The 288,358-nt window shown below is 43.8% G+C and overlaps 2 long non-coding RNA genes across 2 annotated transcripts in view; one reads left to right on the top strand and one right to left on the bottom strand.

Moving 5' to 3' along the window:
* The window catches only part of LOC128322371 (uncharacterized), a 13,922-nt gene extending 6,256 nt beyond the window's left edge, over positions 1 to 7,666 (top strand). Inside the window, exon 3 of the long non-coding RNA XR_008305678.1 lies at positions 7,591 to 7,666. This is a non-coding gene — a long non-coding RNA (uncharacterized LOC128322371). The remainder of the gene's footprint in view (positions 1 to 7,590) is intronic.
* Positions 7,667 to 44,247: 36,581 nt separating this feature from the next.
* On the bottom strand, positions 44,248 to 212,311 carry LOC128324362 (uncharacterized). Its single transcript, XR_008306809.1, has 5 exons — positions 212,177 to 212,311; positions 159,974 to 160,093; positions 134,386 to 134,459; positions 45,140 to 45,207; positions 44,248 to 44,442 (listed from the first exon to the last, which is right to left on the bottom strand). It is a non-coding gene; the product is annotated as an uncharacterized LOC128324362 (long non-coding RNA).
* Between the last annotated feature and the right edge of the window lie 76,047 nt (positions 212,312 to 288,358).

The following is a 288,358-nucleotide window of genomic DNA, read 5'->3' on the forward strand; positions in this document are numbered from 1 at the left end:
GCACACAAGTCTCACTGTTGATGAGTAGGTGCAATGGACCAAGATAGGAAAAAAATTGTGGAGTGACATGTTGTCCCTTTAATTGACTGGATCACAGGAAGGTTGTAATGGCCAAGGTTTCTGCAGGTGCTGTCCTGATGTAGCTTTGATGGGAACCCCACTGTGCATGGTATCAGCACATTGATATTTCTGATAAGCACCATGATATCACTCCCCCAATGCCTGGCATAAATGCCCTCTCTGGCAAAACAATCTAGTTGTTCAATTTCTTGTGTTACCAGGGCTTCATGTGTTTGTGCACAAATCACTGCAGTCCTGAATTGCTGGAGACCTATCTTGCTTGGTCTGCCTTATTATCCCATTCCTTTAGTGCTGATGAGATGCAGGAGAAAACAGGCATTTGCCAATTGGTTTCTTCCCTTTAAATGCAGAACTGCAGGGATGTGTCATCCCTGTTGCCAAACAGAGGCAGGAGGAGAAAGGAGATGGCAGCGGGTGGTGTGTCAGTTCTGAGAGGTGGCCAGTGAGAAATGCTGGGCTGCTCTGAGCTGACCTCTCAATGGTAGCAGAAGGAGCTTGCACACAAAACCCAGGTTACAGCAGCAATAGAATTCAGATGAGACAATGCTGTCTTCTAAGGTTTTAGCAGTGAACCTCACTACTAACCAAAGGTTCAAATTCAGGGAGCAAAAATGGACCAGTGGTTGGGTGACAAAACCACAGTTTCACACTTTCTGATGACCACAAACTTGAACCTCTGACACATTTACCTCTGGTTTGGAGTTCTGTCTCGCAGTATTTGGGCTTAGTCAGAAATGTGTGTAAAATTTATTTTAAGTTGTTTTTCACCTTAGATGTTACTTTGGCTTGTATAAGTGTATTTATATTTTTGCTGCCACCAATTATACAATGAAGCCTCTGTAGCTCTGTTGGTTTCTTTACCCTGACAACATGGCTTTGCAGATATGAGGAGGGTTTGTTACAGTCAGTCAAATGTATTTTGAAAGAAGACAAGAAAAATATTTTCTTCTTTAAATATGCTATTTAAAGATGTTATCTGAGGTTGGTTGGTAGGTTGGTTTCACGATTGACTGACTGACTGATTGATTAAGTGCCGTCAAGTCGGTGTTGACTCCAGCATTATGGACTTCTCACAGGAGCTGGGTTGTCACATAATATGTCCAAAGTATGATAGTTTGAGCCTGGTCATTTGTGCCTTGAGTGAAAATTCTGGATTGATTTGTTCTATGATCCATTGTTTGTTTTCTTGGCTGTCCGTGGTATCCTCAAAGGTCTTCTCCAGCACCAAAGTTCAAAAGCATCAATACTTTTTCTAACTTGCTTCTTCAAAGTGTTACAAAGTTGATAATTTGAACTTCCCACAGCACTTAGTTACTTTACACACAACAGATAAGGCTTTTCACCTTGAATCCAGTTCCTTCCAGAACTGTTCTTCACAACCCAGTCTTTATTACAGACTGTCCTAATAATCCAGTCCTTTATTTTTTAGACTGCCTTATCCTTTGAGTCTCAGAACAACTCCTCTTTGAGACAGTTTCTACCCAGACCCAAATCCTCACTCTCATTCAACTTCATTTCCAACCTCTGTTACTCTCTGTTGGTTATGATTGACAGCTCCAAAGAGTTCTAAGCTAATTTGCATCAAGGTAGTCCTGCACCTTTTCATCACATGTCTGAGTGTGGCCTATGTTTTCAGGAATGTAGCCAGATACAGATGTTGACTTTAAAGGGTTCATATTGGCCCGGTTCATATGCAAAACCAGAGTTAAATGTAGCAGAGGCTGAAACTACAGTATATTCAAATACATGAAAATGCGGTTTGGGGACAAAAGTGGCTTCCAGTTTGCCTCGGCTAACTCTAATTTGAACTTTCGGTTTTCACAAAGGTTCCCTGCCTGAGCTTTGGCTACTGAGGCATTATGTCCAAATCAGGATGCCACCATAACCATGGTTTCGTGCCGATTTCCAAACCACAATCATATAGGCAGTGGCGCAGACCTGGCCAGGGACTCAGTTGCTTGATGCCAGTTGCACTTTTTGCTGGCCACCTCTCAGAGAACCAGCCCTGTCTTTCCTGTCACCTATGCTGCTAAGGAGTTGCCCAGCAACAGAGACACCAGAACGCTCCATTGCAGCCTTGTCAGCTGCCAAGGGTGCATGCTCCTGCAATAAATCAAAGAAACAGCTGGAAAGCATGGGATTAGAGCTTTTACTAGCAGCACAGTGGAAGCAAGTCAATGGAAATTACCACATTTGAATCATCAGTCCATAAATCATAGTCGAATGCCATGTCCAATATGGGCCAATGCCAGGAGAGGGGTTGGTTGCCAGTTCCACAGTCCAGGGAGTTCCAAAAAGAGTCACAAGCTGATAGCCAGGCACAGGGTCAAGGTCCCAGGAACAAAGAGGAGCAAGGTACTCAAGAGCAGGGAACTGGAACTGCACGCCAAAGCAATCAGTTGAAACCAGCATGGTGCAGAGTGAGCAGTCTGAATTTAGACCCCTTCAGTTCCATCCCATCTGAAGAAGGCAATGGCTCCCTGGCAGCCTCCTGCTATTCCACAATAGATAAGCTCTCTGTCCATGGGGCTTCCTCCTCAGCACCCTGCAGCAGGACCATATCAGGGGACTCTGGGTCAGGCAGTTCCTCCTCAGAATCTTCTGAATTGGACCACTTCCTGACACCATCCTCTCAATGGGCATTCACTGCTTACCTGGTCATGGAAACTGCTGCTGAGTACCTGTCGGAGTGTGCCCTCTACCAGCCAACCCACCCATATGGATAGCCCGCACTGCCGAAGGCCGACCTCATTGTCCTGGGGCGTTGGGGAACCAGGGCTCCCTTCTCCCATGAATCCCTGTGCTGGCAGATCTGAAACCCAGACTGGGAACTTGAATTCTGAATGTGTTTAAAGGTCTGCCCCAGTGTCTCCTCTCTCCCCTCTGTGCATGCAGCCAGGCTATGGCACATGGAGCATCTAGATCAACTTTGGGTACGTGCAAACCTTCACAGGTAATGGAGGTGGGGAGTTTGTGGAGAATCTGTTTTATTTTTTTACCATGGAGAGTTGGGGGTCCCACACATGCAGGGGCCACTTGGGTGAGTGGGTGGGTGGGCTGGCTGTCTCAACTTGTGAGCTCATTGACCAAATGCCCTAACAGCTGCATTGGTTCCCCAGTAGACTGGCCCTCTCATGTGCGGGTATGCCCACTCAGCAGCAAGCTGCCACTAAGCAGGATTTTGTTTGGGTCTTCACGGACTGCTTTGTTCTGCCTTGCAACCAGATTGCGGTGGGAAAGACCTTCCAGCATCCTTTTGCTTTTCTTCATCTACATATCCCCTCCAAGGAAGTCTTAATGTCCCCCCCCCGAGTAACAAGGAAATACCCCCTCCTGGATCCCTCCCCACTTGTGCTTGTGCTGGCTTATCAGGGTGCAGGGCTCTTGGGGGGCTGCTGGTGCCATTGCTACCAGAAGAAGTGCCGCCATGGCATGGCATGGCAGGGCAGGCATTTAATGGGATTTAAATGCCATTTCCCTGCTGAGAGTGGGTGGTGCGCTCCAAAAATGCATGGTCACACTCAGCACGCCCCCTTTGAGATCATGGCCAATCATGGCCACTCCACTGATGTACCAACACTTTCCCCACAGTCTGGCTGTGGAGCTTGCTTCTTGGCAGATGAGCAGCAGGAAGGGCTACCCTCTCCGGCAAATGGAGTTTGGCTGGCTGAGGTTTTAGGAATGTCTGCAGTCCAATTTACAGTCCCAAACTGAAACTGCGGATTCGCCAACCTCCAGTTTTGTGTTATGAATGAACCAGGTCATTGTGTCTCAGGTTTAACCTGTAATGCAGGAGTGTATGGTTAAATCTTTGAAAAACCTGCTAACAATCTCATATGTTTTTTTCTACACATACTTCTCCTGGGGACCTTGCTTAAAGAGCCGCTCTATCAATCTTTGTCAATTTCTTGGAGGAGTCATTAGTGAAATGTCACCTTCCAGCTTCTTCACATCAGGAGTTCAGGCAGCTTCAGCTTTGGAAAACCAAAACTTGAGATCACAAAAACACTACACTTTGTTAACATATTTGAAATATTAATAATCTGAGAAGGCAACCAAAAGATGTTGAAGCAACACTAGCTGGGAAATACACTGAAAGCAGGATAGCTGCTTTCATATAAATAGAACAACCATCTGATCTATATGCTGCTATCTGCTAAATTGCTTAAATTAAACCACTGGAAAACAAAACAGAGCAAAAGAGATGGGGTAGGCATAATGTTGAAATGTAAAACTAAAGTGTCAAAATTCTACTCTTCACAAGCTCTCTCGTGTATCTGGTTTCTAATTTCTTTAACTGCTTGAGTCGCAATATATTGAGCACTTTTGCTGCTTTCTTTCTTTTTAATCAGACATGTTGATAAGCAGAGAAAGTCTTCAACTCTCTGATAATTTGGGGGAGGCACTTGAAAAAAACCTATTATATAAAAGTTAAAAACAGGCACAACGACACCTAGTGGTAATGAAAAAACTGCTTCACTCCTAGAAGATTTCATGCCAATGAAGAACTAATCTGAAATATAGCACAGTCATTTCTTAAACAAAATGCTCTTCCAAGGCCAAAATGTAATGCAGCTTCTTGGTACCAGTTTTATATAATGGTCCATGATCTGTAGTGGAAAAGCTGCTGCTTTTAAAAAGACATTGTTTCATCCATTTTATGTGAGGGAGGATACTGAATAAGCTCTCCATCGTCATGTATTGCTGAAACATACCCTATGTATGCGTAATTTGCTGAAATTTGTCCCTTTTTCTCTTAGTTTTGCTTCTCCCATTATTCCCCTCACAACACTGTCTCCCCCACACCACCATGCCACCCTGACAAAATTAAAATTATAATCTCCTCATGGCAGGCATTTATTGTTCAATTTTTATACCACCTTTCATAAGGCATCCCAAGGCAGTTGGGATGCCTTACAAAAAAGTACAATAAAACTCCATCAAAAATGACATTTAAAACCTTAAAATCAGTTAAACCATAATACAAGAACACTCCTGCCATAATACAAAAAACAACTATTAAAAAACAAATAAACCCAGAAGCAGGAGAGCTGAGAGACCTGGCAGCCTGTAAGGGGTAAAAGCCTGAACAAATAAACAGGTCTTTCGTTGTTTTTAAAGCAGCCACAGATGTCAAGGAGTGGACATTCATTGGAAGAGCATTCCAGAGCCTGGGAGCAACAACAGAGGCGGCCCTGTCCCATGTACATGACAATTTAGCCTCTCTCAACATTGGCACACGCATCAAAGGCCCCTCTGATGACTTTGTTGGGCAGGCAGAAACCTTGGGAGCAGGTGGTCCTTCAAGTATCCACAGCCCAAATTGTTAAGGGCTTTAAAGGTAATAACCAGCACTTTGAATTAGATCCAGAAACAAACTGGCAGCCAGTGCAGCTCTTTCAAAATAGGTGTAATATGCTCCAAGCGAGTAGTTCCCTGGAAGCTGCATTCTGCAACAACTGAAGTTTCTGAATATTCTTCAAGGGCAGCCCCTCATAAAGCTCATTGCAGTAATCCAGCCACAACCTGACTAAGGCATGGGTAACTGTGGCCAGATCTGCCTTCTAAAGAAAGGGACACAGCTAGCACACTAGCCAAAGCTGTGAAAAAGCATCCCTGGCAACTGGCTCCACCTATGTATCCAGAAGCAAAGCCGGGTCCAGCAACACCCCCAAGCTGAGTACTTGGGGAGTACAACTCCATCCAGAGCTCATTGAATCACCCTATCCTGACTGGCTTTTCTACTGACCAGCAGCACCTCCATCTTGTCTGGATATAACCTCAATCAACCCCTATGTTTCTCTCTAAAGCACAGTGTACATTGATAGTGCTGTATAAATGATAAATATTAAGAATAAAGACATATCATTATATAGCCATTAACTTTGCAGATAAATAAAAAAAATATGTATTACTAGCCTGCTCACCTCATGCACCTATTTTTGTGGCACAAGAACAACATGCAACAGGGTGACGTGAGTCACTTCAGGCAGGATATTGGGGGAAACAGTAAATATAGACCGCCAATGACCTCTGCTCATTCACCTCTGTTGAAGCTGGCAGCATTACAAAGCGGTGATGGTACCATCCTACTAGACTGTCCTAATTTATGGATGGAAATCCGCTCCTCTCCCTGTCTCCTCTTCTGCTGCTTCTCCTTCCTCCATGGCGGTGGTGGTTGCTGGACATAGCAGCACTCTTGCTTGCCACCAACCAGCAATATAGAGCCAAGATAACACATCAGAAACAACAGCAATATGCTGTTCAGTTGCTCACCCAGCCACCTAGCAACCACGTAAGTGAGTAGGTAATGAATATGCATGCAAGGGGAAGAGATATTTGGAACCCACTTCAGGTGCCAAACATCTTGGACCACTGCTGGTCAAAAAGTAGTCAGAGCAATGGATTTAGGAATAATTATGATCATTGGTCAATGAATAACTGTCCTCTAAGGTATATGGCTGATACAATGAGGAAAATTACTTAAAGTAGTCCCAATGGAAATAAAAGAACAAATTAGGCATTGCCTAATGAACAATTTTCCTCATATCAGCCATTATTTTCTTAATACTTTAGGTATTTAAAGGTATTGATCCTTTTAAATACAACTTAGGCACATGCCTTGTATTTCAGCTCTTATGTATTCACAAAAATAAATTGTGATTATTTAGCACATGAATCATACCAATATTTCTGTGGTCAAAATTATACTTCATGTTAGGTTTGTGCACAGACATAAAAGTTGGATTTGGGTCCGACCCAACTTTTTCCGATCCCACTGATGTTGGTTTGCGGGTCCTTTGGTCCCCTCTGAAAGTCAGGGCCAGGGTCGAGGTCAGAATCGGGATTGGAGTCGGGATTGGGGCCAGAATTGGTGTCAAGTTCAGGTTGGAGTTGGAACAACAACAAATAATTTTAAAGTAACCATGGATACTCACTGTGAATCTGGAAGAAAATTAACACAACACCGGAAGTCACAAAGTGAGGTAACATCAGAGAATCTAAGAGGAAGCTAACTCACATTAGAGAATCGCACGAAAAACCTGGAAATCAGAAGGCAGCTGCTAATGTGAATGGGGAAAGGGGGTTATAGATTGAAATTAACATTTTAAAAAGTTAAATATGCATGGGGCAGGCATGTAGATGGGCAGTTAGGGCATAAGATAAATGAAATTAAAAAACCTCTCACCACTCCAACTTTTTTCAAAGGGGGTCAGAGAAGTCTGACCTGAACTGGAGTGCATAAATTTGTATTTGGACTCTCTCTGAACCTCCCTAATTCTGATAAAATTAGTCTATGTCCAATTTTACCAATCTGACTTTGAACAGGCCTACTTGGTGTTTGTAAAAAAAAAATTGAGCTATATTTATGAGTTAGTATTGGGGTGAAAAAATGGTGACTAAGCAGGAGAAGTTAGAAACAGGTCTCTTTTATACTAGCAATTTAAAATTTCATAAATTCAGCTATGAAAAGACCAAAGTGAAGTAAAGTGTATTTGTTGTTTAAAGGGCGCAGCATTATGGATAAATTTGAGATGTGCAAGCAAGACCCAACTTTCTCGCTAATCAAAGGATTTAAAATGCCATCTTCTTGGAAGGAAATTTTAAGGTCAGTACTATCTATGTTTATTCAGAAGTAAGTCTCACTATGTTCCATGAGGTTAACTCCCAGATAAATGTGCATTGGATTGCAAACTTAGTGTCCAAGTCACCCAGAATGGATTCTTCCACTCAAGTAGTTATCAAAAGATAAGGGGGGGAAAGGAGAAAGGGCTCTACAGTGTCAACTTAGCTGCTGAATTATGTGCTAACATGTGCTAACATTGTTCCTTCATTTTAGGAACAATGGCTAATGATTAATAACATAGCAATGGAAAACTACCAAGCCCCCAAGAATTGAGGACTGGATGCAAGATTTGCTTGAGTTAGCAGCGGATGAAAAATGGGCCCTTTTCAAGGCAAATAAATCAGATAAATGGCCAGAAGTTTGGGACAACTTCCTTGAATTATTCATAAAATAAGAACCATTTTTTACTTAACTATATCTATTGATTCAAAAGTGCTTGTGCCTTCTCTCCTCTTCTTTCCTTTCTTCTGTCTTCCTTCTCTCTGTCTCTCTCTCTTGCTATCTCTTCTTTCTTTTCTCACTTTCTCGCAACTAGCATGGGGTGGGTGGGAGGCAGGCTTGGGGTGGGGAGGGCTGATGGGGTGGGCAGGGTGGGTATGGGTGGCGAAGGGGGGTACTGGGGAAAATGTTTGTAGACCATATAACGCCAATAAAAACAATAAGTAAGTAAGTAAAAACATCCTAACTAATGTTGCGTATGTGCAGCCAAAAGAAGCATGCATGTAGCAGATGCACTTCCAGTTCTGATGTGGCAGTGTTTGCACACAGTGAGGGGCATGGGTGGTTTTTGCCAATTTCTCCTTCCCTGGAATTACTCTGTGCAACATGCAAATGTGCTTGCATATCCTAAGCACTCTGGCAAGAAATGATGTTCCTGATCACGATCAGAGCATCTAAGTAATTTAAGGAAAAGCCTACAAGATCCTCCTGTCTCCCAAGACCTCAGCACAACTGGTGCTCCCATCCTTCTTGCAAGCATAAATGTTATTGGAAGGAACAAGCTCTCCTTAGTTTTTGTTTTTCTTTTTACTAAACTGGCTCTGAAAAAGCTCAGAAAGACCTACACTTTTCCAGAGAATTCTCTTAGAAATGCTGAAAAATCAGAATGCTTTCTGAGCAAGCTAAAATGAATTCCCATCATTAACAAATACATTCAAATGTTGTTAAAGGAAATAAGGCATGGGGAATTTCAAACTGGGATCTCAAGCAGTAATAACAGGCACTTTGCTCTAGATGCCACTCTATGTACCACCATGGCAGCTTGCTGGGAGGAGCAGCAGCTCTCTTGGTCAGTCACTACTGCAAAATGACCAGAGAGTATTATTGAAACTAGCAGGAATTAAGCAGCACAATAAATCAATTGATTCTGCCTATTGTATAAAACGATTTACTCTGGTCTGCCTTCTCAGCCTGATAATTTCTTGCTAATACTGAGTTTTTCATGGGCTACTTATTCCTTCCCAGCTGACAGGGAGACGATGCTGACTGTGCATAATATGCTCCAATTTTTGCAGATCATTCCAAACTATTTTATCACATCACTGAAATAAGGCACTCTCCCTCCCTCCCCCTTCTCTCTTTTGCCCTCACCATCTGTCTCTAACCACATTCAGCACCATCTGTATGTACATCAGTGGGCATCACATCAAGGTCTTCCAGTCCTGACATCAGTGTTCTAGATGTGATGGCCTCTGGTAGAATTTGTCTAAGTGAGAAATTCAGGGCATAAATTTTTAAAGCATATTAAAATTATATAGCTGCAAAGAGAAGCACTGAAAAGTAATGAAAAATTCTATTGGCCTAATTAATTCAATTTCAATTTAAGTTGTTCCGGGAGAAGCAGGAGGGAGGGGAATATTCTTATATGAATGCATACGCCTTTGTTCAGGCTAGGGTGACTGGGGAGCACAAGCAACCTACCCCTCTTTGTTTATTATCTAAATATTTATTTTTTCAAAAATTAGATCCCAGTTTTCCTCAGGATTCAAAGTCGTTCACAATCACAAATGGTAAATACACACCAAAAATAACATCATAAAACAACAAATAGAAGCCACACCAACCCCAACCAATGCAACAAAACCACAGCAAATCATACAAGAAGATGCAGGAAGGAAGGCTTGTCTGAAAAGCCAGATTTTGTTCAACCTCCAGAAAATAGGGAGGAAAGGAGTAAGCAAATCTCACAGGGGAGTTTCAAAAGATGGGGAATGTCAGAGAGGAGACCATCTCCCACATAGCCACCAAATGAACTACATTTGGAGTTGTCATGACTTCATTTCCTAACTCAAAAGACACTGTAGCTCCTCTGGAACATGTTCAGATATCCCCACCATATTTGCAGTGAAACACTCTTCTTTTTTGCTTACATGCAAAAAGCTAATCTCTATCTCTCATGCATCCCATCAGTTTCTGCCTCCTCCATCAGGGCAAGGCCTACTAGTACACATCAATTAATATATACCTGTAATTAATATAATGATATATTAATATTAATATTTATTATATAAACGTGCATATGTTGGACAACATCCAGACTAAGGAAATGCTGGTGAAGCAATAGTGTGCTACTGTTATGGGAGAGGGACAATTTTTGTCAGACTCTCCTTTCTTCTGAAGAAGACTGTGATCCTCAAACTTCAAAGATTATATTAGGGAGTCACAGTCACAGCCTGTTTCATGGGGATCAATTAAAATTGCGCCTCCCTATACCACCAGTACAGGATTAGCTGCACCAGCACTACATTGATCTGGATGTTGGCCATTGATTTTAATATGTTTTTATTGGATAGCATCCACAGTATGGCACAATGTGCTACAGCACAAGTGATCTTCTCCACGTGAAAGCTCCACGAGCCTCCCAAAATTCAGTGGCTGAGGGTTGAAGGATGTTCACCAGTGGCATGGGATGTGGCACAGGGGGCTGTAGAAGCCTGGATACCTGGAAGAGGAGTGGTGCCTCTGAGAGTGGTTTTCTTGTATTTCCAGGTGTCCATCCTTTCCCTGTGCCCCCCCTCCTCCTCCTCCTTCTCCTTCTTGTTATTTACATTTTATATCCCGCTCTTCCTCCAAGGAGCCCAGAGCGGTGTACTACATACTTAGTTTCTCCTCACAACAACCCTGTGAAGTATGTTAGGCTGAGAGAGAAGTGACTGGCCCAGAGTCACCCAGCAAGTATCATGGCATTGCTGAGAGTGCCCTTACCTTTATGCCTTTTGAGTTTACTCAGGATAGGCTCAGTGAGGACAAAAGAACAGGGAATGTGATGGATGGCATTCTGCTTGGGTCCACATTGCCCCTGTGCTACTATGGCAGCTACCTATTGTTCTTATGCTATTTATTCTTAATTCTTGTTTAATTATATTGGCCAACATCCTGACCAACACAGCACATTTGCAGAAAAGAAAGTTGTATGTATGGTTGCTGCATCCCAGATTAAATCAGTGCAGGTGCTCAAGCAGGTAAAGGGAGTATTTCACCCATCTCCGCTTCCTCTGAAGCATTCTTATGCCACTTGAAAATATACCCCTGCAGGTTGCAGAAGGAGAAATGAGTGAAAATTGCTCACCACGTGAGCAGCCACACAGCTCGTGCTGCACATACACTTCATTAATCAGGATGTTGGACACTGTTAGCCAATTTTGTAAGGCAAAAAGCAACATATAAATTTAAATTCATATATTTTAATTTCCTTTTACTGTCCCTTTAAAACCTCTGATGCATAGAGTAAGTTTGCTGTTTTCCCCATCAGATCTACCCTTCACCTGGCTACCAGTTGCCATAACTAACATTTGGAATCTTGCTTGCCACAACAGGTGAGATTGGAGATTGGGTGAAGTGACTGGGTAGCAGAGTAGTGACTGGATACCAGGGTAGCAAAGGAGCTGCACCCTCTCTTGGCATGACAGAGAGCTAGGAGTTCTAGTGCATACAGCTGCACATGCAACAGGCTCCCCCATGTATCTGAGAACCATGGGAAGACCAGATTTCCTGACTGTGAGAAGAAGCTGTACATATATAGAGCTTCTATGCACACCAATGTCCAATGCATTATAGCCCTATATATGTGGATGCATATTTTCTCACCAATGAGTAGCTACAGCCAGACCATCAGCCTCCACTCATCCACCTTCTTGGCCCAACATAGATATCTGTAATTAAGACATATTGGCACTGAAGGAGAATCATAGAAGGTCAGCTGGTGGTAATGTTGGGGCTCATTTCAGCTCTCCTACACACAGATTTTTCTCTCTCTCTTCTGCCTAAGAAGAACTGATGATTTTTTACTCCAGTGAGTTTTGAAACAAGCCATAGATCTTTCACATACACAATACAGTGCAAGTCATACTAAATCCCACAGAAAGTATTTTGTGCTCCCTGCTGTGTGATTTCATTATGTTTCATGGTTTTGCATTCTTGGAGCCCAGTATGGCAACATGATGAAAATCAGCTGGAATTAGAGAACTAGCCTTAGAAATGTTGGATTAGAAATCTAGGATGGAGAGATCAGCTGACAGGATGCCATTTATCACTTGTCTAATGTCTCAAAAAGAAGCACATGCTTCTTTCAAACAACATTTCAGCAGTAGAAAATATTGAAACAGAAGCAGGAAAATGAAGAAGATTCCTCACAGGGCTCCACTGGAGTGAAATCAGAGCTCAGTGTGTTGGCGGGGGGTGGGTGGGTGGATAGCTCAGAAAAGTAATTGGGTGTTGTTGTTTTTAACAGAAGGTGTAAATTCACCAAAGCTCAGGTGGTGTAATTCTAAAGGTTGCTCAAAAACCATTAATAACTGCAATGGCATCATTTCTCAAGCCAGTATCAAAGGATATTTCAAGTTACAGATAAGATTTTGTTGCAGCGATTATTATCTCGGAGAAGATTTAGAAACATTGATTTATTTTAATGTTTAATTGTCATTTGCTGGAAGTAGGCTGAAAATGGAAAGATATTTCTTAGAGCAGGTCCTTTCTTTTAACAAATCAATCAGATCCTGTTGTTGTAACATTTTTATTATAGGTTTGACCCCTTGGATGAAATCTCTCACCCTAGAGTAGAAAGAAGTCCACACGATAATGGATGAACTACTGAAGTTCCGTGCGGAACTTCAAAAGTAGAGGAAATTTCACTGTAAAGCAAGACGACAATGACGATGATGACAACGACAACGACGACTACAAATATTTATATATTGCTTTTCAACAAAGGTTTCCAAAGCAATTTACATAGAGAAATAAGAAAGAAAGAAAGAAAGAAAGAAAGAAAGAAAGAAAGAAAGAAAGAAAGAAAGAAAGTGTTTTATTTCTTGTCTTTAAATCAATAAAGACATTTTAAATCTCCATTTCTTTATGAAGATATCTTTTTAAAATGTATTAAATTTCTTTAGTAAAAGAAATATTTTCTAACATTGCAGGCATGAAGTCAAAGGATGCATGCATACAGTGGTTCAACTTCTGCTTCTGAAATGTGAGTGCTTGGACACGGGGGGTGATTTTTAGCAATCTCCTCTTCCCCTGCACAATTATGTCCCTGATAGTTGCACAGCTCTTAGGGACATAATGGTGTGTTGCACAGTGTGCTTCTGGCGGAAGGGGAGATTGAAAAAATCTCCCTCCCCTATGTACAAGTACCCATGCTTAAGAAGTAAGAGTGGGATCCTTTAGTTGCACACTCACAACATGAGTTAGAATGTTTGACATGGTGAATATCATTTGCTACTTGCATTAATAAACTTAATAATAAATATTAATTAATAATAATAAAATCCCACTCCTGTGCTCTTTTGTAACCTTATGCTGCAGTTGAAGAGAAGAAAGTATATTCAAGTTTTCCCATTTGCAAATGTGGCTATACAGTCAGTTCACATGAGCAAACTTGTGCTTGCAAATGTGTGTTCAACAGATCCTCTAGTCGGATTCTGGCATATGATAGATCAGCCATGCACTGTTCATCAGCTCAACTCACTTTTGGAACCGCTGAGGTGGTGTGGCGAATGTACAAGGTTGGACACACAGTCAATAACACAGTCACGATTTCAAATACTACACGCTACCTGCTCACATTATCAGCATCCAAAAAATAAATAAATTAGAATCACCTTTGCTTACATAGTGGCAAATTATCTATGATAAAAACCAGGGGCAATTTTTACCACTGCTGATCCAAACATTCTCAATGAAGAATGATCATCTTTGAATCTGAGTGGCAGGCAAAAAGATTTGTGGCAGGTGGAGCAGTAAACCAGGAATGTCTTCAAGGGGAAGAAATTCAGAAAAGGTTTTGGAAACAACTTACTGCTGGTAAGAGTCCATTTAAAAAAAAATCAAGTTACCTTTTTGGCAGCAGTGGCAATGTGGAACTCTTCCTGGCATATGGCTCCCTCTGGCTTCCCTGAATTTCCAGAATCCCCACGAATGATGTTACCTCACAAATCATTCAGGGAGGCTTTGGGGGTGGGGGGAATGGCAGACACCAGTGGGCTGAGAAATGTTTTTGAATTTCCCACAAACATATCTCCAATGCTTTTCAATGTCTTCATGAAACCACTGAGAAAGATAATCAGGGGGTTTGGTGCAGGGTGTTATCAATAAGTTGATGACACCCAGGTCTATTCTGCATATCAGCTTCATCAGGAGATGACATAACCTCCTTAAATGCCTGTAGTTTGAATGTAGCTATCTGACTCCTTCCTGCAAATGTCAAATCCAATTAAAGCAATGTGTCATGTATTTACTGCATTCACACAACACTGAGCCTGTTCTCATAACCATATGGAGGTGGGAAGGCATGCTCCTACCTCATACCTCCCAGATGACCAGATCCTCCTTTTGGCTCTGCAGCTTGCACACCCATACAAATGCTGCAGCAGCTATCTCCATTGCTGATATTGGGAACTGGGACCTCCAGCTATCCCACAAGGCAGTGCACGAGCATGGGGAGGCATCCCTCAATACTGTAGCAGTTCCGCTTTGCCTGGCTCTACCAGCCATAGGACTCTATGATAAACATGTCCACCAGCTATCCAGGAACATTTGAAAACTGCACAGCAACTCAGACAAACCAAAACAAGAGGTAGCAAGGGCTCCATTTTCATCCTACTACACTTTAAACCCAGATTCCAGATTTGGAAATGCTGGGTCGGGAGGATTCCCAGTGTCCCAGTTGATTACAGACTCCTGGGTTAACCCTCTCCTAAACCATCTCATACTCAGGAAACCCTGGTGCTGAGAACAGGCCTGCTGAGTATCTTCAGATGACTGAAAGACACACAGTAGCCACATATGACTTCTGTAAACACATGGCCATCTTCTGTAGCATCCAAGTAACAATACCATCCCATCACAGCTATTCACCTCTCAGAAATCCAGGAAAGCAGACAAGTTGTAACAATGATCTTAAATATGTGGATTAACAACAAACAACATTCAGGAGCCAGGCTGTGGATGTTGTTCCTGCAATAGTTATGTGAAATTTCCTATACTATTATCCTTAAAGTCCACTTGATTGAACCAAACTAGACTTGACATATGCATAGCTGCCACAAGCCTCATTGTCTAAAAAGGTTGAAAATATAGGCCTGTATTCAAGGAAAGAGTGGAGATCTGCAATAAGGCTTTCCTTCCCCTTTCCTTCTGCAGTCCTTTGTACAGTCCTTTGTGCAGTCCTCACTTATGATGGCCAGTTAGATGCTAAAGAACAGCATGTTATATCTATTATATTAATTCTCCTGAGTGTGCCTTGGAATGTGCGTCCCAGAGCCCAGCTGATTGGCTGGGCGGCGGACACGCCTGATTGGCTGAGGTGCACCCAGGAGGATTGGTTGCCACAGCAATGGCCCGGCCCTGGAGGCCAGAGGTGGCGGGCCCGGCCCAGCCGCGGAGACAAGGGGGGGAAGAAAGGGGGGGCAGAAGTGGCAGTGGGAAGGAGAGGTGGCTGGGCCCGGAAGCAGAGACTGGGGCAGAAGGGAGGGAGAGGTAACCACCGGCCCCAAAGAGCGCACAGATGCTCTGTGCGGGGTCAGCTAGTTGTCATAAATTCACAACCTTAATATTCAGCTTGGCCTTAAACTATATGAGGAAACATCAGCATATGCAAAGTTGCAATTTAGAGACTAAACCACTACATAAGTTTGTATTTAGATCTAAATTGTTTGAATAAATGGTATTCGAATGATTGGTTCACTAATTCCCCTCCCCCTTGTCTGTATTTTGTGAAACGAGTTGTATTGTCTTGCTTTTGTTATGAGCAATTGACCGTAATAAAGATTAATTCATTCATTCTAAGTATTGTATTAACAAGATAACAGGTAAGAACTCAAAAGAAAAAGGTTTCTACTACAATATTTCTAGTATATCATATAAAGAACATAAAATACAGACAAAGCATAAAGCAACAAAATAGATGTTTTATATGGGCTTTATTTTAACCCTTTGAAACTGCATATAGACATCTATATGAAGCAACCTGACTAGAGAGCAGGAGGCTGTTGGTTTGAGTTCCCGCTGGTGTGTTTCCCAGAATATGGGAAACTCCTATATCGGGCAGCAGCAATATAGGAAGGTGCGGAAAGGCATCATCTCATATTGCACGGAAGGGGGCAATGGTAAACCACTCCTGTATTCTACCAAGAAAACCACATGGCTCTGTGGTCACCAGGAGTCGAAAACGACTCGACGGCACAGCCTTTCCTTTCATTCCTTTAAAACTGCATATACTGAGGTTGGGTCTCCATTGCCGACTACAGATACACAAATCTTTGAGTGTTAGGACCACGTGTGACAAAGTCCACCTGTATTTTGTCTTAATGTGTTACTATCACTTATTTCCAGATTATTCTATTTATAATTCAATCGCTTCTACTTTATTTAAACTAAGAAAAAAATATCAAGACAACTCTTGGCTAGAAACAAATGTAGGCTATAATTTTGGGCATCATCTTAACATATTAATTGAAAGCGGCTTCCATAATGTTTCATGCTTAATGGAAACATATGATTTGCTAAAAATGACATGTTGCTAATATAAGGACAAATATAACAGGAGATCTAAAAACAAAGAGAAAAACAGAGCTGCCCAAGGAGCAATTCAGAAGCTCCTCTATTTATATTTTCATATCTCTGTTTAGCACTATTTCATCTGCTCTTCTCTAAAGCCACTTCCTACGAATTAGAATATAATTGCTCATTTTGTAGATGAAGTACTTCTGAATTTTTATTGCACAGCGTGATCAATTCACTCATGTTATCAGATTAATTTACTTTTAATTCACCATGCCTCAACAGCACACATTTTCCCTCTAAAACTAGTACTTAAAATGAAATAATTTTAATCACTTATTATTTTATTTAACAATGCCATTGAGGGGAATTGAGTTCAGATAACTATTTCTATCTGCATTGCCTATAGCAGGGATGGGGAACCTTGGCACTCCAGCTGTTTTTGGACTACAACTCCTATAATCCCCAGCCACAGAGGCCAATAGCTAGGGATTATGGGAATTGTAGGCCAACATCTGCAGGAGTGCCAAGGTTCCCCATCCCTGGCCTATAGGATAGTGACTTTGGGTAGCAGGCATGAGATGACTGAAATGCTTAAAATAAGGTACAATGATGTGGCAGCCTTTTGCCTTTCAGTGGATGCTGCAAGGATTGGAAAACCTGTGCACTTAGTTACAGGAGCAGAATTAGAAATTAGGCAGCATTGTTTGTGCCTTGCTAGTTCATTGCAGGAGTGCTAGGCCAATCTGAAGATTCTTCAAGCCACGGTAGCTCAAGGTACTTCCACCTTTTGTAGCTCTCTAGCCACAAAGTCCGGAGGCTCTCTAGCCACAAAGTCCAGAAGAGAACCTTCACTGGTTCACATGACCAGTCCTACCCATGCTTGCATGGCCCTACCTGGGTAGGGCCGGTCATGCGAAGTACCGGGAAGCTCCAATTCTCCATCCGGGCTGAAAGTAAAAACTCCAGCCAGTTGCTCATGTTACCATAGAGGCCAGGGAAGGAGTGTCTCAGCATCTAAAATGGCTGCAATGTACCATGCAAGCAGCGCGGTGCATTGTAGGCTTCCCTTAAAGTCTCTCTTGCCATGCCGCTCTCACAGTGACACTCATGTGCAAGCGCATCACAGCAAGCAACAATTGTGTGGGGGAAGGTAGGAGCAACCCTCCCCATTCCAAGCCACATGGCCCTACTACCTATGAATGCTCATGGGCACTGTTCATTTCTCAGAAGACAGAACCATGGTTGTCACCCTCTTGTTGCTCCTCATATGATTTCCCTACAAGTGTCATATTTCAATAAAGCCTTCAGTGACTGTCAAACTTTAGTCAGGCCTCGGTGCCTTTGGTGATGGTTTGACTGCTGTACTGCAGAGGTACTGGCAAGTTCCACAACAGCAGTACAGTGTTTTTTTAAAATGCCAAGGTGAGATGTTATAACAGCGATGAAATACACATTCTCTAAAAGAACACAAATTTTTCAAGACCTCTTTAATGAACAAATAAATAAAACATAAAACAGACGTTAAAATAGCAAATGTTTCAATGTTACACATCAGCATCAGTGCTATACAGCAGTGACTGAAACATGCTCTTAAGTACAATACTTCAACCTCATGATTCAGAAAAACTGAAAGTAATTAGTCAATCCTGTTACAGTGTCAACCAATCCTGTTACAAACCCCGCAATATCTCATAAGCAGAGTAAAAAGTTCCCACCCTTTTGCCAAGGTAAAGTTAAGGTAAGGTTGTGCCATCGAGTCAGTATCAATTCATGGCAACCACAGTGCCATGTGGTTTTCTTTGGTAGAATACAGGAGGGGTTTACCATTGCCTCCTCCCATGCAGTATGAGATTATTGATTTCAGCACCTTTCTAGATCTCTGCTGCCTGATATAGGTGTTTCCCATAGTCTGGGAAACATACCAGTGGGGATTCGAACAAGCAACCTCTTGCTCCCTAGGCAAGTAACTTCCCTGCTATGCCAATTGGTGGCAAAACCTTATTCCTTCAAGGAAAGTGATTTACAGCTGGGGTTGGGGGCAGTGGTCCCTGGAATTTTTTCATCTCTGTGCGGAATGAGTGTTGTTCTGGGCGGCTGTATCAAGGCAGTGTGTGCTCATGTGCATTCAGAGTGGGGCCTTCCTGATTCAGCCTGAGCAGGATCTAAAATTAACTGAGCAGACATCAGAAAACTTTTGAGTGCACGCATATGCACACACCTTAGAGGGAACAGTGTGTCCTCTTGGGTCCTCTTGGGTCCAGCACTGCTGCAGAAATTCCTTAAAAGTACTGTTGAAGAGTTTAATAAATATATATATTCTAGTCTGACCTATAATAGTAGCACCATAGTTCTTTGCTTTTTATGATTTATGTTGCTCTCTATGCCACATAGATGAAAATATAAATCAGTCCTTATCAAAAATCAGGGTTCCCCTCCCCCCCAATGTGTATGGTACTCACATGTAATAAATAGTAACTCACACACAGACCTCAGGTCAACTCACAGCAGGGGATCTGACATCTTGTTTGTGAACTACACAAAATCCCAAGGTTCTTTCAGGCAGTGACTGTACGATCTGACAATGATGCAGCATAACTTTTTGAAAGCTCTTTTGTTGTACAGAAAACTCCAGAATAGAAGCCTGGACCCACATGTTGAGGTCACTGATCCACATGCAGTCCCTAAACCCATCCTAAATCCAGAGTGCACTCTGGAGAAGCCAGGTATATAATATTCCATGACAGAGAAATCCTCTCTACAAAAAGTTTAAAGTATCGCATAACACCCAAGAACTCTCAGACCCAGTTGACCTGCATTTTCCCTTATATCTCCTCTTTATGAGTTCTGCATTAGCCTAAAGGACACTTCTTGGTCTCCAGTGATACTGATGTGGGGATTTGATTCTCAGATTGCTTAATGCTAACTTAGCAAAGAGACCCCTTTTAAAGTGGTGATTCTCTTATATTTAGCAGCGGGAGCGCAACTGGCGCTGTTCAAACCCAGCACAACATCAGCATGGCATACCTCCAGTGGCTGTTGCTGGTATCAGCCTTGTGTTTCTATTTGTTTGTTTGTTTGTTTGTTTGTTTGATTGATTGATTGATTGATTGATTGATTGATTGATTGATTTCTATAGCGCCGTTCCAAAAATGGCTCTGGGTGGTATAGATTTACATTAAAACAAAACAATTAAAATCAATTAACAATTAATAACAGAGACTATAAAACACATAAAAGAATTAACAATTAAAACATTTAATGATTAACAGTTTAAAAACCCTGGAAAACCAGGTTACAGCAAGTTAAAAACATTTACAACAAATTAAAAAACCTGGAAGGTCAGGCCATACAGATAGGTTTTGAGGGCTCTCCTGAAGGCCAATAAAGAATTCAGATTACAGATTTCTGCCGGAAGTACATTCCACAGCCCAGGAGCAGCTACAGAGAAGACCCCCCTCTGAGTCGCCTCCAGATGTACCGGTGGTAACTGGAGCCAGACCTCCTCAGATGACCTTAATATGCGGTGGGGATCATGCAGAAGAAGGCACTCTCTAAGGTAACCTGGACCTAAGCCATTCAGAGCTTTAAAGGTAATAACCAGCACTTTGTATTTTGCCTGGAAACATTTTGGCAGCCAGTGCAACTGTTTCAAAACAGGCATGATATTGTCTCTCTGGGTTGCCCCATAGGCCATTCTGGCTGCCTCATTTTGAACTAACTGAAGTTTCTTAACTACATACAAAGGCAGCCCTACATAGCATGCATTGCAGTAGTCGAGCCTGGAGGCTACCAGCTGATGCACCACAGTTTTGAGGTTTTCCTCTTCAAGGAATGGACTCAGCTGTTGAATTAGCCAAAGCTGACAGAAAGCACTTCTGGCCATATCCTCCGCCTGAGATACCGCAGTGAGCCCTGGGTCTAACTTTTGAACACTATCTCAGTGAAAGTAGATAAGCTCAGGCATGCCTTTGATGTATTTGTACTACACAAATATTCAATTAAAGCCCCAAACTCAGCCCCCAGCAATGTCAAGGCAGCTCCTTCCTCAGCTTCAGTTGGGACCTCTGCCAAAACCATACAAAGGGCACATGCTGGACTGCCAAATACAATGCATTCATCTAACTCAATATGAGTATTTCAAACCTCCCAGGTGCAAATAGAAATGAATCCTATCAACGTTGGGAGATGGACTCATCATAAAGTGATTACTTACTAACTGAGCCAGCTACTAAACTGCTACCTAGATTTGTTAACCTGGACTCTATCCAATTTCTGCCAAGCTGCCCAGTTCTAAAGAGAATTCTGCTTACCTTTGGTCACCCTAGCTTCCCATCTCAGCTCCTGCAAGGCGAGGGTGCACTTCTCCATAACTGAGTGTTTAGAGACTGTGATCTTTGGCCACTGATTTTAGGAAAGACCAGGAGCCAAAACATTCCTGCTGAAAATGACCTTGAATATAAAGTTGTCAGGGAAATTAGCTCTGGCCGCAGCAAACAGCTTTAAATCTCAGCTACCTCCACAGTCTAACCCTTTATGGCCCGGATAATGTGATGAGCACAGGGCCATAGGCCTAAAGTTTGCAGATCTGAGGAAGTTACTCACAGCTATTAAAGAAAAAGCATAGCCCCTGACTTTCCTTCTTCCTCTCACCCTCACCCCCAGACCCTGAACCCAAAGTCAGTGATACTGACATGAACACTCTCCACCATCAATCCTCACCTAAGGGTCAAACTAGTTCAACTATCCAATCACCTGGAGCATGATTTCATGACCTTCTTGCTAGACATTGTCCCAAGTGAGACTGTAATCCCACCCAGACCAAGTAGGAAAATATTGGTCAATTTCTCTGATTTTCACACAGATTCAGAACTCAGACATTACTAAAGTTGGCCCCGCCATGCCAGCTAATTCAAGGAACGGGGACAGCACAGAACTTGCCCAGCCCCAAACCAAGACAGCTTTATCTATACTCCCACCCAATGCAGAAGAGCCTCAAACATTCCTCAGAAACCTCAAATGAAGGAAGGAGCCCCCGAGCTAACCCAGCCTCAGCTCTTATCACCATTACCTCCCACTGCATATTAAGAGTTCCAGACCCCACACACAGATACTGCTACTCCAGAGGAAAGGGTCTCTACACCACCCATCACCCCAAAAGCAGCAGCTGCCACATACAACCACCAGGAACACTGACTTTTCAGCTATGGGCTCTGCAACGCTGTTTGCTGATCCTCATTTCGATGACATCACTGCTCTAATCTCCCCAGCTTGTTTGCATGCAGGATCTGCTTGCTTTCTGTGTTGAGTCTGAATGCCCAGAAAGAGGTTCAGTGGAAAGCCCAAGATTCCGTATCTCCACCATCTTCACGCCAGAATTATGATATCGACCTCCAGACTCTATCTGCTGCACCGGCGGGAGTTCAGCTGGATCTAGCTGCAGCAGAACCCATCCGAGAGGCTACCTGTAGCTTCCTGTACCCACCCCACCACTCCCCCACTGAGAATTTCTACACTGACCCCTGCCAAGATCACTACAGACTGACATCCAAAAGACCAGCATAAGGCCTCCCTCCTGATCTGGAATGTGGCCGGCTGGAACTTCAGATGTAGGGATGTCTCCTTCATAAACTACATTTCCAGGCATGGCATCATAATGGTGCAAGAAACCTGGACATCCATAGACATCACACTCTGTGGCTACATCTCACACTCACTGGGAGCAGAAGCCAGCTTGGGCAGGGCAGACCCAAAAGTGGATTGTGTTAGTTTTTACCACCCTGTGTGAATTGTCAACAAGACTTCCTCCATTCAAGCAACATGCCATGGCAGTGGCAATCCACTTCAGACATTGCATCCTACTAGTAATCAATATCTATATATCTCCACAGAGACAGAAATCTCAGGTCAGGAAACTGTGGCATGAACTGGAACTTTACCTGACTGACTTTCTTTCTGAACTTTCTCTCCTCCTTCGCCAGTGCTTACATTGTGGTTGGAGGTGACCTTAATGCCAGTTTAGGTTCTGAAGATGACACCTTATGCACACAACAATGCTGCCCACCCAATCTTGAAGCAGACCCACTCCCCCTAGCAAGCAGTTTGAAAGATAAGAAATCAAATTACACCAGTTTCTGTCTAGACCAAATGTCTAACAGGCTTAATCTTCACATCCTCAATGGCTCCATTGAAACTGACCACTTTGCAGAATTCACCTTCTGGATCGGGACTAAAATCAGTGTCATTGATATTCTCTCTGGGAACCTATTCCATTTTTCAGACTACTTCGAGGTCACACCTTAGTTTGATAGTGACCACTTCCCAGTCTCCCTACACCTTAAACCTTTTGCCCGGCAGGTCCACACAGAGCCTCTTTACCAACCTGTACCAGTTGCAGGGGAGTAATGGCAGGAGAGAGGGCACACCCTCAACTCCTGTCTGTGGCTTCCAGCAGCATCTGGTGGGCCACTGTGCAAAACAGGATGCTGGACTAGATGGGCCTTGGGCCTGATCCAGCAGGGGTGTTCTTATGTTCTTATGTTCTTACATCCTACTGAGAAGAGCCTGCTGCATCAAATGGTCCACCCAACTTGACAATGGAATAACAGAACAACTCTCCTCAGAACACTTACAATCCATTCACCTCTCCCTGCTCTCTGCAGATTCCTCTAACTTAATCCTCAAAAACTATAGCAACCTAGTGCAGGAATTACAAAAGCACTTAACCCACAGAAAATATGGCTGCCTCAAGCCTCAAACAGAAGAGGCAATACAAGCAACTACTCAAACACAAGAAAAGAGACACTATGAAAGCCTTCTGGTCCCTCACAACTTCTTTGAGCAGTCAGAACCAAAGACTCAGCCCTATTTGGGTACATCACTACAGACCACCCTAGCAATAGCCTGACAACCTGGACAGCTTCATCTCACCAGCAGCCTCAGAACAGCACTTCAAAGAACTGTACAAAGGTGAAGAGGTGGACCACAGATGCTCTCATCAACATACAGAGGACCTGCCCCCATGGACACCGGTGGTACCAGCTGAGATTATACACATGATCTCCCAGCTAAGACCCAGTAAGGCTCCTGGCAATGACCTAATTCTCCCTGAGCTTATCAAAAACAACTCAGCATGGCGGGCTACCATTCTGGTTGCTATTCACATCCATTGACAAGCACAGACTCAGAGCAAGTCAAAACTCTTGAGCATGTCCTCCTTCACTGCCTGTTCTGTAGAGACATATGAAATGTAGCAGCATGCAGAATTTGCTGTGCTCTGACTGCCAGCCTGAACTAATCCCCCAACCATTGAGCCCTACTGCTTTTAATGTATCAGTTTATCTTCAAAATTTTATAGACACTTTCTTACTGATTTTAGCTTCACAGCAATTTTATAGTATGTAACTTTGGAAAGCATCTCATAGAATTTAGCCCTACTGTGACTTCATAGACATGCACTACTGTTTTAGTAATTATACAGTTATTTTACATAGTTCTTAGCTTTTCAGTAATCCTTTAATAATTTTAATAGCAACCTTATAGTCTCTATGCTAACAGGCACAGACTCTATCATTATATCATTTTTATCTGTTTTTAATCTACTTTTAATTGTGTTTAATATTACATGCTCCTTTTACCTTACGCTGATCTAAGACCGTAATAAAGATGGATTGATTGAGAATTTCTTAACTTGCCCTTCTAATTTCAGTGGGATTATTTTGAGTAATTTTACTCATTATGTCAACCAATTTGCTTACCAAAGCTCACTGGAATCATATTCATACTGGAATCATACTCATTTGGCATGAATGATTCCAGAGAACATGTGAACGAGCCCAGTATATCCACAGCATCATGGTCTACTAAATTAGTAACTCTATCAAGATAGTGAAGCAGTCCTCATGATTGCATAAGGAGAATACCCCCTTCTGTGGGTAGGAAGCCCAGAAGTGCTTACCTCCCTGCAGATTATCGGCACATTCTCCCTGGGCAGGCAGATCGCCCACCCAGATGAGCAGTGGCTTTGCTCCTGCGCTCCTGTGCCTGGCCACAGCTCACTCAGGTGCTATAGGGGTCTGGTGCAGGGAAGCACCACTGCACAGCCCCCCACCCCCATAACCCCAGTAATGCACCACCCAAGTGCATGGGGCATTCCTAGGATCACCCTCCCCTCTCCCCCCTCACCAAGTGTGCCCGCCATGGCTGCTCGCAGTCGTGGCAGACACACAATCGTGAAAATGAAGTTAACAGAGTGCTTGCTCATTTAAGGGGGAAGGGATTTAGGCGGGCTTGCCACCATGGAGCCTCACCTGCAAGCCCAGTGGCTCTCACGAGTGAGCAAAACCAGGCTGGGTTCCCTTAGTCCAGTTTAGCTCACTCATGAGAACTGCCTCAGTAACTAGTAACTCTCAGGAGGAAAAAGGCAGCCTCCCTCCCAGAAAAAGAATCAGGCGCAGGGGGTGATTTCATTGGAGCAAACAGTGCAGGGAAAGGTTAACGCCCCCTGTACTGTGGTCCTAATTCTGACCAAGGGACCCAATGCCTGTAATTTTTAAAAAGTTTAGGAATAGCATTAACACATTTCACATCTTGCCTCATTTGACCCTTAGTCAGGCACTGTAACATAGAATGTATACATTTGCTACTACCCAGTGGCTAAAAGTTAGAATAGTTATTTATTTAAAAACAGTAGGAAATGCTAAGTATGCCCCTAAGGAGGTTGTCCAATGTTAAAGCCAAACCAGTAACAAACATAATACCCCAAGTTCCCCCTACCTATATTTTTTTCAATTAGATTCTTTTTTTTTCAGTACATTGGCCAAAAATTAGACATTTTTCCTGCATGTGACAAAGGATTTTCTCCCCACTTTTCTAATCTATACTTACTGAAGAGCCTGCAAGTCTGCTTCAATTGATGCAGTGTGAGATTCTTTACCTTTGTCATACCACAGCTTCCAATACAGTACATCTAAGCTGTCAGGAAATGAAAACTATTCTTAGCAAATTAAGATGCACCCTGGTATAAATTGAATTGTCTTGAATTAAAAGTAGTATGGTCAGCTATATTATGTTTGAAGCAACATTTTTTAGCTCAGCTTGTATGTGTGTGTGTGTGTGTGTTTATATATATATATATACACACACACACACTCCTGAATGAAAATAAAATCAATGTATGGACTTGCAATTTGTTCCATGTTTGGGTTATGAGCACAGAATATGGAATTGGCCATTTTCTTTTTAGAAAAAGTAAGTACATTCTACCATTTTGAGGTACACAGACACTCCTCTATAGATAATTTTGAGCTAGCAGTGCTTAACAGTAGCTTTGTTGGCTTCAAGAAATAAAAAAAGGAAAGAAACTTGAAATGACAAGTGTTCTGTTTTCAATACAGATAGACTTATACTGCCAAAGAGCCAGTCTATGTAAAGAAAAGAAGAAAAGGGCTTGTTCGGAATCAACTTCAATATAGCTCCTAAAAGACTTTTTTGTCATCTTTAAGTAAAAAGGGGAAAAAGAACGAAGTCAGGAATACACTCAACTGTGCTATAGTCCACTGTGAATCTCTTACAAAAAAACAAACAAACCCCCAAAGAACTGATTTCATTTTCACCTACTAAAGACATGGATTTCATTCTCTCTCTCTCTCTCTCTCTCTCTCTCTCTCTCTCTCGCTCTCTCTCTCCCTCCCCCTTCCCCCCCCCTCTCTCTCTCTCTCACACACACACACACACACCTGCAATGTTGCTCAGATGACAAATGCCAGGGGGTCAAGGGCCACTGATAATGGGAAGCATCTCTCAAAAGAGCAATAACAATGAACACAGATACAACTATCAGGCTGGGGGAAGATTACACAAAGCCAACCAACAACTTTGGTACACTTTGGGCAGGCTGCACATAATTTCATCCAGGCCTGTGCATTTCGGTAAAATCGAAATTCCAGTGTTGGAATTCCTCCCCCCACCCCGCCACCAGGAGGCAGTAGAATGTAGGGCAAGTACCCTGGGAAGTGTCCTGGTGGTGGTGGCCCTTTAAAAATTACTTCTCAGTACTGGGGCAGAGGTGGCTGGGCAGCATTGAGTTCCTCAGTAGTGCAGGGTGGTGGGGAGGTAGGGAATGTGGAACTGCTCCCTAGGAAGCCTGTGCACTGCTGGGAAAATGTGCTGGCTTTGGGGGACAGGAGTATGTATGCATGTGTGTATGTATTACATTTCTATACGCCCAAAACTTGTGTCTCTGTGCAGTACCACTCTGTTCTTCTCAGTGGAAGAAGTCCTGTGCAGGACTCAAATCCCCAGAAGGAGGTGCTTTCAGAGCAGTGAGCAGGCTTCCTAGGGAAAAGTTCCATATTCCCTGCCCACCACGAACTCCCAAGGAACTCTACACTTCCCAGTCACCCCTGCACCAGTGCTGGGTGGAAAATTAAAGGGCCCATGCCACCAGGAAGCTACCCAGGGTACTTGCCCCACATTCTACTGCCTCCTGGTGGGGGGGCAAGGAATCAGAATTCTGATTTTACCGAAGCACACTTGCCCAATTTCATCTAACCATGTTTAGTTTACAGTATATGTCTGCAGCTTCATCTGTCAAATAATCATTTATTGCGTGCAGTAGAACCGCAACTGGTGCCCAAGGTTTGTAGTTGGTTTGTCAACTTTAGTTTGTCGTAAACATGCTCTTTCTCCTCAGACAGCAGAACTCGCAATCAAGCTTTAACTAGTCTTGCTTGCTTTGCTTGTTTAGCTTCACACTCCCAGGACTTTTTGCATAGATATACTGTAGCCCACAGCAGCTTGGAAACATGGCTGCTGTAGACTGCAGGTGTCTCTCGGGTGCTAGCTTCAAACATTCACCTGGTCATTTCTCTGCCTGCTAACAATGTCACTCAAATGCCTCCCCCCTTTCTTTTGTGTGGGTATGGGTGTGTGCTTACAGACCTCTACCAAATAATACATGCAAACAAAATCCTCTTTAGCTACCAAAACAGTAGCAGCAGGATAGTGGTCTTGAGGGCATTTGGGAGGCTGACATCCAGGTGGCAAGTACTGTATAACTTGCTTAATGTGGAAGATGATATTATGGCAGATGTTATCATGGCATGCTGCATCGAGCACATCTCTGTGTTGAGAGGGGATGGTCTGCTGGTGGACCACACAGGTAGCACCAGCTGTGAGAACCAGGTTTATAGAAGAAAAGATGCAGGAGCAGCTGGAGTCACCCCACACACGTGCTCACTTGTCCAACACCCAAGAATCATGGATGATGAGGTGAGTCTTGTGCCAGTTCACCTTGGACAATTTTCCACACATCTTCCAAAATTCAGCACTCCCCATAACTCTTAAACCCAGTTCCCCTAAATAAAGTGCACTCCTGTTGCTTATTTTCAAAATCACACTTCATCAAGTTAATGTAATTAAACACGTGTGTCTTTATTTAGCTCAAACTAGGAACAGGTGACACAGGGAAGGTGCAAATGTGGTAGGAATGACTTCTGGGAATCCAGCAGACCAGCTTTAAGGCATAGGAATGCTTGGAAGTCCATGGAAAGAGTTATGAGTGGTGTTTAGGTGATTCCCAGAGGAGGGGAGGGAGGTGTGTGTAGTAGTCACTCACAACTTAAAAGTACAGTTGTCCCCAGACCCCAGCCCAAGAAGACACAGACAACCATTTAATTGGTAAATTGGCCATAGCTTTATTAAATTCAATAACAAAGAGCAAGCGAACTAGGTCGGGAAACCCAACTCCCAAAGACAGTGTGGGGCCTAGCAATGGCCAGGTTTGAACACCCTAGTCCTCCCCCATGCCTTGCTTGGGTGACACACCCTGGTTCAGGAAGGCATCAGGCAGCCACCTGATACCTTCCCCTCACAGCCAATCCCCCAGAGGAGGTCTGGATTCTCCTAGGCCTTTGCCCACCCCAAACCGTGCAGCTCAAGGGTTAGCAAGGTCCTGAAGCTGGTTCAGGGCGAATCGTCATCCCTGGGCCGCACAAACCACAAGGGAGCGATTGACCAATTCCCATTCAACCATCCAAGGGTGCTCACCGATGGTAAACCCCCACTACTTTCCACCCAAACCCACATTGTCCCTGCCACACAGGGAAGTCAGCCGAGCTTGGCCTTCCTGCCCCACCACTCTCTAACACAGCCCTAAGCCCCTTCTGAATATTAGATAAATATAAATCACAACCAGGGACCGACAAATGTACCCCACCAGGCCAAAATAAGTGGGGGAAGGAGGCCAAAAGGCCCAGCTGTGCCAACACATACCCCCCAGTATTGACCACAAGCTTCACTATGGCGGAAGAGGCCTTATGATGGGCCCGCTCAATCCCTCTCAGACACTGCACCCCCCGCCAAACCCTACGCTGCAGCCATTCAACCCACACAATTTGGACATCCGGGTAACTACTCCGAATGGACATAATATCAGAAGAGGCCTGTTGGATTATGGAGAGCCCAGTTCGCTTGCCCAGGTCGTTTCCCCCTAAATATAAAACCAAAACATTGGGACAGGAATACCTATCTACATAATCCACTAACGCTGGGAGCAACTGCCCCCATAGCATGCCACATAGTCCCAGCCAGGTCACCCGGGCTCTCAGCCCCAAGCCAAGCTGGGTGCCAAACCGGGAGGTGCTGGCCCTCTTGTATGCCCAAATTATCAACGAATGGCCACAGAGAAGCACTTGTACTTGAGCCGCCTCCCCGCCAGCACCTGTCAAAAGAACAGAAACATGTGACAACAGCCGCTGCCAACCGCTCAGCGTATGTAGCGCAAAAAGGCCTTGGACCACCATTGCCCGATCCTCATCACTTATCCAGGGGGCAGGCCAATGCAACTGGCCATAGTGGCCGCTCCAATTCTGAAAGAGTGCAAGCTGAGCCCACAGGCCGACACCCCCACCAGGGCCACAGCTTTCTTCAGGACCGCCCAGAGCTGATACTGGGTGAGCGGTCCCCACTCTCATGAATGAACAAGCACCCCGAGGAATGGTGGCAGCCAGATACATACTGCCTAAGCGCAGTCACCGGGCATAATCGCAGGTAAGAGGCCTTGTGCAAATGAATCACCTGCCCCCACCCCCTTCTGATCCGTCTTAGAGGCACACAGGACCAAGGAGACTCCTTGACCAACGAAGGAGAAATCTGCAACCTGCAGGCAGCGCCCTGCGGGCGACCTACTGCTGTCAGGCAACACCTCACTGGGCCTTAAAGCCCCAAAGAAAACAACTAGGGAGGCCGCCTTTATCAATGCTGCTTCCCAAAGTGACCAGCAACAAGCTAGCAAATGGCAAATCTAAGCCAACAGAGCGGCGAGGGTCAGGGGCCTCCTCTTGTCGGGGCACCTAGGCATTCCCCTAGACCACCCCTCAAGCTTCCGCCTCACCCGAGGGTCTGCTGTTGAATCCAACACGCCCCTAACCTGGGCTTCGAAGGCCAGAGCAGATGCATAACCACCCATAGTGGAGACAGCCTTACCAGCCCCATAAAGAGACACTAAAAACTGCATCAAATGCTCTGCAGGCACTGGTCATTCCTCAGCAAGGCCCTCTCTCCTCTGGAATGCAGCAAAAGCCGCAATCTTTGCCCTGTAACTGATCGTGGTGCCAGGCAACAAAGATGCCTCGATAGCCTGCTGCGCCTCTACGTGCCAAGCTTCCAAAGGGCCTCCAGCATGGGCTCCGGGCTCCTCATAGTTTCCAGCGCTGGTTCCTGAAACCTGTCCAACTGAAAGCAAGACAGGGCATCAGCGATGTTATTCTGAAGCCCAGGAACATGCCTAGCCACAAACCAAGTATTAGCCCTCAAGCACTGTAGCACAAATGCCTTTAACAGACCCATGACCCTAGGGGAGCGGGAGGTCTGGGAGTTAACCACCTGGACCACCGCCTGGTTGTCGCACCAGAAACGGACCATAGAATTAGTAAACTCCCCAGGCCATAGATGCACAGCCACAACGATGGGGAAGAGCTCTAGAAAGGTAAGATCCCGTGTAACGCCGTCCCTCTCCCAGCTGGCTAGCCACCAACCCACACCAGTGCCCCCTGAAATAGACACCGAAGCCTATGCCCTCAGCAGCATCGGAGTGAACCCGAAGCTCAGCCTCGAGAAGCTGCTCTGACCTCCAAAACGAGACTCCATTGAAGCCGTCCAAAAATGTGGCCCATACGACTAGATCCACCCTAACCCCTGCGGTGATCCGCGTCCTGTGATGGGGTGCTTTTAAGCCTGCCATAAGGTCACATAGATGCCGGATAAAAGCCCTGCCCAGCACAACCACCCTACAAGCAAAATTGAGGTGGCCTACCAACGCCTGGAGCTCCTTAATGGAGACCTTACGCACAAACTTCAATGCCCCCAGGAGACCCTGCAGGGTTTCCAACTTCTCCAACGGGAGGTGGGAGCAACACGATATCATGTCTAGTTCAATTCCAAGAAAAGCCAACCAGGTAGCCGACCCTTCCATTTTTCCCTGAGCGAGGGGAACCCCCAGCTCCCTGGCTAGCTAGGTGAAATTCTGCAGGAGGAGGTGACATTTACCAGAATCGGCTCTGCCAGTGAAAAGAAAATCATCTAGTTAATGAGCCGTGGACACAGAACCCGATAATCTCCTGACCGCCCACTCCAGGAAAGTGCTAAAAGCCTTAAATGCTGTGCATGAGATTGAGCAACCCATAGGGAGCGCCCGATCAAAATAATATTTCTCTGCAAAAGCAAAGCCCAGCAGGTCAAAATCATTGGGATGAACGGGAAGCAGGCGGAAAGCAGATTCTATGTCACATTTGGCCAGCAAGGTGCCAACACCTTTCCCCGTAACCATGCCCACAGCCTCATCGAATGATGTATAGCAGACTGAGCAGAGATGGTCAGGGATACCATCATTGACTGAACTCTCCTTAGGATATGACAGATGGTAGATGAGGCGAAATTCACCCGGGGTCTTTTTAGGGACCACGCCTAGGGGGGACACCCTCAAGTTGGGAAAGGGTGGGCGGTCAAAGGGGCCAGAAACCCTGCCTGCCCGCACCTCCTTATCTATTTTCCTAAACACCACCATACCAGTCACAGATTTAAGATTGCTAGCCAGGAAAGCGGCCCTACAGGAATTGGAAGGGATCCTAAAGCCCTCCTTAAAACCAGAACTCAACAGGGCGGCCGCCCTTCTGTCAGGATAACATTCCAACAACCGCTCCAGAACTGGCAACTTAACTGGCCTGGGCCCCTTTACCCTGAGGGGGTGTGGGGGGCCCTTTCTTACCACCACCAGGTCAGGGTATAGGACCCATTCCCCACCCCCGGCCCCTGGGCAGGAGGAACTCGGGTGCTTGGTCCCACACATGCCACAGGTATGCTGGAACCTACAGGTCTGCCTACCACAGCGGCCACTGCTGTTGTATTCCCAACAGACCAGCTGGGGTTGAACCCACTGCTGGCCCACTGCAGCCAGAGATGCTGCAGCCCCTGGCTTAGAGAGCAGGTGCCCGCTATCTGATCTATCCCCTTCCACAGGCTGTGTGGGGGACATGACGCTTCCCAGGGCAAGGAGGGGTCCAATGCAGCACACATTCTAAAATTTTCATCGTATCTAACCCAAGCGTTGCCGGAAAAGTCTGACACCGCCCAGTGGATAATATCTAAGTACTTAATTAAAGCCAGGCCCCTGGCGGGCTGGGACTTCACCACCTCCATATAAATGGTGTAGCCGGAAAGCCAGTTGTTCCATGTTTTTTCCACTGGCTTCCTTTTCGTTGCTTCGTGGTCCTTGCAGGATTCACCCTCCCTATGTTTAACTTCAGGCTCCTGAAACAGCAAGGAGAACATGTCCACAAAATCCCCCTTTAAAATCTTCTCCCTGGTAGCCAGCAGGAGGTGTTCCCCAAGCGGCAAACCCAGGGCCCCATAGGGTGAATGTTGCAGTGAGGGCTGGACACACCTTGGGTAGAAACCCACCCCAGCTCAGAACTTACTATGGGTGTCCCAGCAGGTGGCACAGATCCCTGCCACACCTGTTCAGCTCTCCCTTGCATACCAGGTACACACACACCCAGGCACACACACACCCGCCAGCCCGGGTACCCAGGACTGTGTGTAGTTGGCCTACCAAGGGGCAATGCCCCATCCCCTGGCAGCTGGTATCGGCCAGGGTAAGAGCGGCCACTGGCCGGTACCGCTGTGTGGTTCAACTGTCTCGGGCTCACCCATTGGAAGAGACACCACTGACTCCACCATCGATGAACCCCCGGCTCCTTGCAGCACTGCACCAGCTGTGCTGGGATCATCAGGAATCACCACTGGCTGCTCTTGTGGGGACTTGGTTCCAGCCAGCACAGATGGCATAGCTCCTTGCTCCATGACTGCCAATCGATCAGATAAAGATTTCATCAATTGCGCCCTAGCAGCCCCCCGCGTGCGCTTATGGGGCTTGTGAGGCACCCCGGATGGGCCTGTGCCCTTGTCTGATGGAGCCAACTTGGACTTCTCCAAGGCCTCCATCCTCAGAATAAGGCCCTTGATAAGCGTCACCTCCTCATCCTCGTCCTCCGATGACGAAGGCTGCAGGGCAGGCCGCTTGGGGGGCTTGACTGGCTGCCCTCCCCCGATTTTCCTTTGGCCTTCCTGGGAGGCATTGTCCCCTTACACCACCAGGCCCTGAGCTAAGTGCCAAGGCACAATCTGAAGAAGGGCAGGCATGACCCAGTGGAGCCCTAAGCTCCAAAGAACACCCCCAAGGCCCAAAGGGAATGCACCAGCCCAGCCACCCTGACAAGGGGAACAATTGCCGCTGCGGCCTCAGGCCGCCAACCCAGCCACCCAGCTGCCAATCCCAAAAAACAAAGGGGACCGCAGGCCCACGCGGCCCTGCTAAAGGCCACTCCCGGGGCCCTCGATTGCTGCCTCAGCCCCTCAGCTGCCAACCAACCACCCAGCTGCGGACCCACAAGCGGCCCGAAGGCCCAAACCGCCCTTCTGGAGGCCGCTCTGGGGCCATCCCAGATCCGCCAGTCTTGCCACCACGGCCCGTGCCACCAACCAACCGCCAGCTGCTGTAACCCCACTCCGCCGAAGGCCCGCACGCCGAGGCACAGGCCAGAGAGGAGCTCCAAGATCGAGCTCCTCCCTCAAAGGAATCCAGCGCCAGACTGAAAAAGCCGGGGCGCGGAGACACCGAAGCGGTCTCAAACCCCGCCCCCAGCTACCCAGCAGCCAATGGGGGCCTTCTTGGGCCTCGTGCAGGGCTGGGACAAATTCCCTCCCACCTGCACAGGGCCTGGGGAGGGACATTTTGATGCAATGGCATGGACTATGCAGGGCAGAGGACAAAAAATTGTTATTTGTGCTTGGTGGGTCACTGTAGGTGGGAGAGAGCCATAACTACTATTTTTGCTTGTCAAGCACATGGCAACAACTGCCAGAGAGTTCAGAGAGTTAATGGAGATCTCCAAAGGAGCTTGTATTGAACTTCCACACCCTGTTTGCCATTGGAACCAAGGGTTGGAGAGTAGCAGACAAACTGAGACCTTGAAAGCAAAAGAGACTGGAATTGAATACAGGGTGCTTCATCAGAGGTAAAGAGAAGGGTGGGGCCCTACAAGCCATGATGCAGTGAAATAAAGCAAGACCGGATTATAATCTGTGCCAATCCAGATTTGTTAAATAAACCTACATAAAAATAAATCTTATCCCACATGGCATCTGCACCTGCCTACCATCTGCAAATCCTATGATCTGATGCCAGGTGACAGGTGAAAGGATGGCTGATTCATAATTTTGCATCAGTAATCCTAATTATTGTCATTTGGAAAGTAGTTGTAATTGAAATAGCACTTCCAATACTATTTTCAACAAAACTTGTTTAAACTACTTCCAAGCAGCTTTCCAAATGAAAATTGTTTGTTGCTTTAAAAAAAGAAAGAAAGAAAGAAAATATATTATTTTTCCCTCCATTATATAAAAGGACAGGGGAGCTGGCTAGGATATAAGGTACAAATCCTTGTTTCCTAGTCAACCCATGCCCCTTATAATCTGGACATTTGCTCTTTCTCCTCCTTCCCTTCTCTCCCGCCTCCTTTCTGTTGTGGTTATTGTTTGCTAAACTGAAAAAAGTTAGTAAAGTAATAATAAAAACAGTATGCATTTTTAACTTAATGAATAATAATCTGAGACAAACATCTCCCAAGGTGAAAGTCATTTAAAAGCTGGATCCTTGTAAACTTAATGTTAAATTGTGAAAAGATGACAATACTCTGCTTCTGTCAGAGGGACCAAACTGTTGTTTTCTTAAAAGCCACGCTTGAAGCAGGCATCTTGGAACTACATAAGGCAAAACCACAAAAAAGGAAAAGAAAAATCTTTACAGTAAGTTTAAAAAATGATAAAGGTTCCCAGTTGTAATGAGATGCTAGGAGAAACAGCTCTTTAGATTTCTCTTGGGAGCTCTAGTTGCCAAAGACAGACATAATATTTTCTCATTATTAGCTCTTCAGCAGAAAGGAAACAGGGTATCGTGTTCTTTCCAGTCACACAGAAGAAGGGGCATTTTCAACAAGTAATTTAGAGCAGAAAAATGAAGGAACGATTGCTATGGAACTCATCGTGATGCATAATTATCTCAGCAGAAGAGACGGGCTGTGAATAACACTGTTGATTTTGTTTCAAGATGAATACTCCTGAGAAATCTGATTTAGGACATGTGGGTGATACTCTGGTGGAAGGTTCTAGAAGAGGAACTTTATTATGAAACATAGTGCCCATGTTCTTCCGATATCTTGTAACATGCAAAATGGAGCTATCCCATAAACCAAACAAGGCACAAAGAATAATTCTTTGCAGTTTGGGACGTTCTTATGCTTTTAACATCAGATAACATTTTCCAAATTCATAAGAGGAAGTACCTTATAATTATTGAAAGTTATGCTGCTGAGTGTGGTGTGGGCATGAACTAGTGAATAACTGGCCACCTCATAAATGAGCTATTGCATACATCTCATTCACCAGGAGGTTTACGTGGATAAGTCCCATAACACAACACATTCTCAGAGATACCAAAGCAAAAGAGATCAGGAACATGCAGTTAATCACAAGGGCAGGAAAATACAGTCATACAGTAGAGAGGCAAAAGAGCAAAATGCTGCTACTGCTCCCAACCTATTTGGGGTGAGGCTTCTTTGCCAGCCTGATTTAAACAAGGCACGAGGCTTCATTGACTATCACATTGGCTGATGGGGCAGAGGAGGCAGGGTTTAGGCCAGCTACTGCCGGGGCACCCTTAGTAAGTTAGTTAGTTCCTTCATGGCCACAATGGTAGAAACAGTGTGGTAAGAAATGAGCAGTGTAGTTCCTGGTGAGCACTTTAAAGCAAAGCTTATTGGCATCAGGAGGAGTTCTTGGCAGTCCTTAGAGGCTTCATGGCTCAAAGAACGCTGGCCTTGGATTCACTCCTCCCTGACAAGGGATCACCTTCTTTAAAGGACCCCATGGCTTTAGGGGATTGATCTTGAGTCAGGTGGCTTTGACACAGGTCATCTAAGATGGCAGCATCAACCACAGGGCTGATGCTGGCCGGAGCCAAGGTATATCACCCGTAGTTGGTATTTAGTTGGATTCACTGGGTCAGTGAATTGTAGTTTCTGCACTGTGGCGGGTGTGTGTATGTGTGTGTGAAGAGCCTCCAGTTCTTTTCTTAAATTAAAATAAAGTTGTGGCCCATTTTAATTCCACTCCAGTGTCTCATGCCTTTTGGGGGTCTAGGGGCAAGGGCAGGAACAACAAGAGATGGTGCTAGCTCCCTTGAAAAGAGGCTGGCTGGAGCAGAGCAAAAACTGATTCATTCTGAGAATTTACCACCATAAAAACACAGCTGAGAAATGGAACAGACAATTGGTGGACTTTATTTGCTGGTGATCACACAAATAAAAAAAAATTCACACAAGGATTAGATTTATAATGGGAAAATGTTTAATTACAATTGCAACAGAATACAAACATATCATCTCTCCCTCTTCTTTTAAAGACCTCTTAAATCCTATGACTTTACTTTTATCCCTATCTGATGTAAAGTAGTCTAAACCCTACCTTAAGTATGCTTAAATAGACATAACTGCATTTGCTTATTTAACCTTGATACCTCGCTTCCATCCCCTGTCTTGATTGTCTCCCCTAGTTGAAATTTTGATTTGTGGTACTTGAGGAAAAGAGCCGCCTTTTGCTGAAGGTTCTCCATAAAACATTGGGTACATTTATAGCATCATGGTCATCCCATCTTCATCATCATTATATTCTGGTGGTATCTGAACATCAGCAACAAAGTCTAATGGCTGTTTTGAATGCCAGTATAGAGTTGGATGGCTGTCCCAGAATGCAGTGGAATTTTGAATAAAATCTAGAGGACTAGTTGAATCTGGGGTAAGATATGATCCATAACTAGAATCATAACATTCAGTGGACCTCCCAATCTATGAAGTTAAATCCTGTTGACTGCTTTGGAACATGGAAACAGAAATAGCTTCTCCAGTTTCTCTTCTTTTCTCACCACTACATAGATGATAACAACTTGAACATAACATTTATGAAAGCCTGGCTGAAAGCACATTCTATCTAGTTTGCAAAATCCTGTGCTCTCGCTGTCTAGAAAATCAGTTGCCTGTGAAAGGAATTGGGAAGGAAAGAGAAATAGGAATAGCTGTTGAAACTAAAGATGTAAAGAGCTCTTTCCCCTTCAGAATATTTTTGCTGTCATATCATACACTGACTCACATTCAAATTCTATTTTATTCAAAATTTGGGAGAAATAGCTGCTCAAACTTCTTATGAAAAAGGCATCAGAATATCATTTTGCAAGTTTATAAGGTAAAAGTAATCTTTTATATGAAAGATCCAGAAGACCAAGTCCCTTATATGTATTGTAAGGGGATTCAGTTGTTTAGTCAACTGAAGCTATGTTCCAGAGCACTACATGACCCTCAGGGACATATTTTCAGTAGTCACAGTTGGCTGCAGAGGGAAAGAGAGATTGACAAAAAGCATACCTCTCTTCTAGTGCTTGTAGTGATGCTGCACATGTGCTTCATTTGTCTGGATATCAGCCACCACTATTATTATTATTATTATTATTATTATTATTATTATTATTATTATTATCCACAACCATATTGTTTTTCTGGGCCATGTGGATGCCCCAAAGTAAACATGAGTAACAGAGAAGAGCTATGTTGCCTCAAACCACCCAGTCCTAGTATCCCAGCCAAAATTCTGGGTTTCACGTGCTAATCTGAATTTCTTTCAAGAAATCATATAACCAAAAAAATTAACCAAGCTCTTTCATAAATACCTGAATACTCACAAGACACAATTATTACTGAGACACATTTTTACAGAGAAGTAGCAGACAGAAATCTCATGTAAATAGCAAAATATAGCATTAATTATGTACCTTTCCTCAGGGTTTGAGTACTTCTACTACCATTTATAAACCTATTTTCAACAGATGTTCTCAAAGCAGTTTACACAGAATAATAATAATGAGAAGATGGTTGCCTGTCCCTAAAGAACTCACAGTCTAAGAAGTAACAGAAAGGAGACACCAGCAACATCCACTGGAGGAATGGATAGGGGCAGTTGCTCTCTGCCTGCTAAATACAAGATAATCACCAATTTGAAATGTGCCTCTTTGCCTAATTAACTGGGCACCTAGGTTGGAATCACCATGGAGGAATCCGGATTACAAACATGTTATAATGGTTCTTTGTGCAAGCTAATTCCAAAAGTCCACGGTGGCACTGATCACATGGCTTCTGGGCCAACAACAACTTGGAGCAGCTCTAGTCAAGCCATTACACAGGTTTCAGGTAATGAAAGAGAAGATAACTTTCTGATGTTTCCAATTTACTGACATCAATAGAAAAGCTTACCCAGGCACAGAGAATATTGTGCTGCTTTTTTTCTACACCAAAACAGAACATTTGCAGAATGAGATACAGCTGAAATGGAATGCTGAGGCAGGACTAAAGTACACAACCTTTACAATGGCACTCTGTCTATCAAAATGTCTCCACAGCTAAGATTATACCTTATTCAACAGGAAATTGTCTTGAGAATTTGCTGGATCAAACAGATTTAACTGCCCTACCATAATGGTTGTGTAAGGATGAGGCCATGGAGAAATTCAGAGTATCCCACAAAGCTTTTATTATATCTTTTCCACCATTTCTTACTCTTGCTGGCAGAAGTATGGTTGATATGGACTGCCTATAAGTTGGGACACTATGCAGTATGTTAGCCACTGTTAAATGCTGCATGCACACATCTCTCATCATGTGGTGAGTGGGGCCAGTCAAAAATATTGTCCAGACGAGCCCATAGTAAGTCTGAAATTGCGTTTACATTGATAAGGAACTTATGTCCTGCAACCATTTTTAAAGGATATTATTATTATTAGTACTATTATTGTTGTTGTTCATTCATTCATTCATTCGATTTCTATACCGCCCTTCCAAAAATGGCTCAGGGCAGTTCACATTAAAACAAAAACAGTTTAAAAACCCTGGAAAACCAGGTTACAGCAAGTTAAAAACATTTATAACAATTTTTAAAACCCTGGAAGGCCAGGCCAAACTGATACATTTTGAGGGCTCTCCTGAAGGCCAATAATGAACTCAGCTTATGGATTTCTGCCAGGAGTGCATTCCACAGCCCCGGGGTAGCTACCGAGAAGGCCTGCCTCTGAGTTGCCACCAGACATACCGGTGGTAACTGGAGATGGCCCTCTTCAGATGACCTTAAAGTGCGGTGGGGATCATGCAGAAGATCATGAATTTTAATGTGCTTACAGCTGGAATTATTATTTTAAAAATAGGCAGAAATACATTGCTTGATTTTAAAACATTTTCATACATTAGTCTAAGCTATGAGCATGACATTTGTGAAATTAAAATGTGATTAACATCACATTCATTTTGTGTGAAAATAATTTCAGTGTCATAAAGGTAAAGAACTAGTAGAAGGGACTAAAATTCATGAATCAAGTGTCAGTTTGGTGGACAGAGCTAGAAAGCACAGGTGTGTTTCTAATTGACCTTAACCTTAAATACAGTACTTTTCTTAAGCAAGCAAATGCAATTATTTTACAGGTCAGTAGAGGTGAGATAATGTTGTTCTGACCTGAATGGATCTGGAGTACATATTGCAATGGCATGTTCAGAAGGAAAAGAGCAAAACAAAATTTCTGCTCTATGAAAGATAATTTCAAGGACAGCTAAGTAAACAAGTTAATCTTTAAGGTGCCACAGAATTCTTCGCCCTTGTTTTGCTACAGTACTGTTCAATTCAACTCAGTTCAGTTCAGTTCAGTTCTACAGTACTGTAATATGGTACACTTATTTAAAAAAATAAAAAAAATAGGGCAGCATCCAGATGAACACTGCACTCTCATTAAAAGGTTTTGTGTGTGTAACAATTGTTTTCTTTCTTCTGCTACTCCCTGTGTATATGCCTAAGAGCCCCCAGCCCTCAAGGAGATCTTTGTGGGGCATCAGGAAAGAGGAGAGAAGGAGAAATCAGCAAAAATCATTGTCCTGCTGGAGCTTGCTGGAACCTAGCAAAGGTCCTGAGCTATTTCCCCTCAGAACTGTCTGAGGTTTATGTCCCTTCCAGGTCCCTGCCTTAATGGAGACCCTTTTCATACTTAAAACAGTATAAATAATAATTGCAAGTGTTTCTGATAATAGCAAGATGCTTTTAAAAATCTTAGTTTGATATGATTATCTACTGAGTGGAGAAACACTGCTAGGATAGTTAATGGTATCTTCATATATAAAATAGATTGTATAGTGGAAAATACCTCAGTCTCACAAGTTTGTCATATGGCCACTACATACCTGTATGTCATAATATCTGTATGCTTTCTCCAACAGGCACTTTAATAAATAAGATTCATTTTGTGCTGCGTGAGATACCATCTCCATGATATTTTAAAGACAGTTTCCTTTGTATTTGCACACAATGAAACTGGCAGGCCTTGAAACCATGTATTATCACATCCTTTATCTCTGAGGGACTTCTGTGTACTCATGCCCAAAGCTGCAAAAAAAAAAAAAAAAAAAACCAAACCCAAAAAACAAAACAAAAAATAACCCAACAGGTTTTTCCTTAAGGGTGTTGTTAAATATAACCTTATAGAAAACTGGAGCTAAACCTTAGAATTATGTTATATGCATAATATGATTTCTTTTTATCTATCTATCTATCTATCTATCTATCTATCAATCATATTTTTATACCACCTGATATGTATATCTCTAGGCAGTGTGCATAATTATTCTCTTAAAAGATTTTCCTTCAATACATTTGCAGTCGAACAATTATATAACTGAAGGTGTTGAGATCATGCCAGTTGGAGGCTTGGGTACTTAAGCAATAAATCTTCCATTGTAATCATGCCCCATTTTCTCCAATCACACCTACAAATCTTGAAATATGGGCTTTCTGCATTTTAATGTTTGTCTTTAAAGCTAACGGCACATATTTACACATGTTAGCTAAGAAATATCTGCGGTTAGTGGCCTGGTCCACTGTGACCACAGACGTTCTTGTGGGCAGACCTCGGCAAAGTAGTCCAGGAAGACTGCTTTGCACATAAGTTTCCATAAGAACAGACAGTCCAGTTCCAGCTCCAACATCTCGGACAGGAAGCTCCCAACGCATTCCACCCACCTGTCAAGAACTCTGCACCCGTCAAGAACTCTGCACGGGTCATTGACTGTAATAAAGATTCATTCATTCTGCATATGCTCAGCTTACTAGCATCCATGAGTACACACCTACCCACGAGTCGGCCTGCCGCCCAGGGATTAGCCCTCTCATGAGAGGGCCAGTCCACAGGGGAGGACTAGAGTCTCAGTAAGCTTTAGTCCTCCATCAGATTGCAGTGCACTCTCATGAGCTAGACCAGGGATTCTCAATGCTGGGTCTCCAGATGTTATTGGACTTCAACTCCCATAATTCCCAACCAAAGGCCACTGGGGCTGGGGATTGTGGGAGTTGAAGTCCAATAACATCTAGAGACCCAGCATTGAGAATCCCTGAGCTAAACAATCCAAATAATGGGGGCTCCACTTCTGTGGGGACCCCTTTCTCTCTGGTACTTAATAGAACTTGTACACCATGATCCCCTCCTCTCCAAGCAATGCTTTCATACTCTGCTCACATCATGTGTCCGGGTGGTACCGTGTGGGCAGACTAGGGAAACACTGGAACCAGGGATTGATCTTTACTCTTGTTCGAGTTTCCTGGGTTTGGACCGGCATTGCACAGTATAAAGATTGGCCACCATAGGGAATAGCAGGAGATGGGAGCCCCAATTATCAGAGATCCAAGGAATGTAGGGTCATTGTACAGGGCAAAATCGAACATGAATATGTGCCAACAGATGACCAGACTGGCATAGGAACTGCTAAGACTGTTTCATTGTGGAAGTCGCCAAGACAGGGAAAGGTGTTGCTGGAGTACCTGTCCCCACGGCTTGCTTGTGTCGAGCAACCAGGCCAGGCAACAGCTGCCATCCAGCCCACATCCATGTCTCCATGGCCTTTCACTCTCATGAGAGAGCAGCATCCATGATCATCACACAGGAGGAATCTGTCCTGTGTCTGGAGGCAATGGTGCTCCTGCTGGATGGTTCTTCTAATGGGTAATGCCAGAGACTGCATGCTTTTTTACCCAAGGAGAAGGATCTGAACCCCCTTTCCTCAACTTTATTGTACCAAATGTAGAGCAGGGCCATTTAATAATTCCTGGGTGGGGCTGCCTTTTAAACCTGACCATAGATATCACTGCTCAGCCATATGTTCTCTTTGCAGTGATCTAATTGGCTTGCCCTGTTTATGGTGCCACTGTGACTGCATGTGCTTATGAACATACTTCTTTATTGGTTCATTTTTGGAGACCAAAACACATAGTGTCTAACCTGCCATCCTGCTCCCTTTCTCTTCTGATTGTCAGAGAGGGAAATAAGAGACACAGTGGAAATTGGGCATCCCCCAGTGTGACTTTTCACTTTGACAGATTTAGCCACTTGGGCAGTGTCCCTGTTGCCAGGCAATGGCTTGAGGAGCACAAAGATAGTGGGTGTGGTAAGTGCTTGGAGAAGTGGCCAGAGAGAAATGCAGCAGGCGCATTCCTGGACAGGTCTAGGCCACCCTCTCTATGATTTGGTTCCAGAAAAAGCACAAAACTGCAGTTATGGTAGCGTCTGCATTCAGACGTAATGCTGCCACCTTCAAACCTCAGGTTGGAGCAGCGAAACTCACTACAAACCAAAGGTTCAAACTGGAATTTGGCAAGGAAAACCTCAGATAGCTTTTGACGCAAAACTGTGGTTTCATGCATTCAGATGTACAGGGACTCTATACATCTGCTCCATTCAACTCCAGTTTGGAGCTGGAGCATCTCTGCCCCATTCAACTCTAGTTTGGCGTTACATGCAAATGGGGCCTGTGATCAGGCATTAAATCCAAAAAGATAGCTTTCTGTTGATCTTCATGTTTCATAAGTAACATTATTCTGGGTCTAGCAGAAATGTTGCCATCATTGCAATATTTATATTCTTTTATTACAGTATTTCTTCAAGCAGCAGTTTAACATGTGTGCTGAGAGTAATCTCCATCTCATGAGCTTCATTCACTGTAAAGCTCACATCTTTTACCTGACTATTTTATAGCTGTTTTTGGAAAGGGTCAATGTAGGAGATCTCTTTCTATTGAGCTCTGAAACCTGTAACCTTTGCCATAACACTTGGGTAACAATTATTTTGTAGATTAAAAGAATAGGGCTGATTAAAAATGCAGCTATCAGCCATTGCCCACTGGTTTGAATTGTAAACACAGCCCTCCATGGAAGTGAGTGAGCCTGTCAAAGATTTATTTGCAATGGATCCTAATATTAGAAATCAATCTTCGTAAATCATCTCTAATATTAGAATCCATTGAAGAAAGAACTTTGACAGGCTCATTTACTTCCACTGGGTCCTTTAAAACATCTCTTCCACTTCAGACTATTCATTGCCTAGACTTTGTTTTAAAATATTTGGATTTCTCCTGAAAAGCTTTTCTCCTGAGCCGGAATAAACAGCGATTATTGATTAAGCATCACTCTTGGATCACTCTTGTGACCATCCAGAAACTTTGTGGTTACAGTTCTGAAATGTAAAACAGCTCAATATTAGTCAATGATGGAGGTGAAATATTAGTCATTGGATAAATTGAGAGAGAACCCTCTTTTTGCAAACAAAGAACAGCATAAATGTCTTCTTATATTCCAAATTTTGATATCTTATTTTTTTTTCTTTGCCACACACAAAGTCCACAATGTAAAATCATGAGCCTTTGTTTAAACCATAATAAGCAGGATAAAGCACACAGATTTCTCAGTATCTGGTTTACTAAGGGTCAAATTAGAGGTTACTTTAAGCACATAACTGGGACGAGAAAGCTTATTAGTACAGTGGTCCCTCGACTTACGAAGATAATCCGTTCCGAACGCACGTTAGTAGGTCGGAATTTTCGTAAGTTGAAAAGCGCATCCACGGAGGTCCGGAAACATTCGTAGGTCGAGGAAACCGCATCTAAAAATTCGTAGGTCGAGGAAGCCGCATCTAAACCGGCAACGACTTCCGGTATTTTTTGTCGTTCGTATGTCGAAATCTTCGGATGTCGAGTACTTCGTAAGTCGAGGGACCACTGTATATAAATAACAGCCAAGACTGGGGTCCACAGCAGATTAGGAACATGGCATGGGGAAGGGCAGTCAAATCCCACCATAGTTTCAATCTAGAACTGCATGTGCATGCACACGTGTGTGTGTGTGCGCGCGAACACACACACACACACACACACACAATTTTCCAGAAAATAGCTCATATCAGCACCAATGGAAGGGAAAGAGGTTCCAGTTCCCAAAAATAGTAGCTCACATCCTTTACAATGTTCTATCTGAGATTTCACACAGTTGTGCAAGAGTGCTCTTGCACAGGATGCAAATTGTGAAATAGTTGGATGTAATGGTCCTCCACTGAGCAACTGCTTTGCACACTTCTTGCATATTGCACAAGAGTGCTCTTGTACAATTGTGAAAACACTCCATTGCTAGGCAGATGGAACACTGTGTGGTTGAAAGAGCACTGGTCATCCATGCTGGCTATGTGCCCTACAAAGGGCCATATATGGAGGACTTTGGCTATATGTAAACTAGATTATTACATTCAGTCAGTACCAAAGAGTACCATATTCAGTCAGTCATACAAATGCTAATGATCTCTTTCTACGGTTTGAACGTATGTGTCCGTCCCCCCCACAAGAGCACATAGCTCTTTTTGATTTTTCAAATACATAGGGACTTTAGTATTTAGCATTTCCAAATCTTTACTTAAAAGCATACCTCATTAAGTCAGGCTAAAGTTCCTGGGATGAATTCTTTTGTCATGACACTTGGGAAACAGTGCTGTCCTGTAGATGAGAAGAGGAAGACTAATTAAAAACTCAACTGTAGATAGCCATTGTCCACTGATGTTTGTATTGTAAACACACATAATTGATCACTTGGTCTTTTGTTGTTGTTGTTGTTTTTTATATCAATGCAGACAGCAGAGGAAAACTTTTTAAAGAACAAAAAAGATTTCTTAGAAACAAAAGAGAAAAACAGAACTGACTTGTTTCATATAACAAGAAAAAGAAACTTTTTCTTTCTTATAATTGATTCAGCAACTATCTTTCTCCACTGTAACAATGACGGTTATGCTTGAGAGACAATAGGGCTATGCACATGACTGTGATGTGGGCAGGTGGGGGGCAGGCAGGGTGGAATATCTACCTTCCCTCCAATTGATATTTCTCCCCTTTGGCACGCTGCTGCGCACTCACATGATGCACAGAGCAACGCAGATCTCTGGAGGCCAAGACATGTCCCAGAATGTTCTTCCTACCTCACAACATTCATTCATTCATTCGATTTCTATACCGCCCTTCCAAAAATGACTCAGGGCAGTTTACACAGAGAAATAACAAATAAATAAGATGGAACCCTGTCCCCAAAGGGCACACATTCTAAAAAGAAACATAAGATAGACACCAGCAACAGTCACTGGAGGTATTGTGCTGGGGGTGGATAGGGCCAGTTCTTCTCCCCTTGTTAAATGAAGAGAATCACCATGTTAAAATGGAACACTGTGTGGTTGAAAGAGCACTTGTCATCCATGGTGGCTATGTGCCCTACAAAGGGGCTTACATGGAGGACTTTGGCTATATGTAAACTAGATTATTACATTCAGTCAGTACCAAAGAGTACCATATTCAGTCAGTCATACAAATGCTACTGATCCCTTTCTACGGTTTGAACATATGTGTTTCCCGCCCCCTCCCCCCCACAGGAGATCATAGCTCTTTTTGATTTTTCAAATACATAGGGATTTTGCCAAATCTTTGCTAAATTAGCGGGGGTTAGAAAGGGTTAATGTAGCATGATGCATTGGGAGATTCTCCCAGGAGTTGGGCGCTCTAGGCATGCAGCCCAAGCATATACATGACCCCGGCACTGGGGATAAGGGTGCGTTTGCGCCCTTCACCATGGATAAAGGCCAGGCTCAAAAGTAGGGTCAAGCTAGGTGGCCTAAGGTCTATAACAGCCAAATGGCCATTTCAAACTGGGAGCTACTAGCCAGGGGATTACCATCAGGGGACTGGTGCATTAAAGTTCTCGTGGGAGGCAAAGGGAAAGGAATTTTCACATGCCCTTTTGCAATGGTGGCATAGGGATTGCTTTTGAGAAGCGCAATGCAAACGTTTAATGACTTTCTTACTGCTATATATAATTTTAGAATAGAAAATGGAAAGGAGGGCAGAAAGGAGGAGGAGGAGGAATCCCAGTTGGCAATGGCTATCATGAAAATCAGGAGAAACAAGTACCGAAAAAAGAAAAGGGGTCACTCTAGTGAAATAACTAGGTGTCTTGAAGCATACTACTTATCTATAACAGCCAATAAAGAACATAAAACCCTCTTTACTTACTCAAGAAAAAAGTCTACAATGCTGTCACCCTGGAAAAGAGTGAGAAAGAGGAGATGAAACTGACATGTTGGCACGGCTCTGGTGAAACAAGGATAGGAGAGTTGGGCTTGGTTGCCATCAGTGTGCTAAATTAAGGCAGAATTATCAGAGTAGGTCATATAGATGATAGAAGCAAGGTGGTGAAGGAAAGGAAAGTTTTACAACTTTTTGGGTTGCCAAGGATCAATTTTAATTTTCCACAGATTCATCTGTAGAACGCACGCAAAGCCAGAAAATAGGCCCAGCCAGATGCCAAGTGAATCCCAATGAAGGAATATGCACAACTCCCTGAGCAAAAAAGCATTGGGGCTGTCAATTCAGGTTTCCTAGCTTCAAACCAGGGATGACTCCAAGGGATAGCAGGTGCTCCGCACAAAATATTTCCTGCTTCCCCTTTTGTTATCCCATCCACCAGACTGGAACTTTAAGGCAAACTGTCAGATAATATAGTCTATTTATGGTCTTGGCTATTATGCCTATTAAAAAAGTTTGACAAAAAAAAACCTGTCGAAGTCTCTTGAGCTGAAGAATGAAGCTTCTCACCCAGCCTGTCATGGGTGTGGCTTGTTTGTCCCAGCCTCATTGCAGTGGAGCCCGAGGTAAAGGGTTTGCCTGGGTGTGGGAAGCGGGGTGGAGCCTGCCTTTCTCAGGCTAGCAGTCTGAGTCTGAAGATAAACAGGGTTGGACGTAACTTGAGCTCTCCTCAAGATTTAGTGGCGGGGTCAACAGGTTCAGCAGCTTTGGCAGTGGCATGCAGCAGGGGTAGCTTCAGCAGGGGAAAGCAGAGTGGATTCAGACTTTGGTAGCATCCTCCCCTTCCAGTGTTGGAATTCTGATGTGACGGCATGACTAGCATGGTGTAGTGGTTAAAGTGCTGGACTAGGACTGGGTAGACCCGGGTTCAAATCCCCATTCAGCCATGAAACTAGCTGGGTGACTATGGGCCACTCACTTCTCTCTCAGCCTAACCTACTTCACAGAGTTGTTGTGAAAGAGAAACTCAAGTATGTAGTACATCACTCTGGGCTTCTTGGAAGAAGAGCGGGATATAAATGTAAAATAATAATAATAATAAATAATGTTTTGAAACAATAATGTTTAGAAACAACTGTCAGCAAAAACATTCAGATATTTATTTAAAAAGCAATGAGCATGTGGAGTACACAGTTAACAATCAATAGTGAGACACTTGGACAGGTTAGCATTAGAAGAGGTATTTTACAAGGGGACTCACTATCCCCTCTGTTGTTTGTAATCACCATGACCCCACTTTCACAAATACTAAACAGAACAGGCATCGGATACCAAACATCTAAAACATCAAGTAAAATAAACCATCTGCTGTACATGGATGATCTGAAGTTGTATGGAAAGTCCCAGTCAGAAATCGAATCACTGCTAAACACTGTCCATATATTCAATAGCGATATAGCAATGGAATTTGGACTACATCAAGTGTGCTGCATTAATAATGAACAGAGGGAAAATAACAAAAAGAGAAGGAATAGAACTGCCCAACGGAAGCAACATCAAGAACCTGGAAGAGAAAGAACACTACAAATACTTGGGCTTTCTCCAGGCTGATAACATTGTTCCAAAAGACCTCTTCAACAGAGTTCCAAAAGACCTCTTCAAGGTCTTTTGGAACTGCACCCAGGGCGCCAACTACCACTGGGATTATTTTGGTCTTTTTCTGCCACAGCCTTTCAATTTCAATTAGTAGATCTTTGTATTTTGTGATTTTTTTCCATTTCTTTTTCTTCTATACTGCTATCTCCTGGTATTGCTGTGTCAATTATTTTGACTTGTTTTTCTTTCTTCTCGACTACAGTTATATCTGGTGTATTGTGTGGCAGATGTTTGTCTGTTTGTAGTCGGAAGTCCCATAATATTTTTGCATCTTCGTTTTCTACAACTTTTTCAATTTTATGGTCCCACCAATCTTTGGCTACAGGTAGCTTGTATTTTTTGCAGATGTTCCAGTGTATCATCCCTGCTACCTTGTCATGCCTTTGTTTGTAGTCAGTCTGGGCGATCTTTTTACAGCAGCTGATTAGGTGGTCCACTGTTTCATCTGCTTCTTTACAAAGGCAGCACTTACTGTTTGTTGTTGATTTTTCTACTCTTGCTCTTACTGCATTTGTTCTTAGTGCCTATTCTTGTGCAGCCAATATTAGACCCTCTGTTTCTTTCTTCAAGTCGCCATTCTTAAGCCATTGCCAGGTCTTGGTGATGTCTGATTTTCCACTTATACTGTGCAAATATTGACCATGCAGTGGCTTATTTTTCCATTTTTCTCCTCGCTTCTTAACTTGTTCTTTCTTGTAGGCCTGCTTGATTTCATTGGTGTTGAATAGTTTCTCGTTCTTGACCATTTGAAGTGCATCTTCTTCACTGTCCCTTATATATTCTTCAAGGCCTCTTTTCTCCTCCTCTGCTGTTTGATGGACTTGCAGCATTCCTCTTCCACCTGAGCTGCGAGGGAGGTATAGCCTATCTACATCACTGCGGGGGTTCAGAGCATGATTGATGGTCATTATTTTCCTGGTCTTACAATCTAGCATCTCTAGCTCTGCTGGGTCCAGTCTATTATTCCTGCAGTGTATCTGATAATAGGTATAGCCCAGGTGTTTATGACTTGTATGGTGTTCCCACCATTGAGTTTGGACTTGAGGATTTTTCTAACTTTCCTGATGTATTCACTTCCAATTTTTCTTTTAACTTCAGTGTGTGCAATGTTATCAGCCTGGAGAATGCCCAAGTATCTGTAGTGTTTTTTCTCTTCCAGGTTCTTGATCTTGCTTCCATTGGGCAGTTCTATTCCTTCTCTTTTTGTTATTTTCCCTCTGTTCATTATTAATGCAGCACACTTGTCTAGTCCAAACTCCATTGCTATATCACTATTGAATATATGGACAGTGTTTAGCAGTGATTCGATTTCTGACTGGGACTTTCCATACAACTTCAGATCATCCATGTAAAGCAGATGGTTTATTTTACTTGATGTTTTAGATGTTTGGTATCCGAGGCCTGTTCTGTTTAGTATTTTGAAAGTGGAGTCATGGCAATTGCAAACAACAGAGAGGATAGTGAGTCACCTTGTAAAATACCTCTTCTAATGCTAACCTGTCCAAGTGTCTCGCCATTGATTGTTTACTGTGTACTCCACATGCTCATTGCTTTTTTAATAAATATCTGAATGTTTTTGCTGACACCAGTTGTTTCTAAACATTTTAGTATCCATGTGTGAGGCAATGAATTGAAGGCTTTCTTGTAGTCAATCCATGCAACACTTAGATTGGTTTTTCTTCTCTTGCAGTTTTCTAGAATCATTTTGTCAATCAGCAGCTGGTCTTTTGTGCCTCTGGTGTTCGGGTAATTTCCTTTCTGTTCAACTGGAAGCTGCTTATTAGTTAATAAGTGTTGCATTACTTCATCTGCTGTTTTTCCAGTTAATAATTTGAACATGGTTGGCAGGCAGGTTATTGGTCTATAATTACTTGGAACTGCACCGTTTGCTGGGTCTTTCATGATGAGATGAGTTTTCCCAGTTGTTAGCCATTGTTCAATATCACCTCCTTGCAAAATGTGATTGAACTGTTTTGATAGTTGTTTATGAAGGCTTGTTAGGTGTTTAAGCCAAAAGCCATGCAGTTCATCGTTGCCTGGTGCAGTCCAGTTTTTAATTTTCTTTGCTCTTTCACTTATTAATTCTGGTGTTATTATTAGATCTTGCATTTGTTAGTTACATTTTTTGACCTCTTTCACCCAGCCTGCTTTTTTATTATAATCTATTGGATTGTCCCATAGTTTCCCCCAGAATTGCACTTTCTTCTTTATTTGGTGTTTCGCTGTTTCTTGCAGTTTCTCCTTCTATGCTTTGGTAGAAACATCTCTGATTCGACTGGAATTGGAGATTCTGCCTGTGTTGTGTTATTCTATTTTCGTATCTGCTAATCTTCTTTGACACTGCTGTTATTTGCTGCTATATTATTTCCAGGACTTCGCTAATTTTCCTTGAATCTAGGTGGTATTTTTGGATCAGATACTGTTTGGTGTTTTCTTTCTTCAGCTTCTTGTCTTTCATATCTTTCAATTTACTAGCATCTGATCTAAGCCTGGCGATTTTATTTTCTAATCTAATCTTCTATTTAGGTGATGTACTACTTTCTTTTCTTACAGGTCCACTGATCTTAAATCCGAGCTCTTGTGTTGTTATTGTTGCTGCACTGTACATTAGTTGGTTTGTTTCTTGCAAATTATTGGTTGTTATTTCTGCAAGTACAGCATTTACATCTTTTAATGCCTGAGCCAGTTGTTTTTTGGCAACTGTTTTTAGAGCTGGAAGTCGAACCCTGGTGGTTGTTTGGTTCATGTGCTCAGTTATTTTTTGCTTTAGTTCTTGATGCTTTTCTGTTATACAGCGTTCAGGTTTTTGTGGTGAATGCAAAGGGGAGGTTGCCTGGTTTTGATTTTGAAACAGTTCAGCAACAGTGGCATCCTCTATTTCCAATACTTCCTCATAGGAACATAGGAAGCTGCCATATACTGAGTCAGACCATTGGTCTATCTAGCTCAGTATTGCCTTCACAGACTGGCAGTGGCTTCTCCAAGGTTGCAGGCAGGAATCTCTCTCAGCCCTATCTTGGAGAAGCCAGGGAGGGAACTTGAAACCTTCTGCTCTTCCCAGAGTGGCTCCATCCCCTGAGGGGAATATCTTGCAGTGCTCACACATCAAGTCTCCCATTCATATGCAACCAGGGCAGACCCTGCTTAGCTATGGGGACAAGTCATTCTTGCTACCACAAGACCAGCTCTCCTCTCCTCCACCTGCACCTGAGCAACATCTTCAGTTGGTGGTAATTCTTCTTCCATATCTTGAGCCTGTGTTGCTCTTTGCAGTTCTTCCAGCTCAACTCCTGTGAATACTTTATTTCTTATTATGTATCTTCTCTTGTCTGCTAGCCTTTGTTCTGTTATTTCTGTATCTGGATGCTTCTCTTTCCAAATCTGGTACATTCTTTTTAAATAACCTCTTCTCGTTGGACTAGACTTGTAATAGCAGATCATTATTTCCTTGTTGGGTTTTTTGGTATATTTTTTCCCAGTTAAGCGACGTTTCTTCAAGTAACCGTGCAGTCTCCATCCCTGGTTGCTCAACTGAAGATCCTGAGTCCTGTTGCCCACTCGCCACCAGATGTCCAGGGACTCCAGCACCTGGCGCGTTCTTTGTTGACCCGGGCGACGGCCGATCTGGTATAGATTTATTAAAGTTACGTCTCACCATATTGTTGATGGGAGAGGCACTCTTTGTCTGGCTCCTCTTGTAAGACCTGTCCAGTATGGTTGGACCTCTGGCATAGCTTTCACCTTCCTCAGAGCACGCAAGCCCCACAATAACGCCAAAGTAGTGCCTCACTAGGGGTTGTTGTTGTTGTTAAAGTAAATTAAATAACTATATGAATTACCTTACCTCTATAAGTATTTAATGTATATCAAAATACTCTCTCCCCTAATAAAGTTATTTGCCCTCCCTTTGCTCCCCAAACTAGTTTTTTAAAGAGTCATCCCTGTTACCATGAAAGCCTATTTGGGTGCTCCCCAGAGCACCCCATATCTAGTTTGGGGTTGTAGTTCCCACATTTGCTACTCAGATCCCATGGGGCCATGAGATCTCCATTTTGGTTGACATGAGATAACTCATAGCAAATGTCACTTTGGCATGCATCCTAGGATGATAGCTCTCAAGTTATTTTCATTTCTTGACTGCAGGTGTGTCTCCCTGTGCTCGTCTCCTTGATTGCTTTCAGGTGAAGAAAGCCGGAGTAGATGTGATTTAATCAAGCACTATTCTTTTAAAGAATCAGCCAAGTATTCTCTCTATGTTGGCACAGTGGATCACATCAAGATATCACATCCTCAGAAAGGTGCGATAAGAAAGCAACAGATCATCTCCTTTGTTAGCAAGTATGCTAATGTTTGGCTCAAGGTGCGGGACGCTATCTTGTTTACATTTTAGATACTCCCAGATATACTAAAAGGCAAGAGAGATAAACTTTGATGTGTCCATTTCGTTTCTCCTCCTTACACGGGTCTTTCAGACCCTTCTCAGACCCTTCTGCCTCTGTGCAAAAAGAGGTCCACTCCTCACAACTGAATAGGATAATGCCTCATCCTGACTTTTGTCCCTATTGTCCACCTTTTCAAGATGTGACCAGCATAATGCTTTCAGGCAATAATTTTCTTATAAGAGATCAAGTCACAATCAATCAGTTTGTCTCCTGGGTCACTAGTGTCTCCTGGACCACTTGTGTCTCTACCCCAGATTCACCAGGTATTTCTTCCTTGACCCACCAGCTTTTTACTATGTCTGAGCACAGGCACCTCCATCTTGCCCTGCCTTGACTCTCGCTCCTGCTTTAATTGCTACCTCCAGACCAACCTTTTTCCTAACCCAATCTGCGCAGCAATCCAGGCTATGAGATTCTGATTCTTTTTTTTCTTTGTTTGCCTGGCTCCTGGACTTCTGTCTACTCCCCAGGGTCCTGATCCTATCCTCCTGCCTTCCTGCCTGTTTTGGAGGAGAGAAGCCTCTCAGTAACAACCAAGCTGCAAGGGTTTGCAGCATTCCTCTGGGAAGGAGCAAGGTAGTATATAACCCATCCTCTCAAACCTCTTCCTCCCTTTCCTCCTACTCCTCCTACAATCCAAAACTGCCTGTTTCTCTCGTCACCCTCGAGTGAACTTAATTTGGAAACTCAAGCCAAATTTCCTCTTTGTGAGCTGTAACCTAGCCCTTTGTAACTTGTTGATCTTGCTAGTATTGTTAGTGTAATATTGTTGCTCATTAATTATTATTATCTATTCCTGTGTCCCCCAAACCCATCAATAAACATTTTATTTTTGAAATTTAACCTCTCCATTCAGTTCTTTGTGTGACCAATGATTTAAACAAATTTATTCTGAAGGTGGGACTGCTCCAATTCAAGCTAGCTAATTCTCCCACACAAGCCTAAAACATAGTTCGGGGTCCCCAACAATTCCCCAGGAGCAGTTCCATTAACATCCCTGCTTCCAACAAGTGGGGCATCATGATGTCAGCTTTGTTTGGACATTATTCTGCTGAGATACCAATTACTCCTTAGAGACAGAAGCTACAAATATACCTATAAAGGCATTGTCAGCTGTTAATTGGTCAGGGAACACCTATGGAGTACAACTCTGGTCACCACATCTAAAAAAGGACATTGTAGAACTGGAAAAGGTACAGAAGAGGGCAACCAAGAAGGGGCCTAGAGCACCTTTCTCATGAGGCAAGACTACAACACCTGGGGCTATTTAGTTTAGAAAAAAAGACGACTGTGGGGAAACATGATAGAGGTCTATAAAATCATGCATGGTGTGGAGAAAGTGGATAGAGAGAAATTCTTCTCCCACTCACATAACACTAGAACCAGAGGTCATCCCATGAAACTGATTGCCAGAAAATCTAGGACCAACAGACGGAGGTCCTTTTTCACACAATGCATACTCAACTTGTGGAATTCTCTGCCACGAAATGTGGTGACAGCCAACAACCTGGATGGCTTTAAGAGGGATTTGGATAACTTCATGGAGGAGAGGCCTATCAACGGCGACTAGTTGGAGAGCTATAGGCCATCTCCAGCCTCTGAGGCAAGATGCCTCTGAGCAACAGTTGCAGGAGAGTAATAGCAAGAGAGAGGGCATGCCCGCAGCTCCTTCTTGTGGGCTTCCAGCAACATTTGGTGGGCCACTGTTTGAAACAGGATGCTGGACTAGAAGGACCTTGGGCCTGACCCAGCATGGCTCTTCTTATGTTCTTATGCTCTTCAACTGTTTAGAAGCATGTTTAGGGGTTTGGACCTGAGACCAGTCATTGGTTGCTTTAGGTTTTATGCATGTCTGTGCTCATGTCCTCAATAGCAAGATGCATGTGCTTCTGTGATTATTCTACTGTCCAGAGATTCCTATATGATATCTGTGGGATGCTGGAATGTGTCTTACAGCCAGTCATAACCATATGTACTCAGTAATGTTCCATAATAGCTTTGCATAATGTAGTTGCTTAAAGCTGCCAGTCATCTCTCTTAATCGTGTGCTTTAAGCCACTCTTCAGACAGTTGGAAGTTGGGGGGGGGGGATTTGACCCAAAGAAAGGTCAGTTTTACACTACAGGGATGCTCATTTCTAGTTTCATTAAATAATTACATTGGAGTGAAACTGCTATCCTCCTCTTCCTTCCTCAACTTGAAGTTTTGCTAATGCAAATTTGCCACTCATCTTCCATATGTGACAACCCTTTCTTTACATCAAAGGCAAAGGTTTGCACTGATAATCCAATGAGAAATCTGCATGACATTATTAAGCAACAAGCCAATGATCTGAGAGCCCCAGTGCAGCCAATATGCTTCTGATCAAAGCTCAGCATTTTTGTTGTTGCTGCTATTTATTGTAGCAAATGACCCGCCTGGAATTAGAAATATCAAAAGCAAAGGAACTTTCTACTGTGCAGGGAGAGATGCTTTCCGCCTTCTTACAGTATACCTGACAAACTATGCTTTTCCTTTGAGAACCATATCATCTAAATAAGATCATCTTTGATTTTCCCATTCAAATGTGGTCTTATCTTTTTCAGATATTGCAGAATTGTTAAGTAAGACCTTCCTGGTTTGTGTTACGCCTCCTAAAGCTCTACTTTCAGGAGCATTCCATGGGAGCTCCATAAGTATTGTCCTCATCCCAAATGTGAAATCCTTAATTTAAAGTCAACATTATTTTAAAAATCTAGAATAAACAATATATCCATCAAAAATCCGTCACTGTAAAGGCAGCCCACCTTCCTGGGAGTCCTACTTATTATTGCTGTGCTGAGACAGCTATGAGCCAACAAGATTTTTTTTATTATTATTATTATTATTATTATTTACTCTGCCTCAAACTTGTGTCTCTGGACGAAAGAAGAGCAACTAAAAGAAAGTGGAAGAGATACTAAAAGAAAGTTGGGCAACCTACAAAATGAATGAAAAGCCCAAATGGTTTTCCACATGGCCTCTTATGAAGTACAAAATATGGTCATAGACAAATCTTAAAGGCAATGTTTTCCCCAAGCATGCTGTTTTCCTAATAGCAGAATTTAGTGAAAACCTGATGGTGCTGTTAGTTACCAAAGGTACGTAGGAAGATAGGAAGTTGCCTTCTACCGAGTCAGGGCCATCTAAATAGGTCAATCTAACTGAGTATTGTCTAAACAGACCAGCAGCCACTTCTCCAAGGCTACAGGCAGGAGTTTCTTGCTGTTCTATATAGAGATGCCAGGGAGGGAACTTGGAACCTCAGATGCTCTTCCCAGAGCAGCCCCTGTAGATATCTTACACTGGTCACATGTAGTCTCCCATTCAAATGCAAACCAAGGTGGACCCTGCTTAGAAAAATGGACAATTCATGCTTGCTACCACAAGACCCACTCTTTATATCCTCCCATACCATATCATTGGTAACATTTAGACAATGTTACTTGTCTTTGATTGATTAAGTGCCGTCAAGTCGGTGTTGACTCTTAGCAACCACATAGAGTCTATCCAGGATGATCTGTCTTCAACTTGGCCTTTAAGGTCTCTGAGTAGTGCATTCATTGCTGTCATAATCGAGTCCATCCACCTTTCTGCTGGCCATCCTCTTCTTCTCTTGCCTTCAACTTTTTCCAGCATTATGGACTTCTCAAGGGAGCTGGATCTTCGCATAATGTGTCCGAAGTATGATAGTTTGAGCCTGGTCATTTGTGCCTCAAGTGAAAATTCTGGATTGATTTGTTCTATGACCCATTTGTTTGTTTTCCTGGCTGTTCATGGTATCCTCAAAAGTCTTCTCCAGCACCAAAATTCAAAAGCATCAGTGCTTTTTCTGTCTTGCTTCTTCAAAGTCAAGCTTTCGCATCCATAGAGTGTCACGGGGAAAACCATTATCTGAACAATTCTAATCTTTGTAGGTATAGACACATCATGGCATCAAAATATCCTTTCCAAGGCCCTCAATTCAGCCCTACCAAGTGGTCATCTGTGGCGCATTTCTTGACTGCAGGATCCTTTATTGTGGATGGTCGATCCTAAAAGGCAGAAGCTATCCACCACTTCATTGTTTTCATTGTCAGTTCTGAGGCTGGTTGCTGTACCCATTGTCATCAGTTTAGTCTTCTTTACATTTAGTTATAATCCCATTTTTTCATTGTGGTCCTTGACTTTCATTACTAGAGCTTGCAGATGATCAGCATTCTCAGCTATGAGAGTGGTGTCATCAGCATAACACAAGTGTTTGATGTTTCTTCCTCCAGCTTTAAAACCATGCTCATCTTCTTCCAATCCAGCTTTTCTCAGTCTATGTTCAGCATATAAATCGGATAAAGAAGGAGAAAGTAGACAGCCTTCTCCTACTCCTTTGCCAATCTGGAACCAGTCTGTTTCACGATGTTCCATCTGGACTGTGGCTTCCTGTCCTGTGTGTAGGTTTCTCATGATAACTATGAGATGCTCTGGGATGCCCATTTTCCTAAGAACAATCCACAACTTGACTTGGTGGATGCAATTGAAGGCTTTTCTGTAGTCAATAAAGAACATATTGACTTATTTCTGGTTTTATTTGGCTTTCTCAATTATCCAGCATGCATCAGCAATGATGTCTCTTGTTCCTTGGCCTTTTCTGAAACCAGCTTGAACATCCAGCATTTCCCTTTCCACATGGGGCTCTAATATGCGTTGGATGATCCTAAACATTATTTTTCTAGCATGTGGAATTAAGGATATTGTGCAATGGTTTGTGCAATCTGTTATGTCTCCTTTCTTTGGTATGGGTATGTAGACTGACCTCTTCCAATCTGTTTGCCACTGTGTCATTCTCAAAATTTGCTGGGATAGTTTGGATAGAGCCTTGACTGATTCTTCTTCTGTTGCCTGCCTGATTTCTGTAGCTATTCCGTAAATTTCTGTAGCCTTCCGACTTGGTAATTACCAGTGTGCTGATCTAATTTCATCTTCCCGTAAGAGAAGTTCTTGCAAGTAGGGAATATCTTCTAGAGTATCTTGGATGTTGACATCCCTGCTGTACAGATTTTCCGTATACTCCTTCCCTCTCTGTTTGATCTTCTCTGAATCAGTTACTATCTGTTTTTTGGCATCCCTCAACATACCAATTCAAGGTTGGAACCTCCCTCTGAGTTCAGAGATCTTTTGAAAAACTTGCCTTGTTTTTCTATGTCTATTTCCATCTTCAAGCTCTTTACAGTTGTCATTGTAGTACTGCTCCATGTCTCTTCTAACAGTTTTCTGAAATTCTCTGTTTAGTTCATTCACGAGGTCTTTACCTTTCTTGACTTTGACTTCTCTCCTCTTCTTGGCAGTTTCCACCATCTGTTCTGACATCCATTTTGCTTTCTTCTGTTTCTTGGTCTTTGGCAGTCTCTTTTCACATTTGTCCTTAACAACTTCTTTGATTTCATTCCACAGTTCCTTTGGGTCCCTATCAATGAGGTTCAGAACTTCAAAGCGGTTCCTGATGTTCTTCTTGAAAATGGTGGGAACATTCTCAATATCATATCATGGAAGCTGGATAGCTTTGTTTTTGCACTTTTGCTTGACTTGGAACTTGCACATGAGCAGTTCATGAGCAGTTCCACAATTGGCTTTGCTGTTATAACCAAGTCCTTCCACCTCCTTGCAACAATAATGTAATCAATTTGATTTCAGTGTATTCCATCTGGTGATGTCTATGTGTATAGGCGCCACTTTGGTTGTTTGAAGAATGTGTTAGCAATGAAGAGATCATTGGCTAACAAACTAACAGTTAACTACAAAAAAACAAAGGTCCTGGTTTTCTCTAAATCCAGTAAATTATATAAATGGGTAATAAATCAGAACCACATTGAGCAGGTTTACAACTATAAATATTTAGGCATATTATTTCAATATAATCTAAATTGGAAAACTCACAGGCTGTCTTCAATTCATAAAGCCCGCAATACTCTCAGTGCCTTTTTGCGATTTTACTACTCTAAAGGGGGCCAATTTGTTCCCATGGCACTCCAGGTATTTCATGCTAAGATCGTGGCCCAACTACTTTTTGGAGTCCCGCTATGGATCCAGGGAGTAACAGCTGAACTGGAGAGAGTACAGTCTATTTTTCTAAGAGCAATCTTTGCAGTGCCTAGGTGTGTGCCTTATTCTGCTCTGTGCTTGGAATCTGGGTCTTTCTCTATTGTCTGTAAAGCCTGGGAGCTTACTTTTGCTAGATGGAGTAAACTCTGTTCAGAGATTCAGGAATTTTCTTTTTTCCAATATTTATGGGTGGATTCTTATCCCAACACTTGGCTAATGTATGTAAATAATAAAATTATTCAGCTGGGTCTCTCTCCTTCAGAACTCCTTACTTGGGAATATAATAAGGTGAAGGAAATATTATTTCTCTGGTTGCACGATATTGAGTGGCAGGAACTTATGTCTTCGGCCAATAGGACTTGCTCCCCTTTACGTTTTGGGATTTTGCCACCATGGGGAGATAGAGGTGCTAATTACTTAACAACACTGCATTTTTCTAAATTTCGGGTCTCATTTGCTCGGGCCGAGTTTAATGTGTTGCCCTCTTCTCTTTTGGAATGGAGATTTGCTAAAGATCATCCTGTTGCGGTTTTCTGCTCTTGTGGCATCGGCCTTCTGGAAACTGTCACCCATGTACTGCTATATTGCTCTTTATATCGGGATGCTAGAGAAGAACTTATTTCCCCTCTGTTACTCAAATTTCCCGGAAGGTGTGAGCTCTTTTATACACATTACTGCCTCGCGGATTCAAGCCCCGGGATTACAACAACTGAAGCTAAATTTTTCTACATTGCAATCAGGCTAAGGTCCCTATTAAGTGCTTAATTGCGAGAGCTGTCATTGTTTTTAAGTAATTTATTATGAGTGATTGTATTCTGTTTTATTGTGTTTTAGCACTGTTTTATTGATCGTTGTATTGAGTATATTTGTTATTCCTATTTCTGCTGGCCAATGGCCATAATAAAATTGATGAGATCATTGGCTTGGCAGAAATTAATAAGCTGTTCTCCTGCTTCATTTCTGTATCCTAGGCCACATAGGCCGACTATGTTTTCCTCCTTACCTTTTCCAACTTTGACATTCCAGTTTCCAACCACCAGCATCACATCTTGCTTGCATGTTCTGTCAATTTCAGACTGAACTTGAGCATAAAGCTCATCAACTTCCTCTTGTTCTGCATCAGTCATTGGGGCATAGGCTTGAAGAACTGTCATGTTAAAGGGTTGTCCATGAAATCTAATTGATATTAGTAAGTCACTGACCGCATTGTACCCAAGTACTGTCGTTGCTATATCTTTCCTGACTGAAAGGAAAGGAGATTGAAAATAAAATGGCTAATATTATAATGCCCTTATACAAAACTATGGTGCGACCACACTTGGAGTACTGCATACAATTCTGGTCACCACATCTTAAAAAGGACATTGATGAACTGGAAAAGGTACAGAAGAGGGCAACCAAGATGATCAGGGGCCTGGAGCACCTTTCTTATGAGGCAAGACTAAAAAACCTGAGGCTTTTTAGTTTGGGGAAAAAGACGACTGCAGGGAGACATGATAGAGGTCTGTAAAATCATGTATGGTGTGGAGAAAGTGGAGAGAGAGAAATTCTTTTCCTTCTCACATAACACTATAACCAGGGGTCACTCCATGAAATTGATTGCCAGGAGGACTAGGACCAACAAACGGAAGTACTTTTTCACACAACGTGTGATCAACTTGTGGAACTCTCTGCCACAGGATGTGGTGACAGCCATCAGCCTGGATGGCTTTAAAAGGGGTTTGGATGACTTCATGGAGGAGAAGTCTATCAATGGCTACCAGTCAGAGGGCTGTGAGCCACCTCCAGCCTCAAAGGCAGGATGCCTCTGAGCACCAGTTGCAGGAGAGTAATGGCAGGAGAGAGGGCATGCCGTCAACTCCTGCCTGTGGCTTCCAGCGGCATCTGGTGGGCAACTGTGTGAAACAGGATGCTGGAGTAGATGGGCCTTAGGCCTGATCCAGCAGGGCTGTTTTTATGTTCTTATGACTGTGAACGCAACACTGTTCCTTCTTTGATTTTCTTGTCCTGAGTAGTAAATGGAATGATTTTCTGACTGAAAGTGTCCCATTCCAGTCCATTTCAATTCACTGAATCCGAAGATGTCAATCTGTAGTCGATTCATTTCATCTTTCACTGTGTTGAGCTTTCCCATATTCATGCTTCTTATGTTCCACGTTCACATTGTAATTCTGTCTTTGCGGCTTCAGATTTTCTTTTCTCACAGGGCAACATCAGCTGCTAGACGTCCAAAAGGCTTTAGTCTAACCACGTCATAAATACCATCGGTACTCTGAGAGGTCCTCAGTTCCTCCTCAGTAGCATGTTGAGTACCATCCAACCTGAGGGGCCAATCACCTGGCACTACATCGAATATCATTCTATTTTGTCTATCCATGTGGTTTTCTTGGTAAAATACAGGAGTGGTTTACCAGTGCCTTCTTCCATGCAGTATGAAATGATGCCTTTGTTATTGTCACTGAAGTGATTGTCCGCCTCCAGCACTTTCCTATATTGCTGCTGCCCAATATAGGTGCCTGCTTGCTTTAGATGGGCAGCTGGGATGACCTTCACACTTTGGGTGACCCTATTGGGAGTATACCTCCCAGGGTACTTTGCTCATTCCTCCCAGGAACACACACACACCCAGCCATGATAAGGCAGCATAGCAGGACTTGGGTGGGGGTGGGGCTGTCTATAATTACAAATAAAATTTGGGTCTGGAAGGACTGTTTCTCAAGCCTTTGGGACTTGGCCATTCTTTCATACTTATTCTATCTTGTGCCCCCACCCCACCCCAGCATCCAATACTTATATTCTTTTCCACAGGTGAATGTAAGAACAACCTCATGTGTAGTTGCATGGAACTTGACTCCTCTCCCCTAAAGAGAGGAGAGACCATCAACAGAAGAGACTATCAACAGAAATAGGAAAGCTAAGAGAGACTATCGACAGAAAAAGGAAACATTCTTCCTGAGCTTCCATCCTTGCAGATCAGGTTAAGATGATAGAAAGACTGGATACAGTGGCTGATATTCTGACTATGAAAGCACCAGTGCAACAGAAGAAGAAGCAGAGCTTCTGAAAAGTTCAGCTAACTCAGCTCCACTGCTGACTCAGCAGTAAGGGCAAATGTCAAGGACTTCCCCCTGCCCCAGGAATCCCCCTCCCCTTGGCCTCGTGCAGAGGGGAGGGAGTTTGTCCCAGCCCCACTCTGCACGAGGCCCAAGAAGCTGGTGATTGGCCCGTCGGTTCCTGGGGGCGGAATTTCGGCCGTGGTCGGCCAATCCCCGCCCCGGTCTCTTTCAGTTCGGGCCAAGCGTTTGTGGTGGAAGGAGCTCTAACGCGAGCTCCTTCCCAAAGAGTAGGCCTTTCCTTGGGGCGGGGACGCCTGGCAGCGGGCGAGAGGAGCATTCGGCGAGGCCGGCTTGGTCCGTTGCGAGCAGCAGAAGGGGCAGTCTGCGGCTTCCACCGCGAGTGGAGACTTCGGCATGGCCGTTGGGCAGTCGCACTTGGCCTTTCGCGAGGGCTTTAGCCCTCTGGTTTGTGGGGCCCTCACCTTGCCGGGTTGGCCTTTGGGGGTGGTGGTTTGCCCTAGCTGGGTTTGGGAGTGTCCTCTGGGGGGCCTGCCACCTTCCGGGTGGTGGGCATAACTGGGGGGTGCCTTCCAGTGGGAGGTTGCTGCCCATCGTACTGGGGTTTGGCCACAGCTGGGTGGTTTGGTTTGCATTGGGGGGTGGCATTTCTGTCTGTCTTTTGCTGATCTTTTGGGGATTGCTGGCTACTGGCTGTTTTCCTCGCTATTCTCAAAGCTTGTTGGGCTTTCCCTGTTCCTTGGGGACAAGAGGCAATATTATCCAGGGAGTTGGCACCCGCTTTAACTTTCCTGCTCTGCTGTTCACCCCCCCCCCTTTTTATTCAGGGGCAGTAGTGGTTTAAGATGCCCAGGAAAGCAAAGGAGAAGAAAGGGGGGCGACCCATTAGACAGCCCAAGCGGCCTGCACCTCCGCCTTCTTCCTCAGATGAGGATGATAGCAATAGCACTAGCAATAGCACTTACATTTATATACCGCTCTATAGCCGAAGCTCTCTAAGCGGTTTGCAATGATTTAGCATATTGCCCCCAACATTCTGGGTACTCATTTTACCGACCTCGGAAGGATGGAAGGCTGAATCAACCTTGAGCCCCTGGTCAGGATCGAACTTGTAACCTTCTGGTTACAGGGCGGCAGTTTTACCACTGCGCCACCAGGGGTAAAGAAATGGTTCTCATTAGGGGCCTAATTAATAGGATGGAAGCACTTGAGAAGGCCAAGGCTGCTCCCTCTGACAATGGTGCTGGCCCTTCAGGGGAGGTTGTGCCTACCAAGGTTCCTCGTCACACGCGCGGCAATGCCAGGACCCAGTTACTAAAATCTCTGTCCAATAGGCTGGAAGTACTTGAGAATGGCGGGGGCCCTGCTGCCCCAGTTTCTCCTGCAGAGCTGGTGGATCCTGAGATGCCAACGCCTGGTGGTCCCCTTCGTGTGCTGCCATTGTCTGCGGTTCCTCTGCTTCCATCACCAGCAGATGAGCCTCCTTCGGCCCCAGCCATCCCGTTGGCACCGGGTGAGCCTGCAGCACCAACACCTCCCAGTGGCACCGGCCAGTGGCCTTCTGTTCCCTGGCTGATGCCTGCCATGGGCGGATGGCTACCCGGGAGAAGATAATTAAAGGTGAATATGTCGACATATTTAGCCTTTTATTTCGGGAGCCAGAAGTCAAGCATAGAGAAGGGGAATCGTGTAAGGATCACGAGGCAACTAAGCGCAAACCTGTCGAGAAGACATGGAATAATTGGCTATCAGGCTTCACTATTTATATGGGAGTGATAGTGCAGGCTCAGCCGGCTAGGGGCCCAGCGCTTTTAAAATATATGGACATTATTCACAGGGTGGTTTCTGACTTTGCAGGATCCTCCTGGATCCGCTACGACGAAAGTTTTCGCATGCGGGCTGCTCTGGATCCCACCCTGCCGTGGGACACACCCCTACAGGAGCTTTGGCTGGTAATCATGTCTCCGGCCCGCCCTGTGGAAGGGGATTAGGCGGATAGTGGTCATTTGCTCTCCAAGCCACAGGGGGTCTCACCCGCCACTGCCTCAGGCCAACAGTGGGTTCAACCCCACATGGTCTGCTGCGAATATAAGAGCGGGGGCCACTGTTCAAGGGCATCATGTCGGTTCAGGCACAACTGTGGGTTTTGCGGGGTCAAATACCCAAGCTCCACCTGCCCCAGGGCCAGAGTTGGGAGTCCCGGGCAGAAGTTTAGACCAGGAGGCAATAAGAAAGGGGGTCCCCCTCCACCCCCTGCAGGTCAAGGGACCCAGCCCCATCAGGCTTGAGGTGCTTGGGCGCTTGCTAAGGGCCTATCCCGATAGGTCTGCCACTGCTTATTTATTTTCTGGTTTCCAGGAGGGGTTTAGGATCTCTTCCTCCTCCCGCCGGGAGCCACGTATGTCCCGCAACCTTAGGTCGGTAGTGGGTAAAGAAGCGGTAGTGCTTAAGAAAATTAATAAGGAAATTTTGGCAGGTAGGGTTTTGGGACCCTTTGACAGCCCCCCCTTTCCCTGTTTGCGAGTGTCTCCTTTGGGGGTAGTCCCTAAAAAAGCCCCAGGTGAATTTCGTTTGATTCACCATCTTTCTCATCCCAGAGGGTCGTCTGTTAACGATGGAATTCCTGAAGTTCTTTGTTCAGTGCGTTATACGTCTTTTGATGAGGCAGTTCAGATTGTTAGGGGCTGGGGAATAGGGGCACTTTTGGCCAAGTGTGATATCCAGTCAGCCTTCCACCTTCTTCCCATTCACCCAGAGGACTTTGACCTCCTGGGTTTTGCCTTTGCAGGAAAATTTTACTTTGACCGGGCCCTGCCAATGGGCTGTTCTATTTCTTGCACGGCCTTTGAGGCCTTTAGTACATTCCTGGAATGGGCAGTGCGACGGAGGACTGGCTTGGTATTTACCGCTCATTTTTTAGATGATTTTCTTTTTGTAGGCAAGGCCAATTCAGGGGAACGTTTACATTTATTGCGCTCCTTTATGGAGCTGGCAGAAGAGCTGGGAGTCCCCTTGGCCAAAGAAAAGACAGAAGGGCCAGTCACGCGGCTCTCCTTCCTGGGGATTGAGTTGGATACAGTAGCAGGTTGCTCTAGGTTGCCTTAAACAAAGCTAGAGGTCCTCTTGGACCTTGTTAGGGCTTTGGGACGGGCTCGTAAGGCTACCTTAAGGGAGCTCCAAGTAGTAGCAGGGCACCTGAACTTCGCATGCAGGGTGGTGGCCCCTGGGCGGGCCTTTTTACGGCGTCTCTGATTTTATGGTGGGGCTTCGGGCCCCTCACCACAGGGTTCGAATCTCAGAAGTAGTTCAGGCTGATATGGCTGTGTGGGCATCCTTTTTGTTAGAATTCAATGGAGTTACCTTTTGGAGGAGCGAGCAGCTCCTCAAGGCCGATTTGCAGGTCCACTCAGATGCTGCTGGTGGGACCGGCTTTGGGGTTTATTTTAGGGGCTGCTGGTGCACCGCACGTTGGCCGAAAGAGTGGGTGCAACAGGGTATTACCAGGGACTTGACATTCCTGGAGTTTTTCCCCATAGTGGTTGCAGTGCATCTGTGGGCTGATGAGTTTGCTAACTCGTCAGTTCGATTTTGGTGTGATAACCAGGCCGTGGTGCAAGTTATTAATACCCAGACTTCCCATTCACGGAGGATTATGGGGCTATTTAGGGTCTTCGTGCTGCAGTGCCTGCGGGCCAACATCTTGTTTCAATCTCGCCACGTGCCTGGGATTCGGAATGAAATAGCTGAAGCCCTGTCTCGTTTTCAGGTGAACAGGTTCAGGGAGTTAGCACATGAATCGGCACTGCACCCGGAGCTTATGCCTGCCTTTCTGTGGCATCTTGGCAGGTAGAAGCCTAGCATGCCATAGCAGCTTTATTGGCGCCCAGCACCAGGGCTAGTTATGCGTCCAAGATTGAGGCTTTCTCCCTTTTTTGAAGGGCAGAAGGCCTGGCAGAGGTTTGGCCTGTACCGGTTGGGCAATTGCAGCAGTTCCTGGTGGTTCTACATAGGGCAGGGCATGCGGTGTCCACCTTAGGTGGTTATCTAGCTGCCTTAGCATTTGAGTCCCAGGTTAGAGGGGTTGAGGATCGCTCTGGTGATCCCCGGGTGCGGCGTATGTTAGAGGGATGGGCCAGAGGTCGCCCTACGGGTTCAGATGCTAGGCGCCCATTTACCTTAGAAGTGGTAGCCATCCTGCTCGGGCAGTTGCCTGGCTGCTGTAGGGACCCTTGGGAAGTTTCGCTTTTTTGGGCAGCTATATTGGTTGCCTTTTTTGGTGCTTTCCGGCCTGGGGAGTTATTGTCAAGGAGTAAGGGCTCTCCGAGGGACCTCTGCCTGCAGTTTTCTGACTTGTCCTTTTTGGACGGGAAGGCGTGTTTGTTTTTACGCCGTTCTAAAACTGACCAGAGGGGTAAGGGACAGGTCATCCGCTTGGCAGCTGCTAGCAACTCGTCCCTTTGTCCGGTGACGGCCTTGAGGCTCTACGCTGAATTTGGGCCCTCCCTCGGGGGCTGTTTATTTGTGCACAGGGATCAGGCTCCCCTCACGCAATACCAATTTTTGTCGGTTGTTCGGAAGGCCTTGACAGCGGCCAGGGTACCTGCGGAGGGGCTTACCTTGCATTCTTTTCGGATCGAGACCGCCACCACTGCTACTCGCATGGGACTGCGGGAGGACGTAGTCCAAAGGATAGGGCGGTGGAAGTCCACAGCGGTCAGGCGCTATGTGCGCTGAATGCGGTTGGTGTATAATGGTATTGATCCACTGTTTCTCTTGGCAGGTGCTGGTGGGGCAGCAGCTTCTGTTCGGGTCCTGGTGTGTGGCCATTCGTTGGTCTTTTGGGCCTTCAAGCGGACCAGCACCTCCCAGTGGGGCACTCAGTTGGGATTTGAAAGGAGGGCCTCGGTTTATTAGTGGAGTGCTGTACTGCTCCCCACTATTCAGGACGATTTAGCTAGGTTCCCTGCGCCCGATATTATTGTTCTTCATTTGGGCGAGAACAATCTAGGCAGGCGGACTGGCCTCTCTCTCGTTCAGCAAGCCTCCTCCGACTTCGCGGTTTTGCAAGGCTGGATGCCTGGGGTTCGCATATTATGGGTTAATTGGTTGCAGCATATGGTCTGGCGGGGGTGCAGAACGTGCTGGGCATTGAGAGGCCATGGCGTAAATCTTCTGCAGCAATTGGGAAGCTGGTGAGGGCAGCAGGGGGCAAAGTATTTTGGCAGCCCGGGCTGTCTGCCCGCTTCTCAGAGTTGTTTCGGCCTGATGGAGTTCACCTTTCTGAGGAGGGATGCGACCTGTATATTGGCAATATTCAGAGGGGGCTTGCTGAGTTTATTGAGAGGTATGGGGCAGGGAGGTCCAGCTAGGCTAACCTCCCTGGGTGGCAGTAACAGTGTGGGTGGGGTGGTAATTTGAGGGATAGAACATCGGTGAGCACCCTTGGATATTTAAGAGGTGGATTGGTCAATCGCTCCTTTGTGGTCTGTGCAGCATGGGGAGAATCGATTGCCATGAAACCGGCTTCAGGACTTCACCAACCTTTGGGCTGAGCGGTCCGGGGTGGGTGAAGACCTTGAAGGGTCCAGATCCTCTCTCATAGAGGAGGGGGTTGGCTTTGAAGGAATTGGGCAGCATATACCTGCCTGTTTCCCGAGCCAGGGTGTGTCGCCCAGTAGGGCCCTGGGTGGGACGTCAGAGTCCTAATCCGGCCCTAGTAGGCCCACACTGTTCTCTTATGATGATTAATCACCTAGTTCCAGTCTGCCATGTCTTGTTGTTTCATTAATAAAGTTGTGGCCCTTTTCACCCATATAAAGTTTATGTGTCTTCTTGGGCTGGGGTCTGGGGACAAGCATTAAATGTCCTCAAAGGTTGTGTAGCTCTCAGATACACATATTTGGCTTCTTGGGGAAGAGGAGATCATTGAAAATATATATCTCACACACTAACACACACTAGTAAAGGTGTAGTGTTTGGAACTTTTCAGAAGCACTGGCACTTTACCAGTGCTCCTCCCATTAGTCACTGGTGCTTCGTTAGTCAAGATGTCAGTCAGTGAGAATAACATAGCCCATGTTAACTGATATTCATCTATTTCTTGGCAGGGAAATCTCCACTTGCCTCAGGATTCTATCCTTCTCTGGAACATTGCATTCCCCTCGTTGGTGACCCCAAGAGAGGACCACCCACTGGTATAGAAGTAAAACCATTCTGTATTTGAAGCTATCAGTAGCATTAATGCCTAGCATTTGTGTAGCATGTTTTTGAGTATGCAAAGTGCTTCATACTCAGTCCATACAACAACAATGCTGTAAGGGAAGTATTCTCCCGCATCCCCCATATTGCAACTGAGGTGGAGAGGAAGGGAATTGCCTAAGTCCACTTGCAGAGTTTATGGCAAGATCTGAGTGGGGGGTAGGCCTCTTGCACAGTTAGTCTCAACCTCTGCTAGCAGGAACAGGATTTGTTATACAGACTTTTTAAAAATTCATTTCAAATAAACTGAATTTTTGGTTAAACATTTAGTTGTGTAGGCATTCCACAGAAACAAAATTTTTTTACTATCAGATATGTCTCCCCCTACCCCTGATCATTTAGATATGTGATAATCTAAGCTTTGATTATTTGGCCAACAGGGTGTTTGGCCTTCTACACGTTAATACATTGTTACATGTGTCCTTTAAGGCAGAATTAGGGCAAAATATAATTTAATCATACATTTGTTATAATTACCACCCTTTCTCAGGAAAATGGTTCTGTTAATTTCATTACAGAGTTTTGCTTATGCTCATCTGGCATGATGGTGCCCTGTGTTATCTGGGAACATATGGATCATATAAAACAGTTTGTTGCGATGCTGCATTCAGTAATTAAGGCTGATCAGTGTTCTGTGCAGTCATCATGTAAACAAATGAACATTATAGTCTACATGAGCAATATAAAATAAATAACTACAAATTGCTCTGCATAAATGCCCCAGGGAGAGTGACCTACTAGAAGCTGTTTTCCACGGAATTATCCTTAATGAAAGTTGTCATTTGGGAAACAGATATGATGGAAGAGGAGTGAGTAAATGGGGCATGCAATGACCTTTCTCGTTTACATGAAATGCAGCTGATTCACAGCTAATATCTGGAAAATCATCTTTGGAATTTTTTTTTTTTAAACCCTCTCAATGATGTCTACGAACACTAGAGATGTCCTAGATAAGGTATGTTGCATTGTTAATTTCATATCTCCTTCTAAATGTTGAATAAATGTTGCTTCCTTCTGAAAGTGTTAAGTGCTAAATGATGACTGTTTGTCTTGAAATGATTAAAAAGAAATTCAGGGAGCAAGCTGTTGCAGACAATAAAAACATATGCATACAGTTAAAATACTTGCATTTTCCATTGGTTTATGCCTTCACTAACACTGATTAGGTCTTGTTAGAAATGTAATCAAACTGCTCATTAGCACAGTTGGGATACATCTAGATGTACGTCTTTGGGTTTCAGAAGATGTCACTCAATTTATTTGAATATATATATATTCATTCATATATATATATATATATATATATATAGTGTGTGTGTGTGTGTGTGTGTGTGTGTGTGTGTGTGTGTGTGTGTGTGTGTGTTGTGACATTCTGGATGACAGTGACTCCATTACTTCAACATGCCACAGGCTAGCACTATGCTCACAGGCAACGTATTTTGGAATCCATCAGAATGATTTAAAAAAGCCCTTCCACTGAGACCTTCATGAAGTAAGCATGAAGATTTTACACTGGTAAAATTAAATATTTTGAACACATTTGGATGAAAATTCTTTATGTATAACAACATTAAATTCCCTTGTTTCACATATCATGAGGGACTTTATTTCCCACAATCATTTCCCAAACATTTTAAGCGATTGTCAAGACAGAGAAAGACTTGAAGTTATTTGGTTAAAGCATTTTGACTTCCACCCTCATAAAGAAGCTGAAATATTCACCTAAAATTTTTTTGGCAAGTCTCTGTTTTGTCTGTCACTTCTTGACATACACATTTTTGTGACTGACTGGATTCTGCTAGAATCAAGAGCCTACTTGAACACAGCACTGTTTAGTTGGTTTATGGTGGATGGATGGATGCATGCATGGAATGTTGGTTGCTCTTGCTTCGATGCTGATACAATTATTGTGCTGGATTCTAGGAGAATTGCACTTTTAAATCTCAGCTGAAGGAAAGTACACTCTGAAGTGGAGAGTCACACCAGGCTGTATGCATTAGAAGGGACAAGAATGCAGACTGCTACCAACTACAGGATGAGGCCTTAGCTCAATGGCAGAGTATCTGCTTTGCATGCAGATGGATCCAGGTTCAATCACAATGCTCTATTATAACTGCACAGGTGTGCTGGAGTGCCTCACAGTTCTCTGGGGCTGCTGGGCCGGACGATTAGGCCCAGTGGCCACTACTGCTCTACCTGCTAAAAATGGCGGCTCAGCCTTGCGGCGGCAGAGGAAAGTCACAACAGCAGCGGGGGAAGCTTGTGACAGTGGGGAGGGGCTAGTGGCAGCATTGAGCCTCGTGGCCGTGGGGGGACTCACAGCAGGTGTGGTCCAGGTGCCAAAATTACCTAAGTGTGCCACTGTCTCCAGATAGCACTGGAGAAACCCCATGCTTGAAACCTTGGAGAACTGCTCCCAGTCAGTGTAGACAATATTGAGCTAGATGGACCAATGGTTTGAATGGTATAAGGCAGCTTCCTATGATTCTATGTTCATCATGTTAACTGAACCAGAAAGTTAGGGATTGCACCCTGCATAAAGATGGCACAATGTATATGAAGAAGAAGATGCTATGTGACTTCTGTACAGCAACATTGCCCCTGAACCGCAGGAACTCTAAGGACTGACTGAATGCTCCACTTTTCCAAACCAGCTCAATTGTGTTCACCAAGACCTAGCAAATTTGACTTATTATTACATATTATTCTACATAATTAGATAATAATCTGTAGAAGTTCTATGCAAGTGTGCAAATATTTTATTTCATTATTTCAAATATATTATTTGAAAGCCAGCATAGTGTAGTGGTTAGAGTGCTGGACTAGGATTGGGGAGACCTGAATTCGAATCCCCATTCAGCCATGAAACTAGCTGGGTGACTCTGGGCCAGTCACTTCTCTCTCAGCCTAACCTACTTCACAGGGTTGTTGTGAAAGAGAAACTCAGGTATGTAGTACACCACTCTGGGCTCCTTGGAGGAGGAGCGGGATATAAATGTAAAAATAATAATAATTCATTCATAACAGATAAATACTCTACTTCTGATTCATAGGATGTGTCTCTTCATCACTGAAGTGGCCAAAAGGATCATCCTTCATGAAAATAAAGAAAAACGAAAGAATGCAGGGGAAATCACACAGGCAGTTTACAGGCCATGTGCGCTCTTCCCTCATAGCACCTCTAATTTCCTTCATGGGACTTGATGTGTACCACATTAGTAGCACAATAATTACATTGCATCTCACATTCGCCAGCTTTAACTCAATTTCTGAAAATTAACCCAGCTTCGATGGAAAAGTCATTTCCCATTTTCCTCCCTCTTGTCTTATTGAAACCTTCCCTAAATGAACTTCCTGGAGGATAAAAGACTGTTTTTGCTCTAGCTTCGATAATCTTTTTGTCTTCCTGAGGAAAATTCAAGAATTTATTTATTTTTTTAGAAGAAAGAAATCAGACCTCATGCCTGAGAACAATTTAATCTGACAGCAGTGACACCCAGAAGTATAAAATTGCAGCAGTCTTTTTTTAATATACTGACAAAATTTATTAGCTTTTTACGAATAACATGTTTAACATTTATAAATGCAACTTCTAACCCAGAATACAAGAGAGTTGTTCAAAACTGCTGGGAGGGAACATTTTATATTAGCTTCAAGTGCTGATTGTCACATCCTGATTATGACCCCATGCAGCAGAGTAAAACACTGCATCCTTAATTTTACCTACTTGCTTGAATCCCAGAGTAAGAATTCTAAAATAGAAAGGGACTTTATGAACCAGAAATCAGTCATTTCATAGCTCACATAGGAAGCTGCATTATACTGATTCAGAACATTGGTCCATCTAGCTCAGTATTGGCTACACTGACTCTCAGCAGCTCTCCAAGGTTTCAGGCAGGAGTTCTTTCCCAGTCTTTTTCTGGCCATGGGATTGAACCTGGGATCCTTCTGCATGCAAAGCAGGTGGTCTATCACTGAGCTACGCTGCCCCACCCCACATGGTCGCATTAATACATAGGAACTCTGGATTTAGAGTCTGCAGCTATCTAATCTGATGGGCTACTCTGCATTGTACATACACAGAACTCTCCTCAGGTGCAGCTAGGGATGTGCACGGAACTGGCTGGCCTGGTTCGGTTTGAGTCTGAACTGGACTGGGCCAGTTCGGTCTGCTACCCGTTTGAACAAACCCCGCCCCCCCCCCCGCCGCCAGTTCGGTTCGTTCTGGGTGGGTACGCAGACCTTTCACTAAAAGCTTCTTTTAAAACAATTAAACTTATCTCCTCCAGGGGGCTACTCTGAGGCGGGGGGTTGGGGTCCACAGAGGTTCCCCCTCCCCCGCTGGCTTGCCTTCTCTCAAAAATGGCCCCATTCAGGTGTTCTTCGGTCCATTTGGCCCATTTCAGGGCCATTTCGGTCCTCTATGCACAAACCTTGGCCATTTGGGGGGCTGCCACATGTGCACTGGCCATTTGCGTGACCAGGGTCATTTGTGTAACCTGCCAAAGACCCCCTTGCAGCCACTGAAGCTCCCGTGAGGCCACTGCAGCCATTGGCAGTGGTAAGTCATTACTTTTAACTCAGTTTTAACTCCCTACCACCGTTCTCGAACTGGTCCCGAACCGTCTCAGCCAGTTTGGCTGAAACTCAAACCTAACTGGGCCCGGCTCAGCCCAAGGTCAAGCCTTCAAGCTAAGTCAGTTCAAGCTCAAGCCAGCTCAATTTCAAGCCAACTCGCACACCCCTACATGTGGTTCAGAACTGACCACATTGCCTGGCAGGACATGTTTTGGGATTGTTTTAATGAAAGGCGGTATATAAATTTAACAATAAAAGTATATAAATTTAACAATAAATAAAATGTCAGCAACAGCTGGACCTGACCAAAAAGGCTAGAAAAAGTGCTAACCTATCAAAAAGTCTAATCATAAAGCAGCATCTCTTGCAAAAAAAAAAGTTCATTTTATTATGCCATTATCTTGTGGCTCTGAAGAAAACATCCTATGATAAAGAATGGCTGCATAGTAATTCAGATGGCTGATGTCACAGAAATGCCCTACCATGCTTTACCAGTGCTTTGCTGCAAGATTATTGTGATGCCTGAAAGCAGTCTATTATACAAAATGTTCTGAGCACATATTGCACCTTTACAACTTATACAGGTTGGTTTAATTTGGAAAATAAGTAGCTGATATGCAATCATATGAACTGCTTTCTGATAACAATTACAAAGGAAGCCCACTGGAAGCAGATATGGGGAGGGCTATTCAAGATGACTACAAAGAATCAATCAAGCATGCAGTTACAAAGTCCATCCATTATAACCATTTGGAAGGCTTGTTTTCCAGTGATGTGACTTCTTGGGTGTTCTTCCCCCGCTCAAATGCAGAAGTGTTTGAGCTGTCCATCACAATCCCTGCTCCTACTCTAACATGCCATTAAAAATGCTTCATAAAGACCAGGTTACATAGGAGAACACTCAACAATTGCTTCACATTTCATCAAAGTGGTTCTATGAATTGGTACTCATGGGAAGTACACGGAATACTGAAGGAATTTAACAGCTATGTGAGAAGGAAAAGGGAGTCAGATTATTCAATAGGTCTATCCTTTCCACTCTTTAACAAACCCAATAACAAACTCTGCTACAAAAGAAAAAGAAGCTACAGATGATTACTGCAATTTTTGTCTTTGATGCAATAATTTTAAAAAGATGCACTCCAAGAGTGCACAGATCTGCAGGGAAGGGACTGCAATCTATACCAAAAATATGAATGAAACACAACTCCTACGTATCGAAGTCTGTAGCTAGCCTGACACATAATAATGTATTTTACTTCAGATAAGCTTGTGTTTTAATTAAGATATGATTATATAAACCATATACAGCAAATATTCACCACTGCATTGTTTGTTTAAACTCCGATGCCAAAGCCAAGCTCTCCATAAACAGAGGGGTAGTTCCATTTCTGATATATCTGCTGCTTGTTGAAATACAAAAGTGCAATTATGCAAAACAGTGCTTCAAATTCATCCAGGCAATGTCTTTCTTTTTTTCTCTTACTTTAAGTTCAAAAGTAATATTGCTTGATCCTCCAAATACACTGAGCAGATTATTAAGCTAGCTCTAGGCATTGATGGCTAGAAAAACTAATTTTACTGAGGCATTTGATATTTCACATTCATTTTAAAAAGAGCAATAGAACAAATAAACACCATGCCAGATGTTCAGTGTCAAAGCGACTGAGTTCTTTTCAGCTGAGCCTAGCAATTCTTGCAGGGCATCATGGGAGTTGACATCTCTTGCAGGGCAGCAGATGAAATCAGGTGTTGAACACAGAGGGAGCGCAATTTACTATAAACAGTTTTATCAGTCTCAGCAAAAAGTTTGTTTCATGAAAAATAAAAAAAATCTCCTTCTTGCAAACAAAGATGTTAATAACTATACAAGATAAATGCTTGCCCTTCTCTAGACATTAAGTCTTTTTTTTGTGCAGGGTTTGCAGAATTCGTAAACTGAATTAAAGAACAATTTGCTGTGTCTTTGATGTAATAATTTTAAAGATGCACTCAAAGAGCGCACAGATCTGCAGGGGAGGTACAAGCATGGCTAGTTTTAATTGGCAAACAGCAGAGGTGATACTCAAGGAAATATTACTTGAGGTCTGTTGGTCCCTTTCCTAGATTCACAGCTCCATAGGCTATTGCCAAGAAGAGCTGACATATTCCCAAAACATACAGTTGTAAAAACTTCTAGTTGGTAAGCTAGTTATCAAGCTGTGCAGAAGTCCATGTTAGTCATCTAATCCCATCAAAAACAGCCTAATCCTAACCATATTTACTCTAAAGTAAGTTTTATTCATTTCAAAGAAATATGCTTCCATGTTATGTTTAGAATCATCACCAGTGTCATATTTGTGGTATCGTCTATCTTTTCTCCATGAAGACAGCTGTCAAGCAATCCAACAGTCAAGATCAAAGTTTTCTTTGATTTCATTTCATTTCAAAATTTCAGATTTGTTTTGAGCCACTTTGGATACGATGGCTGACATCTAGATTAGCTGGCAGGATATCATTTTTCATCATGCAAGGGGTGAAAGATGCTTTTCGACAATCCTCCTTTCTCCCTGAGTTGTGGGATTCTCAGGGTCATATTTAGGGGAGGCACAAGTGGCTAAAGGGGAAGGGGTAATCATCAACTCCCATGCAAGTCTAAAAACACTCTTCCACCAGCAAAGTTTCACTCTGGCTGTAAGCCAATTGCACTGAGACCAATGAAAAAGGTCAGAGAGCCACTAGGTGGATTACATGGCACAGGCAAATGCCTGGCTGGACATTATTAATAACTCTAAGAAAACAAGGTGTCAAGTAAGATAACTGAGCAGATGGAAGACATGGGAGAGGCCTTACTTTAACCTAACTCGTGCTCAAGACATGCAGCTGGGCTACCATGATAATAGACAGGCGTGTACACCACTCTGCGCCTCACCCGCCACAAAGACGCCTATACAGAACAATAGAAATTCCAGCCCAGCGACATAGGCCTGACACCCACTCCTCCTGAGATCAATGAATCTCATCGGTGCCAAACAGCTCTTGGTGACCAAATGGAACTCCAGCAGCCAAATAAGCACTCTTCCTCTCCGGGACAAAATCTTGGCCAATTGCCCATGAAAGTTTTCGCATCCTCGATTCATAGGAACATAGGAACATAGAAAGCTGCCATATACTGAGTCAGACCATTGGTCTATCTAGCTCAGTATTGTCTACAAAGACTGGCAGCGGCTTCTCCAAGGTTGCAGGCAGGAATCTCTCTCAGCCCTATCTTGGAGAAGCCAGAGAGGGAACTTGAAACCTTCTGCTCTTACCAGAATGGCTCCATCCCCTGAAGGGAATATTTTACGGTGCTCACATGTGGTCTCCCATTCAAATGCAACCAGGGCAGACCTTGCTTAGCTGGGGAGACAAGTCATTCTTGCAACCACAAGACCAGCTCTCCATTCTTGGATTCACCACACCAGTGTCTCCAACCCAGGCCTGCTCAACTTTGCCCCCTGCAGCTCTTTTTGGACTACAAATCCCATTAATCCCAGCCACAGTGGCCTATAGACAGGGGTTATGGGAGTTGTAGGCCAACATCTGCAGGATGGCTGAAGTTGAGCAGCCCTGCTCTAGCCCCTGGTCAGTGCAACCAAAGAAGCATCTCCACAAGGTAGCAAGTTGCTCTAGGAATTAGGCACATAATCCTATTCACATCCTGTGCTACCATGGAAATAAACTCCAAAGTGGAGATGTGCACTGTATCATTTTTGCCCAAAGGAATGATTAAAATGTCCGGAGGAGGCCTTTGCTTCACCAGTTCTGACAAAAGAGGGATCTGGTCCTACCAAAGCATCTTCATTCTGCATTCCCACAATAGGACTGTGTCAGGTGAAAAACCAAAATGTGGGTCACTGCAGCACTGGAACACCCAATAAGGGATGCTAGGACCCACTATCCAGACAGATGATATGACATCCATCCCTTGGTCATTTACAAGAAAAGAAGAGAATTAGATTAACCATGTATTTGAAGGCCAGAGGGGACTTTCCCCTCTTTTGGTCAAACCCTGGTGCATGTAAAGTTAAAAGATCTTCAAAGACCACTGCCCTATTTTTTTTAATAGCTTCTCCCCAGATCCCTCAGTTGTGGTGGTTGTGGAGACAAATCCTAAAAGAACGATAAGCAAAATGGTCAGAAGGAGGCCAATCACCAACAGGGAGCAGCAGAAAACAGGAATTGAAACTGAGTCAGTGGTGTATTAGACTCATGCGGAAGCAAGTGACATGCACTCAAGGGGTAGCTGGCCAGGTAAGACCTGATAGCCACAACAGGGCATAGCTGAGGGTCAGTATCGGCCCTGACTAGGTCAGTCCTCCCTGACTGGTCAGTTTTTGAAAATCACATGTGCAGCTGCATCCCCATGGTGCCCAACAAAAGATCAGTTAGACTGCCTTAAACAAATTAACCTCAAAGCCACTGATGGAGATCAAAGCGACAGCTGCAACTACTTTTACTAATGCTGATGGTCCCAGAAGCAAGGGTTTGTCAGCCACCCCTTTCCATAAACCAGTAATGTACTACCTTCCTTATATGGAAGTCCTCACAAGAGTCAGCCAAGCCAGCCAACTTACAGAAAAGGGCAATAGCAGCCAGGCACTGAACCATAATGAGAGGGGAAAGGACCATCCTGTAAAGGTAAACCAGAAACTATAAAACTTGAATGGGAGAAAAAACTTTTAACCCATCGCTGGCAGCCAGGCACCAAAAATTCCAAAAACTGTCAAAAACATCACCTGTACAGGATCCTGGTTGAGGCAGAATTGGAAAGCATTAACTGCCCTGTCTACACTTGATTCCCATGAGTCCAGATGTCTTCTGGGAATTGCAGCAGCTCTAGAGCTGCTTCTGGTGCTAGCTGCCTGAATCCTGAAAACTTGAAAATGTAATATGGCATCTACTCTCGGCATCTGCTCTCTTAGGCCTGAAACTTGATGAGCTCTAAATAACATGTTTAATCATAGGCAGATTAACTAGCTGGGCCAGTGCAGAGCATCTGCACACTAGTTCTCTGGCTGATCAGCGCCCGCCCACCTTAAGCCGCCCCATGCCATCCGTGCTGGTGGCGGAGGTGGCAAAAGCTCCTTCTGTGAGACCTCCTGACATCTAAATGGCAGGTTGGGCCATTTTTGACCCATTCCAGGGCTCTCTGCTTTTCAGGGCCCTTTACACACTGGTGCAGAAAGCACCAAAATGGGCCAAAAACAGCCTGACCTATCATTTGGGTGGTAGGAGGGCTCACAGAAGGAGCTTTTGCCACCTCTGCCACCATCCCTGCCTTGGTCTCCCCTCTCTGCCACAGGGGCTGGCCATGCTGTGGGTCCTGGCACTGGGTTGGCCAGACGCCGCCACTGCCTCGTCCTTTGGGCCCTTGCAGCATTGCCGCTGCCTCGGCAGTTCCCTGAATGGTTTAGCACTGCGAGGGCGGGGTGAGTGTGGGTCTTGCCATGTATGCCCTAAACATTTTATATAGAGATAGATTCTCACAAAGTGCCATGACCTTGGGAGGATTTTGAGGACTGCTGATTGACTATCTGCAGAACTGCCAAGTTGACAAACACAAAAACAACTGCTTTGTTCGCAAAGACTGAGTATGACTGCAACTAGGATGGGGGAAAATTCTAGGAACATGAGTTCTTTTGTAATGCCAGATGCCACCCACTCAAAAGGACAATGGGCAACACACTACTGCCCCTGCCAATACACTCCAAAGCCCACAGAACCTGCACCTGGAAACCCTCCTTCCAGCATACGCCATTACAAGGCTACCCCATTAAAACTCACTCAAGAAGCACTGCCATACTGCCAAGTCATCATGAAAGCCCCAATAGAAGATCCTATGATGAGGCAACCACTCCTGTGTTGTAAGCATAAATGTGTTGACAAAAAAGCTCTACCGAGCACAACCACTCCCTGCCAATTCTTTTCCTTCATAGCATGCTGAAGATGGCATCCAAGGGGTCTGATACCTCCATATAAGGATTACGTTGAGAGTACAAGTTGCTCCAGAAAAAGACGATGTTCATGCTACCCTCCTTCAAGTCCTGGCAATAAACTAGCATGTCGTTTCATCAGTCAAGGCCCCACACCCCTCCAACTGGCCCAGAGTATTACCTGCTAGAGGGGTCAGTTGCTGAGCACTCTCTTCTTGCCCAGCTGGCCTGCTGGCTCCTGGGTCTTGTGGTGCCACACCAGCTGCTCCAGAGGTGGAACTACAAGATCCAGCTAGGCCTGATGCACTCTGTGACTTTGCCAAGGCTCCTGCCACACTCTGAAGAGGCACGGGAACTGATGGCGATGATGCCACACCCATTTTGGCTATGCAGCCTGCTGCCTCCAAACCTCTCAAAGCTGCACTAGGAGCCCCTAGTGGGCAGGCCAGCACAAAAGGCATCCAGTATATAGGAGTCCAGTGCAACATTATGGCTCCTGGATCCCCAGCACTGACTGAAAAGAGAAAGAAGGGAAATCCAGTCTTGGCAGGACACTGTCCTGTCCTCTGCCTCCCCTGTAAGCTGGTCCCAAAAATATTCAGGACACGGGGAACACCACACATACTCCATGCTCCCTCACAACTCTCAGAATCCATTGCTCATCCCACGGTGGAACCCTGATGTATTGGCCAGCCCAGTGACAATAAGTGATTGGGGGAAGTAGGAAAGTGAGGAGCCAAACGTCCTCCTGGCCTCTCTTTGAGGGCCCCAATGTGGGCACTGATCTTGCCTAGCAAGGTCATGATTCTCCCAGATTCCAACCCCACAGGCATTCCCCCAGGTCTTCCACCAGCCCCAGTCCCCAAGGAGATAATTCCCTCTTGAGTACTGACAGCCAAAGCCCCACTTACCCCTGAAGAGCCCACACTGTAACCACTGTTCAAGCTGCTCCAGTGTAGCCCAGAATTCAGTCAAAAGGGCTTGCAGAAGGGGACTGGGCCTTGAAGAAGCTTGGAAGAGGGTGCCGCCCCTGATGATTTGCATTTCTTCAGCACTGTTTGCCTTGAGAAGCTTTGTGCATGAACCTATCTCAACCACAGCTCACAAAATGCTGCTGCAGCTACCTCTCACAAGAACCAACTTCCCAAAGGAATGGCTGCTCAGAGCAGTTGACCCTTATATAGCCCTCCTTCCTACATCCCGTGACTTCATGTGAAAGGATAGCCCAGTTCAAAATCAAACCAATTGCTGTCCCTTCATTGACCCAGTGCAAATTACCCTCTCATGACATCCACAATGAGAAGGAACAATCATTGTGAAAAATCAGCATACAAGTACAATGTTGTTGTTAATGATGTTATTAACATTGTGACTGGTTCCAAGGAAGTAAAGCAACCAACAGGAGATGTTTTTATACTTCTGAATACCTGCTTATCATGGTTGTTTGACAGCAGATTGATGGCTGCATACAGTGGAATAACTACTCAGTTACAATTACTTTTATCCCATGGCACCACAATACATCTGTATAGGTTATTTACAACATACTATTTCTTGTACATTTTCCATTTGCCCTTGTGTTGTCATCCCCCCAGCTGCCACTGACACCCATAATCGTGGGAAAGTGTATAGGCCTACAACTTTTGCACACAAATCTGTGCAAAACTGTAATTGGTGTCTTTTTAAAGACAAAAGATCATGCGTTGCAAGACTGTGCTAACATGGGTACTGATATGCTCAATCCTGTGATTTTACATCTTGGTTTATTAAGATTTCACCTTCAGAAGAATGGAGATGTAGAATAAGGCTGAATGTTGAAGCATGTATTTATTTTCAGTAAAAGAACCTCACTTCTATTTTGAGATTACAAGAAGAGAGAAAATCTACTCATTGGTCAAATGAGAGTCTTTGTCCCAGTTACTGGCTGATCTGGCTCAGCATCCACATAACAAAGGCCACCCACATGAATAAAGCAGAATTCAATAGGCAATGATCAAAAGTGGTTCTTCCTGTGATACCTACATATTCTAAAAAGCAGATAGGTATTATATTCATTACAGGCTATTATAAGATGACTCTGCTTGCATAAATTTGTTTCCAAGGAAGAAAACTTACCTTTACCTTTTTGAATTGAAATCACAGTGCCATTCCATTTCTAATATGGATAAATTATGCTCCTTCTGCTCAATATAATTTCTAAACAGAATTGTGTGCTATTGAACAAGGTGGTTGATGCTTACCCTTAACAATCTTGCCTATACATGTCCCACTTAAATCAATAACTAAAACCAATGACCTTTAGCTTTGAAGAACATTGTTTCCCAACACCACCTTTTGGAAAATAACAGAGCTTTAAAAACTATTATTAATATGCACTTTTATGCAAGTTCTTTTCAAGTGTCCTTCAAGCATGAGACAACTGCTCTCCATATAGTCATTTTTTTACTGTAGTGTGAAAACTAAGAAATAAACCCTAAGTCTCTTACCATAGATAATATAGTACTTATACAAACTATGTATTAGGCCTGTGCATGAACACAAAAGTCAGGATCAGGTCCAACCCAATCTAATCTGACCCTGAAAACATCAGTTCGGGGTCCTTTGTTCCGTTCCCAAAGCCAGAGTTGGGATCAGTTGGGTTTGGGTTTAGGATCAGGTCGGGTCAAGGTCGAAGTTGAACAAAACTTGGAATATATATTTAAAGTAACTGTGGGCACTCACTGTGAACCTGGAAGGAAGACTCTTACACCAGAGACTTGCAGGGGAAGTGATGTAACATCAAAGAATCTAAGGGGAAATGATGTAACACCAGAGAATCCCAGGAGAAACTCAGAAATCAGCTCCTAAAAATGGGCTAAAAAACCTTTTAAAAAATATGCACAGGCAGGCAAGTGGGCAGATAAAGGGCAGAAGATTCCCCCCCCCCAGCAGCTATCTTTTGAAAAAGGGGTCAGAAAAGTCCAATCCAAATTGGGCTGGCCAAGTTTAGGTTTGGACTCCTCCAATTTTGGTAAAATCTGACATGGTCTGATTTTACCAATTCAATGTTCCACATGCCTACTATGTACACCAAGCACATTTCCTATGAAGAATTGCTTATTCCATTTGTTAGCTTATAACAATTTATTCAGTGATGATAATACCCACAACCACAGCTCATAAGATCCACCTCTTATGTTAGAAAATGGAAGTTTACATAATAATATATACCTGATCCAAAAAGAAGGCACCATAACATCAGTTATAAACACTTAACATATGAAAATACCAAAGCTTAAAGAATGGTCTGTGATATTGTGGCCAAAGGAATACCAGCCATATTTGTATTATGCAGCCTTAATCATTCCTTAAAAACCAAGGCAATTACTGCAAGCAAAAAGTGACATTTGCTCATAAGTCCCTGCTTAATAAGGAACTTCATTTATTTAGTTGCCAAGGAATTTAGAAGATTATCTGCTATGTTGCTCTCTTGGCATACGCATTGATTCTGGTACAGATCACTTTCAGAGATGCTGTCGATGGTTTCCTTGAGCCAGAGTTTTCTCTATCCTTCAGATCTCTGGTAACCTTGGAGCCACAGTGACTTCTGATCTTTATTTAGAATTTCACATCAGTCATTTAATTGAGGTGTCCTGCTACCACCCCTGGAATCAAGCAGCTTGAGTCCTGTGTTCTATAGGTTATTTACTAAGGCATTAGTCCATGCTGTTCTGAGGATATGTTCCCTTCCATCTCAGACTTACTTGGAGAACTGCACGACACTGTCTGTGGTTTCTTTTGCAAGTCTATTTCTTGCTGTGGGATTTAGCAGATTATTTTGGTCATTCCTTTTGTGACTCCCAGTTAGACTTAAAAGTGTTCGACTGGCTTTACTTTCCAGTTAATATTCACTGTAGTTCAGCCAACTGTCATAGATGATTATGTACAATATATTTTTCCATGCTAACATGCTGACAGGTGGATAGGTAGTCCTGTTTTATGTGCAGGCCTGGTTTTATGGATAGAAACAAGGGTGGGAAAGGTTTACTTTTTATATTCAAGTGCAAGGTAATACAGGGCTCACACACTACCTTGATACTCAGAACAAAACTCATTTCTGCACACAGATTTTTAAAAAAATAGAGGGAACACTGCAGGGGCGGGGGTGCATTTTGCTCCTCTCCCCTACAGGTTCCTTAAAAGTAGACCACCCAGCCCCAATTTATAGGCAACTGAGACAAGCATATGTTTAACAAGTTGTTCTAGTAAGAACTAATCTGCCTACTTTCCTTTCACTATCTCTACAACTGGACTAAATTTGGTTCAGATCGAGGTCCACAAGTTAAACCTCTTGCACCTCAAATGTTCACATGTCTGCCATCTTGGATAGAGGTGGATGACATCATTACAAACTACATCACTGAGGTGTCACTACAACTTTACCAAATTTGGTTCAAATCAGTTAGACAGTCCTTAAGTTAGCCCACTTGTGACTCAAATGTTCATGCATCTACCATCATGATTTGGGGTGAATTACATCATTATAAACTACACCATTGGGGCATTTCTAGCATATTTGGTTCAAATCGGTTAAGCGGTTCACAAAATAGTCCACTTTTGCCTCAAAAGTTTACATGTCCACCATCTTGAATCAGGGTGGATGACAACATCACAAACTATGTCATTGAGGTGTCCCTGTGTGTCACTCACTACAACTGTACCTAATTTGGTTCAAATAAGTTAGTCCACAAGTTAGCCAATGCACCTCAAACATTCATGCATCTTCCATCTTGGATTGGGGTAGATGACATCATCACAAACTACGCCATTGAGGTGTCTCTGTGTGTCTCTACAACTGTTCCCAGTTTTGTTCATATTGGTTCAGGCATTGTGAAGTTGATGGGGGGGGGGGGACGACCCACACACAGACACATGAAATGCTGTTGTCCCTAGGTCATTCACTTATTTTATTTAGACCATTTATGAGCACAGTGCTTTACGAAGAATTAGAAAGGTCCTGTGAAGTCCTCTATTATCCCATTCCACATTCAGAATGTTTGTGCTTTTAAAAGAAACATCTGTTTTATTGAGAAAGTGTTTTGCATATAAAATTTTGAACACAGTGAAAATTTTATTTATTTTATTTATTTATTGAACATATTTGTATACCGCCCAAAACTCATGTCTCTGGGCGGTTTACAATAAAAACAGTACCGATTAAAACTGAATTAAAACATTAACACATTAAAGCAATTTACAGTTTAACACAATGTTAAAACTGTTAAAAACTATTTAAAACTATAAATCTAATTAAAAGCTTGGTTGAACTGATGTGCCTTAACAGATGTGTCTTAACTGAACAGATGTGTCTTAACTCCCCAGAGATGGGGAGGCTCTTATATCAACAGGGAGCATATTCCATAGCCTTGGGGCAGCAACAGAGAAGGCCCATCCCTGAGTAGCATGAAAATAATAATGAAAATAAGCAGAGGGGAGGGAGATAAAAGAGCACTAAACAATCAAACACACCAACAAGGCTCTTGCCGTGCATGTTACATTAAATGTACTGAACTCCTGCAATTTGCATTGCTTAACATCTGAAGCAAGGCACAACATACAAATTGGTCAAAAAAGCAGCATTTAAAAAGTCCAAAAATAGGTATAGTTCAGCAGCACCTATGGAGCACAAGACTGTTTTTCTATAAAATCAATAAATTGCAGTATTTTGCAATGAACACACACACACACACACACACACACACAGAGGATTCGCTACCCCTCTCAAAGAATGACATTGAAATGTTAGCTGCTCGACAATCCTTATCTCATTCCATTCCTAAGGGACCAAGGATGAAACCCTAGGAAAAATAGGAGACCTCAAGTGCTTAGCTGGTTCCATACAGCATTTTAGCTACTAGCTCCATGAGGAAAAATGTGGCTGTAGGGCTACAATTTAAGTTTTATCTGAGGTGAGTGTGCATATGAGTTGGTGGACAGAGGCAAGGATGCCAAGGGCTGGAGAAAGAGTGACATAGTAGAGACCAGGAGGGGGGGGGAGATTGGGGCCAAACTGAAAGGGAAGTAGAGGACAGCTCGACACTCAGCTAGAGACTCAAACCATATTCACGTCATTAAGGCTTCCATTTCTAAAAATGTATAATAGCACCCATTGGGGGTATAATAGGGTCTGTGACTGATTGAACTTCTGAGCGGTGGCCTGACAAACATTCCCCCTGAAGCAGCTACTAACACCAGGAGAGAAGTTACTGTAGGCACCTATGAGAGCTTCCCTCTCAGGGCTTAACAGCACCCTTAGGGGACAAATTCAGTGAAAGTTCAGTGCAGAAGGGAGGAGTTATAAAGTTCCTACATATGCATTGTGGTCTCAATACTGATTCTTGTTTTAATTGCAATTTTTTAAAAAAAGACGGAAGCCTTAACAATACATTTAGTGTTACATGTTCCGCATATCCTCTATAATAAAAGGCTTGAGCGTGATCCCGTGTCTTTCTTCGGCCCATGTCTTTCTCGGCTGTTCTGGGCATGTGCGGAGCGCATGCCCAGAATGGCCGAGAAAGATATGGCCGCAGGGACACGGGCGGCCATGTTGGCAAGAACAGCGGGCTAAGAAGAAACTATGGGGAGGGAGACGCTGGGATCGGGGAGGGCAGAGGCAGCGGCGGGTCCAGCCTGGCCGCCGCCGAAGCTGGATGGGAGGCGGCGGCGGGGGAAGCCGGCTGAGGTGGCGGCAGAGCAGCCGCGAGACTGGGCCCGCTGGCGGCAGGGGAACTGAGCCCGCTGGTGGCCGCCGGCGGGGAGACTGGTCCCGCTGGCGGCAGTGGCCACTGCAGGGCGACTGGGGTCAATGGCGGCGGAGGTGGGGAGAGGACTGGGCCTGGCCCGCTGGCGGCGGCTGCGGCAGCGGCGGGCTGGACCCACTGGCGGTGGCGGCCACACTCGGCCCCGCCAGAGACAGAGGGAACGGGAGGTGAGGGGGGGGGAACGCTAGCGCCCATTATTTTAACGGGCTAAAAACACTAGTATTTATATATTTAACTTCCTATATTTAATATTCCTATATTTAAAATATTGGAATAAATATATTCCTATATTTAACTTCCCGTCCTACAAATTGGACCATACAACACATAGAAATTACATGAAGCAAATGAGCGATAACCCAGGCTACACACTGCATCAGCATCTCATGGGAGGCCCTTGTTCCACAGCTGCAGCCCATGATTATGGCCACATTCCCAAACACAATTCCATCACATGGTGGGCCTCTTAATAGTTGGGAAGATGCTGTAGGTCATGGTAAAGCACCTATTTAGCATGCAAAAGGTCTCTGGTTCAATCCACCTACCTGGCATCTCCAGGCAGAGCTGGGAGAGACTCCTTTCTGAATCCCTGGAGAGCTACTGCCAACCAGCATAGACAATAGTGAGCTACCTGGATCAATGACCTGACTTAGTAGAAAGAAGATTCCTACATTCATATATACATTTGTTAAAGGAGATTGCATATCTGGATATAAAGATAAAGGTAAAGTGTCCCCTCAAGTCCTGGTGACCACAGAGCCCTGTGGTTGTCTTTGGTAGAATACAGGAGGGGTTTACCATTGCCTCCTCCCACTCTATATGAGATGATGCCTTTCAGCATCTTCCTATATTGCTGCTGCCCGATATAGGTACCAGTGGAGATTTGAACCGGCAACCTCATGCTTGCTAGGCAAGTCATTTCCCACTGCGCCACTAGGTGGCTATATGGATATACCCCCCATTAAACAGAGACACATATATAAATAAGTTAAACAAACAAATAAATAAATAAGGCCTCCCTTTTTTCTCACTAATTTAGATGCCCCTAAAAATGTGTACCTGTGTACCTATATGGTCATGTGACCATATAGATGCATGAGCATCTTTTGCCAGTAGCATCTAATTTATATCCCCTTTTTTGAGTTTCTGGTCCAGTGCTGTGCAGCTGCAAGACTTTCTGCCTAACAAAGTCCTCCACTTGTGTGTATTTTATATTAACTGCGTAAACCCCAAGTGGTTAATGCAAGAGGGGTGGTTCAGAACGGAGAACAATACACATGACACGACGTTACATCTGCAGAGGTTAATCAACACATTTGTCATATCCCACTACCATGGCAGAATCCTTAGGTGAAGGTGACCTGTGGGGAATGTAGTCGTGTAGAATGTTTTTGATTTATTGGTGTTCAATTATGTGTGAGGATTGCTACCGAATTTTTTTAAATGTATGGTGTTCAGTGCTCTGAAAACAGTATCTTGACACTGCATGGTGCATATACTTTTGCACCTGACCTTTTATGTAGAATCATAGAATTTTAGAGCTGGAATGGACCTTGGAGATCTAGTGCAAACCCCTGCCCAGTGTGGAAATCTGCTACGGCTGTTTCAATTAGTCTCATTGGCTACAGGTTTTCAAACAGACCTGGTGCTGGACTGTTAGGAATCTGCTACCGCATGCGTAACAGTCAGCCACACAGCCTCTGTCTGAAAATCTGTAATGGATGCAGAAGTGCAGTTAGGTAATCTTGGGACCTGGACCTAAAGAGCTTACAGAGGGGCCCCCTATAAAATAAGCATCCTTTCTGTATATATACATTTCACCACAACCCCACAGGTCTAGGCCAGAGTGCATAGGGGCAGGGGAGGACAACACAACCCCCAAAACATCTTCTTGATAATTCACCACAAACCTACAGATCTGGGCCAGAGTGCATTGCCAAAAAAGAAAGAAAGAAAAAGACTACACAAGCCTCAATAGATTCCCACCCCATCCTATCTTGGTCATTCACAAATTAACTAGGACACAACATGTGTCCCTTGCTCCACAGTTCAAACACAAACCAGCTTGGACATACAGTGCATTTGTACAGGGGGAGGGCAGATTTAAACCACAACACATGCTCCTTGCTTCACAGTTCTCATGCAGACCTTTTGAATCACAAAACAACTCAAGCATAGTGCATCTGTTAAAAATGTTGTTTGTTTATTGAGATGTAACAGTTCCACTTTCACTAGAGGTGAAGTACTCTTTGGTTAGATAACTTTTTCTGGCAGCTTTACTGTAGTAAGGAAAACATTCATTAAAAATCTCAAGACCAATTTCCTTGAAATAAAAATACACAAAGTCCTACCATCTTGGGCTACACGTGTGCCCAAGTTCAGAACTCTATGTCCAGCCATTTTAGAAATGTAAAAGGCTGGCAAAGTGCAAAGGCAAAGGGCAGATTCCTTCACATGGGGGGTGGAATGAGTTCCAGTTCCAGAAAGTTTTGTAATTTTCTGCCATGAAACTAGACACCTATATAACTTAGAGGTTTTTGAAGTTGTTTTTAAAATTCAAAAAATCATTAAAAATCAGTGGATTGACCAATCCATGACAAAATTGTAAATAGATAAATAAATAAATGCACAGAGTCTCAATAACCTGTCCTACATATGAGCCCAGTTTCAGAACCATAGGCTGATAGTCCATAAATATATAAGGGGATGAAAAGGCGGGTGATGTTTACTCTTTTTAAATGAAGGCAATAGGCAGATTCCTCCGCATGGGAATGGAATGATCATCCAGAGGGGCAGGGACTTCAGTTCCAGAAGTTTTTGTCATTTTCTGCCATGAAGCAAGCCACTTATAACAAATATAACAAGCCACTTTTGAACTTTTAAAAAGAAATTCAAAAAAATAATTAGAATCAACAGATTGATTGAGCTGCTTCAAAATCAATACACAGAGTCCTGATAATATGTCCTACATCTTTGCCAGATTTCAGAACTCTAGGCCAAGCCATTCCAGAAATATAAAAGGGACCCCCCCTTTTTCCTTTGGACAAATCATGGGACCCTCTAGGAGACTGGCTATAGGCCGTAGAGCTAGGACCCTGCCAGCATCATCTCTCAGCTGCAATGTCTCATAGTGACCACTGGGGAGGGGAAGTAGGGTCATGGGAAAAAGTGCTGGACTCCTCTCCTCTTTGTTCTTCCAGTTTTAGTCTCCATTTTGTCTCTTCAGAGATGGCTGTTTGTTTTGCTCTCCCCTTTCAGCCTTAAGCTCAGCTTTCTTATCCTTTTGTAACTTCTAAATAAATCATTGTTGTTCTTCAAACTTAAAGAACTGACTCCAGATCTCTTGCTTGGTTGAATTCTCCCCAAACTGGCTTTGCTCTGTTAATGGGAGTTGAACTGCCATTCTGCTCCTACACATAGACCTCCAGGTCTGTGCATAACGGCACTTGTGAGCGAATGGTGCTAATTATGCAACTGTTGAACCACTCTTATAGTAAAGAAATTTCTTCTAAAGTTGGGCCTGAGTTTGCTTGCTTCCTTGTAATTTCAGCCCATTGGTTCTAGTCCTCTCTTAAACAGAGAACAAGTCAGCGTCTTCTTCTATGTGACAGCCCCTCAAATATTTGGCTATCATATCTCACTGTAGTTTTTGTTTTTCAGGCTAAATGAACCCAGTTCCAATAATCGATCCTCATAGGACTTGATTTCCAAACCCCTCACCATCTTGATTGATTGAATGTCGTTAAGTCGGTTCGACTCTTAGCGACCACATAGATAGATTCTCTCCAGGATGATCTGTCTTCAACTTGGCCTTTAAGGTCTCTCAGTGGTGCATTCATTGCTGTCGTAATTGAGTCCATCCACCTTGCTGCTGATCATCCTCTTCTTCTTTCCTTCAACTTTCCCCAGCATTATGGACTTCTCAAGGGAGCTTGGTTTTCGCATAATGTGTCCAAAGTATGATAGTTTGAGCCTGATCATTGTGCCTTGAGTGAAAATTCTGGATTGATTAATTCTAGGATCCATTTGTTGGTTTTCCTGGCTGTCCATGGTATCCTCAAAAGTCTTCTCCAGCATCAAAGCTCAAAAGCGTCAATACTTTTTCTATCTTGCTTCTTCAAAGTCCATCTTTGTTACCCTTCTATGAACCTGCTCCAGTTTACCCATGCCCTACTATCCTCCTATTATAGCAGGCATGCTTGCTTACATTGGATCCTACCAAACTAAATGCAGCCTACAGCCATTGTAGCCAGTCCACCAATAGCTCAATACATTTTATTTTGCCATCTGTCCGCAGCTACAAAAATGGGGAGTGGGGTGTTATCAAGTACCTGACAGATCACAATAATGGCTACAGACTAAGTCTGTTCTCATGAGTGGCCTAACCCAGGCTAGGGCATCCCAGTCTGGGTTAGGCTGCTGATGTGAAGCACTGGGATAGATGTAGATCCCAGTGCTGCCACAGTGCTTAATCTGCCTTTTGGGCCTGGCCTTTTATGAAGATTAAGAGCACATGTGTGCCCTTAACCCCGGTTCCAGGGTTGTGTGGCCACTCGGGCTGCCTAGAGCACCTGCCTAGATGGGTGACTAAAGCACCTGTTCTATGGGGGTATTATCCCGCAATGCACCACACTTGTTCTATGGTGTGTTGTGGACTACATGGAGGTCAGGATGCACCATCCCGGCCTTTGGAGATTCATGCTGTGTGCAGCAGCATGGATCATGTGGAAGTGCGGTCAGCACTTCCCGCCACTGTTCTGGGATTTTCTGAGGGCAAGGTAAGTTTAGCGCAGCCTTCTCCCCTTCCTCCCACCATCTCCGGTCGTGTGCATAGCCTCAGTGGCTGACATCCTGACAATTACTCAATGCTCATGACTAACTTGTCAAATTAATTTCTGTTGCATAATTTAATCAGGATGCCAGCCAATCAATGCATATGAGTTGTAGCAGAATCAATGAGTTTGATATGAATACCATCTAAGCCCTCTTCAGAAGCTACTTTCCTGAGGTCATTGAACATTTGAAGCAGGAACCGGGGCTGCACCAACAGCTAGCTGCACATCCCATACTGATTCGCCCATTGGCCGCATTCAGCATTTTACACAGTGTGCAATGTTGAGCTTGGGGAAGGTTTCTCCATGTAGTATGGAACCGTGGCTGACTTGCAGGTGGCTCCAGAGTTTGTCAAATCAAGGTACTAAACCAACCATGCAGATCCAGACATTCAAGGGAACTCTGATTTGCATGCACAAAGTTCAGCATGTGAACAGGAAAGGCTCTGCATTTGAAGTAAAGCAATCCCCTGCTTGCACAGAACACATTCCTTCACACAGCAGAAGTTTTTAATCTTCCCATCTTCCCTGGTCTGTGCATCACTTCCTTTGAGAACCATGTAGCCACAATAACTTGATTTATTAATTAAAACATTCCTCCAAGTCAACAGACTGTGGAAACCTAGAGCATAGTAGCGCATTTTGAATGAACAATCTTATTCCCTGTGGGCAGCCCAATAGAAATGTGCATCTCATCAAAAGAGAAAGAAACTAATCTTATGATCCACTTGGAGCTAATCACTGCAACCTACTCACAATGATCACTGAAAAACATGGGGGAGGATGCCTTTCCATGCAGCAAATGAAGAATTTTCTGTGCTTTCTAAGTAAAATGGAATCCCTCCCACCACGTCTGCTGTTTGTTTGTCTGTTCAGCATATTTGTATACTGCCCAAAACTCATATCTCTGGGCAGTTTACAGTTAAACAACACAGATTAAAAACAGAGTTAAAACACTGAACCATTAAAACAGTTCAAAATGATAGATTCTATAAATCTAGTGTTTGACTCTCCCATGTTTCCTGTCCCTAGGTTCTTTTCCCATTGTTGAAATTTATGCTGTAAACTTCCTGAGGCATGGGCCTGGCTTTGTTGCAGATGGTCAGATTCCTATTTAAGCATTTGAGGAGTTCTCCCCATTTTACAGAACTCTCCCTCGCCAAATCTAATAACCCTCATCTGAGAGATGGACTAAAGCGGCGCATGCGTGCAGCGCTGATTGCCTTGCCTGGCCCCGCCCCATGAGCACCTGGGAACCAATGGGTACGGCTTCACCAGGTCATGTGCTTTTTGGGGAGGGGGCTGGGACAAACAAGCCGCCCCACCTAGAAGGGTGGCGAGCGGCTGGATTCTTTCTTTTCCTTTGTGCCTTTCTTTTCCCCACCCCTGCAAAATTAAGTGAGGAGTTTGTCAAGTTTTCCCTCTGTCTGTACTTTTTCTTTCTTGCTTATATTCATATAACATAATCAATTTTTATAATAGAATATATAATAGAATATAATTGGAAGGCACTTGGGAATTCTTCTAGTGCAAAACCCATACTCAGTGCAGGAATTTTACCTCACTCTGTAAAGTACCATATAACAACCACCATCTTGAATCAGAGAAATTATTCAGAAAGGAATTCTGGATATACTGCTAAAAAACCTACAACCAAAATTATTTGAGCAGTTATTTGATTATTTAAACTACTTGTTCCCATGACATGACTATTATTTTCTTCCTAGAACAGTCATTTGAATTGTGACTCCAATTTCATTTGTTCTGAAATGATGACAGAAAACTAATCAGCTTGATAATTAGATAAATTACTGTTTCAATACCACTTTAAGAACCTTTGGCCAACAGTAGTGTGAAGTGGTCCAAAGAGGTATAAATGGATTATGAAATTAAATTGAGAGAAGGAACATCTAGAGATGAATATCCTAAAAATATCTGGATCAGAAGCTAGGTCATCCCCAAAGCTGTAGCTTTGTAATGATTTATTAAGCAGAAATGGGGTCTTCCATTGTAGTAAAATATATTTAACGGAAATAGGGAGTCTTTTGTGTTGTGCTGTCAGTCCTTTTAAAAACAAGAATAAAGGAGCCTTGGTTTGGGTCAAAAAGAGAGGGGAGGAGGATAAGCTTTTCCATATCAAAAAGATCACATGTTGTTTTTCTGAATTTAGTTTGACCTTGCAGCTCTGGCAGTTTAAAAAAAAAAATCTCATTTCAGTCTGTAAACAGAACAAATTTAAACTGGATGCGCCTCACTAAGGATACTGTGACACATCAAGGTGTGTATTTGTGAGTCACTTCTTTGCTGAGAAAAGCCACTCAGTTTAAAAATGTATCTCACGCACAAATGCTCAGAGAGCACACTTACACGTACACAAGAGCACTGTGTTCCCGATAAGCTGCTGCTCATTTCTACATATCTTTATTTTCTTTGGGGCTGAAAAATGAATGTTATTGAAAATAATGTTTCCCTATTGTGCAACTTGTGAGTCACATCAATAGAAAATGGCCAGATCCTCTCATGTTGGTGACATTTAAAGGAGTGATTTGCTCTTAGCATTCCCCATGGGCTACCTTGCTATAATTTCATGACCCTCTATCAAAAGACCTTATCACTTTGTCTCTACCATTGAGAATAGCACTCTCTCACATAAAATGTAGCTGAACAAAGCTAGCAAGGGGCCTGAAGGCATGATAAATGTAGAGCATTCTTAAATATTTAAAGTTCAAAGCCACATTTTCATTCCTGGCTTCAAATGTACTTCTTTACGCTTGCCAGCTTTGCATTTCCATCTTACAGTTCACACAAGCAGTATGGATGAAAACTGCGGAGGTTCATTAGAATTGAAAACATTACACAAAACACAGAAGTATTCATTACAGCAAATTGTTGATGATGATGATGATGATGATGAAGAAGATGAAATACGGTTTATAGTATAGTTGTGAAATAAAACTTGATGAAGCTCAATGCCTAACTCAATTCTGAGTTAGGTGTATTATTGCTTCATCTGTATGATATGCAGGATAAACCAGTAAAAGATTCTCAAAATCTGAGAAGTAAAGGATTTCATCAGAGTAAATTGGCAAAGCAGTACAATCCTCCTTGTAGACAAATATATGAGGCACTTCTCTAGTATTTGTGATCCAGTACAAATACTGGAATAAAGATAAACCCAAAACAGACTGAAGGGTCTCTCTTGAACCTGTTCTCAAACCATCAACTACTATGGGTGTCCATGGCTACCATATTTTGTGGTCCATTGCCCAGGACTTTAAACTTTTTGCCCTTAGTTTTGAACAGTTGGAATCATGTATGTTTGCATATTCAATACTCCACTTTTTTTACTGGCCCAAAACTGTTGGAAGTGGCAAAAAAAAAAAAAAAGGCTAGGGACAGTAGGGATGATAGAGGAGGCACCAAGAGAGTACAGTAGCCTATAATCAGAGAGTACAGTCCCCAGCTGAACAACCAAATCCAAATCTCTGTCCTCCATGTCTGTACTATCAATGAACAGAGCTTTGAGAGAAGATAAGAATCCACATAGATAAGATTCTGGCTTAGTTTCCTAATAGTAAAAGCAGCTTGATGACAGAACCAATTACTTAGGAGAGTGGTGGGCTCTCCCTTACTGGAGACCTTCAAGCAGAGGCTGGACAACCATCTGTTGGGGTCAGCATATAGGGTCCACTCTGACTCTATGATTCGATTAGTACAATTTATCCCTGATTTCTGCATGTAGCTCAATAAACAAGGGGCCCTTTCAGACATAGTGTGAAGCCATGGGTTGAGGAAACTGAGGTTGATTCTTGAAACTAGGAATTGTCCCACAAATCATCTTCCTACCTCAGTCGGGCAACTTCTGATTTCAGGGCAGAAGTTTCATCTTCCTTCCATCTTCCTGTTCTGCTGAGGCCGCATCCCAGCAAGTTCCACAGGCTCGAACTGGCCCACAGGGCAACAGGGCATATTCCCGGTGTGCCCCACCAGTAGGGCGCCCCTGCACCCAGCTTCACCCGGCAGCAATGAATACTCCCACCATTAAGTAGCCATTCTGCTCAAAACCTGGACCCTTTCCCACATACATTCGACCACCTTCTCAGTGACCCCCAGTCTGGCCCTGAAGCTCCATAGCACTTGTGTCACCAGACTGCGGGCAAGGTGGCAGCACACCAGCAGGGCAGCAGCCATTGGTCACAATCTTCAAGTGGGTATAACCAGGCATAATCATGCCTTTTCAGCATACCCACCTGCCCTCAGCAAGGAAAGGGTATTTAAACTATTTTAAATGGCATTTAAACCCTTTTCCTCACACCACTTGCAGTGCTGCCCTCACAAGAGCCCCACAGCCAAACAGTCTCACACAAGCAAAATAACTAGTAACCAGGGGATGGAGAGGGGCACTATATTACTGTTACTCTGAGAAGGGATCATGATGACTTCCTAGGAGTGAATATGTATATGAGGGCAGGCAAAGGGGCCTGGCCCATATGACGAAGAATGCTCTTGTGATGGCACACCCGGGCCAAGCAGTCCAGGAAGCCCCAACACATTCCTGCCCCCATGTTGGCTTGCCAGCCTGGGATTAGCCCTCTCATGAGAGGGCCAGTCCACTGGGGAAGACCAGAGAGCTTCGGGTCTCCATTGGACTGTGCCCTCATGAATTAGGTCATCCAACTATAGGGGACCCAGCTGATGTGGGGTCCCCGGTAGATCTGTTTAAAACTATAACTCATACTCCTTGCCTTCCTCTCTACACTCAACCTCTACAAACTCCCAAGGAGTTCGGGCTGCTCCATGTGTCCAGCCATTTCCCTTTAGGCTCAGTCTAGCAAGATTGAGAATGGCTTCTATTATACATTCAGAATTCCTGGGCTGAGACTGGCATTGCAGTGTATGCAGCCACCATGTGGAATCACGGGTGAGGGGAGCCCCTATTTTAAGCTATCCCAGGAAAGCCAGGTGGCCGTAGTGGACAAAAATCAACGTGCATATGTGCCAAAGGATGATCAGACTGCCATAGTGAGCACTTTCACTTCTACTGTCCACTAGTCTATGAAACCTGGAAAGGTGTTGGTATGGTACCCTTCCCCAGGCTTGTGTGGATTTAGCGATGGGGCTGGTTGGCAACATGCATGTCTCTTTGTCCTGCCACTCTCATGAGAGAGCGGTCCTTGGGAGATCTCCTAGCAAAAATATATAACTTTTCCCTACAATCAGGCTCCGTACCAGAAGACTGGAAAGTAGCCAGTGTAACTCTGATTTTCAAAAAGGGATCCAGGGGGGATCTGGAAAATTACAGGCCGGTCAGCTTAACTTCGGTACTGGGTAAATTGATGGAAGACAAACTTAAGGACAAAATTGTTAAACATTTAGAAGAAAAGGCCTTGCTGAAGGAGAACCAACATGGTTTCTGCAAGGGCAAGTCTTGCCTTACTAACCTTTTGAAGGTTAGTGAGAGTGTCAACAGGCATCCACATGCCTGTTGAGAGTGTCAACAGGCATGTGGATAAAGGGGATCCATTTGAAATAGTATATGTAGACTTGCCAAAAGCTTTTGACAAACCTCCCCATCAAAGGCTCTTGAGTAAACTTAGCAGTTATGGGATAAGGGGACAGGTGTGTGGATTGGTAACTGGTTGAAGGACAGGAAACAGCGGGTAGGAATAAATGGAAAGTTTCACAATGGTGGGAAGTAGGAAGTGGGGTCCCCCAGAAATCGGCACTGGGACCAGTGTTCTTTATCTTGTGCGTAAATGATCTAGAATTTGGGGTAAGTAGCAAGGTGGCCAAATTTGCAGATGACACTAAACAATTTAGGGTAGTGAAATCCAAAACAGATTGTGAGGAGCTGCAAAAAGATTTCTCCAAACTGGGGGACTGGGCGACAAAATGGCAAATATGGTTCAATGTAAGCAGGTAAAGTGATGCATATTGGGGGAAAAAAACCCAACTTCACATATACCTGTACAATGATGGGATCTGAGCTGTTGGTGACTGACCAGAAGAGAGATCTTGGGGTCATGGTGGACAGCTCATTGAAAGTATGCACTGTCAACTCAGTGCACAGCAGCTGTGAAAAAGGCTAATTATATGCTAGGCGTAATTAGGAAGGGGATTGAAAATAAAGATGCTAATATTATAATGCTCTTATACAAAACTATGGTGTGGCCACATCTGGAGCACTGCATACAGCTTTGGTCAGCATATCTTAAGAAGGATATTGATATTGTAGAACTAGAAAAGGTGCAGAAGAGGGTAACCAAGATGATCAGGGTCCTGGAGCACTTTCCTCATGAAGCTAGGCTACAGCATCTGAGCTCTTTATCTTGGAAAAGAGGCGACTAAGGGGAGACATGATGATGGTGTATACAATTATGCATAGAGTGGAGAGAGTGGACAGAGAAGTTTTTCTCTCTCACACACAACACTAGAACCAGGAGTCATCCCTTGAAACAGAAGGTCAGGAAATTTAGGAGCAACAAGAAGAAGTACTTTTTCACAAAGTGCATAATTAATCTATGGAATTCTTTGCCATGGGATGTGGTGAAGGCCACCAGCTTGGCTGGTTTTAAAAGGGGCTTAGACACATTCATGGAGGCAAGTCTATCGATGGCTACTAGTCTGGTGGCTGTGGGCCACCTTCAGCCTCAGCAGCATGATGCCTCTAAATACCAGTTGCAGGGGAGCAACGGCAGGAGAGAGGGTATGCACATACCTCTTGCCTGTGGGCTTCCTGGATGCATCTGGTGGGCCACTGTGTGAAACAGGATGCTGGACTAGATAGGCCTTGGGCCTGATCCAGCAGGGCTGTTCATATTAGGCATGTGCTGAAATGTTTCGGAGGCCATTGTAAAGGCCTCCGAAACATTTCAGATTTGGGGATGTTTCAGCGCCGGCGGGGGTAGCACTTTAAGGGCGGGGGAGGGTGTACTCACCCCTCCCGGCGCATTTCCCCCACTGGCGCGCTGTCGGTTTTAAGCCCCTCGGGGCGGCAGCGTTCCTCCCTGCCGCCCCATTTCTGCCATCGGCCGGAAGTGGCCGGAAGTGGCCGGAAGTGGCGAGTGCGCGTGCGCCCGTTGTGTGCGCGCACGCCCCTCTGCCATGCGCACGCACGATGGGCGCACGCGCACTCGCCACTTCCGGCCAATGGCAGAAACGGGGCAGCAGGGAGGAACGCTGCCGCCCCGAGGGGCTTGAAACTGACACCGCGCCGGCGGGGGAAATGCAGCGGGAGGGGTGAGTACACCCTCCCCCGCCCTTAAAGCATTACCCCCGCCGGCGCCGAAGATCTCCGTGCACATCCCTAGTTCATATGTCCTTATAAGGGATGTTGTCACACATTATTAACAATCCAGTCCCTGGAACAACAACTACTACTACTACTACTACTACTACAAATATTTATATACCACTCTTCAACCAAAGCTCTCAAAGCGGTATACATAGATATAAATAAATAAATAAGATGTCACCCTGTCCTCAAAGTCATAGAAACACTTTTAACAAAGGTAAAAAGAAACATAAAGGTAGATACCAGCAACAGCCACCGGAAGGATGCTGAGCTGGGGTTGGATAGGGCTAGGTATATCCCAGGATGGTTCTTCTCATGAGTAATGCCAGAGACTGCATGCTTGCACCCAAGGGAAAGAGGCTGCCCCTGTTTCCCCTACTAATTTGTTCAAAAAAATAGAGCAAAGCCATTCAAGAATTCCAGGGGCTGCCTTTCAACCCAGACCCAAGGCATCACTCCCCTGGCATGTGTTATCTTTGTTCGGAAACAACTGGGTTGTCCTGTTTATGGTGCCACTGGGACGCCATGTACTTGTGCAAATACTTGTTCATCATTCGATTTGTGGAGACCTCTTTGCAAAGTGCGCATCTTGTCATCCTATCCCCTTTTCCTGCAGATTGCCAAAGGGGGGCGGGGGAACATGAGACTCAGTGGAAGGTGGGCATCCCCCAGTGTGACTTTTCCTTTTGACATGCTTTGAAGCTTGGGACAAAGCAACACAGCTTCCCAGTTGCCGGGCAATGGTTGGAGGTCTGCGGAGACAGTGGGGGCAGGGCAAGTACTCAGAGAGGCTGCCAGCGAGGAGTGCAGCCGGCATAGAGCTGGCACGCTTCTGGGATGGTCTGAGCTGCCCTCTCTAGGGTTTTGGCAGCAGCCACAGCACAAAAACGAGGTTGTGGTGGCAGCAGAATTCAGATGACACAATGCAGCCTCATACCTCAGGTATGAAGCAGCGAAACTCACTACAAATCGAAGGTTCAGATTATGGTTTCAGCTCGAAAACCTTGGGTTGCTTTTGTGCTGAAACCACAGTTTTACACATTCAGACAATCATGAAATGGAACCTCTGGCTCATTTGCCTCTGGTTTAACATTATGTGCAAAGGTGGCCATGGATATATAACACTGTTGAAATTACAAATAAAAAACAAGCCAGAACTTTAGAAGTAAGATATATTATTCAAAATATTGATTTGGTAATGTGATATAATTTGGAAAAAATTTTCCATTTTCAAACCTGGTAACTATTAATAACTCTTTTTCCAGCCTCTGTTATACTTTTATCATTTTTCTTTGTTTCTTTTGTTTTAGTTTCCTATTTCGATCACTTATAATGGTTGCCCATTTATCTATTATTCACTTGTTCATCATTGGTCTATAAATCAATTTCCAGATCTCTGGCTTGTGGTACTTATAACATCCATGTAAAGGAGATCACAAACCTCACATGAGTTTGGCTTGAAAATTACATTGAACTACTGCAGAATGGATATGTCATTGAACCATTAATCTGGCTGGTAGCACTTCTCAGGATGTCAGATACTCTTATTCCTCATATAGTCCTTTAGATTTCAATAAATATCAACTAGACAGTTCAAAAGGATATAAAATGCAGCCTAGGCTTTTAACTAATGAAATTGTCCAAAATAGTCCTCACTGTTTTGTTTAGTTTTGCTCCTTTGCTCTTGCCTTTCTTAATCTATAGCTTCTTTTCCCTTTACACATAGCCTTGGTGTCAAGTTTCCCTTTCTCAAAAACTGCATCTCCTTGAACCTGTCCACACAAAAAACTTCACCTGTGCATCTATTAAATTTCTTGTTAACCTTTACTGTCTTTCTAGTATTGTAACCTGCTGAGCTCTGCACTTTTTTCCCAGCTATCCCTGAAAACTATTTTCTCTTCTTTCCTTTCTTCAAGCTTCCTGACCTCATCTATTTATCTTCCTTTATCTTCTCCCCTAATACCCTATCTATATCTATTCCAGGAATGGATTCTGATCTATGGCTAGATGGACCTGTTCTCTGATCAGCTGGTTCCTACCCAAGAACAGAAGATATTTTGTGTGTAACAATAAATCTACCAAAAAAAATATTACTGCCAGCTGTCCAGAGATCTTTGTTAAAGATCCCTATACTTTTTGGACAGGCATCTGACATATGATTCCTTTTCCTTCTGTTTTAGTGCTCCTGCTTGTTGTATTTTTTCCCGTTACATTGAATTGTTATTGTTTTTAATATTAATATTAATTTTTCCTGCTGCCTGCACACTGCTTCACTTGCAAGGTAAAAATTATAGGAAGGAAGGAAGGAAGGAGAAAACAAACAAGCAGGACTAGAGAGCGATAGCCATCTTCCCAAACAGGAACACTGGAAATCAAGTGTCAGTGCAATTAATTACACAAGCCCTGTTTATACATCCATGCATGTTTCCTGGATGCAAAAAAGAAGAGAGTGACAGGCCATTTCTCTTATATACATTCAATAGACTGCAGAAACAAACCGTACACACATACAAGCTGTAAGCTAAAAGTCTTTGTGATCTGTATGCACAACTGGGAATTCCTCAAGAAGCAGGGTCCCAAATCATATTGGTAGGCCTATGCGTACACCATTTGTACATGTGTGAAGTCTGTTCCAACAGTCTACGAACTGCATGTAGGTTAGGTCGGACCATGATCCCACTGCTCTCCCACATGTGTTCAGTAAAGATGAACTGATTATTTAAACTATAGTTACTCCAATGCATAGCAAAGCTACAGCATGGCAAACCTTCAGTAAACATGCATTTTTATTAAATTAAAGTAAGTAATTAAATTAAATTTATTTAATTTAGTTATTTAAAAGCTTTCACAGAAGTTTTCACCAGGGGTCATCCCATGAAATTTATTGCCAGGAAATTTAGGACCAACAAATGGAAGTACCTTTTTCACAGAACGCATACTTGTGGAATTCTCTGCCACAAGATGTGGTGACAGCCAACAACCTGGATGGCTTTAAGAGGGGTTTGGATAACTTCATGGAGGGGAGATCTATCATCGGCTACTAGTTGGAGGGCTATAGGCCACCTCCATCCTCAAAGGCAAGATCCCAGTTGCAGTACCAGTTGCAGGAGAGTAACAGCTACTCTGGTCTATGAACACAATAAAGATTGGATTGGATTGGGAAGTAACAGCAGAAGGGAGGGCATGCCCTCAACTCCTGCCTATAAGCTTCCAGCAGCATCTGGTGGGCCGCTGTGTGGAACAGGATGCTGGACAAGATGGGCCTTAGGCTTGATCCAGCAGGGCTGTTCTTATGTTCTTAAGTTTACTTTCTAAAGTTAGAAGTGCTGGAAACTTAATATGGCTTAAAGACCAATAACAGTTAAAAAATAACATCAAGAAGCAAAATGGCGTTCGGAATGAAAACACCTGACTAATTAGTAGTCAGGGATTTCATCTACTGTTTGGTCCTAAAACCTTCCATCAGCTGGATAGAGGTTGGTATGTGTACTCAGTCCTCCTTCTGGAGGTGTGGGGCCAGGGGGCCCCCAGACCCTGTAAAGTCTGGAAAACCCTGGATGAACACCCAGAGAGACCTATCTGCAATCATCGGACTGAACAGGAAAAGGCATTTCCACCGCCCAGCAATGAACAACCTGCTATAAATCTTTATCCTGCTCTAATAAATCTCTGAGATTACTACGGCTGTGAGTTTTTCAGATCTACGGTTTTTTCTGCTCTCAACTTTTGCTTATTTTTTTGCTATCTTCTATTTTTGAATCCTTCTATGGACTTCGCCAGAGAGCTCAGCATTCCAATGCTATCAGATTTTAGTTTTGCTTTGAAGAATTCTTTTAAAATGTTTGAGGCTACAGCAATTACTTATTTTATCTTGATCTTTAACCTACGTGTAATCTGTTGGAGATTATTATGAACTTTGGATTTTCTGAGAACCCCCCTTGAACTTTTCAGTAAAAAGTGTGACATCTGCAATGGAGAAGAGGAATGGCGGAGAAGATTGGCTTGGATAGAAAATCAGCTCTTTCATGGGTCTTTTAAAAATTGTTCTGCAATACCACATATTTACACATTTAACCAGCTTAAGTTTTACTTACAAAGTCCCAACTGGAAAGACTTAGTTTATCTGCATTTGGGAGGATTTGCCTGGCAGGGATCTTCCTTGGATTTATAGTCCCTTCTGTTTGCACGGCTGACAAAGTGTTTTATGGCTGGACAATTATCTCCCTATTATTAACCATTTGAAGCTCTGACTGGGGAAATAAAAAAGACTGGTGAGAACTGCCTGACTGTTTCGGCAGAGGAAAAGGAGGACTGTTTTCCTATGTTCTGTCTCTCTTGGTGGAATCAGTACTTTTTGGTCTTTTGTAGTTCAATACCACTGATGGAACTGCCATTCAATCACAGTTAATGTCAATTAGCATGTTGTATTGGAATCTTGACTTTACTTTGATTAATTTCTAAACTTGTTACTCAGCTGAGTTGGAGTGATGATGATTTTTTATTCTGGTGTTGCAACCATGGTACTTTTTGTCAAACACAGGGAGGGGAAATTGGCATGGGGGGAGACTGTTAAGTGGTGTTTTACTTTAAGATAATGTAAGAAGATTTTACAAAAGGGGGTCTTTTTAAGTATCTAAATCTTATTTAAAAGTTTATTTGCTTTAGCTATATGTCTTTTGGGTGTGTCCTAGCAGAACTACTTAGTTTTTGGATAGGTAGCCAGGGCGAGATTTTCACGGAAGGATTCTAACTGAAGGAATTTTACTGTATAGAAATTTGATAACCCTTTGTTCCCAGGCATAGACGTTAAACTCCTGGCACTGTTTAGTCTCCTCCTAAATGAGAGAGTGTCCTTGGACACTGGTTCTAAGATTTGATATTAACTTAATGTTATGTGAGTCAGCTGAGATGTTTACCAGCTTTTCTTTCTGTCTGTCTTTGTGCTGGGATAAATGAAAAGCCCAATATTTTTAGTGGTGTATCTATCAGTATTTTATTTCTCTTTGCTGATATATTTTCAATATAATGGAATTATTTTTTCTCTTTTGTTTCTCTTTCCCCCTGAGCTTGCTCTCTCTCTCTCTCTCTCTCTCCCCTTTCCTCTCCTTTTTGAGGTCTCCTTTCCCCCCATTGTGGCTCCTTTTCTTGAGATATTTGACTTATTTAAGGTTTATATATAGGCTTTGACTTAGAGTATAACTAAATATTATACCTTTTTATTGTATTTCAATGTATTCCCTGTGTTAATTGTTCCTTTTTTCTTTCTTTTAACCATTAGGATATAGGGAACTCTATATAGGGGTTTAGCATTGAAATAACCTCCTCAGAAACTGAGTTTTTTTAATGATATGCTCGAAAGTTCTAATGACTTAAGGAACTGTTATATACCTGTATGGAAGAAACAGTAATTAATGTAACTAAGTTAGGGTTTCATATGTAGGTTTTAACTCTGAGTATAATTCAATATTATACCTCATTAATTGGCCTTTCAATTAGGGGGTTCTATTTAACGGTTTAAAACAGATAATAACCTAATAAGGAAATGGGATGTTGTGCGATAAACCCGATAGTTTTTAACTTAAGGAATTGCCACAGATTTTTGTCCTTTGTTTCTTTACTTTTCTTTTTTCCCTCTTATAGAAGAAATGAGATATATTAAGAATGGGGGAATTTTAAATTTAAGGCATAAGATTATTGGCATTATTTTATTATATGATATTATAGCTTTAAAAAGACTATGTATCGAGATATTTTATTTGGAAAGCTCAATGTCTGACTTTTTGGTACTCTTAAGTCTTGGTTTGAACAATTAATTAGTGAGCCTTAGCTTCTAATTGAAACCACATTTCAACTTTAAAATATATATATATATACCTTTATCATTTCTATTTTTTCTTCTTCTCAGTATCTTTTTTCACTTTCATTTCCTCCTATGGGCTTTTACTGGTTGTTATGAAAACTGTATATTATAATGGTAACCGTTGAATGAACTGCTTGCGATGCAAACAATCAGAAGGAGACTGAGAAGGATTACATGTATGTATGGGGAGAGATCTCAGTGTCATCACTTGATAGCCTATTCTCCCAGTGGTGGGTTATAGAGACCAGTTTTGGCTGAAGTTAGTCTATCTCTTCATGAAAGAATATCTTTCCATTTATCTCTCCGGTTTTTTGTTTGCTAAATGAAGAATAGGACTGCTGAAGGTTTAACTGATTTCTGTCACTTGCATACCTGGGGACAAGATGGGAATTTGGATTATAAAATACTGGTGGATGTGTGGTTCCGTATTCACAATATATGTACCTTTTCCTTATGGCAGAATTTGTGTTTTAATGCTTACATTTTCTTCTCCATTGAATTTTTATGTTTTAAATCATTCTTTTGAGGCCAAGGGGAGAGTTCTATGGGAGGTTTGAGGTTCATTTTTTTCTCTGATGATTGGATTTAGTTTTTTAGACATACTACTTATTTCTTACAGATTATCTTAACTCATTCAAGTATACTTAAATATTATTACTCTGCACAAGTTTTTTTTTCTCTTGCTTTCCTTGCTGTGGATGAGTCATTGCTCTAATTCATGTATGATTATGTCAATCTCAGAGATGTAACCAGTTTTATTTCTATTACTAATAAAAGCAAAAATTCTGTTTTAAAAAATAACATCAAAAGCAGTTCTTAGGTCTAAACTGTGGACAGAATAACCTGTGTTTAAATCCAATGCTTATATTACTATGCAAGTAAGGGATTTGCATCTGTTTCTGTAAACAGGAACCCAGTAGACTGGGTGGGTATTACTTCCTGCCACAGTGCCATACCTGCCAACATTTCAGAATGAGAAAAGGGGACAATAGAGATATAGGCCAAAAAAAAATTCACCCCATGCCGAACAGGCATCCTGTTCATAGCTAATAGATAGCAACAAGCCAAAGCAACCATCTGATCTCAGAAGATCTCAGAAAAGCAAAGTCAGTGCTCTGTCAAATAATCTGACCTTTTTTGTAGGGATATAAACTGAATTCTAAAGCAAGTGTTCTCTCAAATGAATCTGACTCCTCTCTGTAGGCTCTCTTAAACAAATCAGACCCTGTTTTCCTGCAGGGAAATCTGAATGCTCTGAGAGATAGAGACTTGTGGCCAGGCTCTCTTCAGAGAGAGAATGTCTCTCCATCATGCTCTCCTCCCTAAAACCTGTGCAGATGACTCTCTGAAGGGAGTGGGGAGGAGGGAGGCAGTGGAAATTGGAATTATCCACTGTGTGGTCATGAGCCGGGAAACATGATGGGAATTTGTGGCTGTCCTGGGCAAATCAGAGCAGTTGGCCGGTATGTAGTGTTGACCCTCACTGAGAAGAGGGCAGAACTGGTGATGCTGTAAAGAGTAAAATCTGATGATACATTTCTTATTCTGGCTCAGACTTGCACACCTTTGTGGTTCACACAGAGTAGGGATGTGCATAAAACCGGTTCTCCCGGTTCGGTTCGGATCCGAACCGGGTCCGAACCGGACCAGGGTGGTTCGGTTTTGGTTTTGCCGAACCACCCCCCCGGTTCGGTTTGGATCCGAACCGGTTCGGATCCGAACCGAACCGGTTCGGATCTCAAAAAATAGCTGGTTTGAAAGGGGACCTTGTGTTCTACCTGCAACCCAAATTTCAAGTCGATTGGACCTTCCTCTGATTTTTGGCGATTTTTTAAAGTTTTAGTGACTTTGGGGCAGTTCGGTGGCATAGCATGGGATCTGGGCAAAAGGAGTGGGGTGGGGTGGTAGTGCCTAATGGGTGCAGGCTACCACCCCAATTTCAGGGGGGTTGGGCAAAGGGCTGATTTTTGGTAAATTTCTGAAAATTTCATGTCTTTGGGGCAGATTGGGGCATATTGGGGCAGAAAGTGGGGGCTGGGGCAGAATAGTGGGGTGTGGTGGTAGTGCCTAATGGGTGGAGGCTACCACCCCAATTTCAGGGGGTTTGGACAAAGGGGTGATTTTTTGAGAATTTTTGAAGTTTTAGTGACTTTGGGGCAGTTTGGGGGCAGAAAGTGGATCTGCCCCAAAATAGTGGGGTGGGGTGGTAGTGCCTAATGTGTGGAGGCTACCACCCCAATTTCAGGGGGATTGGGCAGAGGGCTGATTTTTTGAGAATTTTTGAAGTTTGGGTGTCTTTGGGGCAGATTGGGGGCAGAAAGTGGATCTGCCCCAAAGGAGTGGGGTGGGCTGGTAGATAGTGCCTAATGGGTGGAGGCTACCACCCATCCCCAATTTAAGAGTGATTGGGCAGAGGGGTGAATTATGGTGAATAGAAAAGGTGTGAATTCTCATTCTATCATAGCAAATGAGATATTTTTCAATTAAACAACTCTCATGACCCCACTTTCACTTTTTCACACTTTCCTTTACTATGAATAATATGAGGAAGTAATCAATTTAGCACACTTCACCTTATGAAGACAAACCTCATACAAATAAATTCACCATAATTCACCCCTCTGCCCAATCACTCTTAAATTGGGGATGGGTGGTAGCCTCCACCCATTAGGCACTATCTACCAGCCCACCCCACTCCTTTGGGGCAGATCCACTTTCTGCCCCCAATCTGCCCCAAAGACACCCAAACTTCAAAAATTCTCAAAAAATCAGCCCTCTGCCCAATCCCCCTGAAATTGGGGTGGTAGCCTCCACCCATTAGGCACTACCACCCCACCCCACTATTTTGGGGCAGATCCACTTTCTGCCCCCAAACTGCCCCAAAGTCACTAAAACTTCAAAAATTCTCAAAAAATCACCCCTTTGTCCAAACCCCCTGAAATTGGGGTGGTAGCCTCCACCCATTAGGCACTACCATCACACCCCACTATTCTGCCCCAGGCCCCACTTTCTGCCCCAATATGCCCCAATATGCCCCAAAGATATGAAATTTTCAGAAATTTACCAAAAATCAGCCCTTTGCCCAATCCCCCTGAAATTGGGGTGGTAGCCTGCACCCATTAGGCACTACCACCCCACCCCACTCCTTTTGCCCAGATCCCATGCTTTGCCCCCGAACTGCCCCAAAGTCACTAAAACTTTAAAAATTCACCAAAAATCAGCCCTTTGCCCAATCCCCCTGAAATTGGGGTGGTAGACTCTACCCATTGGGCACTACCACCCCACCCCAAAATTTTGCCCCTGGGCCCCTTTTTACCCCCCCGAATCGATTCGGATTCAGATTTGGATTAAATCCAAATCCGAACCAAATCAAGGGTGATTCGGGTGACCCAGATTTGGGCACAAAACAGAACAGGGGTGATTCGGTTCGGGTCCGAGCCAAATCACCCGAAATCCCAAATTGCACACCCCTACTAAGCACACACACAGAGAAGAAGCAGGAGGCGGAGTGTGGATTCTATGATAGCATATTAGAGTGGATTGATGGTGTCTCATTGAAAATCTCATTTGCTATCATAGAATCCACACTCAATACCTCAGAAACAAGAGAACCCTGTACCCATGGGGGTGCCCCTACCAGAGATCCCTGTACCCCATGGGTTAGAAACCCATGGGGGTGGTTGGCACCCTATGTGCACTACACCACCACTTGCTCTGGGCCACCCCAGCACCCCCATGTGCACTTATAGGGCTGCTGAAAGCTCCATTATAACTTATTATGAGGAAAAACCTTAAAGACGCGTAAACTTCAAAAATCACTTAAAAATCACCTCTTTGCCCAATTCCTTTCAAATAATTCTGATAGCTTCCTTGCCCACCCTAGGAACTACCACCCACCACACTGCACTCTATGACACCCCTTTCCCCCCGATGTGAAGCTATACATTTGCTGCAATCCTAATTATTCTCTATGAGGAATTCAAAAACACTTAACAATTCACCAATAATCAGAGGAGTGTCCAATTGCCTTGAGATTTTTTGGGTGGTAGGCACCCATGCCTGTCTACCACCCACCCTGCTTTTGTGCTCCTAGGTCCTCCACAACAGGGGATATGGACTGGTTCGGGTCCCATTATACTCAATGAGAAAAATAATTAAAAATATTTCAAATATTCATAAAAAATCATAGGGGTGTCTGATTGCTTCAGGGTTTGCATGGTTGTTGGCACCCATGAGTGCTCCACAATAAGAAATAATGGCCTGGTTCGGGTCCCATTATATCCTATGAGAGAAAAATAAAAATATTTTTCAAAAATTCATAAAAAATCGTACGAGTGTCCGATTGCTTTGGGGTTTGGGTGACAGGTACCCCTGGGTGCCAGCTACCATCTGACCAATTTTCAGATTTCCAAACCGATCCGAACCGGTCCGAACCGGTTCGAAACGAACCACCCCCAGTTCGGTTCGGATTCGAACCGAACCAGGGGTGGTTCGGTTCGATCCGAACCTCCGAACCGGAACCGGTTCGGACCCGAACCGGTTCGGATCCGAACCGGTTCGCACATCCCTAACACAGAGAGAAAGCTTGAGGAGCAACTCCTCACTTTTGGGGGGGGGGATAGAAAAGTATATTTTGGGGATTGGAAATATACTTTATTAGGTTTGGCCAGGGGAGTTCAGTAATGCGAGGTTCCTCAAATGGGGTGAGGGGAAAATCTGCACCCCTGGCATCCATTTCAAGCTAACACACAAAACACACGAAGAGCCAAGCAAATTGCAATCCCACCTGGATGATGAATTACATGTGCAAATAGGTGCTCAGTCTGGCATCTGGGTCTGCATATAAACAGCCCCTTTTAAGAAGCAAAAATCCTACTGATAAATAAATGGGTTGGTGGTCTTCCCACCAAATAGCTGGTCAGGAAATTTTCAGTTTGTTTTTTAATGGGCAACATGGCTCTTGCCATTGCCGGGAGTGACTCTAAACAACTAGTCTGAGAGAGCAAAGGGAGGTGGCAAAGAACATTATTAAAGAAGTTAGGTTTTTGCTATACATTAAACATTAATTTGTTTACCTTATTAATGAAGCTTCCTTGACAGTTTAAAACATACTCAGAAAATAGACCAGATTTCTCTTAGAAAATGCTATCTTTGTTGATGAGGTCAAACCTTCCATTCTACTTTCCATCCTAGTTTTCACTTCATGTTCAAGACCAAGTGGCAGGAAACTGAGGTGAGGAGAGAGGGCAGTATTAGATCAGCCAGAATCTTCAGGAGAGGTGACTGCACACATGGGAGGGCGGGGGGAGAGAGTGAGAGAGTCTCACCCAACTCAGTTCCTGCCAGATAGGAAGTTAAAGGGTTGACCTGGCTCCTGAGAGTCTGGAGGAGTCTCCTGCATACCTACCTGGCTGCCACCTCTGCTCTCTGGAGTAGAGGTGAATGAGACTTCCTTTTACAATGCAGGCCTTTTAAAATAATTAATTAAAACTATAGGACTGTGAGAGCCACCTAATGGCACAGCAGAGAAGTAACTTGCCTGGGGAGCAAGAGGCTGCTGGTTCGAATCCCTGCTGGTATGTTTCCCAGACTATGGGAAACACCTATATTGGGCAGCAGTGACATAGGAAGATGCTGAAAGGCATCATCTCATACTGTGTGGGAGATGGCAATGGTAAACTCCTCCTATATTCTACCAAAGAAAACCACATGGCTCTGTGGTCGCCAGGAGTCGACACCAACTCAATGGCACAACTTTACTTTATAGGACCATAATATACAATGACTGTATTACATAGCTGCACAACTTTGGCCCTCCCACTGTTTTTGGACTACAACTACCTTAATCTCCAGTCACAATGGGTCAATAGTCCGGGATGATTGGAGTTGTAGTCTCACCTTTGCAGGAAAGCCAAAGTTGTGTGGCCTAGGTGTGTGCACAGAACTGATACCTGTCAGGGTCTGGCCAACTGCCAGGGAAGATCACGAGACAAAACGGAGCTGCTGAAACTGGATATGGCTCGGGAAGTTCATCTTGACCGGACTTGGCTGCACGCTGTCGACACGGAGGTTGATGAATGTTGCTTTTCAGCAGTGAGTAGAAGGCTCGTGACGTGATTTATAGTGCAAGCCGAGAGCTCCCAGCTGGCAGGAATTCAAGGCTTATCAGCCCTCTGCAAGAGGCGTTTGCTTCTCCTAATAGTCTCCAATTGAGCCCTGCATCTCGTAAGACGCCGCTGTTGTGGAGTCAGCGGGGGTTGGTTGCATAGCTCCTCTTCGGATTGGTCCACGATTTCTGCTGCCTCAGGTTGTTGTGCCTGCTCTGAATCATTAGCCACAGCTGTTTCATGAACACTGACAGCCAGGCTCTGCCCCTCAGACACTCCTGCATCGCCTGGAAAGTTGACAGCTTCCCCTTCCTCCTCGCTGTCAGAGATCAAGGGCGCAACAATACCAGCAGTTCAGTTTGAATTTGAGTCAAATTCGAACCAACCCGCCAGCCCATGAAGCAAATAAAGTTGAACTGCCCCGGTTTGGGCCCAAGCGTCAAGCCAGGCCAAACCGGTTTGGAATGGGTTCGATTCAGCTTGAGGAGCATGCTTGTAAAGTGAATCCAATGAGGATTATCTTTACAAGCATAACCCTCAAACTGCTGAACTGATTCTGAACCAGTTCTTTTAGAACCAGGGCCAGTTCAGCTCAAACTCGAACAAACACCTCTTTTTGTGGTCCAGTACAGTTCAAGTATGAGCTAGGGATGTGCACAAAACTAGTTTGCCCAGTTTGGTTCGAATTCAAACCAGGTTCAAACGGGGAGGGGGAGATTCGATTTTGGTTTTGCTTGAACCCCCCTTGGACGGTTCGAATTTGAACTATTTTGAACTGGTTCAAACCTCCCAAAGTGGGTGGGGTGGTAGTTTGCACCCATGGGTGCCTACCATCCAACCCCCAAAGCAATCAGACACTCATACAGTTTTTTACGAACTTTTTGGGGAAAATTTTTTTCTCTCATAGGGCAGGGGTGGGGAACCTCGGCACTCCAGCTGTTGAACTACAACTCCCATCATCCCCAGCCACAATTATTGTGGCTGGGGATGGTGGGAGTTGTAGTTCAAAAACAGCTGGAGTGCCAAGGTTCCCCACCCCTGTCACAGGGTATATTGGGACTCGAACCAGCCCATTATTCCCTATTGTGAAGCACTCATGGGTGCCAACTACCACCCAAACCCTGAAGCAATCAGACACTCCCATGATATTTTAAGAATGTTTGAAATATTTTTAATTTTTCTCATAGGGTATAATGGGACTCAAACCAGACTATTATCCCCTATTGTGGAGCACCTAGGAGCACAAAAGCGGGGTGTGTGGTAGGCACCCAGGGGTGCCTACCACCCACCAAACCCCAAGACAATCGGAACACTCCTCCAATTATTGGTGAATTATTTTTGAATTCCCCATAGGGAATAATTAGGATTGCAGCAAATGTATAGCTTCATGTCAGAAGGAAAGGGGTGGCCTAGAGCGGAGTGTGGTGAGTGGTAGTTCCCAAGGTGGGCAAGGAAGCTAACAGAATTATTTCAAAGGAATTGGGAAAGGGCTGATTTTTAATTGATTTTTGAAGTTTACACGTCTAAGGTTTTTCTCCATAGGGAAGAATGGAGGTTTCAGCAGCCCCATAACTGCACTTGGTGGGCTCTGGGGTGGCCCAGAACAAGTGGTGGTGTAGTGCATAGAGGGTGCCAACCACCCTCATGGGCTACTAACCCATGGGGTACTGGGTTTTGTTGTTTTTGAGGTGTTCTAAGTGTAGATTCTCTGGTAGGATGTGAGATTTTCATTGACAAACCATGAATCCACCCTCATTTGCTACCAGAGAATCTACACTTCGGACCATCGAACTGAACCGGTTTGAATTCAAACCAGTTTGCACAGCCCTAGTCTGAGCCAGCTGAACCAGCCCAGTTCTACCCAAACCAGGTTCAAATACAACCCTTCCTGCACACTCCCAGTGTGGCCCTCCTGTATTGTCTGACAATTTGCTGTAAAGTTCCAGTCTGATGGATGGAGGAGCCAAAGGGCAAATGAAAAATATTTGGGGAAGAGGTCCCACTATCCCTTGGAGTTATCCCTGACCCTGCTATTTCATTCCATTTATGCTCTCTGGCATCAGATCCATTAAGTAGGACCAGCTCCCACTGTACAGCTGTAATCTAAGATTCAAGGTGCACTATATGCACTATTGTTATTTATGTATATATCATATTTCTATACCACCTGACATGTGCATCCCTAAAATACAACAAATATAAAAACAGGATAAAATGATTAAAGGAATTTTGATATAAAACCAATTAAAATAGATTAAAGGCCTGAGATGCAACTTAAGGGTCTTTTTAAAAACAGCCAGGGATGGCGAAACTCTGATTTTAAAGTGGAGTGCATTCCAGAGCCCCAGGGCAGCCACAGAGAATGTTAAACAGAAGTGGAAAAATAACAATTAAGACAAAATACTATATGTATGGAGAACCAAAGCCTGATTGATCTCAGATTTGTATTTATGCCTTGCTAACAAATATTTACTGGATCCGGAGTACTGATCAGGCATCCCATTCAACAAATAAAAGAGATAAACACAGGAAGACAACAGGAAATTAGAAGAAGTGACATTTTAGTGGTACACCTTTTCATAATATATTTGGAATGCTATTGTGATCCTTTCACAGCTAAAAGGCAGTCCCTGGAGCTATAGAGCCATTAGACACCATTTCAAAAACTACCAAACTGTCAAGCAGAAACCACATTATTAGCACAACAATGCATCTCTACCTCATGGCTGGGTGCCAAGTATGCAGAAATCTCATTTACAAATGCTGCTACACTCATCATTCAGAAGATATGCTCTGGTCTTAACAAGGTTGCTCTGATTTACCTGAGGCTGTCTGCAGACTTGCATTTATCTCACCATGATAGGATATTTTTTCCAATAGCAGATGGTGAGATCCAAATGAAATTGGATGAAACAAAGAGTCCAACACACACACACATACGCACACCATGTTCAGTAAAACTAAGTCAGACTGAGTCATGTTGACCTGGAATCTGAATGCATGTGGAACTTTTCCCATGTCTCGGGTCCATGTGGATGGCTTTGCTATGCATAGGGTTGGGAAGGGAAAGGGCAGATTAGATATCATAAGTTGATGGCCCAGCTAAATCTCCCTCCTTCTCCAAAGCGGTCACTGAGACAAGGATAGTTGTGGTGGTAAGAATGCTGGACAAAGTCCCCATCCCTGAGTCATACAGCAAGGGATGGTTGCTTAAGCTAAGGAGTCTCCCCACAAATGACCTCAGACCTGAATGCCATAATGTGAGGTGAATGTGGAGTATGGCTGAGCAGCACACTGATCAATCAGCCCCCAACCTGAATCTGTTTGGGTCACCATCCTGTATCAGACAATTCCTTGTTGACACCCTGCCTTGCTTTTCAACACTTTGAATGGTGTACACATGCAAGGTTTATAGAGGATTATTTTTCTTTTAGGAATCTTTTTTACAAGCTGAGGGACAGAGCTGTAATAGGGTGCATGGGTTCCAAAGATCGGCACAACCCTGCCTCTAACCGGGGCTACCTTGCTTGCCTCTAGAGCCACTGCTTGCCTGCTGACAAGTTTTCTCCCCGTGGTGCTATGCACTGCTCCAACCCACCACCGCTTCCTGCCCATCGTCAGTAGCACCACAAGGGGTAGGAGCACACCGTCTCTGGGGTGAGGAGGTGACCACCTGCCCCCACCACTGACACACATGCTCTCACCAAAGTAAGGAGCACACTGCTGCCACAGGGGGACTGCCCATGATGACCTCCCTACACCACTGGAGGTGATTAGAGCTGGACCATCAAAGATCACAGGCAGCAATGCATGAGGATACAAGTAGGAGCCCCTGGTGGCGCAGTGGTAAAACTGCCACCCTGTAACCAGAAGGTTACAAGTCCGATCCTGACCAGGGGCTCAAAGTTGACTCAGCCTTCCATCCTTCCGAGGTCGGTAAAATGAGTACCCAGAATGTTGGGGGCAATATGCTAAATCATTGTAAACCGCTTAGAGAGCTTCCAGCTATAGAGCGGAATATAAATGTAAGTGCTATTGCTATTGCTATTGCTATTGCTATACAAGAGAAGAAAAATAAGAGGAGTGACATTATGGAGGATGCTGAAAGTAAGAACAAGGCATTTGTGCTGGTCAGGGGAGTGGACAGAAATGTAACCATTTAAGGACTTACATGCTCAGGGTGTGGAAACAGATGGATGATTTTGGAAAAAGAGTTTTGGATACAGGTGAGGGGACCCAGGTGAGACAATGGAAAAACAGAGAGCAGACTGCAGGAATTAAAATAAAACATGACCTTGTAATGAATCAGAGTTTTTGCCAAGAAGGAAGAGCCATAGCAATGTTATAAATGTTAGTTTTTAATGTGATTTCTTGTTTTTGTTTTAAAAATACTGTATATTGACAGAATGGGATTTTTTTTAAAAGGTTTGCTAATGTCTTAAACTGAGACTAATTGGTTTTTCCACTGTGGGACTAGCTAATTTTTATTGCAACAGTAAATAAAAAAAGCAGGTTCTATCCTGGAAATGATTGCCCCATTAATTTCAATGCCAATCCTTGCCCTACAGGCAATTTTCCATGATTGACTTTCCATGACTTATTTCCATAACTGTCATATTCACTTTTGACATGATAAGGTCAGCCCAAGATTATTTTATGTTGATAGTTTCACATGTTGAAGATTTATTATGAACGTAGATCCATGTGATAACTGCTGATGTTTACCATGTCAAGGAAGAGGCAATAGAATTCCCTGCGAGGGTAAATACCAGCTGTCAGCAGATGAGGATATTTTCATAACAAGTAATTACCAAGGAATATTGACACTAACATCATCCACAGATGACTTAAGTGCGTCAAAAGTAAATAGGGCATCTGGGCCACTGGATTAGTCCCATGACTAAAATCATAACATGGAAAGGATCGATTCACATGTAAATGTGCCAACCCCCTCAGATCCTTTGACATTTAACTTGTTGTCTTTCTATTACCAAAATGAATTAATTTACTTGACAGGGAAGGTATTCAAAATCCCTGCCTGTCAAAAAGAGGGACAAAAGAAATTAATTTAGGTGCACATGGGAAGTTAAGGTAGGTTCTCTTCTTCTTTACAGCTGTAGTTACTACATTCAGAACTAACCTTAACCACTCTCAGAGCTGGCAAAAAATTGCCTTCAGCATAAAACTGTTCATATTTTATAGGCATTTCTAAAGGTTGGATGCAGGGTTCTTTCTAGGGGTGTGCATGGAACCGGCTGGCCTGGTTCGGTCCGAGTGCAAATTCCACTCGAACCTGCCTGGACCAGTTTGGTCCGGCCCCCCTTTAAACCTACCCCCTGTTTGGTTCGGTCCAGGGGAGGTTCACAAATATTGGTGTGTGTGTTTTTTTAAAAAAAGTATATATCTCTAGCTTCTTCAGGGGGCTTCCTAAAGGCCGCAGGGGGGTCAACAAAGGTTCCCTCTCCCCCCGCCGGCCTCGGTAATCACCGCCGTGGCCCATTTTACTAAAAAAAATTGGCTCGTTTGGGCCTCCATAAGTAGGCGCTGTGGCCATTTTGCCTGCTGCCGCACATGTGCAAATAGCCTCTGCAAGGCCGAGGCCATTTGCGCATGTATGGTGGCAGGCAAAATGGCCACTGCGCCTACTTATGGAGGCCCGAACAAGCCAGAAAGTACAGTAAAATGGGCATGGTGGTGATTACTGAGGCTGGGGGTGGGGGAGGAACCTTCACGGAAACTCCCCTCACGGCCTTTAGGAAGCTCCCTTGAAGGGGCTAGAGGTTAAAAAAAATTTAAAATATTTTTTTTAACAAAAAGAAATTCACGAACTGGCAGTAGGGTTCAGTCCCAGTCCAGATGGAACTGGGGGGTTTCGGTTTGACCCAAACCATCACACCCCCAAACCGAACCCCCAAACCTCCAAACCCCCAAACTAGTTCGTACATCCCTAGTTCTTTCAGGCACATTTTCACTTCACTGAATACAGGATGGGTCATGGACAAGTGAATAAACATATTGCTTCACAAACACTGAGCCTTTATTTTAAATTGGGGGGGGGGCACATTTAGGAACAATAGGAGATTGTTTTTCTTCATTATATGGAAGCTCTAATTCTTCAGTAATTAAAAATAGTAATTGTGACCCCCCCAAAAGGGGAAAAAATTATGTAAAATGGCCATATCTAGGTTATACAAATCTGTTGTGGTTCACTTTATTATTATTTGTTTGTTTCTATCTGAACTTGGTCCTGCTAACAGTTACATTGATGAAAGAAGGAGAAAGAGAAAGGTAAAGTAAATGATTGTACCAATTCCGTTTGATGAAAAATAGAAGTTTTAATTTCATGGTCAAAGTCAGATTTAATTGCCTTTCTTTTTGTATCTCAAACTAGAGTTTTAAAACCTCACAAGTCTTACTATTGCTATTATCTATATACCGCTTTTCAACAACAACAACAACAACAACAACAAGTTCTCAAAGCAGCTTACACAGGGAAAAAATTATAAAAATAAAAAGAAGATGGTTCCCTGTCCCCAAAGGACTCACAGTCCAAAAAGGCATAGAAAGTAGATACTAGCAACAGCCACTGGAAGCATGCTAGGCTAGGGTTGGACAGAGCCAGTTGCTCTCCCCTGCTAAGTAGAATCATCATTACTTTGAAGGTGCCTCTTTGTCTAGTTAGCAGGGTAACCAGGGGTCTTAGTCCCTTTGCACAACAACATGCACATACCAAGGAGGACCGGGGAAGTTGTGTGTAGCCCCCCAATGCATCCCCACAAGGCCTCCTTATACATGTGCTTTGCTAGTCAGGATGTCAGCCAGTGCACCTAAGGAAAAAAATTCATAGTGGGCCAAATCATCATAGCTTGTTGGTCTTTAAAGAAAATACTGGGCCTTCTTAATACATTACTTTTCCCTATGAAAAGGACTAAGCAGATTCAGACTCACAATTATATGTAAATGCGACTGCTGAAAAATACTGTATTCACACTGTGTAGTAATCTAATTTAGTTTTGCATATGCTTGAAAAGAGACATTTCATGGTAAAGCAAATTACATCTTTTAAAGTTGCTAAAAGCATTAAAAACCATTTTGAACAGAAAAACATTACCCTTATGCCTCCATTTCCAGGATGCAGCTTATATGTGTCTCACATCTCACCCATCCCACACCCTCGTAAGCTTGTTATTTCTCTCCGGTTTTGCTTAAGCACACTCCAGGCCTTTTATTTTATTTTATTTTATTTTATTTTATTTTATTTTATTTTATTTTATTTTATTTTATTGGTAAAGATGTATTCTTGTTGCATCAAGATAATCCTCAGATAGCATAACTTTGCTTTAGGTTAGACATCCCCATATTCAAGATATTTTATAATGTCCAGTAGCTCCTCTTCTTGACAAATCAAAGGAATAATCCAGCAGCTGCTTGCTTGGCTCCAGCTAGTCACACCTAATATTTCTGCTGCTCAGAACTGATTCCAGAATAGCTGCTTAGGGCTAGCTTCTGCATGTTTAGAGGTGCTTACTGGGAATTGAGAAGCCTCAAATCTCAAATCTGGCCTACATGTATTCCTCAAGAACCGTGAACTTTGACTGATTTCCTTTTACCTGTATGTTTCTGAGATAGCTCTTTCTTGTGGGACATTTTTTCCCCTTAAAAGCATTGTCCTGGGCCTAGGTTGGGTCTTTTGGGGCGGGGGGAATGGGGGGATTGTCCTAAACTTCACACATGGAGGTGTGTGAAGTCCAGGACAATGTATTATCAAAAAGCAGACCAGAGACTAAAACCAGGAAGCAAACCAGGATTCAGTATGAAAGTCATGGGTTTATTTATTTTTATTTCTCTGAGTAAACTGCTTTGGGAACTTTTGTTGAAAAGTGGTATATAAGTATTCAGAGGAGGAGGAGGAGAAGGAGGAGAATGTTAAAACTGGCAGAAAATAAGTTAAATGCCTACAAGAGCATTGTAGTCCAGCAGTGCTTGGGCGCCCAAGATTGGGAATCCCTGCTTGGCCCAGCCTGTTTCTGTTTGGATACCCAACTTGTGACTCATAGCAATGAAACCTTAATACATGGTTTTGATGTCTTCACTTGGAATACTTGCTGCCTTACTGTCTCAGTTCAAACCATCACTTTCAGAACTAGAACAGGGCAGGGAAGACAGAGTGCCAGAGCCCAGATAAAATCCTCCTGGAAGGAGCCAATGAACAAATTGGCTGTGAGACCCATGCTCTGACGAAGCTGGTGCAGTTCAGCTGGCTGCCACATGGGCCAGTAATATGTAGATTCCCAAATTCCCAGCCTTCACACAAGTAGTTCATTACAGCAAAGGAACTGACATCCTCATGGCATGTTTTCCACGTACTCCAAAGATATGGTATGCCAGCTTTCTTAAGAACATAAGAACTCTTACATAAGAACACTCACCACAGTGTTTTTCATTGCAAGGCCTGAGAGTTAGTGGTGGCTCCCATCAACATTAAGTGCAGCTCCCTAATTGCTTATTAGGCCAATGTGAAATTACAGCTTAAGCTTAATATTCTGCATAACCCCTATACTGCTATGTGGAGGTGATCGTTCACACCTCATAGTGCTATGCTTGCCCAGTGCCAGTGGGGCTCCATAAAGGAAAATGGAGTTCTCTTGAGATCAGCACCATCTTGGAAGCTGTGCCCAGAGCACTGGGAAGTGTAGTCCTTTCCAGTGCTTTACCCACAGAGCTCTATGGGGAAAATGCTGGTAAGGGCTACACTTCCCAGTGCTCCACGCGAACCTTCCCAGATGTTACTGGGACATGACAGGGCTCTGTTTCTCTTAGGCACCCTTGCCCCCTGACACTGGGAAATGCAGAGGGCCATGCAGAGTTCAGTTTGATAGGAAATGGCTCTTGCATTTTTTGCCTACTGAAAAAATCATGAATATAACTGAAAAGTGGCGCAGCAGGGAAATGCTTGACTAACAAGCAGAAGTTGCCGGTTCGAATCCCCATTGGTACTATATCAGGCAGCAGCGATATAGGAAGATGCTGAAAGGTATTATCTCATATTGTGTGGGAGGAGGCAATGGTAAACCCCTCCTGTATTCTACCAAAGAAAACCACATGGTCACCAGGAGTTGCCATCAACTCAACAGCACACCTTACCTTACCATGTCAATCAGAACAATCATGTAAGAAGTTTCCCAGCCACTGATAAAGTACCCTTAAAAATGACATGCAAGGAAACGTATTGCAGGATGAATTCGGCAATGAGTGCTGCTACGTACATGAAGATAAACATGGACATTTGATCCCTGTAGTAAATAGAACATGAAGCTCCGGATACAGTCTCATGGGGTGCGCCAGCCTCCCTATGGCAGAAATACCATATTCATAGATACAGCATTCATCTCTTCAGATGAATGTCAGCATATCTCAGCGAGGGGGTGAGTGGTGGGGTGGGGACAGGACTTCTGCCCTGTTTTAGATGCTGTACTTGTAGGGGAGGATGGCAATTCAACCCCTATTGACAGAGTAAAACCAGTATAGTGAGAATTCCGCCAAGCAGGAGGTCTGGAGACAGTTGTTTAAGTTTGAATAAAACAAGGAAAGCCTGCAGCCTATTCTAGCTGAGCTTATGGTTGACGGGAGAGAGACATGCACCAACAACTATCTCTGGGAGAGACTCCAGGGAGACTCTGGGAGAACAAAGAGGGGAGGAGTCCTGCACTCGCTATCTATGCTCCTAAAGCCCCTAGTGGTTATTAGGAGACATTGCTGCTGAGGGCTGATGCTGCTAGAGTCCCAGCTCCAACAGTACTTGTGTACAGCATCTTTTACTTAATGTCTGAAGAGAGCCTCTGTAAAAACAATGTAGAACTACAGTTTGGCAACATAAAGGGAGAGCCTCATGGCGTCCCTGAATGCCCCTTGTCTTTCTGCACTAGACATATTCTGAGGAGCTGTATTGGTGTCCCAGCTGGAACTATCCACAGTAGTCTTGCTGGGCAGGGCAAAAAGACAGGGGCTAACATATGATGCACACTGCTGAGGATCCAGAAGTAGTGGTGCTGCTGTAGAGCAGGGATTCTCAACATAGGGTCCACAGATGTTAGTGGACTTCAACTCCCATAATCCCCAGCCCCAGTGGCCTTTGGCTGGAGATTATGGGAGTTGAAGTCCAATAACATCTGGAGACCCAATGTTGAGAATCCCTGCTGTAGAGAATGAGTGATTGCTCTACCAGAATTACAGCAGGTGTTCCCATTTGCAACAAAGAGATAAATACAGTAATGATGTAGAGAACACTGGTTCTCTACAGCAGCACCACTTCTTTTGGGCCTGCAGCAGCAGCGCCCAAGCCCCACCATTGCCAATAGGATTGCATGTTGTGTCAGCTGCCATCTGTTCAACTGATAATTAGGCCAAAAGGCACCTTTTAAAATGGTGGTTGTCTTATATTTAGCAGGGGAAGAGCAACTGTCCAATTTAAACTAGCATATTATCTTTCTAGTGGCTGTTGCTGAGTGTGGGTGTGGGTGGGTGTACATGTGTGCAGAGTGTTATTGGGGACAGGGGAACACTTTCCTATGCAAATGCTCTGAGAACCTCTTTACTGAAAGCAGTATATAAATATTTTTAGTCAGCATTGTCTATGGAGTTCCCAGTTCCATAGCATCACAAGAAGCAACTGTATCCATTAGCCAATTAAAAGCCAGCTTGCATTTATATCACCAAATCACTGCCTTAGGTTTGTGTTTGTCTCATGTCCAGTCTCACTTTCTCCACCCTACTGGGTAACAGCCACATAGTCTTCCTCTTGGCCCCATTCTATCCCTCAGAGCTACACTCTCAGAAGAATTATTGGATTCTCTTCACTTCACTGGGGTGGGCACAGGTGATCCTAGAAGCCCCACTTGCTGATCTGTATAGGACTCCTATTTGCCTTGTGGCGTATAGCTGGCAGCTTAAAGACCTATATGAGACATGTGAGGGAATCATATGTGGCTGGACATTGGAAGAATGAGGTACCCTCCTTCAACAGTGCTACCAGTGCTACCTTTCTTTCCTTCAAACCTCTACTCAAAATTTATTCTCTTCATCTTCGTTCCTGACTATATATGAAACTTCACTACATGTGTACTGTTGGAAGTTAAAGGACTTTGCGCTGTCTCATCTCAGACAGTGGAGGACAGACTAGTGAGTCAGAAGGCTAGAGGGTCAAGACATTGGTCATCCCTTCTCTACTGCTCTGACACTATCCCTTTGGATATGTAGATTGCTAATCTCAGGGACTAACTTCCTTCCTCTCCTCTCTTCCCTACCTGTCCTTCTACCTTGCAACATGGCAAGCCTCTCTCCCTGCACCATATGTGCAGAGAAGATGCAGAATCCATCTGCATCCAGCTAGATAGATAGATTAGAGATCCTAACTCCTCACTTTTCTATCTAGAATGGAGTTCCTTAATAAATGCCTTATATATTGATTTGAAACTATGAATTGGCTCCAAGTTACTTTACTCTCAGCATACACACATGCCTAACTAAATCCGCTGTGTTGTGCCTCTGTGTACTCTGCTATAATGAGAAAGGGATTCTCTCACCACAGAGAATTTCCAACAGGTTATGGGGGGCCCAGTATTTTGAGCTGCATGTACTGCAACTAGAGAGTTAGGTTTGTTCCAGGAGATCCAGTGAGATCTAGCGTGGACACTTTGAATTGCTAATCTACAGCAACTGCCTTTTGGAGCCAGTGAGGATGGCTATTTACCTAGAGGGAAAACTCAGGTTGACTATCCTGAATGCAGACAATTATTTGGAATGGAAAACCAGATTGAGGCTTGCACTGAAAGCAGAAGGACTCCAAAAAATTACTGAGGAGGACCCCCCTGCAGAAGGAACCACATCTGCTGAGAAAACTGCAGGACAAAACTGGCTAATCAAGGATGCGAAAGCTGGAGCTTTGATCGCAGGTTCTGTGAGTAAAAATTACCTTTACACCATATGTGATCTTGGAACCTCAAAGGAAATGCTAAACAAGCTAGATTCCTTGCATATGAAGAAGGGGTGGGCATACAACTTTAACTTGAGAAAGAAAATGCAAGATCTCCAGTATAAAGATGGGAACTGTTTTGCTACATTTGTGGGATTTTTGGAAGATTTCTTTTTTCAATTTAAAGAGGCAGGGGAACAATTTTCAGAGAGTCAGAAGCTGAAAGCTCTGTTCCTAAGCATGCCCCCCAGCTATAGCAGTATAATTGGCCAATTTGAAACCCACACCAATCTAAGCTTTGAGAAAGCAGTACAAACATTATCTTCTGAAGCAAATAGAAGAAAAGTTTTGAATTCACGCTATGAAAGTGAATTGGCAAGTAACTTTGCTCTTAAAGCAACAATTGGTCATTCCAGAGGAAACCCAAGGTGGGGAGGGAATGCTGCAAGAGGAAATCGCATGGGGCCCCCACATTTACATACAAAGAGAACTGGCTTCATTGCCGTCAAGGAAACTCAGTCCAGATAGAGAGGTCACATGACCACCAGCAGGGAGACTGCTCCTGAAATGAGGCCAACTGGGACTAATGCCTTTAGATGTTATCTTTGTAACCAGTTTGGCCACAAGGTGGCGAACTGTCCCAAGAATAAGACAAGAAGGACCGATTTTACTAAAAAGAATGTGAATCAGGATTTTAAGTTTACAGAAAGATATTCAAACAGGAATTTTAATGTTAACTTGATGCAGAGCGATGAAAAGTTCATTTTTGATTCTGGCTCTTCTGTTCATATTTCAAATAATCTGGGTTTCTATACTGAACTGTTTGATATTCCTGAAGAGACTGTTTATTTGGGCAATAATACTACAATTAAAGCCAAGAAGAAAGGTGGAGGAATGTTGTATTGCAAGTTACTGGATGGATCTGTTAAACCGTTTTTTCTTAAAGATGTTTTGTATATCCCTGACTTCTCAAGCTCCTTGATTTCAATATCCAAGCTAGAGAAACAAGGCTGTGAACTGTATATTAAAAATGGACAATGTGTTGTTACCCAGAATGGAGATGTTTGCCTTGTAGGCTCTAAATCCAAAGGTCTTTACAGTGTGGAGGAGCAATCTACAGACAGAGAAAGATCAGCCCAGTCTAAACCTGAGGCATACAAGCCTAATGAAGTGCACCTTGCTAAGTCATGCCTGCATGAAAACTGCTTGCAACTGTGGCATAGACGCCTAGGACACAGGAGCTATGAGTCAATCCAGAACATGAAGGAATGGGGATTAGCTAATGGCATTGATTTTGTACCATGTGACATTGTAACTAACTGTGTTTGTTGTCTTGAGTCCAAAGCAGTTAACAAGCCATTTCCTAAGCAGAGTGAAAGGAAGATTGGAAGACCCCCAGAGCTGCTCCACAGCGATATATCTGGACCACTACCAGCAACCATAGGTAATCAAAAATATTTTCTAACAATAACAGATGATTTCTCACGATACACGTGTGTATTTCTACTAAAGGAGAAATCACAGATGCTGGAGAAACTACAAGAATATGTAGTGATGGCAAGCAACAAATTTGGCTGGAAGCCAAAGATCTTGTGCACAGACAATGGAGGAGAATATATGTCCAACGCCACACAGCAGTTCCTGAAAGAAGATGGAATTGTGCATCAAACCACAGTAGCTTACTGCCCGTCCCAAAATGGAATCTCAGAAAGAAAGAACAGAAGTCTACTGGACATGGTAAGATGCATGCTTGCTGACGCACAACTCCCACAGAAATTCTGGGGAGAAGGCATCATGACTGCTACATACATACAAAACAGAATGCACACAAAGCCTATAGGAACAACACCATATGAACTTTGGCATGGTCATAAGACGTCCATGACGCACCTGTGTGTCTTTGGAAGCACAGCTTACTCATACATCCCAAAGGAAAAAAGGACTAAGTTAGGGGCTAGGGCCAAAAAAGGGATTTTTGTAGGCTACTCAGCACAATCCAAAGGCTACAGAATTCTGGATCCTGACAGCAACAAGATAACCATAAGCAGAGTTGTGTTTTTTGATGAGAATGAAAGAGCTACACCTTCAGAGGGGTCCTACACCAAAGCAAGCAACCAGACCAAGCACCCTGATGACTGGATTATGCTTCCTGATCTCAGATGAATTGAGGAGGAGGAGACAGCAGATCCAGATCCAACCACAGTCGACACAGAGTCCCCCAGCGAACCACCAGATGCACCTGAGGTAATGGAAGGGACCATAGAGGGTGAGGTGAGGCGATCAACGCGCTCAAACAGAGGTGTTCCAGCTCCGAGACTGTCCTACCTCACAAGAATGGCGGAACAACCAGAACCTTCATCATGGGAGGAAATATCCCAGCTACCACAACCAGAAGCCCAGAAGTGGAAACAAGCTGCAATTGAAGAGCTTGAGGCTCTACAGAAAAACAAAACCTGGACTCTTACTAAGTTCCCTCAAGGAAGGAAAGTTATAGGCTGCAAATAGGTTTTCAAACTCAAACATGATGCTGATGGTGAGATTCAGCGCTACAAAGCCAGATTAGTAGCAAAAGGATATTCACAGAAATATGGAGAGGATTATGATGAAACCTTTGCACCAGTGGTTAAACATACCACAGTAAGGACTCTGTTAAGTATTGCTGCTAGCAAAGGAATGCATGTTGAACACCTAGACGTGAAAACTGCATTCTTGCATGGTGAACAAGAAGAGGACATTTACATGCAACAACCACCAGGTTTCTTAGAGAAAGGCAAAGAGGACTATGTATGCAAACTGCAAAAGAGCATTTATGGTTTAAAACAGGCTGCCAGAGCATGGAACATAAAACTAAATGATATGCTGCTCCAAGCAAACTTCAAAAGAAGCAACGTGGATCCCTGTCTATACACGAGGTGCATAGATGGCAAGTGGACCTACATTTTGGCGTATGTTGATGATTTGATTCTTGCCTATGAAAATCCAGATGACAGCAAGGAAATAATGCATCATCTGAACAGAGATGTGGAAGTCAAGAACTTGGCAACATTGCACACTACTTGGGCATTCAAGTACAAAGAGAGAAAGATGGAAATTTCCTCATCAACCAAGAACAGAAAATTAAAGACTTGATAAACCTGCTCAGACTGGAAAATGCGAATCCTACACCAACTCCAATGGAAGTGAACTACACAAAGGAAGAAGATCAAACTGAGCAACTATCTGACAACCATAGATATCGTGAAGCATTGGGTAAGCTTTTATACATAAGTACACTCACTAGGCCAGATATTAGTACAGCAGTTGGCTTACTTTGTAGAAAGACTGCATCACCAACAGTCAAGGACTGGAATGCAATTAAAAGACTTGTTAGGTACCTAAAGGGTACTGCACACTTTAAGCTCAAACTGCCAGCTAACAGTAAACCAAAACTAGAAGCATACGTAGATGCAGACTGGGGCAGAGACCTAACAGAAAGGAAATCCACCAGCGGTCACATAATTTTCTATGGAGATGGAGCCATAAGCTGGTCAAGCACAAAGCAAGACATAGTAGCATCATCAACCACTGAAGTGGAATATGTATCAGCTGCACAGGGCTGTCATGAGATACAATGGCTGTGTCAACTACTGAAGTACCTAGGTACAGATGTACCACAGTCCATACCAGTGTATGAAGACAACCAAAGCTGCATTCAACACTCCAAACAAGAAGATGTAAAGAGGGGTACCAAACATATTGATGTGAAGTACCATGTAGTGAGAGGTCTGCACAAAGATGGACTAATCAAGCTGATGTATTGCCTGACAAATGAAATGCTTGCAGACATACTAAGCCACTACCAAGACCCTGCTTTGAAAAGCTTAGAGAGAAAATGAATCTTGTGAGCTGAGTCACGAGACATCGAGAGGGGGTGTTGGAAGTTAAAGGACTTTGCGCTGTCTTGTCTCAGACAGTGGAAGACAGACTAGTCAGTCAGAGGGCTAGAGGGTCAAGACATTGGTCATCCCTTCTCTACTGCTCTGACACTATCCCTTTGGACATGTAGATTGCTAATCTCAGGGACTAACGTCCTTGCTCTCCTCTCTTCCCTACCTGTCCTTCTACCTTGCAACATGGCAAGCCTCTCTCCCTGCACCATATGTGCAGAGAAGATGCAGAATCCATCTGCATCCAGCTAGATAGATAGAGATCCTAACTCCACACTTTTCTATCTAGAATGGAGTTCCTTAATAAATGCCTTATATATTGATTTGAAACTATGAACTGGCTCCAAGTTACTTTGCTCTCAGCATACATGCATGCCTAACTAAATCCACTGTGTTGTGCCTCTGTGCACTCTGCTATAATGAGAAAGGGATTCTCTCACGACATAGAATTTCCAACAAGTACAACCTCTGCTAACTAGACAGGAAGGTGCCCTTCAAAGTGATAATTCTCTTTTTATATCATTAGCACAAGGAGAGCAACTGACCATATTTAAACCCCTCATGGCCTTCCTCTAGAGGTGGTTGCTGGAGTCTACCTTGTGTTGCTTTTTAGACTGTGAGCCCTTTGGGAGACAGAGAACTATATTATTATTTCTTGTTTACACAGTCAGACAGGTGTTAGTGACTGGTTTGTTTTATCCAGACATCGAGTCCTTCCCAAGGACCTGGGATGCCAGAATTTTATTGTCAATTGTTATAGATATCGTCACAGAATATAGGCTGTTCCCAGTAAAGCTGCCTTTTGTAATTGGCTGATGGTGATTTCTGTGGCCCCTATGGTGTTGGGGTGCTCTTCAAGGTCTTTTGGAACTGCACCCAGGGCGCCAATTACCACCGGGATTATTTTGGTCTTTTTCTGCCACAGACTTTCAATTTCAATTTGTAGATCTTTTTATTTGGTGATTTTTTCTATTTGTTTTTCTTCTATTCTGCTATCCCCTGGTATTGCTATGTCGATTATTTTGACTTGTTTTTCTTTCTTCTCCACTACAGTTATATCTGGTGTATTGTGTGGCAGATGTTTGTCTGTTTGTATTCGGAAGTCCCATAATATTTTTACATCTTCATTTTCTACCACTTTTTCAATTTTATGGTCCCACCAATGTTTGGCTACAGGTAGCTTGTATTTTTTGCAGATGTTCGAGTGTATCATCCCTGCTACTTTGTCATGCCTTTGTTTGTAGTCAGTCTGTGTGATCTTTTTACAACAGCTGATTAGGTGGTCCACTGTTTCATCTGCTTCTTTACAAAGGCGGCACTTGCTGTTTGTTATTGATTTTTTGACTTTTGCTCTTATTGCATTTGTTCTTAGTGCCTGTTCTTGTGCAGCCAGTATTAAACCTTCTGTTTCTTTCTTCAAGTAACCATTCTTAAGCCATTGCCAGGTCTTGGTGATGTCTGATTTTCCACTTATATTGTGCAAATATTGACCATGCAGGGCTTATTTTTCCATTTTTCTGCTCGGTTCCTGACTTGTTCTTTCTTGTAGGCCTGCTTTGTTTCATTGGTGTTGAATAGTTTCACATTATTGACCATTTGAAGTGCATCTTCTTCACTGTCCTTTATAAGGTCTCTTTTCTCCTCCTCTACTGTTTGATGGACTTGCAGCATTCCTCTTCCACCTGAGCTGCGAGGGAGGTATAGCCTATCTAAATCACTGAGTGGGTGCAGAGCATGATTGATGGTCATGATTTTCCTGGACATACGATCTAGCGTCTCTAGCTCTGCCTGGATCCAATCTATTATTCCTGCAGTGTATCTGATAACAGGTATAGCCCAGATGTTTATGGCTTGTATGGTGTTCCCGCCATTGAGTTTGGACTTGAGGATTTTTCTTACTCTCTTGATGTATTCACTTCCAATTTTTCTTTTAACTTCAGTGTGTGCGATGTTATCAGCCTGGTGAATGCCCAAGTATTTGTAAGGTTCTTTCTCTTCCAGGTTCTTGATCTTGCTTCCATTGGGCAATTCTATTCCTTCTGTTTTTTTTATTTTCCCTCTCTTCATTATTAATGCAGCACACTTGTCTAGTCCAAACTCCATTGCTATATCACTACTGAATATATGGAAAGTGTTTATCAGTGATTCGATTTCTGACTGGTACTTTCCATACAACTTCAGATCGTCCATGTACAGCAGATGGTTGATTTTACTTGATGTTTTACATGTTTGGTATCCGAGGCCTGTTTTGTTTAGTATTTGTGAAAGTGGGGTCATGGCGATTACAAACAAGAGAGGGGATAGTGAGTCCCCTTGGAAAATGCCTCTTCTAATGCTAACCTGTCCAAGTGTCTCGCCATTGATTGTTAACTGTGTACTCCACATGCTCATTGGTTTTTTTTATAAATATCTGAACGTTTTTGCTGACACCAATAGCAATATAGCAATAGCACTTACATTTATATACCGCTTTATAGCCGGAGCTCTCTAAGCGGTTTACAATGATTTAGCATATTGCCCCCAACATTCTGGGTACTCATTTTACCGACCTCGGAAGGATGGAAGGCTGAGTCAACCTTGAGCCCCTGGTCAGGATCGAACTTGTAACCTTCTGGTTACAGGGCGGCAATTTTACCACTGCGCCACCAGGGGCGTGTTTCTAAACAATTGTTTAGAAACACGCCAGTTGTTTCTAAACAATTTAGAATCCATGTGTGAGGCAATGAATCAAAGGCTTTCTTGTAGTCAATCCATGCAACACTTGGATTGGTTTTTCTTCTCTTGCAATTTTCTAAAATCATTTTGTCAATCAGCAGCTGGTCTTTTGTGCCTCTGGTGTTCGGGCTTTCCTTTCTGTTCAACTGGAAGCTGTTTGTTAGTTAATAAGTGTTGCATCACTTCATCTGCTATTATTCCAGTTAATAATTTGAACATGGTTGGCAGACAGGTTATCGGTCTATAATTACTTGGAACTGCACCTTTTGCTGGGTCTTTCATGATGAGATGTGTTTTCCCAGTTGTTAGCCATTGTTCAATATCACCTCCTTGCAAAATGTGATTGAACTGTTTTGATAGTTGTTTATGAAGGCTTGTTAGGTGTTTAAGCCAAAAGCCATGCAGTTTATCGTCGCCTGGAGCAGTCCAATTTTTAATTTTCTTTGCTCTTTCACTTATTAATTCTGGTGTTATTATTAGATCTTGCATTACATTTTTTGACCTCTTTCATCCAGCCTGCTTTTTTATTATAATCTATTGGATTGTCCCATAATTTCCCCGAGGATTGCACTGTTTCTTCTTTATTTGGTGTTTCTAGGTTTCTTGCAGTTTCTCCTTCTATGCTTTGGTAGAAACATCTCTGATTCGACTGGAATTGGAGATTCTGCCTGTGTTGTGTAATTCTGGCTTCATATCTGCTAATCTTCTTTGACACTGCTGTTATCTGCTGCTTTATTATTTCCAGGACTTCTCTAATTCTCCTTGAATCTAGGTGGTATTTTTGGATCAGATACTGTTTGGTGTTTTCATTCTTCAGCTTCTTGTCTTTCATATCTTTCAATTTACTAGCATCTGATCTAAGCCTGGAGATTTTATTTTCTAATCGAATCTTCCATTTAGGTGATGTACTGCTTTCTTTTTTTACAGGTCCATTGATCTTATATCCGAGCTCTTGTGTTGTTATTGTTGCTGCACTGTACATTAGTTGGTTTGTTTCTTGCAAATTCTTGGTTGTTATTTCTGCAAGTGCAGCATTGACATCTTTTAATACCTGAGCAAGTTGTTTTTTGGCACCTGTTTTTAGAGCTGGAAGTTGAACCCTGGTGGTTGTTTGGTTCATGTGCTCAGTTATTTTTTGCTTTAGTTCTTGTTGCTTTTCTTTTAAACAGCATTCGGGTTTTGGAGGTGAAGGCAAAGGGGCGGTTGCCTGGTTTTGATTTTGAAACAGTTCAGCAACAGTCGTATCCTCTATTTCTAACACCTCCTCCAACTGCGCCTGAGCAACTGCTTCAGTTGGTGGTAATTCTTCTTCCATATCTTGAGCCTGTGTTGCTCTTTGCAGTTCTTCCAGCTCAACTCCTGTGAATACTTTATTTCTTATTATGAATCTTCTCTGGTCTGCTAGCCTTTGTTCTGTTATTTCTGTATCTGGATGCTTCTCTTTCCAAATTTGGTACATTCTTTTAAAATAACCTATTATTATTATGATTATTATTATTATTATTATTATTATTAATTTACACAGTCAGAAAGGTGTTATTGACTCATTTGTTTTATCCAGACATCGAGTCCTCCCCAAGGACCTGGGATGGTTGAAGTTTATTATCAATGTTGTTGCTGTTATTTTAGATATCGTTGCAGAATATAGGCTGTTCCGAGTAAAGTTGCTTTTTGTAATTAGCTGTTAGTGATTTCTGTGGCCCCTATAGTGTTGATGTGCACTTCAAGTTGTTTTGGAACTGCACCCAGGGCGCCAATTACCATTGGGATTATTTTGGTCTTTTTCTGCCACAGCCTATCAATTTCAATTTGTAGATCTTTGTATTTGGTGTTTTTTTTCTATTTCTTTTTCTTCTATTCTGCTATCCCTTGGTATTGCTATGTCAATTATTTTGACTTGTTTTTCTTTCTTCTCGACTACAGTTATATCTGGTGTATTGTGTGGCAGATGTTTGTCTGTTTGTAGTTGGAAGTCCCATAATATTTTTGCATCTTCATTTCCTACAACTTTTTCGATTTTATGGTCCCGCCAATCTTTGGCTACAGGTAGCTTGTATTTCTTGCAAATATTCCAGTGTACCATCCCTGCTACCTTGTCATGCCTTTGTTTGTAGTCAGTCTGTGTGATCTTTTTACAACAGCTGATTAGGTGGTCCACTGTTTCATCTGCTTCTTTACAAAGGCGGCACTTGCTGTTTGTTGTTGTTGCTTTTGTTGTTGTTGTTGTTGTTGTTTCCCTCTAAGAGGGGTTCCCAGATGTTGTTGACTACAACTCCCAGAATGCCCAGCTGCAGTGGCTTTTGCTTAGGGAATTATGGGAGCTGTAGTCAACAACATCTGGGAATCCCTCTTAGTGGGAACACTGCACCCCTTTTACTATATAAACTGCTTTGAGGGGGAAAATCATTCAAAAGCAGTATATAAGCATAAATTGGGAGTAAGTATAATTTTACATGCAGTTGGATTTGCTCATGAATGTCTTCCCCCACCCCCCTGTTGTTTTGCCCATTGTCTGTTTTGGATTGTAATCACCTTGGGGTCAGGAACCTGTCTGGCTTTTGTCTAAGTAACTTTGTGAGACCCTGATGGTGCTGTAGTAAATAAATAGATGGATAGGTAGATAAATGTTGCAGCAGAAGAGGGTGGGACTTGTATTCAGACCCTCTTAGTTCAGCTCCACTGCTCCTCTGGGGTCTGCTGGTGAATATGTGTATGTTGGCATCCCTTCTATTTTATTGCTTTTTGTTGTACTTGAATACTGAAACCTGTGAGCTAGCAGAGCACATTTCTTGTATGCTCACAGGAAAGTGAGAAAATCCGGAACTACAACAAAGCATTGGCGCAGTTGCGGGGTGGGGGGTGGGGGGGGAGAGAGATCAACAAACAGAAGACAAAAGGTCTTGACAGATATTCAAAGCAATAATGATCTGCCTCCCATAGATCAGACTACAATTAGCAGGAGCAGAGCTAGTGAACACATAGCATGCTGGTGATCTTTTTTCACATTTGGATACATAAACAAATCTTTCTGGTAGCAAGAGTGTGAAAAGAGACCCCCTCTGCCAGCCTATTACCATATGGTGTCAGACATTCCCGTTTCTCAAGAGGATAACAGCATGGCAGCAATATTACATTTCTAAATAATACATCAAAGCCAGGCTTGTCATTTATGGCCATTATTGAGCCTCTGGGTAGATGAGTTGCTTCTCTGTTTTCTTATTAATTTAGAATCCCAACAGCCATCTTAGGTTGCAAGGTACAGAAGGGAGAGAGGGAGCTGCACAAGGAAAGATGCCAGGTGTAAAGAATCAGTTGAGTACAAAATCCAAAACCAAACAAAGAGATACAGTGGGATTTCCTGATGGATGGAAAGGCACTCATTGCCTCTTATCATAATGAGTAATGCCTTTGCTGTCAAGATAACTAATGTAACCTATGGAGAAAGTAAGGGCATCACTCCTATTTATGCCATCATTTCACAGAGAGTGAAGAGTATATCGCACACATTTCGATGAAATAAATAAGGGAAACCACCTGTGGAAATGTCAATCACCAGGAGAAGGGAGATGGTTGTTTAAAAATAACTGGAATGTAAGCGTCTATCACTACAGAACTTTTGTGGCAAATCCTGCCCACCTAATTCAAGGGCCCACCAATCTCCAAACTTCTAACCTCATAAAATTATCCTGGATTACCACGGGCTCTGCTCTTTAATTACCGTGTTCAATTACTCAGCAGCAGTCTATTCAATCCTATGCACGCTTACCTGGGACTAACCCCACTGAACTCAGTTCTAAATAAACATGCATATATTCAGGTTGCAAGTTAGGTCTGTACTATTTTCCCTGCTTTAAAATAATCCTCACTGAATTACTTTGCATTTCCCTTTGAATGGTTTAATGTATTTTTTAAAAAATTGCTCTCCACTTTGATAATTCTTTTGAATTGAGATTATAAATCTTCAAATACAGAAATACATGTGAAGAGATGAACGAAATGCATTTCCCACTCTTCATTCAATATTTTTATTAAAATCAGACATTTGTAATAGCTGAAAATTTTGCATTTTCACAGGAGTGAATGTTAGAGGCCGCCAAGAAGCAAACTGGATGAGTTGCTGGAGATCCATGACCAGATCCCCCACCTCTTTAAATTTTCTTTAACAACCATGGGGGATCAGTGGGATTGGAAATGTAGTACAGGGGACAGGGGCTTAACGCTTTCTCCTTGTACAATGTTGCCATTGGCAATATCCCCCACAACCCCACCATAGTCTTTATAAAATTGATTACTGACTTTAAAAAGAGGAATGGTTCTTATACATAACAGGAATTTGTGAAGTTCCAAATGCATATACATGCACCAAATCAGTTTTGAAAGCTCTCTGTATTAACTCCCCTTCTTAGAATTCAGGTGCTAATGGAACTCAAACTCTGAATGTTACAGTCAGCAGTAAATTTGATAATACTGTACTTTATATTCAGGCTATTTCTAGTGTTCAGTTAATTTATCTTGGCTGCCAGACAGGTTGACTAATTAACAGATGTTCATGTACTAAAATATTCAAATTCTAAGCATTAAATAAAATTGCTTTCAAATATTCAACAAAACCATCAAAAATGTCAAGGGAGATACAAGGGAACAACCAAGGTTATATGCAGTTGTGTAAGAGAGAAATTGAGCTGATTACAGTGCATTTGAATGGATTTGTCTATGATCAAGTTACAGTACTTGTAAATATGCCAGGCAAGAAATGTTTCAGAGATGGAAACCAACAACAGTAAAAGAATGAGAATATGATTTAATACTTAGCTGTTTTACCATTATTGATTCACTTGGCAAGTGTAGGAGCTGAAGCTAGGCAAATTGGATAAATAGCAACAAAATGAGCAGATTATGTCTGTAATCGTTGGACAAACCTTTCTAGTGTAAAGTCATGTAAGTCTATTCTACATTAAGGCCAAAATACAGCCCAGAGTTAGAAGCTCTAAAAGCACTGGTGCTACGGGAGAAGTACCTGTGTAGCACCAGTGCTTCTAAAGAGTTCCAAATGCTGCACTGGTGTTTGTGCAGAGGGGCATATTTCTATTACTTCCCTTGCCTGAAAGCAATGTCCTTGCCTGAAAGCAATGACCCTGAAAATATGTCCTAGAGGGTTGCACAACCCTCCAGGACATATTTTTGGGTGACACATAGTGCTTCTGGTGGGACTGAAAATTCCACTCCCTCCCCACTGCATGAGCAGTGGAATTGAGTTAGCTGAACTATTCAGAAGCACTGGTGCTTCATTGGTCTCTGGATGTCAACCATTGTCCTTAATCTTTGCTGATTGCCAGATACAGAAGCTGCTTAACTGAGGTTGCTAGATTTAACACAAAGCAAGGCTGCAATAGTTCACAGAACAGAGTATTTATGCAGTGGTTATTAATTAGTGCCTATTAATCATATTACCTCCATGTTCAGAGGCAGTATGAATATGAATATGATAAATATTTATATAAAGGAAGGCCTTGATAACCGTGGATTCATTATCAGAGGATTTGCGTATCCACGGTCAGGTAAAGGTCACCTGACCTTGGCATACATGGAAAAAGAGAAGAAAAAAGCACATCAACCTTGCATATCCGTCAGTCAAGGTGGCCAGAAATGACTGCTGAGGTCATTTCTGGCAGCCATTTGTGTTTTGGAGCCTCAAAATGGCTCCATTTTTTAAAAAAAAGGGGGGGAAATGTGATTCTTGGCTGATTTTTGGCCGATTTGGGGGCATTCCAGGGCACAATGTGACTCTGGGGGAGCAGCAAAGCATGGTGGGGAGCTTCCCTCCACATTACCTCCCAAATTTGGCTGATTTTTGTAATTTTCTATTATTTTCCCAACTGGGAACCTAACCCCAATGACTCGATATTCACGGTTTCCATATCCACAGTTGCATCTGGGAACGGAACCCCCACGAATATCGAGGTACCACTTTTCAACAAAATTTCCCAAAGCAGTCTACATAGATATAAATAAATAAATAAAGTTCAGTATGCCAGTAAATAATACTTACTGGCAAGCAACAGTGGAAAGGGCAGTGGTCTTCATCTCCTGCTTGTGGACTTCCCAGAGGCATCCAGTTGCCTACTGTGGAAACAGGATGCTGGATTAGATGGACCTTTTGGTCTGGCACCAGGACTCTTCTTATGATGTAAAAAGACAATTCTGCTGAAAATTGGTTTGTTTTTTTCCTTTCCCTCCCAACTAAAAATTACATATAAACCTATATTGTCTGCGGCAATCTTATATTTTTGTGCCAGCCAGCATGAGGCTCTCCAGCTGTCATTGAATTACAACTCCCATCATTCCCAGCTTCAATAAATTGATTGATGGAAGTTGTAGTTCGGCAACAACTGAAGAGCTTCAGATTGGCCACCCCTGTTATATCAGTTGTGGATGGCATCTTCAAATGCTACTGCAGGAAGCCAAGTCCTAAAACATGGATGGCCATAATTAGATTACATACTCTGTGAAAGAGCTTCACTCTGCCTTAACATCTGCAAATAAAACCACAAGTCAGCTGCCCTATGCAGTGATCATTTAGTTTATTGTCATGTAAAAATGTGTCCTCAAGTAGGAGTACAAAGCATGGAAAATTGACCTGCTTGGTCCACTGGAGTGAAGTTGCCACAGCAAATTTGATTCTTTGTTCTGGTGTATATCTTACAACAGTAGCATTCATCTCAATTTACACTGTCACAACAATGAGAAGGTTTTGGCCTGTCGATATATTTACGTCTAAAAATTATTTATAGTCTGTTGCTGAAACAGCATTATTTTCCAAAGTGGGGAAGATGATGTTGGCCCCACTTTTCTTAGATGATGGATGGTGAAACAAATTGGGGTGGGGTGCGGGTGGGAATGAATAAACATCCAGCATTTTAGCAATACAGAGGTATTCACATTGCTTCTGGGAGGCTCTCATCCATTTTGCAATATAATATGAACTAATCTTAATGTTACTGATGGTAGAATACCTGCAAACATATGAGTGCTTTCAGTAACTCAGAATTTCAGCTCTGCAGTGGAAATTATGATTACCATGGCAGTATGTACAGACAATGTCAATCTTTCCAGGTTCAAACCTTGAAAAGACCAATGTACCTTTAAAAGGATTATTTATTTTTTTTAAAGACAAATTGAGATACTTAATCTCTGCCTTTAAAAGAAACACTCAAAGCAGTTAATCATAAAGCAGCAATATATCATAAGAACATAAGAACAGCCCTGCTGGATCAGGCCCAGGCCCTTCTAGTCCAGCATCCTGTTTCACACAGTGGCCCACCAGATGACACTGGAAGCCTACAGGCAGGAATTGAGGGCATGCCCTCTCTCCTGCTGTTACTCCCCTGCAACTGGTATTCAGAGGCATCGTGCCTCTGAGACTGGAGGTGGCCTATAGCGCGCGCACACACACACACACACACACACACACACACACATTTTTGCTGACCAACTCTTTTCCTAAGCAGATCACTGGTTAATAGTCCAGGAATTCCATTAAACTATGGAAGTCTCTGCCAAGGGACATGGTGTATGTGATGGCACACCACCACACGTGGTGATAGCTACCAACTTGGAAGGCTTTAAGTGGGGCTTAGACAAATTCATAGAGGACAGGTCTATCAGTAGCTACTGATTCTGATGGTTATAGGCTACCTCCATCTTCAGAGGCAGGATACCTCCATATATCAGTTGCAGAGGAACAGCAGCAGGGAGGGAGCCTTCAGGTCCTGGTGGTTGTGTGGCTTCCCAAGGCATATGGTGGAAAGGATCAGACCTTAAGGCTATTTTCATGACCACTTGAAAGTGGGCTAAGAGAGCCCAGCCCACTTTTGATTGCGCGTGAGAACTACCGAGCTTGCAGGAAAGCCTGGTGGTTCAGTGGCGGCTAGCCTGCTAAATACCCCTCCCGAAAAATGAGGTTAGCGGAGCAAGTGCTCCGCTACCCACGTTTCTGCGTTCATGAACCACCATGGCATGGCTCCATGCCACAGCAACTCATGAGGACATCTCCCAATGTCAGGAATCTCCCCAGAATGCCCTGTCACTCGCATTTATCTCTTCCCCCTCAACTCTGCTGGCCAGAGGTATCTGAGTGATCAAAGAAAAGAAGCAGACGTTTGTTTCAAATTAGGTGTAAGCATAAGCGGAACTGGGGGGGCAGGCAGGGCACGTGCCCTAGGGGCCACTGAGGTGGGGGTGCCACACCAGTTCCTGCCACCCCCACCCCACTGCCCACCTGCCCAGCCCCAGGGCCCCTCAGCCACTTGCCTCCAGCTCTGGCTGATCAGCGAGGCCTAGGATCGGCAAGGCCTGCAAACTGCAGAGCTCTTCTCTCCCCGCCTCTCAGCTGATCAGCGGGTGTGCGGGGCTTCCAGAGAGGCCTCTCTGAAGCCTATACTCGGCAGGCCAAGCAAGCCAGGAAGGAGAAAGCAGGCAGAGTTCTCTGCAGCAGACTCTCTGCCCAGACCATCCAGCACAGCTTTTGCCAGGTAGGCTGTGAATTCCTTTTTGTGGTCCCCCCACCCCTATAGGACTCTGCTTGCCATAGGGCTTTGATATGGGGGGTGAGGTGAGACTGAGAAGTCTCTGAATATTTCATTTAAAACAGAATGAAAAATGTGCTGGCTTTAAAAACAAAAACTATCTAAAAAGGCCTATAAGTGGCTTGTTTCATGTCAGAAAATTACAAACACTTCTGGAACAAGTATATTTTATTTATTTTCATTCATTCATTCATAAATGCACTTATGTTCAAGTTGTTTTGCAACCCAGAAGGCTTGAGTGAGAACTATGAAGCATGTGTTGTGCTTTTATTTTATTTTATTTTTCTTGTGTGTGAACTGCTCCCCAATAACTTGCAGGGACTTCAGGGTAAATCTGGCCAACATGTGAAAGCAGCACCTCCATTCCAGAGGAGATGTGTGTTAAAGGGCTTTAAAAGCCCCGTGTGAAAAACTTCCTGGAATCAAACTTTACTGAAGTTGTTCAGAATTCTGAGAAAACAAACATAGGCTCACCCTGCATGGTTGAAAGTCTCCTTTGCTAATCTGCAGCGAGGGGCCATTTTAATAATTAGCATTGCTAGTGTGTTCTAGGCATTAAAGTAGCACAAATATATAGTACTCAATGTATATCACTATATACTGTGGAGTGTGCATGTGTGTATTCAGTGAAATGTATTTCCAGGCAGCATACTTATTTTGAAATATCAGACTTAAATCCTTGAGGGCCTGGGGTGTGTGGAGGCCCTGGATTTTGAGGGGCTGGGGGCCCATTTTATAATCTCATCTTGGCCCATTCCAACCTTGCTATGCCCCTGGCAGTCACTACACATGGGTTTCTGCACTTCCATGTAGAAAATGTGTCTCTTGTAAATTGACCCTGAATTTTCCATCCATGACTGGGATATCTGAAAGTTAGAGTCAATAATAAAAGAACAGCACACTGCTTGTGACAGGAAGGGGCAAATTATAATGATTTCTTAGTTCGGCAGGGGCTGGTTTTGGCCCTGGCAGAACTTGGCTATCTGCTCCTGTTGCAAATTCCTCTGTCTAGTGTGGCAAACGAATGTATCCTCCTCCCTCCTGGTGTCAAAGTAAGCACTAGTGTGGTGAATGCACATATACCCCATCTTGAGCCAACAGTCATCATAAGGCAAAAGCTGGCAGGAATCATTCACTGGTTTATAGACACACACACACCACCACCACCACCACCACCACCACCACCTTCTTCTTCCCCTATTTTGCTAGTGGCTATTTGGGCAGGTGATCCTCTAGGACAAAGTCATGTTTTTTAAAGAATGAGAGGAGACAGAGAAAATGACACTTGGAATCCTCGCATAATTCCTGACTGTTGTTCTAAGTCTTTTACAGAGATGGCTCATGTTTTCAGGTTTTGATCAACCACCATGTCTAGATGATACAGTGTTCCTTTTAACAGGGATTTCCAGATATTTTTGACTACAAGTCCCATCATTCCTGTTTGGACAGGGGCGCAGTTTCAGTGCTTGCCCTAGGCGCTATTTTCCCTAGTTACTCCTCTGGGTGTAAGTCAGACACAGACAGAGATTTGTAGAATCTGGAAGGCAAAAGCTGGCTAGATAGCTGAAGTTCCTTGGGGTAGAGGGCCACTCCCTGGGAAACTGATGTGACTTGTTGCTGACTTACAGGAGTGCTCTGCTATTTCAGTTCCATCTAATGCTCAACCTGATATTTGTACATTAACGAAATATTATGAAGACGCAGTGATCTCTCCTTCAGAGGAAGCCAGAATCTATCTCAGCAGCACAGCAACCAGCAGCTCACTGTTCAGAATGTCGCTTGCTTTGTTCTAATGCTGCTTTTGATTAAATCCATCAAATCTCACATCTTACAAGAACTGGACACCCCACATAGATTCAGAGAAACAAGTCTGTAAAACATTGTCAAGCATTACCTACATGCAAGCCTCATTGTTGTTTTCCCCTTGTCATGGTAATTGGCAGAGTCACAGGCTGGGCCTCCTTGAAGCTCCAGGCCCCACTTTTCCATAATTTTGTTTGTTTGCTTGCTTGCTTTTTCAAATTTGTATACCACCCCAAATGTCCATCTCTGGGTAGTTTAGAACATAAAACAAATTAAAAAGAAAAACCTTAAAACAATTTAAAACCACAGTCCAGTTAAAATGCTTGGGTGAAAAAAAATCAGTCTTTCAAGACTTTTAAAAAGTTGTCAGAGATGGGGAGGCCCTTATTTCAGCAGGGAGCATATTCCAGAGTCCTGGGGCAGCAACAAAGAAGGCCCATCCCTGCGTAGCCACCAGAGGAGCCGGTGGGAACTGCAGACAAACCTTTCCAGATGATCTCAATAGGCAGTTAATCAGTGAGATCAAACCTTTTCAGCAGGGAAAAAACCACACCAATGATTCTCCAGATACGCAAATCTAAAGCTGAAGGGAACTGGTTTTATATTTTATTAATTGTAACCTTTTCACAGTAAGGCCACTTACTGTACACACAATGCAGAAAGAAGTTATGGAACATAATGGAAAAATCCATTTACTCCTTATGGACAAATGACAAAGCCTGTACAAAGTTCAGAAAAACAATGCCTTTGCCTACAAATTTATTTGGGTTTGATTGATTGGAGTGCATATATTCTGTCTTTGAGCAGGTATTTCTGGAGTTAAGAATAAAGGATGCTTCTCTCAGCTGAGCTCTAAGTAGTGCTCAGGAGTTAATTTAAGATGACATAGAAGACGAGCTAGTAAGTAATAGTGACCATGAGTTAATTAGGTTCAACATCCCAAGGGAAAACAAATTACCAGGAGTGTCATAGTGGCAGTCATTTTATAACTGATGGGTTCAATAAAGGGAGAGAGGAGAGACAAAAATGGCCACATAATCGTGTTGTTTTTTTAAAAAAGTAAATTGTATATGTATATGATGCAAATCATATACAGGACAACGGACGGGCTTTCAGGAGATATTCATACATCTCAATTCTTGATCTCTAAACTGGGGGCCAGTAGGAACACATGCCAATATATAGAGCATAACTGGAATATTTTCTATTCCAGAACATGACTGGAAGAGATGCTGGGGAGTAGGAATTTTTTTCATCTGGCTTCCCCCACCTCATCCACTTCTGGATTGGTAGAGGGACTCTGGCTGCAGTTTCTGTGCCCGTCTCCCTTTTGAATGCTATCTGATGTTTTGCTCACTTTATTTGCTGTAACATCAAATGGGGTAGCAGTGAGGGCTGGGGACAAATGTATTGTTCTGCACTCCTAAAAGGAAGACTCCTGCTGACTACAGTATTGTTGCCAAGTAATTGGTTGGGCCTGGTACAGGCATCTGTCTTGGGTTGTCCAGAGATGGGGAGACAGGGGATGACTCTGAGGCAGCTATTCCAGTGGTGATGGGGAACTGACAAAGATACGACACTGGTGGGTCAGCAGGCAATTAAAGGGGAAGGGAACTCAGAAATTTAATTGCTGTTTCCCTTACCAGCAGGCCTATCACTTATTTGATCTTGGAAAACAGTACCAATTACCCACAGAACTTCACCTTATTACTCTGTAATGCCAGGTCAGTCCAAAATATGTCAGAGATCATCCATGACTTGATTATGGATGAAGGAGCCAACCTGGTATGCATTACGGAGACCAGGTCGAGAGAGGCTAGTGTCCAGTTTGGTCCCACCTTCTCCCAGTGGAGAAGTTACTCCATGGTGGAGCAGGTGAGAGGATGTGGATGGTAGGGATGTGCACGGAACCGGGCGGGGGTGGCTCGAAGGGGTTCGGGGTAAGGGAGGGTGGGGGAGGGTGGGGGAGTGTGCCCTCCCCCCGTGTTTCCCCCGCTGGTTCTGGAGTTTTGTAAAGTCCCTCGGGGCAGCAGCATACCTCCCTGCTGCTGCCGCCGCCACTTCTTCTTTGGCTGGAAGTACCGGGTGCACAGGCACACACCACAATCACGTGCAAGCCCGTCTGACATGCGCTTCCAACTGAAGAAGGAGTGGCAGCTGGGAGATATGCTGTCACCCGAAGGGATTTTACAAAACTCCAGCACCAGTGGGGGGAAAGCAGGGGGAGGGGTAAGTGCAGCCTCCCCCACCCTTAAACTACCCCCACCCGCCAAACGTTCGAACCGGCAAGTGTTTGAACCTGTTCAGAAGCCCATAAAAGGGCCTCCAAACAGAATGCATTACAGTAGTCAAGCCAGGAGGTTACACAGCACATGCACCACTGTTTTAAGGTCATTTACCTCCAGAAATGGGGATCGCTGATGTATCCAATCTTCCATGGCAAGGTGATTGAGTGGTTGGTGGCCTCTCAGCTCCAGGCAGTTTGGATGATACAGATTATCTAGACCATTTCGAACTGTCTTTTGAGTGGTCTATGGGGTTGATACTGCCTTGGTCAGCCTGATAGATGATTTCAAATTGGCTGTTGACAGAGGAAGTGTGGCTCTGCTGATCCTTTTGGATCTCTCAGTGGCTTTCATTACCATTGACCATGGTTTCCTTCTGGGTCACCCAAGGGAGTTGGGATTGGGTGGCACCATTTTACAGTGGTTCAATTCCTACCTCTCTGGTGCATTCCAGATGGAGACTTCCAGCACTTGGAGACTGCTGCTCCGCAAAGCGAGAACTAAAGTATGGAGTTCCACAAGGCTCTATACTGTCTCCAGTGCTCTTTGACATCTACATGAAACTGCTGAGAGAGATCATCAGGAGGTTTGGTGCAGGGTGCTATCAATATGCTGAAGATACCCAAATCTATTTCTCTATATCAACCTCATCAGGAAATGGCATAACTTCCCTAAATGCCTGCATGGAGGCGGTAATGGGCTGGTTGAGGCATAACAAATTGAAGTTGGATCTGAATAAGAAGGAGGTACTGGAGGTCAGGGACTTGAGAGATGGTTTAGGTGCCTGTTCTGGATGGGGTTACACCAGGCCTGCTCAACTTAGGCCCCCCAGCTGTTTTTGGACTACAACTCCCATAATTCTCAGACATAGCAGCCAATAGCCAGAGATTATGGGAATCGTAGGCCAACATCTGCAGGAGGGCCGAAGTTGAGCAGACCTGGGTTACACTCTTCTTAAACGATCAGATACATAACTTAGGAGTGCTCCTGGATCCAAAACTTTCTGTAGTTTCTCAGGCTGAGGCAGTGGCCAGGTGCACTTTTTAATCAGCTTCGGCTGATAAATCAGTGACACCTATTTCTGGAGGTAAATGACCTTAAAACAGTGGTGCATATGATGGTAACCTCCAGGCTTGACTATTGTAATGCACGCTACATGGGGCTGCCTTTGTATGTAGTCTGGAAACTAAAATTGGTACAGAATGCAGCAGCCAGACTGGCCTCTGGGAAAACCCAAAGGGACCATATAACACTGATTCTGCAAGAACTGCACTTTCAGTCAGAAAATCATACCATTTACTACTCAGGACAAGAACATCAAAGAAGGAACGGTGTTGCTTTCATTGTCAGGAAGGATACAGCAATGACAGTACTTGGGTACAATGCGGTCAGTGACCGACTAATATCAATTAGATTTTGTGGACAACCCTTTAACATGACAGTTCCTCAAGTCTATACCCCAATGACTGACGCAGAAGAAGAGGAAGTTGATGGGTTCTATGCTCAAGTTCAGTCTGAAATTGACAAAACATGCAAGCAAGATGTGATGCTGGTGATTGGAGACTAGAATGCCAAAGCTGGAAAAGGTAAGGAGGAAAACACAGTCAGCCTATGAAACAGAAACGAAGCAGGAGAATAACTTATTAGTTTCTGCCAAGCCAATGATCTCTTCATTGTTAACACATTCTTCAAACAATCAAAGCAGCACCTTTTCACATGGACATCACCAGATAGAGTACATAGAGTACATAGAAATCAAATTGATTACATTATTGTTGCAAGGAGCTGGAAGAATTTGGTTATAACAGCAAAGACGTGGCTGGGGGCCAATTGTGGAACCCATCACGAACTGCTCATGTGCAAGTTCCAAGTCAAGCTACAGCGGAAATACAAAGCTATCCAGCTTTCACAAAATGATCTTGAGAATGTACCCAACATTTTCAAGAAGAACATCAGGAACCGCTTTGAAGTTCTGATCCTCATTGATAGGGAACCAGAGGAACTGTGGAACAAAATCAAAGAAGTTGTTAAGAAGTTGACAAATGCGAAAAGAGACTGTCAAAGACCAAGAAATAGAAGAAAGCAAAATGGATGTCAGAACAGATGGTGGAAATTGCCAAGAAGAGGAGAGAATCCAAAGTCAAGAAAGATAAATACGTCAGGGAGAAACTTAATAGGGGATTTCAGAAAGCTGTTAGAATAGACAAGGAACAATAATACAATGACATCTATAAAGACCTTGAGGATGGAAATATACATGGAAAAACAAGGCAAGTTTTCCAAAAGATCTCTGAACTCAGTGGGAGGTTCTAACCTCAAATTGGTATGTTAAGGGATGCCAAAGAACAAATAGTAACTGATTCAAAGAAGATTAAACAGAAATGGAAGGAGTATACTGAAAATCTGTACAGCAGGGACGTCAACGTCCAAGATTCTCTAGAAGATATTCCCTACTTGCAAGAACCTCTAGTACGGGAAGATGAAGTTAAATCAGCACTCTGGTCATTACCAAGTCGGAAGGCTACAGGAATTGATGGAATAGCTAAAGAAATTTGTCAGGCAACAGAAGAAGAATCAGTCACATCTCTAACCAATCTATGCCAGCAAATTTGGAGAACAACACAGTGGCCAACAGATTGGAAGAGGTCAGTCTTCATACCCATACCAAGGAAAGGAGACATAACAGATTGCATAAACCATCGCACAATATCCTTAATTCCACATGCTAGCAAAATAATTCTCAGGATCGTCCAATGCAGATTAGAGTCTTATGTGGAAAAGGAAATGCCGGATATTCAAGCTGGTTTCAGAAAAGGCCGTGGAACAAGAGACATCATTGCTAATGCACTCTGTTTAATTGAGAAAGCCAAAGAAAACCAGAAAGAAGTCAATATGTGTTTTATTGACTACAGAAAAGCCTTCAATTGCATCAATCATGTCAAGTTGTGGAATATCCTTTGGAAAATGGGTGTCCCAAAACATCTCATTGTATGCCGCAGACTAGCACTTGGTAGGGTTGCAATGAAAGCCACTTCATTGTGTACAAGTGGGAGTAATGCCACTTGTGCAGCATTACTCCCATTGGAAGTAAGGAGTTGTGCAAGTGGACTCTTGTGCATCACTGCCAGGGCTGGCTTCCATACATGCAGCAGGCCCAGTGGGTCAGAACTGCTGGTGATGCTTTGCACAACATGTCAACCAGGGTCCGCAAGGTCAGTAAAAAGGCTAATTTTGTTGTTGTTGTTGTTGTTAAGTTGACTTTTTATTGAGGGGATCCGGAGATGTGAGGTGAGGTCATTATTTAGGTGGAGTTCCTGAACAAGATGGGTTCTAGTTTGCCAGTTCTGAAGTGACTCCAGAGTTGCTTTGATTGCATGTTAGGGCGCACTTGCTCAGTCCTCCAGGACTTGCCTTTTATCCCGGGGCCATTGCTTACTCCACATGGAAATGTACTGCTTAAGACTTTAAGGACTTAGGGTGTATGACCTGCCTTCCCAGGTTCGTTGCACCAGTTCAAGATACATGACTAAGCTATTTTGGTCCCAGTGGAAGTTTGCTTCCCTCATAGCTTGTCTCTGCTCAGGGTTAAGGCTAAATTCCAAAATGGAAGAGAAACAAGGAAGGGGAAATCCCTGAAAACCAGTCCTGTGCTCTTTGCACGAGTGCACGTGCCTTGTGCACTCATAATATGGATCCCTAACATAATCTCTGGATCTACACCATGGTTTTTTTACAGCTTTTTTTGGTTACACCATGGTTTTTTACAACTCTACAGGCATATTAATCAGAGAAGCATTTCAGTTCACAGTTTAATTTTACAGCCTTATTGTATTGGTTTCTGAATCTGATATTTCCCCCCTTTTGTGACAGTAGCATTCTTTCTAATAGTTAATTCCAAAGCAGTAGCACTCTGATAGTTAATTAGTATACAGTATCATTCTAAATGTTAATTCCAAAGCAAGGTGTAACAATGGTGGTGGTAACCACCCCGCCACACACACAAAAGAACATTGCTAAAAATGGGCAGGAAACAACAACAAAAGGACCCATCCATTCTCATCAATATTAAAGCTCTTTCCTTGCCTCAAGACAGTCTTGGATACTGTAAACCATGTAGCAGTAATGTGTTATCAGAGCAGGCAGTCAAAAGCTATGAGAGAGCATCATTCTCAAGGGAATCTTTAAAGAAGAACTGTTTGCTTTTTCCCCAGTACGGTCAACACTAGGGAAAGGTTTACTCTGCAGTCTTTCTAGCATTAACATTTCATGTTCTGGTCTGAGTAAATCCGAAGACAACAGGCAAACTCTTTCTGACACAGGGGGTTTACTTATACCACTGCATTAGTCATCTCTACCTTTTCCTGTCTCTATGTAAACATGTTTATTCTCTAGCAGTGGCAACCAAACACTTCCTTGCTTTCCAGAGACAACATCCATTTATTTGAATTTTTTTTCCCCAGATTCCTTAAAGATAAATTGCACGGGGTGATCAGGGAAAGGTAGATCAGATCAGACCAGTGATCAGGGAAAGACAGAGGAGATTAGGTGTCTTGGTAATCTGGCAGTATCTGCCCTGAAAGCATGTTGGCTTTGTACCGACCATTTTGTTCATGTCTCTGTCTGTGGCATGCTATGGTGTCATTTCTATTAGGTGTGTAAAAATGCTTGTCCTGGGAAAGGGCTGGATTTGATTGCTTTCCCATGCTTTTCTCCTGTCTTTATTAACTTACAATATCCATGTCTTTTTTTTTTTTAGAATTGCTTCATCCTATTTTTAGTGGCTCACATCCGGACTAGCACTGCACTGGTGCAACAGTGCTGAATCCAGCCTAACAATGTGTGCCATCACATAAGGCTGGGGAGGGTGATTTTTACCAATCTTTCCTTCCATCTGAAGCTCACTGTGCCTTCCAAAAAGATTACTCTGACAATCACACAGCCTCATGTACAATACAGAAGTTCCTAGATTCTGATGTCAAATAGTAGTAATTCTAGTAAGAGAACAAGTTATGGAATTCAGTGTATTTTTTCAGTCTCATTAATTATCCATGGCCCAATTCTGAAAAAATATGGAACCGCACCCCCACCTCCTCCCACTCTCCCGTCAGTGTTCAGACATACTGGAGAGTGAGCTCTCTGCAGTCAGCAAGACTGTAGAGAGGCGGGGGAGCTGACTGTGAGGGCTTCCTTCTTTCGTAAAGGACAGCCCTTGCAGCGAATAGGAGTCAGAGCAAGGAAAACGCTTCCTCCCTCAACTCCAGATTGAGGCAAAGGCTAACTGCACTCCCTGGATCAGACTACTTCGGTTGCCACCAAAATACAGTTTATGGCAGTGGAACTTACTACAAACCTAAGATGACAAATGAAGTTAGGGCAGGGAAACACGAGTCCATTTTTTCTTTTAATTCCAGTTCCCTGGGTTTGGATGTTCAGCTAGCAAAACTGGAGGTGAATGGACCTCTGGTTTCATATTTCTTCTGAACCTGGTCCATTAGACTCTAGAACCAGGCAAGCTAAACCTGGATGTAGCAATAACATCACTTTTTTTGTAGGTTACCAACGAATGGGTCAATTTATAGTCTGCTGAGAAAGTGACTGACTTTTATATATATACTTACCAGTTTAGGTCCACACAGTGAGTAATGATAAATTTCTCAGCCTTATGTTTTCATATGTTTTTGCAGACCAAAGTCCTTTCACACACACACACACACACACACACACACACACACACACAGCGCCAAAAGGGTTTTATTGAAACTAAGGAAACTCCTGTATTCAAATTTGGAAGGAAGGAGCTGGGTTGAATTATCCATTACCCTAAACACTCTATGGCAGTGTTTTTCACTGTAAAGCTCAGAAGCTGGTGGCGGCTTCCATTAACCCTAAGTATGGCTCCTTGACTAACTGTTTATTAAGCCTCTGTGCAACTTCAGACAAAGCTGAATACTCTTCACAGTCCCCCTGGCAACAGGCGGAGGTGACTGTTCCCACTGTGCAATGCTACATATTGCCCAATGCCAGTGAAGCATCTGTAAGGGAAATTGAGCCCTCTTGAGCCGCTACAGCATCTTGAAAGCATGCATGGCATCTTGGGAAAAGTAGCCCTTCCCAGCATGTTCCCCATAGAACTCTTAAGAGAGGACTCCACTAGGGATGTGCATAAAACCGGTTCTCCCGGTTCGGTTCGGGTCCGAACCGGGTCCGGACCGGACCGGGGTGGTTCGGTTTTGGTTTTGCCAGACCACCCCCCCGGTCCGGTTCGGTTTCGAACCGGTTCGGATCCGAACCGAACCGGTTCGGATCACAAAAAGTGGCTGGTTTTGAAGGGGACATTGTGTTCTACCTGCCACCCAAATTTCAAGTCGATTGGACCTTCCTCTGATTTTTTACAATTTTTTTTCAAAAAATAAATTTTTGCCCATAACTCACAATGTGGAGCCCTTAGGGGCAAAAAAGCTGGGGTGGGTGGTAGCCACCCATGGGTGTCCTCCACCCCAAAAATCCCAAGGCAATTGGTGGCTCCTAGTATTATTGGTGAATTTCTGAAGAAAATTTTTTTCCCATTGGCTAGAATGGGGGTTCGGGGCTGCCCCAGACCCACCTCTGTGGGGTGGCAGCACCCCCAAAGTGGGTCCGGGGCCATGGCAAAAATGCCCTCAGTCCCTCCCAGCAATCCCCGTAGAGATAGGAGTGATGGTTCTGTTGTTTTTCTGAGGTATTCTGAGTGTAGATTCTATGATAGCTTATGAGATTTCCAATGAGACACCATGAATCCACTCTCATTTGCTATCACAGAATCCACACTCACTCAGAACACCTCAGAAAAACAACAGAACCATCACTCCTATCTCTACGGGGATTGCTGGGAGGGACTGAGGGCATTTTTGCCATGGCCCCGGACCCACTTTGGCGGTGCTGCCACCCCACAGAGGCGGGTCTGGGGCAGCCCCGAACCCCCATTCTAGCCAATGGAAAAAAAAAATTTCTTCAGAAATTCACCAATAATACTAGGAGCAACCCAACAATTGCCACCCCATCTTTTTGGCCCCTCTCTCTGGGCGCCCTAACACGTAACACCTAGTCAGTCCATCTTAATGCCTACCTACTACCACCACTCCTATCCAAGCAAGTAAGAGGAGGACACTCAGAGAGACAACACCCACTCTCTGATCTAACAAAAAGGCCACTGCTGTGCTGCCTGCCAGCACAGCAGCAGCAGCGGAGCAGCACACTAAGCACAAGAGCAGCACACACAGAGAAGAAGCAGGAGGCGGAGCAGCAGAGCAGCAGACCTGCCGCTCTGCATGATGGGTGACGTGATGCCCAAAGGAACCACCGCCTCACTCAGTGCCTGCCACTGACTAGGCCCGACAGACAGAAGCCAGCCAACCTGCTCTGCTCTGCTCTGATGCTCCCCATGGATGATGCACACACACCCTACATCTGCATCCCAATGACCAGACCAGACCAGACCAAGTGCGCAGAGTCAGCACAGGCCAGCAGCCACCAGCCCAGCAACAACAACAGCTACTACTGCTACCACCACAACCAGTGTTGCCGCTACAATAACATTCCCAGTCCAGTCATGCGCGCCACAGCCTGAGCCTAGCACACAGCCAACAGCTGCTGCCAGCCAGTGCCTGGCAAGCCCAGCCAACATGAGGAGGAGAGAGCTAACAAGTAGACGGCGCACGCACATCACCAACCCATCACGACGGCGCAACTGCAAGGGGAGAGGGCACAATTACAGGCAGGAGGAGGAGGAGGAGGAGGAGGAGGAGGCGGGCGAGGCAATCCTAGCACAGATTTGAAAGTTTAAAATCCACCAGGACATCTTCTAGAATCTAGACTTCTGTTTTTTCTACCACCAGCTGTAGTGTCTAGTTAGTCAGTGTGCTGTGCAGCTGAGCTGAGCTGAGCTGAGCTGCATGTGAGGAAGGGTGATTGTAGCTAGTTCTTTAGTTTCAGCAGACTGAGCATTGAGCATGGGCAGTGGCCTTGGGAAGCAACACAATTACACGACACTCACCTGCTGCTGCTGGTTCTAGAAGTTGCCTCTTCTCGTCTTCACCTCTTCGTGTGTGTGTGTGTGTGTGTGCAGTGAGTGCATGCCTTTTGCCTTGCTGGAAAGAAATGCTTCTCTGGTCCACCACCACATATCTGCTCAAGGACACAGAGGCCCAAGGCAGAGGTGGTGGCACCAGTGTGAGTGCATGTGTGCTGGTGGTGTTTGCCACCACAGGTGTTTTGTGTGTGTATGTGTGCGCTGCTAGCTAGGAGGGGGGAGGGAGGCAGGGAGGGAGGCTGGGAGGCAGGGGGGAGGAAAGGGGAGGGGGAGAGGGATGTAGAGGGGATTGAAGGGGGGAGGGTCCGGCTCAGAGTTGGTCAGCCACATATTTGTGCACACACGTGCTCACGTGTGTGCTTCGGTGGGAGAGACCAGACTCTCATCATCTGCCAGACCGGGGTTGGGGGCAGGTGAGGCGGTGGTGGGCTGGAAGGGAGGGAGGATGGAAGGTGGTGAAGAGGAAGGGGAGAGGATGAGAGGGGAAGGATGGAGGGAGGCATGGGGGGGAGGAAAAAAAAATGTAGACAGACACACACCACACTACACACAGAAAGCATCCACACACAGAGACAGTGCTAGGCATCCATTCACACAGACAGACAGACAGACAGACACACAACAGGAAGAGACAGACTGAGCCTGCACCACACACACACACACAGACCCAATTCCCCCCCTGCACAGTTATCAATCAATATGTTGTGTTGGCAGCCAGTTCATTGCTATTCTGATGGTTTTGGGTTTTTTGCCATCAGCCAACATCAACAGTGACCACAATCAAGATGAACATAAGATGATAATAATTCATTCGTTTCATTTCAAAAAATCACCCAATCATCTTCTCCATGTAAACCAAGCCCCCCACACATGATTTCTGGTGACATTTTCAATAAAATCAATTCATTTGGCATTCATCATTTTGTTCTCCCTTTGTCACCTTTTTTTCTTTCTTTTGCATAATTTTGAGGCTTGATTTTGACATGGGGTTTTTAAAGAAAAAATTATTTACATGTTTATTTACATACAGTATTTACATATCTACACTGCATTTTTGAACGTATACCCGCCGCTGCCGCTAAGTCTAGTACTCCGTGGGCTGTGCTACTTTGGGGGGGTGTGCCGTGCCCACGCCAGGTCCCCAAATGCTGACAGGTGGATAGATAAAGGGCCTGTGCTGGTCAGCATTGGGTTTCTTTTTAGGTGGGCGTGGGCATTGTAAACATCTGGCCAGTCGCAGCACTACAACTACTACTACAACTGCATCTCTGTGTGGGCACACTACACGCTGCGACTGGCTGGCACGGCTCAGCATCTGTCACGTCAGCTCAGCTAGAGGTGGAAGGGGGGAGGGTAGGGATAAGCACAGAGTTCGAGCCAGGCAGGTGACCAACCATGGGGCAACCCACGGTAATCACTCGCCCGTCTCAAACTGCAGCTTGGGGTAGCCCAACAGGGGGAGGTTCACCTTAAGGAAGACCAGCTGCTCCACCAGACCAGGGTCCAAGTGGGAGCGAGAGGGTGTCACCATGTCCCCGGCACGTGAAAACACCCGCTCGCTCTGGACACTGGTTGGGGGGCAGGAGAGGAGGCGCACAGCCACCACCGCCAGGTCCGGCCAGACTTGGCGGCGGCTCGCCCAGAACTGTGCGCAGTCCACGCCGTCTCCCTCCACAGGCTCCTCCAAGTACTGCGCAATGCATTGCTCAGCACTGGAGGGGGGCCTGGCAGGTCGAGCCTCCCGCATACCAGGCATGGCGCCATAGCAGAACCGCTGAAACCACTGGGCGGATCTCGAGTCGGTAGCAAATGGCTGCTGCGATGGCGCCGCCTGGGATGCCGCGCTGCTGGACTGGGAAGAGGGAGGGGAAGGGGAAGCTGACGCCGGCTGGCCGCCCATGCTGCTGCTGGGTGCGGGTTGGGCCGCGAGGGCTGCCCCCGCACCACTACCAACACCCTGGTCTCTGCGGGCCCTAGCGGCCTCCTCCTCCCTAACCTTCTCGACCAGGATGCCCTTCCACCTGGGCAAGTCGTCGGCACTCACGGCATTGCCCTTGAGGGCTGGGTGACAGAGACAAGCGAGGACATACTCCTCCCTGTCTCCCAGCACATCAACGAGCCGCTTGTCAACCCCAGACCTCAGCCTCCCAGCCAGAGCACAACCCTCTGGCGTGGTCAGAGAGATATGGAGTCCACCCATCAGCTTCTCGAGACCAACAGCTGTGGGCAGCGCCTGGCTCAAGGGAGTGGTGTCGCCACACAAGCCCTTCGTGGCAAGCTGGAAGGGCTCGAGTGCCGACACCGCCTCGGACATCTGCTTCCACTCTGCGTTCGAGAAGTCGCAGACATCCAAGGACTCGTCCCTCGCCAGGGCGACAAGGGCTCTCTCCTGCTCCAACAGGCGCTGGAACAGGAGGAAGGTGGAGTTCCACCGCGTCTCCACATCCGTAGGGATGAGATGGCGAGGAAGGCCAAGGTCATCCTGCTTCTGGCGAAGCAGTCTCCTGGACTTCTCGCTGCGGTGGAAGTGGGCGGCCAGCTTGCGGGACTTATCCACAAGCGTGGCCGTGGCAGCAACAGCACCTGCGATGGGGCGGGCCCCCTTCTCCTGGGACGCCCTCAGCTCCTTAAGGCCAAGGGCGTCCCTGACGGTCAGATGGAGCGTGTGTGCCATACACCGTATGTTCACACAGTCCATGACTGTCTCGACAGCGGCGGTAACGTTGGCTCCATTGTCGGTGACAATGAAGCTGCGGGAGAGGTGTGGACACCCGCCAATCCACTCCTCTATCTGGCGGTCGAGTACGGCCGCCACCTCCTCCGCGGTGTGCCTCGTGTCCATCGTCTCCACGTGCAGGACGGCCCACCTGTGCCGTAGTGCATCGGGAGCCGCGCCGGACCCGGAAGCATCGCCCACGGAGGTCCCCTCACTCTCCGGTCCCCACCAGTGGGCAGTGAGGGCCAGGAAAGAAGCGTGCATCCCACTGACACTGGTCCAGAGGTCAGTCGTGAAATGCACGCTTGTCCCGGCCGGAGCTGCACGCAGCTTGGCCGACACGAGCTCCCTGCACCGGCGGTACAGGGAGGGGACCACGTTCCGGCTGAACGTCGTCCTTGAGGGGATGACGTATTCGGGAGCCAGGTATTGGAGAATACGGCGGAAGCCGTTGTTCTCGACCACCTGAAACGGCTGGTCATCGGTGGAAATCATCTCCCCTATGAGGCGGGTGAGGTGATGATGGTCCACGCGAACAATACGCTGGCTGCCCGGGACTGCGTCCACCGCTGGACGGGCAGTGTAGCCTGCCTGCTGGCTGGCACACTGCCGCTGCCCGCCCTAGTGGCAGATGCACAAGGCGCACTAGCGCTGCCAGCCTGTCCCCTGAGACCTGGGTGGTGACGCTCTAGGTGTCTCCACATAGGCGTCGTACCCAGGTGCGCAGGGTCCCTTCCACGGCTGACAAGCATCCTGCAGTGGACACAGCGGGCGTGGAATGGGGCATCTTGAGGGACCTCAAAATGCACCCATGCACCACTGCCCTTGGCCTCCTGCGCCCTGGGCGCCGTCCTAGGCCGTTTCTCGCAGGGTGGCTGCAGTCCTAGGGGGGGGGGCGGCCGCCGCTGCCTGCCCACTGCTGCCACCCAACCCGCCCCTTCCGCCCTCCACAGCGGAGGAAGGGCCCGGCTCAACTGGCATCGGAGAGGCAGGCCTCTCCTCCACCACCTCGCCAGACCGCTCCCCACCAGAGTGTCGGGCTTCACGAGGGGGGGCCCCACTGAGCGGCGAAAGGATAGGGGGAAGGGGCCCCAGAGGGAGGGAGAACCTGGCTGCATCGCTGCCAGCCGCACGGTCCTCACCGCCCTCTACCTGCTCTTCCAACTCCACAGTCTCCTCCACCTCAACAACTGGCGGTAGCTCAGCAGCACCTGGTGCCGCCGGCGAGGAGGGACCCGCCACAGCCCTAACGGTGCCTCTGCCTCTGCCGCGATTGGCGGCAGCAGGCGTGGGGAACTGAATCCTGCGCACCAAAGATGGGGCCGGAGCAAAGAATTCTCCAATGGGGAGAACTGGGGTGTCCTCAGGCTCCCCGCGTCCTCTCCCTCCCCGTGCCGCAGGCGCACCCCGCACCTGGCCTCTCCCACCTCTGCCTGCCAGCCTTGAGCGAGCCCTGCCCGCCACACGGCGCTCAGACATGCTGCTAGGTCAGAAGGAGGGAGACTTTAGGAGGAAGGCCAGACAGGGTCAAAAAAATAATTTGGAGGGGCTTAGGGGCCAAAAAAAAGGCAGCTGATTTGGAGGCGGCGGGGGGGAAGTTTGTTTTCAAAAAAGGAAGCCAATTGAGGGGAAAGGAAGACTTTTTGATATGGGGGGGGAAGCCAATCGAAGTGAGGGGGAGGGTGTCCTTTTTGAATTTGGGAGTCAACCACCAAGCCAATTGGGGAGATGGGTCTGGGAGGGGTTTTTTTTAGAAAAATAGGGGGTTAAAGGGTGGAACCCCGGTGTGGGAGGGTGGCACGGGCAGTTGGGTGGAGTAGTTGTGGTGTGGGTGGCAAGTTTTTAGCTTTTTTTGGGGGGGAGAGTGGATGGGGGGAGGGCACAGCACCTACCGGGGGTGGGGGAGGGATGCAGTCAACGCTTGGGAACCTGCAGATCAAAGGAGGAAACCCTTATTTAGTGAACTGGAACACAAAGTGTGGGTTCTGGGGGGTGGTTCTCAAGTAATGCTCCTGTGGGGGGAGCATCAAACTCAATGCAGCCTATTTAGTGACTCTAAATTGCACACAACCAAAACCAGAACCCAGTCACACCAACACAGAGGTTGAACCCACCCACTCTGTGACTCTGCCTGCCCAATGCCATGGCAAGCAAGCAGCAGCAAACACTTGATGGCAGCCTCATGGAATGAACATCATGATCATCATCATACGTGTGTATTGGCCCAGCATGTAGTGGCAGCATCAGAGCCCAGCCAGGACCCCACTCAGACTGCCCCAGAGGCAAGGAAGCACTCTGGCATGGCATGGGCCCAGCATGTAGTGGCAGCATCGCATCAGAACCCTGGACCCCACTCAGACTGCCCCAGAGGCAAGGAAGCACTCTGGAAGGCACCTGTTCAAAAACCACCTGCAAGACGCATGCAATGCAACGCAACACACAGCAGCAATTTCTTTACTGGGCATGGGCATGAAGACACAAGTTTTACAACAGTACATCTCCTCTCCAAGGTTCCCTCCCTCCTCCCCACACCCAAATGCATTTCAGAATAGGGGTGTCCCTATTTAAAACCGCCAGCTAGGGAGAGAAAGGGGCAACAAAAGGTGCACAATCGCACATGCACTAACCCCTCTTCTTCCGGTCCTTCTCCTGCCACTCACTGCTGGTCACGGATTCGCCGCCGCCAGCCAGCCACCCTGGGCTGAGACACAGCAGGGCGGCCGCACGAGGCACACAGGCAACCGGGGTAGTTCAACAACGATGGAGGGGCAGAAGTGAGGAGACAACACTATTTGTGTCGCTCAACTCACCCCCAAGCAGAGACAAAATCAACCAAAAACTATAAAAAGAAAAAAAAAACCGATGGCAGCCGCCAGGTGGGTAGGCTACTGTGTGCGGCTGCAGCTGTGGGAGAGGAGGTGGAAAGTGAAGGGGAGCAGAGAGAGAAAAGACTAAGAGAGAGAGAAAAGAGAGGGGGGGCAGGGACAAAGAGAAAGAGAGGAGAGAGAGAGAAAAGAAAGAGAGAGAGAGGAGAAAGAGAGATGATAGAGAGAAAGAGGAGAGAGGAGAAGCGCAGCGCAGCAGGGAGGGGGGATTCAGGTGTGGGGGGAGGACACAGCAGTAGCAGCGGTCCAAAGAGGTGGGGGGAGCAGAGAGGGTGTGTGTGGTTGGGGGCTAGTGTGTGGCAGGGGGCCTGGGGTAAGTGGAGAGAGTCGGGGGCAAGGAGGAAAAGAGGTGGGGTGGGGGGAGCAGAGAGGCTGTGTGTGGTTGGGGGCTAGTGTGTGGCAGGGGGCCTGGGGTAAGTGGAGAGAGTCGGGGGCAAGGAGGAAAAGAGGTGGGGTGGGGGGAGCAGAGAGGGTGTGTGTGGTTGGGGGCTAGTGTGTGGCAGGGGGCCTGGGGTAAGTGGAGAGAGTCGGGGGCAAGGAGAAAAAGAGGTGGGGTGGGGGGAGCAGAGAGGGTGTGTGTGGTTGGGGCTAGTGTGTGGCAGGGGGCCTGGGGTAAGTGGAGAGAGTCGGGGGCAAGGAGGAAAAGAGGTGGGGTGGGGGGAGCAGAGAGGCTGTGTGTGGTTGGGGGCTAGTGTGTGGCAGGGGGCCTGGGGTAAGTGGAGAGAGTCGGGGGCAAGTAGAAAAAGAGGTGGGGTGGGGGGAGCAGAGAGGCTGTGTGTGGTTGGGGGCTAGTGTGTGGCAGGGGGCCTGGGGTAAGTGGAGAGAGTCGGGGGCAAGGAGAAAAAGAGGTGGGGTGGGGGGAGCAGAGAGGGTGTGTGTGGTTGGGGCTAGTGTGTGGCAGGGGGCCTGGGGTAAGTGGAGAGAGTCGGGGGCAAGGAGGAAAAGAGGTGGGGTGGGGGGAGCAGAGAGGCTGTGTGTGGTTGGGGGCTAGTGTGTGGCAGGGGGCCTGGGGTAAGTGGAGAGAGTCGGGGGCAAGGAGAAAAAGAGGTGGGGTGGGGGGAGCAGAGAGGGTGTGTGTGGTTGGGGCTAGTGTGTGGCAGGGGGCCTGGGGTAAGTGGAGAGAGTCAGGGGCAAGGAGGAAAAGAGGTGGGGTGGGGGGAGCAGAGAGGGTGTGTGTGGTTGGGGGCTAGTGTGTGGCAGGGGGCCTGGGGTGAGTGGAGAGAGTCAGGGGCAAGGAGAAAAAGAGGTGGGGTGGGGGGAGCAGAGAGGGTGTGTGTGGTTGGGGGCTAGTGTGTGGCAGAGGGGTGTTGGGGGGAAGGGGAGGGGGCAACAACAAACAGCAAAGGAGAAACTGGAACAACTCGGGCAGCAGCAGCGATTAGGCTGGATGGGGTGGTTGGGGGAGGAGCTGGGCCTGGGCTAGGGTAGGGTCTGGGAGGAGGGAGGGTGGGGGGGCAGGCAGGGGGGGGAGGAGGAGGAGGAGGGTAGCAAAATATATAAAGCAATATATATCAAGAGAACACAAGCCAGAAGTTTAAAAAAAAAATTAAAAGAAAGACTATAACCAGCAGAAAAAACTTGGGGGTGGGGGTGTGGGGAGGGGGAACCAAACACAGACTCTGAGGGGGGCCACTAAGTGAACAGAGACAATGAAACCACAATTGCTGCAAATTAATAATAGCAAATGAATAAGTGGAACCAAGCAAAGAAAACTGGACTCGGTTTGGCAGCAGCAAACTTGGGAGAAGGCTGGATGGGGTGGGGTTGGGGTGGGGTGTGGTTGGACTTGGAGGGGCAAGTTTGGAGCAGGGAACCAAAACTGATTATATGGGACAACAAGAAACAACAACAGAATCCTCTGGGGGTGGGGGGGAGGGATTCAGGGAACCAACTCGCAGGGCAGCAGCAGTCAGCAGAAACAAACAAAATGGTACAATTTAAGCAAAACCAGCAAGCAATATATAACTGAAACCAATGGAATGCAATGTGAAAATCAAAAAGTTGGACAACAACAAGGCAGGACAAAGAGCAATAATTAATGGAAGAAGATTTAAAGCAATGAGGATGCAGTGGGTGGGAGTGGGGGAGGGGGAGGGTAGGCCCAAAGGATGAGAAGGGAAAGGGGGGGGAGGGGGGGGAGAAAAGCAGACAGACAAGGAACAGGGAAAATTGGGGGAAATTAAGAAGAAAGTAAAGTGAAGTAACACACAGTATACAGGCAAGAGAAGAGACAGACAGAGAGAGGAGACACACAGAGAGTCACAAAGGGCTGGTGGACAAAGGATTAGACAGAGCACACACAGAGAGACACAGGACACAGTCAGGACTCACAGAGACACCAGAGCAGCCAGCAAAGGGCAAGCAGGTCTCAGAGATGATCCCACAACTGCAGCCAAGAGAAGTTTCCAGAGAAGAGGCTTGGGTTTATATAGGTTTGAAATTCCCTCCTTTGGGAGCCCCCACCTTTGCACTCCCCCCACGGCCAACAGGGTGCCAGCTCTCAACAGTGCAACGGCCAAGCAGCCTACCAGACCAAAGGACTCATTCTGGCCAATCAAGGATCAATAGCGCAGCCAATACAATGCCTGGAAATAGCATCACAAAATGGATGCAAGGAGGAGCAAAAGTTTCGGGAAGGAGACACAAAATGGAGGACACACTTGGAACTTTAAAGAGACACTCCAGAGACTCAATTTCGTTCCCGAACCGGTTCGGGAAACCCGAGCCGGTTCGGTACCGAACCGGCTCGAATTCGGTCCGGCTCGGTCCCCGGGAGGGCCCGATTCGGTCCGGGATCGAGCCGCCGGATCCGGACCGGTTCGGACGAACCGGTCCGGATCCGAACCGAACCACACATCCCTAGACTCCACCTCTTTTAAAGGGCCCTCCCAGCTGTATTGTGTGGAGGTCAGCAAAGTGGCAAAGCCAATGGCACTCACACTGAAGGATTTTTTGGCCAAAGTGGCCCCCACTTGAAAAATAGTGAAGATCATTGTTCTGTATTGTAAGGCCCCAACAATGTGCTTGAATTTTGCATTGTGCTCCTTTACCATTTTTCTGCAACTCCAAACATGGGATGAGTTCCCCTTTTATAGTAAGGCAGAGAAGTAGTGCCACTTTCCTAGAAGCAAGACTTCTAACATTGTTGCAAGCTGAGATTAACAAGCAGAATATTCTTGGGAATAAATTTTCATGGGTGGGGCTAGGACAGAGTGGACACAAGGGAGGCTGTGTGTGTCTGTCTCTGTTTGTGCTCACAAGCAAATGCTAGCAGAATATGGAGTGCGGCTTTTATGCGTAAAAGATGTAGACTGTGAAGTGTACAGAAGAGAAAGCTCACATCCCTAACCTCTGCCTGGGGAGAAGTGTAGTATGTTCATTCTCAAGTCTGTACAGGGTGATGCTTAATTCTGTTAGCTTCAGCAAATCCAGGGAGATGCATTATTTAGTGTCAATCTTTTATTACATCTTCTCCTTTAGAAAGCTAGTCTCTGACAGCACTTTGTGGCTTATGAGAGAATCCTGCCATAAATGTAGAAGTATTACAGAGCATTATCAACTGTAAAGTGTACTATAAAGGTGATTACTTTGAAGATCAGGGCTAGTTATATTTGCAGCCATCATTCTTCCTGCTTTTTTGAGTCCCCTAATTTGGAACGTGTGTGTCAGTCCTCCTTTGCTAAAGCTGGTTTTTGCAGCAGCCACAGGAGACAGCAAAAGGGAGGGTGCATTTATTACATTCTGTCCAGGACGTAACGGGGTTAATAATGTTTGATAAGCCCATGCAATGTAGAGAGTAAAAAGAACTGATGCATTTTTAAAGGGATTGTCGGTCCCATTTGAGACGGAAGCAACAGTCGTCCAGAGAACTCTGTCAGTAAAGTCTTGTCATTAATGATGATTTATGGATAGGGATATTCACAACAGCTGTGTCCTCACCTTTAAGTACTTCATGCAATATTTAGAAAGAACTGGGAGATGCTGCAGCAGGGAAGCGACTAAATTGCTAGATTGCTAGAAGGCACTGCTGGCTTAAATCATTTAATGTGCTTCTTCAAAAAGAGAGTTCCATTTTCCCCCCTTTTTTAAATTCCAGAGTGAATGGCTCTCCTTTAGTGAATATTCTGCAAGCAAAACAAGGAATGTGAAGATCACCCAAGCAGATGTCTATTTTGTGTACAGAGAGGATCCAAGCTGCAAGTATCAATGGGGTAGATTTACTGTGCCCATATAAATCTGCAGAGTAGTAATAGATAAGTGTATTTTCTGCAATACTACCACATGGTTGATTACGCTGACCTATCCAAGAAAAGTTTGTCTTTCCAAATATAAAATGTAGTGTTACTCTTCCGAACCCCATTTCCTCAAGATGTGCTGAGAGCGGGGTGCATTCAGTTCTGATTTTTTCAAAAATTCTTTCCTTATTCACTGTAAGGAGAATTTCTAGAGCAGAGTGCTCAAAGTGCAGGACAAGATTTTTAGAAGTCGACATGCATTGACTTTGCAGATTTTGAGGTCGGAAACAGGCCATTCTGGCCATATTAGTCTGTGGCTGGTATTAGGCAACAGACACACAAAATATGGTGTCTTTCATCTTCAAAGCATTCCAAAATGTCTTCAAAGTGAAGGCTCTTGGGCCTTTGAAGCTGGCCTAACTCTTTTCAGTCCTGAAACATTTTGTGATAACCTGGATCAGCTTCTTGATCCCTGGGCCATTTACCATTTTACCTCTCTTCTGAATGACTGTGTGGAGTACCAGCCTAATAGGATAATTAGCATAAAGGAATAATATGTAGAACTCTGTGCACTCACATTTATACCAGCATTTTGAAAGGTTATTTTTTAAAGGAACACTTTTATTGAGTTGACTTTAAGGAATAGGCTGAAGACAGCTTGTCTGCCACTAAATACAAAGTTGAGAATGGGTAAATCTACCTATTGGTTGGCATTCTGACTAAATCTACACAAGCAAGCCCCTTTGAAATAAAAATGGCATTAGGCATGTCCTCTTCAAGTAAATTTAGTCAGGATATCAGCCATTGTCTATTGAGAACCTCCTATTTTTAAAACCAGCATTTCTTTTAACTATTTAGCCCTAGGATACAAATATGTTATCAAATTAAACAGCAATGGATACTGTCCCAGTATTTGAGGGACATTCCTAATGTCCCTCGAATTGATGGCACATCCATGCTCAAGTAGCATAGATAAGTGCAACTTAGGGATAAATGGAATACTGATATCATATATAGCATCTTGTTGCTCCAACCAAGCAAATTAGCAAGCTACACTCACCATACACATTCCAACTGGAGTCATCTGAAAGTTCAAATCCAACCCCAGTCATAAACCATTTCCGTTATTTTACAATATTGGAACTCCCCATAGGAATTGCTGCAAGTCATCAGCGTACACCTGAGAAGAAATTACACAGCATTATGAAATCAAAATGTCCAATTTATTATAAAAAGGAAAGTTATTTGTTATATATTTATAGTATATGATTTGGCATATATCCACTCAGGGAGCAGATATAACCTGGCCAAATTTAATCCACTGAAAGATCACTGAGGTACAATGTTTTTAAAAGCCAGACATATGAAGTAAAAAGAGGTGTACTAGAACTCCTGTCAAATTCAGAAAATCACTAATTGGCCAATCGAATCTTCCAGGGCAGAGGTGTGTCCTTAGTCCTCACTTGTGCCTCCTTATAAAAGATACACACACTTCCACAATGCCTATCACCATCAGGCTTCTGTTCTGCATCCTCTCTACATCTGCCATCTATCAACCTTCCCCCCCTCACCCCACTCCATGGACCACCTCTCAAATGTACCATATGACATTGTTACTATAGAATGCATTTACTGCTTAAATGGTGCAGAAGTTAGAGTAGTAGTCTTAACTTACTATTTGCATGTTTGTTTTTTGGTGCATGAGTGAATTTGTATGTACCTTAATGGTTGTCTAACACCAACGGGTTTTTAAAATACCATTAGTTAGTTGGTCCATCTATCCATCATCACATTTATATACCATCCAAAACTAACATCTCTGGGTGGTTTACAATAAAAACAGTACAAATTACTGTTGACAGATCTTATCAAAGGAGGGTTTTGTTTTTGTTTTTCCAGTTCTTTATAATGACATGTTTTGCAGCTGTTAACAGTTGTAAAACTAAAAAAATTACATCACTCAGACAAGATTAAAAAATACATATGATAGATCAATAAATTTTATATCATTTAAGTCAGAGATTCCCAACCTGTGGTACTCCAGATCTTGCTGAACTACAATTCCCATCATCCCCAGCAAAAATTTATTGTGGCTGGGGATGATGGGAGCTGTAGTTCAGCAATATCTGGAGTACCACAGGTTAGGAACTGCTGATCTAAGTAATAACCTTTGAATTCAATTGTATCTGAATATTACTTATAGATTATATGTACTGCAGAACATTTAATCAGAATTATTTTAATCCATGGAACAACCACATATGGTCCTATTACTTTTGATGACAGAATTTATCAGGGACAGGGGCATGTTGGGTTAGTGAATCTAGGTCCTATCTTAGGACAAGGTGCTGGGCTATAACAACTTCAGGTGTATCTAGACCTTTGATTCTACAGCACTTAAAAAGAACAAGAATCTTATCCTAGTAATGTTATAAATGGTTTCTTCCATTGGTATATTGACCCCTGTAGCACACAATTTCAAAGCCAAATCATAATTTAGTTGCTTGACCAAAGTTAGTATGCTACTGAAAGGGCAACAACACAAAATCCTAATGAAGGCAGGTAAACTTTCCTAAAACTTTCCCGTGAGACCTATTGAAAAACTCCTAAGAGCATGATGTGTGCAAAAGGGCATAGCTGCTTTCTACTATTTTGCCTCACTTCTTAAATATATGTCCTCTGTGTAGAACAGGCCTTGTTAAACATACTTCATCTCAAAGGTAAAAAGGTGACCCAAGGGATATCATTTAGAGTACACCCAGTACCTATTATCCCATACTTTCCTTTAGCTTTAATAAGATGGGGAATTTGCTCTTAACTTCTAAGTGAACTCACCATTCAAGAAAGGTCATACACTAATAGTATTCCTAAGCGGAGCTCTTTAAAGTGATAGGTTGCATAGAAGGGGCAGGGGTGGTTGGACAGGCTTACTAATGAATCCTTATTCTGACTAGCTGCAGATATTTTGTTCAGACTAGAATAAAAGAGCAATGCTGGCTTTGAGCTAGTTTTTTAACAGGTCAGCCAATGAGGCTTTGGTTATAGAACTGTCCTGGCTCTATTAGTATCATAGATATGTACTGGAATCAGAGATGGTAAAAGCCACTACACTGACTCACACAAGATAAGTATACAGAGTGTGACCTTGAATGTTTGCAACTCTGATAATATAGTAGTGCATATGGCAAGGGATTCTGTTGCTGCAAATCTTTCATATCCTTCTCGCTGCAGTTGGAGCTCTAGCCCACTGTGATGTTGGCAAAATGGCTACAACCATATCCATCTGTAGGCTGGGTAGGGAGGAAATGTGATGCTTGTTCATGCTGGCAGAACCTTTTATAGTTATAGCATGCTACCCAGCACCCCCTGCAGTAGAGGATCACCTCCTCCACTCACCTGGCCACTGGTGGGGGATTGGCTCCATGGAGGCCAGGTGAGTGGCAGAGGTGATCCCCTGCTGCAGGGGGTGCTGGGTGGTGCACTATTACTCTGATCAGCATTCAGGTGCTACACCCCTGTACAGGAAGCTACAGCACCACAACTGCATGGGGAAACATCAGCATGTGGACTAGGCAGCCAGCAGCAATTACCCATGGATGTGATGGCTCCAAAGGTACTTTTGAAGTCATGGAATCACTCCAGTTATAGTAATATACAGCCTGCTTGGCATTAATCATGTGATGCTTGTACTATAGATACTGGCATGTAGGGCAGTCAGAGGGTAAGGACTGACCCATAATCCTTTCAGAGGCATAGCCGTAGGACAAAAAGTGAAGATGGCCCCTGGGCCCCCTCCACCTTCTTGTCCTCCCCTTCACATGTCGTTGGTGCAAGGACATGGTGAAAAACAAAGCATTCTTAGCACAGCCTTTCTCTCACTTCTATGCAAGCACACTCCCCATGCACACAGACACTTCAAGAAATATTTTTAACATATATACCTACTACAATTACCTCATATATCCATACAACATCAACAACACTTGTGGGAGAGCAAAGAGTGAGCTGTCCCTCAGTTGATGGAGAAATATTTGTCCTCCCTTCCCCTGTTCAGTAGCTATGCCCCTGAGTCTGTTATAGAAAAACCATTGTTGGGCCATTTGCTCTTTGGCCTGACCAATGCCTTACTTATGCTTGCTGCAATAGTTGCTAACATGTTCTTAGGAACAAGGACAAGGCTAGATATGGGTGGAGGGAGAACCACCCTGATAAGCCTTAAGACGAAAAACCTCAAACTGTCCTTCTTGCAGGAACGTTCCTGGAATGTCCCTGATTCTGTTCTTTGCTGATAACAAGAACTGGCCTATGTTGTTTGTTCCACTGTATAAAACCCACTATCCTGCCTCTGTTCAGAGCCAAGTTGTCTTAGAGCCTCTCGAGCATTCAATAAAGCTTTGCATTGCATTTGGACCCACAGTGCTGCTGCTCTGTCATTTCCAGGACCACGCTCTGCCCGAGCAATGAACGGAGTACATTTTACCCACCACAGTCCTTCATTGCAAAGCCAGTATTCAATATGTGGGAACAGCACCACACGATAGTCTTCCTATAACTCAGCTATTATTGATTACAGCACACTGGAAAGACTCCAAGTAGAAAAATCTATACTGGTGAAATAACAAGTGCAACGTATGTAATGACTGTCTGTGGATACTGGCCCATCTACACCTACCACTGGTGTTCAGGCCCCTGAGGAGATGATGCAAGCTCAACCACTCACATGGACACCTGCTGTAAAAGTAAAACTGTTTCCTCCAGTTCTCTCATGTTGCCAGTCTCATCCTGAGCCTTCTGGACTTCCCTCTTAAAAAGCTAAAAATAAACATCATGATGAACATAGATATCAGCGAAAACAGCAGCCCCATGAAGAGCTACACACACACACACACACCGCATTAAGTTTAGTTCAACTTGATACCATTTGGATATGCATTTCTTCACCCTGCCCCACATCACTAGATTCCTCTGTCAATCTGTATACTCAAACACCAGGGCTGGAAATGGGAAATAAAGCAAGCAGACTGGATCTGGAGAGACTAGGTGCATTTTAGTGGAAAGTTAATTCTAGTGGAAGGATATCCCAACCAAACCAGAATAAAACTCTTTCCGCAAACCACTAATATGGCACAAATTTATAAACCTAAAGCAGTATCCTGGAGGAAAGGTAGAAAAAGCTTTATTTTCTCCTTTGTGGCTTGCAAACTAGCTTTCCGAGTTTTTTCCTTTCCAAAGGGACAATTGAGCGATACAAAGGAAATAGTGGATGCGAGCCAGCTGGCTGGCACTTTGAACTGCACAGGCAGCTTTCCAAGATACAAAATGGAAACAGTTTAACTTATTGGTACAAAACATTTACCCTGGTGCCAGCAGAGTGAAAACAAAATTAGTTATGGTCAGAATTAGTTATGGTCAATTTAGCCATGCTCCAAACATAGAAGAATAACTTAGATTAAGACTTCATTCCCAAGAGCTTCCACACACAGGGCTGCTTAAATTATAAATGGGAATGATTAGTGGTTGTACGATTCAATGAAAATAGACCTAGTGGTATTGTGTATCTGCCTTCAGGGGCAGGAAAGACATACAGAATTGAAACCATCTATAATAACTACTTGGGGCACTGATTCAAGTGTTAGTGGTTATGCAGATACATAAATAGTTTCCACATCAGCATTTCCATTTCCAATGCAGTTTCTGATCTGCTGACATACAGATCAGGTTTAATCAGTGTGCTCCAGAGTTCACTTCAGGGTGGAAGATGAATGTTGGTAATTTATGTTATGTTTGCAGGTTGCTGCCAAAACCCTGTTTTGCCCAGAATACAGCAACAATAGCCTTGGCTCCAGAATGAGTCGATCAGTACCTCAGTAGTAGAGCATCTGCTTTACATGCAGAAGGTACAGGTTCAATCCCTGGCATCTCCAGGCAGGGCTGGGGAAAACTCCTGCCTGAAACCTTGGAGAGCCACTGCCAATCAGTGTAGAGCAAAATACTGAGCAAAACAGTTGGACTCAGTGTAAGGCAACTTCCTATGTTCCTATGTAGGATTTATCAAAATTCCATGGGGTGTTCCAGAACATCAACATGTCATCCTGGCCCTCACTACATATACTGGGAGACCTCTAGCAGCAATCATGCAGCAGTAGTGGCCAGTGCAGGCACCGCCAGGGGTGGCAGCAAGAGGCACCTTTAAGAGTAAATCAATCAGTGCTTACCACCTCTATCACCACACCTGAATGCTGATCAGCCACACCACCCAGCACCCCCTGCAGTGGGGGATTGCCTCTGCCACTCACCTGGCCTCCATGGAGCCAATCCCCCGCCAGCGGCCAGGTGAGTGGTAGAGGTGATCCTCCACTGCAGAGGGTGCTGGGTAGCATGCTGCTGTTCCAACCATCACTCAGGTTCAGCGAGAGAGGAGGTAAGCACTGATTGAGTTACTCTTAAAGGTGTCTCTCGGCACCCCCCTCTCTGGTGGTGCCCACACCGGCTGCTACTGTCATGCAATAATATAGGTCAGTTTATTTATGTGTATAGAGTCCATCAAAATTTCCCATGTATGCAAGACCTCAACATTGTCTCAGAATCCAGGAGATCATGGACATGGAAGACTTGATCCTCTGTATCTTTTGTGGAGCAGAGACATCCATCTCTAGTCATTAGTGAGAGTACATAAGTATACATTATGCTAACTTGATACATCAGCTGAAATAGACTATAAAAATTTGCCAAAAGGAACCAAACATGAAAAATGTAATAGAATTTGTAGGGCTAGAAAGACCTCAGTCCTATCTAGTCCAGTCCTCTGCTTGAAAGGAGAATTTCTTCTCTCTCTCTGATCAAGTAGCATCATATCAACCACACAGGTGCAAATTCATTTGTCTGAACATACGGACAGTAGAAGCAGCACAATTTAGTAAGTCTGTAGATAGTGGAGTAGAATATACTGTGTGATATGATTTAATTTGGAAAATTAAGGACTTAGCTCTTTCATAAATACTTGCTGTATGTCAAACCCTGCTTGAAATGAATTGGAAACATTTCTGCAGAAATTGTTTTCTGGCCTTACACCTTGTGATTGATTTTTTTATTTTTTATTTTTTGTATGTCTGTATGCAGAACAAAAACCTCCTTCAGTCAGTCAGAAACAGTGGAAACCTCCATTCAGCCTCATCCCACCTCAACCTGCTATTGTTCTCTGTGAAATTCCAACAGCTCATTAAATGAAGCAGCAAGAATTAAGTGGAACGAATAGTGTTCTAGCTTATGGCAATCACCAAACTTTGCCCTTAGTTTCACTTGTGTTTAACCCCACTGATGCTAATGGGATTTGCACAGATGAAACACTGAAGATCACAGCTCCCAGTTTTAAATACCACAGGTACTGGAACCTTTTAAGATGTAATTGGAAAATATTTCCCTCAGATCCTGTGCATTTGTGTTCTCTCTCTCTCTCGATCTGAGATTGTACAATTCCCTCAAGCTCTCTATTAGCATGACTAGAGATTTCCCATCTGAAGATCTGCAGGATAAAGAAACAAGGGGCAAGGCTTGAACTTGGTATAAGTCAGGTTCTCACACTTAAAAATAATAATAATATCTTTTGGCCCATCATAAAGTTCATAGAAAGCATAGAATAATGACTTGCTTTGAGGGACACAGAGCCTGTTATGGCCTTGTCCTGTCCTTATAACATCTAGAGGAGAGGAGGAGAGGAGACCTGGTCTTGTGGTAGCAAGCATGACGTGTCCACTTAGCTAAGCAGGGTCTGCCCTGGTTGCATATGAATGGGAGACTAGAAGTGTGAGCACTGGAAGATATTCCCTTTTGGGGATGGAGCCACTCTGGGGAAAGCAGAAGGTCTCAAGTTCCCTACCTGGCTTCCCCAAGATAGGGCTGAGAGAGATTCCTGCTTGCAACCTTGGAGAAGCCACTGCCAATCTGTGAAGACAATACTGAGCTAGATAGACCAATGGTCTGACTCAGTATATGGCAGCTTCCTATGTTCCTAGAGCAGGGGTGCACAGCTACAGTGTTTCAGTGGGCTGGAACCAACCATGACTTGGAGCATGAGGGGCCAAGGTCAATTTTCAGCACATTAATTATCACATTAAAATTAATTATTGATTATCTATATATTTATTTCTCTTAGATGTACCCGTCGCTAATCCCATGTATGGCAGCTATAGTGAGAGTTTCCAAACAAAAGTACTGTGGTGTTTGGGCAGTGGGGGTTCTATATGCAGATAGGGAGGAGGAGCCTGTGCCACTGTGGTGATTGGGCAGTGAGGATCCTATATGCAGATAGGGAGGAGGAGCCTGTCATGGTTAAGGTCAGTTGGAATGTAACTGTTACTGGTCGGAGGAAGTTCTTGATTGTAGAAGAGAGGAATCTATTATATTAATCCTCGTAGACGTGCCCATGGGGATGCGTCCCGGCAACCTAGCAGATTGGCTGGGCAGCGGAGGCTCTCCGGATTGGCTGGGTGGCAGAGGCTCGCAGGAGGCCGTTGGCTGCTGCCGGAGGAAATGGCAGCGGCGGTGGGCCCAGCCACTCCAAGGAGTCATGTGGCGGCAGCAGGAGGGAACGGGCAGGGAGGCAGTGACAGGGAGGCAGCAAGTTCAGATCCAGTGGCAAGGCGGCGGCAGTTTCAGGCCCGGCCGCTGTGGTGAGGCAGCGGGCTCCTGAAGAGTGTGCGGGGGGGGGGGGAAGCGGGCAGCGGCAGTGGCAAAACCCCTCCACCCTGAAGAGCATGGGGGGCAAGTGGAGGACGCCAGAGGCAAGGGGGGGCAAACCTGGCAGTGGGGGGCCATGCCCCCCCCAGGCTTCTGGGCCACCCAAAAAGCCAGGCATGGCAGCATGGGGTGGGGTGACCTAAATAGCACACAGATGATCTGTGCAGGGTCAGCTAGTCTATATATATATATATATATATATATATATATATATATATATATATACACAAGGATATCAGGCAGAGGTCTTGGAAGAGAAGGGTTGTGAGGGAGGAAAGAAGGAGGCTGCTGTTGTGTGAATTAGATGAGGAAACAATATGAACAAGATCTGTTAACTCAGGAAGGGAGGGAGAGAGAGAAAGAAAAAGAAGGGAGGGGAAGAAAGACAGAAGGAAAGAGCGAGTGGAGGATAGAGAGGAAAAAAGAAGGGAGTGGAAGAGAGAAAGAATGAAGGGCAAGGGATGGGACCGAGCCTGTCAACGGCCTGAAGGGAATGAGCAGCCATCATGGCACCTATTGGCAGCAGAGAAGGGTCCAGTCAACCACTGCTGTTGTTTGGGGCTACCAAGGCCATTAGTGGAGGTGGGGAGGCAGGCAAGGGATGGGCCTGGGCCTGTCAGTGGCCTGAGGGGATCAAGCAACCATGGTGGCAGTGAGGAAGGACTCAGTCAACCTCTGCTGCTGCTCCTGAGAAGGAGGAGCAGGGCTTGGGTGAGGGTGGGGAGGTCTCTGGGGATAGGAGGCTGCAGCTTGGACGATAGGTGCCAGCAACGCTGCAGCCATGACCAACTGTGGTGAGGGAGATAGAGTAAAGGGATGGAGGAGTGATCAAGTGGGGTGAGGGGGATGGAAGCAACCGGACTGAGGAGGAGGAGGAGGAGGAGGAGTGCGTCTCAGGTGAGGGTGGAGAGATCTCTGTGAGGGGGACTGTGGCAGGGGGTGAGGGGAGCACTCAAGTACTAGCGCACAGATGCTCTGCACAGGTTAAGCTAGTTAAAAATATTAATGAAAGTGAGGGTTGGAGTCAAGTGGCAAGGCAAGGGGGAAGAGGGATGGTGTCAGTGGGCTCTGGCCCAGGGATGGAGACCATGTGGTCTCAAGTGGCCAACTGCATTGAGCCACTGCTGCTCATCAACAAAACAGGCCAAGAGGTCTTCCCAGCTCCTGCTCTAACTGCAGAATATTCCTACCCATAAGCCAGTAAAACAAGGTATCGGCTAACCAGATGCAGCCCCTGGGCTCTATGTTGTGCAGGCCTGATCTAGAGGCACTAAATATTTATGAGAGGTCACACAATATCTGCAGTGAGAGAAAGTGAATTGTTTGGCTGTGTGTAGCACTCCTGTCAGTAAACAGCAAGAGGAAGGGGGGGCTACACCTGCTGGCAATGCCCCCTGATGCCACAGTGCCCACAGATGACCATGAGGAGGTGGCCATGAGGAGGTGGCCATGCATCCAGCTTTCATGAGAAAGAGGTGGCATCAATATACACTGCGGAAGCAGGATCAAGAGTTCCCATTCCACGGTGTACATGGTTAATGCATCTTCCTCACGAAAGCCAAATGAACTGGGGGGCCATTGCCATTGGACACAGTCCTTCCTCCCTGCATTTATTGGACAAGAGGAAGATTTCTTGATTTAATGTCAGCAACATTCTGTGGGGTACAGGACTACACTGAGTTTGTAAAAAGAAAAAAGCATAGAAAAATTCTTAACACGCAACTGTGGCTACAAGAATGGTCATGTTTTAGCATAAAGATTGTTTGCAAACTTTTTTAAATGTCCCAAGACAACAGAATAAGATACAGACTCTTCATTTCTTTCCCTGTTCCTCCCCTGGTCTTTTTGTCTGCCTGCATCTCAAGCCTATTAGTAGCAAGCAAGATGCTACCCTTGTCCCACAGCAATAGAGAACCAGAGCTGCCTTCACACTAGCTGCATCATGCCTTAGCATTTAAAGTATATCCCACAGTCTTCAGGTTAGCACCATGTCACACTCGCTAGCCTTTTCCACTTGAGATCTTCTGTCAGCCCTTCCATGTGAAGTCTTTTCCTCTTAAATTCCTATCCCAAATGTTTATGCGGGTACAGAACCTGCATAGTGACATGGTTTATCTGCCCCATCCTGAGTGTGTTCTTTAACATCATAATAAGTATTCAGATCTGCCACCCGCCTCCAACAAAATACAATACATATAGGAATAGCAGGGATATATTTTGGCAAATGCTGCTATATAGAGGCAAAAAGGCCCACATGTTGCACAGCAAAACGTGGAGGTGCCACTCCAACCACATTGCTGTGAGTGCTTATTGAAATGCTGGCAGTGAGTGAAAATCTTTAAAATAGTGCATCTACACTGGAAACACTGCTTAGATCAGAAACATGTTGCTTGGTAATCAAGGATGTGTTTCCAATCAAAGTAGTGCTTCCAGAGCGTGAGCACACTGCTTTAGTATAGGTACTCCTGTGCAAAAGTGCAAGGCCACCAGCACTTCACTAGGAGCCCAGAGCAGTGCAGGCAAATCAGAACCACCCATGTTTTGCTGCACAACACGTGGGCCACTAGTCTCACCAGTCTCATTACCTATATAGCATTTGGTTGAACAACAACAACAACAACAAATATTTATATGCTGCTTTTCAACAAAAGTTTCCAAAGTGGTTTACAGAGAGAAATAATGAATAAAAAAGATGGCTCCCTGTCCCCAAAGGGCTCACATTCTAAAAAGAAACATAAGACACACACCAGCAACAGTCACTGGAGGTACTGTGCTGGGGGTGGATAGGGCCAGTTACGCTCGCCCTGCTAAATAAAGAGAATCACCACGCATGGTGTAGTGGTTAGAGTGCTGGACTAGGACCGGGGAGACCCGAGTTCAAATCCCCATTCAGCCATGAAACTAGCTGGGTGACTCTGGGCCAGTCACTTCGCTCTCAGCCTAACCTACTTCACAGGGTTGTTGTGAAAGAGAAACTCAAGTATGTAGTATACCGCACTGGGCTCCTTGGAGGAAGAGCGGGATATAAATGTATAATGATAAAAATAATTTCCTTGTTGGCATTTTTCGTATATTTTTTTCGGTTAAGCGACGTTTCTTCCAGTAACTTTGCAGTCTCCAGACCTGGTTGCTCAACTGAAGATCCTGAGTCCTGTTGCCCACTTGCCACCAGATGTCCAGGGACTCCAGCACCTGGCGCGGTCCTTGTTGACCCAGGCAATGACCGATCCGGTATAGATTTATTAAATTTACATCTCACCATATTGTTGATGGGAGAGGCACTCTTTGTCTAGCTCCTCTGGTGAGACCTGTCCATTATGGTTGGACCTCTGGCATAGCTCTCACCTTCCTCAGAGCACGCAAGGCCCACAACCACACCGAGGTAGTGCCTCACTGCGGGGGGGGGGGGCACCACTTATTAACAAACAAACAGCTTTCAGTTGAACAAGAAAGGAAATTGCCCGAACACCAGAGGCACAAAAGACCAGCTGTTACATTGTTAACAGCTGTACAGAGTTAACAATCAATGGCGAGACACTTGGACAGGTTAGCATCTGAAGAGGTATTTTCCAAGGGGACTCACTATCCTCTCTGTTGTTTGCAATTGCCATGACTCCACTTTCAAAATACTAAACAGAACAGGCCTCGGATACCAAACATCTAAAACATCAAGTAAAATAAACCATCTGCTGTACATGGATGATCTGAAGTTGTATGGAAAGTCCCAGTCAGAAATCGAATCACTGCTAAACACTGTCCATATATTCAATAGCGATATAGCAATGGAGTTTAGACTAGACAACTGTGCTGCATTAATAATGAACAGAGGGAAAATAACAAAAAGAGAAGGAATAGAACTGCCCAATGGAAGCAACATCAAGAACCTGGAAGAGAAAAAACACTACAAATACTTGGGCATTCTCCAGGCTGATAACACTGCACACACTGAAGTTAAAAGAAAAATTGGAAGTGAATACATCAGGAGAGTTAGAAAAATCCTCAAGTCCAAACTCAATGGCGGGAACACCATACAAACCATAAACACCTGGGCTATACCTGTTATCAGATACACTGCAGGAATAATAGACTGGACCCAGGCAGAGCTAGAGACGCTAGATCGTAAGACCAGGAAAATCATGACCATCAATCATGCTCTGCACCGCAGTGAGGTCGATAGGCTCTCTGCACCTCGCAGCTCAGGTGGAAGAGGAATGCTGCAAGTCCATCAAACAGTAGAGGAGGAGAAAAGAGGCCTTGAAGAATATATCAAGGACAGTGAAGAAGATGTACTTCAAATGGTCAAGAACGAGAAACTATTCAACACCAATGAAACAAAGCAGGCCTACAAGAACGAACAAGTCAAGAACTCAGCAGAAAAATGGAAAAATAAGCCCCTGCATGGTCAATATTTGCACAATATAAGTGGAAAATCAGACATCACCAAGACCTGGCAATGGCTTAAGAATGGCAACTTGAAGAAATAAACAGAGGGTTTAATACTGGCTGCACAAGAACAGGCACTAAGAACAAATGCAATAAGAGCAAAAGTAGAAAAATCCACAACAAACAGCAAGTGCCACCTTTGTAAAGAAGCAGATGAAACAGTGGACCACCTGATCAGCTGTTGTAAGAAGATCGCACAGACTGACTACAAACAAAGGCATGACAAGGTAGCAGGGATGATACACTGGAACATCTGCAAAAAATACAAGCTACATGTAGCCAAGAATTGGTGGGACCATAAAATTGAAAAAGTTGAAGAAAATGAGGATGTAAAAATATTATGGGACTTCCAACTACAGACAGACAAACATCTGCCACACAATACACCAGATATAACTGTAGTCGAGAAGAAAGAAAAAGAAGTCAAAATAATCGACATAGCAATACCAGGGGATAGCAGAATGGAAGAAAAAGAAATAGAAAAAAATCATAAAATACAAAGATCTACAAATTGAAATTGAAAGTCAGTGGCAGAAAAAGACCAAAATAATCCCAGTGGTAATTGGCGCCCTGGGTGCAGTTCCAAAAGACCTTGAAGAGCACCCCAACACCATAGGGGCCACAGAAATCACCATCAGCCAATTACAAAAAGCAGCTTTACTGGGAACAGCCTATATTTTGCGACGATATCTATAATAACCAACAGTATTGATGATAAAATTCAGCCATCCCAGGTCCTTGGGAAGGACTCGATGTCTGGATAAAAGAAACCAGTCAATAACACCTGTCTGACTGTGTAAATAAAATATAATAATAAAATGGTGCCTCTTTGCCTAGCTAGCAGGGGAATAAATGAATAAATGTTTGTTTGTTTGTTTGTTTGTTTGTTTGTTTGTTTGTTTGTTTGTTTGTTTGATTGATTTCTATACTGCCCTTCCAAAATGGCTCAGGGCGGTTTACATTAAAACAAAACAATTAAAATCAACAGTTAAAAGCAGAGGTTTTTAAACACCATACAACAATAACTGTTAAAACATTTTTAGTTTGAATCCTACTCTGGGAAGAGCAGGAGCAGCTTGAGGAGTTTGAAACCTACTCTCTACTTAAGAGGTCAAGGCCCAAGAGCATAGCCAACAGAGGACAGCCAATAGGGAGAACCTGGAACAAGCCCCTGTTATCATAAAGAGCCCAGTGGAGAAGAGAAGGTAAGTACAAATCCCTCCCTCTCATATTCTTGAGAAAGCCTGTTTGGACAGTTAAATAGCTGACGATTACAGCTGAGACCTATCCTTCTAATAAACGATCCCTAAATATTGTAAACAGTCAAAAAAACCTGTATGAAAATAGAAAGTTAGGAGGGCAGGGGGCACTTCCCACAGGAGTGCCAGGGCACTTCCCACATGAGTGCCACATGTTTGACTGTTTTCCCCATGGGCAGAAGTCATGGGTGTGTGCTCTGTGCAAGGAGCTCCTGGCTCTCAGGGAACATGTTCGTTCCCTTGAGACCAAGGTGGCAGATCTGGAGAAGCTCAAAGAGACAGAGAGGCATGTGGACGAGACCTTCAGGCACATGGTAGAGGCATCCTACTCCAGGGCTGATAGCTCCTCTGCTGTCAGGGAAAATGAAGGTCTTGGGGAAGGAGGACTTTGGTCTGAGGAAGAGGGAAATGCTCCTTTAGAAGGGACTCCTTCTGTGGAAGATGAGCCCATATCCTCTTGCACAGGGGATACTCCTTCAGAGGGTGGAGGCCTTCTTGTAGTGGTTGATTCGATCATTAGAGGTATAAAGAGATGGGTATGTGACCCCATGTTGACTGCATGGTGACTTTCCTGCCTGGTGTGAAGGTTGCGGACATCACGCAGTGTCTAGATAGGCTCTTAGGCAGTGCTGAGGTGGAGACAGCTGTTGTGGTGCACGTCAGCACCAACGTTGTGGGGAAATGTAGTTGGGAGGTCCTGGAAGCCAAATTTAGGCTGATAGCATATTGAGGTCCAGGACCCCCAAGGTAGCATTCTCAGAAATGCTACATATTCCACGTGCAGGTACAGTGAGGCAAGCAGAGCTGAGGGGTTTCAATGTGTGGATGAGACATTGGTGCCAGGAGGAGTGGGTTAGATTTGTTAGGCACTGGGATACATTTTGGGGTAAGCAAGGCCTGTACAAACAGGATGGGCTGCACTTGAACCAAGATGGAACCAGACTGCTGGCACTTAAAATCAAAGAGGTTGCAGAGCAACCTTTAAAATGATGCCTGGGGAATAGCCGACGGGAGCTGGGCAGTATCTGGTTCAGCAAATGCCATCCTTGAGGGTGGAAAAGGATTCAGATAAAACAGAAGGGGACAGAGCAGAACCACATAAAGAGCAGACAGAAGGCTGTGCCAGCTGGTCAAAGACTAAAAAAAAAAGATAGCATACACCAGGTGAGAGATTCAGTGTATAGGTGCTTAAATGCCAATTCCAGAAGCCTCCGAGCCAAGATGGGTGAGCTGGAGTGCTTGGTTGCTAACACAGAAATAGATAAAGTGGGCATAACAGAAACATAGTGAAACAGTGAGAACCAGTGAGACACTGTTATCCCTAGATATAAACTCTATAGAAAGGACAGGAAGCGGTGCATTGGAGGTGGAGTAGCACTGTATGTTAAAGAATGGTAGAATCTAACAAGCTAGAAAACCTAGGTGGACTGGAGTCCTCCACAGAAACCCTGTGGGTGACAATACAAGGCCTGAAAGGAAATGTGCTACTGGGGACGTGTTATCGCCCTCCGAATCAAAACACTGACAGTGACTGGGAGTTGCAGCAGGAAATCAGGGTGGCGTCAAGTAGAGGCAGGGTTGTAATAATGGGTGACATCAATTACACACACATAAACTGGGTAAATTCACAGTCAGGTAGTAATGACAGAGAGGTCAAATTTCTAGATATGCTGAATGACTGTGCCCTACCTAGAACAATTGGTCCTGGAACTAACCAGAGAGAAGGCAAACTTGGATTTAATCCTGAGTGGCACCCAGGACCTGGTGCATGATGTCAGTGTCACGGACCCTTTAGGGAACAGTGACCATAGTGCAATCAAATTCAGCATTCATGTGGGGAGAGAATCACCAAGGATGTCAAACACAGACATTTTAAATTTCAAAAGAGGAAACTTCTCCCAAATGAGTATGGTGAAAAGAAAGCTGAAAGGGAAAATCAGGAGAGTCACTTTGCTCCAGAATGCATGGAGTTTACTCAAAACCACAATACTAGGAGCCCAGTTAGATTGTATCCCCAAAAGGAGGAAAGGTACCACTAAGTCCAGGAGAATGCCAGCTTGGCTAACAGGTAATGTCAAGGAAGCCATAAAAGGGAAGAGGATTTCCTTCTGAAATTGGAGGGCCTGTCCAAATGAAGAGAATAGAAAGGAACACAAACTCTGGCAAAAGAAATGCAAGGTGACAATAAGGGAGGCAAAAAGAGAGCTTGAGGAACATTTAGCTAAAAGCATCAAAGATAATAACAAAAACCTCTTTAAATACATCAGAAGCAGGAAACCTGCCAAGGAGGTGGTTGGACCATTAGACAATGAGGAAGTGAAAGAGATTATTATGGAGGATATGGAGGTTACAGAGAAACTGAATGAGTTCTTTGCCTCCGTCTTCACGGCAGAGCATATACCTGTTCCTGGATGGAGGCTAAAGAACTGAGTCAGAAGTGACAAGACATGATGTTCTAAACTGTCTAGAAAAATGGAAAACTAGCAAATCGCCAGGGCCGAATGGCATCCATCCAAGAGTCCTCAGTGAACTCAAATGTGAAATTGCCAACTTCCTTGATAAAATATATAACTTATCCCTGCAATCAGGCTCTGTACTGGAGGACTAGAAAGTAGCAAATGTAACACCGATTTTCAAAAAGGGATCCAGGGGCAATCTGGAAAATTACAGACAGGTTAGCTTAACATCCGTTCCAGGCAAATTGATGGAAAGCATCCTCAAGGATAAAATCATAAAGCACATAGAAGAACAGGCCCTGCTTGGAGAGGACCAGCATGGCTTCTGCAAAGGTAAATCTTGCCTCACAAACCTTTTGGAGTTCTTTGAGAGTGTCAACAAGTGTGTGGATTAAGGTGATCCAATTGACCTAGTAAACCTGGAATTCCAAAAAGCATTTGACAAAGTTCCTCATCAAAGACTCCTGAGAAAACATAGCAGTCATAGGATAAGGGGACAAGTACATGTGTGGATTGCTAACTGGTTGAAAGACAGAAAAAAGAGGGTAGGTTTAAATGGAGAGTTTTAACCATGGAGGGAAGTAAGAATTGGGGTCCCCTAGGGATCTGTACTGGGACCAGTGGTTTTTAATCTATTCATACATTATCTACAGTAGAATTAGGGGTAAGCAGCGAGGTTGCCAAATTTGCAGATGATACCAAACTCTTTCGGGTAGTGAAATCCAAAACAGATTGTGAGGAGCTCCAAAAGGATCACTCCAAACTGGGTGAGTGGGCGACAAAATGGCAAACGCGGTTCAGTGTTAGCAAGTGTAAGGTGATGCACATTGGGATGAAAAACCCCAACTTCAAGTATATACTGATGGGATCTGAGCTGTCGGTGACTGACCAGGAGAGGGATCTTGGGGTCATGGTAGACAACTAGTTGAAAGTGTTGACTCAGTGTGCAGCAGCTGTGAAATAGGTCAATTCCATGTTAGGGATCATTAGGAAGGGGATTAGAAATAAAGTTGGTAATACTATAATGCCCTGATAAATTATGGTGCGGCCACATCTGGAGTACTGTGTACAATTCTGGTCACCATATCTTAAGAAGGACATTGTAGAACTGGAAAAGGTGCAGAAGAGGGCAACCAAGATGATCAGGGGCCTAGAGCACCTTTCTTATGAGGCAAGGCTACAACACCTGGGGCTTTTTAGTTTAGAAAAGATGACTGTGGGGAGACATGATAGAGGTCTATAAAATCAGGCATGGTGTGGAGAAAGTGGATAGAGAGAAATTCTTCTCCCTCTCACGTAACACTAGAACCAGGGGTCATCCCATGAAATTGATTGTCAGGAAATCTAGGACCAACAAACGGAGGTACTTTTTCACACAATTCATAATCAACTTGTGGAATTCTCTGCCACAAGATGTGGTGACAGCCAACAACCTGGATGGCTTTAAGAGGGGTTTGGATAACTTCATGGAGGAGAGGTCTATCATTGGCTACTAGTTGGAGGGCTATAGGCTACCTCCAGCCTCAAAGGCAGGATGCCTCTGAATACCAGTTGCAGGGGAGTAACAGCAGGAGGGAGGGCATGCCCTCAACTCCTGCCTGTAGGCTTCCAGTGGCATCTGCTGGGCCACTGTGTTAAACAGGATGCTGTACTAGATGGGTATTGGTCCTGATCCAACAGGGTTGTTCTTATGTTCTTACAGTATGTCATTATTCAAAACAGTTTAAAAACCCTAAAAAAACCCAGGTTACAACGTCAAAACCTTTTACAACAATTTTTAAACCCTGGAAAGCCAGGCCTTCAGGGCTCTCCTGAAGGTCAATAAAGAATTCAGACTACGAATTTCTGCAGGGAATGCATTCCACAGCCCAGGAGCAGCTACAGAGAAGAGTCACCACCAGTGGTGGTGAGTCACCACCAGTACTGGTAGTAGCTGGAGACAGACCTCCTCAGATGACCATAACGTGCAGTGAGGATCATACAGAAGAAGGCGCTCTCTAAGGTAACCTAGACCTAAGCTTGGACCATAATAATATTATGTTCTATGGAGTTGCAGTGTTCTATGAAGCTTGATCCTATATATGACATACAGTGGTTGACATACACACTGAGTACATCAAATAACATTTGTGTGTGCAATGGTGTCATTTTCACTGATTACCTCCTTCCCTCTGTGACTCCTGAAAATCATCATCATCATAATTTATTAGTCTATGACTACAACCATCCAGCAATTACAGTAATCAACAATTGCAGGCAGCATAACTTAAAATATGCCAGTACTAAATAATATTGAATAATACTGAATAATACTAAGACTACCAACCCACCACCAGAATAATACATATACCTTACATAACCTAAGGATTAACCATTTATTTCCTGATATTACTAGCGATGGCACAAAATTTAGCCACACAGCAAGTAATCTCAGCATCAGAATCAGAAAGGAGGAGATTTACATAGAAGATGTCAGGCCTGCCTAAATAGTGTAACAAAATTGGACCAATAAAAAGAAAACGTATATCTCTATAAAACAGACAGTAAAGCAATACATGCTCCACGTCAGCGTCAGAGCCGTGGGGCATATGGGACCCTTGAAAATATGTTCCTGAGGACTGCAGGACCCTCAGGGGCAAATTTTTGGGTGCCCTAGAACGATGCAGAAGAAAGGGATGATAACTGATAATTGCTCCATCCTCATTGCACATGCTCCATCCCCAGTGCACACAGCATTAGTATATGTGCATGCGCATACACACACCTATATTCTGGCATATATATAGCTTAAATCCTGTATCAGATATATAAGTTTTTTTCTGGTTCAGTTTGATATTTCATATATTTTTTAAGCCAGGGCTACCTGTTGAGATTTAAAAATAAAATAAAATTCCAGTAGTCGACATACTTGCTTGTCAAAACTTTGGCAGCATTTTTAAAGAAAGTCTGTACTCATACCTGCAGAGAAACACAGCCAAGGTATACATTAAACAATAAAATATCAGAAACTGGTTATAATGAGGAATGTTATAGTCCTAGCCTCCCCAACAGCCTACTGAACAATATTGAATAGTATTGACTCATTATTGAGTACATGGGATGGCAATAGAAAACCCCTCCTGCACTCACTAATTGGATGATCTTTGACTACACTCAGACATTTTTGACAGCATTTTTTGCTGGTGAACCATAAAACTGCCAAACAATAAGGATCTGCACTGCCTAAAGTTGGGATCTTTGAGGCTTGCAAAAAATAAATAAATTCAAAACTGATCTAGAACACTATTATTTTAATGATTCATCAATATCAGTACTAGATAGGAATGCACTATGAAAGGCCCACATATAGAAATGGAAATCTATTCAAGAAACACAGATCTGCGGAATTTTTTTAAAAAAAACTAGTACATTTTGTGACTCTGTTTCTTAATTAAAGCATGAAGTTTTTTGAAGCATAATGTTCTGAAATTCATTTAACCATGAAATTTATATCCCACTGGGTCAAAAACCAAAAACTTCCTCCTCAACACCATAATCCTCTTATCAAAAGGTTTTGAATTTGCATTTGAACACTATGCTTTGAATTCGTTTTTGATAAAATATATGCTCTTCTTTTTCTCCAACCTCCATCCAGCTCATACCCAAACATCCTACTTCGGTTTGCCATTGCTAGAAAATTTGCATAAAGGTACATATGTAATAATGATTGATACAAAAGTAAATGCAACTTGGGGGCAATTAAATTAAAGGTGCCTCTGTGTAGGCTACATTGGCTACCCTGTTTTATAGAACAGCTGTTCAGATAATTGAGTCCTTGAAATGTAATGTTTGCTATCTTTTCTCTTGGATGGCAAACTTGGGAGAATGGATCTATGTAGTGACTGCATTGATTAGCTTGTTCTACCCTGAGGGTCAGGAATATGGTTCTGCTGTAAGAGGGTGCTTCCAGAGCACAGAGAGGGTGCTGAAAATAGTCACACCAGTTTTGTGGTAGCAAGCATGAACTGTCCACTTTGCTAAGCAGGGTTCTCCCTGGTTTGCATTTGAATGGGAGACTATGTGTGTGAGCGCTGTAAGATATTCCCTTTGGGGTAAAGGGCCACTCTGGAAAGAGCACCTGCATGCTTGTATGCAGAAGGTTTAAAGCACCCTCCAAGATGATCAGGGGCCTAGAGCACCTTTCTTACGAGGCAAGACTACAACACCTGGGGCTTTTTAGTTTAGAAAAAAGACGTCTGCGGGGAGACATGATAGAGGTCTATAAAATCATGCATGGCATGGAGAAAGTGGAGAGAGAGAGATTATTTTCCCTCTCACACAACACTAGAACCAGGGGTCACTCCATGAAATTGATTGCCAGAAGGTCTAGGACCAACAAACGGAAGTACTTTTTCACACAATGCGTGATCCACTTGTGGAACTCTCTGCCACAGGATGTGGTGACAGCCAACAACCTGGATGGCTTTAAGAGAGGTTTGGATGACTTCATGGAGGAGAGGTCTATCAATGGCTACTAGTCAGAGGGCTGTGGGCCACCTCCAGCCTCAAGGGCAGGGTGCCTCTGAGTACCAGTTGCAGGGGAGTAATGGCAGGAGAGAGGGCACACCCTCAATTCCTGTCTGTGGCTTCCAGCGGCATCTGGTGGGCCACTGTGTGAAACAGGATGCTGGACTAGGTGGGCCGTGGGCCTGATCCAGCAGGGCTGTTCTTATGTTCTCCCTGGCACCTCCAAAATAGGGCTGAGAGAGACTCCTGCCTGCATCCTTGGAGTAGTTGCTGCCAGTCTGTGTAGACAATATTGAGCAAAATGGACCAGCGGTCTGACTCAGTGTAAAGTGGCTTCCTGTGTTCCACCCACCCTTTGAAAGTGGGGGAATAGCATGCACACCATTGTTAGAATCACACACACAGTGTTAGTCTGGATTGAGAAGATTGTTCCACAGTGCAACATGAGTTTTATGAGATACAATTTTATCAGCAGATAAATCAGTCAAACACAATTTTTCCACTAAGAATTCTAATTGGGTTTTTCTTCTAATGCTTCAGTCCCTTCTCAAAAAAGGTGAAGTTGATAGTGATTTTCTTTTCCTTAATAGCTGAGAACTATTTCTGTGCTCCTTGAGACCCTCAGCAACAATGCTCATTCATAATGGCAGATAGTGTCATTCAAGACGCTTCTCATGATCATTTCATCAGACACGTCAACATTTCTAAGGGTAAATATAGCTTTGGTTTCATGCAGAAATAAAACAACATTGCAAAAGCAATATTGCTCAGCATCAGTACCAAGGACAGTTCCAGTGTGTTGCTGAATTTTTAAGCCCCTTCACCTACAAATGGTCACAGGTCATTTTTCAAGAAGCAAATGAAGATATTTCCTTAGAGCATAACATTAAAACAGTAAACTATAGGGTTGTATGGTAAAGAAAAATAGATTTCCCTGTACTGTACTAAAATAGGTCCTTCCTGGGGAATTTATCAGATTTTACTATTATGAGTAGACACTAAGATTATAAGCTGTGTTTCAAGCCTGTCACACCTTTGTTTTGCAGCCAAATAAACCGTATCTCATGTGGCTCCAGTTCCAAGGCACTGAGGCAAATGAATAACTAGCCACAGTGAGGAATTAAATGGGGCTTTTTCTCAGAAACCAAACATCTGCAGTGTCTGAAGGTGTTTAACTACCTTTAGGGTATCATTGAAACTCACTATGCCTGTCATATTGCTTGGGTGGTGATAAAAACGTGAGAGGTTGCTAAACTGAAGATGACACAAACTGCATTCTGCTGTTGCTTCCATAGGTTTCATGGAATTCAGTCCTAGGAATCCATGCCGAGTAGAAACATTTTGTTACGCCAGCATATGCAGAGGAAGTGCTGTCACAGTATTTGCATGCTACCCTATATTTTGTCAGCAATATGTGGACACCATTGCATTACTAATTTAAAGTACAATGTGATCACCTCCTCAACAGCAATATTGTCATAGGGCTAAGTCAAGCAATTATACAACATCAACATCTTGAGACTGAGTGAAGCAATCCTCACGATCACTGCGGGAGGCTCCTGCCATCTGTGGAGAGGAAGCCCGAAAGCACTTACTTCCCCACAGACTATCACTGCCTCCTCTCTGGGCAGCCGGATTGGCCGCCCACATGATTGCTGGCTCCATCACAGAGCTGGCAGAAAGGTGGAGATCAGGGGCCGTTCAGCCCCTGGAAATTCCAGGATGCCCCGTGAAAGTGCACGGGGGATCCTGGAGAGACCCCCAAGCCCAGGAGGCTGCTTGCTGGCCTCCCGGCGGGGGTCTCCTCGTGTGTTGCCACAGCATGGAGCCATGTTACAGCAGCACACGATCCACAAAATGGGGTTAGCGGAGCACTCGCTCCACTAACCTCGTTTAAGGGGAGGGGTGGTTTTGCCGGTTTGCTGCCAGTAGCCACGCGGCTGCAGTGGCAGAAGACGACCAGGGGAAATCAGGCTAGGCTCTCTTATCCTGATTTTCCCTGGTTGTGAGAACAGCTTCAGTAAGTTACTCTTCGCTGAAAACTGAAAATTCCATCTGTGACTTAGCTGGATTTCTGCAGGTGCCATCTCTACAATGAGTTCCTTTGGTGTCATTACTATGGCCACTGTGCACAAGAATACTTCCGCGGAATCAAGTCTGAATGCAATAAGAGTTAAGTTTCAGATCCTTGCAATGTTGTTGCTTATCCTAAGAAAATGTCATCTTAGTGCAGACACACAATGCAAGAATAGTCCATTTAACTCATATCAGTTTAAATTCAGACAATTTTATAAAATTAATGGATTCACCGTAATATGTGGTAGTAGTTTATCCATTGCATGGTAAACTTGAACTTGAATCTGGGCTGAATGAGAATAAAAAAGTGACTGCATCCAGACTATAGTCACCTAATAGTTATGATTGATTAACTGTTGACTATGATTGACTAAATGATTGACTAACTGTTTTAAATTGTTTTAAATTGTTGCCCTGCTTTCCAGGGTTTTTAGCTGTTTAATTGGTTGTATTGTGTTTTAATAGTTTGATTTTAACTTGTTTTGTTTTTATCGTGCTGTAAACTGCACTGTGCCATTTTGGAAGAGCACTATACAAATCTAATAAATAATTAAATGGCATGGTAAACGCCTCCTGTATTCTACCAAAGACAACCACAGGGCTCTGTGGTTGCCAGGAGTCGACACCAACTCAAGGGCACACTTTTCCTTACATCCAGACTAACCTCTACTGACACACCAGGTTTTTCTTGGTGTTAGGAGGGGCGGGACAATTTTCTGCAGTCTCCTCTTTCTTCTTCATTTATCTGTCCCTCTCAAAACTATCTCCTTGAGGGTCCCCCAACCCAGCAACATAGTTTTGGGAAGCACAGGTAACTGCAGAGTGGTAGTCTTACAACGGATGTTTGACATACAGCCCATCTGAATACCTAACACTGCTTTTAGTTTCCTTTCTACATGCAAATACGTAACTATGTCAATTTCCATATTGTTAATTCATATTAAAATTATTAGAGAATTTGTTAGATTTAATGGCAAACATGTTGCATGGTGAAACACAGGTGGTTCTGAACCTCCTGCACCATTGTGAGCACCTAAAAGATTTCCAATGTAAGTACTGTCATGGAATGGGTGCAAATTTAAGTATTTGTATAAGTAAGTGTGTGCCAGCATGTTTTTAGGAACTCATAGCAGCACAGAGACCAGCCAACTATTTTAATATGAACTAGCTGAACCCACACAGATCATCCATGCACTAGAACTTTGTTGTTTTCCTTGCCCCCACCACAGCCCCTGCTTTATTACTCAGCATCAGCCACCCATTCTCACTTGCCCCCTCCCCACCCCTCACTCGTTCACTCACCCCCTCCCTGCCGCTCGCTTGCTCACTCCCTGCTCACTTGCTGACTCCTCTGCGCCACTAGCTCGCTCACTCACCTGGTCCCCACCGCTGCCCCGCTCAGTCACCCCCTCCCCACCACTCGCTGTCTCACTCCCTGCTCACTAGCTCACTCACCCCCTCCCTGCTGCTCGCTCACTCACTTGCCCCCTCCCCACCATTTGCTCGCTCGCTCACTCACTTGCCCCCTACCCACTCCTCTTCCCTATCTGCATATGGAATTCCCACTGCCCAATAACCACGGTGCTTCTGTTCTGTTACCTCCAATTGGTAAAACACTGTGTGGGTGGTGCTTGCCACGTATGACTTTAGTGTATTAGATAGATAGATAGATAGATAGATAGATAGATAGATAGATAGATAGATAGACAGACAACATGGAAATGTCTGACATAGTTACATTTGGAAAGGAATCTTCCTTTAAATGCACTGTTATGTATTCAAACGTGCTGTGTGTCAAACATCCATTGTACAACTACCGAAAGGGCTTTGCACAACATCCTTAATTCTCTTGCACCCTTAACCTGAATTGTGTTAGAAAATGGGCCAAGATGGCAAATTCCTGCTCCTTAATTCACACTCAGTTGGCTTCAGCTGAACATCATTCAAGGCTTTATGTTGTGACTAGTACTGTAGATACAGGTCAAGTGCAGAGAAAAGGAATGGGTCTCTTCCCCACCCCCCACTTCCCATCCCTGCCTTTCTCAGCAGCTCAGTACACTTTCTTTCACTTGCTCATTAGTTATATCTGACTGACAAGGTTAGCCCCAAATAGATACACTGAAACCAAACAGATCATTTGCAGGCAATATTAATGGCCTGCACATATTCCACCATTTGGTGTTCCTAGGGGACATATAAGTCTACAGCTCAGTTGTGTTTGTATTCATAGGCTGTTCAAGAGAAACTGCACTAATTAAGTCCTGACACCTGAAGGGCTAACAGATGTACACCGGGGGCACAAAAGTCCTAACCCTGTCTTATTTTGTTCATTTTTGTTTGAACAAAAATTTTAGACCTCTTTAATGCATAAATAAAACAAATAAAAGCTCTTCCAGCTCAAGCAAATGTGTTTCAATGTCCATATATCATGATCAATGCTCTATTTCAGGCAGCTGGAAACACTCAAGATGGCAGTAGCTGAAACCAATCCAAGGGCAAGTGAAGGGGAGGAGGAGGAGCAGAGTGGCTCATTCACAAAATTAACCTTTTATAGGCCAATTAATTCCATTGCTGCTCTCATTTTTGTTTGTCTTTTTCAAAACCTGATTAGCCTTTTTGAAAAGCAAAAGCTAATCTATGGGTTTTGTCTGTGCAATTAGTTGTCTACATCTTAATAATTAAAAAAACCACTTCACTATCCTCATCTTCACAGAAATTAAAATCCCTTGGGCTCACATTACTCTTGCTTTTGGGGCCTTTAAATCCATACTAAAGGCAGGTGTTCTCTGCTATACTAGGTCTCCTGCTTAATGGGAAGTGTCACAAGTCTTGTGGTGAATTCAGTTCTGTTTGGAGCAGAGAGCCTTTGAATTCTCTCCTGTCTTGAGAGAGGTCTTTCCTGTTTGCCAAGGGCAAAGTAATGAAAAGTGAGGCAAAACAGAAGTCTTTGCCTCTCCCTTCATTCACCACCACCACCTCTACTACTACTACAAATATGTATAGACCGCTCCACTTCTGTACATAGGTGTTTGCATAGAAAAATAAATAAGATGGTTCCCTCTGTGAAAGGGCTCATAATCTAAAAAGAAACTTGAGAGAGACACCAGCAACAACCACTGTAGGGGATGCTGTGCTGGGGTTGGATGGGCACAGTTGCTTTTCCCCTGCGAAATACAAGAGTTCCACCACATTGCTCACTTAGTAAGGGTGAGCAAAGTTCATTAACTTGAACTAGGAGCAGATGCTCCCAGGAGCCACAAAACCAATCCTGAACCTACTCTGAGAAACTAGAACAAGCTCCCTTCTTACATTTGTGTTCACGGCAATGGAGTCATCTTAGGTCCTTGCTGAATACTTAGATCACTGTTTTCTCTCCCTTTCCCTAACTCTGAGATCTAACATCATGTATTGGGGAACATTCTTCAGCTTAGGAAGATTCTTTCATTCATTCAGCTTTGTTATTCTAGACCTATGTCTTCATCGGAATGCTAGAAAATAGTTTACTAACATTGAGATCATTCACAAGACCAGGAAGGTGGGGCGGCGAGCAGGTGGGGGAAGGCTGTTTAAACTTTCCCTCCCCCCAGACAAGTGATGGCTTGTTTCTGGGAGCATGGACCGTTTCTGGGAGCATGGACCCAAATGGGCTCTGGAGGCTGGAATAAGCATCTTGGCCTCCAGGGATCCCACAATACATGGCACGACATGCATGATGCATTGGAGGATTCCCCCCAGGAGATGAGTGCTCTAGGCACTAGGGATATGCACGAGTTGTTCATGCAATACCTTGCAGTGCAGGGGTGGTGCCTTTTTTAAAAAAGGTAAGGAGCCTTATACCTGCTCACCCCCCAACCAAACACCCCCACTGTTCCCCACCTGCTGGGGCTCATTTTAGAAACAGCCATGTGGGGCTGCAGTGTTCCCTCCTGCAGCTCCAATTGGCATCGACACCAGCCCACACATGGCCAGGGCACACCCATGCCAGCCATGTGCATGTTTAACAACACAATGCTGACCACACACAAATGACTGATGTTCATGCACCCTGGCCATGTGCATGCCATTATCAATTGAGGCTGCAGGAAGGAATGTTGCAGCCCTGCATGGGTGTTTCTAAAATGAGCGCTGATGGAGGAGACGTGGTGGGGAGGAGGTGAGCAGGTAAGGAGCTCCTTACCTGTTTTTTAAAGGTACACCCCCCCCCCCCGCCACCCATCAAGCTGGCTCGTTCGAACAGGTTTTTTGCTCCAGAAAGGGTGTGCCAAACCTGTTCATGCACATCCCTACTAGACATCCATCTTTGTGTCAGCTGGGGCTAAACACAGCCCTAGCTAATACTTGATACCAGAGCATGAGATGGATACCAGAGCTAAGTGATGGGTTTAAAAACGGGGCTAGGCAGCACTGCCCCACCAGGATCGGGCCCAATCCTGTCAGTTCTTACACACAGCCTAACCCAAGCTGGGCTTCCGTAGCCTGGGTTAGGGTGTGCATGAGAACAGCCTCACTATCATACAGTGCTTCCATCCCTAATCTACTGGGTTGGGTCATTTTTAGTCAACTTTCCAAGACCATACACTGTTTAAGGGAAGGGGTCCCCACTTCTGTCATGTAATCCTGGAAGAGCTGGTGATAGTTATCGCTGTTAAACTGCTGTTTATCTAATACAGTATAGCCTTTATAACCTAAGGCAATGTTCTTCATTGCAAAGCCCAAGAAGCAGCGGTGGTCTGTATCAACCCTATGGGCAGCTCATTGTTCATTAGGCCTTTGTGAAGCTTTTGCTGAAACCAAATACACAACACAGCCCCTCTGGCACTACACAGAGGTGATAGTTCCCACTGCACAATGCTGCACTTTGCCCAGCGTCAGTAGGTTACATAGGAACATAGGAAACTGCCATATACTGAGTCAGACCATTGGTCTATGTAGCTCAGTATTGTCTTCACAGACTGGCAGAGGCTTCTCCAAGGCTGCAGGCAGGAATCTCTCTCAGCCTTATCTTGGAGAAGCCAGGGAGGGAACTTGAAACCTTCTGCTCTTCCTAGAGTGGCTTCACCCCCTGAGGGGAATATCTTACAGTGCTCACACATCAATTCTCCCATTCATATGCAACCAGGGCAGACCCTGCTTAGCTATGGGGTCAAGTCATGCTTGCTACCACAAGACCAGCTCTCCTTCTGATCTACTTCTACCCTACTCTAGGTTCCTTTAAGAGGAACAGCCCCCAAACAAACATTTGCCCCATAGGCCTCTCTGGGGAAGTGCTGGGAAGGATTACACTTCCAGTGCTCTGTGAGCACCTTCCAAGATGGCATTGGGCTCCACAGGACTCCGTTCCTCTTAAATGGTCCCCCTGACACTGTATAAAGCTCAGTAGGAAGTGGCTCTGGCATTGACAGAACTTTGCCAAAGTGGTCCTCGCTGGGGAAAAATGAAGATCACTGACCTAAAATGCTCCCAGCTGTCATAGATCTATGAACAACCTGTGCTGTGAATTAAGGCACTAATATCAAAACCCATGGCAAGCTGGGCCATGGCAAACTAGGCAAAAGTCTTCAAATAAACTTTCACATCATTCCAGGGTGCCATCCTTGTTATCTGAATTAAGACACTCATTAGTTACCCTGGGCCTTCCAGAGGCACTTGTTGAATGTCAGCCAACCCCTGTACCAAGCCATGTACCAGCCATTCCTGGGAAGTATTCTGTTGTCCCACCTGTCTGACTCAATCAAGACACTCTGCATTTCTACTTAGCTTCTCTCTTAGATGAACTGTGTCATATCCAGCAATACGTATTTGTGTGTGCCTGAGTTATCCCCACCTTAAAAGGCACAAGCCATTTGAATGTATTGCATTGGCTTTTTCAACCTCTTACTGGCTTTCCTACCCTAGTCACACCAAGGACTCAACTCCTCACCAAGGCTCTTTATTTCCCAACCCCACCTTCTTTTGCTTAAACAGGAGTCCCTGTTTAGGCAAAAGTAGGCAAATGGATGGATAGGTGCATACCTTCCATATGCTACGATTCAGTCTTTTCCAGCATCCAGCTTCATCTTCATATTGTTTCCCACCTTGCTCAGCTATGGGGGAGTTTTTTTCTATTGCCACAGGCATGTGCTGGTTCACCAGTGCCAGTAGTGTTTCATCACTTCCACCCTGGCCAGGTTTTCTGCCTGCTGGACCAGTTGCACTACAAAACTAGCAAAGAGCCCAGAGCTGAGCAACACTCAACAGGTCTCCCTGCCATGTTTTCAAAACACACACCGAAGAAAGCTTGAAACACACCAATTTGCTGTTATTGCTTATGTAGCAAAAATGACATCCATGGCAAATGGCCCTATCACCTATAAGAGCCGCATTAATTTTGATACTTATTTGTCCTTTTAATAGTCCAGTGCTATCCAATTAGCAAAGGAGGTGCTCTTTCTAAAGTTGAGCTGATCACATATCATGGAAAAGGTCCTTTCAAATGCTAACTGATGTTAAGCTCATGCATTGTTACATGTATTATGTTTATGGTCCTACTAAGCTAATTAAGTACCATTGTTGAGATGGAGCAAATGTAAAGTAACAATTAAAAACACTGGTACAAAATCTTGTTAAAATATAAGTTTAATATTTAAAAGTAAGAAGCTGTTGCAATGATAGCTTCTGTCACATACTATAATAGAGATTCTTCATTTCTAAACAATTTATTCCCATATAGTTAGGAAATTTGAAAAGCAGCTGCTTCCCTGAACCCCAGTAGCCTAAATAGGAAATAAAAGAAATAGCACAGGGAAGGGCCTGCAAAAAACAGTGACAGTGACTAGGGATGTGCAAACTGGTTTGAATTCAAACCAGTTTGAATTTGAGCCATCAGGTTCAAGCTGCAGGTTCAGATTCAAACCAAACTTGGAGTGTTTGATTCAAACTGATTTGAACCTCCAAAAGTGGGTGGGGTAGTAGCTTGCACCCATGGGTGCCTACCACCCAATCCCCAAAGCAATCAGACACTCGTATGATTTTTAATAAATTTTTGAAATTTATTTTTATTTTTCTCATAGGGTATAATGGGACTCAAACCAGACCATTATTCCCTATTGTGGAGCACCCATGGGTGCCTATCACCCAACCCCCAAAGCAATCGGACACTTGTATGAGTTTTAATGAATTTTTGAATTTTATTTTTAATTTTTTCTCATAAGGTATAATGGGACCTGAACCAGCCAATTATCCCCTATTGTGGAGCACCTAGGGGCACAAAAGTGGGGTGGGTGGTAGGCACCCATGGGTGCCTACCACCAACAAAACCCCAAGGTAATCGTACACTCCACCGATTATTGGTGAATTTTTAAAGTATTTTTAAATTCCCCATAGAGAATAATGAGGATACCAGCACATGTATAGCTTCACGTCAGGGGGGAAAGGGGTGGAGTGTTGTGGATGATAGTTCCCAAGTGGGGCAAGGAAGATACCAGAATTATTTGAAAGGAATTGGGCAAAGGGCTGAAAGGAATTGGGCAAAGCTTTTTGAAGTTTAAGGTTTTTAAACTTTAAGGTTTTTCTCCATAGAGAAGAATGGAGGTTTCAGCAAATGTATCATTTCACGTCAGGGAGAAAGGGGTGGCCTACAGTAGAGTGTGGTGGGTGATAGTGCCCAAGGGGGGCAAGGAAGCTACCAGAATTATTTGAAAGGAATTGGGCAAAGGGCTGAAAGGAGTTGGGCAAAGCTTTTTGAAGTTTGCGCGTCTTTAAGGTTTTTCTCCATAGGGAAGAATGGAGGTTTCAGCATCCCCATAACTGCACTTGGGGGGTGCTGGGGTGGCCCAGAGCGAGTGGTGGTGTAGTGCACAGCGGGTGTCAATCACCCCTATGGGTTTCTGACCCATGGGGTACAGGGTTTCATGGTTTCTGAGGGGCTCTGAGAGTAGATTCTCTGGTAGCAAATGAGAGTGGTTTCATGGTTTGTCATTGAAAATCTCATATGCTACCAGAGAATCTACACTCAGAACACCGCAGAAACAACAAAACCCAATACCCCATGGGAGTGGTTGGCACCCTCTGTGAACTACACCAACACCCGCTCTGGGCCACCCCATTATTTTTGGTGTCCTGAGTAGTAAACAGTATAATTTTCTGACTGAAAGTGTCCCATTCCAGTCCGTTTTAATTCACTGATGCCCAGCACTATAACACCATGGTGAACATCAATGAAGACAGTAAACTGCTTAAAGCATGGATGCAGTGGCATAGCAAGGTTGGAGTGGGCCTATGGACAATAAGTGAAGATTATTGCTCCCAATCTTTGTCTCACCCCCCCCCCCACACACACACCATATATTAGTTGCAGAAAAACTGTAAGGACATGATGAAAACAAGATTCTTTTTTCTTTCCCTTCTATGCATATATTACACCTTTTCATAGTGCATACACTTTCACCCACTTACTTGTACATGCATATTCTCCTAGCACAAAAACATTTTTAACATTTATGCCTACTACTGTGACCTGATATATGCATGCATACAACCCTAGCAATATTCCCATCCCTATTTGCCCATTTTTGCACTCTTGCGCTCTCTCGCTCTCTCTCTCGCTCTCTCTCGCTCTCATATACACAAACCGTTTATTCCCAAGCATGCAGTCTTAGGAGTTATAATTTAGAGCTACCAGACTTTATAAAGGGGGTCTGAAACTTATCAAAGTTGCTCCAAGGACTCTGGATTCCACATGAGGAGAAGGAAGAAAAGACTTGACATGAAGGCTGGCAAAATATGTACGCCAAGGACAACAAAATGAGCCATGGTCAGAGACAGCCCTATGCTTCCAGACATAAGAAATGAGAAGCATCGAAAATAACTAAATGCATACTTCTGAAAGATTTCTCGCATGTTTTCATATGGCAGCTTGCACTAGAAAGAATGGTAAAAGTGTACATACTCTGCTCGAAAATTGAACATGTACTGAAATAATGATAGGCCTGGGTTTAAAGTTTAAAGTGGGTGTTATGATTTCATAGTGAATGCAGAATGGAGACTCCAGATAGTGAATACAGGAGCAGCTAGGTAATTTTGGACCCTGGATCTAATGGCTTACGGGAGACCCCTTGCAAGATAAATATTCTCTTGCAAGATAAACACACACACACACTCCACCACATCCCAGAATGCTCAAGAAGAAGTTGGAATTTTAAAATTATTTTTAGAAGAAATTCTGAACATACTCTTCACTGACCTGCAAATGCCAAGTTTTGCATAACAATCCTGCCATTTAAATTAGCTGAATGGACTACTTTTCACACCAGAATACATTCAGGGAAAGGTGGGGTTTATTTATTTATTTTGTATTTTCAGAAGACATTCTGAACAACATACCGATAAATATCAGATTTTGCATGGACAATCCTGCCACTCTTCAGTCTTCCTTTCTCCCTTGCAGAGGTGTTGCTAGATACTGTACTTAAAAGATCTGGGACATGGGTCCACAGGGCTTGGTTGAGAAACACAGTCTCCCCGCATTTTGACAATTGAACAATTTCATGCTCTCTAAAGGTATCCAACACTCTCTTTCCCACTAGTTTGCTTCATTGCTAAAAATGAAGATTTGAATCTCCTTTTTCTCCTGCATAAGATTTCTCCTGCAATCAATACCCACACAGCTGATAACCAGTGTTGTGTAGTAGTTAGACTAGGATTTGGGGACTTGCATTCAAATCCTTTCCCATTAAGTCATGAAGCTCACTGTGGGACTTCAGGTAAGATACACTCTCTCTCCTCCAAACCTTCCTCATAGGATTGTTGTGAGGATAAAAGTGGGAAAGAAGAACAGGTACACTACCCTTTGGAGCACAGGAGGGACTCTTTGGAGGAAGCACAGTTTGTGTGTTTATATAACATATACAGTACATATTGATGTTGACTTTTAGCCACATGCACTCCAATCATGAACATGTAAACTCAGAAGCAAATTCAACTAGGTGTTGTTGTTGTTTTACACCTATCACAGCAGCAAGCAGCCCTGCTTGATCACCTATGAACTTCATTTCAGCAGAAAATATATGTGACTACTGTATATGTCAAGCAGACGGAAAAGTCACATTTGCTATCAATTTAGGTTTATATATACACCAATTGGATTTCAAAAAGGACAACAGAATGGCATACACCAAGTTACCCCAATTTCTCTGGATTTACAGATTTTCAAGACCAAGATAACTTTTAAAAGGACTTTCTTGTGATCTGATTTGCAAAGCCTTATGTTGAAGAAAATCTATTAAAGAGATGTACTTTTGGTGATGGAGGAGGGGAAAATGTTTAATGTCCATTTTAGCCATTTGTGAAGCTCCTTTCAAGAGGTTGGGGTATGTTAGTCCACTACAAGCCTTAAAAAGACACGTTGAGGATATTCTCACGATGAGAGAAAACCGGGCTAAAGAAGCCCAGCCCAGTTTTTCCCCATCATGAAAACCAGCGGGCTTGCAGGCGGGCCTGGTGGTTCTCTGGTGGCTAGCCCGCCAAAGCAGCCCTCCCCTTAACCCAGGTTAACAGAGCGAGCACTCCGCTAACCCGGGTTTTCTGATTGTGTGCTGCCACAGCGCAGCTCTGCGCCATAGCGACACATGAGGAGACCCCTGCCAGGAGGCTGCAAGCAGCCTCCCAGGTTCAGAGGTCTCTCCAGGATGCCCTGTGTGCTCGCGGGCCACGTGGTTCCTGATCCCTGCCACCCCTGTTGGCTCTGTGATGGGGTCGGCAGTTGTGTGGGCGGCCGATACGGCCGCCCAGCTACAAGCAGCTGCTTGTCTGAGGAGAGAGCAGGCTAAGTCCACTCTCTCTGCAGAACCAATTGTGTGAAGCACCTCAGTATGTAAGTTATTTATATACTGTTACAAGCATAACACAAAATAAAATAATCAGTAAATATAAGGACAAACAATGGGATAGAAAACCATTTTCTCATGTATTGCTATATAAGCCATTTTGAGGACTTTATTGCTAAAGAAAAGCAGTATATAAATATTTTAATAATATAAGGCAATAACATAAGGGGAAAACATACACACACCAGCTTAAGGCCAAAAGCAGTTTAGTATCTTCAAAAACAAGCACATGGTTAACCAAAAGGCAGGAAAAAACAAAAACAGGGACAGATCAATCATTAGAGCATTTTTCTTCCCTCATTATTTTTAAAGATTTTAATACTTTTTGTAGCGACTAATTTCCTCACAAGAAGGTTTACTATTGGGGTGGGGGAGGGTTTCTTACAAGTTTGTATTAGAATAGTTTTGGCTTACACTTGGCATGTGAAAAGGGTTTTTAAATTTTTTAAAAAAACATCTCACACTCACATAGAGGAGAAGACAGGGAACCAAGTGTGTGTGCACACACATTGGGGTATGTGAGGAATCTCTCTCACACACACATATAAACAATATATACTAGTTCCAATATGGGTGAGAGGTAGGAGGGGAAGAAACAAACACACGGACTTTCAGACAATCTCTTCAAATTGGGGAACTGGGTGGCAAAATGGCAAATGCGGTTCAATATAAGCAAGTGTAAAGTGATGAACATTGGGGCAAAAAACACCAACTTCACATATACGCTGATGGGATCTGAGCTGTTGATGACTGACTAAGAAAGAGATATTGGAGTTGTGGTGGACAGCTCATGGAAAGTGTCATCTCAGTGCGCGGCAGCTGTGAAAAAAGCGAATTCCATGCTAGGAATCATTAGGAGGGGAGTTGGAAATAAAAATGCTAATATTAAAATGCCCTTAAACAAATCTATGATGTGGCCACATCTGGAGTACTGCATACAGCATTGGTCACCATATCTTAAGAAGGATATTGTAGAACTGGAAAGGTACAGAAGAGGGCAACCAAAATGATCAGGGGCCTGGAGCACCTTCCTTATGAGGCTAGGCTACAGCATCTGAGGCTCTTTACCTTGGAAAAAGAGGTGACTAAGGGGAGACATGATTGAAGTGTATACAATTATGCATGGACTGGAAAGGATAGACAGAGAGTAATTTTTCTCCCTCTCTCACAACACTAGAACCAGTGGTCACCCTATGAAACTGAAGGTTGGGAAATTTAGGACCGACAAGCAGAAACTCTTTTTCACACAGTGCATATTTAACATAACGTAAGAACATAAGATGATAAGAACAGCCCTGCTGGATCAGGCCTAAGGCCCATCTAGTCCAGCATACTGCTTCACACAGTGGCTCACCAGATGCTTCTTGAAGCCACAGGCAGGAGTTGAGGGCATGCCCTCTCTCCTGCTGTTACTCCCCTGCAACTGGTCCTCAGAGGCATCTTGCCTCTGAGGCTGGAGATGGCCTATAGTTCTCCGACTAGTAGCCAATGATAGACCTCTCCTCCATGAAGTCATCCAAACCCCTCTTAAAGCCATCCAGGTTGTTGGCTGTCACCAAATCTTGTTGCAGAGAATTCCACAAGTTGATTATGCATTGTGTGAAAAAGTACTTCCATTTGTTGGTCCTAGATTTCCTGGCAATCAATTTCATGGGATGACCCCTGGTTCTAGTGTTATGTGAGAGGGAGAAGAATTTCTCTCTATCCACTTTATCCACACCATGCCTGATTTTATAGACCTCTATAATGTTTCCCCACAGACGGCTTTTTTCTAAACTAAAAAGCCCCAGGTGTTGTAGCCTTGCCTCATAAGAAAGGTACTCTAGACCCCTGATCATCTTGGTTGCCTTCTTCTGCACCTTTTCCAGTTCTACAATGTCCTTCTTAAGATATGGTGACCAGAATTGTACACAGTACTCCAGATGTGGCCGCACCATAGTTTATCAGGGCATTATAGTATTACCAATTTTATTTTTAATCCCCTTCCTAATGATCCCTAGCATGGAATTGGCCTTTTTCACAGCTGCTGCACATTTAGTCGACACTTTAAACGAGCTGTCCACCACGACCCCAAGATCCCTCTCCTGGTCAGTCACCGACAGCTCAGATCCCATCAGTATATACTTGAAGTAGGAGTTTTTTGTCCCAATGCGCATCACTTTACACCTGCCAACATTGAACCGCATTTGCCATTTTGTCGCCCACTCACCCAGTTTGGAGAGATTCTTTTGGTGCTCCTCACAATCCACTTTGGATTTCACTACCCGAAAGAGTTTGATATCATCTGTAAATTTGGCCACTTAGCTGCTCACCCCTACTTCTAGATCATTTATGAATCAACTAAAAAGCACCTGTCCCAGTACAGATCCCTGGGGGACCCCATTTCTTACTTCCCTCCATTGTGATAACTCTCCCTTTATACCTACCCACTGTTTCCTGTCCCTCAACCAGTTAGGAATCCACACATGTACTTGTCCGCTTATCCCATGACCACTAAGTTTCCTCAGGTGTCTTTGATAAGGAATTTTGTTGAATGCTTTTTGAAATTCTAGGTATACTAGGTCAACTGGGTCACCTTGATCACTTGTTGACACTCTCAAAGAACTCCAAAAGGTTTATGATGCAAGATTTACCTTTGCAGAAGCCATGCTGGTTCTCTCCCAGCAGGGCCTGTTCTCCTATGTGCTTTACAATTTTATCCTTAAGGACGCTTTCCATCAATTTGCCTGGAACGGACATCAAGCTAACAGGCCTGTAATTTCCCGGATCACCACTGGATCCCTTTTTGAAAATTGGTGTTACATTGGCTACTTTCCAGTCTTCTGGTACAGAGCCCAATTGCAGGGATAAGTTATATATTTTAGCAAGTAGGCTGGCAATTTCACATTTGAGTTCTTTGAGGGCTCTTGGATGGATGCCATCCAGCCCTGGGGATTTGTTAATTTTCAGTTTTTCCAGACAGTTTAGAACATCATCTCTTGTCACTTCTATCAGAATCAGTTCTTTAGCCTCCATCCGCGAAAAGCCTGGTTCAGGAACAGGTATATGCTCAGTATCCTCTGCCGTGAAGATGGACAGAAATAACTCATTTAACTTCTCTGCAACCTCCATATCCTCCTTAATAATCCCTTTCACTCCCTCATTGTCTAATGGTCTAACCGCCTCCCTGACAGGTTTCCTGCTTCTGATGTATTTAAAGAAGTTTTTATTATTCCCCTTGATGCTTTAAGCTAAATGTTCCTCAAACTCCCTTTTTGCCTCCCTTATTGTCACCTTGCATTTCTTTTGCCAGAGTTTGTGTTCCTTTCTGTTCTCTTCATTTAGACAGGCCTTCCAATTTCAGAAGGAAGTCTTCTTCCCTTTTATGGCTTCCTTGATTGTATCTGTTAGCCATTCTGGCATCCTCTTGGACTTAGTGGTACCTTTCCTCCTTTTGGGTATACAATCTATTGTTTTTTAAATGCTTTTATTAGTATAATAAGTGGAAACAGAAAGGTTACATCCAGGGGCGTAACGATAGGGGTGGCGGGGGGGCACGTGCCCCAGGCGCCACTTGGCAGGGGGCGCCAAAAAGTGCCCCCACTAATCCCCTGCCTTTGGCAAAAAAGAATTTTTTTGTGATTTTTTTTTCCATTACAGAGATCTCCGGCGGGCGGGAGCTCCCATTGGCTGCCGGAGAACACATGCCGACCATGCTGGTTGTCTCAGTTCCTCCCTCCCTGCCTGCTGCATGCACGAGGAGTGGAGCGGAGTAGCTTGGTTTAGTTGAGAGAGCAGCTGCTGCTGGGGACGTTCTCTGACTCTGCCTGCCTGCCTGCCGTTTGCCCACCACACTGCCCTCTGGCTGCATTTTATTCTTCTGTTCTGCTTCTGCATTAACAAAGTAAGTTTCATTGCTCAAATCTCTCTCTCCCCCATGTGTGTTGTGTGTGAGAGAATGCCCCTACTCCCTTGCATAATGTCCTCCTTTTAGCTCTTCTGTGCTTTGCATAGCAGGCTTCACCACCACCACCCACCCCTAAACCGAGGGTAGCTGCCTGCAAGTGGAGCCAGTGGCGCTCTCCTGGCTTGCAATGTGTGAGTTTCTGGCTTGCAATGTGTTTCTGGCTTGCATTGTGTTTCTGGCTTGCATTGTGTGAGTCCAGGTGGGATTGCAAAAGGAAACTCACGCAATGCAAGCCAGGAGAGCGACTTGTGGCTCCACTTGCATTGCGCAAGTTTCCTTTTGCAATCCCACCTCTGCAAAAGGAAACTCATGCAATGCAAGTGGAGCCACAAGTCGCTCTCCTGGCTTGCATGCATGAGTTTCCTTTTGCAGAGGTGGGATTGCAAAAGGAAACTAGTAGTACTAGTACACAAGATCTTTGCAGCTCTGCTAATAATTACAACTTCTGGATCATCCCTTAGCATGGGGTGGGGGGGGGTGGGGTGGCAAATTTAATTTGGAACTCATTAATATAATTTTTAAATAATGTTCAGTCTGTCTGGATTAATACTAGGTTTATTCTTTATAGCAGATTTTTATTAGCAACATACAGTCTACAACATTTTCAGCCTTGTTCATTTGTGCCTTGTGCATATTGTAGATGTTCTGTCTCCAAAACATAAGTACAGCATCTATATTTTTGAAGGGGGGGAAATCCCATTTAATACAGTGTGAACAAATTGGTCCAAAAAGTAGCAATGGGAAGTTTTTCTTTCTGCCCCTGTAGCGTTAATAAGATAGAGTGCACAAATATCTCTTGATTAACAGCTGCGATATTAATTTCCCTTTTTGGTTGCTTGACTCACAGCGAGAATCATGTCAAGGCAGTGGAGAACCAATTAAATTGATTTTAATCTTTGTTAGGGAAGATAACATGCCTTTTTCTCTCCTTGTTTAACTAATTAAAGTTTCAGTAGGTATTATTTTTGGCTTTAAAGAAATTGGTATCTTAATGTAATGGAATCCTTCTAATTACATACTTAATAGTTTTTTAAAAGTTAATCACGGTTTTTCATTCAATGTGTATTTTGTTTTACATATTAAACTTATATTTTCCTTTGAGAGAGTTTTAAAAATAAGAGGAAATTGGGAAGGCTTTTTTAAAACAAAGAAAAATCTCACCCCTACTTATTCATGATCTTTTTGATTTGCCTGTGTTTTTATTTCAAGCAAGTCAGATGTATGTTGGGGGGTATTTATTTATGTGTATTTATTTCAAGCAAGTCAGATGTAATTGCAAATAACATGCAGAAGATCCCAGGTTCAATCCCTACCTCCAGGTAGGGCTGGGAGAAACTCCTGCCTGAAACCTTGGAGAGCTGCTGCCAGTCAGTGTGGGCAATAGTGAGCTAGGTGGACCAATATCTGACTCTGTAGACAGCTTCCTACGTAATCAAACCATAACTTGCCCTTACGTTCAATCCAATTGGATGCATTCACATTCACAGCTTACGTCCAATAAACTGCTGAGTAAGCCCTCCAAACTAGAATCACACAGTGTGGTTTGCAATTCTGGTATATGAAGGGCCCAAACCTCAGTTTTGCTGTTCAGGTGCATAGGCAAACGGTGATTTAATTAAACCAGGAGGTTATTTATTAAGTGTGTATGAGAGGGAAGCATAAAGAGGAGGAGATCATGGCTCAAATAATGGTGGCTGGATGTGGCCATTGAGTTTCCCAGGAATACAACCAACGTAAAGTGTGCTACAAATAGACATTATTATAGAATTAATAAACATAGAATATCTATGATAGACTAGAATATATGTCTATTATAATTTAAGTCTCTATTATAATATAAGCATAAATCTTGAATAGACTAGAATATCTATGATGGAAAAGACTAGAATACCTGTCTTGTCTTTTCCATTTTGGGACACAAAACCTATTACTATGTTTAAAAGCATTTATTTTCTGGCCATGAGGACTGCAAACTTAGGCTGTTGGTATGCAAGACATTTCTTTAAAATATATATTTCTAAAGAGCCTTGTAGCCTCATGTTTCCTTTTTCCTGTCCCAGTATACTTGCACGGATGCAGCCCACAACCCACATTTGACTATGGCTGTGACACATTTCCATATTTCCGCGGGCGGCCGGGTGGGGGGAGCGCGGCGGGGGGGGCGCAATTTCAGTGCTTGCCCTGGGCGCCGTTTTCCCTAGTTACGCCTCTGGTTACATCTCTGAGAGTCCAAGGTATACAATCTAACTGGGCTTCTAGTATTGTGGTTTTGAGTAAACTCCATGCACTCTGGAGCGAAGTGACTCTCCTCATTTTCCCTTTCAGCTTTCTTTTCACCATACTCCTCATTTTGGAGAAGTTTCCTCTTCTGAAATTCAAAGTGTCTGTGTTAGACTTCCTTGGTGATTCTCTTCCCACATGTATGCTGAATTTGATCACACTATGGTCACTGTTCCCTAAAGGGTCGATGACACTGACATCATGAACCAGGTCCTGGGTGTCACTCAGGATTAAGTCCAAGGTCGCCTTCTCTCTGGTTGGTTCCAAGACCAACTGTTCTAGGGCACAGTCATTCAGCGTATCTAGAAATCTGACCTCTTTGTCATTACCTGACTGTGATTTACCTGGTCTATGTGTAAAGAGTCGGCACCAACTTGACGTCCCTTAATCACGCAGACATATACATTTGCAGTTGTGAATTAGAATTTTATTATTCCAACTTCATCTTTTTGTAAACTCATAATAAAATCCCCTCAGTTTACTTGTATATTAAGTGTGGCCCAGCATGCAGCAATGAGGGTCTGAACTTATACAAGACTGTCTGAACATATTACAGTGGTTGTTTTTTCACTACTGTTTACCATTTTGTTTCTGGGTGCCATTTATGGTGCTGGTTTTAGCCTTTAAAGTCCTAAATGGCTGGGATTGAGGTTCTTTAAAGACTGCTTTCTCCAATAGGAATCTTTCTGAAAGGCACATGCATGTGCCTCTTCCTTTGCAAGTGTGCTGGGTGACCTTATTGAGAAGATTGACAGGGTCTTCTCAATCGTTGCCCTGCTCTATGGATCTCCCTACCCTGGAGGAGAGGTCTGGTGGGCCCTTTTTGAGGGTGTTCAGCAACTGGCAAAGACCTGCTTGTTGGCTGGATTTCCTTCAGATTGTTGGAAATCTGCTCTCTCTCTCTCTCTCTCTCTCTCTCTTTCTCTTTCTATTGTCAGGAAGGACTTTTATTATTTTTATATACAGTATGTGGTAGTGTTTCATTTAAATTTATTTTTGTTATTGCCGGTTATCTTAAGTTTCTTTTAAAGAAAGGTGGAGTATCATTTTAAATAAACATATACTTTGGAATTTTACCCAAGGTGATAAAATAGATAGGTAACCAGCACAGGAAGGAGCTGGGATATAACCTTGGTTGTCATTGTTGTTGTTTAATTGCAGGAATTTCTGATAGGAGAGCATTAAAATATCATATTTTCCCTACCACTACCTGTAGAGAAACCAACCTGAGAAACAATCAAAATAGGCTCTTGGCTGATATCTTTCAAACCCACAGGTTTCAAAGTCACTGCCTTGGGATATTACCTTCAGGAAATATCGGAATCTTGTCTCCAGATGAAGGAGCAGTAAGTAGCAATATCGATATTGCCAAATGGTAATCAGCTTGGAAACAATTTTATCCTGAATTCAAATGGGGGCTATATGGTGTAGGGGAGTTCAGATTCTAGCAGAAAATATGTACATTACATTGTCCGTGAATCCTGCTAAAGTTTTGCCTTCTTGTTCCATGATAACATGAGGGAATGAATGCTAAAAAAGGGGTCGCTTTTTATCTTTCCAACTATTCAGGCCATATAAGGAAAGCAAGGAGGAAGGAGGCTATGAATATCAAATGATTCTCTTACTTACCTGCTTGCTTGAATTCTGGTAGCTCAACCTCATTTCTGTTTCAACACTACAAATCGAGGGCGGCATCACTGGAGCTCAACCCCACCTGCCATTTCATACCACTTAGGTCCACCTGGTATTAATGAAGAGCTGCACCAGCAAATGCATCCTCAGATACTCCATAAGGTTTTTTGGATACACAGTTGTCATAAAATCCTGGTGGTTGCTAGTACCTGTGGGTCCCAGCTCTGGAACAGAGGGGTGAGTTCACAGAAGCACAGAATTTAGAGTTGGAAGAGACTTCGGGTGTTACAGCAGATGAAGGGGCTTTGCAAGAGGGGAGCGGGCAAAGACATGGTGACAGATAAGCCCTTGCCCTGTGGCCAATTGTTCCATTCCAGGGAAGGGGGGGATGAGATGACAAGGCCAGCCCTCCCAGGAGCTGGCAAAAGACTGCTTCTCAGCAGCACTTTTCAGTTGTCCTGTTGCAATAAGGTGGAATGCTCATGCACAATCCTCAGTCAATTTGTCAGTACAGTAACTGAAATCACATTTTTGGAAACCAGAAGGAAATAAGAACAAAAATGCTATCATTTCTTCATTAGGAAGAAAAAGGTATATTGCTCCAAAAGCAAGCAAGTCTATTCTAGTCTATGTTGTCCTGAAAACAAATAGAATGTTAGTACAATTAGTACCATGCTTAGCAGTGAAACACAGAAGCACCTAGTTGTATCTGGATCTCATCCACTGGCATTATATTACCTTACTTCTAAGTGCATGAAGCCTCATGTATTGTGAGTCTGGGTATAAGGACTGGATTATTATTTTTTGTAAAGCTCTATCTCTAGGAGCTTTCTTGGGAACTAACAGCAGAGGGAAATAGAGCAGATGATACATATCTCCCAGTCCAAACCATCATGAAGAAAACAGCAAAAGCACTCCTGCCCTTGTGCAGTTGGACCATTAGACAATGAGGGTGTGAAAGGGATAATTAAGGAGGATATGGAGGTTACAGAGAAGCTGAATGAGTTCTTTGCATCTGTCTTCATGGCAGAGGATACTGAGCATATACCTGTTCCTGAACCAGGCTTTTTAGGGATGGAAGCTAGAGAGCTGAGCCAGATAGAAGTGACAAGGGATGATGTTCTAAACTGTCTTGAAAAACTGAAAGTTAACAAATCACCAGGGCCGGATGGCATCCATCCAAGAGTCCTCAAAGAACTCAAATGTGAAATTGCCGACCTCCTTGCTAAAATATTTAACTTATCCCTGAAATCAGGTTCTGTACCAGAGGACTGGAGAGTAGCAAATGTAACACCGATTTTCAAAAAGGGATACAGGGGTGATCCGGGAAATTACAGGCCAGTTAGCCTAACGTCCGTTCCAGGCAAATTGATGGTAATCATCCTCAAGGATAAAATTGTAAAGCACCTAGAAGAACAGGCCCTGCTGGGAGTGAGCCAGCATGGCTTCCGCAAAGGTAAATCTTGCCTCACCAACCTTTTGGACTTCTTTGAGAGTTTCAACGAGTGCATGGATCAAGGTGATCCAGTTGACATAGTCTACCTGGACTTCCAAAAAGCTTTTGACAAAGTTCCTCATCAAAGACTCCTAAGGAAACTTAGCTGTCATGGGATAAAGGGACAAGTACATGTGTGGATTGCTAACTGGTTGAAAGACAGGAAACAGAGGGTAGGTATAAATGGAGAGTTTTCACAATGGAGGGAAGTAAGAAGTGGGGTCCACCAGGGATCTGTACTGGGACCGGTGCTTTTTAATTTATTCATAAATGATCTAGATGCAGGGGTAAGCAGTGATGTGTCCAAATTTGCAGATGATACCAAACTCTTCTAGGTAGTGAAATCCAAAACAGATTGTGAGCAGCTCCAAAAGGATCTCTCCAAACTGGGGGAGTGGGCGACAAAATGGCAAATGTGGTTCAATGTTAGCAAGTGTAAAGTGATGCACATTGGGACGAAAAACCAAAACCAAGTATATGCTGATGGGATCCGAGCTGTTGGTGACGGACCAGGAGAGGGATCTTGGGGTTGTGGTGGACAGCTCGTTTAAAGTGTCAACTCAATGTGCGGCAGCTGTGAAAAAGGCCAATTCCATGCTAGGGATCATTAGAAAGGGGATTGAAAACAAAACGGCTAACATTATAATGCCCTTATACAAAACTATGGTGTGACCACACTTGGAGTACTGCGTACAATTCTGGTCACCACATCTTAAAAAGGACATTGTTGAACTGGAGAAGGTACAGAAGAGGGCAACCAAGATGATCAGGGGCCTAGAGCACCTTTCTTATGAGGCAAGACTACAACACCTGGGGCTTTTTAGTTTAGAAAAAAGATGACTGCGGGGAGACATGATAGAGGTCTGTAAGGTCATGCATGGTGTGGAGAAAGTGGAGAGAGAGAGATTCTTTTCCCTCTCACACAACACTAGAACCAGGGGTCACTCCATGAAATTGATTGCCAGGAGGTCTAGGACCAACAAATGGAAGTACTTTTTCACACAACGTGTGATCCACTTGTGGAACTCTCTGCCACAGGATATGGTGACAGCCAACAACCTGGATGGCTTTAAGAGAGGTTTGGATGACTTCATGGAGGAGAGGTCTATCAATGGCTACTAGCTGGAGGGCTGTGGGCCACCTCCAGCCTCAAGGGCAGGATGCCTCCGAGTACCAGTTGCAGGGGAGTAACAGCAGGAGAGAGGGCATGCCCTCAACTCCTGTCTGTGGCTTCCAGCGGCATCTGGTGGGCCGCTGTGCGAAACAGGATGCTGGACTAGATGGGCCTTGGGCCTGATCCAGCAGGGCTGTTCTTATGTTCTTATGCCCTGCCTGCCATCTTGGCCCACCGTCCCCATCTCTTCTGCCCATGTGACAGAATGTGTGGATGCCACCTGTACTGTATGTGTAAACCTATATGTACAGGATGAAATGGCATGGTTGCTTTTTTAAAAAAATCTGAAAATCAAATGAGTGTTTATTGTCTTCATTCATCTGGGTCAGAAGAGACAAGCAGCAGAATACAAGAAAGTCAGGGAAGGCAGGACACTTCCCCTCCCATCTATGCAATGGGCCAAACTGCCAGGTAAATATTGTTCAGTCCAAATGTGGATTGGACTGTTAAGAATCTCAGCAGGGATGTAGCTACAATTGAGCAAGGGGGGACAGATGTTGCTGGGCCCCTGAGGAGGGCTGGTCATGGTAGCAAGCATGAACTGTCCCCTTTGCTAAGCAGGTTCCACCCTGGTTTGCATTTGAATGGGAGATTACATGTGTGAGAATGTAAGATATTCCCCTTAGGAGATAGGGCCACTCTGGGAAGAGCATTTGTCTGCTTGCATGCAGAAGGTTCCAAGTTCCCTCCCTGGCATCTCCAGGATAGAGCCGAGAGAGACTCCTGTCTGCAACCTTGGAGAACTGCTGCCAGTCTGTTTAAACAATACTGAGCTAGAAAGACCAATGGTCTGTCTCAGTATAAGGTAGCTTTCTATATTCCTGTGAGGAAACTGAGGCCTGCCACCTTGGTGACAGCTTACGTTTTGCTCTCCCCTCATGCTTCTCTGAAGAAGAAAGTGGAGAGGCAGGGACCCATCTTCATTTTTTGTCAGAGGGCCCACTCCAACCTTGCAAGGCCCCTGATTCTCAGGTATGATCTCAAGTTATACTCTAGCCTGCATTGTTACAGGTAAATGAATGGAAATGTGTGCTCTTGTTTCCTCCATTTGCAGATTATTTTGCTGACAGAGAAAAGAGGAGATGGCATCTCCCAAAGCCTCTTAATAGTGAGCCAGCCAAGACCTGGGGTGTGTGTGTCCTCTTTCCTCCTGTCACCCACACATGCTTAAGCAAAATGCCTTGCATCATTGCAGATGTATTGCAAATGAACTATTTGAATGACAAGCCCCAAAGCATGTCACTTCTGTTTATGCTGTGCAAAAGCCTGAAGATATATTATTAGAAATGCCTCCATAAGGATCTGCATAAGGACTTTCATCTACTACACAGTGGGCCACAATGGGTGGTGACACAAGTTATTATATAAAGCACCTCAAAAGCTAGGAACTGTACAACAATGGTGTTAAAAAGAACAAATCCTGCCCACAGGCCTGCAATGTTAAAAAAAACACCACAAGATGCTAAGAAAAATGGAACAGGCATAAAAGGAAAGAGGACAAGAGAAGCTGAGTTTAGAAGTCCAAAAATGTGGAAGAAGAGCTACATTTTCAAATGGTATCTAAGTAGTCGCAAGGAGGAAGTGGTGTGGATGTCAGGAGGGTGGGGCAGGGGCGTAGCTATAATTGAGTGAAAGGGTTCAAAGAACACGGGCCTCCAGCTGCTAAGGGCCCTCCAGCTCCATTCCTCCCTATCTTCTTCATTATCTCCCTTACTCTGGGGGGCTGCCAAAGAGAGGAATGAACACGGGCCCCCTCTCCCTTAGCTACGCCCCTGGGGTGGGGAGTCCCAGAGAAAAGGGGCAGCAAAACAGAAAGAACTGAGACATTAAACAAATTGAGTAACCTGGTATTTAGCCAAGAGGGGAGTCTTAGTGAGACACAACAGGGAAAATAAAAAGAGGGAAGAGAAGGGGACAAAGTGGAGAGAAAACAAGAAATTGTAATGTAATTGGCTCCAGTAAGGAAACCAAAGCCAATGAACAGGAGAGATGTGCTCAAATAAGAGTTTGCTATTCAATTGGAGCTTGAATCTAATTGCAAAAACCTTGAATTAATTTGTTGAAACAGCCAGCTTGGCTAGCTGTTTTGACAAATCAACCTTGAATCATGTGAATTGATGGATTCCAGTGTTTAACCTCAGCTTGCTCAAACCTTCTTTTCTGCTTTTCACCTCCAGCAGGGATTTCTTAGCTCCTAAATATTTGTTGTTGTTATTGAATGCAAAATGTGCATACATCTAATAATGACCTAATTAAAGACTGCTTCAGCTATGAACAAAAATATGTTCTGAACTTTTCACAATAAAAATGTTCTGATTGTAGAAGTGTGTACCACTTGTCATGGCATCCCCTTGCTGAAGAGGATGCCATGACAGGTTATTTAAATATTCTTAAGGTTATATAAATATTCTTCTCCCTAGGAGGGGAAGGTGCTGGGTGAAGTTTGGAATGGTGCATATTGATCACAAGACCAACACGATGCGCCTGCAAAGCATTTGTTCCAGTTGGTTTATATGAAAGACAATGATCAGCCTGACTGTCAGCCTCACCATAGGGTCATACTCATGACCATTCATTGGGTAGAAAAGCCTCCGTCCCTAGTTCAGGAGCTGTGCATACTCCCCATCTTCCACTCCTGAGTGAGTTAAAAACTAGGTTGGATGCTAAGCAGTGGTTGAGTTAGAGGGCTTCAAATCCTACTTCGTTAAAGACCTGGACATAGCTGCTGGGTAGGAGGGAGCCCTCTAGCCCAGTACAGCTGCTGCTTAGCACATGATCACTGCCGGTGCTTCGACCTTCTTTTTAATCACACATGAGCAGAAAATGGAAGCATGCACAGCTCCTAAACAGTGTCCCCTCTAACAGGGTTTCCCAGATGTTGATGACTACAACTCCCAGAATCCCCAGCTGCAATGGCTTTTGCTTGGGGATTCTGGGAGTTAGAGTCAACAACATCTGGGAATCCCTGTTAAAGGGAACACTGCTCCCAAACCAGGGCAGGATGGGTCTCCAAACCTATTCAGAATCGGAAGAATGAGCCTTGTTTCTCTCAGGACTTATCTGTTTCATCTGAAATGAATATACCCCCCAAGTACATGGAGATAGCTTCAGAAGAGGCCTCATGAAACTTTTAAAAATTCATCCCAGTGTTTTATTTGAAGGTGTCCCTTAAAGCAATTACCCATGAATAGACAATTCAGATGCTGAGACTAAAAAAAGATGAGCCCCAACTAGCATTTTATTAAGAATGCTTGTAGGCATAACTAATATACACAAGCCGGGGGGGGGGGATTGATACTCTCCTTCTCAGCTAAGCAGCAATGCCTTCTTTTGCCTACGAGAATGTAGTGTATTCATTTCCCCTCCTGCTGTGAAGAACTACAGGAGACAAACAGTTGGGATTCTTCATCATGCAATCAATATTCAGTACATTAAAAGCTCCACATATTTCAGGGTAGATGCTGAATGTTTTAATCACTGTCACCCCTCCTTGGTGTATATCTTGAGCATACTGTGGAGACTTTAATAAATATTTTATGGATCTCTTCAGAAGCTTATCACTTTCACCCCTGAAATGCCCACTGGCAAGTATTTTTATTATGCTTCCCCATTATTAAAGGACCCATAGATATATGCACTGAACTTCTTATAAAAAAGTAAATTGAGGGCTTCTTCTTTGCAATATTGTATGTAATAGGAGCATTTTTACTTGGCCCCAGTACCTCTCAGGAAAGTGCCCCATGGCCTCTTGCATCATGCAATCAGCATTTGGATAGTGTTTATTGTATTAAAAGGTCTTGAGCTGATCCCGTATAGGCTATTTCTTGACCAGATTAACTATTATATTAAGTAGTTTTGTAGAGTGCCAGCCAAACATATTATTGCTAGGGTGTTATTTTCAGGGAAGAATCTATTTGATCTCAAAGTCCTTATGTTTAAAAGAGTGGTTGTTTCCTTTTCACATGACGGTGGTGGTTGAAATTCCAATGTTAATGGATCCTAAGTATCTTTAGGTTTGCATGGAAAACACTAAAGGAATGAAGTAGTCAAGCCACCTACTAATTTGGTTTCAGCAGGATATGGGTGCTTGTCAGTTCATTTTATCTCTTCAGTTCTTATTCTTCTTAAGTAGAGGTTTTGACCTATTGGCTTAAAGTCAGATATTTTCCTCAAGGATGGATTTCTCTTATCCTGGTTGATTTATTCCAGCCCACCTGGGCCCAGGCTATTCAGGACAAAATTGTGTTCTTGGGTCTGTCTATGGATGGACTACCTGGTCTTGTTAAGTTATGACCAGGCTAGGCAGATCCTGAAGCAAAGGCTCTTGGACTCTGAAATTCAACAAGAACTCTCCCGAATCCCTGATTGTACTAAAAGGAGGTTGGGTTTGAGCAGTTCTAGCTGGGGCCCTGCTGCCTATTTGAATGCTCTGAGCATGACGTGCTACCAGAGGGCCTTTTTTAGGGCAAGACATGACATGCTACCTACAGTGGTGCTCTCGGGAAGGTTTCCGAGGATCCCCAGGGAGGACAGATTATGCTCATGTGGTATGGGGGAAGTCGAATCCACCCAGCAAGTTCTGTTGCGCTGTCCATTATATAGAGATTTAAGATGCTCCTTATTAACTCCTCTTCTGACACCCTAACCAGGCTGTTCAGGATACTTTTATGTTTCTTATCTTCTCGTGGATAGAATTTTAGATGTCACCTTCAAGGTGGGCAAATTTTGTTCCATTGTAGTACTGTTATGGCAGCAAGTTCTTCTTGATTAATTTTATAATTTTTATTGATTATTTATCTGTGGGTACTTATGCACATATTTACATATTTCCTTCTTCCAATTGTACTTTCCTGTGTTGTGAGATGTTTTGTTTATGTCATGTTATGTTGACCTTTGGTCGTAAATAAGGAATTCATTCATCTTAAGTAGAGGCCTTGGGTGCTTCCATACCTACATGTTTCAGCTTAAGTTGAATTGCATTATGAATTCTAGAGTTCAGGGGAATTAAAATGACCAGGATTAAAATTAAAGATTAAATATCATGTGATTGCAGATAGTTTATGAAAATTGCAATCATGAGACTGCAAATATTGTGAAAAGTGTGAGGTTCACTCATGTAAGCATGCCATGTAAGCAGGACTCCAGCCCATGGAAGATCTTTTTTAAAAAAATTAAAGGCTTTTTGACTATTTGGATCAGGATTCAGATGTGGTGGCAATATTTAATACAGATTATATTCTTTTCCGAATGTCGTGGAAAGGCTGGTTACTCATTTTGGGAAAACAAGCTAAGCATTTTCAAAAGCCAGCATTTTATTTATGCAGTACGGAGGATGACTCTTCTTTGACCAAGAAGGGTGAGCAGACTGTTATTACATTATTTGCCAGGCCACAATTGCACTAGGTTCTTTTTTCCTTTTTGTTAATATTCTTTTACTGGTAACGTTTCGAAGGGCCCATAAACCAATCTAGTCAACTAACTAAACAAAATTAGTCAGAGTATAAGAATATCTGATAAGTAAGCCAGTTACACTGCTTTTCACCTGTTTCATTGCTATGATGCTGTGCCAAACAACCGCCATAGGCAGCAACACTGGATAATAAGAAAAATGGAACTGGAACCTGAGGGGAATCCAGCAGACCATGGAAGTAAAAGCCAAGGATAGCAAGCAGGCAAGATCAATGTTGACTTTTGCTCAAACAAAATGCAAGTCTGATTCATAAGCTTCTATACTCCTACTAAATCAGGAAAACCAATGGACTCACTGGGGAGGACATGTTTGTCCTGGAAACCCTTCAATCTGCAGCCCTAAACAGTACCCAGGAAGCAGCAAAGCACAGATCCAATGCTTCCTGGTTCTATTCTAGTAGCTCCTAACACCCATGGACTTTCAGGCTACTTCAACTTTACTGTCTGACCAAGCCTACCGATCATGTGATTAGGAGGGAGCTTGTACATGTTCTGTCTCAAGCTGACATGCAATTCGGCCCCATCTACTGACATAAGGGATAGAATATCCCAATCATCTCTAATCATGAAGCTCCAATACTACTTTAAACAGGCAATCTACCCTTCCCCACATGTGCTTGTGGGGCCAAACAGTATACTAGGTGGGGAAATACATGTGTACCCTCACTTCTAATTGTTCTGTGGGTGGGGCATATCATCTAAACCGTCCCTGTATTGCCAAAATTATAATGGTTGCTGAACCTACATGAGGAACAGAAAGCAGTCCCCACATTTGCATACAAATAGTTTGCAAACTATTTCATTTGGTAGATGAAAAGGCCAGGGCCGGGTCTACAATTGGAGTAAACATGGGTAATAAACACTGTCTGCCACTATGGGAGGTGCACCACAGTTTCCGAAAAATAATAATTTCCCCATAAGAATCAATGGGAAACTCAAAAATATTAATAACTTCCAAGCAGCTGAGCAGAAAGCTCTGAAATTCCACATGGTGTTCCTACATGATAGTAGGATTAAAATCTTGTTTTTAAAAAAGCATTACAAAACAAAAAGTGGACTGATCTCCTTGAACAGTGGCACACTTGATGTGCTACACTTAATGTGCACACTTCATGTGCCACCCTTATCATGTGCTACTCTCCTATGAATTTTGAGAACTTTCTGCCCAGCCATTCTGGACTTATAACATGGGGTGCAAAAAGTGGGGATACTACTCAGAGAGCTGTAGGGAAAGAGCAATTTCCTGCAAATGAGGCTTGAAAGATGGGGGTGGGGGTTCAGTTCCAGAAGGTTTTGTAACTTTCTACCACTTGTAACACTTTTATACAGTTTTAGAAACTTTAAAAATATTCATTTAAAAATCAGCCAATATTCTTGAAACTCTGTACAATTAATCTTCAGTGATAGATCTGAAAAGACCAGTGGCTAGATATGGAACCAAGCAGCCACTTCCATTAGCAATAAATGACTTGCTTCTTAAGGGTCTGTTTCCATCATAGTGATGCTTCATATGAAGCAAAGCAACAATTTTGATGTTCCTTACCACCTAATGGCGCAGCAGAGAAATGCTTTACTAACAAGCAGAAAGTTGCTGGTTCAAATCCCCACTGGTAGTCTGATACTATATCGGGCAGCAGCGATATAGGAAGATGCTGAAAGGCATCATCTCATACTGTGCGGGAGGAGGCAATGGTAAACCCCTCCTGTATTCTACCAAAAGAAAACCACAGGGCTCTATGGGCGCCAGGAGTCGAAATCGACTAGACGGCACACTTTACCTTTACCTCACACCAGCCTTTTTATTTTGAGTGTGTTGCTTCCTTAAGCTTGTGGGAAACCATGAATTGCTATATGTTTTCCAAACCAAGCTATTTCCCACAAATAAAGATTGCCTTCCCACAGCCAATTGTCTGCACAAGTCTGCTCACATTCAGATCTGTTCCCGTTACTTACTCTATCTTAGAGAAGTATCTCTTTTTCTCTTGTGAGAACAGATAGATTGTAGTTCCTTAACTAGAGCATTACCTTTCAGTCTGCAAAACAGTAATCTAAATGGTCAGATCAACATTTAGTCATGATAGATGTCTTCTGTTATTGGTTTGAAAGGGCCAGTGGGCCAGAAAAGAAACCATATTATCCATTTGCTTTGAAAAGAAAGAGCTTGCCTTTAAGGACTTCCATCCATGTTGGTGGTGACTACCTGTGATCTTTTACACTTCCTTCTTCCTGAAACAGTGCAACAATGTGTATCATCGGACTTTTTCTTATGAGTTTGTTGCTTTCTTAAATTGATTGAAAACCATGCATGTCAAGCCAAGCTATTTCCTGCTAATTCACTAGGAAAGAAACCAAATGGCTGCTTTCTTTAGTAATAAAGCACTTACGTCAGTGCTGGTGATGTTAATACCTAAAGTATTTTGCTTCTCTTTTTATGAAACAGTGCAACAAATTACCGTACCTTGCATCATTCTTTACATTGCATCACAATTGTCATTATGAGTTTATTTTCCTAAACTTGACGGAATCTATGGTTTTTGTTTTTGTTTTTGGTTTTCCTGATGAGTCTCAAAATGAAGGTTGTCTTATTGTTTTCCCTTGTCTGTAGCTTCCTGTTCAAGCTGGTCTATTTCCAGGGTGAAGATTCTTCTCCAGGCAATGTAGTATCTTTTACCATACTGTCTCAAGAATTAAGCCTTGACAAAGATTATTTACTGAGCCAAACCAAGAAAAGAAGTGAAAGATTTTGGCTTTTTAAATTATTATTGTTATTTGTTTGTTTGTTTGTTATACATATTTCTATACTGCCCAAAACTTATGTCTCTGGGCGGTTTTAGAGATGCTGAAATACGCTAATCTGCTGGATTGCTTGGTTTCAAACCGCCTCCAGCCATTACAAATTTCTCTTCTAGAACAGAAAGAAGCTTCTTACCTGGCAGCCTTACCACTCATTTATTTGTTTAAAAGGAGCCTAGCTTCTTTGCCATCATTATCCCATCGATCTTGTGATAGGAAGAGGAGAACCAAGTTGCCCCTGTGAGATACTTCTCCTCCTCTTGTATCCTCCACACCTTAATGGCTAAAGCTTGGTGATGGAGTTAGTCATCACCAAGGAGACAATGAGCACATCATAATAGAGACACCACAGGTGATGTCATAATTGCCACCTGTATAGTTGGAGGCAAAGTGTCACCTTTCAGCACTGGGGAGAGATGTAGCTGGTGGCCACTTGGTGGGCACAATACAAACATATACAAGTTTCATACCAGTCCTATCCTAGTTTGGGGAGTGTGATGATAATTCTCAGAGTTATTAATCTTTTTGAGTTTCCCATTGATCCCTGTGGGGAAATTACCTGATGTCCAATTATGTCCCTTCTGAACTTGTTATGCCACAGAATAAAGAAACCTGGCTAAAGGGGTGCCCAGCTAAATCCAGCCCATGCATGCACTCAACTCACAGAGGGGTAAGTGGAACCACACCTAGCAGCCCCACCCTTGATGTAGGCATAGGCCTTCCCTGTTCTCGACAGCTGTGCATTCAGTGGAATCTGAGCAAGGGGAAATCTTCACATACAAGCATAGGCTCTCCATATTAGTGGGACTCCTAATCAAGCAGAGCTGCTATTGGCATAGAGAACCCCCACACATTTGGGATCCCTGTTGCTGCCACTGAGTAACATGCAGGCGTCAGAGTGGAGCCAGAAGTTGCAGCCTTACTCTCCCCTCCACACATTGAAATCCCTTCTGTCTGGGTGAGTGATTTCTTTTTTCTTCTCTTGTGGGAATGTAGGCAGGTGAGAAAATGTAGCATATGGTTCAGAAATGTTTGGGGCCTAAGCATAGCTTTAGCATAGGGCACACATGTTTTCTTCCCCGCCCCCCAAAGTGTGGCCAAGTCACTACTATTTAGTTGTTGTTGTTGTTTTCCATTAGTAGAAAGTTATTAATCCATTCCATTCTGAATTTCAAATCTGAGCTGAGAAAGTAATCTATATACATTCAAGCATATTGTTCCCCTTATGTTCCCCTAACTTATTATCCAGCACCATTCTGCTGAGAGCCAGATGGACACAGATGATGAAAGGAGATAGTCTTCTAACTAACAAACTTAGGAATCATTTGTTTCAGAACAAATAAAAGAGTGTCTGAATATAAGAAAGCATTTGATTAACAGTTGATTGCTGCGACACTGTTTTGCTTTAAAAAAAAATAATTTCAAGCCGAGCATTCTGCCATTTTAAAGCTTTTCATTATGCAAAAAGTTTTCCTTGATCTGATAAGCCTTTTAATAAGAGTTCCAAAAGTCATCATAGTTTACTTAGGGTTGCTGCTCAATTCTTCCCAAAATTATGGCCTTTGTTAAAAGGTCCAAGATCCTCATTTGGTCTATAGAAGGGCACAAGGTTGAATAGTTTCCTTGTTTTAAATATCTGGAGATAGTCCTTCACTCCACTGGCACTAGGAAGACATATGGAGACTATGTTACATTAAATGAACAGCAGAGTACGTCCACTATTCTTAAGTTTCTATGGGCAAGAGGCGGCCATGATATACTCGCAAAACTTAAATTGTACGAAGCCAAGCTGCTAGCACAGCTACTCTACGGTGCCCAGCTGGGCCTCTTCCTCAACTTCACCCCATTGGAGCATGTGCAATCAAAGTTCCTAAGAGCAGCCGTTCAAGTTCTAAGATGTGTCTTTAACACCACCCTGTGACTGGAGACAGGCTTGATGACAGTGGAGGCAAGGGTCTGGATTACCATACTTAATGACTGGCGTAGACTATCTCTCTGTCCCTAGGCCTTGCCCCGCTAACCCTGAGTGATGACTTCCAATCCGGCTGAAAACAGGCAGTTATGACTAAAATATTGTCCCTGGGACTATCCCCACCCCACTTAGGTAACATGGACTAGGCCAACCCAAACAGCCACCTAATCGCGCAGTGGGGAAATGCTTGACTAACAAGCAGAATGTTGCCAGTTTGAGTTCCCGCTGATACTATATTGGGCAGCAGCGATATAGGAAGATGCTGAAAGGCATCATCTCATACTGCGCAGAAGGAAGCAGTAAACCCTTCCTCTATTCTACCAAAAGAAAACCACAGGCTCTGTGGGCACCAGAAGTCTAAATCAATTTGATGGCACACTTTACTTGTACTTTACGATCCAGCCAAGGCTCTTATCAAACTGCGTATTACAGACATAAAGAGCCAATCTGATATAGGCAAGGCCCCGAACTTCCTTATCAATGAAGGACTCAAGTATTCTACCTCTCCTGTGGCATATCTAACACAACTAGAAATCCCAAAGCACAGGAGGGCCTTCATGCTGGCGCGTTGCCATGTTCTTCCCTCAGCAGTGCTTGAGGGATGATATAGGACAATTCCACTCTCAGAACATCAATGCCCCTGCGACTCAGGGCAAGTAGAAACAACAGGGCACAGCCTCCTTCAGTATTTGTACTACAGGGACATCTGTGCCACCTTTATTCTACCATTATTTATTTATTTATTTATTTATTTAGCATTATTTGATTATTACATAAGTATCCTGATCATACGGATACTTCTTTACTGCTATCTGATAGCAACCCCACCACTACTTACAGTGTTGCCGGGTTCTGCATGGCTGCAATTAAAATCCGGCAGATTATGACCTCTTGTTCATGCCTAGCGCCCAACTTTATGGTCTAACTCAAGCACACCTTTGCCTGCTGCCTCAGAGCACTTCCTGGCAGCCCAGCAGTCTTACCGTTCTACATCCCCACAGGTTCTTGGCTTTTTATCTTGCCCTAAATTGATAACATTCCTACTATTTCTATAGTTGCCCTTGTATGGTTTTATATGTCCTTTTATGCCTCCACGTTTTCATATAAATTTTTAATGCATTCTTGCTTCTCTCTTTTATGCCTTTTTTAAAAAATGATGTTTTTATGATGCCTTTTATAAATATTTGTACCCATTTTTTTACCATTCTTAACTACTGTTAACTGCAGTTTTCAGGTCTCGGCCATTAAAGGCCATTTAGTTTGCGGTCTTGCTTTGTTTTAGACAGCCGTAGTTTTATTTTAAATTATACTTCTATTTATGATTTCTGTAGTCTTTTATAATAGTCTTTCAGTATTTTGTTCACCCTTAGGCTTTTAATATCTACTTTTACTTTTAATATGTAACTACTCCTTATACTTTATGCTGGTCTATGACCATAATAAAGATTGATTTGTGCTGAATTCTTCACAAACTGGAATTTAGTAGCAGATTTAAGATTAGATTTTCAGGGAGGATTGTGGGAATTTCCATAGACTCTAGGAGGGCTTCATCTGTACTGATGATGATTAGGCTGGTAGGGGCTGAGCCTGCATAGTTTATGAGCACTCTCCCCTCCTTTTGGAATCTCTGCTTTCATTTTAGCCCGAGCAAACTGTTGTATAAAGCCAAGCTAGTGCTTTGAGAGTTGGCTTCCTTTTGGGGCAGCTAAGATGATCCCATAGGCAGAGGAATTATGCTTTGAGCCTGGAAAGGAAGAGGCTGCTGCCAGTGCTCTTGCATTTTAGATAAAACTGAATTGCCACACTGAGCAAGGGAGGGTCCTGGAACAATGACGAGGCTCCAGTGGACGAACCGACCACACTCCAATGGAATCATTTCAACTCCCAACCTGTGTTCCCTCTAACATGGATTCCCAGATGTTCTTGATGACAACTCCCAGAATCCCCAAGCAAAAGCCATGATAGCTGGGGATTCTGGGAGTTGTAGTCAACAACATCTGGGAATCCCTGCTAGAGGGAACACTGCTCCCTAGCTACTAATTGCATTTAGAATACTAGAAGCCTGCCATTGTGCTCCTGCAATGATTCATTTACTCAACTCAACTCCCATCAACATACACATTTTACCATTTGTCATTTCTCAGTCTTTGGCTGAGTTCAGACAATAGGTTTCCTATCCTGAATGTCCAAAATCAGGGAAATGTAGTTTGAGGGGGAAAGCGACCCGCGGTTTCCCTCATCAATCTCCACTCTGAACCTTGGGTCAGAGTGGAGTTTTGTTGCTGCAAACTCCATTTCTGTGGTGCCAGCACTATGTTCGAATTCTGGCATCACAGTTTGGGCCTGATGGGACCAGAGTTGAGGGAGGAAGTTCCTTTCTCAAAGCCTTCAAAGCCTGCTCTCCCACCTCTCTGCAATCTCATTGATTGCAGAGAAGCCCCTCTCCCCAGTGTCTGAACATAGATGAGAGAGTGGGGGGGCATGGAAACACGGGTCCATTGGACCCGCAGTTCTATGCTACTTCTAAACCCAGCCTTTGAGTTTATAGGAGACGTCTGCACCTATGGTTTCTTACCTCTTTTACCTTGAACTAGAAACTAAATAACCTAAATATATACATACATACATACATACATACATAATATTTATTATATTATAATAAATAACCTCAGCACATAGAACCCAGTGTTCTCTTCCAGATGTGGGAGTGCTAATGCTTTCTAGGCTTAGCTGGTGGTACACACCATGCATCAACACCTAATTAGAACCCAATGCCAGTCTGGCACCCTGACATTTTGGATTCTTGCTTCAAGGTGCCTGTCTGGTAGACCCCTCCTTTCCCCCACAGTGAAGGCCTTACTTTAGTGTGGAATCCTAGATTTTTCCACCTGAGATCCATCTACTTACAATTCAGAAGACTAAGGAAAGGTATAAAACTGCTCTACCTTCCCCAGCTCCTCTCCCTGCTCCCCTGCTACTTTCTCGCTTTCATTTTTCCTGCAAGCATCTGGGCTACATCAGTCCCTCCTTCCTCTTCCTTTTTCAGAACAACTGACTACAGATGTGTTTAAAGGACATGGGTCCAAGCAAGTGTGGTAACAGCATAGGTTGCTGAAGGGCTCTACAAAGGCAAATTGATTAAGCCCCACCTATTCCTTTAGGGCTCAGAATCTGATCAAGTCAGATCTCCATTGACTGGAAATCCACTGCTGGAAGTTGACTGGAAGGTTTTTCCCATGGAATTCCTTTAGGAAGATCCACCCACCATCATTCCTTGCAAATAATGAGATGATAGAACGCTAGTTGTATACAGCACTAGACAGTCTGGATTTAGTCCATTGACTAGCTGACTGAGCACTTCCTTAGGGTTGATCTTCAAGTAGGTCCCCTCCAGGAGCTGATAGTTGCAGTTTTTCATGCTCAGTGAAGAGAGAAGTGTGAAAAGGATGAATGGGTACTGTACGTATTGGAAGAATTTTTGGAATTATTAATTTCTTAATTTCAAACCTCTCTGGGCTTTGAGGCATTAAAGGTTTGTTACTGTCTTCCCTTTCAGTCTTTAATATATCATTAATTCCCATAGGCTTTTCAGAGAGCAGGCTTTACCATGGGTTTACTGTGAGACTTTACTGCGAGTTCAGGGCATAAGAGATACTCCAACGCAAAAAGAGGGTGGGTTTTTTTTACTCTGGACATAAATCGGGCTAGGTTCCAATATGGTGGGGGAAACCCAAATTGTGTGTGAAATAATAATAATAATAATAATAATAATAATAATAATAATAATAATAGTAGTAGTAGTAGTAGTAGTAGTAGTAGTAATAATAATAATAATAATAATAATTCAATTTCTATACTCTCTGAAATATACTCTCTGAAATATTGCACAGACTTCGGGGTAAATCTAGCCAATATGTGAACACACAGACACCCTCCCAAAGTGAAGTTGCAGTAGGGTCGCCATCTGGAAAAGTTCCTGCTAATTGAGCAAAGAGGCACCTTTTATAGCCACAATTATAGCCAAGGCAGGGCCAGAAGCAGGAGAGAGGGTGGTTGCCAGTACTGAAGGAGGGGGCGCTGCCACTCATTTTCTACCCCTCCATCTCATTAGCAGGGATTGCTATTGCTCAAGGATCTCAGACAGGTGACACTTTGCTACCTGCAGTCCTTGGACTGGAGATACTGGGGATCAAAACTGAGCACTTTTGTTCAAACCTGTGCCATACCATAGAGCAAGAGGCTCCCCCCCCACACACACACACACAAACACATCTCCAAGAGGGTCCTCATGCATCCTGTCTGAGACTACCTTCTTTTCTTTCTCCTTCATATATTGAAAAGTATGGTCTCAGTGAATGTCACAATTTTTACCTCAGTAAGCACCTACACTATAAATGCACTCTCATCTTCTCGTATCCCTGCATTGGCTTCTTTTAAAGAACCACAAGTTATCCTTCATCATTGCTGGGGGGGGGGAACCAAGCTGGCTGGAGTGATGACTCATGTACACACAGCAAGAAGAAAGGCACTTAACAATACTGATTTCCTTCTTTAAGTTGGGAAAGTTAACAGAACAGACATTTCAGCTGTACTTTTTGTTTCTTTTCAAATCTTAAAGAAAGCAATATCTACTTTGTTGCAAAACAGAAAGCAGGCAATATTTTATATTGCTGCTGTCAATTACGTGATCCTGTGTAACCTTTTACAGCTATTATAGTCTTCAAATCTTTCTGCACAAATATTGCCAACAGAATACAGAAAGAGCTTCAAAGCATCTTGGAAGTATTGGAGATGGGAGACAGCTGGCATTGCTTAGAGACTTAAAATGAGATGACCAGATTTCTAATTTATAAAACTGGGACAGCACATGTCAGGGGAACATCATGAGGGGCTTTGTGAAGATATACCTCCAGCCATTTTCTTTTGTCAGGTATAGCCTTGTTTACTAGCGGCGGGGTGTGTGTGAGAGAGACTTAAAATGGCTGTGCTTGAAAAGCAAAACTGTAAAGTGGCCAATTAAAATAGTGATCTTAAAATGGAATGGAATAAACATGCCTAAAAGTTTTTGCTTGCAAAGAAAACTGTGCTCAAGCTGATCATTCAGTTTGCATGCTTTTACAAAATCCTCTCTACATGCACACAGACTCCCACACACAGAGTAAATGTAAGAGAACTTTCTCAGACGCAAGCAGAAGAGCACTGAGATCAGACTAAGTTCTGATCATGCTGGCAGTCAGTGAGCTAAAGCTCCGAAGCAAAACCCCCAATATTTGTGTCATTTATATGCTAGTGCAGGTCATTGGGAATGAAGCAGACTTCACATATGGCTACAGCTGTAGGCCACAAACAGGAAGGCAGGGGTGTAACTATAATAGGGCAAGGGGAGACAGTTGTCTGGGGGCCCACTGCCTTGGGGGGCCCCCCCGAGGCAAGTCACATGACTGACTTCCCCAGCCATGCATCCGCCCGGGCTTCCTTCAGTTGTATTCATCCTCAGAAGCTACCAGAACAGCATGTCTTTCTCGAGTACCATTAAATGACTTAGGAAACATAGGAAACTGCCATATACTGAGTCAGACCATTGGTCTATCTAGCTCAGTACTGTCTTCACAGACTGGCAGTGGCTTCTCCAAGGTTGCAGGCAGGAATCTCTCTCAGCCCTATCTTGGAGAAGCCAGGGAGGGAACTTGAAACCTTCTGCTCTTCCCAGAGTGGCTCCATCCCCTGAGGGGAATATCTTGCAGTGCTCACACATCAAGTCTCCCATTCAGATGCAACCAGGGCAGACCCTGCTTAGCTATGGGGACAAGTCATGCTTGCTACCACAAGACCGTTTACAAAATCTTTAAAAAAACAATTTAGGATGATGTTCTATTATGGCACATCAGATATGCTTTTTGTTACCACTATTCAGCCTCATTTAAGATTTCTTTACTTCATGAGCTGAGCTTCAGTAGCCGGGGGCCCATTTTAAAATCTTGTCTCTGGGCCCACTCCAACCTTGCTACGCCCCTGCTGGAAGGCATATTTTTTATTTTGTTTGTTTGTTTGTTTGTTTGTTTGTTTTATTCATTCTATTTCTATCAATGGTTTCTATCAAAACCATTTTTAATGGTTTCATGAATGTGAAGACAGATAATACAGTCACAGCTTCTCCTGCCTTGATCCCCACGACCACCACCTCTACCCAGTCCTGTGTCACCCACCTACCTGTCCCTTCCTTTCAAAAGCAAACCAAAGTCCTACTTATCCCAGGAAAGAAGAAGTGGCTGGTAAAGGGACTGCAGCTCTGTTAAATAATATTATAGCTTGCTAGCTAGCTAGCTAGCTATCATATTTATATCCTGCCTGATATGTGTATCTCTAGGTGGTGTACACAATTATAAAACACATCAAATATAACACTGAGTAAAAGCAATTTCACAAAACAAAACAAAAGTTAAAACCATTTCATGGGCAAAAACCGATCAGTTTAATTTAGTTACGAGCCTGAGAAAACAAGTGTGCTTTGAGGATATGTATATCTTGCGACCATTTTGTTGTGACCCTGCTTGCATCTCTTTATTTAATCCTCCATCTGCCAAGCAGTCAGTATCTGAGTCCCTTTCAGGACCCAGTTCAAGCTGTCAGAAGGATTTCAAGAAGCTCATGCCGATTAGATGGGCAGGATTAGTGTTTATAGCACAGATGATGAGCCAGCTCCAAGAAACCAGTCCATGACACTGATAGCTAGAAACTAGAAAACAGACCAAGAAGAAAGAATGGGAAACAAGCAGAAATCAGGAAGGTAGGAAGCAGGCAGAAGAAATGCCCAGTAAGCAAGGAGAGGCAGCCTATCATGGTGGATGTATTGGCTCAGGTTCCTATTCAGGTTCCCATGGTCCAGGGGTGCAGATTCCTTCTAAACATCTGAGGATTTCCACCCTTATTTTACTGAACTCCTCCCAAAGTGTTCTCTTTTCACCCCCAAATTATTTCCACCCCCAAGTTATTCCTGCCCTATTATTTTCCAGCTAAGCAGGGATAGAACTGTAATAGGGCAGATGGGTGCAAATAATCCATTGTGGCTTGCACTCAAGCTGCCGAGCATCCAGGAGGAGCTGCCAAGCTCTACCCTTCCTCTAGCTGGGGCTCCTACTGCTGCTGCCACTAGCCACCTGCAGCCGCTGCCACCAGCTGTGGCTCGCCCAGCTCCACCCACTCCTTCAATGGCTCGCCAAGTTCCAGCCATCACCCTTCCATCGACCAGGCTCCCAGTTGATGGACAGAGGTTGCATGTGTGTGAAGGTGGTGCACTTTTTTGCACTTCACAAATTGAATTTTCCATGAAAGTGAGCAGATAATACAGAACTGGTCTTCCCACCCCCCACCCCAGAATTGCATTTCTATTCATAAATCTATGTTTGATCATTCCACTCCAGCCATATTCCCCAGACATTATTTGCATTGTTGCTAGCTATTTAGAAAATCCTCCAAGGACGGAAAATGAATAGGTTACGTTGTAGTGTTTTGACTTGCCACACAAAGGACCATCAGGCAACGGCTGGGATGAGGTACCCTCTTAAATCTGAAGTCTGTGTGACCTGTACTTCCTCTGCAAGCTACAAAAAACATCATTCTCCAAACACTTTATTTGCAAGCAGTAAGAAATCCCCCGACACTCACCACTGAAACACAGTGTGTGCCTCATGCATCATTTCAAGATTTCTTGCCAAGGGGAAAATCCTGCTGTGGTTCAATATTAAAATGTTGGCTTTATGGAGAAAAATGTTCTGAAATTGAGGCAGATTGAGTGAGTTTGCTTTTGTGGTGGTTTGTATTTAATGCTTGTTATTGGTTGATAAGTTGTTGGGTTCGGCCATACTTAAGAATGCTTCAGCGTGTCTCCAGGTCACAATTTGTTATATTCTGAAATGTAGTCAAAGTGAGTTGAACATGAGCTGCCTTTGTATTGAACTAGTCATTCAGCACTAGTTAAATAAAACAAAATCCACTGGGGGGGAATCTTGTTGACTTCATTATGTAAAAAAATAACTTATGTTAATCACTCCTAAAAGTCTGCATTTCCAAGAGGACAAAACTTATTGTCATGATTATTGCCAATAATGGACAAATGGAATAGAGGGGGAAATTATAGAACATAATGACTATATTTTATCTTTTTTTTTTAAAGTATGATTGAAGAGACTATGACTTTATGACTCCTATTGGGTTGTAAGATTCCTTGTTTGCCTAACAGTGGAATGGCATGGGATATAAATAGAATAAATAAATAATTCAGATAACCACTTTTAAGAAGGTCTTTATTGCCACTTAATGAAACCAATTTTAGAGTGTTTCTGGAAAGAAAAGTTTTCAGTTGTTACGCTGTTTCATTCACCATTAGTGATTCATCAGTGTGTTTAAAACATTCATAGCTTCTTTCAAACACTAAGAATATAATTACACACTGAACATTAGTGCGTGAGCACACAGTACAACTGAAGATCGGCATATACTTTCAATAACAACCACTGAAAACTCATATTTTAAAGTTTATTATATCAGTTATAAATAAATAAAATTGCTACATTGGTTGTACAATATATATCCTGATCTTTCCAAAGTTATCTAACCAGCTTCTAGCAAGGTACTCTTTGCACCAAACACGGAATGACGATACAAGACACAAGTTCTTGAATTAAACAAGGACCACACTATATTAATATTAAAGGATCTGCAATGAGCTGAAATTGTAACTTGATGTATAATTAACTTGGAACCCATATTTAAAGGACGCAGCAAGCAGTTAAAACACAAGCAAGCCCAATGCACAAAAATGTCCCTTGTTCCAGTGCAGAGTAGGCAAGCAGAAAAACCTTATTGCCAGGACCAAAAAAAAAAAAAAAAAAGAGGGGAAGTCCTGCTTGGCCCCAACAGGCAACCAGCAAATCCCATGCTGCAATAACTGAGGAAAAGGCATGAGAGCCGGACTAAGAACTGCCCAGGTTGACAGGCCGGCTAGCCTATACCACCTCCCACTGGTTGGCTTGCATGAGACTGGCAACATAGCATCATCACAACCTGCCTACGCAGCTCTCCCGTTCCCAGCTGCCACACACAATGTTGCTTCTCTTCACCCACACTGTCAGCACTTGGAGCATAAACTGTCACAGAATAATGGAAGTACCTTCTCTGTAGGAAACGTTCCCAGCCCTAACTGTGGTCTTAAAGGCTAAAATCAGATAAAAGGAGATTGTATAAACAAAAATATTAGCATGGCTCCAAATGATGCACTTTGATGGACTCATTTTATTATAAGTACTGCAGAAATAAGTGCATATATTTCTATATCAGTGTTGTAATCAGAAATTGTTGTAAATCTGTTGGCACAGCTGACCCGTCAGGATTTACGATCCCTTCAGCTCTACTTCTGTGAGTCAAATAGAAATTCTGGAGATAAGAGTAGCAGCTTAGCTGCACGAACAAAAGCGAAGAATGACTCACAAAGATAAAGTAGTATAAACAAAATAAAGGCTCTTGAAACTAAACTAGGTACCCCCCTCTATGTTAACTGAGTAATAACTGAAATGAAGGAGCAAGGAATGAACAGAACAAGGACAGGCTGAAACAAGAAAGGTTGGATAATTCTAAGTACAAGGAAAACTGTCTGCAGAAGGCAGCGTTGCTGACAGTACTGTCCCAGGAACAGCGTCTGCTTAATATAGGGCTCAAGATAACCGGCAGCCAATCAGGCTTTCCTGACTCAGCATTTCTATTTCCTCTGCTGTGAGATCTTGCGCCTGCGTGTCTCCCACTGAGCCTTTCTCTTGAGATGTCTTCTTAACACAGGTGAAATTCCAGCTTCCTCTGATCAGTCTCCTCAGCCCTCATCTCTGCCAGCTGTTCTGTCTGCTGCCATTCCAGCCCAGCTTCAGAGTCTGTTCTCACATCCAAGTCCTCCTGCTGTGCTTCTGAGCCTGCTCTCCCAACCAAGTCCTCCCGCTCCTCCTCTGACTCTTCTGACTCAGAAGTCTGGGCCATGACAGAAATATATTTATTGATAGGAGATAACTGAAAGACATTAATTAAAAACAGCACATTGTGTATTACACTTTACCTTAAAAGAAGTCAGAGTGGCTTAAGTGTGGTTCCAGGAAGTTTAGAAGACCAGGGCACTTTCCAGTTAGCCTCTCAACAGTGGCAAAATGCTTCTGTTCGGGCAAATCACATTCAAAACATGAATAGCAAAGCACCCAGCAAGGGGAGCAGTCTCACAAAAACAAACAACCCAAAAAATAGCAACTTTTCAACGCTGGATATACAATGTTATAGCACTATATCACAGTGATTAAATTCAGAACAAAGCATTGGAAATATGAACTGCACCCTGATGTCACCATAGAGACTGCGGTGTCACAACACAGGAAGTGCGGAAGCACACTTCAGAGATATGCCGTGACCCCATTGCAGGGTCTAATCTGGAAAGCACCCAGCTCTCCACAATAATAAAGCTTTCAAATCTTTCCTGCTAGAATTATTGACGTGGAGATAAAATATCAGCAAACAGGAGACCCCAGAAGGAAGCAAATATATTCTACAGGTGCAAGGCTTCTGATATTGGAGGACACACCTCAGAACAAGGATTTAACTATTTAGGGACTCTTTTGCAATAACACATCACATTATTCTTCTCTTTTGCAGCTTCCCCACCCCATCCCCACAACCATTCCAGTCACCAAAGGAGAAGAGAATGTTCATATTCAGCACACTCAGAGGCAATCTTTCCCCTGGACTTCTGGGCCAAAGTCCAGGGCCTCCACACCCCCTAGGGCCCCCAAATCCTCTTCAGTCTGTCTCAGGCAATGTGGTCACTGTGCCATGCTGTGCCAGGTGGCCAAGTGCTTTCGAGATGGGGAGGAAGGAGAAATATGTGGGATTAGGAATATAAATTGTGTGTTGAAATGTTGCTGCTAATGCATGTTTGCATAAGCATACATCTTACATTCTTGTGAGTTTAGTTGTTTGTGCCCTCAAGAACACACATATTAAAAATACTGTGTGTGTCATGGTGTGTGTTTGCAGGGGGATGGTGCTTAACTTGTAGCAGAGGGTGGGGGAGAGAGGCACTTTAGAGACCTTTAGGTCCAGGCTCCAAAATTACCTAGGTGCACCTCTGACCTCACTGTTTCAATTAGCTCTATGCCATCTTGCCATTTCAAAAGCTAATGTTAAACATTTTTAAATGGTTTTGAGAGGCATAATGACACTTTATCAGAAACACCCCATATCACTTTCCCTTCTCCCACTCCCAGGGGCGTAGCTAGGGGTGAGGGGGCCCATATTCACCCCTCTCTCTGGTGGTCCTTCAGAGTGAGGGAGATAATGAAGAAAATAGGGAGGGGTGGAGCTGGGGGTCCCTCAGGAGCTCGGGGGTCTGGATTCTTTGAACCCATTCTCTCAATTATAGCTACACCCCTGCCCACTCCATAACATGCAAGTAGACCACGTCATTGCCTCTCAGGGGTGGTGAAATGTTAAGTGTAACAGGATGTAAAGCAAACTGAGCTATACATTACTTTTGGGAAGGGAAGGCCTTGACTTGGGAGAAGTCCTCTATTTCTGATAACATGTACTGTCCTTCTGTCTTTTAAAAGCACAAAGATATATTATAATACCTTTGCACCAACCTTTTTTTTATTTAGGTGGCCGGTGAATATTATTTTATGTTTTCGGGCTTTTTGCTTAAACAATCTTACAGTCTCCTGTGGTTTGACTCCTGTTGCTTTTGATGCTATAATGTTGGATTTGTAATTTTTTAAATAGTGAGCTATCTTAAATTTTGTTAATAAGGGAACTGGCGCACATGCTCTAGAAAGGCAAAGTAAAAATATTTGAAATGAAACAGAAGAAAATATGGAGCCATACTCCTCTCATTTTGCCTGAAATAGAGAGCCAATTATCCTATTGTAGATAAAAACAGATTGCAACCAACAGATTCCAAAATAACTCTTCATGCACTGAAAGAAAGACATTTCTCTCTAAAGGAATGAGTCGCTCTAGCTCTCGCTCACTCCTGCTCTCTCTTAGGTGACATAAACACACTGAAAGCCTTCTGCATGTTTTATTATCTATATAGAGATTTCTTTTCTTTTGCAGAGGCTCCTTGCACATTGAGCCAGCACCACAATAAATAAACATAACCCAGCCACACTGAAAAGAATTGGGTTTTTCAGTGGGGATCCACAGAGAAATGTGTCTCAGTTATCCACTGCTTAGAAAAATAGATGCTGATAAATGATGAGAGCAAAGCACACATGGCCAGCCCCTCAGGTGAATTCCCACCAAGAAACATTTTTAATTTATCCACTTCCCTAAGCGATCATTCTGAAGATATACTTATGTGGGTGGAAAGCCTCTCTCATACATACTTCTATACACAAACAAATGGCTAAAACTGATAAGCAATGCGGAGGCAGTCAGGATGCTAACAACAAAAGAGAGGGGGGAAATGATTCCAAGCAATATGAACAAATGAAAACATCGGGATACTCAGAAGTATTGCAATCACTTTTTCAAAAAACAAACAAACCACCCAAACACGGCATGTATCCATTTGAAGGAGACTCTTAAAGTTTTTGTTTTGTTTTTTACAGCAAAGCACTAACCTAGTGGGGAGATTAGAAGGCTGTATTTGTATACACTGCATCTCTCAGTCCCATTTTCATTCCATATACATTGGAAGGCAACTTTCACCCTGGGGAGGAGAGCTGGTCTTGTGGTAGTGAGCATGAATTGTCCTCTTTGCTAAGCAGGGCCCACCCTAGTTTGCATTGAGATGGGTGATAATATGTGAGCACTGTCTGCTGTAAGGTATCCCCAAATGGGGCCATAACTCAGTGGTAGCACAACTGCTTGCATGCAGAAGGTCCCAGGTTCACTCCCTGGCATCTGCAGGGTAGGGCTGGGAGAGACTTCTGCCTGTAACCTTGGAGAGCTGCTTTCAGCCAGTGTAGACAATACTGAGCTAGATGGACCAGTGGTCAGACTCCTATGTCCCAGCCTTACGAGTGCAGCTATATACATCTTTAAGCATCATTAGCAGTAACATATTACTTTCAGAAAAGATTCTGGGATAGGGATGGCCCACAATTAGCCAGGATGAGGCAGGATGTGTCAGATTTGAGGGTTCCATTATAAGAAAGCAAAGTGTTCAAAAATGAAAAATAAATTGCCAGTGATGTTTATTTTACCACCATTACAGGGTGCACCATTTGGAGTTTCTGCTTCAAGGACCAAAATGCCATGGCCTGCCTCTGGCCTGAAGGTATGACACAAATAATGATTCAAGTGGAAATGCATTTAAATGTGAATATGTAGTGCCAAAATAGTGCCAAAATCTCTACTGGATTCTAATTCAGCTGTCTGGAAGATAACATATAGTACCATACTTTTCCTGACTGGCACAGCCTAGGGCAGGGCTGCACAACTTCAGCCCTCCAGCTGTTGTTGGACTACAACTCCCATCACCTCCTGTCAAAGTGGCCAATAGTCAGGGATGATGGCAGCTGTACTCCAACAATAGCTGGAGTGCCGAACTTGTGCAGCCCTGCTCTAAAGGGATTAGAGGAAACACGATGGCTGCATAGAGCCTCCATGTTCACAAGCAGTCTGCCTATGAAAACCAGTTGCTGGGGAACAACATGGGGTTGTTTATTGCCTTCAGCCTCTCTTTGTGATCTTCCTGCAGAGATTTGAGTAACCACCATGGGTAGAAGATGCTGGCCTTGAGGGGCCTCTGTTTGGATCCAGCAAGACAAATTTTAAAGTGTGTGTGTGTGTGTGTATTTGTTACATTTTCATACTGTCCAATCTAAATTAAAAGCTCTGGGTGGTTTACAACTAATAAAAGTATTAATTTTCATAAACAATAGAAACATTACAAAAGGCTTCCTTCCATTCAAGTTTTGGGGAAGGGTTTTAGGATGGCAAGTATAAGTCCAAAGTCTAGAGACCACATAATATTATTCACTGTTTCTCTCTCTGGTTCTACAGGTAAATGTCGCTGCTGGTTGTTTATAGATTGTGCCTTGTTTTTCAGTGTGTTGTGAACAGAGGCGTATCTAGGGAAAATAGCACCTAGGGCAAACACTGAAATTGCACCCCCTGTCCAAGCATCTGACACCCATCTTTCAGATAACTTTACCATAATATCAGCTCAAAAATACAAGTCAAGCTCGTTAATCTTTTAATATTTCAAAAACGATTTAGCAGTGGACTTAGCCAGACCAAAAAATGCTGGTAAACTACAAATTTCAGTATGTGGGGGCTCATGAAATACCCAAATACTATGTGGAGATGTACTTGGAAAACTAAACAGAAGTGCCTGTCTAATTCTCTACTATGCACTGTAGCATCACCATTACATAAGTTTTAAAAATCAATGGAGAATTTGACTTTTCCCAGATACTCTGAAAATAATTAAAGGATATGCAGAGTAAACTGTGTCACTGCTTGGAATATATTCTAGTCTTTCAGAAAGATAGTTAAAATGAGAGAAAGAGAGCAAGAAACTCCCAGTGGGCCTTAATATTAAGGGTTTCATACTGATTCAAAGACAAACTCACCATTAATAGCCATATTAGCAAGACATCACATTTAACTCACTTATCACAAGAAGCAAAGTAAGAGCAAATGAATACAATCATAGCTCTTAAGCATCAGCTCAGTATTCACAAGCCCTGATTCTCTGTACATAGTGCCAATCTGAATGTGTACAGTGTCTTATATTATATTTTTATTATTATTATTTTTACCCGTAGCCCCTTTGGGGGGCTTCCTAAAGGCTGTGGGGGTGATTTGCAAAGATTCCCCCTCACCCCGCTGGCCTCTAGGGCCTCGCAGGGACCATTTGAGCATGTGCAGTGGCCGTTTTTAAAGATAATCTTTTTTTTTAAAGGCCACTGAAAACAAAATGGCCACCGCACATGCTCAAATGGCCTCTGCAAAGCCTGGCATGACCTAGAGCCTCACAGAGGCCATTTGAGCATGCACGGTGGCCATTTTGTTTTTGGCAGCCATTTTTTTAAAAAAATATATAATTTTACAAAATGTCGCCCCCCTTCAAGTGGCACCCAGGGCACGTGCCCTGCCTGCCCTACCCCTAGATACGCCCCTGGTTGTGAACCACCCTTATAATGTTCATTGAACGGTACTAGTCTAAATAAATAATCACATAGAGAACTCATTGCCACAAGATAGGGCGATGGCCACTAACTTGGGTTGCTCTAAAGGGATTAGATAAAATCATGGAGAAAGGTCAGTCAAAAATCTGGAGTTATGACTGCCTCTATGTTCACAAGCAGTTTGCCTCTTAAAACCTGTTCCTGGGGACCAACAGAGGTGGAGGCCTATTCCCTTCAGGTCTTCCATGTGGGCATTTGAGGGACTAGATGGCCCTCTAGTCAGAAGGGCCCTTCTGGTGCTCTTGACAGCCCTGTGTTTTTCTTCCAATGGCATCCATTGTGAAATCACTGCTCAACTCAACCATTACTCTCAGCTGGTGACTGAAAGATATAGAGACTAAGGGTTATAGAGAGATACATTAGGCCCCATTCACATATTATGTTCAACAAGTGTACAGTGTATACAGGTACAGATCTGTACACAGGTATTCCAGGGGCATATCTAGGGTGGGGCAGGCAGTGCATATGCCCCGGGCGCCACTTGAAGGGAGGTGCCATTTTTTAAAATGAAAAAAAAATTTAAATGGCCACTGAAAACAAAATGGCTACCACACATGCTCAAATGGCCTCTGCGAGGCCCTAGGTCATGCCAGGCCTCACAGAGACCATTTGAGCATGCACGGTGGCCATCTTGTTTTTTGTGGCCATTTTAAATATATATATATATATATATTAAAATGGCCACCACACATGTTCAAATGGTCCCTGCAAGGCCCTTGCCATGCCTCGCAGAGGCCATTTGAGCATGCGTGGTAGCCACCAGAATGGCCACCACGCCGATCTTTGCAGACCCAAACAGGCCCGAAAATCAGCCTGGGACAGGCTGCAATGGTGAATCAAGGGGCTGGTGGGGGAGGGGGAACCTTTGCAGACACCCCCACCCCCAGTCTTTAAGAAGCCCCCCAAAGGGGCTACAGGTAATTTTAAAAATAATATTAATAATATTTCACTGTACACATATTCAGTTTGGCACTATGTACAGAGAATCAGGGCTTGTGAATACTGAGCGGAAGCTTATGGGCTAGGATTACATTCATTTGCTCTTACTTTGCTTCTTGTGATAAGTGAGTTAAATGTGATGTCTCAATAATATGGCTATTAATGGGGAGTTTGTCTTTGAATCAGTGTGAAACCCTTAGTATTAAGGTCACTGGGAGTTTCTTGCTTTCTTTTTCTCATTTTAACTGTCTTTCTGAAATACTAGAATATATTCCAAGCAGTGACAGAGTTTACTCTGCATATCCTTTAATTATTTTCAGAGTATGTGGGAAAAGCCAAATTCTCCATTTATTTTTAAAACTTATGTAATAGTGGTGCTACAATGCATAGCAGAGAATTAGACAGGCACTTCTGTTTAGTTTTCCAAGTACACCTCCACATAGTATTTGGGTATTTCATGAGCCCCAGCATCCTGAAATTTTCCAGCATTTTTTGGTCTGGCTACGTCCACTGCTAAATAGTTTTTGAAAGATTAAAAGATTAACGAGCTTGACTTGTATTTTTGAGCTGATATTATGGTAAAGTTATCTGAAAGATGGGTGTCAGATGTTTGGACAGGAGGCGCAATTCCAGTGCTTGCTCTAGGCACTATTTTCCCTAGATACACCTCTGAAGTATTCACATGTTATGTTGAACAGAGGTACAGCAATACAGTTTATATCTGTACCATCCATATGAGGGACCTGTACCCAGGTTCATGTTTTAACATGATGGACACAGGTACAGTCATTCACACAAACACATGTAAAACTGTACACTCTGTACATCTGTACACTCATACAGTACAGAAAAGAACTCAATGTAATTCTATACATAGTTTCTGGTAAATAAGATCCTCTGCATGCAGCAGGGGTTATTCCCTAGTAAATGCTTTTAGGATTGTAGCTTTAGTACGTTGTCTGTTGAATCCTGATTATTTATTTTATTTAACATATTTTTATACTGCCCAAAACACAAGTTCTCTGGGTGGTTTACAAAACAATTTTTAAAAAACCAATTAAAAGATTGACACATTTCAACAATTGAAATTTAAAAAGTTAAAACTATTAAAACACAATTAAAACACAATTAAAACAATATCTAATTAAAAGCCTGAGTGAACAAATGCATCTTGACTGCCCTTTTAAAAGTTTTAAGAGATGGGGAGGCTCTTATTTCAGCAGGAAGTGTGTTCTAAAGCCTCAGGGCAGCAATGGAGAAGGCTTGATGCCACAAGCTGGTGGCAACTGCAGATGGACCTCTCCAGATGATCTCAATGGGTGGTGTGGTTCATAGCAAAGAAAACATTCTCTTAAATACCCAGGGCCCAAGCTGTTTAGGGCTTTATAGGTTATAACCTATAACCTATTACTTTGTACCAAGGTAAATTTTGTACCAAGGTAACCTATTACCTTGTACTTTGCCCAGAAACTTATTAGCAGCCAGTGTAGATCTTTTAAGATAGGAGTGATATGGTCTGTTCAAGATGACCCTAGAGAACAACCTGGCTGCCGCATTCTGGACTAACTGCAGTTTCCGGACTATGTACAAAGGCAGCTCCACATAGAGTGCATTGCAGTAGTCAAGTCTGGAGGTGACCAGCAGATGTACTACTGTTCTGAGGTCATTTATCTCAAGCAATGGACGCAGCTGGCGTATTAGCCAAAGCTGATAAAAGGCATCTCTGGTCACTGCCTCAGCTTGGGACACCAGGGAGAATTTTGTGTCCAGAAGCACCCCCAGACTGCGATTTATAGATTGATTGATTGGTTTAATGGATTTCTATACCGCCCCAAACCAAAGTCTCGGGGCAGGTACTCACACATGAGTCGGTAATACAACAGTTTTACTGAAGAGGGTTACATAAAGCTCCTGACAGGGTTCTAAACCCTGGTGTCTCTTATTCCAAGAGAAGAGAGAGAGACTGGAGGCTGGAATATTCTTAAGGGGACATTGCGCTATATATATTCTTAAGGGGACAATATTCTTAAGGGGACATTGTGCAACATCTCGCACACACTTAAATACAGGGGCTGACATGATGAAGAAAATTACTCATAGTTCCACTGAAATTTTAAAAAAGAAGTTAGGCAATGTCTAAATTGCCATTTACATTTCAATGGGACTACTTTGAGTAACTTTGCTCATGTCAGCCAGGGCTTTTATGTACTGTATGTCCCAAAGGTTCTCGACTTACGGAGAGGGAATGTGGGAGGGAGGCCGGGCTCTACAGCAATCTGAATCATGGCAAATGAATGTTACTATATAGTTGCTGGACTAATATCAAATCCCTGTGTATGCCACTTCTACCATATTTGCCAAATGGCCTTCCCTTAGGCTGTTATTTTTTTTTTCAGTTAAGTCAAGTATATAGGTTCCTTTTGATCTTGTGCCACATCTTTGAGAGGGTAGAAGCCTGTGCAAAATTTATTACACAAGGTCCATACAATTCATGCTTACTACCGACATTCTAATGAAAGACAAAAAGATCAGCACGGTTTCTCTTCTGCAGCATCCTCTAGGAACTGTCCAAGCCGTGATTTACAGTCTCCTATTTTGAACTGTAATGTTTCTTCCCTATTATGAGCTCTCCCAAGGTCTGTTAGTGTTCATGGTTTCTTATTTTACATAGTTGAGGCCTGAGCTACAGCCACCTCCAGGCAAGGGTTGCACGGAGGAGGTAGCATAACAACGAGGTTTAACTTCTCTGGAATAAAAATAAATCATCACAATTAGGAAGACGAGCACTGCGCCAGAAGAGCACTGCGCCAGAATATCATACAGTTCAGTAATAGGGATCTGCCAGGTACTGTAGATCTCTGGGCTGTGGAATGCTTAATTAGCTTGTTTTCTCTATAGGGCCGTTTGTTTGGGGTTGTATCCATCCTAACTAGAATGCAAAGATTTCCCTTTCAGCTGCATTCCTAAGGAGATTTCTTAGGCCATCTGACCGTGTATGGTGTTGCTTCCCTCCCCACCCCTCCAGAATATCTTGGTGAGATGTGAGCAGCCACCTGGCTTGACAGAAAACTGTGTAAATCTCTGTTACAAGCCCATCTGGAGCATCCAAGGATATGCTAATTACAGATCCGTGACTATTGCTGTGACAAGCAAAGCCATAAAATGCAGATAACATCCAGGTTCAAAATACAAATATTTTATGACAAGCATCTCAGTTGTGTAAAACATTGCTGGATGTTACTTTGAATTTGAAAGTTGCTTTTCTGAAGGACAACAAAGAGACTTGTGACACCTTGAAGACTAATAAATATATTAACACAACCTTTTGTGAACTGCAGTCCACCTCGTCATATGTATGAAGTTTAATCCTCAGTGTTTGTACATGGAAAACAATTACAAACAGGGATACCATACAGCAGGAAATGCAGGTAGCCTGGTCTTGTGCCTAGCTTAAGCATATACAAGATAAACATGGTGACAATTCCCAGTAGCAGCAATAGCTGATCACCTTCAAAGCAGTGCTAGGTTAATTAATTCTATAATGTAATAAGGCCTCTGTCTCGATTAAGGCCTGCAGACAGCATCAAGTTTTGTTCTAATTCAACTTACTCTTATTCTAGTCTCCTATGAAATTTTTCCGTTGAAGAATTGTCACTTTAAGGCCTGCAGCACATTGTCCTGGAAGGTAATATTCTCCCACTTGTTTCTGTATGTCGCTATTTCTGCTGTCAGATTTGTGCCCATTTTTGATTAGCCTACTTTCTTTGGCATTGCAAAGTTGATAGGAACACACACACACACACACTGCCAGGTGATCCTTAAGGAAAGTAAGCTAATGAGATCTCCCAGCTCTGTCTCTGTGTGTGTGTGTGTGTGTCCGTCCATGTGTGTCCTCATCAATTTGCAATGCCTGGACCAATATGAACCAAAATGGGTACAGCACATAGGAACTCCTCAATGGCGTAGTTTGTGATGATGTCATCCACCCCAATTCAAGATGGTGGATGTGTCAACATTTGAGGTGCATATGCGTTAAATTGGGAACCACCTAACCAATTTGAACCAAATTTGCTAGAGCTGTACTGACACATAGGGACACCTCAATGGCATAATTTGTAATGATGCCATCCACCCTAATTCAAGATGGTGTACATGTGGACGTTTGAGGCACAAGTGGGTTAACCTGTGGACTGTCTATCCTATTTGAACCAAATTTGGTACAGTTGTAGTGAGTGACACATAGGGACACTTCAACAGCATAGTTGTGATGATGTCATCCACACCAATTCAAGATGGCAGATGCATGAACATTTGAGGTGCAAGTGGGCTAACTTGTGGGCCACCCAACAGATCTGAACCAAATTTGGTACAGTTGTAGTGAGTGACACATAGGGACACATCAAACATGGAGTTTGTGATGATGTCATCCACCCCAATTCAAGATTGTGGACACATGAACGTTTGAGGCACAACTGGACTAATTAGTGAACCACCTAACAGATCTGAACCAAATTTAGCACAGTTATAGTGAGTGACACATAGGGACACCTCAATGGCATAGTTTGTAATGATGTTATCCAATGCGATTCAAGATGGCAGATGCATAAACATTTGAGGCTTAAGCAGGCTAACCTGTGAACTGCCTAGTTGATTTGAACCAAATTTGCTACAGCCGTAGGGACACCTCAATGGCATCATTTGTAATGATGCCACCCACCCCAATTCATGATGCATGAACATTTGAAGCACAAGTGGACTAACTTGGACCGTCTAACCGATTTGAACCAAATTTGGTACAGTTGTAGAGAGTTAAATCATGCTATTGGCAATACCAAGAGGGGAATCAGTGGGCAGATATGCTATCCCATATTCTGCAAATGTACTCTCTGCCTTCACTAGTGGAACATAAGCCCTGGGCAGTGTTCCCTATAACAAGGATCCCCAGATATTGTTGACAACAACTCCCATAATCCCCTAGCAAAGGCCATTGCAGCTGGGGATGCTGGGAGTTGTAGTCAACAACATCTGGGAATCCTTGTTACAGGAATACTGGTCTTGGGTTAGGGGGGAAATCCATGACTGGCTGCTTGAGCGGGATGTCAGCCGAGACGAATGTTTGGTCCAGCATTCCATGTTCTCCCTGTGGTATCCTCATTTCAAGAAGCTCCTCAAAACCGCCTTTGGAGTTGAGTCAGAGTGATAGAGGGAGGCCTCAATGACATTAGGGAATTTACTCAGAGTTCCAACCATCAGATCTCCCTCCTGTCTCTGCAGAATTCATTCCAATAATGCGCAGCAGGGGGCATATCAGGTCCGACAACATGTCTGTCATACCCGATATAATGCACAGCCCCAGTAATCACGTTCTATAATAAAGCAAATGCCACCCCAGCAGTAAAGGCTTAACAACCATGGAGAATGAGCACTTAGGCATTTTTTGCTCTGGATATCTACCAACAATAGTTGAGGAAGATATCTTTGCCTGACCTGGTTTTAGCACAGGGCATTCAACCAGTGGCCTTGCCCTGGTATTAGACCATCTGATTGAGAAATATAGTAACAAATCTAAGTCCTCCTTGAATGTGGCCTTTGTAGATTTTAAAGCCGCCATTGATTCAATCGCGAAGATAAGCCTCCGGGGAAAACTCAGGGACACTAATATCGATAGGTGTTTACTTTTTCTCACACAAGCTCTATGAGAACACCAGTGTAAGAGTGAGATGTAACCCTCAAGGCTCACTTTCACATTTAATAACTACCAGCAAAGGAGTTAAACAAGAGTGCATTTGAGCACCCCCCCCTGTTCAATCTTTACATAAATACCTTAGCTAATAATGTCTCCGATCCAGCACTACATTCCCCAGCTATTGCGGGCGCAGCGATCCCAGTCCTGTTGTATGCAGATGCTGCTGCTATCATCTCACAAACTCCAGTGGGCCTTAGGAGAGCACTTAGGCTCTTGGCTACTTACTGCAAGGACAATCACTTGGTAATTAATTTCCAGAAATGCAAAGTGATGGTCTTTGCCAAGAGACCTAAGAGATTTAACTGGCATATAGAAGGTCATCGTATGGAGCAGGTCAATAGTTTTAAATATCTGGGTGTGGTTTTTCATGCCACTGGGTCATGGAAGGCCCATGTGGACTACGTTGCCCATCAGGGATAAAGGAGCACTTCAGCAACATTAAGATACTTTCACTCCAAAGGTAGAGAGGTTATCCCTGCAGCGTTAAAGCTCTTTGCTGCTAAATCATTGGCCCAACTTCTATATGGTGAACAATTGGGCTCCTACCCTAATTATAGGCCATTGGAGGAGATCATCCAATCTAAGTTTGTTAGAGCAGTATTTAGGAGGCCTCTAACACAGCGCTGTTAACACAACCTCTAACACAGCGCTGAGGTTGGAAACAGGCCTCCAGAGGGTGAAGGAATGGATTTTAATCCTCAATTATTGGATTAGGATCCATTTCTCCCCTCTGGGATTGATCCCTCTTATGTTGGCCAATAGGTTTCAATCCACCCAGACAAGAGCATTGATGGGTAAATTGTCATCACTCGGCCTCTCTTCAGGCCAAGGAGATCCTCAAACAGAGGGTCTTGGACATTGAACATCAAAACGATTTAAGCTCCATCCCTGAGACCATAAGGGGGCTCCTTGGTGACTTTAACTGGGAACCTGCTAGCTTACTATTGTCCCTTTCTTTACTGAGCCATCACAGGGTGTTTCTCAGAGCAAGATATGATGCCTTACTGTCAGCAGTTTTACCTGGATGATTTTTGAAAACCCCTCTGGTCAGTCGGTTTTGCCCCTGTGGCTCAGAAGAAGTTGAATCTGTCCACCATGTGCTGCTGTTTTGTCCTTTTTATAATGATAGCTGGTGCAGTCTTATTTCTCCCCTGCTATCATGTTTTCCTGGACTGCTGAATTTTATGCCACACTCTTCTTGCAGATAAGAAAGCTTCTCTCTCCTACAATGTTGCCAAATTTTGTGCAGCTGCTGTTAAGATCTGCCAGCAGCTAATTCCCAGCTCTTCTTTTTAGATGCTGCTACAAGAGGCTTCTATGTTGGTGCATTCTGTATGACTTAACTCTTATCTGAATGCAATATCATCTGTTTGTATGTATAACTGATCAATGATCGTAAAAATGCTATTCATTCATTTATCTTTGCCTGACCATTTTCCTTGACATATTAACAGCAGAAATAGAACAAAAATAGATAAATAAATAAATGAAGAGTTTTTAAATTAAGGCTGCAATTCTGTACACACTTATTTGAGAGAAGATCTGATTGAAACCAATGGTGCTTACTCCTAAGTATGCATGCATTGAACATAAAGCCAAGAAAGTCCTTAAATATTACAATACACAGCCTGGTAGGCTGATTCACATCAAAGCAAGCTATCCTCTCAACGGCCTGATAGAGATCTCCCTGCTGATAACTAACAAGGCAACGTTCCTCAGGAGATTATTATAGTTGTGAAAGTGAAACCCTCCTCCTGTGCTCTTCCTCTCTTAATCCAAGTCCAGGGGATGAGCAGAATAGTGACTGCATGTTTTGCTCCATAACTCTGTTTCTACAAGGACTAGAGCTTGGTTTTTTGGTTTGTTTTTTTTAAAAAATGAAGCTAAAATCTGAACAATAGGGATGTGCATGAACCGGTTCAGAGGCCATTTTAGAGGCCTCCAAACTGGTTCGAATGCTGGGGCCAGTTCAACATTAAAAGGCCCTGGGGTTGGCACTTTAAGGGTGGGGGAAGGATGCACTTATCCTTCCCGCCGCTTTTCCCCTGCCAGTGCAGTATTTTTCTAAAACCATTCAGGTTGGCAATGTATCCAGTAACCCTCATTGACTGGAAGTGGCCAGACGTACCGGGTGCTCATGCGCCTATTGTGTGCATGTGTGCAAATGTCTGCTGTGCACACGCATACACGCAACAGGCGCATGCACGCCCGGTACTTCCGGACACATGCAGGCATGTGCGCCCAGTACTTCCGGCCACTTCCAGCCAATGAGGGCAAAGGAGCGGCAGGGGGGTATGTGGTGGGAGTGGAAAGTGCACCCTCCCCCTGCCCTTAAAGTGCCGACCCCGGGGCCTCCAAACCGCCTGGCCACGGTTCCATGCACATCTCTACTGGGCAAATCCAGGTGGGCTAAGCAATCCGGGCAAGATGCTTAAAATCCGAGTGATACCTGGAATTCTGGGAGGCATGGCAACTCTACCCTACCCCCACTTCTGGATATTGATGGTGTGATTAGAAGGCTATAGACACAACATCACACAGCATCATGGAACAAAAATATGGGTTAAAAATATTCACCAATTTGAGGAGGAGGGGGAAAAAAGACCGGTATCAGCATATGGCTTTAAAAATGGTCACAAGTGTATTAAAGAAATATAACCAATAAGGCTTCACATCAGGCTATTCAACAAGTGAGTGGCTGAATGAATCCAGCACAATTGTCCCCTGCCCTCTCTGTCTACTTCTGCCAATCACAGCAGTCACAGCCCTGCTGTGTGTGTGACTCCACCCCCACTTAAGAGACTCACATTCCACTTGAGGGACACCAACCTACCCTGAGTGATCCATCATCTTTCCTTTCTGTTGTGGAAAGTACCCTGCCCCTCCTCCCCAATTTTCCATAAACATCACCCTGGCCCACCTGCCACAGGAAGGGCTCAGCCCAGCTAGACTCTCTTCCCTCCCACAGAAGCCAGTCTGCAAACTACTTCACAACATTATGCAAATACAGTCTGCACCCTTCATCAGGGAGGTGCACCAACTCCCAGGATTGATGAACCTTATCTCTTGTTATGCCTGATTTCCCCCCTACAGCTCCCTGTCAACCCACAATACTTGCAATTATCCCTGTTTGCCTGTCTCCACTGCCTGCCAGTTCTTCCTTGGAACATCCCCACCCACACGACTCTTATTCTTTCAGGTCTCCCTGGTCCTGATGTTGCAGCTTTCCGATGGGACAGGATGGTCATCCCTGAGGACGCACTCCCTGACAGTCCCTCAGAGGCACACTTCTTTGCCAGTAGGCAGAGGGGAGTTGGAATCTGTTGGGAGGACCCAGAAGTTACACTGAAGCTTCAGTGAGTGCTTGGCTGAGTGCACAGGGTTACCAAGGCAATACACTGGGACACAGGTGCAGCTAAGTTGGAGAAGTCTCAAAAGGCATGACAAGCTCTTGGGAACCTACAGAGTGGAGAGAGAAGGAGGCTGAGGAGGAGAGGGAGGCAGGCAGGTACCAGAGAGAGAGGGACTACAAAGGGAGGCAGGCTGGGCCCTACCTTCAAGGGACAGTCAGAAGGAAATGCCTGCAAGCAGGAGGATGAATAGGTTGACCAAGAACCAAGGCAGTTTTGGAGGAAACTTATTATCTAGACCCATTTCAAACTGGCTTTAGAGCAGGCTAAGGGGTTGAGTCTGCCGTTGTCGGCCTGATGGATGATCTCTACCAGGGAATGTACAGAGGGAGTGTGACTCTGTTGGTTCTTTTGGACCTTTCTGAGGCTTTCAGTACTATCATCCATGGTATCCTTCTGGATTGTCTGGGAGATTTTGGAATAGGTGGCACTGCTGTACAGTAGTTCCGTTCCTATCTCTATGGTAGGTTCTGTTCCTGTCTCTATGGTATATGTCACTCAGAGATAGCTGCTCTCTGAAACAAGAGCTATTGTGTGCTGTCCCTCAGGGCTCCATTGTATCTCTGATGCTTTTTTAACATCTAGATGAAACTGCTTGGTGAGATCATCAGGAGATTTGGAGCAGGGTGTTATCAATATGCCAATGACACCCAAATTTATTTCACCATGACATCATCATCAGGAAATGGCATAACCCCCGTATATGCCAGCCTACAAGCCATAATGGAATGGATGAGGGAAAATAAATTGGAGCTGAATCCAAGCAAGATGGAGGTACTCATTGTAAGGGATCATACTTGGAAGTACATGATAGATCTTCCTGTTCTGGATGGGATTGCACTCCCTAAGAAGGAACAGGTATATAGCTTGGGAGTGCTTCTGGACCCTGATGTGAACAGGTGGGTGGACCCCTTTTTAGAACAAACTCTGAGACCCCAAAAGGCTAGACTGAGGCCTGTGTCTGGATTGTCGTTCTGGTAGGAAGCTGAAGCATGATTTTGATTTTTTTTCTCTAAGCCAAGCCAGTGAACAGAAATGCTTATTTCTTGAGGTCTGAGAAAGAACAGGAATTTTCCCTCACTCTCCCAGCCTTGAAGTCTGTTGACTGTTTTGCTAAAAGCCTTGGGCTGCTCATTGATTTGCTAAAATTAATCATGAGAACTAGTTTGATATATGTCAAGCATAATCATATCTAGCTGATTTAGGAAATTATAAGAAACCACACATATAGATAATACCGCTTATGCTGTACTATAGGAGACGTTACATTCATATAACACTGAGACCCCCCTCTTTCTTATGTAACATTTCCTGTCCTTCTAACATATTTCTCTGGGCTGAAGAACAGCAACAAGGATCTGAGATGACCACAAGCCAGGGCCGGCTGGACATAAAAAAAAGAGTCTCTAGCTTGAATTTAATCAAACAAAGAGCCAGGCCAAGCTCCTTGCCTGAAGGGTGAGAGAGGGATTCAGGGAGCAGAGCCGGAGTTTGTTTATCAAATTGGAGACACCCTGGAGGAGATGAGGTGATTATTTTGACTTTGAGAGGTGACAAAAAGGTATAAAGGCTGTGGACAGCCATTCAGTGGAGGAGGAGGAATACTAGATGCTGCTTTAATTGAAAACAGCATCGTGCGGCCCTCTCCCTGCATCTTTAGAGCCAAGTCACCCTCACACTGGAAAAGCCAGCTGAACGAAGGACCGCCCTCCTGAAGAACTGCCCTCCAGCTGATGTGGAAGCTGGTAAAATACCGCCCAGGCCATGCCTTCACAACTAACCATTCTGTTGGAAGTTAAAGGACTTTGCGCTGTCTCGTCTCAGACAGTGGAGGACAGACTAGTGAGTCAGAGGGCTAGAGGGTCAAGACATTGGTCATCCCTTCTCTACTGCTCTGGTACTATCCCTTTGATATGTAGATTGCTAATCTCAGGGACTAACTTCCTCTCCTCTCCTCTCTTCCCTACCTGCCCTTCTACTTTGCAACGTGGCAAGCCTCTCTCCCTGCACCATATGTGCAGAGAAGATGCAGAATCCATCTGCATCCAGCTAGATAGATAGATTAGAGATCCTAACTCCTCACTTTCCTATCTGGAATGGAGTTCCTTAATAAATGCCTTATATATTGATTTGAAACTATGAATTGGCTCCAAGTTACTTTACTCTCAGCACATACGCATGCCTAACTAAATCCGCTGTGTTGTGCCTCTGTGCACTCTGCTATAATGAGAAAGGGATTCTCTCACCACAGAGAATTTCCAACACATTCCTGATTAACACACCTGCTTCCCTCCCCCTTCTCTCCCTCCCTCCACCTTCTCCCTTCTGTCCCTCGATCTTCTCTCTTACCTATCCTGAGCTCCAGCCAAGTCCAAGTCTTTCATCCTTACCCCTGGCTCCATCTCTCCCTCCCAACATGCATCTCTCCTTCTATTCTCCTCTGTGCATGACACAGTCACCTAAGATCTGAATTTCCTCTCTGTTCCCGCCCGCTGATTGAAGCCTTCAGCAAGTTCCCACCTCTGAAACCTACCTGTCATATTCTCAGCCCGTCCCCCCCCCCACTGCCTTTCCTAAAACTTGACTCAGTCTCTCTCTCTTCAGCTAGCAACACCCACCACCAGAATGTGCCTATCTAAGATAAGCTCCTTCATTGCTAGGGAACGTAATGACCACTCTAGGTCAAAGTTAGGACTGATTCTATCTAACCAGTGGGGTGGGTATGCCAAGATTCTCACACACAAGGGCTTCGCTTCAGTAGGAGGATATTTTCACTGCCAAAATAATTGGCTCCCAACCTGCCCTGCATTTTAGTGAAGAAGGGTTGATTTTTCTAACTATTGAAATGAGTGGGGAGGAAGTCTAGCTGGACGTGAGCCCAGCAGCTGCTTAAGATAAGAAGGCACTCTGACACACACACAGAGGGGACCACACATTCCATTAGCTTTCATATCACTGTTACTTTAACTAGATAGAATTGAAACTGCCTCACATTTCATACTATGCCAAAATGCCTAGACTGCTAGCGTTGTGTACTTAATAGAAATATACCTCGATTTACCAGTGTACTGCTCTGTATTTTGATATAGACACCAGGGAAATAGATCTGTTGCTCTTATCTGTCTGCTTGCCATATGTAATCAATTAAGTTTTTAATAAAGAGAAATTCCTTTTAGAATCCAGCTGTGTGATGCCTTGCTCACTCCTCCAGAGCTACCCGTGAATCTTAGAAAATTAACATTGAGGGAGGTTGTGGGCTGCATGTGGTAGGATAAGGGGCAGATCAACCACTACCACTACCCCCTTATCGTATCAACCCAGGCCTCCCTCTGATTTATCATGTTGAGGCTATGGCCAGGACCAGTTTTATCAACTTCTGTTGATATGATAGCTGTGACCATTCCTTGAAGATGATGATCTCAGAACTGTGGTGCACTCTCTGGTAACCTCTTGGCTTGACTACTGCAAGGCACTCTATTTGGATGTAGGGACTGCCTTTGTATGTAGTTCAGAAACTTCAGTTGGTTCAAAATGCAATGGCTAGATTGGTCTCTGGGGTGTCTTGTAGAGACCATATTACGCCTGTTTTAAAGCAATTGCATTGGCTACCAATAGGTTTCTGGGAAAAATACAAAGTACTGGTGATTACTTTTAAAGCCCTAAATGGCTTAGAACCGAGTTACTTAGGAGAGCACCTTCTTCTGCCTGATCCCCACCACACGCTGTGGTTATCGAGGGAGGTCTTCTTTTTTTTTTTTTTTTAGTGCCGCCGGCTCATCTGGCAGTGACTCAGGAATGGGCCTTCTCTGTAGTCACTCAGGCTGTGGAATGCACTCCCTATAGACATTCGTGGTTTAACACCTTTGCCAGCCTTCAGAAGAGCCCTTAAGATACATATTTTCAGCCAGGCTTTTAGTAATCTCTGGATTAGTAATTTCAGCCAGGCTTTTAGTAATCTCTGGATGGTTTTTTTTACAAATAAATATAATTGCTGTTTTCAACAATTTGTTTTATTTTGTTTTTCTTGTGTTTATTTTGTTTCTTGTGTTTATGCCTCCAGAGTCAGGAGATATATAAATAAATTAAATACATTTTTAAAATAATCCCGTTCCTTTTACTTCTGAGGCCTTGGGAACACAGTTCAATCTACAAGCGAGCAAATGTATGCAATGAAAATGGCTGGCCACTGCGGGGGGGGGGGGTAGGGGAGGCTTCACCTGAATTTCTGACTTAAATCATAATTTCCCCTAAAAACCAATGGGAAACACTTTTTGTTGGGGAAAAAGCTCTGAAATTTCACATAGTGTTCCTACATTATTGTAGGATTAAATGTGTGGACTTTCAAGGACATCATCCACTAGTTACTTTTTAATAAATTTATCTTTAAACATTTAAAACATGTGTTTAAAAAAAATATATTAAAAATCAACAGGTGGACTGATCCCCTTGAACAGCAATGCATTTGATGTTAACATTGTGTGCTTTTCCCATATGGATTTTGAGATCTTTCGGCCCAGTCATTCTGGAATTATACTATGGGGTGCAAAAAATGTGGGGTGCTCCTTTCATATTAAGGCAAAGAACAGTTTCCTGCAAATGAGACTTTAATTATTATTAATATTATTATTTTACATTTTATATCCCACTCTTCCTCCAAGGAGCCCAGAGCGGTGTACTACATACTTCGGTTTCTCCTCACAACAACCCTGTGAAGTAGGTTAGGCTGAGAGAGAAGTGACTGGCCCAGAGTCACCCAGCTAGTATCATGGCTGAATGGGGATTTATCCACACACTTAGTCTTCAGTGACAGGTCTGAAAAGACCAGTTGGCTAGATATGGAACCAAGCAGCCACTTCCATTAGCAATAAATGACTTGCTTCTTAAGGGTCTGTTTCCATCATGGTGATGCTTCATATGTCCTGAAGCAAAGCAACAATTTTGATGTTCCTTACCTTACACCAGCCCTATGAGTTTGTTGCTTTCTTACGCTTCAGGGAAACTATAAACTGCTACATGCTTTTCAAGCCATGCCATTTCCTGCAAATAAAGATTGTGGTCCCACATCCAGTTCTCTGCCCAAGTCTCTTCCCAGGCAAGTCTATTCCCATATTCCTATTACTTACCTTACCTTGGAAAAGTATCTCTTTTTCTCTTGTGAGAACAGATAGATTGCAGTTCCTTTAAAACCAGAGCATTACCTTTCAGTCTGCAAAACAGTAATCTAAATGGTCAGATCAACATTTAGTCGTGATAGATGTCTTCTGTTATTGGTTTGAAAGGGCCAGTGGGCCAGAAAAGAAACCAATTATCCATTTGCTTTGAAAAGAAAGAGCTTGCCTTTTAAGGACTTCCATCCATGTTGGTGGTGACTACCTGTGATCTTTTACACTTCCTCCTTCCTCAAACAGTGCAACAATGTGTATCATCGGACTTTTTCTTATGAGTTTGTTGCTTTCTTAAATTGATTGAAAACCATGCATGTCAAGCCAAGCTATTTCCTGCTAATTCACTAGGAAAGAAACCAAATGGCTGCTTTCTTTAGTAATAAAGCACTTACGTCAGTGCTGGTGATGTTAATACCTAAAGTATTTTGCTTCTCTTTTTATGAAACAGTGCAACAAATTACTTGCATCATTCCTTACATTGCATCACAATTGTCATTATGAGTTTATTTTCCTAAACTTGACGGAATCTATGGTTTTTATTTTTATTTTTGGTTTTCCAGATGAGTCTCAAAATGAAGGTTGTCTTATTGTTTTCTCTTGTCTGTAGCTTCCTGTTCAAGCTGGTCTATTTCCAGGGTGAAGATTCTTCTCCAGGCAATGTAGTATCTTTTATCATACTGTCTCAAGAATTAAGCCTTGACAAAGGTTATTTACTGAGCCAAACCAAGAAAAGAAGTGAAAGATTTTGGCTTTTAGAGATGCTGAAATACGCTAATCTGCTGGATTGCTTGGTTTCAAACCGCCTCCAGCCATTACAAATTTCTCTTCTAGAACAGAAAGAAGCTTCTTACCTGGCAGCCTTACCACTCATTTATTTGTTTAAAAGGAGCCTAGCTTCTTTGCCATCATTATCCCATCGATCTTGTGATAAGAAGAGGAGAACCAAGTTGCCCCTGTGAGATACTTCTCCTCCTCTTGTATCCTCCACACCTTGATGGCTAAAGCTTGGTGATGGAGTTAGTCATCACCAAGGAGACAATAAGCACATCATAATAGAGACACCACAGGTGATGTCATAATTGCCACCTGTATAGGTGGAGGCAAAGTGTCACCCTTCAGCACTGGGGAGAGATGTAGCTGGTGGGCACTTGGTGGGCATCTGGTGGGCACAATACAAACATATACAAGTTTCATACCAGTTGAATACTGGGAGTTCTAGTTTGGGGAGAATGGTGATAATTCTCAGAGTTATTAATCTTTTTGAGTTTACCATTGATACTTATTGGGAAATTATCTGATTGGGGCCATGTTCAAGTCTTGTACATAGGCCCCTTCAGAGTGTGTTACACCACTGCTCAGGGAAAAGGAGGATAAGCCTCATAGCCATGTGGTCTAACATTGCAAACAACTCATGAATAATTCCTAAATCCTCTGCTACTCATCACCAAATCTGAAATATAACAAAAATGATTTCCCCAAATGAATAAGCAGTAACTGAGGACAATCCATATGCACCAACTCAAAATATGTTGAGCCAATATGCCTCACTTCATATTGTACCATCCAAACCAATGCATGCAATGTATATCCCATATTCATGGAGGTTCCATTTCTGCCAAGAAGAGCAGATACAGACTGAGAATAAAGAAACTTTAGCCCTATGGGAATCCAGCGGTTAAGTTCCGTACTCTGAAAAAAATCACCAAAAAAGCAAGTAAAGGGCAGAAATAAGAGCAATAAAGCACACTACCTTGCTCTCCAGGTCTCCAGGAATGCCCCCCCCCACCCAATTCTCCAAATTTTGCTTTTCAAAAGTGGCTCTGTGTATCAGATAGCACAGCAGAACCACAGATAGGCAAAAATTGCCTGTAATCCATGCTGTAGATAAAGAAACAGGTCTCTAAGATCCATCCACGGATACAGGAAACCACTATCTATGAAACTGCAGGTGACGAGGGTCTCCTGTGCTTGTCTGACTGCTCAGTTCCATCACAGAGCCCAACTGTCATTCTGTTCAGAAGACAAGGCTGTGGCCTTGAATCTAGAAGACATGCAGTGACAACCATCTTGAAAAAAGGGAAAAACTGAAAACTACCAAAACCTTACCTCCTACATCCCCCAACTCCCTTGCAAAAAGTCAGTGTCCCAGACCTGTCCCTTCTCATGTAGCTTTTATAACCCAAACAGCACCACAGTCTTTATACTGCCTCTCAGCCAAAAGCGGACAAGATCAGTTGCTCTAAGTTTTTCCACTTAGGAAATGAGGCAGTAGTTCAATGCTAGATCATCCACTTGGATACAAAAGGTCTCAGGTGCGCTCCCTGTCATCTCCATGTATAGGACAAGATTTATTTATTTTTAATAGGACAAGATTTTTTTTATTGAACCAACAAACTACCAAAGCATACAGTACGTTGCCAAAGCACAATTATATACAAAGTGGTTGTTTGTACATCATATATCTACAAAGATTTACACACAAGGATTTGGAAACCCACAAAGTTATGAAGTATATGCAGGTAGTACTGTAACTTGGGGGTGGGGGATTTCAAGGCACATCAGGTAATCGGGGGGGTTACGTCCGATGTCCATTTCCACAATTTGTCCCATTGCTATTTAGAAGAGATACTCTTGTCTTTTTGCACATATCCATGTATAGGGCTGGGAAAGACTCCTGCCTGGAACCTTGGGGAGCTGCTGCCAGTCAGTGTAGACAATACTGTGCTAGATGGACCAATGCTCTGGCTCGGTATAAGGCAGCTTGCTCTGTTCCTCTGTTCCTATGACATCACGATGGACACATTCTCAGCATGTCCTCTTCTTAATCTCAAGGGCCAGTAACCAGGGGCATAGGGAGGGAAGAGGCAGCCCCTGTTCAAGAACAAGCAGCCTGACCACCACTCACAAGGCTTCACTAATCCTCTTTCCATCAGCCAGCAGTCTCACCAATAGAAGGACGATGGGCAGGGCCCAGTAAGCCACCAAAAGATGTGGCTGCTTGCCCTGTTCTGGCCATCCTCCTTTCATCAGCTGGGTTGCTGGCCAATGGAAGGAGGGTGTACACATATGTACATGTATGTATACGCACATCCAACGTGCACACGCCTGTGACGTGCACATGCGCGCACGGTACTTCCGGCCACTTCCGGCCGAAAATGGGTGCAGGGGCGGCAGGGAGGTACTCTGCAGCCCCAAGAAGGTGTTTTTTTTTAAGGCGCAATGGCAGGGGGAAAGCGGTGTGAGGAGTAAGTGCACCCCCCCCACACACACACACCCTTAAAGAACCACTTCCCCAGTGCCGAACCTTCGAACTGCTCCACATTCAAACCAGTTCAGAGGCCTCTACAATGGTCTCCGGACTGGTTTGTGCACATCCCTAGTCTGTTTCAGCCAAGCAACTTCTTTTGTGTATTTACACAAAGAGGAGCTATGAGGAGCACCGTCCAGCCTTGCATTTGCACTTTTGACCCCTGGAGATTGCTATCCCAAACTGCTTGTGCCAAGCAACTGGCTTAGGAGTCTTCTATATACTGGTGATTGAAAGGAAGTCACACTCCCGTGACTCCCAACCAAGATGGAGTCTGCAAGCCTGCTGCTCCCAAGTACAGAGTGGGGTGTTTCTTGCAAACTCCCCAAAAGCTGTTCAGTCTGTAGTGAGTCCCACTCACCCAACTGAGGGTCCATTCCCTTCACTGTTACATCCAGATTGGGATTTCACCCCAAACTGGAGTTAGGTAGGAAGCTTCTCCCACGTACTGCCATCCCACTGGCTGGGATGGCCCTAGGGTTGCCAACTATGTGTTGGCTGAAATCGGGACAGGGACTCCGGCGGGAGCGGATGGCCACCTAGGAACGGGGCTTTTTAAAAAAAACACTTTTAAAGCAGAACAGACAGTGAGACCTCTCCCAGGACCTCCCAAACTCTGGGAATGGCTGCTCCAGCCGGGGCAGGGCTCGCTGGGGTGGGCACAGCACACAGACAGGAAAGTCAAAGAATTACAAAAAGCAGCGGTGGCACCACTGACTGACTATGATGCACTGCAGAGAGCCGAATGAGGCAGATGGGCTGATTTCAGGCTTCTGCGCACACACGCACGCACACAAGGGAGTCTTTCGCCCGCCCTCTCTTTGACTCCGTCTTCCAGTTCCCTGCAGTGAGTCATAATCAGTCAGTGGCGGGGCACCACCTCAGTGAGTGCTTGAGAGAGTGCTTTTTAATGAGAGAGAGAGCTCTCGCTGCCCGTCCTGCTGCTCCGCTGACACTCAGCGGCGGCTCTAAAAGTTAAATAAATAAATGTCAAAAAATGGGAGAAATTGCATCCTGAACGGGACAAGCATTTCTCCGCAGAAAATCGGGACGTCCCACACAATGCAGGACAGTTGGGCAACCCTAGATGGCCTTGTCCTTCCAGGGTTGGAGGAAACTGCCTCCTTTGCCGGCTCCAAGATTTCCAATTGCGATGGTCTGGGAGCACGCAGGGGGGATGGAGGCAGCAAGTCTGTGCAGCAAACCCAACAAAGAATCTCGTGGTATTTTAAAGATTAATACCTTTACTGTGACATGAGCTTTTGTAGCGACGCTGTATGTCTTGTGTTTTGTTACAACACGACTTGCATATATGGGTGAAGACTTTTCTTTGCCTACGGATTATTTGTTCTGCAAGAGCCAGTTTTGAACTGTGCACTCTGAAGCAGGGAATATATCCATCTGGATATGATGACAGAAAGAAAAAAGCAGTACACAGACCTTTTGTGTCAGTGCACATGCATATACAATAGGGTTGCCAAACGTCCAGGTTTGACATAGTACCCTTTCTCATGATTATGTGAGAGGGCTACCGGGTGTGTAGTGGGGAAGGCTGCTCAAACTTACCTTTGTTAGAGGTTGTTGATTTTTACCCACAATAGGTAAAACAGCAGAGCACTAAGGAATGAGCACACACTCCAGTTACAGAGTAGGTAGCAGAGGATGGTTTGGATATTGCAGCTGTTTAGAGCAAAGACATGGAGATTCTTGTGTGACTAAACACTAAACATTTATTGGTTAAATACACTTAAGACAGGAAAGACCTATCTCTAATCTAAAGGACTACATAGTGGATAGGTAAGGAGAGAGAGAGAGAGATGTTTCCATCTGCTCTCTAGGAGGAAAGGAAGGATTGTGACTCAGCGCAGGAAGTGCTGCAGAGTCAGCTCAGGGGTCATAGAGTAAGGACAGATAGGGAGACCCTGACTCGGGTTGCCAAACGTCCAGGTTTGACATAGTACCCTTTCTCATGATTATGTGAGAGGGCTACCGGGTGTGTAGTGGGGAAGGCTGCTCAAACTTACCTTCCCCACAGGTGATCCATTAGTCCTTGCTGAGCACACGGATTGTGCGCCCAGATGGTCACTGGCTTTCCCCGGCAGTGTGGAAGGTCAGGGGCTAGGACACGTCGCCCCGGTCCCGGGAAATCTCATAATGCACTGTGCGGGTGCACAACGAGGGTCCTCCCAGCACCGACTGGTAGCCTGTTCCTGTGTCAGCACCATGCAGGGCCATGTGGCATTGACACATGAGCATGTAACCTGGATCATGGGCACACCCGTGCCCTTAAGTTCAGTTAACAGGCAGGTCTCTTTGGCAGGTTTGCTGCTGAAGTGCCACAGGCAGCCACGTGGCTACCGGCCACAGTGCTTACAAGAAGCCCAGACCAGGCTTGGCTTCCTTAGCCCAGTCTTGGCTGTGTGTAAGAACAGCCTCATTGTGTCCCCAGGAATCAAAACCAATCTTCAGGTGATTATTATCACAATCCTGGAGGTTTTAATGGCTTGAATGTTGTGTTGACTATTACTGGGGTGGGGTGGGGTGGGGTGGGGGGGATAGGAAGTAAAAGCTCCAGGAATAACTTCAGTCAGAGTGGGCAACCTTAATTTACATCCATGCATGTGCAAGAATCAAGGGCATCTTCCTCCCAGAGAGAGATTAACTTGCAGACAGCTGGTAAGGAGGTTGAACCTGAAGAACTCTAGCGCATATTTGTGCATAGATATAAATAAATAAATAAAATGGCTCCCTGTCCCCAAAGGGCTCACAATCTTAAAGAAAACAACGTAAGACAAGACACCAGTAACAGCCACTGGAGGGATGCTGTGCTGGGGATGGATAGGGCCGGTTGCTAAATAAAGAGAATCACCACTTTAAAGAAGTGCCTCTTTGCTCAGCTGTAAAGACGTAACCAATATTTCCCCTGAAAGACAAAAAAGGGGCAGTGTTTTATCCAGGAGTGTCAGAAAATAGGGATGGTCCCTAGAAAACAGAAACGGATAGAGAATATGTCCTTATTTTACTTTGACCAATTTATCTATGCTAAGGGACACTTGTACATTGTACAGTCTAAGTATTGACAGCAGGGATTTTATCAAATCCAGACCTATGTATTGAAATGCACTTTTGCAGTATTGGTGTGCCATAACCTAAGGCATCACACAGCATTACTTCAGGGTTCCAAGCAGCAGGATAATTAAAGTTTAACTGTACACTAGATTCGAGAAGGGAAAGCCCCACAACAGGAAGTGTGGGAGAGGGGGAGACACCAAGACAGCGCAGAAAGTATGAATATAAAAGGAGAACAAAATAGTCAGGAGGCAAAGGAGACTGACAAACAAAATCCACAAGATGTACTCTGAGTCATAAGAGACAACATGCAGAAATGGATGCAGGGACAGTTGTGATTCATAGGCCATTAGCAGGGCTGATTTAGGTACCTATTATAGTAATTTAAAAGGGATTTTGTAAGCGTACTATTTATAGTGGTGTCAGTTCCCGCATATATATTTTTTTCTTTGTTAATAACAATTCATCAGGAGATGAAATGCTTCTTAAGGGGAGAAATTGGAAAATGAAAGAAGAGAAGAGAAGCTTGAAGTATGCATTGTGTGTGTGTGCGTTTCAGTGGTCCCTCAGGCATATCTGGAGATGATTGCCAAGTATTTGATTGTTTGGGAAGTCCACAGATGCTTCTATATTTCTCTGAAGTTTTGATTACTTCTATTTTCAGTCCAGAAATCCATCAGGTGCATCTATATTAAGTAATTGTGGATTAACTGTGGATCTGTTGATACATGGAGCCTAATTTGTAAAAAAAGAAAAAAGAAAAAGCCAGTATAATGTATGAGATTGTACACAGTCTTTACTGCTTACATGGCACAGAAGTTAAGGTAGTTGTCTTAACTTGCAATGTCCATGATTTTTCAAACACAAGTGAAAATTGTAAGTACCTTAACTCTTCTGTTAACCTGAATGTTTAGAGAGAGAGAGAGAGAGAGAGAGTGACATCCCAAAACAGCACTGCACTGGTGCCTCACTGCCACACTAATGCAACAGTGTCATATGAGGGGGAGCACAATGTGCTACCCCAAAATATGGCCCTGAGGATCAAACAGAGTGCAAGGTACAAGGTCCTTTAGAGGGAAGGGGAGATTGTAAAAAACCGCCCCTGTCCCTCATGCGATGGAACAGCATTAGTGTGAAAGTCAGGTATAGCTGCACCATGAACTCCTAGTCTGGATGTCAGTCTATATTCCACCTGTACGGTTTCTGAAGGCAAGGCTACGCCATAGTCCCCTGCTAACTGAGCAGAGAGGCACCTTTCTAAAGTGGCGATTCTCTTTATTTAGCAGGGGGAGAGCAACTGGCCCTGCCCATCCACGGCACAGCATCCCTCCAGTGGCTGTTGCTGGTATCTATCTCATGTTTCTTTTGTTAGATTGTGAGTCTTTTGGGGACAGGGAGCCATTTTATGTATTTATTTATTTGTAAACCGCTTTGGGAACATTTGTTGAAAAGCGGTATATCCATATTCGTAGAGCTATTAAGGAACTCATCCTTGCACTTCTGGTGCTGCTCCCATCCTTCCCAATGGGACAGCATTGGAAGTGCAATGTTGCATGCCTTAGTAGGCACAAAGCACCCCACCTTCAGAAACAGAGTGGGTGGATTGTAATGTAGTGTATTCATTTGTTTTCGTGTTGACCCTAAACTCTAACTGAAGAGAATTGGGGCAGGGGCTTGAAATGAGGATCAAATTTGGTGGGGAGGGGGACCAGATAAGCTGGGCAGGAAAGCTGGGCAACTTGCCACTCCTTGGCAGCATGTATCTATCCTGGTTTCCTTTTTTCCACTGCCTGTTTGGCAGCCAGAGCAGTGGTGTGGAGTCAGTGCTTCTTGGCAGCTCCATGAATGGCACTGCATGATGATGTCACGTCATTCTGAAGGGGCTTCTGGCTAATGCAAGTTGGCCCAAGGCAGCTCACAACAAATTATTTAAAACCATTCATAGCAATAAAAAAAATTAAAAAATAATAATAATAAGACAAGCCCAGCAGCACAAGAAAAGGAGTTAACAACATTCAAATGCTGCCAAAAGCATGGGTAAGTTAAATATTTATTTATTCATTCATTCATTTTACAGAAATCTAAAAATTAAATATGGCTAGAGAAGGAATTTAAAAGTCTAGAAGTCACTACCACACAAGGCCTTGTCCTGTAGCAAACCAACATGCTTCTGGCTGGGGGCACCCAGGCAGACAACTAGAGATGCAACATATTGAACCTGACGTCTTCTGCAGACAATGAAGTACCACTGAGCTATGATCTTTCCCCAGTGAGCTCTAACTTTGTTATAGTTTTGGGGTGAAAAATCCCTAGGAACTTAAGTTAAATGTATTTATAAAAGTGAAATAACAATTTACTAAAGAGTTGAATGCATCTTTTGTAAAATATTAATAATAATATTTAGTCGCTTTCTTTATTAGTTATTAATGCTGCAGGATTTGTTTTTCATATGATTTGTTTTCTTTCCCATTATCCTCTGTCCTGTGTTACTTTTTAAACCTATACATCTTGATTGTAGCTTGGGTGACAGAACCAATATTCTCTAGTTCTAAAGAAGAATAGGTGTAAAAGATCAGAACTCTAGTGGTTTTGAAAAACTGGGGAAGATGGAAATCACTGTGCACAGTGCCCTCTTCTGGCTGTTTGAATTAACACACATTGCTGCTCCAGATTCTTGTGAAGAAAAATGTCCTAACAATCAACAAAAATCAGATGGGTCTTCTGAAATACCGTATCCTTTGGTACAGGAGGCTGAAAAAGATTAAGCCTTTTCTATTATATGCAGTGTTTTTACACTTCACTTTTCAAGTACCAGGAAATGACTTCTAAAGAAGTTGCAAGTCATTCACTCAGCACTTACATATGTGTGGGTTTAAATTACTTCTGCTTTGCTTTGCTTGCAGAAAAGGAAGCAATGGCTATTCTATATTCTCTTGGACTAAGGAAGCAAAGTGGAGGGTGTCTCTTTAAAAAAAACCAACCATATTCTTGCCAACAATTTCTTTCCAGGACAAAAATACTTGCCTGAACCACATGACTATCCACATGGGGCTGATTCGGACAACATGTCTGTCAGCCTCTCAGATACTTGGAAAAGAAACATGGGGGAGGGTATGTCTCCATCCTGTGTGCTGCCAGAGCTAATCACACAGATGCAGTTCAGCCTTCAACAGGAGGACAAAATACTTTTCCATCCGCTCACTGAGGACCGGGTTGGACAAGCTGTTCCCTGCATAATGAGGCTGCAGCAAGATGGTACACCACTTGGCAGACCGTGTCTCTGCTCCTCCCCTGTAAATTCCAAAGGGTCAGTGGGTGTTTAATCCAAACTAGCTGACTTCCTTTGAACCATTGTTTCCCACTGACCTCTTGCCACCACTGCAGCAACTTTAGTGCAGAGGTTGCCTACCTGAGGCTCCCCCCACCTGTTATTGGAATTCAACTCCCACCGTCCCTAGCCAATGATGGGAGTTGTAGTCCAGCATCTGGAGAACTTCAGGTTGGCCACCCTTACTCTAGTAGTAATTTAGCAAAAAAATAAAAACCCTTGCCATAGTCAAGTTCAAACACTACCGCAGTCAGAGACCTATAGTGGTAGGTCAAGTGCTAAGGAGACAGCTAGTACTGGTACATATTTTGAGCCCCTTTCTTTTCCTGCTCAGTCTGCGCATTTTTTGCCCTATCAGTTTATTTATATGAATGAATGAGAAAAACAGATAATTCTAGGGTCTATACCGATGAGATTTTTAAAAATGTTGTCTTACCTCTCAACCATGTTTTTGTACTCACAGCCAAAGAGCAGTGAATGAGTTGATTTTCCTACATTATATAATTAGAGCCAATTCATATAGTGCCACCTCCACAGGAGAGTTGCCCAAAGCTGCTTCCACCTGGAAGTCCTCAGTGGGAAAGCTGAAGCATTGGCACACTGAGTTCCATGTCATGTGATTTAACCATGCCAAGATTGCCCTTGCCAGCACTGCACAGTCTTGACAGGCACTAGGTGAGAGGCTTCCTATCAGAATGGGGCAGCCAAATGTTACAGCTGCCATGTGGAGTGGTACTACAGCAAGTGATTTTTCAGTGGACTCACATTTAGGCCATAACATTTATATCCGCCTTGATGAGTGCAATGATAATTCTCTGCTAACTAGACAAAGAGGCACTGTTTAAATGGTAGTTCTGTTACATTTAGCAAGGGAATCACAACTGTCCCTATTCAACCAAGCATGAGATCTTTTCCAGCAGTTAGTTATCAATGTCTCCCTTGTCTCTTGGATGTTTTGTTTTGTTTTTAGCCTACTTTTTAAAAGGAAAGTAAGCTCATGAGATCACCCAACTCTCTCTCTGTGTGTGTGTGTGTGTGTGTGTGTGTGTGTACAGACCGGTTCAGCAGCCAGCAAACCAGTTCAAAAAGCCAGCGTTCAAGCCAGTTTGGAAGTGAGGAGGGGGTTGCTTTAAGGCACGGAGAGGGTGTCCTTATCTCCCCCACTGCATTTCCCCCATCAGGAAACATAAAAAGTTAAAAGTTTTTTTAAAAAAGATTTAACTGGTGCGGGCATGGGGCAGTGGTGGGGCGAGTGTGGGGCAGCAGTGGGGCTCTGGGAAGGCTTCCCAGAACATTTGGAGCCCCCCACCCAAGACAGGAGGCCACAGACCTAATCCCCAAGGTCCATAGTTAAATGCGCCTCTGGATGAGGTGCAAGTAGGGATACTTGTGAACCACCTAACCAATTTGAACCAAATTTGCAACAGCTATAGGGACACATAGGGACAGCTCAAGGGCATAGTTTATAATGATGTCATCCACCCCAATTCAAGATGAATTGGCTAACCTATGGACTGCCTAGTGCCTAACCAATTTAAACCAAAGTTGGTACAGTTGTAGTGAGTGACACATAGGGACACTTCAGTGGCATAGCTTCTGGTGATCGGTCATCCACCCCAATTCAAGATGGCGGACATGTGAACATTTAAGGCTGAAATGGGCTAAATTGTGAAGATGGTAATTATCAATTAAGACTCTAGTGAAAAGAAAATAAGCAGATTAGTTCTTACCAGAACAACCTGTTAGATTGTCAGGGAGCCATCATTTCATTTATTCTGCTATATAAACCACAATTGGAACTTTGTTGTTGAAAGAAAATATTCTAAATAAATAAATAAATAAATGCTAGCTGGCCCTGCACAGAACATCTGTGCCCTAGTTCTTTGTCTCTCACCCCTCCCTGGACAATCCGGCTCCCTGCACTTCCTTCCCCCCTCCCCTCTCCTTAAGCTGCCCCCTGCCATTCAGGATGGCAGCAGAGGTGGTAAAACCTTCCCCACTCTCCCCCGTCACTCTCCCCACCCCACAACTCTCTTTCCCCCCCACAACTTTCTCTCTCTCTCCCAACTCTCTCATACTCACTCCTTCCCAACTCTCTCTCTCACTCTCCCCACCAACACACTTTCTCCCCCCCCCACAACTCTCTTTCTCCCCCCCACACACACACAACTCTCTCTCTCACTCTCCCCCACAGAACTTTCGCTCTCACTCTCCCTCATCCCCCAGCCTCTCCCTCAACTTTTCCTTCCTTGGGAGAGTGGCATCACAGTGGCCTAGATCAGCTCTTACTGCTGGCATCCTGTCACCCTGCCGAGTTTCCTCCTGAGGAGGATGGCCAATTTGGGTGGGAGAGCACACCGAAGGGTGGCCTCTGTCACCCTGCTGCGTCTGCTTGTGAGGAGAACAGCTATGCTAGGGCTTCCCTTATGGCCTGCACAGATGGTCCTCAGTGCACTCTTCCACCCCGCCCATCCTCCTCACGAAGAAGCTCGGCAGGGCAACGGAGGCCCCTGCTCAATGTCTCTTCTTCTGTCTTCCTTGTTGCTGTAGCGCCGCTGCCTCCTCAGCCCTCCATCTTCCTCCTCCTCAGCAACTGCCCCTCCATATGCCACTCAGCTCTGCTTGGTGCCTTCTCTCTCCTATGGACAACTCTCGCAAAATGTGCCACATACCACAGGATGTGTGACATACATCCTAAGGCTTTTAAATATATAGATGGTTATTGTGATGTCTGGTTGAGCCTCAAATAAGTTTGAAGCTTTGCCAAGCAAATAGCTATTGAAAGCTGGTCTTGTGGTAGCAAGCATGAATTGTCCCCTTTGCTAAGCAGGGTCTGCCCTGGTTTGCATTTGAATGAGAGACTACATGTGTGAGCATTGTAAGATATTCCCCTCAGGGTTTGGAGCACTCTGGGAAGAGCAGAAGCTTCTAAGTTCCCTCCCTGGCATCTCCAAGATAGGGCTGAGAGACACTCTGGCCTGCAACCTTGAAGAAGCCACTACCAGTCTGTGCACTATATACTCAGCTAGATGGACTAATGGTCTGACTCAGTATAAAGCAGCTTCCTATGTTCCTATTTAACATCTTTGCTTCTGTTGCAGCAGGTTCATAGTTCATGAAAGGGATTATTAAGAGTGAAAGGGATTATTAAAGAGGATATGGAGGTCACAGAGAAGCTAAATGAGTTCTTTGTGTCCGTCTTCACGGCAGAGTAGTGTGTGTGCCTATCAACTTTGCAATGCCTAAATTGGGTACAGTTGCAGGGATTCACAGGGGCACCTCAAGTCTATTGTTTGTGATGCTGTCATCCACCCTAATTCAAAATGGAGAGTGTGTAAACGTTTGAGGTGCATGTGGGCTATTTTGTGAGCTGCCTAACAGATTTGAATCAAATTTGCTACAGCTGTAGGGGCACATGGGGACACCTCAATGCCATAGTTTGTAATGTCTTCCACCTCAGTTCAAGATGGCAGATGCATGAACATTTGAGGTGCAAGTGGGCTAACTTGTGGACCATCTAACTGATTTGAACTAAATTTGGTACAGTTGTAGCGACTAACCCATAGGAACAACTCAGCAGCATAGTTTGTGATGATGTCATCCACCCTAATTCAAGATAGTGGACACATGAATGGTTGAGGCACAAGAGGGCTAACTTGTGAACTGCCTAACCAATTTGAACCAAATTTGCTACAGCTGTAGGGACACATAGGGACACCACAATGGTGATTTGTGATTATGTCATCCAGCCTGATTCAAGATGGTGGATACGTGATTGGTTGAGGCACAAGTGGGCAAACTTGGGAAGATGGTATTTATCAGTTAAGATTATAGTGAAAGTAGGAACATTAGTTCTTACCAGAACCTGTTTTATAGTCCATTTATCTCATCCTCATAACACTCCTGTGAGGTAGGATTGATTGAGAATTAATGGGTATTGGACCTTCCATTCCACAAGTACAAGAGAGAGTCATAAACAGCCCTTCATCTCCAAATGAGAACAAAGCACCATGGGATAATTGCAGAAAAATACATGACCTTTTTACTTATTAAAAGCCTTCTGTCATTTTATCTGAGTAAGCACATCCGCTTCCTCAGTTTAGACAGATGTAGCAACAACGCACCTGAAGTGACAAGGAACATTATTTTTATTCTGACAGCTATCAACAACCGCATTGTATCCATTATGGACATTTAGTTCTGAAACTAATCTAACTTATGGCAGATGAAGCTCCGCCAACTGCTGAATGCTTAGAGAGCAACCATGCTTCTCATTTTGCCTTCACATTTAAGCTGCCAGAGTTTCATGGGGGAATTTATACAGACTACAGTGTTATTAGTTGTTGCCTGGAAGCAAAGTTCAGCGAAGCACATTGGGAGACAAGCCGCATGGTTCACTAAGTGATGCTTTATTACTCAAAAGAGTTGTTAGAGGCGCTCTCCCTCTTCGTCAAAAGCCAGTTAACTTTGTTGAAGAGTTCAGAGATTGTCTTCACAATAAAGAGGTGTGCATGTGCCCAGAATCTCTCTTGCAGTCACAGGAGTCCTTGCTTTGAAATGAATGGGAAATCAGTTAATAAGTGTGGGGTTCCATGTCTACATTGCAGCTCCCACACCACAAACAAATGGCGGGGTGGCTGGAATCTTCTATGGGAGCAGCAAACATAGGAATGTAGGAAGCTGTCTTATGCCGAGTCAAACCATTGCTCTGTCTATCTCACTATTGTCTGCACTGACGGGCAGTGGCTGTCAGCCCTACCTGCAGATGCTAGGGAAGAAACCTGGGACCTTCTAAAGCTCTTCCACTGAGTTATGGCCCATCCCTATGGGGAATATCTTACAACACTCACATGTAGTCACCCATCCAAATGCAAACCAAGCCAGATCCTGCTTAGCAAAGGGGACAATTCATGGTCACTGCCACGAGACCAACTTTTCTCTTCATGGATCTTTGCTTTCACATCTGACAATGGGATTTAGTTGCATGTTCAATTCTCTAAATTGGTCTCTCATTAGCCCTAAGATCACATTCATTCCATGTGTTTATCCAATGCGTGGAGGAGGAGCAGAAGTGCACCAGCTGACCCCAACCCCTGCCCTCTGTGTGCTTGGGCAAAAATGAGAAACTTTGCTCCTGCCACACGATTGGGAACCATGATTGATAAGGGGTCTTAACTGTGTGAGAAGATCTAGAGGTGAGTCTGGTTTGGCAGTCCAGCATTTGAGCCAGTTTGAGGCGGGGGGGGGGGTTAAGGGGCAGAGAAGGTGCCCTTATATTCCCCTCCACTTTCCCCCTGCTGGCATTGTGCCCAAAACTGCTGGTGCGGGGCTGCAGCATGCCTTCCTGCAGCCGTGAACAGCATCATACTGGAAGTGGCCAATGTACGTGCATGTGTCAACCACTTCTGGTATGACACTGACCGAGGCTACAGGGAGGTGTGCTGCAGCCCCACACCAGCAGTTTTGAGCACAGTGCTGGTGGGGAGGAAGCGGCAGGGAAGTTAAGGGCACTCTCACTGCCTCCTAAAGTCCACTCGGGAGCGCGCAAACCCATTCATGCACATCCCTACCCTATGCTGACAGCAAGGTGCCATTCACATTTCCAATGCCTTACTTTGGATTTTATCTTAGCGCTATCGTGCTACAACGTTGCAAATCCATTGCATAAAAATAGCTGTATTTCCCCGTTGTAGGAGTTTGAGATTCTGAGGATCGTTTACAAGACGGTCCTGCCAAGTCAAAGCATTTTACCCGTTTAGCGTGTAATCTGGAAAGCACTCTTCCTCCAATACACGGAAGTTTGTGGGTACAGCCAGATGGCATGCAGAGGTCTGGGGACTCCATACCTTACATGGAGCCAAATGTAAGCAGAGGGCTACTAGTCTGTTACACTTCCAAATGATGTAGGTGTTGACTTTTCTCATTGATACATAAGCACTTGTGGAAAGTGCATTATAGCTATTATTATTATTTCCTTATTTATAAAAATGCATAGACTGCTTTTTTGCACAAGATGTACAAAATAGTGCACAATGTTTTAAAAATACATAATATAAATACTCACCAAAGTATAAATACTTTGCCTTCACAGTCACTCTGAGGTAGGCCATTAATCCTTTAGTACAGTTGAAGGCTGCAAGGAAGCAGCAGATCTATATTACCCAATGAGAGCATATCTGAAAAGGAATTTGAACCCAGACTTCCATCTAAAATCAACTCTCTGCACTGGACCAATATATTGATTTGATTGATTTTGATTGATTAATTGGTTTTAATTATTCTGAGTTTTTGATGTTAGTATAAACCGCCCTGAGCCACTTTAGGAAGGGCAGTATATAAAGTGTGTGTGTAGATAGATAGATAGATAGATAGATAGATAGATAGATAGATAGATAGATAGATACTCATACATACACTCAATTTATATACTGCCCTTCCTAAAGTGACTCAGGGCGGTTTACTCTAACATCAAAAACTCAGTATAAGTGACATGTGTCTTCAGCACACACACACACACACACACACACACACAACTGATATATGTATGTAGTACACATAAGTACATAAGTATGTAGTACACCGCTCTGGGCTCCTTGGAGGAAGAGCGGGATATAAAATGTAAATAAATAAACAAACAAACAAATATAAAGTGAAATGCCTAACTTAACTTCAGATCTTCCATGACTTGTTCTTACAGTATATGGCAGTCACCATGTGTTAAATTGCATTGATTTTGAATAGTGATGAGTTTTTTAAAAAATGAAATAGGGTTGCACAGTATGAGAGCTGGTACTTACCATCCCATGGAGAAATGCTAAAATCCTTGCTGTGCTGTTTGAACTAAGTGTGTTCTTTTGATAAGACAAACACTCACATTTTATTGGTTAATCCTGTATGTGACATGTGCCTTCATTGAATAAGAAGCAAAATCAATTGTTGCAAATCCAGGTGTTAAGTATTTATAACTAGTATCAAATGAAAGGATACGACACTGGTTTTCACAGTAATAGTGTCATCCATAAGGATGGATGAGATCAAGAACGTGAGGAGTTGTATGCCTAGTTCTCCTGACAAGCATACTGAAAGGAGATCGATATAATATGTTGAGGTGAAGTCCATTGATTGTCTGCATAGAATCAACACCTTTACAACATGAAGGGCTTTCTCTCTGGGGCTGTTCACACTGTAGGGGAGAATTTTAGTCAACCCCTTATATAGCAGAGAAACTCAGTTTGATGAGGACAGAGCTTAGGGAGCAGATCTGGAGACAACTGTGTAAGGTCAATAAAACAAGTAAGGGTATATTTGAGGAAGTAACAAATTTAGATATAAAAGTTTTCATGCTGCACTAGCTATCTCATCATGGAAGGGAGAATGTTACAGTCCAGGCCTGATTTATATACTAAATCTGCTTATTAGCTAGCATACCAAATTAGGCCTGGCTCATAGTGTCACCAAGTGACCAAGTTCTTTTATATAGTGACCATGTAGGATCTGGGCACAAGGAAGAGAGGAGATCAAACCAATCCTCAAAGATTCAATGGGCTTTATTGAGTATAAAAGACTAACAACATAATCTAGCAAAGCAGAACACTCTATCAATATCAGCAACAGTATTTCCTAGCCACAACCAGTGTTCCTAACTACCATATGTGTGTGTATTAAATCTTCCTAGAGCCTAATATAATTCAGATACAGATGGGAAAAGGGGGAAAGGAAAGCTGAGGGCTGGCATGGTTTGGGGAGATTAGTAGAGAAAAAAGGGGGGGAGGAGAAGGAGGCAGGAGAAGGATGGAGGGACCCAAGGCTTGTAATGGAGCAGCATATTACCAGGATCAGAGAGATTTGAGAGTGGTGAATCTGTTCAGCTTGAAGGAGCGAGGAGCTTGGCGGGAGACAGGAGCGTTTGCAGTTGCTCAGATCACGGCTGAGAGCCAGAGCACCATGGCTGGGGAAATCTTGACTTCTCACTCCGTAGTAGAAGTCACAGACAGCTCCTGTCCATGGGCAGAGTTCCTGCTTTTGCCCCACAGCTTAGCAGCAAACTCTGGGATCTTTGTGTGAGCAAGATTGTCCGTAGGCATAGGTCTGCTTGTAGGAGACAGTTCCTGTCCATGGACAGAGTTCCTGCCTCTAGCCCCGCGGCTTAGCAGCAAACTCTGGCATTGCTGTGAGCAAATCTTGCTGTAGGCACAAGATTGCTAAACTCTCTGTCTAGTAGCCTCCTTCTTATAGTGTATTTTCCTTTGATCTTTCATAGAACCTATTCAAATCTCATCTTTTCCTGGGTCCCCCCAAAAGGTGACAACTTGCTGCTACCTTCTGGACAATGTCTTTTTAATTATTCGGGATATTGGCCAGTCCAGAGAGATCTCAATCTCATCTTCTGTAAAACTGTGCACTTAGAAGGGAGGGGGAACATTGCCCAAAGCAAATCTTCATCCCAGAGATGCAAATTGCATCTTCCCCAAATTGCCAGTTTGACCCCAAAAAGGTGTTAAAAGTCAGGAGTTAGTGAGAGAATTAGTTGTGAGACAGCAATTACATTATTTCTTGTGTACCTCTATCTAGTGTGTAATAAGATAATATTTAAAGTAACATACATGTGTGAGACGAGTTCAATACATTTGGCTAGGGCAGAAGCATCAGTGAGGTAAGAACTAAAGTCTACAGGCATTTTCTTTGTATCCACTTAGCTATGTTGAATCTCTATGGAGAGCAATTGAGTTAATCACTGACAAGGATTAACACTGGCTTCTTGCAACAGGAAGGGGGGATCATCCCCTGGCCTTTTCCACAGACATCTGGTAGTCAGTGGCATTTTAGCATATGGATATAGCATTCAGCATTCAGGCCTGGCTTTTGTGTTTCCTTGCATATCCATTTTTACAATACAATGCTGGATTGCCTCCTCCCTTCACAGAGCAGGGAGAGCAGTATGCCAGTTCACCTTGAGTTCAGGAGTTAATTCATTTCTTAATATAAAATGAAATCAGACACAGGCCTATATTTCACATACTTCTGAGTTGGTACCTCTGGTTCTGATATGTTTATGGACCATCCTCAACAAGAAGAAAGAAAAGAGAGGAAGCAAAGAAGAAGGGAGAGTCCTAAGAGTGCCTACCAATCAGGATAGACCTAGACCAGAGACACAAGAGAACAGAAAGAACACAGGGGCAGTCCTATATTCACTACCTCCACTCCTTATGTCCAGGGGCGTAGCTAGGGGAGAGGGGGCCCGTGTTCATCCCTCTCTTGGGCGGCCCCCCAGAGTGAGGGAGACAATGAAGAAAATAGGGAGGGATGGACCTGGAGGGCCCTCAGGAGCTGGGGGCCTGTGTTCTTTGAACCCTTTCGTTCAATTATAGCTATGCCCCTGCTTATGTCCTTAGTAGTCAACAGGAGATTATTGGTGTAGAGTGTTGATGCCTATGGAGTCCCATCTCCAACACACACATTACATCGTACACACCTATAACTGTCTGTTGGCATGCATACCCTTTTAAGTGTGTGTAAATGCATTGTCTAGTCTGTGTGAGAGCACATTTGTGGGGCCCAGTCCCTGCACTGATGTTTAAAATGAATACATTAAAGCTAAATTCTTAACACAGAGACTGACCCCTTCAAATGTAGAGGACAGATCATATCTACTGCCACATGTGGGCTGAATCATAGCATGTGAATAATTGTGCACACATTTGGATCAACAACCCCTGCTAACTTGGCAAAGAGACACCTTTTAATATGATGAATCTCTTTATTTAGCAGGGGGAGAGTAACTGGCCCTATCCACCCCCAGCACAGTACCTCCAGTGACTGTTGCTGGGATCTATCTTATATTTCTTTTTAGATTGTGAGCCCTTTGGGGACAGGGTTCCATCTTATTTATTTATTTATTATTCCTCTGTGTAAACCTCCCTGAGCCATTTTTGGAAGGGCAGTATATAAATTGAATGAATGAATGAACAATACAGATTGTATGCACCTTGAATGTGATGTGTGACAACGGCACAAATGTGTGACTAGAAATGTGTGTCTGGGATCCTTGATCTTCCATAATACCCAGGCATTCACCTGAATTGTGTAGATCATGGGACAGGACCTGCTTCGGTGATAATGCTCCCCCTTGTATGTGTATTCACTCACCGTGAGTATGTCATAAGAATAGGGCCATGGGCATAGGGGAATGTTCTAGGGAATTTCTTTGCACATATGTGACATTTGTCTCATAGGAACATAGCAAGCTGCCATATACTGAGTCAGACCCTAGGTTCATGTAGCTCAGTATTGTCTACACAGACTGGCAGCAGCTTCTCCAAGGTTATAGGCAGGAATCACTCTCAGCCCTAACTTGGAGATGCCAGGGAGGGAACTTGGAACCTTCTGCTCTTCCCAGAGTGGCTCCATAGATGTATCTGGAAACCCAGGTGTAAACAAACTTCAGAAAGCACCCCCTGTTTCTTCAGAACTGATGCAATTTGTTGTGACATTAATTCCTCAAAATCCAAACCTTGTACAAATCGAGACAGGTTTCTTACTGCCTGATCCTCAGCTCAGTCCGGATCCACTCCATCACTACTCAGAAGATGTTTCACTGTGTTCAGTGGACTTTCTGGTGGGTATTCTTATGACTACAGCTTTGTTTATTAGGAGATTCAATTCAATGCCATGCCCGATTTAAAAACATGCTAGCAATATGTTCTCAAACATAATGAAACCCTGCTAATTATTTTGACATACTTCAATCAATTTTCTGACAATTTTATTCAGAGAGCTTTGTTGTCATTAATACAGCTGTGACATTTTGGAGATCCTTCTCATATGAAGCTATTGTTTTGAAATGATAGATTGCCTTTCTCCTGTCTTGTATATTCTTTTTCTCTCCATTTTGAATCATGAGCATGTTTCGTGACTGCTTCATGATATTGTCTCCTCTCTCTTTTTTGAGCGAACATCCTATGTGAAATATAGATTACACTTCACGCAAGCATGCCAGAGCAATTTTGATGATGGCTTATCCTCTCAGGCACTTATCTGTCACAGCTACACCAGCGAGCAAAATGGTGAGTAAATATAAAACTTCACACTTAGCCGTTGTGACTGAGGAAAACTCTAAAATCCTGATAGAAACCTTTAAGTAGTACCTTGAGCAGTCCTGTACGAATTTATTGTTAGTGTGAGGCGAGGTGAAAATGTTCGGCCTGAAGTGCTGTAAAATAGGTCATCTCTGATAACACTAGATAACCTATAAGACTGATGTGCATTGAAAACTTTCAGAACTTGTGCTGCAGAACAGAAAATCCGCCCCCCTTTGATAATAGGAGAGTTTGTACATGAAAAACACTTGTATGCCATCATAGGTGTGACAGACTACTAATGACTACTAATCGTAGTAGAACCTCTAGGTTCAGGAGCAATATACCAATAAATACCAGCTGCTGGGAAGCAAAAGTATGAGAGGGCTATAGCCTTCATGACCTGCTGGTTGGCTTCCCTGGAGCCATTTGGTTGGCCTCTGTGAGAAACAGGATAATGGACTTGATGGACCTTTGGCCTGATCAAGTAGTATTTTTAATATAACAGAATTCTTACAACAGAAATCTAGACTGAAACTAGACTAAATTGTCTTCTTCCAAGTCAAGGTTCTATGGCACAGCTGCAGCCAACAGTACTCACCTTCTGCCTAATTAAGACCTGATTCACACAATCATATGACTCTAAGTTAAATGTGGGTTACTGACATTAGCATGATTGTGTGAACTCACACTGAGACAGGAATTTCAGATTCATTTGGGGCCATAAACTACCCTGGTGGCAGATGGCTGAAAAGAGCATCAGTGAGATACTTGCTGTAAATTTTGTGTGTGTGTGCATGTGTGCGTGCATGCACGCATGTGTGTGCATGTGCATGCACATGAGTACACAACGGTTTATGTAGATCAGCATAAATGTCACTGGAGCATGGTTAGCTTTCATGTATTTGTATGCATACTTGTCTCTGTGGGCTGCTTTATATGTGACCCTGGTATATAGGTTGTACATACAAAACAGTGCAGAAGTGAGGTCCTACATTTTCCCTCTTCCATTTGCACAGAAACATGGCATGAACTGAGGCTTCTGCACATAAGACTCAGTCACTTGATTTAGCCACTCTTGTTTTTATATTGGGCAGATCGCATGAGCAGGTTATACAAATATAAACGCCAAGCTTCTTTCTGGGACACCAAGGCTGTTTCCAACACCCCACTGCATTTACAACATATTTGATTGATTGATTAAGTGCCATCAAGTCAGTGTCGACGCTTAGTGACCACATAGATAGATTCTCTCCAGGATGATCTGTCTTCCACTTGGCCTTTAAGGTCTCTCAGTGGTGCATTCATTGCTGTCGTAATCGAGTCCATCCACCTTTCTGCTGGTCGTCCTCTTCTTCTCTTTCCTTCCACTTTCCCCAGCATTATAGACTTCTCAAGGTAGCTGGGTCTTCGCATAATGTGTCCGAAGTATGATAGTTTGAGCCTGGTCATTTGTGCCTCGAGTGAAAATTCTGGATTGATTTGTTCTATGATCCATTTGTTTGTTTTCCTGGCTATCTATGGTATCCTCAAAAGTCTTCTCCAGCACCAAAGTTCAAAAGCGTTAATGCTTTTTCTATCTTGATTCTTCAAAGTCCAGCTTTCGCATCCATAGAGTGTCACATGGAAAACCAGTGACTGAACGATTCTAATCTTTGTAGGTATAGACACATCACGGCATTTAAATATCCTTTCCAAGCCCTTCATTGCAGCCCTACCAAGTGCTAGTCTGTGGCGTATTTCTTGACTGCTGGATCCTTGAATGTTGACAGTCGATCCTAAGAGGCAGATGCTATCCACCACTTCAATGTCTTCATTGTCAATTCTGTGGCTGGTTGCTGCACCTGCTGTCATTAGTTTAGTCTTCTTTACATTTAATTGTAGTCTCATTTTTTTCACTGTGTTCCTTGACTTTCATTACTAGAGCTTGCAGATCATCCACATTCTCAGCTATCAGAGTAGTGTCATCAGCGTAGCACAGGTTATTAATGTTTCTTCCTCCAGCTTTAAAACCATGCTCATCTTCTTCCAGTCCAGCTTCTCTCAGTATATGTTCAGCATATAAATTGAATAAAGAAGGAGAAAGTATACAGCCTTGCCTTACTCCTTTGCCGATCTGGAACCAGTCTGTTTCACCATGTTCTGTCAGGAATGTGGCTTCCTGTCCTGTACATAGTTTTCTCATGAGAACAATGAGATGTTCTTGGATGCCCATTTTCCTAAGGATATTCCACAACTTGATATGGTTGATGCAATTGAAGGCTTTTCTGTAGTCAATAAAGCACATATTGACATCTTTTTGATATTCTTTGGCTTTGTCAATTATCCAGCGTGCATCAGCATTGATGTCTCTTGTTGCTCGGCCTTTTCTGAAACCAGCTTGAACATCCGGCATTTCCCTTTCCACGTAGGGCTCTTATCTGCATTGGATGATCCTGAGCATTATTTTGCTAGCATGTGACATTAAGGATATTGTGTGATAGTTTTCACAATCTGTTAAGTCTCCTTTCTTTGGTATGGGTATATAGACTGACCTCTTCCAATCTGTTGACCGCTGTGTTGTTCTCCAAATTTGCCTGCATAGTTTGGTTAGAGCCTTGACTGATTCTTCTTCTGTTCCTGCCTGATTTCTCTAGCTATTCCATCAATTTCTGTTGCATTCCGACTTGGTAACGATCGGAGTGCTGATCTAACTTCATCTTCCCGTACTAGAAGTTCTTGCAAGTAGGAAATACCTTCTAGAGTATCTTGGATATTGACATCCCTGCTGTACAGATTTTCATTATACTCCGTCCGTCTCTGTTTGATCTTCTCTGAATGTTACTATCTGTTCTTTGGCATCCCTTATCATACCAATTTTAGTTTGGAACCAATTCTGAGTTCAGAGATCCTTTGGAAAACTTGCTTTGTTTTTCCGTGTCTATTTCCATCCTCAAGGTCTTTACAGTTGTCTTTGTAGTACTGCTCCTTGTCTCTTCTAACAGCTTTCTGAAATTCCCTATTTCCCTATGAAATTCCCTATGAAATTCCCTGAGGTCTTTATCTTTCTTGACTTTGGCTTCTCTCCCCTTCTACGTAATTTCCACCATCTGTTCTAACATCCATTTTGCTTTCTTCTGTTTCTTGGTTTTTGACAGTCTCTTTTCACATTCACCCTTAACAACTTTTTTTATTTTCTTCCACAGTTCCTCTGGTTCCCTATCAATGAGGTTCAGAACTTTAAAGTGGTTCCTGATGTTCTTCTTGAAAATGGTGGGTACATTCTCAAGATCATATCATGGAAGCTGGATAGCTTCGTTTTTCCACTTTAGTTTGACTTGGAACTTGCACATAAGCAGTTCTTGATCTTTTCCAAAATCAGCCCCCGGCCATGTCTTTGCTGTTGTAACTGAGCTCTTCCACCTTGTTGCACCAGTAATGTAATCAATTTGATTTCTGTGTACTCCATCTGATGATGTCCATGTGTATAGGCGCCACTTTGGTTGTTTGAAAAATTTGTTAGCAATGAAGAGAACATTGACTTGGCAGAAACTCATAAGTCATTCTCCTGCTTTGTTTCTCTTTCCTAGGCCATATAGGCCAACTGTGTTTTCCTCCTTACCTTTTCCGACTTTGGCATTCCAGTCTCTAATCACCAGCATCACATCTTGCTTGCATGTCCTGTCAATTTCAGACTGAACTTGAGCATAAAACCCATCAACTTCCCCTTCTTCTGCATCAGTTGTTGGGGCATAGACTTGAAGAACTGTCATGTTAAAGGGTTGTCCATTAAATCTAATTGATATTAGTCGGTCACTGACCACATTGTACCCAAGTACTGTCATTGCTATATCCTTCCTGATTATGAAAGCAACACCATTCCTCCTTTGGTTTTTGTGTCCTGAGTAGTAAACGGTATGATTTTCTGACTGAAAGTGTCCCATTCCAGTCCATTTTAATTCACTGATGCCCAAGATGTCAGTCTGTGGTCAATTCATTTCATCTTTCACTGTGTTGAGCTTTCCCATATTCATGCTTCTAATGTTCCACGTTCCCACTGTAATTCCGTCCTTGCAGCTTCGGATTTTCTTTTCTCACACAGCAACATCAGCTGCTAGATGTCCAAAGGCTTTAGACTACACCATCGGTACTCTGAGAGATCCTCAGCTCTTCCTCAGTAGCATGTTGAGTACCATCCGACCTGAGACGCCCATCATCTGCCACTACATCGACAGTCATTCAATTTTGTCTATCCATGTGGTTTTCTTGGTAAAATACAGGAGTGGTTTACCATTGCCTTCTCCCACGCAGTATGAATGGTGCCTTTGTTGTTACTGAAGTGATTGTCTGCCTCCAGCACCTTCCTATATTGCTGCTGCCCAATATAGGTGCCTGTTTGCTTTAGCTGGGCAGCTGGGATGACCTTCACACTTCCCTGTGTACTTTGCTCATCCTTCCCAGGAACACACACACACACCCCGCCACAATGAGGCAGCATAGCAGAACAACATATACCATCTTCATTACAGGAGCATCTATGAGCCAGTTCTCTGTGTGTATGTAGATATCAATATATATTGCTTTTTTGTACAAGTAAGTGTGGAGTGAAAGTGTGCACATATATTTCTTTATACACAACTTTAGTGTGGATAAACTTTATTCGGGGCTGGTCTACTTTCACTCTCCTAAATCTAACCCTGAATTTGCCTTCCCAAAATGGTTTAGAGCCTGCTCTGTGTAGCAATATGAGGAATGACCCTGATAAAATTGTGTGTTGCTCCAGTGGCACCCCTTATAGGTTTGCCCTGCAGTTAAACCACGATAACAAATAGTAATAGGCTGTTCAAATCTATTATAAAAGGACTATCACCTACAGTTTTATTGACTGTCAGAGAACAATTGCCATTTTGTCAAACAATACAAATCAAATTTAGTGTGAACTTTCCCAAGGTTAGAGCCTGTAACCTTATAACATCAGCAATGCAAGCACTAACACCTTTCCCCCTGCCACACACACCCCTGGATCCAAAAAGAAAACAGGAATTATATTCTAGAGAAATGTGTTCTGCCACATATTGACATATGGCCATGTAGTGACACAGCCATAGCCTCTGAAAAGGATCCCAATTTGCTTGTTTTCCATGTGACACCTCTCAACCCACCAGATACAATCTAGAGTGCTTCTTTCATACTGATGAACCCGCAGACTCTCAGCACAAGTCCTTCTTTTAGAAAATATCTATCTCAGCCATACAAAATAAGACTGAGCCAAAGGGGAAGGGACATGGTAGCCATGAAAAACACTCCAAACTTTATTAATTTTTTAGGGACACTGTAAAAAGGGGTGGCATTGCTCACTCATTTGCTATTAATGATGTGGTTCAATGCCACATATGCTTGGTCCCTAGATAAATAATTGCCACAGTGTCATGTATGGGCAGTACCTCAATAAACAATTATTCGGGGAGCTGAAGGTGGGTGAATGCATGGGTGAATTGTACATAGGGTGTATCGCTGGTTCATTCCCTGCTACGGCAACCTTCCCCTAAAGTATAGGGGGGTGCCACATATAGTTGGATGCCACATTGCCACTTGCATGTTTAAGGGTAGATTTCGGAAGAAGCAGTAGGGTGATGGAGGTGGGGGGGGCCTCATTTACATGGGTGGCTGCTGACTGGGCAGCAACTGCACCAGGCTTCCATTTCAAATTTTTGTTTTCTTAGGGTGGATTTTTGGAGTGCAAAGGTCTTTGGCAAGAGAACTGAGAATTCTCTAAAAATGGCACCTAAGAACATAAGAAAGGTCCTGTTGGATCAGGAGGCTGTTGGCTGTCATCACATCTTGTGTTTAGGGATGTGCAAGCCAGCTCAAAGTCAAGCTAGCTCACATTTGAACTGGCCCGAAGTCAAACCACATCCACCGGTCCAGTCCGGGTCCAGTTCGGGGGTGGTTTTTTGTTTGGTTGTTTCTTTTAATGGTGGACTTACCACCATTTCTGGGCTCTGGTTGTGCTCTCGCGGCCATGTGGGGTGTCTCCTGATGTCTCCCCTTCCCCCACCAGTTTCCCCCTGGTCATGTTTTGCCCATTTGGGGTCATTTGGGCCTCATTTCAGGACATTTTTTGCCTTACAGGCCTCTCTGTGGTGGCCGTGGCCATCGTGGAGGCTTTCATGCATGCCCAATGCCCATCTACATGACTGGGTTATAAACCAGGCCACACAAATGGCTATTGGGTATATGTGGCAGCCTCCAAAATGTCCACTACCACCACTGAGAGGCCCATAATGGGCCAGAAATGATCTGGGGTAGGCCAGTGAGGGGAGGGGGGCATCAGGAGACCCCTTACAGATGCATCAGCACCCCCTACCCCGAGCCTGGCAATGGCAGTAAGTCCACCAATTTCTCTCCCCCCTCAAAGATAATCCTCCCCCCGAGCCAGACCCGAACCGGTTCGGACTAGAGTCAGAGTGGGACCAGCTCTAGTGTGTGCAGAACTGCACCAGACCTGGTTCAGTTTGAGTACGGTTCCACTTGAACCGAACTGGGTTTTCCCATTTTGTGCACATCCCTACTTGTGCAGAGAATTCCATAGATTGATTATACATTGTGTGAAAAAGTACTTCCTTTTGTTGGTCCTAAATATTTTGGCAATCAAGAAACTGGTAGTTGGTAAGTTAATAAAGAAGTAATGTGAGCAGCTGCTTAAATTTTGTTTGTACTTTTGTTTCTGCAGACATGAGAAATCTTGTGAATGGAAGAAGCAAACTAGAGCATGAACTCTCATAGCCTTGCACCAATTGTGGGGGCAGGCTAAGAAGTGGTTTGGTGTTTGGGGCTCAGGCCCCAATTTTTTTTGCTGTGGTAGTTCAGACCCCCAAAGTGGGTTGCTTCCATATACAAGTCACTTGTCTCTACGTAGTTCATCATTCTGGCCTGGTTCATACAGTCGTTCAAATCTAGGCTTAATGTGGGTTACTGACATTAATGTGATTGTGTGAAAGATTGTGCCAAGGTGGTTTATGGCCCAAAATGAATCTAAGATTCCTGCCTTGTGATAGGTTCACACAATCAAGCTAATGTCAGTAACCCACATTAAACCTGTATTTGAACAATTATGAATACAAATACAACAAATATTTATACACCGCTTTCCAACAAAAGTTCCCAAAACAGTTTACATATAATATAATAAATAAATAGAATGGCTTCCTGCTCCCAAAGGGTTCACAATCTAAAAAAGAAACATAAAGTAGACACCAGCAACAGCCATTGGAGAGATGCTGTGCTAGGGATGGATAGAGCCAGTTGCTCTCCCCCTGCTAAATAAAGGGAATCACCACTTTTAAAAGGTGCTTCTTTGCTCAGTTAACAGGATCCAGGCCTCTGTTTTCAACACAGCAGCCAACCAAATGCCTACAAGCAGGACATGAGAGTAACAGCATTCTCCTGTTGTTATTCTAGCTTCTTGTAATTTGAGATGTGCTGCCTGGGCATGGAGTTTCCATTTTGGTTCCATGGTTGCTAGTTTCCATGTGCTGACCAGATTCCATGTGTGAGAACATGGAGGAGGGGCTTCCATGTGCAATGCTGGGTATAGCAGGGAGGAAGAGCTTTGTCTGGGAGAAGTAGAAGGCAGGTATGGTAGGAGCGACTTAGAGGTCACACACCTCCACTTTGGGAGGTACCAGTTGCCACTTCCCAGAGCTTGTTGCTAGTTGCCTTGAAATTCCTACAGTTGCCTCAGCTTCTTAGTGGTTGTAATGATCAACTCCCAGGGTTCCTGCTTTAAGCCTTTGGGTGGCAGTTGACAAGTTCCTAACCAATAACGGTTTGCATCCAAGGGCTGCTATGGCTTTAAGGACCCATGACCTAGCAGTGTGGAATGAACCCTCTTTTTCTGATTATGTACTTGGGCTTGTGTCCTATCCTTCTTGAGCTTGGTAGCAAGGACCATAGGTAAAAGGACTGCATCTTCACAAACACCCAGCAGGATTGGAGTCCCCTGTGTTGTGATACCAAAGGGAATTGGAAAGGTAATGAAGATAAACCTTGCCCATTTGTTTCGAATAATCATATATACTCCTTAAGAGCATGGGATTGCATTCACATTACAGGGAAGCAGCTCAGATGCTACTGACTGTATATTTTGAAGGGTGCCTAATTTGGGGTACCATCAGATGATTTAAACACTCTAAGCTCCATTGTGTCCCATAACAGAGTTAAGCACAGTTATCCCATAGAAATCTCTCCCATAGAAATCAGTGGAACTTAAAATGCTTAACTTGGGTCAGACTCCTAAGTATACCTCACTAGCTGTGTCCTCAAAAGCAGGACAAAGCAAAGTTGGAAAATATTGTAGGCATATATTCAGTCTGCAAGATGAAGATCTTTAAACTTAAAATAGATTTAAATGACAGACTGAGGGTTTTTTCTGCTTCATTTTTCTTCCCACAGCTCTGTGTGAGCTCTGTTTTTTAAGTCTCAAGCAAGACTTCACCACCTGGAAAAGCTGCATACTCTACAAGGATCCTTCATTAAAACTTTGTCACAAAAAGTTTTAGTGCTTTGGCAAGAAGAAGCAAGTAGGTAAGTGGAGGACAGCAAATGGCCCCAAATCTCTAAAAATGAGTTCTTTATATAGCTAAGGCAGTGTGAAGTTTCCCCCTCCTGCATTTTAAGATATAAAATTGGATTCAAGTCGATATCCACTTCTGTTTTATCAGCTGAGGTTTCCTCCCCCCCTCTTCTTTTTACCCGAATGTACCCCTGCCAGTTATTGGCCCCTGAGACAGCTGGAGTTTTAGATCTGTCACAAATACAAACTCATGAAAATTAGTTCCTTAGCACACCAGTACAATTCTTTTTCAGAGCAACTGATGAGATGGAACTTGTTCAAATAGTAGCTATAATATAATTGCATCCAAATAAATCTCTGTGTTCTAATGTTAATGAGAAACTAGTGTTTTTCTTTGTGTAAAAATTAAATAGTAATGAAAGGAGACCATGAGAGGCAACAGAAAGATATTTGTCCTATATATTCCATGCAGATTCATGTTTCGCTCTCTCTAGTCATTAAAATCAGGTTTTTGTCTTGACTACGTGCTGAGACCTCTTGATACATGAAAAGTTCTCACAACTGCATGGAAATATCTGGATTTATTCAAATATTCCAAAGCCTTCATGTGGGGAACTTTCCATTCATTAAAAACAAATAATATAAAGTCTCAATGTTATAATTTCCCTGTTAACAGTATTTAAAATGTAGACTTTTCTTGCCCTGCCAGTTCCCACTAATGAGAAGAGAAAGCAGAGAGATGTTGGTACTTGAAACTCGGAGCTGATGAATAACAGGAGGATTTATAATGGGTTGCACGCTATGAGTGCTATTTCTTAGCATTAATGTGCACCTCATTTTCCATGGAAATAAAATTATCACATCAGTTTGCTGAATACTGGCAACAAGACATCACTATCAGTGGTGGTTGATGGACACTGGGGCAGCAGGAGAAGAGTGAAAGGAAGAGTATATCTTTAAGAGTAAGTAAAAGCTCCTGCTACCTGGTGTCCCCATGCAGCCAACCCACGATGTGCCTCACCATACACACCACCCCCATCACTTAGCTGGCAAATGCATATGCACAGTGGCCATTTGAGGGGTCAGCACAGCAAAAAAACCTGCCATGCTGACCCCTCAAATGGCCGTTGCACACACACACACACACGTGCATCAGCCAGCTCAACAGCAGGGCATGTGGCAGATTGGTCCAGGGGGATCCTGGGTGGCAGGAGAGCTTCTTGATTGCTAAAGGTATATTCTGCCTTCCATTCCACCCCACCCCCTGCCCTAGCGCCCACCAGCTGCCACTGGGACTGATTTATTAGCAATCTACAAACACAAGCGTCATTGTATTGTACATGTGAAGGGTGTATCAGGGTGAAGAAAGGCATAATATTCTAAGGTGATGTAAGATATCTGAACTAATGATGCTGACAAAATTTGTGTATCCTGACTTTGGAAATAGGGATCTCTGTGGGTTCATAATTCTCACCTCATTATAAAGCTAGCATTATGCCCACAAAATCCTGGAGACGAACTTAAGCCTTTGTTCTCAGACACCATCCTGCTGCCGTTTCCATGGGCCCTCTCCCACTCAGTTACACTTAACTTTTTTCTGAGGGGGGTGTTTTACCGCTTTTCCTTGGGGGTAAAAGGAAGAAGGGAGGGAGCCTCCTCTCTCTCCTGTCCCCATTCCCCTGTGACATGAGGTGACATTTCTCTATTCCTCTGCCTTTGAACATAGTTTCCTTTTATCATAATATAGCTTAATATCATAACATAGTATTCCTTAACATAGGAAGTTACCTTATACCGAGACAGACCATTGGTCTACCTAGCTCAGTATTGTCTTCACAGACTGGCAGTGGCTTCTCCAAGGTTGCAGGCAGGAATCTCTCTCAGCCCTAACTTCGAGATGCCAAGGAGGGAACTTGGGACCTTCTGCTTTTCCCAGAGCAGCTCCTTCCCCTGAGGGGAATATCTTAGTTCTCACACTTCTAGCCTCCCATTCATATGCAACCAGGGCAGACCCTGCTTAGCAAAGGGAACAGGTCATGCTCCCTTAAGGAATTGATACTTTTCTTTATTACCTCGTGTATATAATATTTCCAATGTGGTGCTTGAAAGATAGGGGGAGGGGAGTTATGTTTGCTCTTTGTTATGTTTTCTAAAACTTCCTCTGCTTATGCAAATTAGTTAACCCATGCACAGTTATTTGACTCAGTTGAGAGAGAGAGAGAGAGAGAGAGAGAGAGAGAGAGGGAGGGAGGGAGATAAGGAAGGAAGGAAGGAAGGAAGGAAGGGATTTCATTCATGACAATATATAATTGCATAGCTTTTAGTGGGGCCATGTCAAATTATTTAAATGACAACGCTGGAAAATTGAAAGTAAGGATAATGGATATTTTTAAAAACAAGGCACTAGGAAAGCCATATCCAGCAAATATTAGTAAAAGGCAAGCCAACATTTTCTAGGTATGTGTATATTTGTATTCTGGAGAATAGTTTCTTAGGTGCCCAGCAGGTATTTATAAAATTCTATTAGAAAACCAGGGAGGGGGGAATTACCTTTTGAAGGTAAATGGGTAGACTAGACTCATAATACGTTTTATTTGTTGTTTTCTTCTCCACTTACTGCATGCCACTTGTCAGCTTTATTGCAAGCTCTCCAAGTCTTAAATGAGATCTATTGAATCTAACAGCTGGAGTCAGGAAAACATTGGAAAACTTAGTGGATACTTCAGTTTTAATAATAAGCATAGCGCCTTAGATAAGACATACCAGTGTTTCTTTTTCTGTTCAAAAGACAGAGTGGATCTCTATTGTGTCTCTCTGTTCTCAGTCCTATAGAAATAAAGACTCCAAGGCTTGAAGCTTTTTCCAGCAAACAACCAGTAGCTAATTTTATCGTCCTGATCCATACAGGGCTACAGCTATAGTACTGCCTACTTCTTCTTCCTCAAGTGTGCTCTAGCCGAATAGTCCAGTGGAAGACGTAAATGGATTAGCCCATAGCTCTTCAACTGGTGGGTCAGGACCCACAAGTTTGCTGTGCATCTCAACGTGGAATGGGTGACAGAGGCACAGTCACCATTTGTTTTAAGTTAGTTTTTTTCTTTAAGCAAAAGAAAAATGTGGAGAGAAAGAGAGAGATACAGATGGACAGACAAGGAAGAAGCACTACAAAAGACAGACACATAAAATTGAACACAGATTAAAGAGCTAGGGCCAAAGAATGGGGATAAAGAGGGCATTTTACCTAGGACTAGAAGTCTAGGTGGACCAGGCCTCAGCTAAAAGCCCATAATCATAAGGGAGAAATGAGGTTAGGAACATAGGAAGCAGCCATGTTCTGAGTCAGACCATTGGTCTATCTAGCTCAGTATTGTCTGGCAGCGGCTTCTCCAAGGTCACAGGCAGGAATTTCTCCCAGCCCTATCTTGGAGAAGCCAAGGAGGGAACCTGAAACCTTCTCTTCTTCTGAGAGGAGCCCTGAGGAGAATATCTTACAGTGCTCACAATTCTAGTCTCACATTCATATGCAATCAGGGCAGACCCTGCTTAGCTAAGGGGACAAGTCATACTTTCTACCACAAAACCAGCTCTCTTAGGTTTTAGATCATGCTTGAGAATGTTTATATGAATTTATTCCCTTATGTTATTTGAGGTATCCCGATTCTGTGAGTTTTGCTGGAGTCAATCCAAATGTAAAACAGCATTCTATACACCACCCTATGTGACATTCTCTCACAAATATTACAAATCCCAGGGTTCCTTAATTCCTGCTGGCATCTTCTATGCACAGGAGGAGGCTGTGCATAGAAGTTCATGCCTAGACTTCAAAACAAGTTTTCGACAAAGTTCCTCGTCAAATACTCCTGAGAAAACTTAGCAGTCAGGGGGTAAGGGGACAAGTACATGTGTGGATTGCTAACTGGTTGAAAGACAGGAAACAGAGGGTAGGTATAAATGGAGAGTTTTCACAATTGAGGAAAGTCAGAAGTGGGGTCCCCCAGGGATCTGTACTGGGACCAGTGATTTTTAATTTATTCATAAATGATCTAGAAGCAGTGGTAAGCAGCAAAGTGGCCAAATTTGCAGATGATACCAAACTCTTTCGGTATCATCTGAAATCCAAAACAGATTGTGAGCGCCCTGCCTTCTTCCCACTTCAGCCTGTGGTTTAACTGGTTTCTAGAATTCCTTTAAAATACAGAATATTTGCAACCTAAACAATCTCCATCAGAGCTTTAACTGTGCAGCAGGTTAAAAATGTATCAGTCTAAGAGGTTGTGCACATGACCTCTCTGGGAAGAAGGGTGGGGAGGCAGGCACACAATCATTCTCCCCAGTTCACTCTGCCGCTCGCTATGGCACACGAGCCACACCATGACAGGCAGCAGGCAGTGTGTCCTCCAGCATTCCTCAATGGGATTCCCCCTCAGCCGGGTGCTCTTGCTGCCTTGCAACCACACATCTGGGGTAAAGAATGCACTGACATCCTTTAACCCAGGTTAAAGCCCTACCTAACCAGGTAGGACACCCTCATCTGGGTAGGGCTGCTCAAGTGAATAGCCCCTATGTCTGCAGTCGTGAACATACTTACTAGGGAGTAGGTCCCATTATGAGTAAATTTATATGATTGTACTGTAAATAATAAGACAATCCATGCTAGCTTCACCACAGCCAGAAAGGGCCCAGCTAGGAAGATCTTGCAATACTTCCCCAAAGATACATGGGTTCTAAGCATTCTCAAAGAGACAAGATCTCCAAATACAATTGAACTGCAGTGTGCTTAAATGTATTTTACATTTCAACTCTTCTGAAATATATTTTGCACTTTAACTCATTCCCTGTTTGTCAAAATGCAAACAGCAAGGGACCAATTGACATCATGCTGCTTGGTGTTGGTCCCAAACTGAAAAATACATTGATTTCAGTGGCTTGATGGACAAGTGAATACGCTTTTTACGTAGAATTACATTGACATGACTGGATCTATGTGGGGGCTCACACTAAATGTGGACTGTCAAAGTTAATATAATGAAAATGTCATTAGAAAATCATTTCAGTATTTTTAGTGAAACCACAACAGCAAATGCTACAAAGAGGAGAATCAATTATATTGAAAAACATTTTAAAATCACTGATTATTCATAGCATTTTTAAAATCATCCTTGTTATTGGAAATTTCTTATCACAATAAAGTGTTTTAAAGTATTATTTGTTTCCTAGCCTTAAGCATATTGAAAATGAATCGCTGGTTAAACTCCACAAGAAATAATCCAGTTCACCACCAGAGGGTGCTGCTAGTAAGCCAATTGCAGTCAGACTCAAAACTAGGTTCCCAAGCAATTTTTAGGGTTGCCTGCTGATAGAGTTCGAGATATGCAAATAAATGCAGGAAATCAACACTGCAGAACTTTGAATATTAGTTTTCAGATGTTCAAAATGTTGTTTTCAGGTGTGGATGGAAAGCTTTTAAAAACTCCAAGATAACAGTCTCTAATAGAGGTATTAAATACTAAAAGAGGTATTAAAACCATTTATCACTGACTGTTTATCCTCAACTTACAACTATGTTTTCCCTGCAGTTTATTTGAAAACAGCTTGCATTAACGCTAAGATATCCAAGAGAATTGAGAAAGCGCTTGAAATGCAGGCCAAGGTCTGGCAAATGATGAATTGACTTGATTTCTCAGAGAAGGCATCTAACCAATCTGAGTTGCAGAAAACAGATCAGTACTAATGAGTGAGGTCAATAAAGAAGTAATCAATGTAACTGATGGACAGAAACTTGGAGGAAACTTTATCATTTACTTTGAGATGTCACTCTTGGGAAAGTATCCCAAAAATCCACAAAATGAATGGGCTTGTTTTTACAGGCTGGCAGACTGGGCAGCTTAGAAAATAGGGAGGGGTGGAGCTGGGGGGCCCAGGTTCTTTGGACCCATCCACTCAATGGGTGGGTTCACCCATCCACTCAATGCCCACTGGGGCTGCTCTGGAACCTGGAAGGCAGCCCTGGCAGTGTGTAGTGCAAAAGGCTGCTGAGGAATGACTTAAAGCTGCTTCCAGGCAGCAACATTGAGGTGAGTGGGGCGGCAGTGGCGGTAATGTGGGGGAAGGCAGAACCAATCCTGCCTTCCCCAACCCCAGGAAATGAGGTCATGTGCACAACCTCCTACTCTTACAAACAGTGACGTTGTGCACACAGCCTCATTTCCTCTGGCTGGGGAGGGCCTGAAGAATGTAGGATCAGTCCTACCTTCCTCTACACAACCGCAGCTGCCGCCCCACTCACCGCACTCCCAGATGAGCACCGCTGCAGCAAGTACTGCAGCAACAGAGAGGCCAGGGAAGGGACGCCCAGCCTCCAAAAAGCCCAGAATTCATCATACTGCTCGCACGGTGCACTGAAGTCATTCTAGAGGCTGGGGCACTCCTTCCCACAGCTTCTATGGTAGCATGGGCTGCCAGCAGGCTGAACAGGGCTGCAGGCAGTCCATGCTACCTAGAGTTGCTATGCCTCCCAAAATTCCGGGTTTCACCTGGATTTTAAGCATCTCACCCAGATTGCTTAGCCCACCCAGATTTGCCCGGATTTCAGCTTTCATTAAAAAAAAAAAAAAAAAAAAAAAAAGCTAAGCTCTAGCCCTTGTAGAAGTGGAGTCATGGAGCAAAACATGCAGTCAAAAATTATTCTGCTCAAAAATTATTTTCAAGCCAATTTGCATAATATGCAAATTAGGCACCTGGATTTGGAAAGCCAGGATGTGGCAACCCTAATGCTACCACACAACTGGCTGGTGGGGTAGGGAGGGTGGGTGCACACCCCCTTATCTCTCTTTTAGCCTGGGCAAAATACCCAGGCTACCTGAAAGGGCAGCGCCAGGATCGGTCCCGGTCCTGGTGCTCCACACGAGCAACCCAGGCTGCTCATGTGAATGCCCTTTAGATCTATAGAGTGTTGGTCTTAAACCTGAGAGACCCATCTTCAGATCCTTATGCTACCATAAACAGAGCTGAGCAAGCTACTAGCTGTCCACATCAGATATCAAACCATAAACTGGATTCCCACCCCCACCCCCCGCTCAGTTTCACCCTGCTCTTCAGCTGAATTGGTTTCCAAAGTGACATAACAAATAATCAGATTAAGGAATAATTGTGTGATATCTGATTGGATGGGGGAAATGAAAGGATTGTAAAAGCACTTTGCATATTAATAGTGTTACAAAAATGTGCTACAGAAATGATTAAAAGGATCTTCAAGGTCAAAGGTGGACATCCCTCAGCTGTATGTTCAGAGCAGATAGATGGTTTAAAGAGAGCTGAAATAGAAAACATTAATTTCACTTCCTGTTATTTCTTAAAGTTAAAAAAAGGAACTCACATATCTCCCTGGTAATTCCCCATGCTCCAGATGCAAAGACAAAACATACATTAAAACACACACACCCAAAATGCAGGGTATCTTTCCCATGCTTCCTGGATCAGAACATCCAAAGTTATTATTAGCTATCATTTCTAGAATCCAGTGAACTGGGAACAGTTCTGCAAGCCGGTGGATATTAGACTGCTTTTTCATGAACAGTAGCCCCATCCTGCACAAACAAAACACAAATGCACATGTCTCATGATAAACTATTTTGGAAACTGAGGGAATAGCAGAAGCAAGTTGTGATTTTGGATTGGTTCAGGAATGAGATTTATTATCCATTATTTCCTAAAAGTTGCCGATTCTGTGAATCAAAACTGAAATATCATTTCATAGTAACTCTTCAAATGCCAAAGGCACTTAAGAGCTCATTCACCCTTTCTCTTAAAGTTGCTAAACCTAAACAATTCAGCATGCCTGATAAGAGATTTTCGTTTGTTTGAAGTCTTACTTTGCCTTACCTTTGAAGTCTTATTGCCTTACCCTGGTAATGTCCATTAAAGATTTCAGAAATGTTTATCAGGTGGGTCAAAAAACAAAAATATTGTTTCAGCAAAATGCTTGGCTCAGACAGAGCCTGGGATGTAAATTCAGTTGAAGGATAACTAAAAAATTTCTACCAGAGGGAGAGTAATCCTCCAGAAACTGAAATGCATATTTCTTCCCCCACCGCCGTTCCCCCTCCGTCCCCAGACTAAGAGCTCCTAGACAGTAAAGGACTGAAGACAATAGCATAAAACATTGGTTCCTCACATGTTAGACTATAACTCCCACTATCCACACTGGTTTTCATCTACTTTCATCTACTGTGTCCGGGGATGATGGAAGTTATAGTCAATAGTGTCTGGGGACCCAGAATTAGGGACCCCTGGCATTAAGCATATAGAATAGGTGAGGTGACACTGATAAAACAGACTGAAACTCTCCGGGCCTAATGTCTGGGCAGTTACCAATCATAAGTTCAGTGAAGCTGTGGTTCTCTTCTCTGTCCCCCCACGCACACCCATAAGAGCCGGAGCTGTCCTCGCTGAGCCTGGAAGGGGGTGGAAACTGTCTGTGCAGGCTTTCTTGGACCCAGGAAGGAAAGCAGCACCAGCCAATGAAATTTAAGCAGCAGAAAGAGCTTCCTCCCTTATCTCTGGTTTGGGTTCGTTGCCAAAGCCATATGACACATTCCAGCCGCCACACCCTCAGTTTGGTAAGTGAACCTTACTTAGAGGGTTCATCTGTAGGCTGGGAGTAGGAATTGGAGCTGTGGTTGGGTCCCAGAACCACTGGTCTGACTATTCAGATGTCACAACGGGCCAACCTGAGGTGAGCTTGCCTCAGGTTGCTCATGATGTCCGAATGCGGCCACTCAATAATGTATACTATAGCACACAGCCTGAATAATAGGAATGGAGAGGAGAGCTGGTCTTGTGGTAGCAAGCATGACTTGTCCCCATAGCTAAGCAGGGTCTGCCCTGGTTGCATATCAATGGGAGACTTGATGTGTGAGCACTGCAATATATTCCCCTCAGGGGATGAAGCCGCTCTGGGAAGAGCAGAAGGTTTCAAGTTCCTTCCCTGGCTTCTCCAAGATAGGGCTGAGAGAGATTCCTGCCTGCAACTTTGGAGAAGCCGCTGCCAGTCTGTGAAGACAATACTGAGCAAGACAGACCAATGGTCTGACTCAGTATATGGCAGGTTCCTATGTTCCTAATGCTGAAGGTGAAACCAGGGCGGGGGACTATGGCATTATCATGAGAGTATAATATTATTTATATATTTATTTAACATATTTCTGTACCACCCAAAACTTGCATCTCTTATCAGTTTACAATTAAAATCATATAAACATTAAAATCATTAACGTTAAAATCATTTAAAACCCACTATTAAGAGTATTAAAACTATAAATCTAATTAAAAGTCTGGATGAACAAATATGTCTTCAGTGCCTTTTTAAAAGTTGCCAGAGATGGGGAGGCTCTTATCTTAACAAGTAGCTCATTCAAAAGCACAGGGGCAGCTACGGAGAAGGCACATCCCCAAATAGCCACCAGATCAGCCGGTGGGAACCGTAAACATACCTCTCCAGAAGATCTCAACGAGCGATGGTGCTCATGGCCAAGAAGATGTTCTCTTAAAAATTCTCATGAGAGTTATAATCATGAGAGTTATTCATATTAATGAATAAATTAACAAAGATGTAACAAGCAAGCATAACAAACTCTGCCATTAGCTTTGGATTAAGGCCATTTCATATATTAAGTAAACTGGATATATGAACATAAGAAAGCCATGCTGAATGAGATGAAAGGTCTGTCTGAGTCCAGCAACCTGCTTGCCACAGTCGCCAACTGGATGCCCCCAGGAAACACCAGAGCAGGACTCTGGGGCAATAATGTGCTCTTGATGTTGTTGCCCCCACAACTGGTATTTAATAGTGTACTGCCTCTGAATATGGATAAAAGGACAGACCTTCCATGAAGCAGTATAAGGTGGTTACCTCAGGCAGAAAGACTACTCACCCCCAGTGGTGGCTCTTACCTGAGGGCATAGTGGGCGGTGCCCCCCTGGAAATATTTGTCAGCCATTTTACCTCTGTCTGTCTTCTGTAACCACTTCTCTGTCTGCTTCCCTGTCTGTGCCTTTTTCCCTGCTGGCAGACTAGCCCCAGTGTGTATGTAGGGTGGGTGGCGGTACCAGAATTTTGTAAACACCAATAGGAACACACAGAATTGTTAATAAGGTAGGAGCCAATTACAAGGCTTGCCTTATTATTTTCAGAAGGTGGAGGGAGTTTAAAACACCCTGAGCACCAATCAGAAGGCATCGTGTGATTGACTTCTCAAGCAGCTACTTGTATTCTATTCACTAATCTCTCTCTCTCTCTCTCTCTCTCTCTCTCTCTCTCTCTCTCTCTCTCTCTCTCTCTCCCCATTTGTCCCAAGGGAGATCCTGTAGAGAATGTTAGGGAGGAGTCAAGAGGGAAAGAGAGGGAAAGGGAAGGATAAAATTGAGTTGTTGCTGAAAAAACCGTTAGTTAAATCTACTTAAGATGTCCTTGTGTGTATGAGGGAAGCAGCTATAAAACACTACTCAGAAGAATCCAATCACCTTTTTTGGTTAGAGTAGGCTGGCAAGTTGGCTGGCTGTTGTTAAGTATGATCTTTTGCTAGCTTCTTTGTGTTTGTTTGGAGAGGGGGAGTGCAACCTCTGCTTTCTCTCCCTTGCTCTCTGATCTGATCTGTATGCAGAGCATTATGGCTCATTCCAAAATGACATGCCACAAAACACTGGAAGGACCAGCAAACTATTGGACTAATTAGATTAGAAACTGGCATAAGAAGCCAAAAAGTACTTTTAGGGCATATGCATGGCTTTCTGAATTCAAACTGCTTTTTGAAGAGGAGAGCTGGTCTTGTGGTAGCAAGCACGATTTGTCCCCTTAGCTAAGCAGGATCCACCCTGGTTGCATATGAATGGGAGACGATGTGCGAGCACTGTAAGATATTCCCCTCAGGGGATGGAGCTGCTCTGGGAAGAGCAGAAGGTTTCAGAGTAGGCTGAGAGAGATTCCTGCTTGCAAACTTGGAGAAGCTGCTGCCAGTCTGTGAAGACAATACTGAGCTAGATGGATCTATGGTCTGACTCAGTATATGGCAGCTTCCTATGTTCCTAAATAATTGCAGAAGTGACTTTCCATGTAGGTGTGGTGCATGTAGAGAAGGAATGGATTCTGTTAGAAAGGAAATAATTCTAAAAATCCATTTGGTGTGCAGAGAGCTAACCAGGGTTTTCTCTAGATTGTAGCCAGTATCTGTAACATTAATATGTCCACTGGCGGTTATGGTTCATTAGGCAAGGATTAAGGAAGTGATCTCTATTTTTTTTAAAAAAAATTTACTTGCTAGGATGGACACCTAGGCTAAGTGGTGGGCACACAAGGTGGGTGGAGAGTGGCACCTAACTGTTCAGCAGGCATGGAGTAGGGAGAAGACCCACGAATCTCTGCTTCCCATGGTGTCCTCTAAGTTACAGGAGATGGTTCATAACTGTAGCAGGCATCATTGAAAAACCTGTGATTTTCATATTATTTATGTATGCATTTTTTAAATAGGCAGCCTTTGTAAATTCAGAATGCATTTGTTCTCCACTTTTGTAGCTGGTCTCTGCTTTACTTGTGGCTTATATAGATTTATTTAATTCCACATGTATAGCCTGTGCTTCCTCCAAGAAGCCCAGAGTGGTGTACATGGTTACATTTATCCTCCAAACAGCCCTATGAGGAAGGTTATGCTGAGAGATGAGTAACTGTACCAGAGTCACCCAGTGAGTTTCATGGCTGAATGGGGATTTCCCCAGTCTAGTCCAAACACTAACCACTCTACCACTCTGGCTCAGAGTTCTTTCTTGCTATTTCTTCATTTATTATTTATTGTTTACACAGTCAGATAGGTGTTATTGACTGGTTTGTTTTATCCAGACATCGAGTCCTTCCATTATTATTATTATTTCTTGTTTACACAGTCAGACAGGTGTTATTGACTGGTTTGTTTTATCCAGACATCGAGTCCTTCCCAAGGACCTGGGATGGCTGAATTTTATTGACAATTGTTATAGATATCGTCGCAGAATATAGGCTGTTCCCAGTAAAGCTGCTTTTTGTAATTGGCTGATGGTGATTTCTGTGGCCCCTATGGTGTTGAGGTGCTCTTCAAGGTCTTTTGGAACTGCACCCAGGGCGCCAATGAACACTGGGATTATTTTGGTCTTTTTCTGCCACAGACTTTCAATTTCAATTTGTAGATCTTTGTATTTGGTGATTTTTTCCATTTCTTTTTCTTCTATACTGCTATCTCCTGGTATTGCTGTGTCAATTATTTTAACTTGTTTCTCTTTCTTCTCGACTACAGTTATATCTGGTGTATTGTGTGGCAGATGTTTGTCTGTCTGTAGTCAGAAGTCCCATAATATTTTTGCATCTTCGTTTTCTACAACTTTTTCAATTTGATGGTCCCACCAAACTTTGGCTACAGGTAGCTTGTATTTTTGGCAGATGTTCCAGTGTATTATCCCTGCTACCTTGTCATGCCTTTGTTTGTAGTCAGTCTGTGCGATCTTTTGACAACAGCTGATTAGGTGGTCCACGGTTTCATCTGCTTCTTTACAAAGGCGGCACTTGCTGTTTGTTGTGGATTTTTCTACTTTTGCTCTTATTGCATTTGTTCTTAGTGCCTGTTCTTGCGCAGCCAGTATTAAACCCTCTATTTCTTTCTTCAAGTAACCATTCTTAAGCCATTGCCAGGTCTTGGTGATGTCTGATTTTCCACTTATATTGTGCAAATATTGACCATGCAGTGGCTTATTTTTCCATTTTTCTGCTCGGTTCTTGACTTGTTCTTTCTTGTAGGCCTGCTTTGTTTCATTGGTGTTGAATAGTTTCGCGTTATTGACCATTTTCAGTACATCTTCTTCACTGTCCTTGATATAATCTTCAAGGCCTCTTTTCTCCTCCTCTACTGTTTGATGGACTTGCAGCATTCCTCTTCCACCTGAGCTGCGAGGGAGGTATAGCCTATCAACATCACTGTGGGGGTGCAGAGCATGATTGATGGTCATTATTTTCCCAGTCTTACGATCCAGCGTCTCTAGCTCTGCCTGTGTCCAGTCTATTATTCCTGCAGTGTATCTGATAACAGGTATAGCCCAGGTGTTTATGGCTTGTATGGTGTTCCCGCCATTGAGTTTGGACTTGAGGATTTTTCTAACTCTCCTGATGTATTCACTTCCAATTTTTCTTTTCACTTCAGTGTGTGCGATGTTATCAGCCTGAAGAATGCCCAAGTATTTGTAATGTTCTTTCTCATCCAGGTTCTTGATGTTGCTTCCATTGGGCAGTTCTATTCCTTCTGTTTTTGTTATTTTCCCTCTGTTCATTATTAATGCAGCACACTTGTCTAGTCCAAACTCCATTGCTATATCACTACTGGATATACGGACAGTGTTTAGCAGTGATTCAATTTCTGACTGGGACTTTCCATACAACTTCAGATCGTCCATGTACAGCCTTTTGTAGCTGGTCTGTGCGTTACTTGTAGCATGTACAATTGTGTGTGTGTGTGTGTGTGTGTGTGTGTGTGCTTGTGTTTGATCTTGCCATGTTAGATACAAATCTACACACTACTGTAATCCTGTTAAGCACTATAAAACAAGTGGTGTTTTCCATATTTCTCTGTATCTCTGCTGATGAGCAATTGAGATTTGTGTGTTTGTGATCCCACTCATTTTGATCCCACTTGTTAGCTACACATCTGCACTTTGCCAGTTATTGCTAAGGCACCCTCCTAGTCCTGGCTCCACCTCCGCAGCTGCCCACTATTGGCTCCACCTCTCACTACCTGTGGCTCTGCCCATCATCTGTCCTGCCTAGCATCACTCCCCCCAGTCCCAGGAACCACCAGCCACCACTGCCCACCTCCCACACACTAACACAGGCCTTCCTACAGCCCTGAGGCCTGTGGTAGTATGCGGAAGGTGGCTACCACCCTTCCTCACCCCACTGGGGCATCCTGTTCCATATTCATCCCACTAGTACATGCTTCTGCTTTCCCCTCTTCTCTGCCCCCCCCCCCCGATACAAGCTAAGAATGCCCCTGCCACCATTGCCTGGCTTGGTGACATCGTCTGAGAGGGTTCACATAGCAGCATGGCCTTTTGAATGCTGAGCGTTTGCTTGAAGATGGGGAGGTGTCATCTTTGCCTTAGGCAGCAAGCCATCTTGGGTCACTGCTGCAGAGAGGTTTCATAGTCATGGATAGACCTCACTTTCCTGAATTTAATCCTTTCCCAAAGCTATTGCCACATCCTGTGGCAGCAACTTCCATACATTAATTAGGCATCATGTGAAGAAATTGGTCTTTGGTCCTGTCTAAACCTACTGACAATCGATTTCATTGCATGCTCCCAAGTTCTAATGTTATGGGAGAAAGAGGAAAAACTTCCCTCTAACCACTTTCTGATTTTATAAACCTCTATCATGTCTCCCCATAGTAGTCTTTTTTTCACAGCTAAAACAACCAAAATGCTTTAGAGTTTCTTCATAGGCACGGCCACCAATCATTT

The sequence above is a fragment of the Hemicordylus capensis genome, chromosome 4, assembly GCF_027244095.1.
Source record: "Hemicordylus capensis ecotype Gifberg chromosome 4, rHemCap1.1.pri, whole genome shotgun sequence".
NCBI classification, from domain to species: Eukaryota; Metazoa; Chordata; class Lepidosauria; order Squamata; family Cordylidae; genus Hemicordylus; species Hemicordylus capensis.